Here is a 288,358-nt window from a genome sequence, read left to right as displayed (position 1 = left end):
CCTTCTGTGCCCTGATAGGAGTTTTGGCATTGTGTCCACCACTCCCTCCAGCTCGGGTCTCCTTCCTCAGCACCTCCAGGCCCGGAAGGGAGTCGAGATTGAGCTGGCGGCCAAGGCAGCAGTAGATGTAGTACCATGGGGGCCTTTAATTCCATCAAAGGTTCCCAGGCTTGTTGGGGTTATTGGGGACCAGCAGGGGCGGGCGCCTCACCTCCTCTACCAGCTCTCTCCAGCCCCTGTATCACTTGCTTTGGGAAACGCCAAATTAAACCATCATTATGTTGGCCTTTGTCTAGCCTGGCCCCTCGTTTCCTCCAGATGCTCAGTGGACATTGAGTACTGGGCCCCTTGCTGGGTTCTGGATACCCCAGTGGCCTCAGAGATGCTGCTTGTGTTCTCACACGTGAAGAAAATCCCAGCTTTAAGGAAAGAAAGCCCAAGAATTACCGACGGCGAGCCCTACTATGAGGAGAATGTGGGGGTGACTAAGAGGAGGGGGCTCTGTGTGTGGGCTGAGTGGCCCCCTGAGGGGACCTCTGGGGCAGGGAGGACTCTGCTGCTGGGGAGAGGGAATGTCAGGGAGCACCAGAGTAGCCATCAGGGGCTTCCCTGAGGCGGCCAGGGGGGCAAGATGGTGCCAGGAGCAGGGGCTGGGAGGAGGGCCAGCCTCCCTTCAAAAGGAAGCAGACCATGCTGCGTGGGGCCCACTCAGGCCGCCAGGGGAGCATCTGAGACCAGCAAGGGCAGAGCTGTGGAGCCATTCTAACTTTTGGCGGCTCTTCCAAGTCCCATGGAGAATGACCGGGCGGTGCAAGGGAGTATCAGGTTCAGCCACTGCTTTGGGCCTCTGCTCCGTAGCTCTTGGTAACGCCATGTTTTCATAATCCCATATGCTATCTGGAAATATTTGTTCAGGTCATCTGGCTGCCTGGGGCCAAGATCCTCAGCTCACCTCCCCATGTACCCACGAGGCCAACAAGTGCCAGGAAGGCCGGGGTACAGCTGGCCCTGAGGATGATGCCCAGGCTGTCATTCTGGGGGGTTCTGCTTAGGACTCGGCCTGCAGGCACCAAGGCTGAGATCCAGGGATGTGGGAAGGGAGAAGATCAGAAGGCTGGGCTGGTGGAGACCTCCAAGGCCTCGCATAAGCAGGCAAGGAGATGGGATTATGGGGAGGCAAAGAAGAAGGCCAGAAGAATTGTCCTGGTAGGCGTCTGCTACAAAAACACCTCCTGGCCAAGGCTCGCTCCAGAGTGGGAAGGGAAGTGTTTGGCGCACAATGGACAGGCTTGCAACAAACTCATGGATTCCAGCTGCCTTTGCTTCCCAGGATCTCAGCTGAGAAGGGTTCCCTGGGGAGTCGTTCGTCCGACTGTGTTATCTCGTTCTTGAGGCCATTATATCTCCCGGAATGACTTGCTCCAGGTCACCTGGGTCCTTGGCCCCAGTTTCTACACTGCAGTCCAAAGAGCCCTCTTGATGGGCAGGATAAACAGGGAGCTAGTGGGGGCTACTCACTGCAAGTGTGGCGATCAGTGTAGCTAACCCACTTGCTGGGGTCACATGTCACAGTCTGATCCCCATGGCCAGAGAGATAGTCCAAGGCACTAGGGCATATGTCTTGCACGCACTGGCCCCCGATTCAATCCCTTGAACTCTATGGCCTCCTTGTACATTGCTCAGTATAGCTGAGAAGGCCCTGAGCATGGCCAGATGTAATCCTGGTGGTCCCCAGCACCACAATCTGAGGCCCTTACCTGGAACCTCCCAGCCGGTTGGCCAAGAATCAAGGGAGTGGCCCCTGGGCCTCCTGAGCCCTGCTTGGGGGGATTTCCCATCAGTGGTGGTGAGGACACATTAATCCATGAGTATTACAGATAGGAACTCGCTTTCATTACCGTGAATTTTTTTTAAATGGCAATTAGATAATCATGCAATCAGAGAACTTATCCTGCTCTGATTCCAAGTCTTAATCCCCAGGTATGGCTGCCGGCTGTTTGCTTTGGCTGGGCACCGGGTGCTATTTCCCACCCCATTCTCCCGTTGGGAGTGCAGGACCTGATTGTCAAGGTCCTCAGACCACGACTGTCTCTTTGGACTGAGCAGCATCTTTTAATTTATCAGCTGCACCTTAGTACCCTACTGCCACAAGTCAAGAACAGCCACCAACCCTGTGGCCACAGTGACACAGACCCAGAGAAGGGCGGGCGGGTAGACTCAGGCTTTTGTTCCTGCGCTGGCAGTGGAATGAAGTGGTTCAGAACAAGAGAGGTGACATCACAAGGCACCCACTCCACTCACTGCCTGTGTGCCATGAGTCAGCTCCAGGACTTTGCAGTCTCTGTGCCTCACCTTTAAGATGCAAGTGATGGGGCGGGAGAGAGAGTACAGCGGTAAGGCACCTGCCTTACATGCAACAGACAGGGGTTCAAGTCCCCTAGCACCATCTAGGGTCTCTCAAGCCCCATCAGGAGCAATCTCTGAACAGAGAACCAGGGGTAAGCCCTGAGCACCACTGGACTTAGCTTAGCCTCCCCCTCCCACCACCCACCCCCCCACAATTGCACTATAGCACTGTCCTCCCATTGTTCATCGATTTGCTTGAGCGGGCACCAGTAATGTCTCCATTGTGAGACTTGTTACTGCTTTTGGCATATGAATACACCACGGGGAGCTTGACAGGCTCTGCCATGCAGGCAGGATACTCTCGGTAGCTTTCTGGGCTCTTCGAGAAGAATCAAACCCTAGTCGACCGTGTGCAAGGCAAACGCCCTACGCCCTGTGCTATCGCTCCAGCCCCCCCCCCCCCAATTAATTAATTTGATGGAGATGGTGATGGTCCACTGGATTCTAGGTTGTTTGGGAGATTAAATGAGATCCTACAGAGCAGTCCCTGAATATGGAACAGGAGTAAGCCCTGAGCACCACAGGATTTAGCTCAGCTACACCCCTCCATCAGTTAACTTAATGGAGATGATAATGGTCCAGTGGATTGATATTCTGTTTGGGAGATTAAATGAGATCCTACACATAACAACCCTACCCCTCACCCTGTCATACAAACACATGTGAATGACATGTGTATTCATCATAGCTGATGGGTCTGATCTGGTGCCTAAACATTGGCATTGTACCTGTGGAACAAGGGGGGGGATTTCCCTGCACACTGGCAGGCTGGCCGGAGTACAGTGTCCCCAACTCTCAGGAGTCATTGCCACAGTGTAGAATTTGAAGCGTTTCTCTTGACTCAGAAGCCAAGTCTTCTTTTCTCTTTGATGATGAGAAGGACACTTCCTGCGCTTCTTCCTTGTGTCCTGTCTGAGCAAAGGTGAGAGGGGTGGCTGGACATGCATGATCAGGCGAGAGATGACTGATGCCACCGAGGAAGTGACAAAGGAGGACGCAGCCCTGGCTGTGGGGGCGGGGGGCGCCTCCAGGGAGGGGGGAAGCTGCCTTTCTCTCGAATACGAGGCTCGAGCTCGGAAGGCATTTGGCAGCATCTGCCAGAAGAACCTGTATTGCCCCAGGACCAAGCGCGATCATTCTCCGTTTCGCGCTGAGTCCAAAGCAGTTTCTTCATAACCTCCCCCTGAGGGCCTGCTCGCCGGTGATCCAAATACTTGGCATCCCAGAGCAATCTTTCTAATCTCTTATCTCCCAGTGAATGGAAGAATTTGTTGTCTTGATGTGGCACCGAGGCCTGCGGACTCAGCATGCCAGAGGAATGAGCAAGTCGGGAAGAGAGGGCATGAGAAAGGGAAAGAAAAAAAAAAACCAGCCTGGGTGAAGAAGGCAGCGGGCAGTGGCTTCTTCCTGGCTCTCAATTTCGGACAAGGTTTCAAGTCAAGCAAAGATCTTTTTCCTGGCTTTTTTTCCCCACTGCGTTTTGTGGAAGGGTTTCCAAGGTACCCAATCTGAGCTATGTTCTTCATGATTTGCAGAAGAGGGAGCCAGCTCTACTTCTTGGGGAATCTACTGGCACAGCGGGAAATGGAATTCTCCAAAGGGAAAAAGACGCGTTTTTCAGATAAGATGGCCTGGGGGTGGTGGGAAGGATCCCCCTGATGTTCAGGCCCCAGCTCACCCCCTCTGCCTCACTCATGTCCTAGTCCCTGAACCAGAGTTGCAGTACACACTGCCTGAGGCTTTGTGGGGAGGGAAGGAGATCAGGCCTGACTGAAGTGAGCCCACAGTAGTAGGAACAGACTTGAAAGCTGGAAACAGCAGCTCTGGGGTCTGCAAAAGGACCCCCAGTCTCAGCGTGGCTACCCCAGGTTCCTACCAATTTTCCAGACTCCATGCATCCTGATGAGTAGTGTCCGTGCAGTAGCCTTCCCCATGCCCCGCTTTGCTTTCTTATCCCCCTATAAACTTGGGACTCCCCTGCACCTGTTTCTGGGCCCTGGAACACAGAAGTTTCCTCTATGGGCTGGAGTGAAGGAGTCTTGCTCCCTCTTGTACATCACTGTCTCCCTTACATCACCTTTGCATCAACATTAAGCTTCTCAACTCACAGCATTTATCTTGGTGACTTACAATACTTTTGAAAAATTGAAGACTCAGGCTGGGGAGCTAGTAGAGGGGTTAGGATATGTGCTTTGCAGGCACCACACCACAGTTCCATCCCCGCCTGGCATCACCCAGGTAGCTCAGTCTGAATTCCCTGCATGACAGGGTCCAAGCAGCGTGACATCTTCCGACCACCACCTTGAACCACGGGCCTGGTGAGCCGTGGTCTGCCGGAAGAAGCCCCAGGTTCTGTGAGCATTTCTTGAGAGACTACCCACCTAAAAATGCAGTTGCTAGCGATTTAATGACTTTCCCTCCCAAGGGAGTGATTGTTTGGGGGATCCTCCAGGCAGTACTCAAGGGACCCAGGTGTCATTTCTGCTGATCCTTGGACCTGCAGTGCTCATCACTGAATCAGGGCCCTGTACATGCAAAGCATGAACCCTTGGCCCCTTATTATTGCCCTCCCCCCTCACTTATAACTTTTAAGTCCGCTTTAATGTGGAGTAGTTAATGTAACAATTCATGACTTAAGCACATGTGTAAATCGTAAAAATGTATATGCATACAGAGAGATTTAGATGTAAACAAAGCAACATCACAAATCTGAACTAGACTCCCAATAGTGCTCCAACATCCAATCCTGACACCCCACACTGGCCCCCAACACACCACCAATTTCTTAAAGATAACTCACTGTGTGCCTAACAAGATGCGGAGATAGACTTTTCTGGAGTACTTAGACTCCAAATTGTTGTGGGTAAATTTTTAGAGATACTAGCACCTGATGGCTTGCCACAGTAAAGTCTGTTTGGGTTAAGAAGTAGTTGACGGGCTAGAGCAAATAGCACAGCAAGTAGGGTGTTTGCCTTGTACGTGGCCTACCCGGGTTCGGTTCCCAGCATCCCATATGGTCCCCTGAGCACCGCCAGGAGTAATTCCTGAGTGCAGAGCCAGGAGTAACCTCTGTGCATCTCCAGGTGTGACCCCCCCCGAAAAAGGATGTAGTTCACATATCTCCCCCATATGAAAATAGTACATTCTTTTTGAGTAAAACTGGGTGGTTATTTGGGGGGGTGCCTGAAAATATGCAGTTTTCTACATAAACGACCTAAAAAAATAACCTGCTAAGGGTCAGGAAAATAGCCCATATTTTACATGCAGGAGACCTTGATGGATACCCCAACCCACTTGGTCCTCTGAGCATGTCAGGAGCAATCCCTAAGCCAGGGGTTAGCAACTGAACACCACTGGGTATGACCCCCAAACCAAAGGAATTAATAAATACCCCAAAAAACCCCAAAGAAACAACAACAACAAAAAACCCCAACATCCCTATCGACTCATACCCAGAGAATGTTCTGCTTTCAGATCTTGGAAACAAGCTGTGACTTGACCTGCCCCTCATCAAATCCCACCTCTAACTCACATCCCTTTTCTCCTGGGTACAGACTACATCAGTGCCACCACCACACAGAAAACTCATCCTTATGATCTCTTCTCTTACACCAAAGAACTCCTTTCATTTCTTTTTCAGCCCAATAAAATGACTTAGTTGATTTTAGAAGATAAAATTTATTTCTCCCAGAGACTCACAGCAGAAAATGGCATCACTCCATTGCCCAGCCAGCTCCCTTGGCCCCAGGTTGAGAGCCGCAGACAGGAGGGGCTGGTTGCCTGCTGGGGGCCTCTCCCCATCCTCCACTCACTGCTCCTGGACCCTCAAGAAGGGAGTTTCCTGGAGGTTCTCAAAGTCCTCAGCATAATGGAGAATCCAGAAATGGGGCACACAATTAAAGCAGGGCTGTGTTGAAGGCATTAGGTCCGTGGAGGGAATGCCATGGTGGGGACACTCCTGAAATCGAGCCCCCCAAAGACCCTCACACAGGTGTTACTGAACACTGTTCTTGATGTTCTATTCAATTGGTTAAGAAGAAATGAGTTAAACATATAAACACTGAACAGGAAGTGGGAAAAGTAATCATTAATTAGAGGAAGGGAAAATTCAGAAGAATCATCTGGAAAACTAAAATATAGCACACATTCAGCTATAGTGATGGGACTGATAAGCAGAAATAAATAAATCAATACCTAGCATATATTAGACAACTAGATAGAAGCTGTAATGAGAAAAGGAACCTATTAACAAGACGACTTTAAAATATTAAATCATAACGGGATTATGGCAGCCAATGGCATCCGTGGGTCTGTGTCCTTGTCCTTGTAGTTGAAAGTGACTGCTATGACTCCAGACAGTCCCTCCTCCTCTAGGCAACAGAGAGAAATGGAAGAGGAAAACTCTTAGAGAGGTGTGTGTGTGTGTGTGTGTGTGTGTGTGTGTGTGTGTGTGTATGTGAGAGAGAGAGAGAGAAAGAGAGAGAGAGAGAGACCTCATTTTTTTTCACAGTGTTTTAATATTTATTTATTTATTTATTTATTTTTTTGGGTTGCTAACTTCCTTTTGATATTTTTTTTTCTTTTTTTATTAGTGAAACACCATGAGGTACAGTTGTAGATTTACAATTTTTTTGTGCTTGGGTTTGATTATACAATGATCAGATACCCATCCCTCCACCAGTGCCCATTTTCCACCACCATGGATAATATCCCCCCCAACCCCATCCCCCCTGCCTCTGTGTCAGGACAATCCCCTGTGTTCTCTCTCTCCTTTTGGGTGTTGTGGGAGAGACCTCATTTTTATTTAAGTCTACTTCCAACTTATTTCTATTTGTATTTGAATCTCTTTTTTATTTTTAAACCATTTTTTTCTTGAGGTACCATAATTCGCAGTACTGTTCATACTTTTCATGCATCCATCATCCCAACACCTACCCATTACCCAAGAGCCACTACCCTCCACCTATGTCTGGGACCCTGCCCAACCACTACCCACCATGTAAGCTCAGTTTAAGAGACAAACTCTTCAGTTCCGGTGACTGCCTACTTGCTGTACTCTTACTATATTTCTCCCCCCCACCCCCACCCCCCATGGCATAAAGGTGAGATCTCTTTTTTTGCATGTGTGGAGGCGGTGATGCCCACACACCTAGAGATGAATCAAGCTAATATCCTGAAATGCCACAAAATTGTAAATCAATTTTTTGAAAACTAAATCTTTCTAAGAGATAAAAATTTAAATAATATTGTAGATACATCTGTGCTAATACATTTTAGAGTTTACATGAAATTCGTAAATCCTGTAAATGTTAAATGCAGTACAAGGTAAGAGAATTAAGAAAATTTAAAGGAGAATATCTGAATGGGCCTATAAAAGTACTAATTGTGTTTTAACCAAAGAAAACGAATAATGGCTTTATATTAGAAAATATTATGTGGTAGATAATGTTTAAGTGTCTTCATTCACGATCACGATCATGATCATCCTATTGTTCATCAGTTGCCTCGAGCAGGCACCAGTAACGTCTCCTTCGTCCTAGCCCTGAGATTCTAAAAAGTGCCACATTCAAGGCTCTTTCAGGGTTAGGAGGATGAGACCCTTCATTGTTACTGGTATTTGGCATATTGGGTACGCCACGGGGAGTTTGCCAGACTCTGCCGTGTGGGCAGGTTACATTTGGTAGCCTGCCAAGTTGTCCAAAGCAAGAATGAGATAATAAGATGTCAGGAGCTGGGACACTTCCGAGAGCTGGGTTTTATAGTCTCTAGGTCTTGGCCGTTGATGAGATTACACAGTGCTGGGGGTGGGGTCCGGGGGGGAGCAGTTGGTGGTGGGTGTGACCCCTGCCTACTGGAAGATGGAGGATCTGGTTGGAGGATGCTCAGCCCCAATGCGAGCAGGCTTGGAGATCTCAGCCCTGGGACCCGCATGCCTTTGTTTCTCTGCCGGTACCTTCATGCATGTGGAGAGTGGTCTCAGCATGGTGGTGGCTCATTCTGGAGGTCTTCGGCTGCCAGGGTTCTGCTCGGGGGGGAGGGAAAGTCAGCCCGCCCCCTTCCAAGGGGCCCCGGCGGGACAGCCAGGCGCGGAGGCAGGAGACTCTGCCTTCATTATTAAGTTGAAGATTGTAATAATAATCTCTGTGGATGTGTAAAAACCAACCTAAAGACACAGTAACAACAAAGTCTCCAATGGAGACGTTACTGGGCCCGCTCGAGCAATCAGATATAGAGCATACAATATATATGAGATGTTAATTCTTTATTGAAAATGTATATAATTCCCTAGCAAGCTAGGAGTACACATACAGTTGTGAATCTAGTAGAGGGCACTATCAGCACCATCACTGAGTGACACACTGTGCCACATGCTGGGAAGTTTGTTCTGTCCTTCAGCGCTTCTCACCAGTATTTTACAGAAGCCAACTTGTAGCTTTCGTGTGGCATTGATAGATCTCAGTTGTATTTTATTACTGCTTTGCAATGTTATTCGTTATTTATAGGTCCCTCCTCCAGGTTATTTATGATACAAAGTAAATTATGTCCTTATAAGTCATTTTTTTTTTAGCTTTTTTTTGGAGGGGGGTCACACCCAGCGATGCACAGGGGTTACTCCTGGTTCATGCAGTCAGGAATTACTCCTGGCGGTGCTCAGGAGACCCTATGGGATGCTGGGAATCGAACCCAGGTCGGGCTGCATGCAAGGCAAATGCCCTCCCCACTGTGCTATCACTCCAGCCCTGGCCTTTAAGTCCTTTTTTAATGGTAAAAAGAAAACTCTTTGTTTTAAAAGTAATTACCAAGCACTGTAGCACTGTCCTCCTGTTGTTCATCAATTCGCTCGAGCGGGCACCAGTAACGTCTCCATTGTGAAATTTGTTGTTACTGTTTTTGGCATATCGAATACGCCACAGGGAGCTTGCCAGGCTCTACCGTGCAGGTGGGATACTCTCGGTAGCTTGCCGGGCTCTCTGAGAGCGACGGAGGAATCGAATCCAGATCTGCCTCATGCAAGGCAAACGCCCTACATGCTGTGTTATTGCTCCAGCTCCAAAGTAATTACAAAAGTGTTAGAAATTCTTCAATCACACTTCTAGGATCTTAATCTACAGGCATTGTTAATTTGATTCTCCATTTGATAAACATAGCTAGAAGCCAAATGTGTCTTATACTCAGTAACTGGCCTGATTTAGCATATTTTTCCATATTGGCAGAGCTGTCTCTAATAAATATCTGATGGATATACGCCTTTCATTTTCAGAGGCTAAATACATGAAGATGATGTGTGTAGAGTTCATGTAATTGGGAGCCGGACTGTCTAGACCAAACAGTGAGTCTAGAGGTTGTCAGGCACTTGCACAAGTACAAAGCATATGTACGTGTATACCACGTATACATATTTATACACCCAAAGACAACAGAGACTGAAAACTGGCCTTTAGGAGGCAGCTGACCACCACAGGGGAATTGGGAACTGGGACTGGGCAGCTGGTCATAGGAGGTAGGGAGACCCTGGGACTGTGGCGAAGGGAAGAATAGACTCTAGTGGAGGGTGTGATGCTGGAATGCTTCATGCATGAAACTTATCAACAGCAGTATTGTAATTCATGGTGTTATTTTTTAATGGAAAGTTCCTTTGTTAATTTATTTATTTTTAATCGAATCACAATGAGAGACACAGTTACAAAGTTGTTCATGATTGGGGTTCAGTATACAATGTTCCAACACCCATCTCTTCACCAGTGTATTTACCCCACCACCAATGTCCCCAGTTTCACCCTCCCCATCCCCTGCCTTCCTCTGTGACAAGCAGCCTTCCTCCTCCTCCTCCTCCTCCTCATCCTCCTCCTTCTTCTTTCCTCCTCCTTCTTCTTCTCCTCCTCCTCCTTCTTTCCTCTTCCTTCTCCTTCTCCTCCTCCTTCTTTCCTCTTCCTTCTCCTTCTCCTCCTCCTTCTTCTCCTCCTTCTTTTTCTCCTCCTCTTCCTCCTCCTCCTCTTCTTCTCCCTCTTCTTCCTCCTCTTCCTCCTCTTCCTCCCCTTCTTCCTTCTCTTTCTCCTCCTCCTCTTCCTTCTCTTTCTCTTCCTCCTTCTTTTCCTCCTCCTCCTCTTCTTCTTCCTCTTCTTCCTCCTCTCCTCCTCTTCCTTCTCCTCCTCCTCTTCCTCCTTCTCCTCTCTCCCTCCCTTTCCTTTTGAGCATTATGGTTTTCAATACTGAAAGGTCATCGTGTATATCCCTTTACCTACTTGGAAAGCTCTTTTAAAGTATTTTCTGATTGGCTCTAGCTTAGCCTTATAACCACACTCAACTCTAAGGAAGATTGTGAATTCCAAAGATAAAGTGTATGCCTTTATCTTTATGTGTGTACTCAGAAACAAATCAGCATTCTCTTACTATGTAAGAAAGTATGAATGGATATTGGAGCAACCAGCAGATAACACAAAATATAGCCAAGAAATAGACAAGATCTGTAATGTAAGGACTTAAAAATGCTCTCAAAGGACACAGAAAGACTTAATCCAATGGAAAGACAAACAATTGGGTTGGCTAGGAAGATTCAATATTATAAAAATAGCAATTCTCTCTGGGTTAATTTATAACTTTAAACATGTTCTCAATAAAAAACATAACTAGAATTTTCTCTTAAAAATCAAACAGATGATTCTAAAGTTCATATAGAAAAATAACTCAGCGAGAGCAGCCAGGAATTTTTGAAAAAGAAGGGAACCAACCTGTAAATGGTAAAACATCTTATAAGCCTACACAACAGTTTTGAGAGTATAGAAATAAATCTATTCTCTTATTGGGGTTTAGTGCCTGTAATTAATAGAAGTGGCAGGTACTGAAGTCAAGGTAATTCATCATATGGAATCGGAACACTTTACTAGATGTCTGTAATGAAATGCAATTGGATTTATACTTCATACTTTTATGAGGACAAATTCCAAATTCATCAGAGCCAATGATTGTACAACGGAAGCATGAAAGTATGAGGAGAGACCTTTGGTGAATGCTTTTCAAGCTTTGAAATGGGCATTGCCTTTTGAATTAAAACACAACATCTAGAGACCATAAAATAAAGCAGGAATTCGGTGACATAAAAATAAACGATAATGTCATGGTGAAATCCCCATACACAATGTCAAAAGTCGAACAGTAAGCAGGGGCAAGTATTTGCAACTCATCCCACAGAAAGTCTGTTTCCTAATAGAGAAACAGCCCCTAAGAATTCATTTCTTTTAAAGCACAGAAGAAAAGGACAATACCTAATTCTCCAGGGGAGGATAAAGAGGTAGATTGCATTTACATTGATGAAATTATTTAGTCCTACAGAGAAGCTAAGAGCAGACTGAAATGGTTTTCATCTCTCAGAGACCAGGAACATATTAACACACCCTGCTCATAAAATGGCATGTCAGAGATGGTGATGAAAGAGTAAACTGCTCCCCGTCGAAGGAGGGCAGTTGGGCCACGTCTATCGAGATGCACCTTTCTCCTCTGAGCACTGCCCAGTGGCTGGGCTAGCCCCTTAGCTCTACTGCGCCTGATTGGCACCCCATATACTCAGGCTGGAGTACCCAAACATTCGAATCCACATAACCAGAGTGAGTATCATCAAGAGTCATGTCAGGACCCCCTAAACTCTGCTTGGGAGACCACCCCCACCCCGAAAGAAACTTAAAATTTAATGTTTTGGTACTCTCGGATTCTAGAAAATGTGTGCAGTTACCTAATATATGTGCAAGATATCATAACTGTAAGCATACTCACAGCTAGAGGTCCTCTTTGGAAAAGTATGACACTGGAAGCATCCTAAACCACCATAAATGTGATGGAGTATTACGCAACCATTCAAAAGAGTTAGGAGGGAGTAAAGTGATAGCACAGTGGTCTGAGTGCAAGAGACCCAGGTTCTATTCCTGGGACCACATCGTCCCCCAAACACTGCAGGGAGTGCCCAGGGGAGATACAGAAGGGTGAATTTGGGCTGCACACCTTCTTTAGGGTTTTGTGAGCTCTAAAGTTTTATGAAGGTATTTATGAAGGTTTTATGAAGGTACTACCTATCGAAAAAATGAACGAGGGCCAGAGTGGTGGTGCAATGGGTAGGAAACTTGCCTTGCATGCGCCTGACCTAGATTCAGTCCCCGGGTATCCCATATGGTCCCCCAAGCTCTCCAGGAGTGATCCCTGAGCACAGAACTAAGAGTAAGCTCTGAGCACCACTGGGTGTGGTCACAAAACAAAACAAAAAAACCTGAAACTATTACTAGAGCAATGGAATAGTCACATTGACTCACATATAGGGGAAAGAATCTCACTCTATTTCCCCCACCCCCACTATTAAAGAAAAACTCCTGGGGCTGGAATGATAGCACATCGGGTAGGATGTTTGCCTTGCACACGGCGGACTCGGGTCCGATTCCCAGCTTCCCATATGGTCCCCTGAGCACTGCCGGGAGTAATTCCTGAGCGCAGAGCCAGGAGTAACCCCTGTGTATCGCCAGGTGTGACCCAAAAAGCAAAAAAAGAAGAAAGAAAAAAAAAAGAAAAACTCCTTAACGTGTGTGCAATCCTCAGCGCCTTGACCCTGTGGGTGAGGGCTAATGGAGTTGTATTTAGGCAGAAATCACTCTTTTCAAATGGCCAACAACAGCTTTGTTGAGTCCCCAGTCTGTGTCTGGCTGTAACCTGAGCAAGGGGGAGATCTCTCAAGAGATAACCGGGGCTAGTGTGGTCCAGGTTGCAGAATATCCTCTGGGTTGCCCCTCCTAGGAGCACTCGAGAACCCCCAGTGCAAAGTAAGAACCCACCGGCAAAAAAATCTTGAGGTGGAACAGGAAAGAGTCAGGGGTGGGGATAAGAGAGTGAGAAGAAGCCAGTGGGGTGACCATGAGACCACAGCCTCCAGCTAGCTACGCATTAAGCAGGATTGGGGGGAGGGAGAACCACTTTGACCTTCATTTAGCATTCTTGGCTACCTAGCCACTGTAAGGAAAATCTCTCTCTCTCTCTCTCTCTCTCTCTCTCTCTCTCTCTCTCTCTCTCTCTCTCTCTCTCTCTCTCTCTCTCTCTCTCTCTCTCTCCCTCTCCCTCTCCCTCTCCCTCTCCCTCTCCCTCTCCCCTCCCCTTCTTCCTCTCCCTGCATCCTCCTCTCTCCCTCCCTTCTCTCCCCTCACTCCTCTCCCTGCTTAAGCCAGCATGATCCCATGAACCCTCCAGCCCCTCAGGAAGTCATCCTGAGCCAAGACCCAGATGATGTTGGTCCCAGCAGCACTAAGATTTTTCTTTTCTATTAAGCCTGTAGATACTTCTTCTCCCCTGCCAGAGGAATTTAGTTTTAGTCATGGCCTTTCTGACCCCCCGGGAGGCACAAGCTGAATTCATACCTTTCCTGTCACTATCTCCTTGGTTTTGAGGAGGGAGCTGGAGTTTTGCTTTTGGGGTGGTTTGGTTTTGGTTTTGGTCTTTGGAGAAATAGAAACTGAGGCAAGGACTCCAGTGGCCAGGGAAGTGGATCCGGGCACGTAGTGGGAGGCATATTGGCAGGGGCCTCCGTGTGTGCAGGCTGTGAGGTTGGACCTGCTTGTCCATTATGCCAGCCCTATCCCTCAGCCTGGGGTCACTGCTTCCCCCAGGTTACTTCAGGAATCCTGACAGGAGGAAAAGGCTAATAAACCTGCCCCCCCACCCCCGGGGGGAGACATAAATGTGCTGAGTCCCAGTGCTCAGGGTGCCAAGGGACCTTCTGAATTCTTTCATTTTTACAGATGACAAACCCTTCCCAGGACTTACTTAACCCCATTCTTCCCAGAGAAGAATGCGTCCAGGAGCACCTGGGATGAGTTTTGTAGAGTTGGGATGGATAGTTGGCATTGAAATAGATCCCTAACATGAAGGTGGACGATACAGAAGTGAGGGTCAGATGGGCAAGAACACTCCCTCTGAACACAAAAGACCCTAATTCTTTTCCCAGGTTCACCAGTTTTTCTCCTCACGTGAGGAAAGCCCCCCTCCCCCCCTCCCCTTGGCTCATGTCTGCCAAAGTCCTGGTAGAATGTGTTCTGACTCGGTGTGATCCTGAAAGCAAGCGTGTGGTTTGTAACACACCAGGACTTCCCCCGTGATTGTTGTTGCATAGTGAGTTTGCCGTGGAGTCCCCCTGGGTGCCGTGAGGGCCCTAAAGAGGCAGGTCTGGGTGAGGGGATCACAGGTCTGCTCGCTGGCTCCCGCTCAGACAAGGGAGCAGGCAGGGGACCCCAGCCCCTCATGAAGAAGTGGGTGAACCCCACTGGAGACGGCTCCACTCTGCGTCATCCCCCTCACCCCTCACACAGACCCTGCCAGCCAGAACATGTCCTTCCAGTTGGGTAGATAAGGTGACGGGCCGGAGGCCACGTGTCAGGAGAGCGGTGCTGTGGGCCTTAGGAGAAGCCAGGCTTCCTGTGCCCGAGCCAGCGTCTGTGTCTCGGCTCCCACAGCCCGGGCTGAGCCCTGACCACACACAGTGACCGCGCTGGGAGCCGGGGGAATGCCGGGCCCCATGGCGCAGCTGGGTTGGACTCACTGTTCTTTCTCTAGTTCTCGAGCATTTGCTTAGAACAGCACATTTTATGCGCTTGCTTTTTTCTCTCAAGAAGTCCCAGCTGTAAACGGAAATGGGGCCGTGGGTTCAAGGCGGGCAGGTCCTGGAGGGCTTCCTGCCCCGCCTTCTGCACGCAGGCCTGGAATCTGCATGGGCCTGGAGCTCTCGCTGGTTGCCAGTAGGCCTGTAGGGAAGAGCCTCTCGGCTCTGTCCGCGGGGTCTGCTTTGGCGCATTCCCCACTGCTGAGGGGCTGTGGGGGCAGAGCAGGTGGGGGGCTGTCCTCTGAGAATCAGACTCTTTCTGGGGGTTGGATCTGAGATTTGCAGACTCAGTTGGTGGTTGGGGGACTCTATCTAGAGCCCCAGATTTTCAACCCGGTCTTCCACAGAGCACAAGGGGGTAGCATCAGCTTTGGGCAGTGGGTCGCGTCCTGCACAGGTCAAGGCCAGCATGCGGGCCCAGGAAGCCTAGTGTCTCCTCAGGCCGCCTCCCATCACCGCACAGAATCTTCTGGGCCCAGGAAGGCCAGGCCGTTGGAGCCAGTTTGTGCTTCTCCTCCCCCGACCTCTTCCCCCACCCTGCCTGTTTGCCTCCAGAGGGATCCTGATTTCATAAACTCGCTGTTTCCGTATGCCCAGCCCCTCTTCCTGGGCCAGAATGCAGGAATTGCTAACCCCCTCTTCCTGGTGTTCTGGCCCTGTGGAGTTGCTTTCTCCTTTGGAAAATTTGTCTGAAAATGTAGCCAGCCCTGATTTGACTCCCCAGTGCCCCTGGGATCCCCTGAGCATCATCCAGTGTGGCCCACCACACCCCTGAAAAAAACAAACAAGAACTTTCTATCCGAGCTTCTCCGGAGGAACTTACTCTGGCATTAGCCGTGCACTGACCTGAAAACTCTGCAGCTTCTGTAACCTGTGCCCTTTAAAGTAGCCTCAGGTTTTTCCTGGAGGTTGGTTTCATCTGACTAGGTCCTGTGCCTCTGCCTGGTCCCTACAGTTCTCTCATCCTAACATCTAAATGGGATGAATTTCAGCTCCTACTAGTCTTTCAATAAAAGCTGTAGCACTATAGCACTGTCCTCCCATTGTTCATTGATTTGCTCGAGCAGGTACCAGTAATGTCTGCATTGTGAGACTTGTTCTTACTGTGTTTGGCATATCGAATATGTCACGGGTAGCTTGCCAGGCTTTACTATGCGGGCGAGATATCTCAGCAGCTTGCCGGGCTCTCCAAGAAGGGCGGAGGAATCGAACTCGGGTCAGCCTGGTCAGCTGCGTGCAAGGCAAACGCCCTACCCACTGTGCTATCACTCCAGCCCAGCCAATAAAAGCTACTTTCTTGAATCTACTAAAGCACAACCAACTCATGAGACGTTCCTGACTCGTGTTGCTTCCCTTGGGGGCTTTTTGGGGGTGTGGAGGGAGGAAGAGGCCTCTCATAAGGTCGGTTGCAACAGACTGAGCACCCTCACCAACTATTTTTTTTCATAATAATATTTTCTATAATTTAAGAATGATGATTTACAAAGTTATTGATAGTTGAGTTTTAGGCACATGATATTTCACCACAAATTCCACCACCAGTGTCAGCTTCCCTCCACCAGTGTCCCCCTATTCCATCCGTAATCCCAACTCCCATCCCATCCCCACCTGCCACCTTGACAGGCACTTTACAGAGTTCCGTGGTTCCAACTTAGGTCTCATGTTTCCAGTGTTGTTGAGTCTGTGCTGGCATTCCTTGCAGATTTCCCAAAGATCCACCACCTCGCTCTCTCCGGAGCACCTACCAGGATGAGTGGGGGACTGACCATGTGGTTCTGGTCTGTCTTGCAGGGATTTGAAACTGGATAACATCCTTCTGGATGCAGAAGGTCACTGCAAGCTAGCTGACTTTGGGATGTGCAAAGAGGGGATTCTGAACGGTGTGACGACTACCACGTTCTGCGGGACGCCTGATTACATCGCCCCTGAGGTAAGATCACAGAGGCCAGGGAGAGTGCTCAGATGGTGGACCACATGCCTAGAATGTGCACGGCCCTGGGTTTAATCCCCAGCACTGGATTCCATCTTTCCTGCCCTGCAGTGCGTAGCCTTGGTTCCATCCAACTTCACTGGGGTGGCCCAAGCATGGCACTGCTGGGTCTGAGCACTGAACTTTCATGCCTGAGCATCACTGAGAGTGACCCCAGAACTCCAGTGCGGTGGCTATGGCTTCTATAGAACAAAAGAGATCGTAAGCAAAGGATTCCGACCCCCAGGACCAGCATTGAGGTAGCGCCCATCCATCCACAGGGTCATCTAGTAGGACTGGGTGAAGACTCTGGATGGCCAGGATTCCAGGGAGAAGGGAAAAGGGGAGGAGAGAAACGGACTGATTTCCCCCTAAAGGAGTGAGCTAAGTACGACAGCCCAAACCCCAAATATTGACAGATACTTGGACATTTTTCCACCTCAGTCCAGAACCCCAACAAGAATAGAATCAAGAGAAACATGTTGCTTGTATCATTGTTCTCACTTTTTCATAATCAGCATAAAGGCTAGCCACTGATAAAGCACCAATGAACTAGCAGATGCCATCTGCCTGTAGGGATGGACAGGGATGTCTGGCTCCTTCTGGGATAGCATTGACTCTGAAGAACAGGAAAAGGAGTGTGGCCATGTCTCATTATAAACAGAAATCAGAGAAGTGCCCTGGGAACCTCACCCATGGCTTGCCTTTCCTCAAAATTTACTTGGATATTTTGTTCACCATCAAATGTCAGTTGGCACTGAGTTTCCCCAGGCTAGTGTTGCCAAAATGAGTGATACCTGATGATGTGATACGATTGCCAATCAAGGCACAACCTCACCTAAATACTTATAAAAATGATCTTGAAGGATCCGATATGCTTAACACAAGAAGGGACACCTGAACCCCATTCGCATCAGCCACAGTGGATAGAACTGCCACGTTAGAACATTCAAACTCCCTGTCCTTCTAGTGGGCACAGAACTGGTTTGACTGTGATACCGGTTCCTCTCCTAAAAGAACTTTTGACCCAGAGAATGACAGATAAGTAAACAACTAAGCAGAATAAACACTCAAAGCAAGATGGTAGCCCAGGAAGTAGAAAAAGCTTCTCAGAGCACCTGATAGATAAATTGACTTGTAAAAAAATAAGCTGAACTCCCTTTGGTGGTTAATGAAGCATGATAACGATTGGAGTGAGGATGGCAGGAAAAGAGGTCCAGGAGGCTGGGCATCCAGATCCTTGGGCAAAAGCTACTTTTGTCATCTGAATCCTTGCAGCACACGACTCAGGCTATAGAAATGAATGAATAAATAAATAAATGAGAACCTGTTTGAGTCATGAGTCAATACCAAGGGATAAAAAAATAACCTTTTTTTTCTAAAAAGCAAAAAAGGAAAAAGCAGTTGATAGGACATGGGTTCGCATAGTAACAGATGAGATTAGGGGAACGAATCAAGAAAAGGGTTTCCTGGTAGAAAAGGATAATGGTCAGACCTGTCCAGGAGAAGAAGGGCAAAGGGGACAGAGGGCAGAGAGTGAAAGAAGGAAATTGAGAGTCTTTTCAGACAGACTCTCAAACCAGACAGATATGGAGGAGAGTCACAGAAGTGAGGATGTTGAGTGTTAGGTGCATTCTTTTAGGACCTTTCTTTCCTGAGGTATCTGAAGAGAGATTTTCTACCACCTTTATCAGCATATTTCCTTTGGAAATTAACCTCAAAGAGAATCCATGGAAGTAAAAGCTCTCAATTGGGACCTGCTTTTTCCATCCTCTTCCTCAATAATTCTTTATCATTAGGATGCTTACCTCCAGCCCCTGCAGGAGCTGATGACAATAGTTGAAGGGCTGACAGCCTAGCATAATGGTTAAGGACTCAAACCAAGACCAACTTCTACTTTATCATGAACAAAACACCCAGCAATTTCACAAAGACCATCCATTGACAAGCTTCACAATGGACAACTCTGTTCTCTATTTATAAAGAGACACAATCTTCTGTTTCTGGTCTCCTGTCCACTGGGCAGAATCCCCACTGAACATGAAAATGATCCCTGGTCTTACTTCAGGAAAATCATAGGTGCTACAGCTCCTGCCACTCTTCACAGATGCTGCCTCTGAAGAGTTTAACAAGATCCCCAGCCTGCCACACAATAAAAGGTAGAAGGCTGGCTGCTTCGCTGCCCTCGGTCCCAGGATTTGAGGGACCAGGCTGGACTTGACCACCAATGCCCCCGGTAACCTTGATCAAGTCATAAAGTGATTTGGACCCTGAGGTCCTTCAGCTTTCCAATAGGAATAGCATCTGCACCCTCTAACTGCTTAGAGAGTCTAATGAGATTGCAGCATGGAATGCTCCATAAAGTCTCTTTCAAATAGGAAGGGTGATGTGATGCTTAGCTAACCCCGAAACCAGAGCCACCTTTGGAGGCTTTAGCTCTGCTCTAGGCCTTCTCTTCCCCCGCCCCCACCACTGCCCTTTGCTAATCCTCATCACACCTTCTCTCCCTTCTCTCCACCAGCCCCTACTCCCCTCGGAGCACCGCTCAGTCCCGGGCACAGCTCAGGGCACCAGACTCCATGCCCACCTTTCTCTTTTTCCCCAGCTTTGATGCACACATGGTGCTGGCTGTCCTGCCAGGTACCATCCCACCATGCGTGAAGTGTTGCCCTTCTTTCTCCCCCACTCCATTACTGATAGGGAGACTAGGAGGCAGATAACTTGTGTGAATCATGCAAAAGATGCATCTCCAAATGAGAAGGTCAGGAGGCCAAGGAAGGATGGGTGCGTCCACTCTGGTTTCATGGCACCATCTTGCCTGAGCACACACGGGTCACCTGGGTGTCATCTTCACACCACAGGAATCAACATTACCCCCTCCCTCAGCCAGAGGGTGGGCACCTTGTCCCTGGAGAGAAGGGAGCACACCAGGGAGACATACAGTGGACACATGTGGCCCCAGTTTCCCGAGCATTGGGACTTACAGGTCACCATGGAGGTTCAGAAATCTGTGGATTATTTGTCCTCCAGGTCGTGTCCATGGCCTGGGGAGAGGGTTAACCACAAAGAAATGAGAAAATCACGATAGTACAGGGAATACGCCTGCAGATCTTAGATGCGGGTGGGGATCTGCAGAGTTGGAGCCAAGAAGACTTCCTAGAGGAGATGGTGATAGCCATGACCTTGGAGGGCAGAACTGGCTGTCCCAGAGTGAGTTACTGACTTTCAAGGTTGAGTGAGGAGCCGGCCTTGGCTCTGGAACCGTCAGCCCGCCTGCCTGCCCAGTGCCTAGTCTGCCACCTGCCTGCTCCCATGGCTCACCCTGGGTATGATACTGAAGGGCCAGCCAGCCAGCAGCAGCCCTGTACCGCTGAAACCAGCTGTCTTTCCTCAGTCCTCTTCATTCCCAGTAAGAGGATCCTAAAGACAGGCATATTTACCTTCTGTAAAAGTGCTTCTCCCTGTGGTCTGTTCACCTAAACCTGAGCATCACGTCATCCCTAGCAGTCTGTCTTGAGCAGACCCCAGAAAGCGCAGTTACTGCATCCAGCCTTCCCTTTCCCCCATTTGCAAATCTGAGAAGCAATTTAGGGCAGTTAACTGGGAGGTCACCTGCCTCTTGCATCCTGCACTAGGATGATTAGTGCTGCCCTTGGCTCTGTGTGTGTGTGTGTGTGTGTGTGTGTGTGTGTGTGTGTGTAGAGGGAAAGGGGGGTTGTCATCCTCAAAGCCCAAATGTATTGAAAATACCCATTCCAGGTGCGATATTACAGGAGTTAAGGCACTTGCTTTGCACCAAGCCAGCCTTGGTTGGATCCTGGCACCCCATGTGATCCTCTGACCCCCTCCAGTAGTGACCCCTTATCACAGAGCCAGAAATAAGGCCTGAGCATCCCTGGTGTGACCCACCCTATGATAAAAACTAAAGACACTATAGCCTTGCCTCATTCATGTGTGTGTGTGACTGTGTGTTTGTGGTTTGTGTGTATTTATGTGTTTATGTGTGTGTTTGTGTGTATGTTTGTGTATGTTTGAGTTTGTGTGTGTGTGGGGGGGGGGGTTCTGGGCATGGAACCCAGTCTTCATACAGGCATGGTGCCGGGTACCCCCAGTTCCACTTCATGCTTTCAAATTCTTTATGGGATTAGTGGACATCCCGGAAACTCATCTCTTCCACTCTCTTGTCTCCGGGAAGCTCCAGGCCTCTTCCCGATCAGTGACCAATAGGAGCAGCCCAGCCCTTAGTTCACTCACAGCCAAATACACTTCTGTAATGGCAGAAACCAGTCCTAGTAAAAGAAAACCTGGATTGAATGCCTTCTGACGGTCAGACAGATTCTGAATTTTGCAATCTGCTTTCAAAATATTCCCCTTCAGTGCCTCCTTCGAGTGAAGTTGAGAAGCTGAGCCTCCTTGGATAAATGAGGCAGTGATGTGGCAGGCATGAGATTCCCCCAGGCAGCGTAGTCTCTGCCAGACAGGGGAGGGAAGCAGATAGCCTGCGGGGGCTTCTCTCACCTCTTCACTACACCCCAAGACTGTAGGAACATCAGGAGAGGGGAAGAGACTTACCTCCCCGCCCCCAACTGCAGTTTCTTGACTTCTAGTAGCGATGCTAATGATTCCATCTCCTGGACTGCTGTTCCCACTCACCACTCATTCCGCGAGAAGCCCATGACAGCAGCATGGATTCAGCTGCAGCGTCGTTCCCAATCTGACCTAAGTGAGTTTGACTCTGCATATTGGAGCAGACAAAGAGGGCACAGATAGAGCAAGTGACCGTTGTCAGGAGAAAGTGCACTGAACTGTCAGGAAGAAGACTTCATTTGGGCAATTGCAGTTTGTTAATGAGGGCTGCCCCAGAGAAAAGGGACTATATCGAGGCAGGTAAATGAGGGCTTCATCAGCAAGGCTAAGACCAATCCAGAGAAATGTCGGGAACTGGTCTTTCCTCGGAATAGGTAAGAGGATAGTGGTTCTTTGTGAGATGAACACAAAAGGGTATGGAGATAGAGTAACTGGATGAGAAATTGCAATGGCTTCAAGGGGAATGCCTCCGTTATCCTTGGTCCCAAAGTAAAGGAAGGAAAAGGAAAGACAGTGAGTGGAGTGTAGAGGGAGAAGAGATAGATGAGAAGCAACAGTGGGCAAAGGTCAATGTATGTCTGTGGAGTTAGGGAAAGATAAAGCTAAATATCCAAACCTCAGAGTCAAAACTTAAATCAGCGAACTGACAAAGGTACTCGTTGCGATGACTGGCTGGAGTGGGGCTGGGAATCTGAGTACCCTCGTGGAGGGAAGATGAATCTGGTGGTATGATGGATGATGGAACATTGTATGTCTAAAACCCAACTGTGAATAACTGGAAACCATGATGCCTTCACAAAATCAAAGGATGGGGGCCTAGGAAGATCCCTGGACTGTAGCCTTTACTCCTCTGAGACCACAGGGCTTAGGGAAATTAAATAATGTCACCATGGCATGAAGACTAAGCACCACTCAGCCAGCCCTGCCTGTGTCTCCCTTACTCTGCATCTTGCTCCTCCATATTTGAGTTTTAGTCCAAAATATACTTTTTTTTAGCATGACCCCAAAATGCAAGTCAGGACCTTCCATTGGTCCTCAGACCAAGAAACAATGCTACTTCCTCCTGAGAGCTCCTTCATGTGGACTGTGCTGAGTTGGCACCCACAGTCTCCCACTCAGCTTGCTCGGGGCCTGTTCTTGCTCGTGAAGTTGGGCTTTTTTCCACGGCACAGGCATGGCCGTGGGAAACGGGGTCTTGGCTGGGTCCTGACATTGCCCGTGTCCCGAACAGATCCTGCAGGAGTTGGAGTACGGGCCTTCCGTGGACTGGTGGGCCCTGGGAGTGTTGATGTACGAGATGATGGCTGGGCAGCCCCCCTTTGAGGCAGACAATGAGGACGACCTGTTCGAGTCCATCCTCCATGATGACGTGCTCTACCCAGTCTGGCTGAGCAAGGAGGCCGTCAGCATCCTGAAAGCCGTGAGTCCTGCCTCTTCCCACTTTCCCGCCTTGGCCTTCCTGTTACTCCCTTTCGCCTAACCCAGTCACCTCACACTCTGACCCAGAAATCCTCACCTTTCCCCACCTCTCTCTTCCTCTGCATCCCCACTCCCCCCCCCCCCATCACAGACAGAGGGCTCTGAGGGCACTTGGGACTGGGCACCCGTGCTCCAGTTCGAGGGCATGTGGAAAATATGGGGTTGGGATGATAGCATTCCTGTGGGACAGGAAGAGTTTCCTGAGGGGAATCTCAGTTGTGGACTCCAGCTTTACACAGGGAGTCCCGTCATCACCCCTGCAGCTGGCCCCTCCTCCTCCCCACCTGAGCCCTGTCTTCCTGTGGAGGTGAGGAGAGGAGGGTCAGAGCCTCTGTCCATGACAACAATATTGTAACCAGGTCGCTGGTCAGAAGAGAAGATCCGCTGAGGCTCAGTGATTCAGACCTGTGATGTAGACAGTCTCATCCCTCAGCAGCCAGACGCTGAAACATTCTCCACACGGTCCTAAACACTGGGGCAGCAGTGAAACACCTGTCCACCTAGAACGTTGTGAGGAAACAGAGGAAAGGAAAACAAAGCTTCTTACCAGGAAAACCATCACTGGGGCGAGACCAGGCCAGGGGCCAGCCCAGACGACTGGACTTCCAGTTCCAACTTCTTTCACCCATCAGAACGCCTTAAGCTGAGCAAGGAGTTCTGCTACCTTCATAAAATTTGTCACACCCCAGTGCACTCTCCCAGGGTTTATTTGTTCTTTCATTCATATCTCAGAATTTGCCTAATTACATGTGTTTGACACATAATTGGTTCATGACTCTCATACACTGTAGCACTGTGGCACTGTCCTCCCATTGTTCATCAATTTGCTTGAGCGGGTTCCAGTAACACCTTCGTTGTGAGATTTGTTGTCACTATTTTTGGCATATCGAATACGCCATGGGGAGCTTGCCAGGCTCTGCCATGCGGGCAGGATATTCTCAGTAGCTTGCCGGGCTCTCTGAAAGGGACAGAGGATTCAAACCCGGGTCAGCCACATGCAAGGCACACTCCCTACCCGCTGTACTATCGCCCCAGCCCAGCTCTGATACACAGAACTCTAAAATCATTTGTCAGAGTTAACAGACAGCATCATGTGAAAAAGACTGACTTGAAATTATTTTGTTGATATCTGGGGCACAGGTACCGTATGTAGCTTAGAAAATGCTCATTGAGAACATGTACTAAACATATTTAGGAACAGGGAGATAGTACAGGCTTAAAGCACTTGTCCTCTATAAGGCGATTCCAGTTTGGTCCCCAGCCCTGCCTATGTTCCCCCAGATGTCACCAGAAGTGATTCCTGAGCACAGAGCCAGGGGTAAGCCCTGAGCACAGCCAGGCATTGCCCAACCCCCTCCTCAAAGAAAAGAATGAGTGATCTTTTCTGTACTTCTTCTACCCATCTCCTTCCGCGTTTCCCTTCCCTCATCCCTTCCCTCCTTTTCTCTTCCATTTCCCTTTCCTTTCCTTCTCCATCCCTCTTTCCCATTCACTAACTCTGAACTGCTTACTGAGTGCTTCCACCGCGCCCAGCTTTGCAGTAGTTGCTCAGTGAGTAGAATAGTTGCATGGAATTTGTGAGGCCGGGAAAGGGGAGCATTCCCATTGCATCTGTGCGTTGCCTCCCTGGAGGTGAGAGCAGAGAAGGAAGTAGTGGGAAACATTTACTCCTTCGTGCATTCAGCAAATGTCTCGAGCACTGGGTGTGTGCCGGGCACCATGCAGGTTGCCAGCCACGGGAAAGTCCAGGATACTCAAAGCAGCCAGCCCAGCAGAGCTGACCACTCAGGCAGCTCCTCTGTTGGCCCCACACGCCTTCCAATGGGCTTTTCATTTTGGGTGGTTCTCAGCGAGAGGCTTCCCGCTTCCCCCGCAGACATTTGGCTGGAGATCATCGTTTTTGTTTATTTGTTTGAGGCCACGCCCAGCAGTGCTCAGGGATTACCCAGGGGTGTCACCTCTGGAGTGACTTGGGAGGTGGCCAGGGACCAAACCCAAGCCTCACATGTGAGGAACATGCTTCTGCCAGTCCAGAACTTACCAGGGCCCTGTCCAAGGGAACTTTAGTTTCCACAACTGAGAGGAAGGGGTGTTCCTGACATCCAATATTCTAGAATTCTTTTTTTTTTTTTTTGCGTTTTTGGATCATACCCAGTGATGCTCAGGGGTTACTCCTGGTTCTGCACTCAGGATAATCCTGGCGGTGCTTGGGGGACCATAAGGGATGCAGAGGTTTGAACCCAGGTTGGCTGCATGCAAGGCAAACGCCCTCCCCACTGTGCTATCGCTCTGGCCCCATTCTAGAATTCTTACAGCAGCCCTGGAGCCAAAGCAGGGACCAGTCCAAAGTGTCCTTAGCCCCAAGCTGGAGAAACTTTGACCACCCCGCAGAAACTCAGGAGCTAGGGGCTGTGGGGGTGAGGCTGAGTGTCCAGAAGGAGAAGCCCTTGCTCAGGGCCCGTGTCCTGAGATGTTCAAGCCCAAGTGTTTATCCCAAACAGCAGCACTGCTCTCCCAGAGGCAGGAGCACAGGAAGCACCGAGGAAGCAAGGAGGAGTCTCCACTCCCTTGGTCTTGGAACGCTTCACTTCCTCACATTGTCACTCGGCTCTTGGGTCAAGCCTGGTTTTTCAAGCCTTGGGCCTGGGCTGTGTCCCTGAGGGCTGCCGACACTGAGAAGGGGTACCAAGCTCGAGATCCGGCTGTCTGTGCCACCGGGGAGGCCTGGCTCACCCCCCTCCCCCAGCAGTATACGGCCTCCAGTGGAGGGCCTGAGCCTGGTGCTGGGCATCTGGGACTTATTCCTGCCTCATAGAACTCACCACAGGAAACAGACACATTAATTAGACACATTAACTCCAGGTATTCAGTTAGTGCATTGATTTTGGCTGGAATCCACTCAGCATTACTCGGGAACCACTTCTCGCGGTGCCTCTGGCATGTGAGGTGCTGAGGGCTGACCTGGGGCTCTCACGTGCAAAGTCTGTGCTCCCATATGCTGGGCTCTCTCCGGCCCTGACAAATTATAATTTGGAAGTAAACAAGAAGGATGAGGTCTCCGTAGCCTCGGAGGAGAGAATCTGGGGAGTTATGACAGAGGAAGGCAGCATTTTGACATGCATCGAGAGGATGCACAGGGCCTGGGGAGGAGCATCTGGGGCAATGACAAACGATGCAGAAGACCAGCAAGTTAGGCTGCTGTCAGCCAGAGAAGTTTTTCAGCAACACAGGAAGGGATATGAACGGGTCCAATGGCCATTAGGAGGCTGTCGGGGTATTAAAACAGGACATATAGAGTGGGTAAAAGGGAAGACTATCCAGCATGAGAAAGATGGAGCACAGGGCTGAGACATGGCACAGAGAGTAAGGTTTAAGTAAGGTTTAAGGAGTAAGTAAGGAGCCAGAGCAATTGCACAGTGGGTAGGGCGTTTGACTTGCACATGGCCAACCCGAGTTCAATTCCCAGCATCCCATATGGTCCCCAAGCACTACCAGGAGTAATTCCTGAGTGCTGAGCCAGCAGTAACCCCTGAGCATCACTGGGTATGACCCAGAAAAGAAAAGTAAGGAGGCAGCCTTGCAAGCTGCCAAGCCCACTTCTTCCCCTGGTACTGCAGGTAGTACTCTAAGTACAATGTACCTAACTTTAGATACTCTAACGCCATATACCCTCCATTCTGCATTCTGGGGCATGAAGAAGAGATGGAGGAGATGCTTCCTACCCAGACAGACTGCTCTTGCCATTGCAGCATGGAATGCTACCATTATAGATGTATTCCTTCAGCTCTAAAGTTCCGCTGTTAAAATACAGACTCAGAGCCTTGTGCTGTTCGAGCAGAACAGTTTGCCTCTCAAACATATAAATACACATACCTCTCCTTTTATTTCGGATCTTTGCCATCAACATTTCTTCTTCATGCCAGCACTGATTATTTTTAAATGATATGTTGGTATACCTCTGCTCAATTAACTTAATGTTCGCTGTCAGGATTGAGACATTTAACAGGAGTTATCAATTCCCTTGACCCCATTCAAGAAATAAGAAACACACTGCAGTGGAATCTTTACAAATCAGCACAGAGAAGATACAAGTCTATCTATCTTTCTTTCTTTCTTTCTTTCTTTCTTTCTTTCTTTTTCTCTCTCTTTCTCTTTCCTTCATTCTTTCTCTTCCCTTCTTTCTTTCTTTCTTTCTTTCTTTCTTTCTTTCTTTCTTTCTTTCTTTCTTTTTATGTTCCTCCAATGACCTCCATGGGAATTTAGTTCTCAATATTACAGATCTGAGTAGGGAGAATCTAGAATCTATTCTGAATCTAAGAATCTATTCCTAATCTAAGTAGGGAGAGTCCAGGAGAGAAGTGAATGGCAGATGGTGCCTTGGATTATTGGACTGAAAATGGCCATCTGGTTCTCCTTCCTGAGCCCAAGTGGAAGTGTCAGTGAATCAGTGAGATGTCAGAGAAAACAAGGAGGCAGGTAGCTGGGGTGATCCGTGTCAAATCCCAAATTGATATGTTTGAGCCTCGCCAAGTTTTCGTTGACTCTCTGGGGTGGTAGCTTGCTTGTGGCTAAACCAGGTGGATGGTAACTGTCCTGAAAGGTTGCCGTTGGCTGGAATACCGTCTTCAAGACAGGGACTGTGCCTGATAAGTGCCACCTAAGCATTCAGGAGACCCCAGCGACGCGGGAGAGGGTGCCCCAGCTGAGTCCATCATTTCCCAAGAACCCACGCCTACCAGGTGTCTGTCGTTCATTCTCCTGTCCTCCTCCCCACAGTTCATGACCAAGAACCCCCACAAGCGCCTGGGCTGCGTGGCGGCACAGAACGGTGAGGATGCCATTAAGCAGCACCCCTTCTTCAAGGAGATCGACTGGGTGCTCCTGGAGCAGAAGAAGATCAAGCCGCCCTTCAAACCTCGCATTGTAAGTTGGCCGGGAGCTACCCGCGCCCTGGCAGGCCCAGGCCTCTGTGCCCAAGGAGGGGCTGGGACAAGGGTTTTCGGCAAAGTGATAAGGATGGTTGGCAGCCAAGATGCTGCTGGAGGGACAGTCTTCGGAGTCGTCCATTGTCATCAAGCCAATGGCCCTTTGTGGCCAGGGCCGAGGTGCATGGCTGAGGTGTGGGGGAACATTTGTGTCAGGAACAGGCAAGTATCCAGTAGAGATTGCTTCCTTCACTTGAAAAAAATGCAGATGTGACTCAGTGTAAGCAGACAGAAGAGGTTTCTTCCTAAGTGTGTTTTCAGTGAGTAAAAACGATTAAGTCCCAGTTATGGTTGATATGGGACCCTGACTCAGAGAGCAGAGTTGGAAGCCAGTGACAGGTTAGGGACAGTGGCCACCAAGGAACCCAGGGAGACAAGTCATGAAGGCTCTGTGGAGAGTGTCCTATCTCATCTCAGGTGGCCATCAGGGTCCTAAGGCATGTCTGGGCAGTGGCGGACAGGGTGGGAATAGGCAGGCCCAGAGCATCCCTGTCTGCCGGAAGTAGGAGGGTCTGTCTACATGGCTCCCCTGCTCCAAGCATGTGTGTGCACCCACAGCCAGGCGTCTCCTGTCAGCTTGAGGTCTGTGATGCCATCTGTCAGGATGGAAAGCTGGGGAGCCACTGGCCAACTTTGACGAGGAGTCAAGGGCACGTGTGCTGTGGGAATTCACTAGGCAGGAGCCCCAGAGTGGGAGGAGGCCAAGGGCCCTGACAAGAAGGGGCTCCAGTCAGCCCTCAGGTACCCCCCTTCTGTCAGGTCTCCCCTCCTTCGTGGCCAGAGAAGACCCGGGTGTATCTGTTGCTTCATCAAAGAGGTCTGGTGTCCTATGCCACAGGGTTTTCTGGGGAACCGTTACTCATAGAGAAAGTTTCATGTGGGGTCACCATAGCTGATATGACCACAATCAGCCAGACTAGACTAGTGGCAGCTCGACAGTCTCTGAACACGCAGTCCTGTCACCATCACCCTTTAGCTGTGGTTGTTGTCAGCTGGCACATGGCTCCAAGCAAGCGATGTTGAAGTTCACCTTGGTTTCCGTCGCCCCTACTCCGGCCAAACTGCACCCCCATTGCACCCAGCATTTGGAACACCCATTTCTGCACACACCAACCTGCGAGGGGCTGGGGGCTGCTGGTCGCTGTCAGCGTCTCCCAACAGGGGTCATGAAAGACACGGCAGGGAAGTGGGAAGCCAGAGGTCATCAGAGCAGGAGACACGAGCTTCCCTCCAGAGAGGTGCTCACCTAAGCGAAACCACACAGAGAAAACTGGGGCAGAGCACTCAGGCAGGAGTCCAGGCCCGACACTCAGGAGCTGGTTCCTTCTGGGGGGTAGCTTTAGGAGGGATTTGGGGCCTGGTGCAGAGGCAGGCAGGGAGCAAAGAACTTGGGGAGGTCCTCAGTGGTTTCACAAAAGTGCAAAGGAAGTTTCAGGAGTGTGTGTCGGGGTGGGGAATGACTCTCCCTGGAGCAGACTCATTCCGAGGCAAGGCAAGAGTCGCCAAGCCATCCTGAGCTAGAGAAGTTCTAGGCTCAACACCTTTCCCCAGAGGCTCAGTCCAGACCCCCAGAGGCTCCCTCCTCCAGAGCGTCTACCCCTCAGGGTGCAGTCCTGAAACGGGAGGGCGGGGCGCTGGACACTGTAACCGGCCGCTGCAGGGAGGTAGGAAAGGGTTGAAGCATGGCCAAGCCTAGGAGCGGGCGGGACAGACCCCTAGGAAGAGAGAAAGCAGGAGGAAAGGGCGTGGAGGCCCAAGTGTGCAGCCTGGCCAGGAGCAAGCAACCTGGCTTAGCCCATCAAATAGCTCATTGCCGGTTGGTCCCAGGTTGTGGGACCCCAGAACAGAAGGACGGCCCTGGGGGCTCCATCCCCCGGGCCCCTCTAGAGCCCCCACCTAAGCAGGAGGGCTCCCCACTAGCTTTCTATCCATGTTGAGGAGCACATGTAGATTCCAGGGGCCCGAACAGTTGGCCGGGAGAGGTGGGGGTTCTGGCAGAGATTCCCTCAGTCTCAGAACTGCTGTTGGCTTTCCTTGATTATCTCCTGAGTATATTTCTGCTCTGCCTCCCAGCCCTCCAGCGCCCTCGCTCTTGGGGGCCCAGGGAGAGTCTGTTTATTAGAGGGGTTTGTATTCCTTGGGGGAGGGGGCGTTGGTGAAGGAGAACTTCGAAGGAAGGAAACATTCAAAGGAAGCCAAGGTGCATTGTGTGAGAAGTGTTTGCTGTCGGATTTTGAGCTGGAGGATGTTGATCCTTATGGGATTCTCAGCTATAGGTCTTGAAAGACATCTCTGGGTTATTTAAATAGCTGATCACGTGGACGTTCTTGGGACCAGATATTTCTCTCTAGAGCTCTGTCACAATCGGGAAGGAAAAAAACAGGCCCCATCTAGTTAGACAAGTGTCCTGCAACGCTCTCACTGTGTGGAAAACTCTTTCCTAAAAACTCTTGCTGCTAGCACTTTTGAGTTATCTGAATTTTCCCTTGAATGAAAGTGCCCTGCCAAGATGGGTGTGCTGTATTTCTCATCTTGGAAAGCCTCACGGGGCCAGTGCAAAAACATGGGGTTTTAATAAAACAGTGCCCCTTTCCACCCAACTTGGGGTTCACCGGGGTCGGGGCAATGGCTGCCTGGCAGGGGGGGGGTGGTGCTCAGTGCTACATCAGCACCCAGGAGAGGTCACTGAAAGACACAAGGCATGGTGTGTCCCGCCAGCCCCAGCGTCTGTGCGCCTATGGCCAGGCAGCTGTGGTTCCATGCACCAGGCCATCCTGTGACCTGGGGATACATGGGCTGGAGGGAGACTGGCAGAGAGCCTGGCACAGAGGAGAAAGGACAAGGAGAGGGGCAACATGCACTCAGAGACATGTGGAGGGTCGCAGAGACTGGCTCAGAGTCGGAGGAAGACATGGAGGAGAACACTGGCCAGTCCTGCATGGGCGGGGGGGGGGGCACAGTGGCCGCTGGGAGCCCGTGGCGGCCATGCCAGCAGGCCCCGCCCAGAATAAGGGCAAGGGCTATAAGAGAACTTCTAGCACCTTCCTCTTGGGTAGCACCACTGGGTCCCTACCAGGCCTTGTGGGATGCCACCAATCTCTAGAAACCGACCCCCAGTGTCCCTTCACTGGGGTGGACAGACCCACAGGGCCCTAGAGCATCCACCAATCTGCCTGAGGGAGAGCTGGTGTGTCTGGTGGTGGGTGCTGGCAAGACCAGGAGAAGGCATATACCCCAGTGTGAGATGGAAAAGGGTCCGAGACGTGGTGCCGAGATGTGGTGGTATGATTCCCAGAGTTCCTGAACATTCCCCTGCCTGGGGCAGCCAACCTGCCCTCGCTCAGGGGTGCCCAGGTCTCCCCACCCTCCACTCCCAGGGACTGAGGATGCACTGTGCAGTGGGGGAAGGGAGCGATAGATCCCAGGCCTGTCTGCTCAGCAAGAAGCTCCCCGCCCCCCACCCCCAAGAGAGCACCAGGGTCACTGTCCAGATTCTCTGGTTGGGTCTCATCACCTACCTGGATAGGCGCCGTCGGTACCAGGCCCTTCTTGTTCCAGAGGTTTGCAAAGCTGAGACTCCTGCTCCTGCGGCCAGCCACTCCTGAGCTAACACCTGGCCCTGCCCTGCTAGCTTCCCTGCAATCCCATTCCCACCAGGTGTACCCACCCTTCCCCCAGGATGTGTCCCAGGGCCTCTGCTCTAGCCTGGAGCATGTCCTCTAACTGTGTCCTCTCCTCTCCCTTCCTGCTCTCCCGCCTCCACCTTCCCATCTCTCACGCCTCCTGTCCACACGTCTGCCCACCCTCCAGCCTGGCTTTGCACCACCTCGGTGCTGTCAACACGGAACTGAAGAGGTTCTGTGCCCTGTGTCTGCGAGTCCGTCTTTGGGGCGGGGGACGGAGCATTGGGACAGGACCCACAGAGTGCGTGGCAGGTCCCCCAGCAGTGGTGGGGGGTGGGGAGAAAAGACAGCTGGCCTGGACATGGTCCTTTGGAGCTCAAAGAAGTCTCCAGCAGAGAATTCGTGGTTCCTGCCCACTGCGGACCTGGTTCAAACATAACCACATGCATCACCCAGATGACAACAGAAATGGCACATTTAGGTTTTTGTGATGCTACCGAGCTTGCTTTCTTTGGGGAGCCTTGGAGACCCTCTGTGCCCTTTGGGAACAGAAATGACATGCTTGATGTAGGACTTCCTGTGACTTTGTGTGTTTACGGGAGCTATTTTCCTCACTCCTCGTTGCCCTCCCATGCCCTCTCCCTCGCCCCTGGATGCATTAAGCTCTCAGATGGCGGTGCCCAGCATTCCAGCACCGGGAGGAAGGCGGGCGGGGTGGGAAATCAGCAGAAGTGGGAGACATCCACGTCCCCCCAAATCCCTCAGCCCTCAGTTGCGAGCCAGAGGCGATGAGAAAAATGCTGGCGAGTAAACTCTCTTTGTGTACATGTTCTCTCTTTTCAAGTTTGCGTCAGTGTGAATGCCCCTCTCTCAGGTAAGGCCTCCAGACGGGGGTGTCTCACAGGTAGGTGAGTCTGCCGCAGGTCCCAGTGGAGGCGTCTCCCCATCCATGATCTCTCTCCATCCGGCCATCCGCGCTGCATGGCGGGACCTCCAGGGAGCCCCTTCCCGCATGTGGGTGCATGACTGGGCTGTGCTGAGAGAAAACTGGGAAGTGGGCTTGAGACCCTCACATGCTCCCCCACGGCCGGACTGAGAAGGAACCATGCCTGAGCCTGATGCAGGGACCACGGGACAGCGCCGTGAGCTCAGAGCCTGCCCGTGCCCATCTGGCCGGCCAGAACCCGGCTGCCAGCATACCCCTGGGCTTTGTTCATACCCTCATGAGCAGCCCGAGCCTCTGAGACCTTGAGAGCTCCTTCCCAGAGCCAGGACTCCTGCCCGGGGCTGCAGGGGATGGGCTGCGTCCAGGAGCCAGGTTTGGGCAGCTGGTCCAGGCGGTAGCACGATGCAGTGGGTGGGCCCTGACTGGACCCCAAGAGACTAAGGCTAAATGACAGCTGTGGTCTGGGCAGTTCACTGTGCCCTGAGTCCTGGCCCCATCCTCTGGGCCGTGGCGATGGAGCTTGTTGGCTCCAGTTGCTGCCACGACTCAGAGATCAGCTGAACACTCCCTGGGTCAGCACTGTTCTCGCGCAGGCCACGGTGAGGGGATGGGAGGTTGAGATTTAGCCCACCGCGCACGCAGATGCCCCTGTGGAGTGGAGCATCTTGGGAGCATCACCTCCTCTCTAGCCTCAGTCCACAGACAGGGCTGCCAGCACACCCACACGGAGTGGCAGTGAGGATGGCAGAGCCTGGGGTTTGCGCCCATTGGCACACACCTGCCAAACACAGGTGCTGGATGGCGCTGGCTCAGTGGGCAGCTCTGGGGCCAGGCCTGCACGATAGCGATGTTCCAAAGGTGGAGGAGCCGCTGAGGAGGGAGGGATGGCACCAGGCACAGAGGAGGCAGTCATCACTGAGCAGAAGCACCTTGGGAACCTGGACCCAGGTCACACGCGGCCACAAAACCCCCTCTGGCTTCATTCTGTCCCACTCGTTCCACTGGCTCTGGAGCACCGGTAGAAGGGGTGGACCAGAGGAGGGTGCTGTGCCCCAGTTCCCAGTATCCCCAGCTCTTGACCCCCTGTAATCGCTCCCTAAGTGCCCCCCACCCTGAGCCCCCGCCCCCAGCCCCCTGTGTTCTATGAATTCAATTACCACCATGACTTCCTGCCTTCATGTCAGCACAGGTGTGGGGTGCTGGGTGTCCCATCTCATCCCATCCTTCAGGGGTCTTGGTCACTGGGAGGACCCCACCCCCAGAAGCTCTGCTCACCCACCTCCTTCCTGACAGTGCGGGGGATCATGGAAGTGTTCCTGCTGGCTCTTCTGCTTCCCCCCTTGCCCCCCTGCCAAGGACTTTGATTCCCGCGCAGAGCTGGGCTGGGTGAGCCTCGCTGAGCCTCTGTGTAAGCTCTGGAATATTCCTTGTGACTTCATAGCCGTGACATTGGGATGTGCCTTAGTGTGCTGCTGACATTAGCGGTTGTTGGATATTGGATGTCACACCCTTTAGCACTTGGGTGTAACCCCATAATTTTCCGGGGGGGGCGTGGGGTCCACAGGGCTGTGCCCAGTGGAAAGAGGAGAAACAGAAACCAGAAAAGGTTCCCCCCACCCCACCCTGAGGAACAGAGAATGCCAGGAGGAGTGGGCAGAGAGAGAGAGAACTCCCCGGGAAAAGCAGGGTTCAGCCCAGCTCTGCCCCACTGGGAATGTCTGGACATGCGTGGTGCACTCTTGGGAAGCTCTGGTAGCCGAGGTGGACAGCAGAAGGAAGGAATCTCCTGTGGTCACCTTCCCATCTCCGTTGAGGGGAGTTTCGGTGGCAGGAAGAGAGCTCTGACATGCACTGCTAGGCCAGAGACAAGTGTCCAGGATGTGCCCTGGGGTTTGCTCATTGAGGCAGGGCCCAAGAAGGAGTCCTGAACAGGAGGGATATCTCCCAGGCTGGTAGGCAGGTCACAGGGTGCCTTTTTCCATCTGAATAGCTGTGCCCTCTTGCTCTTCTCTGCCAAGAATGCTGAAGGATGTCCCATACCCGGGGCCCGGAGCAGTGATGAGAGGCTCCTTACTGGGCATCCATGGAAAAGCCTGTGAGCAGCCTTTGCTCTTGGCCTGCTGGGACCCTTTGCACACAGGCAGGTTTCACTCCACCCACACCAGCCTCCAGTCCTGGATCTTGAATCACTAAGGGCCCTTCTGTCCTGGAGTACACAAGCTCTTGGAGCCTCAGCTTGGTTGTCCTAGGTGGAGGTGGGGGAGGTCTGGAGGGGTGCAGCTGTGTTTGTGCTAGGGTCGGTGAACCCGACGTGCACGCATTATTCTCGAATTCTGAACTTCGACAGCACATTAGGCTTGTGAAGTTTCATCGTGTTCTTCCTGCGTGTCAAGTGGACAGCCTAGAGCCAGAGTGATGGGACAGCATGTAGGGGGGTTGCCTTGATTGCTGCTGACCCAGGTTTGATCCCAGGCATCCCCTCTGGTCCCTACAGCACTGCCAGGGGTGATCTCTGAGCACAGACCCAGGAGTAAGCCCTGAGCATAGATGAATGTAGCTTCAAAATCAAATAAGTAAATAAAATGTCTTTTGATCATTGTGAATGGGGCAAGGGGTTGCTCTTCCATTCAGTTCACAGAGCTGGGATGGAATCGGGCTATCTCCAGCCAGCATGCACACCAGCCCACGAGCTCTCTTCTCTGCCTTTATGCATTTGAATACATGACTATATCGGCTCTGTGCATCTCATCCTCGAACAGACCCCAGGGGCCTGGAGCCTGGGGCGAGCCCTGATCTTCTGTCACAGGAGAGATTTGCTTTTCTAGAATCTGCTAGAGTCCTGCAGCTTACATTTCTAGAATGCCTGATAAAAGTCCCACATCGTCTGTATGCCCTCTGTGTCTGACTTCTGCACATCAGCATCATGTTTTTGAGACAGGAATTATATTTCCCACTTCTTTATTATGGAACATCAAAACACAGGCAGAACTGTGGAGTAGAGTGGGAATGAGACCCCGCCTCCTCTGTTAGTGACCTCTGGGGAATCTATTCTGGGAAGGATTCGGGTCTCTGCAGCTCTCAGATGCCCCTCCAAGGGGCTCCCACAGCAGCAGAGAGCCCATGTATATCTGCGTGATGCACTGTCCAGGCCAGCAGTTCTCTCAACTCCATTCCCAGTGTCTCCTCACTGTGCATGGCCCAACACCTGCTTCTCTGTACACCTGAGCATTCAAGGTGATTGAGACTCTGTAGATGGAGATGAGGTTGTTGAGTGACCAGAGAAGGTGGACTGCCATTTTATAGTGTTTGCAGGTTCTCATTCAAAGTCAGTTGCCAGAACAATCCAAATCCTGGACCAAGACAATGATTGTCTTTCTAGGATATTCTGGAAATAAGGGGGTAGATTGATGAGTTGGAGGGTCTTTGCCAGGAACCTAAATATTTCTTCCTTGGGTACCAAAAGATGTTCATGGCACAGCAGATCCTAACGGCTCTGGACAGCAACAGTGCTTTATCGGGAACGGTACTCGGGAAAGTCTCCCAGATTGCAGGAGACAGTGGGGCCTGCTGGGTCACGGGATGTCCACCTGCCCCTTCACAGCTCCCTGGGACCAGCTCTTGGCAGAGCCTGCGCAGCCACAGGCAAGCCTGGACTTCTGACCGCACGGGCTGCTCACACTGAGTCAAACTACAAACCCTCCCCAAGGCAGGGCCCTTTGACTCCCGGGTATTCCTGCTGCGTTTTCTACACATTTTCAGTTCAAGATACCCTGACAGGCTCCACCTTTACCTGATTCTAGGGTTTATCCAGCAGTGGATTGTTAAAAGCAATTTAGTGGGTGGGGTGCAGAAAAATGGTTTCAAGGGGGCCAGAAAGATACTCAAGTGTAGCTCATAGTTTCCATGCAGAACTCTCCCCAGCTTAATCCCAGGCATCACAGGGTCCTCCAGGACCGCTGGAAGCAACTCCTGAGCATCACTCAGTATGGCCCCAAAACCAAGAATAGGCAAAAGTAAAAATCACTTAGTGAAGAACAGAATAGAGGGATAGGAAGGAGAGAGCAGCATGGCATAGAGCAAATAGAGTATCAGACTAGAACAGAAGGTATCTCAGCCAGTAAAGGTGACGTGGAGCTGACCCTTTCCCCGGGGTGCTGGACTGAGCTGCATGCACTGGACCATGTGTCAAATATAAATCTTACTGCTGGAAGAGAAAATTCCAGAGCGGGCTGAACAGATAGTAGAAGGTAAGACACTTGCCTTGCATGCAGCTCACTAGGCTCCATCTCAGGCATTGCTGGGGATGTCATCAAACAAAATGAGCAGACCAAAAATTGAAGGACCCTGACTCTCAGCACCCCAAATTTTTAGGAACTCACCCTAAGAGACAGAGAGGAAATGGTGGCCCTATGCACCATGGGGAGCTTAGGAAGGTGGCAATGTGTTTTTCATTATTTTTGTTTATGTGTTTAGGCCACAGATAGTGGTGGTGAGAAGCTGCTCTCAGCTTTGTGCTTGAGGGTCACTCCCAGCAGTGGTGGGGATCAAACCAGACCTCCTATATGCAAAACCTGCCCCCGACTTGCTGATCGTCTCTCTAGCAGTAACACCACTGGCAGAAACTTGCGCTGGTGCCGGGCACTGGACTGAGCGCTTCAGCCCTTTGCTCTCAGGAATACAGTATGTTGATGCTTGGCCAACTTGGAACAGGGACACGTCCTTGGTTCCCCAACAAGCGGAGGTCAGTCCTGGCTCCTGCCCTCACTGCACTGCCCATCAACCCGTTCTGTTCTGGGGGATGGTGATGGTGAAGGCCTCTGTGGATGCCCGTGAGGGTCAGTGCGTGAGGCAGGGAGAGGTTGAGCGGGAGCAAGCCTCCCTCTGCAAGCTTGCCTGATCCCAGTGAGGAAGCTGAAGCATTTAGGCCCATGCTGGAGCTGGAGATACAACCCACCTATACCGACCCCCAACAGGAGCTCCAGCAGTCACCAAGGACCTCATGGTCCAGCTCAACACCCTGCAAAGAAAAGCAGGGTGGTGGAAGGCTGTGAGGGGGTTCCAGGGTGTGGCTGGCACCTTAGTAAGGCAGGGCCTTCTTGGAGCCATCAAGGAGAGATCTGAGTGAGGCCTCAGAATGTTGCTTTGCTGCATCTGAGAGAGAAACGGATCCTCCTTCTCTAACTTCTGAACCTGAAGAATGGGGGTGCTCCCCCAAGTAATAAAAGTGGCTGTTGGGACTGGAGCAATAATACAGCGGGGAGAGTAATTACTGCTCATGCAGCCACCCCGGGTTTGATCCCCAGCACCCTATAAAGTCCCCCAAGCACTGGAAGGAGTGATCCCTGAGCACAGAGCCAGGGGTAAGCCCTGGCCAGTGGTGGGTGTGCAACCCCCCCCAAATTTAAATAGTTGAACCATAGAATTGAGGTAGAAGCAGCTTTGAAAATCACCTCAAAACTCATCTCACCCATTCCCCTCCCTTCCCCCACCCCCAAAATGCATGCAAGTGACAATGAGTGGGTAAGAAGTCTTTGCTTCTCTGAGAGCAGAGAGGAAGCCTAGGGAATGTGTCACGGGCTCCTGTTCCGTTTAGAACAGACGAAGTTGGTGAAACCAACCATCAGTGCTTGCCCTACAGCTTGGCCGAAAGAGCAGCCAAATCCATGTTCCAGCTCATGGTGATATCTTTGTAATACCAATCTTGTCTCATCGAGGCCCAGGGGGCCAGGCACACAGACCCTGGTGGATGTGAAGAGAAAGTGTAGCTTTGGACTCTTGATCTCTGCCACGCTTGCCTGGTACAGAGGAGGAGAAGGGTTTGGGTTCCAAACCAGAATTGTTTTTGCTTTCTCGAAAGCCAACTTGAATTCATAAAAACATACATGAATGTATGTGGTTTGGGGAGTAGTCCTCTAACAAATAGTAATGAAGGGACAAAGAGAGAGGGGAAGTCATGGAATTCCATCACACGGCTGAAGAGACGGAATTCAGCTGTGATTGTTTCAGTGGAATGCCTCCCAGTCTGAGGGACTTGGGCTGTCGTTTGCAGATAGATTTTTGTGTCCATGCAGCTTCAGGAGGGAGGCAGCTTTCTCTGAGCGGGTCAGTTGACAGGCAAGGGGGCATTTGAATGCCTTGAGGCCACTCACGGAGGCTCAGGTGATGTGCATTTGTGTCCCCAAGATAGAGCCCCAACCACGGACCAGGAAATCACCACAACCCATGTGGCCTCCCATTTTGAAATGTCATTGAGGGGCTGGAGTGATAGTACAGCGGGTAGGGCGTTTGCCTTGTACACAGCCAATCCGGGTTCAATCCCCAAAGTCCCATATGGTCCCCCTAACACCACCAGGAGTAATTCCTGAGTACAGAGCCAGTACAGAGTCCTGAGCATCACTGGGTGTGACTCAAAAAAGGAAAAATAATGTCATTGAACGAGTCATTTCTGTTTTAAAAACCAAATGGGTTTCAATATTCTTCTACCCTAAGTGGAAGTAACTTTGTGAAATAGAGACTGTGTGACTCATTCAATAGGAGCCAGAATACTTTTTATTTTTTATTTGCAGTGTTTAAAATGAAGAAATTATTTGATCATTTCTCTTGTTGGGAGTATATTAGGGATTCACAAGACCTGGATCTGTGCTTCTCAAATCAGTGACCTGTGAAGCCTGGATTGCCCTGTCACTGCAGTAATCTCGGCCTCCTGGGCACCCGGGCACTGCTGGACTGTGTGCATGCATCATGTACACACACTGGCATGCATGCACACACACACACATGCAGCGCACACACGCACATGCACATACATGTGCACTCTCTCACTGTTATAGTACGTATTACAGATGTCATTTCAGCTAAAATTAGGTGAAATGAGCAAGGGGAGGAAGACAGTAAAGAATCGGGAATGTTCTTTGGGGCAGGTGACACAGTCAGTCCTTAGCTTTGCTTGTGGAAACAGACTAATTGAGTGCAGTGGTTTCCAGCCCTCAAACTCGACCCTCAAACTCCTGCAGCACCCCCAGATCTGCAGCTGAAGCCACTGATTGAGGATCAGTGACAGTGCTCAGTTGTGAACTCAAAGGGAGGAAATAGAAAGTTCTCCCAGAGACAGGGCGGTTTGTTCTGATAATATGCTGTGAGACATTGATGAATAAGCCACCTCTAGAATGCATTTAATTTCATCCTCATAGCAAGTGTATGGGGAGGCCTATGGCTTTAGGTCAGACCTTACCTGGGTAAGGACTTAAGTCTAGTCCCCAGCACCACAGGCCAGCAATTGGGTGGCCACCAGAACTTTCCTGCCAAGCATTGCCAAGTGTGGCTCCTATTTTTTAAAAAGTGCTAATATAAAACATATATATGGAGGACTATAATAATAAGACACGCATATATGTGTATGTTTATGGAGTATATGTATATTTATATATGGAGGAATGCTAATATCTCCCATTTATGGATGAGGAAATGAGGCAGTGAGAGAAAACACATCATTTACCCCAGGCCACGAGTTTGGGAGGCCCAGGATTGGATGCTATGGGCCAAAGCACTAGGCAGCACTGCCTCTCTTGGGGTTCTCCAGTAAGCTCTTGGAGTTTGGATATTAAAAAACCAATATAAAATAAGGAAGAGAAGGCAAGAAACTGGGGGGAAATGCCAGTATATAACCGTGAGTTTGGGAGACAGCTAAATCCACAATTTTCAGCCCCTAAATAGGCTTCTAGATAACAAAAAACGCCTTTTGAAATGTCTGAAAGGAGGAAGAAAGAGGGTCACTGTGCTGTTCCACAGAGGAACTGACCCACTGCTCATCAAAATCACTCATGGAGCCTAAACAGAATACAGAGGCGTGGGGAACACTTGGAGAACCCAGACCCCGAGGTCTGGAGCGAGCAAAGACAAAAAAGTCGGCCAGTTATTTTCTCTCTAGTTTGTTTCCAAAGAGAAACCTCCTCACGATGTCAAAGAGGGAAAAGAACCCCCAAGAAGGTGAATTAATTAATTGCTTTTAATAAAGTTCACCTGGGGGGGGGGGGCAAGACCAGTTCCCATGCCCAACCCAAGATCTCAGCAAAGACTGAATCTGTCGGGGGGAGAGCAGCCTGGTGTGACTTCTCTGGAGTTTCCAGGGTGCAGCCGAAGTGGAAAGCCATTGCCCTCCACCTGGGCAACTGCATTTCAGCGCCATGAAGAATCTCCTGGGCCCCACCAATTTCTCACTTGGGTATGACAGAATAGAATGTGCATCAAGTGAAGGAAGCAAGCAAATACTCTCCCCATATTCAAAAACTAGGAGAATGGTGGGTTTGGATATTTTGAGATGGATATTAGTAAACTCATAGAAGCTGTTATGAGGCGGTAATTTGTGGACCCCTGACTGGGGGTTGGTGATTACTTGGAGCCAGTTAACTTTATTTTGAGACCAATAGACCAGAGAAGTGCCACGGGCATTTCATGAATTTCTTGGTTCCGGAACAGCCATGGAAAGACTCAATAACTTCCTCCTGAATGGGGCTTGGGGGGCAAAGTGTGCATGGCCTGTTGTGCCCCCAATGGACTTAACAACCATGTTTCCAAGGAGTGCTGGTGAACTACAGAGAGTTTGGCTTAGAGCATGAACCCTGACATGCACACTATTTTTATTCACATTTTATTGGACTCTAGAGGTATAGGAGTCAAGGTTTAGCTAATAAAAGTCAGGCAATTAGCAGAGAAGCTGGATGGTAGAATCAGCGTAAACCCTAATCCCATAGTTCTTTAAGGGATACACAAGTCTTTCTTCTGTGCTTCCTGGGGGACCCTCTGCAAGCTAGATTCATCTGCACACACTCCCAGGTAAATGACAGCAGAAGAGCTTACATTATTTATGGTGATCTTCATATTATCATTAATTCAAGGAGCTAATTAATATTCCTTGATTTTAGAGATAGGTGCCAAAATAATAACAAACCAAGGTTAAATGTAAAGGATTAATGATATTGGGATTTAGGAAATCCATTTTTTTAATTAAAAAAAAGTTTGTGGCAGTTTGCTAGGACTGCTATTTAAAAAAAAAAAAGGACCATAAAGTAGGTGGCTTAAAATGACAGAGATGCAGGACCCCTGAGAACTCTCAAACAGCTTGCGCATAAATCTTGCATGTGTGAGGACCCTGAGTTTGATCCCCTCCCATATGGCGTCCCCTGACCCCAGCACCACCAGGCATGGCCACAATACCCCAGCCCTGCTGCTCCTGAGTGCCCCATCACCAGTTGGTCACATGTCACCAGGATTGGTCCCTGGGTGCCCTGAGCATTGCTTGGGAGCCCACCCACTCTTCCCCCAAGAATGACATAAATGTATGGCCTTGTTGACCTGGAGGCTAGAGGCTTTGAATCAGAGTCCTCAGAGCTGTTGGCCCTCTTCAGGGTCTGGTACTTGGTCTCCTCTTCCAGATTCCTGTAGCTGCTGTCTCCTTGGCTGGTGGTAGTAGCTCCCCACGTGGAGGGGCCTCACCCATGTGTTGGTCTCTGTCCAAATCCTTCCCCCTTTCTAAGGACAATGCCTGGGGGATGCTCCCTAATGTGTTCTGTCTTCAGAGACCAGAGTTACAAACAGGCTGTGTCTGAAGCAGAGGCAGCCAGGATCCCAGCACGTCTTATGGGGGAGACACAATTTCATCTCTAACGTAGTTCAAGTTGATTTGTGTTTTTTCATAACTCCTTAAGAAACCCTAGATCATTAACTCCATTTAGACATCGGTTTGAGTTCCCTCCTTAACTCAGAAGTCCTGCTTGCACCATACAAGCACGTATCAAGGGATGAACTCTGGCCAGCACATTTTAAGGAGAGGATTACTTTTAATGCTGGTCAGGAACCTCGGTGGCAAGAGAGACACTAGGAAAGCTTCTGTCCACATCCCAGCACCAACTCTAGTCTGCCCCATCTTCTATAGTGAAAACCGACAGTGTGATCAGTTCTTGGTTAGCAAAATGTCAAAGGGGTAAATGAACAGAAGAGTACATTTAGAGAAGTTACTAGGTAAATGATAGTTACTTGAAGTTTTGCTCCCACCATCATTTCGCCAAGCAAAATGCTAAGTTACACATTCTTTATTCCATTTAACTTCATATATAAGGGTTTTTGTATAAGCATGTACATACTCATTATCAGACATATGTGTATCACAAATACATGTGGATTTGTAAAGATTGTATGGACAAAGAACTCTACTTAGATTCTGGCATTTTCTCTTTTTGCTCTTTATTATGTGTGTGTGTGTGTGTGTGTGTGTGTATGAGTGTATGAGTATGTGTGTGTAGGTGGGGAGGGTAGCTGGGTCATACCCTGAGGTGCTGGCAATGCCTACTCCTCCCGGCTCTTTGCTCAGGAATCACCCCTGGCAGTGCTCAGGGGACCATGTGGTGCCAGGGAACCCCTGTACTATCTCTCTGGCCTGCAGCCTGAGAGATTTACTTTTATATAAAAGTAAAAATGGAGTTCCAGAGGGATACAATACAGGGCTAAGGTGCTTGCCTTACACAAGGTCATCCCAGTTCGATCCCCTATACCGCACATGGTTCTCAGCACACCACCAGGAGTGATCCCTAAGCACAGCGTAAATCCTAAGGAGAAAACCGAGTGTGGCAGGTGTGGCCCAAACCCACTCCCCACCCCCAAGATGAAAGGAATAAGTAGCACCTAGATAGAAATACTGGCATTTTGGGGCTGGAGCAATAGCATAACAGGTAGGGCGACCTGGGTTCAATTCCCAGCATCTCATATAACCCCCGAGCACCACCAGGAGTCGTTCTTGAGTGCAGAGCCAGGAGTAACCCCTGAGCATCGCTCGGTGTGACCCAAAAGGAAAAAAAAAAATGAATACTGGCATTTGGTATTTTACAGTGAGGTGACTGAAATCATCTCCAGCAAATGAGCGTTAGATTCTGCGGCCGCCCTGCTCTGAGATAGCCTCTGAGAGGAGTCTATGGCAGATGTGTGATCAGTCAGAAGGGTCCTGAGACAGGATCCAGGAAATGACCCTGGCACCAGGAAGAAGGCGAGTTATGGTGAGGCTGTGTCAGGAATATAACGGACAAGAAGTTTGACCCTGGCGTGGGGCCTGGAGGGAGAGCTGGCACTGTAGAGACAACTTGTCTCCCTGAGTCCAGTCGAAGCATCGGGCGGGATTATGCAACTCTGCTCTTGTTGTCACACCTGAGGTGAAGAGGTGGGCAGAGAGCAGCAGAATGATCTTGTGAGTCTGTCAGATCAGGGTTGCCTCAGGGCCTAAAGAGTCAGCCATTGGCTTCCTAACCATCAGGTGAGGCAAAAACAGAAGTGGCGGCTTCCCCTGGAGCTTGAGGCCAGTGAGAGCTGAGAGAACTGCACCTCCTCATGGGAAGGGAGTGTCAAGCTGCATGCGCCTCTCGGCGAGGTTCCACACCCCTCGACAGACAGAGCAGAGCCCCGTGCTCAGCCTCCTCCTGGTGACTGTCTGGTATGACCAGTAACTGTTTCCAGAGATTCTGCCTCACAGACCCAGTCCACACACTAGAAATGAGCCTTTCTCCCAGAGTTAGCCCAGAACTCTCAGATCCAAAACCACACTTCTTTCTTTCTTTTTTAAGTCTGATTTGCGAAGTTTTTAGTATTCGTGTCTCAGGGATACAGTGTGACTCCCCCACACCCTCTACCAGAATATCATCATCCCTCTTCTGTCACCTCTACCCTCTCTTCACCTCACCAAGCAAACTCACTCAGCTCTTGAAGACCAACTCAGGTCTGCTACCATGGACCGTTTGTATTCCTTTACTCTGTTTATGCTACACATATGAGGGAGATTATCTAGTATTTGCCCTGTTCCCTCTGACTCACTTCACTCAACACATTACTTCCTGCCTGTACCTCTATCCTGGTAGCAGCAAACAGCAGGATAACATCTTTTCATGGCTGAGTAGTATGCCATGTTGTCTATACACCACAACTTTTTAAAATAAAATCATACCTGCATGTTAATATTTTTGTCTTTATGCAGTTGTTCTTTTTTTTAATTATTGAATCACCCATGAGATATCGCTACAAAGCTTTCATGATTGAGTTTCAATCATACAATGATCAAACACCCATTTTCCCCCATCAATGTTCCCAGTATACAGCACTGTTTCTTTACCCACTCATCTGTTCTTGGACAGCTGGGTTGTTTCCAGATCTTGGCTACAGTGAATGATGCTACAGTGAACAAAGGAGTGAAAATATTTTCACAATATTGCTTGGGGGCACTTTGGTAGATCTTCAGAAATGTAATCGCTGGGCTATATGAAAGCAGAATTCTTATTTTTAAAAGTCTGTACTATTTTCCCTAAAAGCTGAGCTGGGGGGCTGGAGTGATAGCACAATGGGTAGGACATTTGCCTTGCATGTAGGTAACCCGGAGGTTCAATTCCCAGCATCCCGTATGGTCCCCCGAGCACCACCAGGAGTAATTCCTGAGTGCAGAACCAGGAGTATCGCCTGGTGTAACCCAGAAAAGAGAAAAAAAGCTGAGCCAGACAGCATGTGGGGGAACAGGCCAGTGTCAGGGGCGCACAGGACTTAGAAGCTAGTAGGAGTCAGAACCAGGCATGGTGATTCGCAAAAGCATCGAGGTTCCATTAGAAGCTGCTTGGGGAAACACTGGGATGTCCAGGCAGCCTCATCACGAGTTCAGGCAATAGGGGACCACTAAGGTGCGCTAGGCTTGCTCTCGTCTCCAAGAAGTTCGCGGCATCCACAGACAGATCACCCGGACTAGTTGAGTAGCCCAGCCGAGCAGGCAGCGTGCACCCACGGCACACAGGCCTCCAACCCCAAGGCCCACATTGATTGGGTTCTTGTGTTTGTCTTGTGTTGTGCAACCGAGATCCCCAATATCTGGTGTCCCACCCAATATCTCGAGAGAAAAGACCAAGGAAGTAGATTTCTCCTAGTCGGAGAGGGAGAAAGAGACAGTCCTTGAGCAAGGGGAGGATGGGAGTCAGCCAGAGCTCGCCTTTGTACCTTATGCAGCCTGTGCACTCAGGGTGTGGGCCAAAGGCTATGGGAAGGGGTTCCCGCGTGGGAGGAGTTAGCAGGCTGTCCAGAGCACCTCAGGTGGGAGGAATTAGCAGGCTCCTGGAGCATCTCAGGCAGGAGGAGTTAACAGACTGTCCAGGAGCACGTTGGCGCCTCCCAGGCTCCACAGTGTGATGCAGGTGCCTGGCATTAGGGCACTAGGGGTGTTATCTGGGGTGACTGGGATGTGCCCACTGGATGTTGGGCTTGAGTCTTGTCCTGCTTACTCTCTCTAGCAGAGCTTTGCAAAGCAACACCAGGATGCCTCCTGACATCTGGTCCTCTCTCACAACGCCCTGCCTGGAGTTAGTCAGAGGGAATGGGGTCTCGGGGGCGGGGGAAGGGGCGACTCTGAAACCTCTCAGGTCTCTGTGGTGAATCACAGGATTTGAGAATAGTGGGGATGTCCTCAGGGCTGGCACGTATTGGGGGTGTCGGGTGTTTGAATTGCAGGTGGGGAGCGGACAGTCGCTTATGGTGCCTTTGGGGTGAACAGGGCCTGCTCGAGGTTGTGTTGGAGGGTGAAAGCGCCCAGCAAGCTGTGGGGAGAGCTCTGAGAGTGCTTCTCTTTCTCTCCCATGCTGTCTGGCACCCTCAAAGGCCAGAGCAACACTGGGTCTCCATGCTGTGTCCCTCACCTGCCATGGGGCCAGAGGTCCCCTGCGCAGACCATGGCTAGTCCAGCTTCAGAGCCCAGCATCGGGGAGACACTCCGTGGGTTGTACAATTCAACAGCCAAAGGAATCCAGCCCCATCAGTATGCTCGGGTGACCTCAGAAATGAAACCAATTTCCATGACTAATGGGTGCAGATGAGCAAGAGGCAAAGCACAGACACGCTGATAAACAGGGAAGGGCCACGACAGGTGCTCAGGGCCATGCCGCGGGGCTCTGTTGGTGCCCCCCAGCCACAGCCTGGGAGGGTGTGCAAAGGAGCCGGGGACAAGCCGCCCTGCCGACTAAAGTTCTGAGCATGTCACAGTCCGGTCCAGCCCTCCCCTGGTGCTCCCCTCCCCCTGCTCTTGTCCCTAGCCCCTCACACCTTTGCTCCCAGCCCCATGGACCACAGTCTTCTGGGGTGATGCTCTGCCGCCTATCCCCTCTGCTCTTCCTTCTGGAACTTTCCCAGTGCAGGCAGAGCAGGGGCTTGAGAAAACCCCCTCCTCTATCCTCGAGACCCCACCCACACCTCATCCTTCCCAGGCCCAGCCCTCCCAGTCCCCACGTGTCAGTAACTGTGCACTGGGCTCTGGGCCTCCTCTCTAAGGCCTGCCCCAGCCCGCTTTCCTCTGGGAGGAAAAGATAGGAGGCGGCCCTGGGCCTGCTGAACCTCTGCAGTGACAATCCCTACAGCCTCCCCTCTGTGATCCCAGACCCCTGCTGGACTGGGCAGCTGCTTCTCTGACAGTGAGGCCAGGCTGGCCGACTGGGTGCTGAGAAGCGTAATCACCAACCATCCCCATCCCAGCCTGAGAACAGCCTCCTCTCCTCCCAGTCCCCCAGGGCCCTGATGCCCACCAGCTCCCTGCGCCCTCTCAGCCCTCTCCCTGCCCACTGGCACCTCAGGTTGGCATTATTTCACCCAGTGGCTGGACCTTGACATTTCCGGGATGCTGACCCTGGCTGTGGCTGACCACGTGTTGTTCCCTGCCCACCTGCCCACCCACCCACCCACCCACACTCACACCGCAGGGAGAGTTTGATCAAGTTACTCCAGCTCTCGGAACCAGTTATCTCCCCTGGAAAAGTGGGATAATTCCTTTTGCCAGCTCCACTGAACCGGGGCCTTTGTGACAGGCCAACATTTTCCCAGGCCACATTCTGCAGATCACTGGTCCCCCGAGAAACAGTGGTACACATTTTCCCCCCAGGGGGCAAAGAGAGTTTTATGTCTCAAGCTTGAGGCGGGGGAGGCTAGCCTAGCCCAGAGGTGAGGGGATAGGTCGGAGGTGGGGGTGAGGGGGTTGGCGGTGCAGCGCCAGATAGGGCTTCGCCTATCATCTCCCTCCCCTCCATGGCTCAGAGCATCTCCTAGGTTGCTGGCCTCTGCACATGCATTGTTGTGGCTTGTCCCACAAGTGACAACGCTGATTATTCTGCAAGAAAGGTGTTTATTTCTTCACCTATCCAGGTCACCCGGCCAACACCTATTAATCAGTGGCTAAAATATGTATTTTATTTTAAAATAAGTGTGCCTTCTGGTCCCTCGACATTATCCTGGGTACCGCCTGAGGCCTCTCTGGGGATGGGGAAGGGACCTCTATGGTGGGGCTTGCCTAGGACCCCCCCCCCCCCCCGCCTTCTCCACACTGGACTGTGCCTCCAGGCAACCAACAGAACCATTGTCCTGTGGATGTGTCTTTCGTGTTCTGTCCCCTACCTCCGTCCCACCTCTCTTCCCACGTGTAACTCATTCTTCAAGTCTCAGCTGAGCCCCGGCTTCCCCCTGAGAGTTTATCCAACTCTTCCATGTGGTGCAGCCGGAAACTTGGACTCCCAACTCCATCATCCCAAGCAGTCAAGCACTTTTCCCCGTCTGGGTGTCCCCAAACACCAGGACTCGTTTTGTGCCTGCCCTCTGCCTCCTCCACTCCAACAGACCAGAAGCTGAACTAGCGTTTCCAAGTGGAAATGGGTCCTTTGGGGCAGAATTAGTGGCAGCTTTGTACACAGGGTCACTCATGCCATTGCAAGGGTCTTACCCAGGTTGAGGAAGACAGGAGACCCAGCTTTACGAAGTCCATGGACAAGACCAAAGCATAACCCCTTCACTGCATACCAGTGTGTTGGATGGCATCATAGGGAAGATGTAGAAGCATAAAATAGGCTCCTGGTGAGAGCAGGTGTGGATAAAAGCAGGCCAGATAAGGATCAGTCCCCCACCCACCCACACACACACACACCATCTCTAGCAGCAATGCCATGGTGTATGCCAGCCTGGTGAGGGGGGCCAAGGGATGTCTCCAAAAAGGCAAGACCGTGAGAGGCTTTGTGGGAAGAAGGTTCGAGTTTTTTGACTGAGTTGCAGAGGACAATCTTACTGGAGCCAGAGGGTCAGGATAGATGCTAGAAGGGGAGTGTCAGATGGGAACCTTCTAAACCGCCCCCACACACACACACACGTGCAATCACACCCAACACAGTCACACATGCATACACTCACACCTGCATAGTCTTTGAGAACCCCACTTCCCTGCTTTTCCATCGTATCCTCTTGCCTCTTCTTCTCACCTGTACCATTCTTCCTCCCCGAGTCCTCTGTCACCTCCCGGTCCTGGGGCCATCTATGGTTACCTCATTGGAACAGCCCTGTCTGCTCTCAGTAGCTAGAGGCTGGCTTTGGTGAGAGGCTGGTGGACACAATGCCCAGTGCCCACTCCCTGTGGGGGGTCCATGGGGACAGAGGGCAGCTTCAAATGAGTGTTCTCCCTTCTTTTCCACAGAAAACCAAAAGAGACGTCAATAACTTTGACCAAGACTTTACCCGGGAAGAGCCGGTCCTCACCCTGGTGGATGAAGCCATCGTGAAGCAGATTAACCAGGAGGAATTCAAAGGCTTCTCTTACTTTGGTGAAGATCTAATGCCCTGAGAAGCTGCCCCACGTGGAGTTTTGTGATGCTGCAAGTAGGGATTGTTTGCCGCCTTGAGGATTCCAGGTTTCCAGAAGCTCTAATGGCCTGAACTACTTCTCCTCCTTGGAACCCCAGTCCCTGTCCACTCTCTATTTATTGCATTCCCTTACCCTCGGCCTCTCCTCTCACTGGTGACCAGAAGCACTCTTGGTTCTTGTCTCACGAGCAATGTACAATCGTGTTAGTTGGCAGTGCAGCTTGGGTACCCTGCCACGTGTGGTCTGTTGGCAAGCCAAGTTGTTCTCGGGGGCTCCTGGCAGCAATGGAACTTCATTTCTTTTATTGAAAAGAGGAAGAAACAGTGAAGACGATTCTGGCTCTGCTACTGGACAGAGAGTCCCAGCAGTCTCATTTTTCATCCCTCCTGCCCCCCCACCCCCAGCCTGCCTCCCTTTGCCTACTGTCCAGAAGAGACTGTTGCCTCCTCAGCATCCCTGAGGATGAGAGTGGGCATCCCTGAAGCATGCCTGTGTAGAAGCGAGAGATACCAGGCTAAGTGCCCATGTTGGTTTGCTCCAGTAATTGTTCTTGCTTGCTTTGGTTTTAGCTGCAGCTGTGTGAGCAAGTATCCTGTGGAAGGAATTGCTCTTCATAAAAAAGAAAATTTGATTCTTAACCCTATTAAGTAATTGAATTCCCCCCCCACCAAAGTTGCTTTCTAATTGGCCAGAAGATGTAAACCCCCATGTACATGCAGGTAGATATTCAAGGGCTAATATATGATAAGAAAGCAATTGTCCGAGGTTTCTTAATGCCTTAGTGGCACGTGGGGCTATATAAATCAAAAGAAAAGGCAGCAGACAAGTTGTGTTCCTCGTTATTGAAGTTCTGCCTCAACGCAAAGGCATCCGCCCTGATGGCCTGAACCCTGGGTTCTAGGAAAATCTGACTCCCTAATTCTCTTTCCAACTTCATCTTAAGTTCCCAGCATAAACTCTTATTTATTTTCTGCGGTGCGGTCATTTTCACGCACTTTTACAAAATGGTAGTACTACTGTGTCGTGGTTTTGAAACATGAGACATGTAAGATTAAATGCGAAATATCTGCTTTGGGGACAAGCAGGATGAGGCTGAAGATGAGTTTTGCAGAAGAAGCTGCGAGATGGAAGAGCAACTTGTTTGAAAACTGACGGTGTGGCCAGAGGAACTTGGAGTTTGGTTTCTGTGCGGCGTAGGATGGCAGCTCCTGTGGACACTCTGAATGGCAGCACGTCACCTCCTGTAGAGACGCTCCCAGTGTGACAGTCTATTTCCAAGGGTTGTCTGTGGCTTTGTGTATATGTTTTCTGGGGGTTATTTGAATATCTATTTTCCTGAACTGATTTAGCAGGGAATGGAATCCATTCCACCTGTTGCACGTAGATTTCCCAGCTCCCCTACATACATAAACTTGTGAGTGGCAAAGTGGCACTAATGAAGCTTTTTTTGCCTTTTGTACATTTGAGATTTTTTGTATATAGTGTTTGCTGCAAGGCCTGTGGAATTCATTAAATTTAGAGGTATCACCTACTGCATGTTCAGGCATATTATAAAACTTTAGTCTATGAAAGAATGATTCTAATAATGTCCAGGTGCAATACTCTGTATGTGTATTGGTTCAAGTTACCGAAAGATAAAGTGTTTCTTTTTTTTTTTGGGGGGGGGGGCGGGGGGGGGGAGGTTGGCTTCTTTGTATTATTTCATTTGGTTTATTTTAAAAGATGTAAACATATATTAAGCTATATTGAATCTCACATATAGTTCTCCTGTGCTCTATTGTGCCCTGATGGAGATAGAATGAGAAAGGAATATTCTGGATGGTCGTTTCAAAGCTTGGACAGCAACTCGCTTGAGCCCAATGGAGAGCTGGTGTCCACATTTGTATCCGGCTGCTCAGAGCCTTTGTTACGAATGATGACATTCAGTTCTCTTGTTTGTTTTTTTTATTTTATTTTTTTTAAAAAACTCAGGTGTAATTATTATCTGTTCTTAGGATAATTTCAAATGTCACACTCTATTTCTTTGTGTGTTTGGCTATACCCGCGAAGTGATGAAAACCAGTAGGATTAATTTAATTTATCTTCGGTAACTTGATGTACGGGGGAGAGCTTATCTTCTGGAGTTGAGTACAAGCACAGGAACATCTTCATAGTTGCATCATCTCATCTTATTGTTAAAGGAACGTGACAATCCTGCCCCCACCTCCACCCCCCCCACCCCCATGCATCACTACTGCACCGTCTCCTCTGCTTCCTTCCAACTTGAAACCAGCCAGCACCACCTACCCCAGGACCCAGTGGTTCCTGTAGGGCTGGCAGGTGTCTCACACCTGCAGGCTGAGGTCCAGGCTCCAGGATAGCTGGCATCTTAGCTGGGAAGTCAAATAATAATACATTCCCCCAGCAGCTCCAAACAGTCCGTGAGTCCCCAGGTTCAGACAAGCTCCCTCTCAGCACCCCTGGCCGCTGGGGGACCCTCCTTGCGTGCATCTGGAGCTGACCAAGTTCTCCTGAGGGCAGGTTCAAATCCCCTGTTGTCTATAGGATAAAGCTGAAGCGTTCCTGGAGAATTCATCGTTTCCTTTTAGTTCTCACCAGAGTTTGGAAGAAGACACACTGTTCCATTTCTGCCTCTTCTTTCTCATCTTTCCAACTCTCTCTCTCTCTGTCTCTCTCTGTCTCTCTCTCTTTCTCTCTCTCTCTCTCTCTTTTTTAAAGAAAAAAAAGAGTGCAAAAAAAAGCCAAAAAAATATCTTAAGGATAGTTGTTCTCCTGTGTTCTCTCATTATGGACTTTGTGAAGTGGAAACATAATTTTTCCTTCAAAGGTGAAAAACAAAAACCACAATGCATTCTTGCTTTAAAAAGAAAAAATAAAGAAGGCTAAAAAGTTACCTCTTTTTAAATTATGTGCAAAAGAATTCTGGCTAAACATAAAATGTATTAAATTTTAGGGTTTTTTTTTGTACCGTGATGCTTTATTGTACTTTTTTTTTCTTTCTGGATGTAATTTTAATCTCTTGCCATTCATTAGTGTTATTTCATCGTAAACATTATTGTGCCAAATGTACTGTATTCAAAAGGATGTGAATGTGTATTGTTACAGAACCTAATAAATACAATGATGTTAAATCTTATTTCTCATTCCCCTGTGAGCTTTAATATCGCTTCTCTGATGGCACCAGTGAGGCTTGCTTGTTGGTTTTTTATTTGCTCCCCACACCCCACCCCCATACACACACCCCTCACCTCCCACTGTGCTCAGGCTTACTCCTTCCTCTGCTCAGGGATCACTCTGGCTGTGCTCAAACATGCAGTGCCAGCCATGGAAATCATGGCCGGCTGTGTGCAAGGCCTAAGTCTTCAGCCTCTTTGCTCTCTCTCCCACCCCAGTGACACTCAGTGTACACCTTCTAGGACCTAACCTTGGGATCCTGATGGCACCTCAGCTGTTCTGGGTGGGGATTGCACAGAACAATGTGGTCATGAAGCCACCGCTCAGGCTCTGAGTGCCAACACCCTTTCCTGCCTGGAAGGTGGTCCCTGGGGGCAGTGGAGCTAGGCTCGGCCTCCACCGGGCATCTGGAAAGCCTCACCTCATGCCCGTTCCACTCAGCGTTCCTCTCCCAGGAATGGAGGATGGGAGCAGGAGCCAGCAGCAAGTCTTGAGGCACGACTAGGTAGTTCTGGAGCACCCGGGGCATGCTCCTCCATCCTGGGAGAAGGACACGGTAGACACTGGGCTGCTAGGGATCTGGTGGGCATTCCAGTGAAGTCTGTCCACCCAGAGGTGTTCAGACAAGGACAGCAGAGAAAGAACTGAATGGATGGTGCCTGCTGCCCCCGCAGTTAGCCAGACCAGCTCCTTCCCTGTGACCAGCCCTCTGTGGGGGCCACAGCTGCCCTGGCCAGTCTAAACAACCATGGTCCAGTGAGCATATTTGATCCCTAAGCACCACTCGGGTCCCCGAGTACTTAGCCGGAGTAGACTTGAGGATTGCCAGGTGTGGCCCATAAACAAGACTAAACTGAATCAGTCGTGGTCCAGGCGCCAGGAAGAGAGCCCAAGTGGTAAGAGCAGATACCTAGCCTAAGCCAGGCCCTAAGTTTCATCCTGGGTCCCTCCTGTCACCCAGCCCCTGAGACTGCTAGGTGCAGCCGTGGTGACCCTGCACCCCCAACACTGAACCCTCAGACCTGCATCCCTGGACCAAGCCAGAAGTGACCCTTGTTTTAAAATATTCACAATATATATATTTTTTAAGTCCTTCCTCTGCAGGCTCAGCTTTCCAAGTCATTCCATCGGTTTCAGGTCATTTGTTTGTGTCCTGTGTGGGTGGCAGTGGTGGTGGTGGTATGTGTGTCGGGGGGAGAGGGTTGGTAGGCTCAAAGCCCCCCCACCCCCGCTGGGGGAGGCCAAGCAGGCTTAGTCTTCCTCAGTTCTCCCCACCCCAGCACCCACCCGGCTAGAGTCCAGCTAAGGTGCAGAGATGAGGAGGTGGGGAGGAGGAGAAGGGCTGGACTGGGGTCAGTGCACACACTTAGCCGTTACTTGCCGTCAAGAGGCATGGACTAGATGCTCTGGGAATGGTCGAGGGTCCGTTTCCGTCTGCTCAGTTGGGGGGAAGGGGACTGGGCTCCAGTGTCCCTCTGGGAGATGACAGTTAGGCTACCTCTTGGAGAAGAGAGAGCTCCAAGTTCCAGCAAGGTCTAGAAAGAAGTCACTTGGGCCAGCCCCCAGAGAAGCATGCACTCAAGCCCAGGCAGGAAGACCAGCCCGTGATTCGGATCTGCCTGGAGCTGGGTCCTCAGTCCTGCTCGTCCCAGCAGATTCCTGGAGACCCGATCGGCTGGTAAGCAGCTCTGTCCAACTCCTACACACTCTTCACTTTCTCTTTGCAGGGAGATTTCGCCCACCTATGAAATAGTGCAAGTGGCCAAAGGAACGTTCTGAATCTTAGGAACTTCCAGGGTGAGCTTCCCCAGGGAAGGCGGCAGAAACATCTCCCCTTTTCCCCATTCCCGCCAGGAGTGAGCCCCACAGCCTCCACCCTCAGAGACGCCTCCCACTACAAAAAAGAAAAAAAAAAGCCCTCTCTGAGGACTGCTCTGAGCAGGAAGCCAAGCTTGCAGTTCGCTGGAAAACAGGAAATGCCTCCCAGAGTCTGAAGTCTTTTAAGTCCCTGGGCTCTTCAAGCAGGGTCTAAGTCCCAGACCAGCTGGGGGGGGGGGGGGGGGGGGAACAGACAAGCGCATGAGGTCACCCTGACTGCGGGGGTGTGGCCCCTGGCACCACTCGGGAGTCCAGTCAAGTCCTGCAGCAGAGCTGATGCTTATCCCCTGCTAGAAACATGGAGGGACGTTCCGCACACGACCAGGGTGCAGGGGCTTACCCGGCATGAAACTGCAGAGGCCAGTGAACTCTTGCAAGGAGAAAATACTGAGCCTGGTGGGGACTCAGCCCAGCTCCAAGCTGACCATTCTGGCTGGGCCCCAGCGGGCCTGCCTGCCAGCCCCTCACCACCTACCACTGACTTCTTCATCCTTGCTATCCATCCACCCTCTCAACTTGACCCTGTTAGTTCACCTTTGTTGCTGAGTGCAGTGAAACTTTCCAGTTCACAAACCAAACCTGAACTCTTGCCAGCCCCTCATGCACTCTCAGCTGTCCACTTGGCCTCCATTGAGCGCCAAGGCCCGGCCCCTGGAAGTCATACAGTGCTTCCAGTTCTAGGACTTTCTCTGCGAACGTCTTCGCCACTATCAGGCCATGCGGCAACATTGCCACAAAGGGCAAGATAAGAAACTTTGCAAACTGATACTTTCATGACTTTGGGTGGTTTGTTTGGGGCCACATCTGGCAATGCTGAGCACTGCTCCCAGCTCTGTGCTCAGGGTCTTTTCTAGAAGTGCATGGGGGACCACATAGTGCCCGAATGGAACCCAGACCCCTTGCACTAGCCTACTGAACAATCTCTCCAGCCCTGTACTGCTCCCTGATCCTGCAGCCTCTGGCCTGGCTTTCCACACTCCACTATCACCATACTTTGGACAAGGTCAGAATCTGTAGTTGTCACCCACTGTTTGAAGAACTGTGTCTTCTTGGGAAGCACTGCCATGAATCTATACACATAGATACACACATAGATGCACATAGGGACGTTTAAAACAAAAAAACTTTTCTTATTCATCATGTTTTCCTTTCTGGCCAATTGTGTGGCCAAAGCATCATGTCCTTCTGAATGGCCTGCTCTTACTCTTCCTTCTCGTCCCTTTTACAACAAAGGTGCCTCACAGCCAATTTAGTTTGGCAGCAGAAGTGCGTGCCCCAGAGATAATGAAGCTGTTCAGGGTAGAACTCTGGGCTCAAGGAAGAGAAAGGAGCATGGAAATGGCAGAGACCCACACGCGGGAATGGGGAGAGGATCGAGGGCCTGTCAGTTACCACACACCCTCTCCAGCTTGGTCAGTGACTTCGGCAGTCACTGTCACCATGTTCTTTGCCAAGGGCTGGTTTGCCCTGGCGTTCTGTGAGGGTCCTGTCTGCAGCAGCGCTCCCCCTGGGGGTTCCTGCAGGTCTGAGATATAAGGCATTAGCATGGGAGGTTGAGTCACTCTTGGGAGTGAAAAAACAGACTTCTCCTCTGACTCCTCCTCCTCTTCCCACTCTTCCTTTTCCTATTCTTCATCATCATTATCTTCTTTCTTCTTTCTTCTCTTTCTTCCTTCTTCTTCTTCTTCTTCTTCTTTTCTTCTTTCTTCTTCTTCTTCTTCTCTTCCTCCTCTTCCTCCTCCTCCTTCTTCTTCTTTTTCTTCTTCTTCCCTTTCTTCTTCCTCTTCTTCCTTTTCTTCTTTTTCTTCTCCTTCTCCTCCTCCTCCTCCTCCTCCTCCTCCTCCTCCTCCTCCTCCTCCTCCTCCTTCTTCTTCTTCTTCTTCTTCTTCTTCTTCTTCTTCTTCTTTCCTTTCTTCTTCTTCTTCTTCTTCTTCTTCTTCTTCTTCTTCTTCTTCTTCTTCTTCTTCTTCTTCTTCTTCTTCCTTTTCTTCTTTTTCTTCTCCTTCTCCTCCTCCTCCTCCTTCTACTTCTCTCTTCTTCTCTTCCTCCTCGCTATCTTCTCCACAGTCTACTGTTCTTTCCAGCATGGGACATAGTCCTTACAGCATTTCCTCCTCTCTTTAAACACTGGTTTCTTGGTTCCGCCACAGGTCAGAGACCTTCCTACCTCAGCTTTTCCATCTGTAAGATGAGGGGGTGGGGGTGGAGGGGAGTATATTAAACCTGATTTTGCCTCAGTGGTTTGCAAAACTTGGAGACAGATGTGTTTGGGATGCTTGAACATGTGATCATTACCACAGAAGACTTGTCACTGACTCGCAGATCCAGTTCACTTCTGGCTACCTGTGTGTTGACCCGCAAAGGAAAAGGAGATAGGATAGTTTATGATTTAGATCTCCAAGGTTTCTGTTGATCCCCCATTACTGTTGAATCCCCCAAGAGTATCAGGATGAGCATTATTGGTGGAGGTTGGGGTGGGGGCATCCTGTCAGCATAAATTTCATTCACAAGCTTGTTCTTTATTAATTATATCTATGGTCAGGATCAGGAAGAAGCAACTTTACATGTAGAATTTGCCCTAATCCTCACCTGCCTCAGCACCCAACTGAATATTGGTCCCCCACTGACCCCACTTTCTAGAATTTTATTCTATTATTATTATTGGTTTGGGTGTCATATCCAGCAATGTTCAGGGGTTACTCCTGACTCTGCACACAAGAATCACTCCTGACAGTGTTCAGGGAACCATATGCAATGCCAGGGTCAGCTGTGTGCAAGGCAAGTGATTACCTGCTGTACTATCTCTCTGGCCCCTTATTACTAGTTTAGAGGCCACCTCTGTGGATGTTCAGGGGCTATTTCTGGCTCTGTGCTTAGGAGTGACCCCTGGCAGTGCTTAGGTTACCATATGCAGAGGCAGGGATTGAAGGGGATCAGCTGAGAGCAAGGCAAGGGCCTTAATCCCAGTATCTCCTCTTTGACCGACCCCTCCCTCATACCAGCTGAGTTCAAGTAGATACTGAGGGGGAAAATCCAGAGCCACTGAAACCTCAAGTCTAGAGAAGCAGTTCTCAAAGCAATGCTTAAGGACATCTGCAGTCTGTGATCCTTTCCTGAAGTATCTTAGTTACCTCCTGTGAAACAAGTTATCCCCAAACTCAGCACTTTTAAAACAACAAACATGCGCATTTTCTCCTTGTACCTTCCAATGTTAAGTTGGGAATTGTCGTAGAAGAGTGGAAAACCTCTCTTCAAATTCTCTCACAGTGATGGGGTCTCACCTGAAGGCCTGCTGAGAGGCAGGTCTGCTCCCATGCTCGCCCTTGTGGCTGTTGGCAAGATTCAGTTCATCCCGAGGGCTTGGCTTCTCACAGAGTTGGTTAGAATCTCCCCCACCCCAGTTACCTGCAGCTGGGCCTCTCAGCTTCCAGTATGGTGGCCCTCTCCCTGAGATCAAGAGCAAGTGCCCTGGAAACATGGTCATCACCACTTACCTCCAGGTGGACATTCCATCCCTGGCACCATATTTATCCCTTAGAAGGAAACCACCGAGTTCTGAGGCCATGTTGAGGGTAGGGAACACCCAGCAGTGGGATGGAATCATGGAGGTAATGCAGAAGCAGCCGAGAAACATGCTCCCCCCACCCTGCCCTGCCTCTGCCCCACTACCCATCTCGGTAATACTGGATTTTCTTCATGTGTTTTACCCCAAACCAGACTTTTGATAAAGAAAGTATCAAAGTCTGTGTCAAAGAATCTAGCTGTCTCCCACTAGCTGCACATTAATACTGCTCAATGAATATATCCCACATAAAGAAAGACTCTTGGGGTCCTCATAATATGGGTGAGTTTGAGCCACATATGATGGTGCTCGGGGATTATTTTTGACTCTGTGCTCAGAGATCACTTCTGGAGAAACTCAGAGATGTGTGGTACCAGGAATCCAACTGGGATTTGCTACATGCAATGCAAGCACCTCAACCCCTGTACTACAATTATAATTTCCAAGAGTACAAAAGCGACCTGCAATCCCAAAGTTTAGGGACACCAAGTCCAGACAGGTAGAGCTCTTTAATGCCCAAGTGCACTGCCCCGTGTGTGGCGCGAAGATGGAGGGGTGCCCAAGGATTCCTGAGATGGGAGAAGCATTGAGTGACCAAGCATAATCCGGACCCAAGATCCCTGGGGAAGAGAAGGCCCGACCGAGAAGGAGAAGGTGAGCGCCCACTGCCTAGCATTCGCTTCTTCTGCTTTTGCAGCATGTCAGTCTTTCTGAGAAAAACAATCCTCTGAGAAAAACAATCCTCTGTGCACACATATTAACGGACGTTAGCATATGAGTACATGGATGAAGGACACATGTGTACGAGTGGAAGTAGTCATGTCTGTGTGTGCATGTGTGTGTGTGTGTGTATGTGCGCATGTATGCACGTGTCTATTTAGACACGGTGTGTGGAGAACCTCCCTCTCCCCACCCCAAGAGTGGACAGGGCCGAGAGGAATGGCCAGAGGCATCCAATGAATAAAAAGGACCACGGAGGCCTGGGTTGCAAGGACCCCCATCCTCCACCATGACCGTGTATCCCCAAGGTCCCCTCTGCCCCCCTGCTCTGCTCTCAGCACGACTCTCAAATATTTTCATCTTCTATGGGAACTTCCTGTTCAGCTTCCTGTTGTTCTTGGACTTTTCTTTTTTTGTTGTGTGTGTGTGGCTTTTTTTTTTAAGGTTGTAATTCTTTAATCTGCCTTTTTATTTTGCCCAGACAGGCACTGTGGTCCCCAATCACCTTGGGGAAGAAAGAAAATAATCATGTCACAGCAGGTCCAGTCCTTGGCTGGAGTTAAAGGCTCTAGGAATTAAGCACGGGGACCGATTCTTCTTCTATCCTTCAAGAACAACTAAGATTTTTCTTTTGCAGCAATTTGCAGCCCCAATTTTCTTTTTGCAGCAGATGTTCGGCGCAAGGGGCATCGGGAGAAAAGCAATCTGGAGGGCAGCAAATTATGCCACCTTTTTTGTGGTGCCAGGGATGAAACCTAGGGCCTCACACTTGAAGGTGCTGGTCTCTATTGCTGAGCCACATCCCCTTCCTTCTCCCCCATCCCCACCCCAGAAGAATTCTTTCTCAAAAGAATTCAGACTCTGGACAGGTTCTGAAAAAGAGGAGAGGCTGCCTTTTGAAAGGAAATTTGCATTTGTAACGGAACACTCCATTTGTTTGTGCTTCTCTCTCCTGCAGGACTAAAGAGGAGGAACTATTAGCTCCCTCAATTCCCCTTCCCACCAGAAGTCCCTGAATCCCGCCCCTTCCACAGCTTGTTTGGCTGCCTTTCCCATCTCAATCTTCACGGCCTCCCTGTGGCTACACACGGACTGTGTCTTTAAAAGTGATTTTCTTCTCTCTTCATTTCATTCTTAGACCAGCCACAGAATCTAGAAGGGTCCTTTCCCTCCCTTCAGGCCGCAGGGCAGGTTTCTCTGGGAGTCAGGGCTAAACATCATGTTTATGGGGCAGAGTGACCCCCTCGTTTCCGGTTGCTGCTGAAGCTAAATTCACCCGGTAGCGAACCCAGCTCACTCTCCTCAGAGCCCTGTGCAGTCCGAGTTCGCACCCTGTGGAAGGTAACTGTTTCTGCCCTTTCCTTCCCACCCACACACCCTCCGGCTGACTCTTCCTTCAGGTTGTCCTCAAAAGGCCCCTGCAGAGCCTTCCCTGGCATGTTCAGCCTGAGGGGAGAAATGTGTTGACTTGGCCAAATATTTTTGCCACATAACTAATTATCTGTGAGGCAATCTTGCCATAAGGGGGAAAGAAAGATAAAATCACACGCATTAAGAGAGACATTAAGATGACACGAGGAAGCACTGTTTTGTTAAAATGTCTTCATTAAGAGAGGCACCGTGGGAGGGCAGCGGGGTGGGGGGCCTCTGGGACAGCTAAGACTAAACCTCACTAAACCTCAGTGAGAACCCAGGTTTGCTTCTTGGTCCCACCCCACGAGCCCAAGTGGGTTCCTGGAGGCTCTGCTATTTGGGATATCTGGCCCCTCAACCAAGTGGACAACTCCAGGGTACCACAATCAAGGGTATTCAACCCCTACTCACTCCCAAGCAGCAGTAAGAAGGAAGGGGAAGGAGGTTACTCTGAAGTGAGAGACAACAGCTTCCAAATACCATGATGCGTGTTTGTGACTGAACTTGGCATGCGTTGGCAAACTATCGACACTGGGGCTGGTCAGATGCCATCTTTTCTCACCATATGAAATGTTGAAAACTGGTCATTTATGTCTACATTCATTCTCTTTTAGGGGTGCCACAAATGGAACCCAGGGCCTCCACAGGCAAAGCATGAGCTCAACCACCGAGCCACACTCCAGCCCTATGTCTACATCTAAATGTTTTCCTGCATTCACAGCTTAGTACTTTGCCAAATCTAAGCCAGATTCTGTGCCAGATACTGAAATTGTGTGTGCATCGTGTTCTCCGCTGTCAGAAGCAAAACCACTCATCATTTCAAGAAGTTTTCCCATAAGCATTTCTCTGTGGGGGGAATAGGAAGAGCCTGATTCTTCTTTCCCCTCCAGTTTCTAATAATTCACCATCATTATGGTACAAATAGTCCTAGAGAACAGCTGTTACCTCTAACCTAACTCAAGAATTGGTCCTTCATGTTCCCGAAGGTTTGTAAATTACTGGCTGCCCTTTTACTTTGCCCATCACCCCATGGGAGGCTCTGGCTTAGGTGAGCAGAGGGAGTCCTGGGCCTCAAGAAGGATTTATGAAGTGACCCCTCCCCACTTCCTTGTCCACACTGCCCCTTGGCTTTCCCTCTCATTTCACGTGTCCACAAAGTCACATTCTCCCTTTTTTTCATGATATAAAAATAGGAGTGTTACATCAGTTCAAACCAAACTATCAACTAATTCTTGTTTCTGTTTGAGCAAAATAGGGTATAATCAATTTGTTAGGTGCCAAACTGTAGCAAAAATGCTCGTGACAAAACTGAGGAGGAACCTCCCAGCCTTGGGGCATTCTCTCTCCAGTGCTCCCTCCCTGGGATTCCTTCCCCCATGCTCCTGCTGTCTATTCCTGTAGCTAGCGGGCGCAGTGTTCCTTCTTCCTGGCCTCTCTCTGCATCCTCCGCTCTCCTATGCTCCAGGGGCCCCGGATCTTATAGACCCTCCCCTATCTCCTCTTCCTGTGCATTAGTGGCTCATCCCACTGTCTTCTCCTCCTCTTCCTCTTCTGCTCTTCCTGATGGTCTGCAGAGAAGAAAACCCGCCTGGTTTTCTCACTGAGCATTCTGAGGTTATGCTGTACAGTGAACATTACTGGCCTAAGACAAGCTTTTGCTGTTGTTATTTTCTTATCTTCCCGTCCATGGAGATGGCAAACTCACCCATGAGCAATGGCTAATAGCTAATATTGTTCTCTCCACCTTTTGTATTCCAGCTGGAGAGAAAACCTAACCCAAAAAAATAAATCTATGTGGCTGTTTTAGAGGAGATAGTGGGGGTGGGAGGGGGCTGGAGGGGAGCCCCAGTCCAGCCTTGCACGATACCCCAGCTCTACCCTTCTGCTTCTCCTACTGAACTGGAAAGGCTCAGAAGGCCAACACTCTGTGGAAACTAGCTTTCTCCTTAAGATATATTGTTTTGAGAGATGTGTGCTGAAACTAGATAAAGGACCAGACATGATAGCCTCTCAGTATCTGTATTGCAAACCATAAAAAATGCCCAAAAGTAGAGCGAGCGTATGAGGGAAACTGTCTGCCTCTAAAGGCAGGGGGAGGGTTAGGATACGGGTGGGGGGATACTGGGGACACTGGAGGTGAAGAATGTGCACTGGTGGAGGGATGGGTGTTTGATCATTGTATGAGTGAAACTCAATCATGAAAGCTTTGTAACTATCTCACAGTGATTCAATTGTGTGTGTGTGTATTTCTAATATTCTAATTCAAAGCTATTGCAATCATTTGATATTGTTCAAGAAAACAGGCAGATCTCTGGGCTCTGCACTTCAATTTACGAAATTGGATAAACTTAGGAAATTGGTGGGGAGCCATATAGAAGGGAATCCAATATACAGTCCCCTCTGGTAGAATGAGGGTCCCTCGTTTCTGAGTGCTTGCCTTGGAAGGTGCCCTGTTTGCATTAAAGGAGCTCTGGTTTGGTTTGTTTTGTTTTGCTTCATTTTTGTTTTTGGGTCACACCTGGCAATGCACAGGGGTTATGCCTGGCTCTCAGGAATTACTCCTGGCGGTGCTCAGGGGACCATATGGGATGCTGGGAATCAAACCCAGATTGGCTGCGTGCAAGGCAAATACCCTACCCACTGTGCTATTGCTTCAGTCCCAAGAGCTCTGGTTTTGAGAGCTCAGGGTCTGCTGCTTTCTATAGAACACTGGGCATGGATGTTACCTTGATAAAGGAGAGACTCAATGTCTCCCCCTGAGACTCTCATCCCTCAGTGTTGTTGGGAAGAACCTAGGACAGCCCCTCTCAGCCCCTAGGAGCCTTTTGGGGCTCCTAGGCACAGATGTTTGGGAGACATGGTTGTTTCTCTGGGCCCATCTGAGCAAGCAGCATTCCGAAATATGGTATTGGTGAGCAGGGCTAAGAAAATAGGAGGTCGTCATGGGTAGCCCTCCTCCTGCATGCGCCCTCTGCAGACCTGAAGCCAGAAGAGGGGCACTTTGGGCTGTGACCTGTGACCTACATCCTCTTCCTAGGAATCTCCTTCTCCCCTTCCACTCCCCTGCCTCCGCCCAACATCCCTTGGGACCTACTGAGGTAACCTCCAGACCCTCCTTTTTCTGAACCTGTCAAGCCCTCCGCAACCCTTATCCTCCCAAGCAGGGATTCCAGATGGCGTTTGGAAACGTTTCCTCTTCTCCCAGACTGCCCTAAGACATGACTAATCCCCAGTCTCTTCAGCAGCCGCCAGGCCCAGATCCTCAAAGTTCTGTGCTGAGATCATTCCTGGGTCCTCAGATCATTCAAGTCCCAGCTACTCCCTCCTTCTCCAGCCTTCCACGGGGCCTTTGTATCTGCAGACCCACCCTCAGGACCCTCCGCTAAGTCCTCAATTCTGCACCATCAGCTTTTCACCGATGTCTGCTTGTGCCAGCAGACCTGGTCATAGACACAGGTTTCCTCAGGTCCAGAACAGGGAAAGGTGTCATGCAAGCATCCATGGACATTCAGTCCCTTTTTCTGCCTTCTCTTGAGATCCCAGCTCTTCAGACCCAAATTCAAACCTTCAGATAGCGGTAATAACAAGCTCTCTCTTCACCTTCCGCTCTTCCCTCATTCCTGGAAGATTGACTTGTGACTCATTATTTCTCTCTCCTGGCCTCATTTTAAAAGATTTTATCATCCACAAGGCCACCCTGGAATAGCCCCTATTTCCCTCTGTCCTTCTTGCCTCCAACTTTTCTTTACCCCAACTCAGGCACCTGAGTGATTGCATCATTCCTGGCCCTCTTCAGTTGATGAAACAGCCCTGAAGCTCAACCACAGCCTCCCCACAATCTTCTGGCCTTCATTTCAAAGTCCACTGACTCTTGTATCCCTTCAAGTAGTTCCTGTCTTCACCAGGACTTTTGAGCCATTGAGTCCCCCTCACCTTTTTTTGGATCACATTCTTTGTCCAGATTTTACATCCTTCTTTTGTCTTCACACCCCCCCTTGACCCAGCTTCCATTCCATCACCTTTACAATTGCAAGCTTTCAACTACTCCTCTTCCTTAGAGCTTGGCATTATTTGTAGGGAAAATCCCAAACTTGGTTAAATCCAATAGTTTCATAGTTTCATTAGGCCTCCCGTGACTAGTTAAACATTGGCCGAGAAATCTACAGAGGTCACAGCTTTCCCCTTATCTTCCTGATCATAACAAAATCTAGCTAGAGGGTATGGTGCCGCCAGTAGGTCAAGTTGTACCTGTGAGACGAGTGCATACCCCAAAATTGCTGCTGTGCCTTTGGTCCCAAAACTTGAGGCAAAGTTTACCAAGAAAGTAAATGGCCAAGAAAGTAAAAGGTTAGGTATGTGGGGGGCACACCCACAAACCACCTCTGGCTCAGCTATATAATTGGAGGCATGGTCTCTCTGGTTCCTGATCGAAGTGCTTAATGGCCAGGATCCCAGAGACTCAGAAACAAATCTCGAAACCCAGCGGCTTTTGGCAGAAATGCATCTTGTCCCTGCAGTAGGTTACAGTGCTGGGCCACCCCAGGTGGGAATAGGTTTCGTGCCATGGCCTGTTTTCCCTGGTGGCCCAGTGGCCGTCATCCTCCAGAGGCTACTGGACAGTCAGGGTTGGGTCTACCATGACGAGACACATGGAGCCTCACGGGATGGGGGTGAAGCCGGCCCTTTCCTCCCTGTCCCAACGAGACCCTGAGTTGCCACCCACAAAAGGCCTCTCTGGCTCCTGATCAAACTACTTAACGGCTATGATCCCAGAGACTCAGAAACAAATCTTGAAATCCAGTGGCTTTTGGCAGAAATGCATCCGGATCCCGCAGTAGTTACTGTCGCCGGGCCACCCCAGTGGGGAAAGGGTGCTGTCCCTCCGCCTGCTTCCCCTTGGTGGTTCAGTGGCCGCCATCTGCCAGAAGCCATTGTACAGTCAGGTTTGGGCCTACAGTGACAAGACACATGTGGCCTCATGGGATGAGAGTGGAGCCGGCCCTTTACTCCCCGTCCCAACAAGACCCCTAGTCACCGCCCATGAATGGCCTCTCTGGCTCCTGATCAAGCTACTTAACGGCCATGATCCCAGAGACTCAGAAACAAATCTCGGAAATCAGTGACTTTTGGCAGAAATGTGTCCAGACCTGCAGTGGGTTACTGTCGCTGGGTCACCCCAGGGGAGAAAGGGTGCTGTCCCTTCACCTGCTCCCCCTTGGTAGCTCGGTGGCTACCATCCGCCAGAGGCCACTGGACAGTCAGGTTTGGGCCCTCAGTGACCAGACATGTAGGGCCTCATGGGATGGAGGTGGAACCAGCCCTTTCCTCCCCGTCCCAATGAGACCCCGGGTTGCCTCCCATGAATGGCCTCTCTGGCTCCTGATCAAGCTGCTTAACGGCCATGATCCAAGAGACTCAGGAACAAATCTCGGAACCCAGCAGGTTTTGGCAGAAATCCCTCCAAATTTAATTGTTAAAATTTCAGAATTTCAAAATTGTGTGGCCACTACTGCAGCCACGCGACATCATATGTTATTCATAACCAGCAATAGAACACAAATCATCTACTGTTGCCTTTTTAGCAGATCTGAGTGTTGGGGTAAAATCCCAAATAATAAGGGTGGATCTGGTGTCAAAATATTGAATGTGATCAAATTACAGAGAGAGTAATATGAAAATCATTTGCCCCACAGGTAGGGGGAGGGTGTGGGATGGGGGTATACTGGGGTTTTTGGTGGTGGAGAATGGGCACTGGTGAAGGTACGGGTGTTTCATTGTATGACCGAGACTTAGACCCGAAAGCTTTGTAACTGCTCTCACGGTGATTCAATAAATAAAATTTTTAAAAATAAAAAAAAAACCGGCTATCATTTAACTCTTTACGGAAATTCTTGGATGGTTCAAAATAATTTGTTCTCCCTCCCCCACCCCCAGAGAGACATCATTTCATACCTGCCTCTTTTATCAAATTCAGACTACTTCCTTTTCCTTTCCCACTTTTGGCTGATGACTGCCATGAGCTCTATGGGGGAAATTAAAAAAATAAATGTCATCAAATAACTCCATACCCTCTCACCCTGTAAGGACAAGCAGGGCAAGTAATTAGAGCAGACATTTTTTATATGCTTCTGGTTCAACTAGAATATCTCATCTAGCTTTAATTTTAGATATGATTATTGCTATGAGCTTCTGAAGGATGTCCCTTTCCATGAGTGTGTTGGGTTTTTTTTTTTTTTATCAGAAGTCCGAGGGTTGAGTTTTACCCAATATGTTTTCCAGCTATAAGGTCAAAGATAAGTGAGAAATAAATATTGTTATACAACACTAGAATGCAAGGTGTTGTTTATTATATGATGTGATCATAGCAAAATGTGATTAATGGTGCTAAAGAGATAGTACAGGGGTAGGGCACTTGTTCTGCATAGGACACATACTGATTCAATCTCTGGCACCATGTATGATCCCCTGAGTACTGCCAGGTGTAAACCCTGAGTACAGAGCTAGGAGAAAGCCCTGAACACAACTGGCTGTGGCCCTAAAACAAACAAAAATGAACTAGTATGCTTCGTAAAATGAGTTCGATAAACCCTACCTCCAGATCCTCCCAGGATGGGAGAAGCATGCTGAGAGTAGACTATAGACCAAACATGATTGTCACCCATTGCCTCTTTTGCAAACCACAACACCCAATAAGAGAGAGAGAACAAAAGGGAATGCCCTGCCACAGAGGCAGGGTGGGATGGGGGAGATGGGGGTTGGGAGGGATACTGGGATCCGTGGTGGTGGGAAATGGGCACTGGTGGAGGGATGGGTATTTGATCATTTTATGGTTGAGACCTAAGCACAAAAATTTGTAAGTCTGCAACTGTACCTCATGATGTCTCACTAGAAAAAAAAAAACCCTACCTCCAGAAAACAACAACAAAAAAGTGTATACTTATGTGTCTAAAAAGCTTTCATTCATAACCATCTAGGCCTGGAAACTTTCCAAAGAAAGACTTTCAATTACTGAGTCAACTTTTTTCAGTCTTACTGGTTTATATATTTTTTAAATTTTCTCCAAGAGGCCCAGGATTATAGCTTGGTGTCAATGGTCACACCTTGTGTTCAGGAGACCTGGATTTGAACATCATCAGCACAAAGAATTTTTTCTATGTCACCCAACTATTACAATGAATCAACTAAGGGAATATATTCCTTTCATTCGAGTTTTTTATTTTATCATTCTTCTCTATTTACCCTAAAGCATGCATTCACAACTATAAATTTCTCTCTAAGTACGCTTGCACTGCATCCCACTATTCTTAGAACTTTGTTTGCATTTAGTAAAATATGTCAAAGTTCGTCTTGAGATTTTGTTTTTGACCTATATGTTATTTAGAGATATCTATTTTACTCTTCATATGAAGAGTAACATTACTGGAATTTCCCAGTTTTCTTTCAGGTTTTAATTTTTGTTTAATTCTGCTGGGGTCTGAGAGTCATTACATTATTTCTGTTCTTTTAGATTTGTGAGATTACTGGTTTTTTTTTATTTATTTATTGAATCGCTGTGGGAAAAGTTACAAAGCTTTCAGGTTTAGGTCTTGGTCATGCAAATATCAATCATATTTCCCTTTACCAATACTTATTTTTCACCACAAAGAACCCCAATAAACCCCCACCCCCCCATGCCTGTGGGGCAGATGAATTCTAGTTAACACTCTATCTACTTTGACTAGCTTCATTGTTTCGATAAAAGTTGCACCATTATTATTTAGACTTTACCCCCCCCCCCCCCAAATCAGCCATGCTGAAAAAGCATTGTGAAATGATTTGCATTCTACAGCTGGGTTCAAGAATTAAATGATGGTTTTGGATTTCTGCTATTTTACTTATTAACCCTGGAAGTATTTCTACTGAGAGTCAGATAATTAAGAGATTGGTTTCTGTGCTCTGGAGTCATGGCCGTGCCGGAGAGCCGCTCGTGGGGGGCAACTGGTGACCTCGGTAGGGTGTGAAGGACGGGCCGGAACACCCCCCATCCCATGAGGTTTCAGTCACGCCCCCACCCCCGGCTCAGACCTGCTCTCCACAAGGCTCCCCTGCGGCCGCCATCTTTCTTTCCAGAGAGGAGAGATTACTGTTTTATGGTGCAGAACAAGGTCTGTTTTGGAGAGTGTTTCCTGTGTAAATGTCACTGAAATGCAGATGATGGGTGTTGTTGTTGAATTCAATGATGACCTAATTGGTTTTGTACCTGGTAGATCTGGCCACTTATGATAGAGGTGTGTGGAAAGTTATAACTCTGATAGGGAACATGTCCGTTCCTCTCTGCAATTATATTAATTTTTGCCTTACACAGTTTGAGACTCTGTTGTTAGGTGTATGTTAAGAATTTGGTGTGTCTTAGAGTTTTGACCCCTTTGTCATTGTTGCATATATCTTCATCCTGGTAACTTTCCTTGTTTTGAAACTTCTGTGTTTGAACCTAAGATAGTTACTCTGACTTTCATTTGATCCGTGTAAGCACAAAATACTTGTATGCATCTATTTATTTTACTTTTTGTTACTATTGTTCTGGGGCCCATATCCTGTGGTGCTTGAGGTTGGGGGTATCAGGGTTGCGCCAATTAGGGTGCCAGGCAAGTGCTCCACCACTTAAGCCACTTTTCTGATAGTATCTCTCTCCTCGTTGTACTTACAACATACAGTCCAATCTCGTCCTTTGACTTATTCTGATGATCTCCTTTAGACCATTGACAGAGTTTATTGATAATTAACAATGGAGTAATTACTAATATGTCCATTGTTGTTTTCTACTTGTTACCTTTATTTCATTGTTTCTATTTTTGCCCCCCATTCTTTTGGTTGTGTGCGTATCTGACTGCGTGTGTGTATGTGTGTGTGTGTGTGTGTGTGTGTGTGTGTGTGCCTGCGCACGCGAGCATGCACGGGCGCATGTCTGCATGTGAGGATGGTATCTGGAAGAGGGTCAATCTCATATCCAGTGGTGCTCAGGACTAAATCCTGAGTCTGTGCTCAGGAATCAGTCTTGGAAGTCCTTTTATTTTATTATTTTATTTTATTAGGGAAACACCACGAGGTACAGCTATAGACTTACACACTTTCGTGCTTGGGTTTCAGTCACACAATGATCGAGCACCCATCCCTTCACCAGTGCCCATTCTTCACCACCACTGATCCCAGTAACCCTCCCACCTACACCCCATCTCCCCCACCCCACCCTGCCTCAGTGGCAGGGTATTCTCTTTTGCTCACTCTTTCCTTTAGGGTGTTGTAGTTTGCAATAGAGGTATTGAGTCACTATCTCGTTCAGTCTATAATCTACATTCAGCATGCATCTCGCATCCTGAGCGAGTCCTCCAAACATCCTTTACATGGTGTTCCCTTCTCTATCTCAGTTGTCTTTTCCCCAGCAAGTGAGGCTGCTTTCCAAGTCCTGGAACAGACCTCCTGGTACTTAGCTCAACTATTCTTGGGTATTCGACTCCCGTTCTGTTATTTTATATTCCCCAGATGAGTGAAATCTTTCTATGTCTGTCCCTCTCTAGCTAATTTCACTTAGCATGATACTTTCCACGTAAAACCACTTGTAGGTAAATTTCATGACTTCATCATCTTTTCTCAAGCTGGAATGATATCACAGCGGGTAGGGCGTTCCCCTTGCACGCTGCAGACATGACCGACCCAAGTTCGATTCCTCCGCCCCTCTCGGAGAGCCAGGCAAGATACCGAGAGTATCTACCCCATATGGCAAAGCCTGGCAAGCTACCTGTGGCGTATTCGATATGCCAAACACAGTAACAAGTCTCACAATGTTACTGGGCCTGCTCGAACAAATCGATGGAAAACGGGAGGACAGTGACAGTGACATCTTTTCTAACAGTTGCATAGTATTCCACTGTGCAGATGTACCAAAGTTTCTTTAACCAGTCATCTGTTCTCAGGCACTCAGATTTTTTTTCCAAATTTTGGCCACTGTGAACAGTGAAGCAACGAACACAGAAGTACAGTTGTCATTTTGACAGTACATTTTTGCCTCTCTGGGATATATTCCCAGAAGTGGTATTGCTGGGTCAAACGGAAGTTCAATTTCTAATCTTTTGAGAATCGTCCATACTGTTTTCCAAAAAGGCTGAACCAGTCGGCATTCCCACCAGCAGTGAAGGAGGATTTCTTTCTTGCCACAACCATGCCAACACCAGTTGCTTTTGTGCTTTTGGATGTGGGCCAGTCTCTGTGGTGTGAGATGGTATTGCATTGTTGTTTTGATCTGCATCTCCCTGATGGTAAGTGATGTAGAACATTTTCTTGTGTGCCTTTTTGCCATTCGAATTTCTTCTTTGAGAAAGTTTCTGTTCATTTCATCGCCCCATTTTTTGATGGAATTGGAGGTTTTCTTCTTGTGGAGTTCAACCAGTACTTTGTATCCTTGATATCAACCTCTTGTCGAATGTGTATTGGGCGAATAATCTTTCCCATTCTGTAGACTGCCTTTGTATTTTGGTCATTGTTTCTTCTGAGGTGCAGAGGCTTCTTAGTTTAAAATAATCCCATTTGTCTATCTCTGTTTTCACTTTCTTGGCCAGTGGCATGTCATCTTTGAAGATACCGTTAGCTTCAATGTTGTGGAAGGTCTTGCTAACCTTGTCTTCAATGTACCTTATGGATTCTGGTCTGAGTAGTGTTTTTAGTTTTCTTTGTACAGATCTTTTTCTTCCTTAGTTAAGCTGAGTCCTAGGTACTTGATTTTCTGGGACACAATTGTGAACAGGATTGTTTTTTTCATGTCACTTTCTTCTCTCTCATTATTTGCATATAGTAAAGCCATGGACTTTCGGGTATTGATTTTATAGCCTGCAACTTTACTATACAAGTCTATTGTTTCTAGGAGTTTCTTGGTAGAGTTTTTAGGGTTCTCTTAAGTATAGTATCATATCACCTGCGAATAGTGAGAACTTGATTTCTTCCTTTCCTACCTGCATGCCCTTAATATATTTTTCTTGCCTAATCGCTATTGCAAGTACTTCCAGTACTATATTGAACAGCAGTGGAGAAAGTGGGCATCCTTGTTTCGTCCCTGATCTTAGAGGGAAGGCTCTCAGTTCTTCACCATTGAGGATGATACTTGCCATAGGCTTGTGTTAGATGGCTTTAACTATATTGAGGAAAATCCCTTCTATCCCCATTTTGGCGAGGGTTTTAATCATAAACGAGTGCTGGATCTTGCCAAATGCTTTCTCTGCATCTATTGATATGATCATATGGTTTTTATCTTTTCTTTTGTTGATATGATGGATTATATTGATTGATTTCCGAATGTTAAACCATCCTTGCATCCCCAGGATGAATCCCACTTGGTCGTGGTTTATGATCTTTTTGATGAGTTGTTGAATTCTATTTGCTAGTATTTTGTTGAGAATCTTCTCACCTGTGTTCATCAAGGATATCGATCTGTAGTTTTCTTTTCTTGTGGTGTCTTTGTTTCCTTTTGGTATTAGAGAGATATGAGCCTCATAGAAACTATTTGGGAGTGTTTTTGTTTCTTAAATTTCCTGTTAAAGATTGAGAAGAACTGTCAATAGGTCCTCTTTAAATGTTTGGAAAAATTCGCTAGTGAATCTATCTGGACCTAGGCTTTTTTTTTTTTTGGCTTAACAACAGAATTTTATTTCTCATAGTTCTGGGTGTAAAAGTTCAAGATCCAGTCCAGGTTTTGGTAATGGACCCTCTTCTGTATCTTGGGGGAGTATACCATAACACACACACACACACACACACACACACACACACCACCACCACCACCACTACCACCACCACTGTCATCATCATCATCATCATCATCATCATCATCATCATCATCTTTTTCCTGTCTCTATTTATAAAGATATAAACCATTCATGAGGGCACCCCTATTCATGACCCACAATTACATTGGGGATTGGGACTTCAGCACATGAATTGGTGTTTGTGGGGGGTTGGGATGAAGAGGAAGTATTAGGTTCATAGCAAATCCTGAATGTATTTGTTATCTCTGCTAACACTGAAAAGAGAGGTGGTTTAAATTTTCATAATTACAAAATCCTCACTAGTATTTTGAATATGAGTATACTCATATTAGTGATATATTTCCTTTCATTTTTATTCTTGGGCAGTACTCATGGTTACTCCTGACTCTGCACTCAGGAATTACTCCTAGCAGTGCACAGGGGACTATGGGATGCTGGGGATTGAATCCGGGTCCGCCACATGCAAGGCAAGCACCCTCCTACCCACTGCACTATCACTCCAGTTCCTCCTTTCCCTTTTTCTTTTGGTGGCGAAGGGGGAGGTGGGTCACAGCCAGTGGTTCTAAGATGATATTTCTGCTCAGAGGTCATTGCTGGAAGTACTAGGGAAACTATATATAGTGCTAGAGATCGATTGGGATTGGCATTCATTTCTGTGCTGTCTCTCTGACTCAACTTGTTGTTTTTTTTTTTTACATTTCAACTTAATGGTAACCTGTGATTTATAATTCTAAGCAGTATGATGAGTAAAGGCCCTCCCGTTGATCGTCGATTTGCTCGAGCGGGCCCAGTAACGTCTCCATTGGAGACTTTGTTGTTACTGTGTCTGGCATATCGAATACTCTCGGTAGCTTGCCGGGCTCTCCGAGAGGGGCGGAGGAATCGAACTCGGGTCGGCCATGTTGGCCGCTTATAAGGCGAACGCCCTACCCGCTGTGCTCAAAGGGAAGAGTACAAACAGTTGCAAGCCCTCTCATGGGAACACTGAGCTGATACTGAAGCTGAGAGGGTTCACCTGTCTTCTTTCTCAGGCATTATGTGTATTTAGAAACTGTCTCAGATGTTTGATCCTTGGTAAGCATTGAACTACTATCAACGGCCTCACAAGACAATGTTCTAGTATCTCTTGCCTTTTGAGAGAGGTGAATCGGCCTCAGTTGGTTAAAGCAGCCAGAGGTGTCTAAACTTCCTGGGGAGATTGACCATGAGACTCACCTTAGAGGACTTAAATTTTCATCAACTTCTTTCTCTTTCATTGTTTTGGTTTTGGGGTCACACCTGGTAGTACTTAGGGTTTACTCCTGGCTCTCTGTTCAGGGGTCATTCCGGCCAGTGCTGAGTATCAAACCAGGGCTGTTCATGTACAAGGCCAGGGACTTAATCCCTATATTATATCTCTTGTTGTGATGCAAAAAAACGGTGATTTTTCTGTGCTGGGAATAGAATCCAAGGCCTCACACATACAAGGCAAGTACTCTATCACTGAGCCACATATCCAATTCATAAGGATATGTATCATATCCAATTTTTGGGGGGAGATGGGAGTGTTTCTGGGCCACATCTAGCAATGCTCAGGGGTTATTCATGACTCTGCACTCAAGAAATACTCCTGGAGGTGCTAGGAAACCATAAGGGGTGCGGGAGATCAAACCCAGGTTGACTACATGCAAGGCAAGTGACTTACCAGCCTTTATCTCTCTGGCCCCAGCTCATGAGGAATCTTAAGCACTAAAACTTGGGTAGAAGGAGAAGGCAGTAGTAAAGATTGGGTCAGCCATTCCCAAGTGAAATAACTTTCTGAGAAAAATCTGACTAACAGAATGGATGATGCTGGGGTTTTTTACAATTGTAAAGGAAAAAACTGTGCCCAGTGCACAACATAGAGGAACCTATATAAAATACACATTGATTTTTGCTGCTCATTTTATGTCTCAGTCAACCTGGACCAGAACAACAACAACAAACTAAAAAATGAAAGAAGTGTTTATCAAAGTATTTGTAGGTCACTAAAATTAAAATCATGTAGGGTCCTTGGAAATGTTGCAATACAAATTCCTGGACAGACAGATAGTGCTTGCTTTTCATGCCCCCTTCACCTTGCCCTGTTTAATTCACAAGCACCACCAGGAGCACACCCTGAGCACAAAGTCAGAAGTACCATCTTATGAGCAATTCCAGATTTGGCCAAATAAATAAATGAACAAAAGTTACTAGAATATCCATTTAGAACTATGTGTCATATAGGGTGAATTCTCAAAACTGCCTCTTATTTTTTTCTTTTGGATCACACCCAGCTATGTACAGGGATTACACCTGGCTCAGGTTCTCAGGAATTACTCCCCGCGGTGCTCTGGGGACCATATGGGATGCTGGGAATCTAACCCCCGTATGCCGCACACAAGGCAAATGCCCTACCTGCTGTACTATCACTTCAGCCACTCAAAGCTGCATTTTATTTTATTATATTTTATTTTGCTTTTTGGGTGACACCTGGCGATGCACAGGGGTTACTCCTGGCTCTGCACTCAGGAATTACCCCTGGCGGTGCTCAGGGGACCATATGGGATGCTGGGAATTGAACCTGGGTCTGCTGCGTGCAAGGCAAACACCCTACCCGCTGTGCTATCACTCCAGCCCCCCAAAACTGCACTTTAAATTTATTTTTTGACGTATAAAGCACATTTCAACATGTGATATCTTTTCTTTTCTATAGTTTAATAACATGCTTATCATAATATAAACAGCTTTAGTTCTTATGTACAATGTTGCCTTTTAAATGCACCTCATGATATTCTGATGCAGGTCAATTTGGTCTGGCCAAATTTGGGGTTGCCCCAAATTTAGGATGGTGGGGTTGCAAAAGTGCCTGGCAGTTTGCAACATTCTTTTTTTAAAAAAATTTTTTTTAAATTTTTATTAGTGAGACACCATGAGGTACAGTTGTAGACTTACAAATTTTGTGCTTGGGTTTCAATTATACAATGATATTAGTCAAACACCATGAGGTACAGTTGTAGACTTATAAATTTTTGTGCTTGGGTTTCAGTTATACAATGGTTTAGTACCCATTCTCTCTCTCTCTCTCTCTCTCTCTCTCTCTCTCTCTCTCTCCTTTTGGGTGTTGTGGTTTGCAAAAGAGGCATTGAGTGCCAATCATGTTTGGTCTATAGTCTACTTTCAGTATGCATCTCCCATCCTGGGAGGATCCTCCCAACATCCTTTTTTTGGTGTTCCTTTCTCTATCTGAGCTCCCTTTTCTCCTAGAGTGTGTGGCTGGCCTCCAAGCCATGGAGCAAAACTCCTGGTACTAATCTCTGTTTTCCAAAAGGGCTGAACCAGTTGACATTCCCACCAGCAGTGAAGGAGGGTCCGTTGATAAGTAGAAAATGATCTTCACTGTCCCTTCTAATCTTTTTCAACCTGAAATTGATGTTGTCGGATACTAGCATGGCCACCTCAGCTTTTTTTTGAGGGAGCTGTTTGCTTGCAGGATTGTTTTCCATCCTTTAACTTTGAGTCTGTATTTGCTCTGACTGTTCAGATGAGTTTCTTATAGGCAGCAGAATGTTGGGTTCTGACTCTGAATCCATTTTGCCACTCTGTGTCTCTTAATTGGCGAATTTAAACCATTGAAGTTGAGAGAGATTATTGTTATGGGGTTTTGTGTCATCTTTCTGTAAAGGTTTTTTGTTCTTGTAGGGTTTGTCTTGTCTTAAAGTAGCCCCTTTAGCTCTTCTTTTACGTTTGGTTTTGAGTCTATGAAGTTCCTGAGCTGCTGTTTATCCACAAAATAGTGAAAGTTTAGCTGGATAGAGTATTCTTGGTGAAGTGTTCATTTCAGTGAGTTTTTTCACTATATTCCACCATTCTGCCAATCCTATTCAGGATGACTCGAGTGAACAACTTGTAGATGACAGACAATAGGCAGATCGGGCGATAGTTGCCAATGTCATGGATGTCTCCCTTCTTGAACAGTAGTACGGTCCTGCTGGTTTTCCATTGGGACGGAACCTTGCATTCAGACAGGTAGCGAGTGAAGAGCCGAGCCAGTGTATTGATGAGTACTGACGGCAGGTTCTTCAGGTGTTCAGGTCTGACCTTGTCTGGGCCGGGTGCTGTTTGTTTCTTTACCGACGAAATGGCGTGTCGGATTTCGGAGGGGAGAACGTTGGGAACAACATACCCATCCTGTGGAATTTGGTATGTTGGCAAGTGGACATGGCTATCGAAGAGATTTGAGTAGAAGTCATGGATAATCTTCTCCATTGCCGTTCTGGAGGATGTGATGGATCCATCAGGACGTCGGAGGGCAGTCATCTTGCTCTTATAGTTGGCGAAGGACAGGCGGGCCTTACGAATACTTTTACCGGCTTCAGCCGCATCTACCAGTACTTCTGCTCTTCTCTCTTTGAGGTCTTCCTTGATCGCATCTCTGCACTGCTTTGCAAGCTCGGACGTTAGCTTGCGGTTGCCTGAGGCATGCGACAAACCACGCTGGCGAATTAGCTCAAGAGTTTTCGAAGATAGGTGACTTTTTGTGGCTATCTCTCTCGGCGTTCCTCGCACATTCATGGAGGTGCTGGACCAGTCGATCGTATTCCTCGTCAATGTTGTCAACAATGGCATCTTCCCATGTTGCCGCAATAGTACCAAAGAGTTCCCAGTTGGTGGTCATTCTGGGAGTTCTCTTTTTGAACTTTGCAGCCCTTTCTCCCCGCTCTGTGAAGTAGAATTTTGCACGAAGGAGACGGTAGTCCGATCCCGTTCGAAATTTTGGGACAACAGCGACATCAGTCAGGCAAAACCATCGATTGAATATGATGTGGTCTATTTCGTTGTGGAATCGTCCACCGGGAGACTCCCATGTCCATCGTTTAGATTCTGCCTTCTGGAACTGTGAGTTACCATGGATGGTCTTGGTCTACATGATGAACTCTGACAGTCTCTCACCCTGTTCGTTCCATTCTAGGCCATGGGTCCCGATGTGAAGTTCTTCAGCTGATCTTCTCGGTCCTATCTTGGCATTAAAATCACCCACAATGATCTTGTAGAAGGTGTGGTCTTCTTTATAGAACTTCTCTAGCTCCATGTAGAACTTCTCGATTTCTCTTTCATCATAATGAGATGTTGGTGCATAGACAACGAAGATAGAAACTGCAGGCAGTGAGCCACATCTATTCAAATGTAAACGTCCGATTCGGGTTGTTAGGCATTCGAATGAATCAATGCTCTTGGCCAAGTTTGTGTTGACAAGGACACCGACGCCTCCAACACCTCTTTTATCGCATGTTCCGAGGAACAATTCTTCTCCAGTGTCGAAAATGAAGGACATTAGATGAAGGACAACCATGCGAGCAAGCAGGGTTCCGCAAAGGATTCAGCACCATCGACCATATCCACACGATAACCAAGCTCATTGAGGTTTCTCGGGAGTTCAAGATGCCGCTCTGCTTAACGTTCATTGATTTAAAGAAGTCCTTTGATTCTGTTGAGACGGAAGCGGTCATTGAAGCCCTAGCCAATCAGGGCATTCAAGCCCAATACATCAGGATCCTCCGTGAGCTCTATTGCGGATTCACTACCAGGATCTCACCATTCTACAAAGAAGTGATCGTTGATGTCAAGAGAGGGGTGCGGCAGGGTGATACCATTTCACTGAAACTCTTCAGTGCTACCCTCGAGAACATCATGCGACGACTGGAATGGGAAGGAATGGGAGTGAAGATAGATGGTCGGCAATTACACCACCTCCGCTTTGCTGATGACATTGTTTTAATAACACCAAACATCAGCCAAGCAGCACAAATGCTGGCCGACTTTGACCGTGAGTGTGGAAAGGTAGGACTACAGCTGAATCTTACGAAGACAATGTTTATGAGAAACAGCCTTGTTCCTGACGCCCCATTCGCTCTCAATGGAACGACCATCTCCGAATGCAACAGCTATGTCTACCTAGGTCGAGAGATCAACATGACAAATGACCTGGCACCCGAGCTGCGCAGGAGGAAGAGAGCGGCTTGGAACGCCTTCAAGAATGTCGAAGAAATAGCTAAGAGGACGAAGAACCTCCGGCTCTGGGCACATCTCTTTGATTCCACTGTTCTTCCTGCATTAACATATGCCTCAGAGACCTGGGCCCTACGCAAACAAGATGAGAACGCTATTCAGGTCTCCCAAAGAAGAATAGAAAGAGCTATGCTTGGAATATCACGTTTCACTCAAATGAGAGAACGAATCCGGAGTTCTGACATCCGTCGACGATCAAGGATCAGAGACGCTGTCTCATTTGCCAAGGTGTCGAAAATCAGATGGGCTGGTCACGTAATGAGATTTAAAGACGACCGTTGGACTAGAGCTGTTACTGATTGGATTCCATGGGATGTCAAAAGACCGCGTGGCCGCCCACCTACCAGATGGTCAGACTTCTTCGTCAAGATCATGAAAGATCGGTTTGAGGCCCTTCATGTTCCCGGAGTGAACAGATGCCATTGGGCTACACTAGCACGCGACAGGGACAAATGGAGACGTTACTGGTGCCCGCTCGAGCAAATCGATGACTAACGGGAAGTTAAGTGATTAAGTGATTAAGTGATTCCACCATTGCTTTAGGGCTTGGAGGGTTTCCTCTGATAGGTCTGCTGTGAATCTAAGGGGTGCTCCTTTGTATGTAATTTCCCTCTTTGACCTTGTTGCTTACAGTATTGTGTCTCTATCCACGGCATCCATCATTCTAACTATGATATGTCTTTGGGTGTTTTTGTTAGGTCTCTTTTAGCTGGCACCCTTCGGGCTCCTTGAATCTGAACGGTTGCTCTGGGAACTTTTCAGCAACGATTTGTTCAACCGTGGCTTTTTCATTGGGATTGTTTAGTACTGACCTTCTAGTTCTCCAATGATTCTAATATTGTTCCTCTTGGAATCATCTCCTAGGACCCTGATTTGCTCCACAGCTATTTTGAGGTCTCTTGCCATTGTTTGTTGTTGCCTGTAGGCTTCGTGCAGCTGATCTTCCAGCTCACTGATTCTGTCTTCAGCTGTGGCCACTCTACTGTTGAGGGTACAGACTGAATTTTTTATTTTATCTACCAAATCTTTTATTCGTGATATTTCTGTGCGTAGCTTACCAATTTCTGCTCTCATTTCTTCCTGTATTTCTCTCATGTCCTCCTTTACTGGATATCTGTCTCTCTGTTTCATTGAGTTCATTGAACATCTTCATTACTTCATATCTGAATTCTTTCTCAGAGAGGTTCCTTAGGTGAGTAGATCTAATGAGGCTTCTGGACTCTTTTAATCGTCCTCCCCTTGTGGTGGGGATTTGCATTGTTTCTTCAAGTTGGTGTGGAGATATGGAGACTGATATATTACACAAGATTGCTGGGTATGAGTAAATTACCTGCGGCCCAAAACTAGGCCACGCCCACTTCACAGAGGTCACGCCCCTATGGGGTACTTGGTGTGTGGGGGTGTACAACCTGGGGGAGGAAGAAGACCAGGCACAGCGTTGGGGATGAACAGGAAGAGGCTCAGGAATGGTGAGCGTCCCAGGGCCCTAGAGGACGCTGTGGGAACGTACGCAGGCAAAGCCAAGTCCCGGGTTCAAATAATGACTGACCTGGGGGAAGAAGAAGACCAGGCAGAGCATTGGGGACGAACAGCAAGAACAGTCTTGGAAGTTCTTGGGGGAATCCTACCTACAGACATTGAACTGAGGTGGGCCTTATGCCAGGCAATGCCTTAACCCCTGAATTATATTTCTGGTGGCTGTGTTTTTGTTTTATAGGTGCCACTCCTGGCTGAGTTCAGAAGGGTGAGACCATACGGTACTAGGGGTTGAACTTAGGGTCTTGCACATACATTCTGGGCAAACCACTTGGGCAAACCATTTAGTTGGCCCTTTCTTTCATGGTTTTAATAGAATAGCACCGTAGCACTATAGCACTGTCCTCCTGTTGTTCATCAATTTGCTTGAGCGGGCACCGGTAACATCTCCATTGGGAGACTTGTTGTTACTGTTTTTGGCATATTGAATACATCACGGGTAGCTTGCCAGGCTTTGCTGTGATGGTGGAATACTCTCGATAGCTTGCTGGGCTCTCTGAGGGGCGGGTGGAGGAATCGAACCTGGGTCAGCAGCATGCAAGGCAAATACCCTACCTGCTATGCTATCACTCTGGCCCTTTAATAGAATATTTTGTATTATTCTATTTTTTTCCTCCGCCTTTAAAAATGTATCTGTTGCTCCCTTCTCTATCTGAGCTCCCTTTTCCCCTAGCATATGCGGCTGGCCTCCAAGCCATGGAGCAAAATTCCTGGTACTAATCTCGGGCACTCTTGGGTGTTAGTCTCCTATTTTGTTACTTTATATTCCCCAGATGAATGCAATCTTTCTATGTCTATCCCTTTCTTTCTGATTAATTTCGCTTAACATGATACTTTCCATGTAGCACCACTTGTATTTCATGACTTCATCTTTTCCAAATAAAGGGTGTTGGGAGTATCCTCCCAGAATGGGAGAAGCATGCTGAAAGTAGACTATAGACCAAACATGATTGCCACTCAATGCTTCTTTTGCAAACCACAACACCCAAAAGGAGAGAGAGAACAAAAGGGAATGCCCTGCCACAGAGGTAGGGTGGGACAGAGGGATGGGGGGTGGGAGGAAAACTACAAAACGCTACTTCAGGAAATAAAAGAGGACACGAGGAAATGGAAAAATATCCCCTGTTCATGGATGGGGAGAATCAACATCATCAAAATGGCAATACTTCCCAAAGCACTGTACAAATTCAATGCAATCCCTATAAGGATACCCATGACATTCTTCAAAGAAATGGAGCAAACACTCCTGAAATTTATATGGAACAATAAGCCCCCACGAATAGCTAAAGCAATTCTTGGGAAAAAGAAAATGGGAGGAATCAACCTCCCTAACTTCAAACTCTACTACAAGGCAGTAATAATTAAAACAGCATGGTACTGGAACAAAAGCAGAGCTGCAGACCAATGGAACAGAGTTGAATATACTGACATTTCCTCCCAAACATATAATCATCTAATTTTTGATAAGGGGGCAAGAAAAGTGAAATGGAGCAGGGAAAGCCTCTTCAACAAACTGTGCTGGCAAAATTGGACGGCTACATGCAAAAAAGTGGGCTCAGATCTCTGCCTAACACCATGCACAAAAGTAAGATCAAAATGGATTTATGACCTCAACATCAGACCAGAATCCATAATGTTTATTGAAGACAAAGTCGGCAAAACTCTCCATGATATTGAAGCTAATGGTATCTTCAAAGATGTCACGCCACTGGCCGAGCAAGTGAAAACAGAGATAGACAAATGGGACTATCTTAAACTAAGAAGCTTCTGCACCTCCAAAGAAACAGTGACCAAAATACAAAGACAGCCTACAGAATGGGAAAGGATATTCACCAAGTACACATCCGACAAGGGGTTGATATCAAGGATATACAAGGTACTGGTTAAACTCCACAAGAAGAAATCACCCAACCCCATCAAAAAATGGGGTGAGGAAATGAACAGAAACTTTCGCAAAGAAGAAATTCGAATGGCAAAAAGGCACATGAGAAAATGCTCTACATCACTAATCATCAGAGAGATGCAGATCAAAACCACAATGAGATATCATTTCACACCACAGAGACTGGCCCACATCCACAAGAACAAAAGCAACCGGTGCTGGCGCGGATGTGGCGAGAAAGGGACCCTCCTTCACTGCTGGTGGGAATGCCGGCTGGTCCAACCCTTTTGGAAAACAGTATGGACGACTCTCAAAAAATTAGAATTTGATCTGCCATTTGACCCAGCTATAGCACTCCTGGGAATATATCCCAGAGAGGCAAAAAGGTATAGTCGAAGTGACATCTGCAATTGTTTGTTCATTGCAGCACTCTTTACAATAGCCAGAATCTGGAAAAAACCTGAGTGCCCAAGAACAGATGACTGGTTAAAGAAACTTTGGTACATTTACACAATGGAGTACTATGTAGCTGTTAGAAAAGATGAAGTTATGAAATTTACATACAAGTGGTACTACATGGAAAGTATCATGTTAAGCGAAATGAGTCAGAAAGAGCGGGATAGACACAGAAAGATTGCATTCATCTGGGGAACATAAAGCAACAAAAAGGGAGAGTGACACACAGGAATGGCTGAGATTAGTACCAGGAATTTTGCTCCATGAATGGAAGGCCAGCCACAGGCTCTAGGTGAAAAGGAAGCTCAGATAGAGAAGAGAGTACCAAATGAAGGGTGTTGTGAGGGCCCTCCCAGGGTGGGAGAAGCATGCTAAAAGTAGTCGATAGACCAAACATGATTGCCACTCAAAGCCTCTCTTGCAAAACACAGTACCCAAAAGAAGAGAGAGAGAACAAGGGGGAATACCCTGCCACAGAGGCAGGATGGGACGGGGGGGGGGGGGGAGATGAGGGTGGGGGGGATGCTGGGACCCATGGGGATGGATGACGGGCACTGGTGGAGGTATGGGGACTTGATCATTGTATAACTGAAACCCAAGCACAAAATTTGTAAGCCTATAACTGTACCTCATGGTTTTTCACTAATAAAAAAAAGAAAAAAAAAAGAAAAAAAAAAAGAAGATGTAAACACCACCAACTTACTCAGTAAATCCTCAGTAAATCCTCAGACGATGATGTTTTTTAAAAATTGATTCACCATAGGATACACAGTTACAACATTGTTCATGATTGGATTTCAGTCCTACAAGTCCAACCCCCATCCCTTCACCAGTGGGCGTTTCTCCCACCAGTGTCCCCAGTTTTCTCCACACCTGCACCACCCCCACCCCAGCCTACCTCTATGACAGGCACTTTTATTCTCTCTGTCCCTGTCTCTGTCGCTGTCTCTGTCTCCATCTCTGTCTCTGTCTCTCTGTCTCTATCTCTCTGTCTTTGTCTTTGTATGTCTCTGTCTCTCTGTCTCTCTCTGTCTCCCTCTCCTCTCTCTCTCTCTCTCTCTCTCTCTCTCTCTCTCTCTCTCTCTCTCTCTCTCTTCCTTCTGGGCATTGTGGTTTGCAATATAAGTACTGAAAGGTTATCATGTATATCCCCTTAGCTACTTTTAGCACTCAGTTCTTGTCCAGACTGATCATTTCCAACTATCGTTGTCTTACTGGTCCCTTCTCTATGCTAACTGCCCTCCCCCTGCCTTTCCACTTGTGGCAAGCTTCCATCCGTAGGCCAGCCCTCACTCAGACAATGACTTTAGAGACACTATGATGAAGATGTTTAACAAACTCAAACATGGCACAGGTAGTCAGCAAAGCACAAGACGATAGTAGAGTCAAATGAAAAAAACTACTACAATAAGAAATGACAGAAATGAAGAGCATGGTTCGTGAGATGAAAAAAATCAATAGAAGCTCTGAGCAGCAGAACAATAGAAGTTGAGCAAAATATCATGGAACTTCAAGATAAGAAGGAAGAAATCTTTAGGAAACAAAAGAAGTTGAAAATAGTCCGAAAATAAATTAACAGCACATCAGGGAACTATGGGATGAGTTCTAGAGGAATAATACGACAATCATTGGAGTCTCTGAAGAACAGGAGGGCAGATGTGAGGAAGAAACAATAAAAAATAAAAATATATCATAATTTACCAGAGTTGAGGAATATAGGCACCAAAATGGATGAGGCCTGAAGGATCCAGCAAAAAATGGGTCCAACTAGGAAAATTCCAAGATACCTTATACTCAAAAAATGACAAAATACAAAGGAAATATTGAAAGCAAGAAGGTCAAAAAAGTAACTTTTACACATAAAAGAAAGTTCATCAGATGTACTACAAATCTATCAAATGAGACTCTATTATCCAGAAGAATATGGAAGGAGATATACAAAATCTCAGTGAAATGAGCACCTTACCAAGAATGCTCTATCCAGTTAGATTATCATTCAGATCTGAAGGAATGATACAGAGCTTCATGGATAGACAACAGCTTAGGGAATTCATAGCCTTGACACCAGTTTTGTAGGAAGTGTTAAACAACTCCTTTAAAGGACAGGAGAAACTTCCCCACACATGCTATTAAATATGGCACTCACTAGTGTTGCATACGGCTGCCCTCTCCTAAATCAATAAAAACGAAAAACATCATAATCATCACAAATTGACTTTAATTGAATTATTTTCTGCTAAGTCCATTTGCCATTCCACTAAGTTTTCTTAAAGTAAGTATATGAAATGAATTTGTCGTATGCCTGCCAAGGCGGCAGGCTTGGGGGTGGGAGGGAAGCTGGGATCATTGGTGGAGGAAATAGTGTTGGATCATTGTATGCCTGAAAAAATTCTATTATGCACAAGCTTTGTAAACCGTGATGTCTTAACATTTTTTTAATTATTAGTTACCCTTGTTATTTTGTCTCTTTTTTCCCTGCTGACTACCCTAGAGTTGCCAAGTATACTTAAAATTAACATAAATACACTTTTCAATAATACACTTTTCCTGGGTAATATAAGAAATATATTTGAACAAAATATTCCTATTTCTTCCTTCTAGCTCTTGTGTCATTTATTTCACATATATTGGCTTAAGCAAGGATATGTAATACATTTTGTCATTATTTTTTGAAGAAGGCTTCTGTTAGATCAATTAAAAATAAGAAAACTTTTAATTATGTTTGTTATTCCTTTTTTGATGTTCTTTATGTCTGTGAGATTCTAGATTATTTTCCTTCTCTAAAGAATTTTTTTTTGCTTTTTTGGGTCACACCTGGCGATGCACAGGGGCTACTCCTGGCTCTGCACTCAGGAGTTACTCCTGGCGGTGCTCAGGGGACCATATGGGATGCTGGGAATCGAACCTGGGTTGGCCACGTGCAAGGCAAACACCCTACCCGCTGTGTTATCTCTCCAGTCCCCTCTAAAGAATTTTTAAAGATATTTCTTGCAAAATAAGTCTTCTTAGAAACAAACTCAATTTTCTTTTTCTATTTAATGTAGTCTAATTATTTATCTTTCATTTATCTTATTGTTGAGGTCAAATCCCCCAAAACATCTCTATCGTTAATGTCATAGAACATTTTTACCTATGTTGTCTTCATTGTGACTTACTATTTCTAGCTTTGTATCAAGTCTTTAATCTATTTTGTATTTATTGTTTATAGTCATTTAGTTAAAATACCGCTAATTTTTGTGGTTTTGATGAACAAACTTGCTGCACCTTCACCAACACTAACGTGCTCAGGAACCTCCAGCACTGTCTCTGTGTCTCCCCAAGACCCCAGTCCTTCCCCCTGCTCCCACTGCTTGATTTCACCTGACATGGTACTCTTCAGTTCCATCCAAATGGCAGCAAACTGCAAAATTTCACCCTTTCTTATAGCTGTATAGTATTCATATGTGTATGTGTATATAACCACAACTTCATTATTCATCTGTCTGGAACATTTGTATTGTTTCCATGTTCTGACTATTATTTTTGCAATGAACATAGGCAGCAAACATCTTTTCAAATTAGTGTCTTTGTGTTCTTGGGATAAATACAGAAGTGGGATCAAAGGTCATAGAGAAGATCTATTCTCACTTTTTTGAGAAGTCCCCATACTGTTTTCTTTCACAGCAGCTGAACCAGATGACAATTCCACCAACAGTGAATAAGGATTTCTTTCTGACTTCATCTGCTCCGATGCTGGTTGCTTCTGGTCTTTTTTATATAGGCCATCACCACTGCTATGAGATGGTGTCTCGTTGCCTTGTCGATTTACATTTCCTGGTGAGAAATAATGATGTGCACTTTTTCATGTGCCTGCTCATCTGGATTCCATTTTCTGATGAGAACGTTTTTTATTGCCAAGCTTTGTGTCTATGTATCTTGAATATTAGCCCTTTATCAAATGTATGATACACAGTATTTTCTCCCATTCAGCAACATCTTTTATTTTATTTTTATTTTGAATTTCTTTTGCCATTAAATATCCTTTATTTTTTTAAAAAAATTCTTTGTTAATGGAATTGAGTCACTAAAGACTTGTCTGGGGCCTATATCCTGCAGCCTTCTGCTTATGTGAATTAATTTGTACCTGGGATTAAGGAGGAGTCCAACTTGATTATTTTGCCTCTGGTTGTACAGTTTCCCCATCACTATGTGTTGGGTTAGACCTTCCTTTTTACATTGTGTGATATCAGATTCTTTGTCATGAATCAAATATTAATCAACAGAAGGATTTATTTCTGGGCTTTAAATTCTGCTCCATTGAGATAGATATCTATGTCCTTATTATTTACAATAGTCCTTATCTCCAAATACTAACTTTTGAGAATTAGGCGTCAATATATGAATATTAGAGGGACAGACCATTAAGAAGCGTTCTCTGTGTGCTCAGACCCTCAAGATAACTTTATTTACATTTTTTCAAGCATCATTTAATATATGAGTCAATTTGTGTAACAAAATGAAGAGAAGTAATAGTTGTAACCATCCGGTGTCTATTTGATGGTCATTAGGCCATCTATTTTATCTACTTTCTCTAATGTAAACTACAAATTAAACAATATCATGTTAACCAGTTTCAAAAATGCAAAGAATGTGGAGCAATTGTATAGCAAGTAGGGCACCTTTCTTGTGTACAGCCATCCTGGGTTTGGTCCCTGGAATCCCACTTGGTCCCAAGCCCCTACGAAGCAATGCCTGAGCACTGAGTCAGAAGTAAACCATGAACACCTAAACCAAAATAATTTAAAAATTAAAAACTTTTTTTAAAAAAAGAAATAAATTCCTAAACCATTTTGCATTTAGATGTTTTATCTGTTTCACCAATGGTGCTTTTAGAGAAAAAAAACTTTCTTTAAAGGAATAAAAAATTAAAAATATGACTTCTGAAGAAGCAGTCTTCTTTTCTTTCTCCAGCTGGTTTGTGACTTCCTGATCCAATAAGACCTCAGAAGATTTGTCCTCTTGTCCGGGATTAAAATTCAGAAGACCTGGGTATCAGTTCTGGCTCTACTATAGGTGAGTTGGGTAATTTGGAGCAAGTTGTTTTGCATTTTTTAGTTCTTTTTGTTTGTTTCTGTTTTGTTAGGGTAGAGACACACACCTAGCAGTGATCAGGCCTTTACTCCAGGGATCACTCCTGCCAGGGCTCCTGGGAACATAGCGGGTACTAGGGATCAAACCTGGGTTGTCCTGGCACAAAGCAAGTGCCTTCCCCACTGTCCAATCTCTTCAGCTCAACCGTTTTTTTAAGCTCTTTTGTAAAGCTTTGCTAATGTCACTTTCCTATCTACCCTATAGGGATTACAGAGGAACAAATAAGATGATGGGTTTATAAACTCGTTATTTGAAAAGGCCTGCCGAAGAAAGCTCTTTGGTTATGGTAAGATAGAGGGTCCTTTCCCAAGTGAGACACTGCTATTTTGAAAAGGCCTCTCTGGAAGGAGAGCCGCTCAGTGCTTGGCTGAGCAAGAGTTTGCCCCCCTCTCCTGCCCAGCCATAGATCAGGGGCTGGTGAAAATGCTTGAACAAGATTCTATCCTTGTTCCCAAAGAGTTCACAGTGTGGCAGGGAAGGCAACCAATGATAGCACTTAAATGTGAAAAATGCAGTAAAAAGGTTATAGAGAACAAGCTGAGGGGAGGAGATGGGGGGAACAGGGGCCCAAAGGACTGTCTATCTCTGGAGGGAAGTGCCACTGAAAAGGGACCTTTGGATCAAATATTACATATCTTGTTAGAATGTTCCAGGTGGGGACATGACTGATTGCCTGGTTGAATCCAGGCTATTTCTGACCTTGGAGCGAGTTCTCGCCAACCTGTCTGAAAGGTCACCAGCGCTGCAGCATAGCCGAGCATCAGAAAGTTGCTCTCAGCTGCTGTCCTGTTGGATAATATCTGTGCAAAGATGGTAGCACAGTAGGTGTGCCTGGTATTCTCCCAGAAGTGATGTGGGTTCCTAGGCACAAAGGTCTCCTCATTGAAGTCGGGGTTTCCTGTCTTACATGAAGGAAAGCCCTGAAGTGCTCCTGGGTTGCCACCCACTGATGCCAGATCATTACAAATCACACTTTCCTTCATTATCACAATGACCCATTTCTCACACGGCAGACGGGCAAACAGAGTTGGTGAATGGTAGAGCGAGTCAAACTTAGGCCCTGACCTTTCACAGCCATTGGCAGGCATGTTCCCATAGTGATTCTGGAAAATGGGCAGGAAGTAACATTATTCCCTGGGAAACTGGAACTTGGGAGAGTGTGCCGGGGACCCCAGCCAGCCCATTGCCTCCTGCCCCCAGCTCAGGCTGTTGGTTACCTTGCGGTGGAGGTCAGAGCCCTGGAAGGCAGTGGGGCAGATATTTCAGGGCAGGCTGACTCCCTGGCACTTCTCAAATCTCATCCTGAAGTGGCTGCCCAGTGGGCCTGGTGTCTGGCGTGCTCTGGCCGGACCTGGAACCCTCCTATTCTGAAAAGTGTTTGGAAGGAACTTCTCGAATACCTCCCCTGACCTGACCCTGAAGGTGGGCTTGCTCTTATTACCCTCCAGGCACTGCTGCTCTGGGTTAACTCTTTGATAGCCTGGGTTCAAGAAAATGTTGGGGATCCTAAAAAGGAAGGTGCCCTGCTGTCTTCTGGTGGTGTAGGTGGGTGTCAGAGGACAGCTCCCTCTTTCATAGACTGTTTGGGGCAGTTCACTGAGAATGGACCATGGTGGGTTCACAGAGAGGGTCCAGGGCATGGGCTTGAGCATGACTCAAAGTTCTAGCTAGAGAACAGATGTTGACGCAACGCCATCTCCCCCAGACACTCACTCCTCAGGAATCCTTTTGTTTAGTCCTCAACCACCACCACCCCGCCACGAATATTTTCTCTCTGTGAATCTCTACCTCAGGATCTGTCTCTCTCCTGCCTGTCTGTGCCCCATGCCCCCCTCGTCTCTTTCCATCTCCTCTCACTCTATTCCCTTCCTTCTGCTCTCCTTTCTCTCCCTTTCGACCCTCCAGCCTTCGGCTAGCGCTATGCCAGTCTCACGCAGACTGATACGCGTTTCCAACGTGCGTGTGTTCTTACTGGAGGAACTCGTGTCTGTTTTAGAAAGTAGGTGAGTTACACTCTTTATAGGCCAAGGGAAAAACAGTATCTTAATTTAACTTTCCTTCCCCCCTCCCCACCCCCTGCCAGTCATTGGCCTGTGGCTGGAGCAAAAATAGGTCCCACTGCTGCTTCTGGCTCACTAGAGCCCTGCCCAAGCCATGAGCCAGCCCAGCTGGCAGATGTGCCGTGGAGGCCACAAGCCTGTTACTCAACTCAGGGCCTGCACCCAGGCTCCAAGCCTGTTGGCTCTCCTAGGGAGCACCCTGAGGCCGGAGAGGGCTTGGGGGGCAGCCAAGGCTGCTGCCCACCTGGGCCTGGAGCTCTGGCAACGCCGGCTCACTGCCTCCTTCCCTTTTCAAGGGGGGCTTTGGAGGGGGTTGGCAGGATCCCAGCCCCCTTCGCCTCAACATTCTACCCAGTGACGCCCCACAGCTCGGGGCAAACTCTCAGGTCCATGCCCAACCCAGCACCATTAAATTTATTGGGTGAGAATTTGAATGTGGATTTAGAGTTACATAATGCTCTTACCTCATAACAGCCTAGGAGAGATTTTACTGAGACTTTATAGTGGACCAACAGAGGGTCGTAGAGGTTAAGTAAGTCACGGGGTTAGAGACGGGACTAGTTTTAGGATTCTGGAATTCTCCATTCCTCACCTCACATTCCAGGGTCAGTGTGCTGCCCTCACCCCGCAACTGCCTTATCTTCCGGGAGTGGACTGTGCCGTGCCTATGGGTTCAAGATGTCCCATCGGTCCTGGACAGAATTGTTTGTCAGACCAGCTCATGCATGAGACCTGGGCAGCTTCCCTGCCTGGTCCCAAAAACCAAGAGCACTGGTGTCACACAGGTGACTCAGGTGGACCCATGGGGCCTGACATGTCTTTTGTCCAGAGGCTCAGCTCTTTGAGGACCCACATGCTCTGCCAACTTCTTTTTTAACATATAATTGGCATAAATGTACCGAACTTGTACATCATTCAATTACATGAATCCTATGTATGTATCCGCTTATCATTGACAATCTGGGCATAGCTGTCATCCATTATCACCCACCCAACATGTTCTTTACCATTTGACCCCATCCAACCACACTTGATGTCTGTGACCATAGATCAGTGTTTAGGGTTTAAATTGTTCACATCACAGAAGATGTGGCAGCCCCAGCTTGGGTCTGTGGCCATTCAGCGGCCAATTCACGCCCCCTCCCCCTTTCTTTCAAAGCCCCTGTCTATGCCCACTCCACATGCTCCAGGGCAGGTCCAAGTGCTGCGTCCACTGAGTGACCAGGAGAAGAGAGTGAGGTCACAGGACTTAGAACCAAAAGATCACGTGAAGGTCCGGGACCTTGCAGGAGATGCCCTGACTCCCGGGGTCCCGTCCTCTGTACCTGTGCCTGGGGGAGGTAACGGTCACCTGCCCCAGGGCAGCCTTCAATTTCAAGCCAGTTTTACAACCAACTTTATAGGAGAGGCAGGAAATCAATCAGCTCATTAATTAACTCAAATAGCTGCTATTTATTTTTTTATAGGGGCCACCCCCTGTGGTGCTCAGGGAGCCCTGGGGCCATTCTGGCAATGCATAGCCCATTGGCACAGACTTGGCAATTCAGTGCATGGGCCTGGCAGAGTCCACCAATGCCACACTGAGACATGTTCAGAGGGGCAGTGGGGCTGGGGGGTTATGGGGCACTGGATGGGCGTCATGCTACTCACTCACCACCACCGAGCAATCTTCTGGCCCTACCTGTCTCTAGTGAGGATTCGTGGAGGCAGACCTCATGGCAACATTCCCCTTTGACTCCCTTATCCAAACAGGGATTGGCATCCTGCAAGTGAGAGAATGGCAGCTCAGAGAAAGTTGAAAGGCTGGCGCCAGGCCAAAGGGAACTGAAAGCCGGAGTGAATACTTGGCTGGAGACAGCCATTCTGTGCTCACACCTTCTTCACCATCTCTTTCTTTTTTTCCCCTCACCCCATTCCCCCATACCCCAGATGAATAAATGCTTTGGCAAAATAAACTCCGAGCTAACAGCACTTTGTAAACAAAGATGCGCCCCCCACATATTTGTCTTGCTCTTGTTTCTACTTTTGAGAAGTAGAAAATAGTCGGATGTCACCCCACAAGTCTCACTCATCCCCCGCCCACCCCTATCCCAGGAGTGTCACTTCTAGGAAATCTCGGAACCATCATTGCTGCCACTTTCTAAAACCCTAGAGGACAGCGTGTCAGGTTCTAAGACTGAAGGTTCTTTCTACTTAACTCCCATCTTCCCTGCAGTAGAACCAACATCAGGCTCACTTTAGGCAAATCATGATGTACATGAGAGGGCCAATTAGCTTTCTTCTCTCCAGGGCACCTCAAAGTGCAGAGTCCTGATTGGGGGCTGGACTCCACAGTCCCTCCCAGTCCTGAACATCTAGTTCCTGGGGCTGTTCTCTGGACACAGAGCGGAGAATGTGTGAGAGGGGTCCAAGGAAGGAGTCTGAACTGGCTGGGCTGTTCTCAGCTCCTGCAGAGGCCCCTGTGACTAGGAATCCTCTGCTCTTTCCTGGTGGCACTTCTGTGAGGCTTGTCAGGGAGGACTTGGAGGACAGGAAGGGAGAAAACCTCCCAGAGAGAAGCCTCGCCTTCGGGAGTTTAGTATGGGGATGGATGGAGGGTCTGCCGCCTACACTGCTTATCCTTGGCCATCTCCCTGCAGATGAAAAGAAAGTTACTCCTAGGGGTCAAAGGCACAGCGGGTCTGACCGGGGCAGGAAGTTGACAGAGCATACACTGAAATTCTGTCCAAGGTACTACTGGGATGCCCAGCTAGTACAGGGCATGTCTCTGACTTGCTCATGGAGCTCAGGGCATGGCCCCATGGCTGAGGGCATCTGACAGCTTTGCATGGGGCTCTCCCTGCAAAGCATGAGCAGGTGGCCAGCCCCCAGCCCCCCACCCTGCTGGCTGTGGCATGCCTGTGCATCTCTCCCTGCGAGCAGGTGCTGGGGAGAGCTCTCTGGTTAGGGGACGGGGTGCGAGGGAGGCGGCCAGTGTGAGTCTGTGGGTCTGTGCAGTGTGCAGTCTTGTCTGTGTCTCTGGGTTAACAGAGATGGAGCAATTTTTTTCCTTCTATAAAATGAGTCTGAAATGCAAACATGGAGTCTGGTCTCTAGGTGCCTGGCAGGGAGATGATGGTGTTGTGGAACGTTCCTGAGCACCCACAGGCCCCACAGCCTCTGCAAAAACACCTGAGCTGGGGTCCCAGGTCCCCACAGCTGGCACTCTAACTGGGAAAGAGATAGTCACTTCCTAGTTGTGTGACTTTTGACTCTTTCTGACCCTTGACCCTCCACCCTTGACCCTCATTGCCTCATTCTTCCAAATGATCAAGTTATTTGTAAAGCTTGACACATTTGGGGGATTTTTCATGAGGTCTCCTGGACTGTCCCTCGTAGTTTCCTCTGTGCTTTCTTCCTGTTGTCCCCATGTCCCCTTTCCCTGAAGGCCCGCCACTCCTTCTCTGTCTTTGATCTCTTTGACTGCAACTTCCCTGCCATCCTTCCTGGAGGAAGCCCATCGGCATGTCAGTGCATGGCGTGTTCCTGTGTATATACTTGGGACTACCCCCTCATTGTGCCCCAATACTAAATTTATTCAATAAATCTTTGTTGCATACCTGCCATGAGCTTGGCGTATAGCTAGGTGTCCTGAATTTACCCATGAGCATGGTAGATGCAGGACCATTGTAGACTCACTGGGCAAGTCAGATAGAGACTCACATCCTTGGATGTAGTCCTGTGGGAGCTGGAGAGACAGTACAGGAGATAAGGCACTTGCCTTACATGTGGTCGCTTTGACTATGACCTGGGTTTGACTACATATGGTTCCCTGAGCACCACTGTGAGTGATCCCTGAGCACAGAACAAGGAGTAAGCCCTGAGCACCAACATCAAAAACTTAGAGAAAGAGAGAAAGGAGAAAGAAAGAGAAAAAGAGAGAAAGAGAGAGAGAGAAAGAAAGAAAGAAAGAAAGAAAGAAAGAAAGAAAGAAAGGGAGGGAGGGACCAAGGAAGGAAAGAAGGAAGGAAGGAAGGAAGGAAGGAAGGAAGGAAGGAAGGAAGGGAGGGAGGGAGGGAGGGAGGGAGGGAAGGAGGGAGGGAGGAAATAGAGAGGGAAGAGAAAGGAAAGGGGAGAGGAGGAAGGGAGGTAAAGAAAGGGAAGGAAGGAAAGAAGAAAGGGAGAGAGAGAGAGGAAAGGAGGGAGGAAGGAAGGGAAGGAGGACACTGTTGTGTGAAGCAAAAGTAGCCTTCGCCTAACTGGTAGACAACCATCTCAATAAAGTTTCCGCTTGGGAAGCCAAAGCAGTACTGGCTTCCACTCTGCTTCCCTATTCTTATTTATTCTTAGCCTCCTTGTGCACAGAACAAACACATACGAAAGGGGCTGGGGAGGAGGCCCAGGTGCTAGTCCCCAAGTTCAGTCATCATCACAGCACGTTCCCCCAGAACTGTCAGTGTAACCCTGGTGGTCTCCAACCATCACCAGGAGTGGGCCCCTGAGCACCACTGCGTGTGGCCCCTACAAAAACCACAAGAATTATTACTCAAATATCGCTAGGTTTGATTGACGTGCCTCTCAGAGGCAGATTCCAACCCTGATATTTGAAAGGCCCAGGAAAGTAAATCTTTTCTGTCAATTCTACTAATAATCATAAAAGTTACTAAGGCATTCCCAGGTAACAGTGAAAGGTCACAAACAGATGTACTATCATATTTAGACAGATATAGAATGAATGGAGTTATTTTTCTATCAAAGAAGATAAAAATGAAGCCTTTGTTCTGATGGATAAGACCCAGGAAAGCGGACATAGTGGTAGGTAGTGGGCACCATCTCCCAGGGGCGTCCCATGCTCGTAACTTGCACACCTCTTGCTCTCCTCTCTCTTGTACACCCCCAACCCCTCCTCTTTGCCTCTGTCCTTCTGTCCCTCTGTCCCCACTCCCCTAGGACTTAGTACTCAAGACCTGGGCATCTCTCAGCATCTCTGTCCGCTGTGGGAATGTCTCAATGTGGGGTGTGGCTCCTGCCTCTCTGGGACTCCTTCTTTCTGTGCCCATGGAGGAGGGCACCTCAGATATGCATCAGATTTATGAGACTGTCCCCACAGCCCTGGCAGCTATCTGCACCACCCCGCATCTTAGGAGAGATGCATCTTGTCTCTTTACTGCTTCTTCTTTCCCAGAAGCCCCTGCCCCATGGAGCCTGCTTGGCACAGCGGGAGCCAGTACCTATGCTGGGCTTGGGCTTTTTTTTTCTTTTTCTGGTAATTCTTTTTTTTTTGATTTTTGGGTCACACCCAGTGAAGCTCAGGGATTGCTCCTGACTCTGCACTCAGGAATTACTCCTGGCAGTGCTTGGGGGACCATATGGGATGCTGGGGATTGAACTCAGGTCAGCCGCGTGCAAGGCAAATGCTCTACTCTCTACCCGCTGTACTATCGCTCTGGCCCGGGCTTGTGCTTCTGCTCCATCCTGATCCAGAGGAAGGACAAGGTCTGGCCACAGTGGGGTGCAGCCTTGGCACTCTGGCAATCCCAGATTGCCCCAAGTCCTCCCAAATGCTCCCCCACCCAGAACCTGGCAAACAGCACTGGTCTTTGCTAGGTTCTCTTGCACCCTCTTGCCTCTCGGCTCTTCTGAGACTGTCACTCCTGTGGCACGATGCTCTCCATCCTGCCAGACTGAGGCCAGGAGCATGCCCAGGGGAGCCTGGGTGGGAGCGGGGCTGCTGTGTATCGGAATATCTCTGTGCCTCACACAGTCTCACGTCCACGTCACTGCAGCAGGATGAAACAGACACGATGAGTCTGCTGGCTTTCTGGATGAAGCGAGCAGGGCTTCTGCATGGCCCGAGACTGTGGCCAGGGTCAGACTGCCTTCCTTAGCCCATGGGGTGTGGACTCTTTGCCTACACTTGAACCCAACCAGCTCTTTTTTCTCTGAGTGACTGTTGTACCGTGAACTTGTGCCCAGCCTTTGTCTTAAAAGCACATGTGTTTAGGGGCTAGAGAAGTGGCTCAGAGGATTAGGGTGAAAGTTGTATGCCAGAGGCCTGGGTTTGACCCCCAGCTCCACATGTTCTCCTGAACATCACAGGGAATGAGGGCCTGCCATTCCCCAGCCCGAACCAAGAGTAAGAGCTGAGCACTGCTGGGTATGACCCCCACTCCTGCAAACAATCAGTCTTGATTTTTCTGAATTTTGATGGGTGCTTCCTGATATGAAGATAGGAGGAAAGAAGCTTTGAGGCCTTCAGGCTTCTTGGAAACTTACAGATGGTCTCTGGGGAGACTGGAATATGTCTCATGTCCTTCAGTGGAGCACTTTCCTTGTATGTATAAAGTTCGGATCCCATCCTCAGTCACTGTCACTGTCTCTGTCCTCCCGTTGTTCATCAATTTGCTCGAGCGGACACAAGTAATGTCTCACAACAAATTATGAGACTTGCTGTTACTGTTTTTGGCATATCGGATATGTCACAGGGAACTTGCCAGGCTTTGCTGTGCAGGCAAGATACTCTCGGGAGCTTGCTGGACCCTTTGAGAGGGGTGGAGGAATCGAACCTGGGTTGGCCGCATGCAAGGCAAATGGCTCACCCACTGTTCTCTCGCTCCAGCCACCCATCCTCAGTACAGAAAAAAATAGTTGTATTTGGGTTGGGGAGATGGTTTGAGGAGTGTAAGGGACACTTTGCATGGAACATTGGTTCAGTCCCTCCTCCCACACAATCTGGGGCAAACCCACACCCAAATTAAGTATAAAATTCAATTGAAGTTTTTAGCTCTATAGTCATAGACCCACCCCACAATCAAGTTAATGAGCACGTCTATCTCCACTAAAAGTCCACTGTATTCATTTGTAATCTATCCTTTACTTTTCTACCATTCCTCCTTTCTCCTTAGGCAACCATTGGAAAGCTCCCTATAACAAAATAGTTTAAGATATTATTATTATTATTGCTATTATTATTTTGCTTTTTTGGGCTACACCTGGTGATGCACAGAGGTTACTCCTGGCTCATGCACTCAATAATTACTCCTGGTGGTGCTCAGAGACCATATGGGATTCTGGGAATCGAACCTGGGTCAGGCATGTGCAAGGCAAACACCCTACCCACTATGCTATCACTCCAGCCCCAGATTAAGATATTAAAGAAGTAGAATCATAGCATTTATGTCCTGTTGAATTCTTTCACTCTGCCGACTTATTCTGAAGTCTATTTGTTATTGAGAAAATCACTAACCCTCCATTCCTGTTTATGGCTAAGTAATAGTCCACGGGAGGGTTAGGTTTCCATTTAGGAATCCATTCCCCTTTGCTAGACACAGGTCTTATTTCCAATTTGGGGCTGTGACAAATAAAACTGCTGGGAACATTTGTGCACAAGACTTTGTGTACACATCTACTTTTCTGGGCCAACTACGTACCAGTGAAATGACTGAGTTCCAGGTTAGGAGTTGTTTGGGAAACTGACAGACTTTGGCAAATGGTTGAACTCTTGCACATTCTCCCCAGCTGTGTGTGAGAGTTGTTCCACATGGTCTCCCACACTAGATAGTATCAATCTTTTTTTCCTATTTTAGGCATACTAAAATTAGTAGTGGCATTTCATTGTGGTTTTCATTTGCCTCTTACTGGTGGCTTCTGAAGGTTCACATCTTCCTGTGCTTGTTTTCCATACATACACAGATTGTCTTTGGTAGAGTGTCCATGGAAATGCTTTGCCCAGATTTTATTGGATGATTTATTTCTTACAGAGTTCGAGCGTTTTGCATGTCTTCTCGGTTCAAGCATGTTGGAAAATGCAGTTGGCAATATCCTTTCCTAGTGTGTGGCTTGTTTTTTATGCTGCTAAAGGTCCTTTAAATGTTGTCACAGGGGATGGGTACCCCACTTTGTTTCAGGGCTGGAGATCAGGACCCTGAGTGCTGGCAATGCAAAACCTATGGGACTTGACTTCAAGCCCTCACCCATGCAAGGCAAGAGCCACCCCACTGACACAAGGTCCTTTATGCTCCTGAAGGACTTGTAAAGAGATGTTCTTCATTTTGATGTGGTGTAATTGATTCCCATTTTCAATGCTTTTCATTATGTGGTGGTGGATGAGGTGTGCACTGCGCCCTTGCTTACTTAGGGAACCAAGTGAAATCGAACATACACTCCACCCATTGGCCCTAAAAATGCTTTCTGAATAAAAGATCATGCTTTGGGTTTTAGTCCCAAGAAAACCTTAGATCATAAATGTTTTCTCATATGTTTGCCTCTAGAACTTTTATAATCATTTATATTTTACACTGAGAGACTCTGATTCATTTAGAGCTAATTTTGTATATGATTCAAGGTGTAGAAGCTCTTTTGATTTTTTCTGTATGCGCATACCCAGTTTTTCAGAAGCATATTTTATAAGGCTATAGTCCCTCAATCCTCATTAAAAATCAATTGAAACCCTATTGACCACATATTTATGGATTTGTTTCTGAATTCTACACTATTAATATTGTGTGTATATTGTGTGTGTGTGTCTGTATGTTTGTTTTGACAAGAGCCAAACCCAGGGACTCATACATTTAAGGCAGATGGTTTTCTTATTCACTTAATCACTTAACTTCCCGTTAGTCGTCGATTTGCTCGAGCGGGCGCCAGTAACGTCTCCATTTGTCCCTGTCGCGTGCTAGTGTAGCCCAATGGCATCTCTTCGCTCCGGGAACATGGAGGGCCTCAAACCGATCGTTCATGACCTTGACAAAGAAGTCTGACCATCTGGTAGGTGGGCGGCCACGCGGTCTCTTGACATCCCGTGGAATCCAATCAGTAACAGCTCTAGTCCAACGGTCGTCTTTAAATCTCATTACGTGACCAGCCCATCTGATTTTCGACACCTTGGCAAATGAGACAGCGTCCCTGATCCTTGATCGTCGACGGATGTCAGAACTCCGGATTCGTTCTCTCATTTGAGTGAAACGTGATATTCCAAGCATAGCTCTTTCTATTCTTCTTTGGGAGACCTGAATGGCGTTCTCATCTTGTTTGCGTAAGGCCCAGGTCTCTGAGGCATATGTTAATGCAGGAAGAACAGTGGAATCAAAGAGATGTGCCCGGAGCCAGAGGTTCTTCGTCCTCTTAGCTATTTCTTCGACGTTCTTGAAGGTTTTCTTATTAAGAGATATTAAAATATATGCTTAATCCTTGGGGCTGGAGCCAAGTGGGTACACGGGTAGGGCATTTGCCTTGCACATGGCCAACCCGGGTTTGATTTCCAGCATCCCACATGGTCCCCTGAGCACCGCCAGAAGTAATTACTGAGGGTAGTGCCAGAAGTAACCCCTGTGCATCGCCAAGTGTGACCCAAAAAGCAATATATATATATATATATATATATATATATATATATCCTTAATAAATATCTATTACTCCTTCATATTTCAACATTCTTTGTGGCACATGATATTTACCTTGAACCTCTATGTCAATGCTTGTATTGAACTTTTTGATTCTCTGTCCCTTTCCCCTTCTATACACACATTAAATATTGTCTCCTTTGCTACACAAGTGCTCTACTGCTAAGCCAGCTCCCCTGTACTGGTCTAAAATCAATATCGGCTATATTACAAGAAGATATCCTATTTGTCCTTGATAGAATTAATTTATTAGAATAATCAACTTTTAAAGTTTATAATTCAGATGATTTTATGTAGTCACAAAGTTGTGCAGCTACCAGCATTGCCTAATTGAAAGCATCTTTATCACCCCAAAAAGAGATCAGTACATATTGGCCATCACATTCCATATATTCCCCCATCTTACCTTAGCCCCAGGCTACCAGCTACCTTTATTCTATTTCATCTCTATGAATTCACATTTGACTATAGAATACACTGTAGCACTGTTCTCCCATTGTTCATCAATTTGTTCGAGTGGGTACCAGTAACGTCTCCATTGTGAGACTTGTTACTGTTTTTGGCATATCGAATATGCCATGGGGATCTTGCCAGGCTCTGCTGTGCTGGTGGGATACTTTCGGTAACTTGTTGGGCTCTCCTAGAGTGATGGAGGAATCGAACCCGGGTCTGCTATATGCAAGGTAAATGCCCTACCCACTGTGCTATCACTCCAGCCCGTCGTGAGACTATATAATACCTCCTCAAAAACTACATTTTCCACATTCTTTTATAGTCATCTTGAATCCTGCTTTCTTCATTTCCTTGTGCCCTTTTTAGAGTCTCACTGTGTGATTATATTTCCTAAGATGTTCTTTTATAAATGTTTACTTCTTTGCAACTTTATGAAAATGTCCTGATACATGTAATTGGAGGGCTTACTTTTTCTACTTGACGTCGCATTGTTAAGCTTTGTTCACATGGTCATCTGTCACTGCACTTTATTTATTTTAACCCTAATGTGAAATTTTAATTACTGTCTAATTTCCCAGTCTCTGTGATGGGATCTTTGGGTGGCTTCCAGGTCTGAGGCCTTGTGAATAGTGTGTCTGTGAATGCACTTGTACACGTTTCCTGAGTCCATGCTCGTGAGTGAAAATCTGGGGCATAGGTTATGTTACTGTTCAGCTTTAGGAAATAACATCAGACTGTTTTTAAAGTGGTTTCACCAATGTTTACTCCCACCAGCACACACAAGAGATGATGTGGCTATGAATACACATCCCCCAGTACATATACTCTATATTGTCAGACTTTTAAGGAAGGTTGTCAATTGGTGGGGAGAGAGGTTAAATGCTATTTCATTGCTGCCTTGGTTTATGATTTTTCCAATACCAGTAAAGCCCCAGAATTCTTGATGTATGTTTTGGCTATATATGCTTCCTTTCTGTGAAATTTCTGTGACTCTTCAAGAGCCGTTGGTAATCTTTCTGCTGATGATTGTACACATCTTCTTATTTTAAACAGTGGTTGTTATGTGTATGAAAATAGTCTTGACACTTGACATAATCTCCTTGTTGAGTATGTTGCAAATGTCCTTTCCCAACGTATTTTGCTTGCTTTTAAATATTTTAGATTGTTTATTGAAAATCAAAAATCCCATCCCATAAAACACAGTCACTATGCATTCTACAAAACTCTTGGTGTTATCTCAGCCTCCCTTCCACACCCCAGAGAGAGAATAAGTGTATTAGGTAGAGACACTCCTTAGATCGTAATTCACCCACCCAAGGGAGAGAGGAAAAGGACGGAGGCTAGTTCCTACCCTCCTACCCTACCAAGCCCCCTGCTTGTATGCTGGCCTGACCTCAGCTGGAAGTACCGTAGGTAGAGGGGCAGGTCCCGTTTGACTTGAATGCACAAGAACACGCTACTGCAGTGCCCTTTCTATCTGCTCCTGGCAGGAAGCACTGAAAACTGGCACGCTCAGAGCCTCAGGCCAGAGTCACCAACCCACACACCAAACCACAAATCAAATAGCTCTTATCATCCCAGGGGGTTCCCACAGCTCATCCTGGGTTGATCTTAGGGGAAGCCAGCAGAGATACTCTTAAATGATACCAATCTTGCTTTGTCACTCACTTGCCTGAGGAACCTTTAGTAGTTTCCCATTGGACTTCTAGATTCTTCGTTTGTCTCATTTAAGAAGCAAAGAGACTTTTGCTCAACATCTACTCCTACCCCTTTCTAGTCCCCCTTTTAGGAGCATTTCCCAACCTGAATGTTTAAAGTCAGTAACTGCTGGTGTGTCCCCAGAGAAGTGGGTGGAAATATTGAACACTAGTGGTCTTGTGTATCTACTTGGTGTTAATCCATTCATCTGGATACACAAGTGGACTTGGTCAGTGAGACCAGGTCCACTCTCCAACTGCCTTATTTCCCTACTTTATCCTTGACTTCCTCCATACAAGCCCAGACAGAGGTGGGTGAGTTCAGAATTTTGGATTTGAACCTGGAGGAAGTGAAGACTACGCAGTTTTTCCTCTTCCACCCTGCTTCTTTCCAAGATCAAGTGTGGCTAATTAGCATACTTCTGATTCCTCTTTGGCATCTGCTCTATTCCAATGGAAACTTTCTGGGGTTCAGAGGGAAAGAGAAAACATGAGCGAGAACAGAAATTTGACTTTCCAAGGTTTCTGATCCACAGTGCCATGAAATCCAGGACCATCATCTTTGCCCTTGAGTGTCCCCAACATTTGACATGGTCCTGGCACTTAGTGTGTGTGTGTGTGTGTGTGTGTGTGTGTGTGTGTGAATGGATCGAGTGAAATAAGTGGTGTGGTCACCCCTCTTTGCTAGGCGTGACTCAGGGAAGCTAAGCACTGTACCCAAAGTCACCCAGATCTGCAGTTGACATCAGATTGGCCTGATTCCCAGCGCCTCCTCCGCACAGGGCCAGGCAGAGTGCCACTGTCCCTGGCACACCCCCATTTGCATCTGGAGAAAGAAGCTGGGCTCACTAAGAGGGCAGACCCGGCTGGCTGATAGTCTGCTCATCTCATCCACTTATCTGCTGTCTTATCTTCTGGCTAACGGAGGTGCTGGAAGTGCTGTGGGCACAGTTCTTATTAAATTAAGCATGAGATGAAATCATTCCTCTTAAGTCTTTTACCTGTCCGTTTCCCTGGGGCTGTTCTTCATGAGTGATTTCTCACATTTTCCAAGTGACTCAGGTGGTAGGAGGGTGGCGTGCCAGGGAGCTGGAGAGGGGAGGGAGTGAGATCTGGTTTGCTCAGAATATGGCTGAGAAGCTCTGGACCCCCAGAGACCCCCGGGGAGCTCCCCCAAACGCCTTGGTTAGGAAGTATGCCCTTTCTGCCACATTCCCTTGCAGTGCTGATATCTCTCACGAGAGAAGAAGCAGCTGCCCGTTGTTGGGGGGCAAGAACTGAAGGGCCAAAGGCAGATTCGGGGCTTCTGGAGACCCGGGAAGCAACTTGGAAAGGTCTAAAAGGGAGAGGGAGGTGGGTGGAGGGAACCCCAGAGGCTGGACTTCATCTAGGGGAGGGTGTTGAAGGGTTCCTGCCCCTGCGTGGGAGAAGACCTCCTCAGGGCTAGACCAGAGGGCAGAGATCATGACAGAAAGCAGAGGGATGACCAAACTCCCTCACCACTGCTTGCAGGACTCAGAGGAAGTCCAGAGGAAGAGCGTTGAAAGGTGTGAAGAGGAGAGGCCATAGGGGAGGGTCCCCAGCGCGACTGGCCAGCACTCTGCTTTCTGGACGCCATCCTGGTGGGGCACGTTCAAGGGGTGCTCCTAGCAGTGCTCTCTCAGTTCTTGAAGCCCTGGCTCAAGTCTGCAGCCTGGTCATGCTGTCAGGGGGTGCTCTCTGTCTTGGGGCCATAGGGGTGACCCCCTCACCAGCTTTGCATCTTTCTTGGGTTCCAGATTTGGCCCGGAACCACATTGCAAACAAAACATTTCCTGACACACCTCAGAGCTGCAGACACACCCAGGCAGCTGCTGAAATCAAACACAGGCTTTGGACCAGGCTCCTGGACTGGGGTACCAGCTTTCTGTGTGAACCTCATTGAGTGTCTAATATTTCTGCACTTCGATATCTGTAAAAAATTTTCTTGAAAAGTACTCCGACCCTTTCTACTCCTTGGGGAAAGAAGGGGGTTTGAAAGATGTAAATAAAAGGCAGCTTGTGAGGGGGCCTGAAAGAAGGCAAGGGAGCACTGCAGAGCAAGGGTTAGTGCAGGTTTGACGTGCGATGGTGGAGGGGGACTAATATCTCACAATACCGGAAGCCAGATTTTACGAGTGCAGACTGTTTCTTCTCTGATTTATATTACTTAACTTAAATCAGTTTTATTTTATTGGTACTATTGGGCCACAGCTGACTGTTCTTAGGGGATACTCCAAGCTCAGTGCTCGGGGATTATTCCCAGTGATGTTTGGGTAGCAGCAATTCCAGGGCTCTGATGCAAAGCATGTACCCCTGCCTTTTGAGCCATAGCCTAACATTTGGGTTTATTTTAAAAGTATATTATTTGGGGGCAGGAATGACAGTATCCGGGTAGGGCATTTGCTATGCATGCTATGCATCTACCCAGGTTCAATCCCCAGTATCCCATATAGTCCCCCGAGCATTGCCAGAAGTGATCCCTGAGCTCAGAGCCAGGAGTAAGCCCTGAACCCCACCCTCCCCCACAAATGTATATTGTCTCTTTTTCCCCTCCCTTTTTCCTCCCCTCCTTTCCCCTCTCCTTCCCTCTTCTTCCTCTCCCCTTCCCTCTCCTCTATGTCTCTGTCTCTGTCTCTTTCTCTCTTTCTTTCCCCCTCCAGCCCCCACGCTCAGAGTTCCTGGGATCAACTCCCTGTGACTCTTCACCGGATCTTTCAATACTCAGGCCTGGCAATAAAGTGGTGCTGGGGGGACCCCAGAATTTCAGGGATCACACTAAGTTCCTTATCACATCAGGATAAATGTCCATGGCCCCTGAGGTATCTCCCCAGTGCTAAAGTATATGGTGACTTTTTAAAAAAATTTCTCCCAGGATCGGGGCTATAGCATCTTGACCCCTTTGATTTAGGATGGATTTGTCCAATCTGGCTAATGGGGCCAGTGGCCACTTCCTTCCTCACAGCTCCATATATGTCCCTCCTGAAACCATGTGTTTGGTCAAAGAGGACAGACATCCTTGAACAAAGGTGGACCGTTCTTTGGTCAGGGGTATACAGGTTGCTGTGGTTCCCTGCTAGAACCTCTAAATGAACTCTCAAGAAAAATATCATTCCAGATTAGAATGGAGAGACACTGGATGCTGATGGTAATCCACCACGCCTGTAGCTTGAGATAGTTTGGTCTAGGGGATCATCAGGCTTGGTACCTCATGACCCACTTTAGGCTGTACCCCGAAAGATCAGGAATGGGTAGGGATACTGCACACTGGCAAGGCAACAAGTGTAGAATCTTTGTTTCTTCCTCTCTACAGATACTGACCAAGTTCATGTTGGTCTCTTCTCATCCCTTCTTCTCAATAGAATGATTAACAGTCTCATTCTTCCATTCCACCCCATTCCGAAACTCCTTTGAGGAGTTTCGGAATGGGGTGGAATGTTTAAATCAATGTTTGTCCATCTTTTTTTCACCTGAGTGTCAGCACATGTTTCCATGTGCCAGACATGGAACAGCACTTAAAAGCAAGGCAGGAAAAAGTGGATTTTCAACCTCTCTACACCTGTGGACAGCATAGCCCTGGTCCTTGTATGGGTGGTCAAAGAATGCTGTTTTCGGCTGTCTTCCTGAAAAGGACAGCTCTTTATCTCTCCTTATGTCTGAAACTTTGCTCTGTCCATCTTCTGTCCCCATCTTTCCTCCCATGGCGATCATGCTGTCTATCAATTCTCCATCCTCATCTTCCTTCTACCAGTATTTGACAAGGTTGATCCTTCTTCCTTCCTCTGATGTCCAGCACCACTGTCTTGTGACTCTTCTTCAACTTTTTTGTTTATTTGTTTGTTTGTTTGTTCGACTTTGGGGGCCATACCCGGCAATGCTCAGGGCTTATTCCAGAATCGGCACTGAGGGATTACTCCTGGCAGTGCTCAGGGAACCATATGGGATTCCGAAGATCGAACCCAAGTTTGTTGCATGCAAAAAAAGATTCCTACTTACTGTACTATCTCTCCAAACCCAATTCTCCTCCCAGTCTACCAACTGCTTCTTTATCTCTTCTCCAGGATCTTCTTTGTTTTCTTGAGTTTTGAAAGCTGAAAGGGCCTCAGCTCTTTCTGTTTATCATTCCTTGCTCTGATTGACTTTGTCTTGCCTGAATATGCTAATAACCCCAAGGGGATATTTCCGTTCAGACCTTTTTCCTAAACACTGCACATGTATTCTATTTCTGTCTAAACTGTCCACTTGGATGGCTCTCAAACTAAATATGTCCAAGACCAAACTCCTGACCTTCCCCACTTCCTCCTCACCAGCATTTCCCTATCTTAGCCATGTGAGTCTTGCTACAACTCGGGGAAAAAACTTACAATCATCCTTGATTCTTCTCTGTCTCAGTGTCTATCTTTCTCTTTCACCAGCCTCTCTGAATTGTCAGTACATAACCCATCAACACTCTTGTCATCCTGAATTGACCACCTGGTGCCACCAGTCTGGCCCAAGTCATTATTTTGTCTTCTAGATACCTGCAAAGCCCGCCAACACTCTGCAACAAGCACTATTCCCCATGCTCTGTTCTGTTCCCATCCTCCATTCGTAGCAGCTGGAGAGCTTTTTTTTTTTAAACAGGAAAGTAGTATGAAAGTAAACCTACATAAAAGCAGAGCAAGCTTTGCATTTGTCAAAACCCAAAGGATATGTGTAGTTAGGAGAAAAATTATAACCCCAAATCTCTCTTTGCATGAAGTTTATTTTTATCTGATTATTTTTAAAAACAGCAGACGTAGAAATGGTTATGAAAACCTTGCAGAACTTATTCTTTTGTAGATCTTTCCATTTCTGAAAGGAAATCTCCATGTTTGTCTCCCTCTCTGTAGCAGAAACTAGGAGATGGCACATCTCTAGAAACTCTTATTACCGAAAAGGCAATGACTTAAATCTGCAGAATAGCCTTGCCTTTGTTGATTATGTCTTTTCTTTCCTTTCCTTTTTTTTTCATTTTTGGTTGGGGGTGTGGGAAGGGGCCTCCATTATGGACGAACCAGGCAGTCAGTTCTGCACAAGAGGGTGAGGTTGTGATGCTGCCTGCACCCTGCAGCGCCCGGGACTCCTGGGCCCAGGCCTAAGGAGGCAAGGGCCTTTTTATGGTATCTCCTGCATCCTTTGCCCACCCCCATCCCCCTTGCCCTTTCTAGTACCATCCAATCACAGGTCTTTACCTTTTCCCCAGGTCCTTTGACTGTCTTAAGATGTTATTTAAGGAAGTGGTTTGGGCCATTTTGATATTACTCTGTCTTTCTGTCTCTTCCATGTATATAGGAGGTAACTATATCATTACTTTTTTGTTGTTGTTGTAATTTTATCCTGTTAATCTTTTTCTATTTTGTTTGATTACACGTGGCATTTTACCCAAGAACCCATATGGACAGAAGGGAAATTCTTTTATCCTTTGAAATATATACATATCACTTGATCCCTTGACTTCCTGTTAATCGTTGATTTGCTCGGGCAGGCGCCAGTAACGTCTCCATTTGTCCCTGTCGCGTGCTAGTGTAGCCCAATGGCGTCTGTTCGTTCTAGGAAAACGAAGAGTCTCAAACCGATCGTTCATGATCTTGATGAAGAAGTCTGACCGTCTGGTAGGTGGGTGGCCATGTCTTTTGACATCCCATGGAATCCAGTTGGTAACGGCTCTAGTCCAGCGGTTGTCTCTAAATCTTATTACGTGACCAGCCCATCTGATTTTTGACTCCTTGGCAAACGAGACAGCATCCCTGATTCTTGATTGTCAACGGAGGTTGGAACTCCGGATTCTTTCTCTCATTTGAGTGAAACGTGATACTCCAAGCATAGCTCTTTCAATTCCTCTTTGGGAGACCCAAATAGCGTTCTCATCCTGTTTGCGTAGGGCCCAGGTCTCTGAGGCGTATGTTAGTGCAGGAAGAACAGTGGAATCAAAGAGATGTGCACAGTGGAATCAAAGAGATGTGCCCAGAGCCAGAGGTTCTTCGTCCTCTTAGCTATTTCTTCAGCGCTCTTGAAGGCGTTCCAAGCCGCTTTCTTCCTCCTGCGCAACTCAGGTGCCAGGTCATTCGTCATGTTGATTTCTCGACCTAGGTACACATAACTGTTGCATTCGGGGATGGTCGTTCCGTTGAGAGCAAATGGAGCTTCAGGAACGAGGCTGTTTCTCATAAACATTGTCTTTGTAAGATTCAGCTGTAGTCCGACCTTTCCACACTCACGGTTGAAGTCGGCCAGCATTTGTGCTGCTTGGCTAATGTTTGGTGTTATTAGAACAATGTCATCAGAAAAGAGGAGGTGGTGTAGTTGCCGACCATCTATCTTCACTCCCATTCCTTCCCATTCTAGTCGTCGCATGATGTTCTTGAGGGTGGCACTGAAGAGTTTCGGTGAAATGGTATCACCCTGCCGAACACCTCTCTTGACATCAGTGATTACTTCTTTGTAGAATGGTGAGATCCTGGTAGTGAATCCGTAATACAGCTCATGGAGGATCCATATACATATATCTCTAATATATATATATATATATATATACATATATACATAATTAAAAGTCAATCCTACTATTACTCACTTTAATAATGTTTTTTATTAGTTTATTGTTGTTATTTTTATTCTGTTAGTCTTTTCTTTTATTATAAGTAGCATCCCACCCAAGAACCCCGATGGACAGAGGGAAGTTATTTTTTCCTTTCATATATGCATATATATATTATATATATGTGTATACGGGAAGAGTGTGTCCTACTATATGTAAGTCACTCACTTGAATTAGTAATGTTACAGTATTGGTTTTTGGCATATCAAATACATCACAGGTAGCTTGCCAGTATTCAATATGCCAAAAACAGTAACAAGTCTCACAGTGGAGACGTTACTGTGCCCGCTCTAGCAAATCGATGAACAACAGGAGGACAGTGCTACAGTGCTACAGTATTGGTTAATCATTTGTAACAAACATGCCGTAATAGTATAAGATGTAAATAATAGAAAAGTTTGGAGTAGCAGGTATATAAGGACTCTGTATGTCACCATCAATTTTTCTGTAAGCCTAAAACTGCTTCTAAAAATCAGTCTATTAATCTTCGGATAGAACATTAGATAGTATTACATCTCTATTCCTATAGGATTTTCTACCTCATACTCAGAGGTGGGGAAAAACCCCGCAATATTCCCCAAACTGCTCAAGGTGGGGGCTTCCAGCTATTCCCCCGCAAAGTTCATGGGACCACTCCTGGCAAGTGTTCCAATTCTCGCAGCCTCTCCTACCCTGAGCTTCACAGTCCCCAAGGCCTCAAGGCTCTTCCTCCCATCTGCCCATCACACAGCCCACTCCCCAACCCAGGAACTTTGCACACTTAATGATGGGGATAGAGCTGTAAGCTTGTGTTATTAGGGGAGTTTGTCATTAGGTGGCGGAGGGTTAGTAGAGATTTTGTCATGTGCTAATAGGACTGAGCGAAGGTAGACACACTTCCGTGGTTTAGCCCATCTCAGCTAGATGGTCTAGCCTACTGGGATAACCGTTGTATCCTCAGTCCATCATTGACTGAAATGTCTTAAGTGATATGTGACTCTATTCCCTCTTCCCCTGCTAGAAAAACTCTTACCCAATTGTTCTTTAGGTTCATTCACTCCATTGTTCTCAGATCTCACCTTGAGGTTCACCTTGTCCTCTTACTGCTCTGTGGAACTAAGTACATCCTCTCCCGTCTTATATCTCTGTGTTGCTTCATTCTTTCTTCATGAGCTCTACTGACACTTGACATATGTATATAAATTTATGGTAGTTTTGAAGTTTGTGTGTTATTTTTATTTCTCCCAGAAAGTGAAAATTAAGTACCATGACCTCAGACACTTTGTCTATATTGTCTGAAGCCATATGTTTGATCCCTAGGGGGAAATGTCTGGTACCTAGTAGGTGTTTATAATATTTATTAAATCCCTGTGTTCCAAAATGATCAGAACCAGTTGGATTTTGTCCTGGGAGTTTCCCTGCGAAGAAAGTCAGTGCTGCTCTAGAGTGGCCCAGTCATTCCATGATGGAAGTTAAGAGTTTGTGCATCTGTTGCCAAGGCGATGGCTAAACACCCATGTCACTGCAGCTGTGTTATTTCTTAAACAATAAAATATTTTCCAATGTATGGTTGAGGCCTTGAGTGTTGGCTACTAAGTATATTGGAAGTTGTTTCCTATTAGGGTTTTTTTTTAAAAAAAAAAAACACCTAGACATGTAGACATGTCCCTTCCATTTGTAAAACCAAAAGACCTTCTTTACACAGAGAGGCATGAAACCATCATCAAGCAAAGGTTGAAAATTCAATAACCTAACTCAATAACCTAATGACCTGCTTGTTTTCTTAACCAGTCTCAACTTGTACCAAGCTTCAGGAGTCAAAGACAAAAGATGATTATGCTTAAAATTTTTGAGGTTACTAAAATAAATCTTTTAAATTAAGTTTTCTTTTGTTCTCTGATCATTTCCTTCCATTCGCTTCCTAACAGCAGAATGATTGGGTCTATGGCTATGAAACAAGAGTGTACCCAAGTCTAAATCTTAACCATAAAAAGTAAAGTAAAGGCCCTCCCGTTGATCATCGATTTGCTCGAGCGGGCCCAGTAACGTCTCCATTGGAGACTTTGTTGTTACTGTGTCTGGCATATCGAATACATCACGGGGAGCTTGCCAGGCTCTGCCGTGCGGGCGAGATACTCTCGGGAGCTTGCCGGGCTCTCCAAGAGGGGCGGAGGAATCGAACTCGGGTCGGCCATGTTGGCTGCGTGCAAGGCAAACGCCCTACCACATAAGAAAATCTTAATGATTTTCTACTTTTTTTATCATCCTAAATTGTCTCCTGAGAAATGAAATTGCTCGTTATCAATTACTGGTGAATGTTTTTCAATTACTCCTTAAATTACTTTATTTTTAACACCAAAGAGCTGTTGGAAGATATGTAAATGCAGTATTTCTCAACCCCGGCAAGAATCATGAGTGGTAGGGTGGGGAGAGAAGAAAGGTGGTGGTGGGAGGGACTAAGAACTAAAACTGATATTTTGGGGTTCCACCTGTAATCAATCATATGCACATGGGGAATTGGTAGTAGACTTTAATCTTTGTGAAAAGCTCCCCAACTATTTCTATGTACATTCTGAGCTGAGTCTGCCCACAAAGTGACCTCAATTCTGGCTAATTTTGTATATTTGTAACAGTGACTTCTCAGAGGCCATGTCCAAGGAACGAAAGAAATTTAACTTGGATTTTGGCATTATTCTTGGGGGTGTGACTTCCCTCTTTTCTTATCAACCCATGCTCAGGAAACTGACAAGTTCAGCCCCAGTGAGGTGTCAATGACTGATAACAGTCATGTGGGTTTGCCTTTTGACAGCACATCCCCTGCCCAGAATCCTAGGAACCACAGGGCCCCTGCAGCCACTCCCGTTCTTCCCCATTCAGTGGGTGAACTCTCAGGCTTCTCAGATTCCTGAGAGGAGCTAGTGCTTCCAAACATAACAGTCCCAGCATTCCCGTTCCATAGCCAGCTCTGAGTCTGTGAGCTGGGCAGTGTCCCTTTAACTTGCTACTGAAGTTGGGCAGCATCTGAGATCAGGACCTTTCGAAATATTTATCTGCTTGTTATTTATCTGGGCAGAGAGCAGGGGAGAAGAGAGGTCCTGGGAACTATGCCCAGAGCCTGAGAGAATACAGGGAAAACTTGGCTAAATTTGTTTTAATAACTTTTACTGTATCTTTTTTTATTATAAAATTAACAAATGCTTACTAAAGAAAACTTGGGATGCACAAAAAGTATAAAGAAAACAAATCATCCATAATCCCATAGTTCTAAGATGTCCGGCATTAATCATTTGACTTATTTCCATAAAGATCTCTTTTTTAATGCACACACATTCTTTTTTCTTTATAACATCCTATCACCAGCATATTTCTGTGTTGTGAAAAGTTCTTTTAAAATATAATTTGGATTGGTTCCATGACATTTTCTCTTTGGTTATCTCGTAATTTATTTAGCTAATATTCTATTGTTGGGTATTTAGGTTATTTCCAAGTTTTCATTTTAATGAAGAATAATGAGTCAAGCATCCATCCATAATATGCTCACATTTCTCACTTTTAGTTTAAACTTTAGTTTAATCAGGAAGTTGAGATGGGATCAAGAAAAGGCTTTTCTTTTCTTTTTGCTTAATTACAAAGTCAAAATTCACATAACTTGAAGTTTATCATTTAAAACATTTTGGAGTGTGCCGTCTTTCAGTTGGAATAGCTAGCTTTCAGTTCATGTTCAATGTACAACAGCACTACTGTCTATTTCTAGCACATTTTCATCACCCCACCAATAGAAGTGCTGTACCTATAATATAGCCAGCCCTCTCTCCCCCACACAATCTGCAACCACTTTTCACCTTTTTGCCTGTGTTGACCATGATCCCTAATCTTATATTCAGGAAGGCAACAGTCCAAACCCTGCCATGCCTACTGACCAGGTTTGTAACTCTAGGCAGCTGTCTTTGTATCCTGCCTCAAAACACTGGTGTGCACAAACCGAGTTCTTGATACCTTAAATGAGATGCAACATAGGAAAACTCAAGGCACATACTAGATGCCCGGTCACTTAAAATAAGAAAATCTAATACTGCTGAAATGGACTTTTGGGAGTAGTATTCTGCTTTACAGATGAGGAAACTGAAGCATAGTGGGAGGAAGCAGTTGAGACCATCCCAACATAACTATATTCAAACTTATGCCCATACTAATGTTCCTGGGCATTTTGGACTGATTGTGGTCTGCTTCTTGTGAGAAATACAGTCCTCACTTCCAGTGGTTACCAATGGGTTCTTAGGCCCCAGAGCCAGCAGCTGACAATTAGTGATCTTTGGGGACAGTGTGGGTGTGTGTGGTTTGGGGGTGCCAGTAGAGTTGGCTTCAGAGAGTGTTTGGGAACCCAAGTATCTGGTCACTGCTGTACATTATCTCTTTTTGTGTTTCCTAAACACCTCTACGGATGCCAAATAAACCAAAGGTGACAGTCTCCAGATGCCACTCCATCGCCCACTTGTTGGTGATCAAGGGAAATAGGTAACTTTACAAGGGAGAAATCTGGTGGAAGCTTATCCTTAAGGAATTGGTTAGATTCACTGTCACCAGTAATGGCACAAACTGGCGTGGCACGCCTCCTGATGTGGTGTGGAGTGGGGTGGTGTGCATCATCTTTGCAGTGTTCTTAGCAAAAACGATTCTTTCTCAACTCAGGAGGATATACAAGTAGATAAGTCAGAGAGTTTCTGAACCATGGTGAAATTCTCCCATTCATATCCTGCTAGACAGAAAAGAAAGGAGACCTGTTGAAGATGAAGGACACTGAAGATATGTGAGTTCAGCTTAGATAGTAGATTGAAGTAAGAAAAAGAATCACTCAGATGTTATGACACCTAACAAGTTTAACTGTGAACCATATGTTAGAAGATGGTGTATGGTGCTTAGCTTCTTGAATGTGATAGTCATATTATGGTCACATAGGAATATATTCTGTTCTTGGCACATCCATGTAAATATAGTTAGAAATGAAGGATCACAGTGTTTGAAGTTAATTCTCATATTTAGCAAAAACAAAAGTGTGTGCACATAGAAAGGTGAAGAAATTTTTAAAAAATCATGCTGAAATGCTAGCAATAGGTGGAACTAGGTGGCATTGGAATATGGATATTTATTTTACTCTGCGTTCAGCTTTCCTGAATTTGAAATTTTCAGCATAGTATGGTTGGGAAAAGTAAAAAAGAAACAAAATAAATCTAGCCCATACAAATATACTACTTGAACTTGGCAGTGTCTAAACATTATGAGGCCAAAGTTTAAACATTGAAGAATATTACTAAAAAGCTTATGTCGTTTCTTATTTTTTAAAATTTTTATTAGTGAGACATCATAAGGAACAGTTGTAGACTTACAAATTTTTGTGCATGGGTTTCAATAATACAATGATCAAATACCCATCCCTCCACCAGTGCCCATTTCCCACCACCACGGATCCCAGTATCCCTCCCACCACCCATCCCCCCATCCCACTCTGCCTCTGTGGCAGGGCATTCCCTTTTAAGAAACATTCAGTCTGGGACCGCACAGCCACATATGTGGCCACATGACACCTCCAAATTCTGCAATACTGAAATTCCAGTCGGAGTGCACCAAATTAGATGAGAAAATAGCATAAAAGTCAAATAAACTCAACAAATAAAAACAATAACACAGAAGGCTCAACTAGCAACTAACTAGCAACTAACAGTAAATCCTCAAAGACTTATCAACCCCATAGTGAGATATAACAATTTTCACAAATTTTCTTTACTGAAGTGTTTTTGATAATTCCTTTAGCCATTGAGTCATATCAAGAAATATAAAACAAATTATTGTGTGCCTGTTAAGGGAACAGGCTTTGTGGGGGGGGTGGGAGGGTGGGGAGTATGTTGGAAAAATAGGGACAATGTTGGAGGGAAGGACATGCAAGAGGTGGAATTAGTGCTGGAACATCAAAAAACCCGTAACAACCTTATTATGAACGATGTGTAAACCATTGTGTTTGAGTAAAGTAAAAAAAGAAAGAAGGAAACCATCTAGTCTGACCACACTAAGTCCCAGTGTTCATGGGGCAGCAGCTGACACTGCTAAGTGACCCCCTTCTGTGTCCAGGGCTGCGTACCCCCACTCAATGCCCATATCTCAGCTCTTACATCACTGACACTGACCTCGAAGCCGTAGCTTTGGAGAACTTACAAGCTTCATAAAGGGAAAGAGAAGGCTCTGGACTCAAAGCCCACTGCCAACATAACCAACCCAACCAGGATGATCTATAACATGGTGGTGCCTCCCACAAAGATGACTCACTGAGGGTGGGGCCTGGGCCTTTTCTCTCAGAACTGTGTTCCCCTCGGGGTCCATTATCATCCAATGAGGGGCTTCCAGAAGACACAGAAGAAATTCTACCCCCACACCCGTTTTTTTTTTATTTCCAGAGAAAGGTATTCGCTTGAGTGCATAATCCTGACAGCAGATCTGCAATATTTTAGGAATCCCAACCACACCAACATCTATAATAAGTATCACTAATGAAATATTTCCAATGGGAGCCTGTGGGGTATTGAGGGCTAGCCCATTACCATGATACCCATCGCCTTGGCCAACCCATCACAGATCAAAGCAAGCTGGGACATGAGCAACACCTCCTGTCCTCGTAAGGGATTATGACACTTAATTGGCTAAGATGGATTTAATAAGGAGACACATACATATGGTTCATGTGACATCATCCGTAATAGGATAATGCCCTCGACACTGATGGAGGAGAAAAAAATCCCAGCTCTGGTCTCAGTTTCACCAGTGACTCACTCTAAAGTTTGGGTGAGGCCCGTAGTAGCCCATCCAAGAACCCAGATGCCTCATCGATCAATTGGAGATAATTGTCACTGCTTTGCCTGTTTCTCTGGGAGGTTGTGATGAAAGAATAAGTCAGCACAGCACGCAGGAAGATTCTGAAAACTATTAAGTACTAAAATGCTATTGATTTACTATTTAGGGATTGTTCTGTCGTTTCCTCGTAAATGTATCTTGTCCATTTTAAGGTTATTTAGTTTTTTTATGTTTTTTTTATGAAGGTACAGATTTACAATACTGTTAATGATGGGTTCCTGTGTACATAATTCCAACACTACACCCATCACCAGCATACCTCTTTACCCCTATAAATTTGTTGCTTTATTTAAGCACCCCATCTTGGCATTGCTAAAGTTTTCAGAGATGGTTTTATCTGCCCCTCAAATATATACAAACAAGGCAGAGACACTAGGACCTTGGGATCTGCCAGGAGTATGGATGACCTATGCTATACCCCTTGAAGCTATTCAAGGCCTACTCCCAAGAATGAGCATCGGATATATTTTCTGAGAGAGTTGGGGTGTCTTGAGGATGAGGGTGGGTCCTGCCTGACTTGGGAAGTGAGGAGGCAGGATTGAGCCAGTAGCCAAATTTTGTACAGAGGGTGAATCAATAAAGAGGAGGGTTTGGCATGGAAAGAGAGAGGGCCCCCCAGCCCTGTCATCAGGAAGAATCCTCTGATTTGGGGGACCTTCTCTCACACTAAGTGACCGGGAAGCCTGCTGGGCAGTGTCGAACCTGTTGATGATGCTCCATAGTCTGGCAGAGTTGAGGAACCTGGCAGGAGTGGCCGCCTTCCAGTGGCCATGCAGGGCAGTAAAAATGCTTTACCCGAGAGATGCTCAATTTCATTTTGTTTTGTCTTGTTTTTTTAAGCATGTTTGGAATCAGCTACTGGAGATAAGTGCAAGTTAGGAGGAATGATCCAGATCAAGACATAAATCTGAGAGTCATCAGACCTACATTATTTTTGTGTTTGGGGAAGAGCATCCAGGTGAAAACTACATTGAAATACTCTTTAAAACTAACCTAGAAGTTAGTTTGCCTGCCCATAATAAAAGACTCAGTAAACATTTACAGACTGCATGGGTATAACTGCATGTAAAAATAAAGCCAGGATTAATCGAGTTGTGAAAACAATAGCACCCTCCCTGGAGAAAGGCAAAGCATAAGATGAGTTGACCTAGACATAAATCCTTGGCTCTGCTGCATGTAACTGGAAGATCTGGACCAGGTTCTTAATCTCCCCACCCCCCCAACCCCCGGCAGTTTCCGCCTTTGTAAAATGGAGGAAATCACAATAGCCACCTTAATAGAGTTGTTATGAAGATGAAAGCAGATTGTGGGAGTGAAATATGCAGGCACCTTATGGATGGGAATTAATTATGAGAATCTGTCTGGATTACTGAAAATAAAATCCAAGTTCTGGAGTCAGTAGCTCTCTTCTGCTGTAGGGACTTGAGACTGCATTCAGGATGTAATGAACTGGTTAGATATTCCCGACTGCACTGCTAATGGGGGACTTCAAACCATCATCTGCCACCCTCCATCCCACACCCCACACACACACACTCTGTCCAGGCAACTGCCCTGACCACCTCAATCTTGACTATGTTGCTTTCCTCACCAACTACAGCAGTTAACCCAAAGCACCAATAGTTGCGCTGCTATTTGGATAAAACTAGAAAATCGTACTTATTTTTGACTTTAAAAATGAATATATGGAACTTTATCAATAATTGTTATGAAATATAAAAAGGTATCATGATAATATGACACTTTGAAACAAAAATACACATTTGAATGAAAACAAGACAAAACCCCAAAACCCTATGACACCAAATGGCTGCAAGAATTTGGAGCAGTTGGAACTGTCATTTATTTCCATTGGGAATAAAAGTGTCACAGTCACTTTGAGGGGTTTTTTTGTATAAATATCTTTTTTAAATTAACTTGTAACATTTTTTCTTTCATTCCTTTTTTTAGTGATGATTGCTCAATTTTAATTCTTAAAATTTGATTTTAATTAAATCACCATGAGATACACAGTTACAAAGTTGTTCATGACTGGGTTTCAGTCATACCATGTCCCAACACCTGTCCCTTCACCAGTGTACATTTTTCACCGTCAATGTCCCCAGTTTCCCTCCCACCCTCATTCTCCCTCTATGTCAGGCTCATCCTCTCTCTCTCTCTCTCTCTCTCTCTCTCTCTCTCTTTCATTTTAGGTATTATGGTTTGCAGTACAGGTACGGTAAGGTTAGCAAGTATATTCCTTTACCTACTTTCAGCACTCAGTTCTTGTCTAGAGCAATTTTTTTCATAGTTGTCCCTTTTCTATTTTAACCGCCCACCCATACACACTTGTGGCAAGCTTCTAGCTATGCACAAGACCTCCTGGTCTTTGTTTTCTACTATCCTTGAGTATTGGTCTCATACTAAGTTTATATCTATCTCACAAATGAGTGCAATCAATATATGTCTGTCCCTCTCCCTCTGGCTCATTTCATTCAGCATGATACTCTCCATGTCCATCCATTTATAAGCAAATTCCATGACTTCATTTTTCCTGGTAACTGTATAGTATTCCATTGTGCAGATGTACCATAGTTTCTTTAACCATTCATCTGTTCTTGGGCACTCAGGTTGTTTCCAGATTCTGGCTATAGTGAATAGTGCTGATATGAACATGGGAGTGCAGATAGTGTTTCTGCTGTGTGTTTTTGGGACTCCAGTATATATTCCCAGAAGTTGTATTTCTAGATCATATGGAAACTCAATTTCTAGTGTTTTGAGGAATGTCCATATTGTTTCTCAAAAAGCTGGTCAAGTCAACATTCCCCCAACAATTTTGAAGGAGAGTCATTTCCTCCCTGCTTCCAAGCTAGCACTGAACAGTGAAGTGTTCTGATGATCTCTTTTACAGTGAAACACACATTTACTGTTTAATCCAGAAGTCCTACTCCAAGGAATCCAAAGAGAAATTATCTTATATTTGCATAAAATCTTGTGTGTGTGGATGCTCATTGCACATTTATTCATGATTGCCCCGTAATGGAAACAACTTAGTGGTCCTTTAAACAATAAAAGAACAAACTATAGAGCATCTAGATAATGGGTGGAATACTACAGAGCAATAAAAAGGAACCACATGTTAATTTGTCAAATAACATGAATTAATCCTAAATTGGTTTTGTAAGTGATAGAAGCCAGAGCCATGTGTCACTACAATATATGATTCTGGAAAAAGCAAAATGATGGAGTCAGAAATCCTATCAGTGGCTCACAAAAGTTGGCGTGATTGATGACAAAGGATCCGAATGAGAGAATTTGGAGGCACTGAGATAATTCTTCTTTATGTCTCTGGAGATGAACACCGTCCTCTTTTCATTTGTCAAAGCCCATAGAACTGTACTTCAGAAAGAATGAACTTCAGACTAGAAGTAAAGAAAGACACATCAACCAGTATGTTAGATGCTCTCAAAATGGACAACAGATTGTAGCAAATGAACTTAACTGAATTACAATAAACACATCAACACACTGGAGAGAATGGGGAAGAAAAGAACTAGCGTATGTAAGTTTAGAAATCAGTCTGTTTACTGGACTTTATGAGGTTAAGAAGAAAACGAGGTGGACCCAAAAAATCATAGTACCATCTGTACGTCTGTTCCTCACTCGTCTATGCATTAGAAATTCTGAAAACAGATGAAATTGGGCTTAACATGTAAAAACATTTAGATAACAATTCAATTTTTCATTGTCAGAGAAAGAATTTTCAAAAAGAGAAATATTATTCACTGTGGTGTTAGATGGGATTCATGTTTTGTACACTATAAATAACACAACATTTATCAATTTAACCCTATTCAAAAAAGGCAGGAGCATTAAGTACATTCTTAAATACATTCCTACTGTTGTCTATCCATCATCATTATTCACTTTTAGAACTATTCCTCAAACATAAATCCTCCAACCATGTAAATAAAACAACAATTACCCATTTCTTTCTCCTTCCCTCCAACTTCTACTAACCTCTATTAAATGTTCTGTTCTAGACGTGAGTGGAGCCAAGTAAAATCTGTTCTCCTGCCCCTGGCTTGCTCCATTTATTCCACCACGCTGTCTAGCTGTCTAGGTTTATTCAGGTGGTGGCTTGTGTCAGAATGTCATTTCTTTTCAAAATAAAACTCCAACATTGGTATATGCCAATCCTATTTATTTCATTCCATTTTTTATGGATGTGTGTATGGGCCACACCTAGATGTGTTCAGGACTTATTCATGGTTCTGCATCAGAAGTCACTCTGGTGGGCTCAGCAAACCACGTGGGGTGCTGGATATTATACCCAGATTAGCTGCATGCAAGGATGCATCATACCCACAATACTACCTCTTTGGCCTTTGAAAAAGTGATTGAGTTCAAACTTGGGTCAGGGAGACTGTTAGATGACCTTGAAGCATCTGGTGGATCCAGTAAGGACATGCTTGAAAAGGAAAGGTTCATAGTAAAAAAAAAAAAAAGCACAGGTCTTAAGCCTCTAATAGTCATATCTAGAAATAAAATCAATAAGAATGGCAATAACAATAAATAGGTTCTAAACATCTATCCATGAAATTTACAGCGATATAAATAAGTGAAGAGACGTTGTTGCCAGAACCACTGTCCAGAGCGTGACCCCTTGGTGAACGCATAGGTGAGCCAAGAGGAGAAATGCTGGCATCACAGGAGTGAGATGTGGACATCATAGAGCTCTCGAGTAAAGTGCAGAAAACCTCAGACCAATCTTAAAAGAGGGAAATTCTACACAATGTCCTTGTCATGAAAAAACAGGAATGAAAGAAATGATGAGAAAAAGGATAAGGGGACAAAGAAGCAAAACTATCAAGTGCAACGTGGGTCCTAGACTAGGATTCCAGGAAGGAAAATACTATCAGTGAATGTTCTAAGAACATCGCCTCTGGCTTGGTTAATAAGCACTGCCCTGGAGCAAGGGAGATAGCCCAATGGGCCAAGCACCTGCTTGGCATGAGGGAGCCAGTTTCTCTCCCTGCACTCCACCACAGAGTCCCTGGAGCTCTGCTGGAATGACTCCTGAGCATAAGACCTGGAGTAGCCTCTAAGCAATGCCAGGTATGGTCCCCAAACAATAAATAAATAAATAAATAAGCTTGCACTAATGTTTCTCTCCTAGATGTAGTGATTACCCTATAATTGTGTATGATATCAGCATTGGGATATATGAGGGGAAGAATATATGGGAGCTCTTTGAACTAAAATGCTTTTTAAAGTGAAACAAAGCAGGACTGCTCTTTACATTCTTAAAATATAGGATGCTTTTCATTGTAAGTTATTTGTAAATTAATAAACACAACAAGACTGACAGGGGGTTGCATGTGTGTGTGTGTGTGCGCGCAAGCACATTCCACCAACAGGGGTTTGAGTGAAGAGCTTGAAAGAAGGCTTTCCTTCAGCCTATACAAGCAGAACTGCAGATTCATGGAGAAAAGAAACTCAGAGGGAAAGCTGTACGCTTTCCAGAGACAGCAGGAAGTGGGGCAGGGAGTATTGTCCAGTGGATAGAGCTTCATTTTGCAAGAGGAAAGCACCCCCCAATGATGGTTAGAGGTGGTGACTGCACAAAAATATGAGTGTTTAGTGCTCCTGAGCTGTACATTTGACAGCAGTGAATAAGGTCCTTTTTGTTAAATGCATCTTCCCACAATTCAATACAAAACAAGGATGCTAAAGAAACAGACCGGGGGTTAAGGCATTTGTCTGGCACACAACTGACCTAGGTTCAATCCCCAGCACCGCACATGAACTCCAAATAGTCCCTCTCACACCCACTGGAAGGGTTGTGAGGGGGACAGTAGTGAACCCCAAGCACAGAGAGATGTGACCCAAAGAAAACAAAAATTAAAACCAAAAAAAATTAAATAGAGTCAAAAACAAAGACACAGAGCTCATTCCATCCCAAAGTCTCTTGCTTCAGCACCCTTCTTGCCAGGCAGACTTCCCTTCCTAACGAGGCTTCATGAGCTGTGGTCTGGGACACCATCTGGCGTGGGAGGCTGAGCCATAGGACTTCATGGCTCACGCTTCGTCCACAGATAGGGATCGGCAGGAAATAACAAACATGAGGGCAGGGAGCCTCTTCCTGTTTGTCCCAACGCCCCGCGCAGTTTTCTCCTTCTCCCAGGTCAGTCATTATTTGAACCCAGGATTCACTTTCCCTGCACAAGCATCCTCTGGGACCCTGGGCTGCCCACCATCCCTGAGCCTCTTCCCGTTCGTCCCCAACACTGAGTCAGGTTTTCTCTTTCTCCCAGGTTGTACCCCCCCCCCGCCCCCCCCCCCCCCCCCCCCCCCCCCCCCCCCCCCCGCCACACACACACCAGGTACCCGTAGAGGGCGTAGCCTCTTCAGAAGTGGGCATGGCCTAAGCTTGGGCAGTGGCCCCTAATTCAGCCACAGGTAAATTACTCATACTCAGCAATTACATGTAACATCTGAGTCTCCATACCACCAAATCAACATGAAGAAACAACGCAAATCCCCACCACCAGGAGAGGACGATAAAAAAGGCCAGAAGCCTCATTAGGTGTTACTCACTTAAGGGAGCTTCTGAGAAAGAATTCAGATAAGAAGTAATGAAGATGTTCAATGAATTCCATGAAACAGTGAGACAGATATCCAGTAAACTAAAGGAGGACATGAAAGAAGCAATTGGGAAAATACAGGAAGAAATGAGCAGAAATTGGAAAGCTATGCACAGAAATATCATGAATAAAAGATTCAGTAGATGAAATAAAAAAAAAAACTCTGCGTGCCCTCAACAGTAGAATGGCTACAGCTGAAGACAGAATCAGTGAGCTGGAAGATGGAAGATCAGCTGCACAAAGCCTACAGGCAACAACAAACAATGGCAAGAGACCTCAAAATAGCTCTAGAATGAATCAGAATCCTAGGAGATGATTCCAAGAGGAACAACATTAGAATCATTGGAGTACTAGCAGGTCAGGGAAACAATCCCAATGAAAAAGCAACAGTTAAACAAATCATTGCTGAAAAGTTCCCAGAGCTGGACAATAAAGCCTTGCAGATTCAAGGAGCCCGAAAGTTGCCAGTTAAAAGAAACCCAAACAAAAACACTCCAAGACATATCATAGTTAGAATGATGGATGCCACGGATAGAGACACAATACTGCGACCAGCAAGGACAAAGAAGGAAATCACATACTAAGGAGCACCTCTTGGATTCACATCAGACCTATCAGAGGAAACCCTCCAAGCCCAAAGGCAATGGTGGGATATAATGGAAAAAACTCACTGAAATGATCACTTCAACAAGAATAGCTTATCCAGTTAAACTCTCACTCAAACTTGAAGGAATGGTACACTATTTTCTAGATAAACAGCAACTCAGGAACTTCATAGACTCAAAACCAAACCTAAAAGAAGGGCTAAAGGGGCCACTGTAAGACAAGAAAACTGCATACAAGCACGACAAACCCTTACACAAAGATGACACAAAACACCATAACAATAATATCTCTCGATGTCAATGGTCTAAATTCATCAATTAAGAGACACGGAGTTGCAAAATGGATTCAGAGACAGAACCCAACATTGTGCTGCCTACAAGAAACACATCTGAACAATCAGAACAAACAACCCCTCAAACAAACAACCCCCTCAAAAAACATGGAGTGACCTTACTAGTATCCGACAATATAGATTTCAGGTTGAAAAAGATTAGAGGGACAGTGAAGGCCATTTTTTATTAATCAAGGAATGCATACAACAGGAAGAAATCACACTCCTAAACGTATACGTACCCAATGAGGGACAGCCAAATACCTACAACAACTGCTAACAGACCATAAGAAGACATTACAAGCAACACAAAGTAGTTGGAGACTTCAACACCACCTTATCACCTCTGGATAGATCAAGAAGAGTAAAACTCAGCAAGGAAATAATGGCTCTGATGGAAGAAATAGAAGATAGAGGGCTTATAGATCTATACAGGACTTTATATCTCCCCAATAAAAAATACACATTCTTTTCCAGTGCACATGTAACATTTTCCAGAATAGACCATGTGTTGAGTCACAAATCATACCTCAACAGAATCAGGAAGATAGACATTGTATCAACTATCTTCTCAGACCACAATGCACTGAAGATAGAAGCTAATCATGTACAGATGCAGAAAACCAAATCAAACACCTGGAAATTAAACAACTCAATGTTGAACAATGAGTGGGTCAGGAAGGAAATCAAGGAAGAAATCTAAAGATACCTGGAAACAAATGAGAATGAAGACATGAGTTACCAGAACCTATGGGACGTAGCTAAAGCCATGTTAAGGGGAAAATTTATAGCTCTGCAAGCATTTCTCAGGAAGGAAGAAAGGGCCCACATAAACAACTTGACTTCGCAGCTCAAGATCTTAGAAAAGAACCAACAAAAGGAGCCCAAACCAGGCAGAAGGAAAGAGATCATAAAACTTAGAGCAGAAATCAGCAACATGGAAACCCAAAAAAAAATCCGAAAGATCAAATGAAACCAAGAGCTGGTTCTTTGAGAAAATAAACAAGATAGATAAACCACTAGCAACAGTCACAAAGAAAGAAAGAGAGAGAAAGAACCCTAATAAATAAAATCAGAAATGAGAAGGGGGGTATCACAACAGAAACCAAAGAAATTCAAAAGATCATCAGAGACTAGTTTGAAAGACTGTATGCCATGAAACAAGAGAATCTAGAAGAAATGGATATATTCCTGGATTCCTATAATCTCCCAAGACTGAATCAAGAAGATCTAGAGTATCTGAATAGTCCTATTAATATAAAGGAAATTAAAATTGTAATCAAAAGTCTTCCAAAAACAAATGCCCAGGTCCAGATAGATTCACTAGCGAATTTTTCCAAATATTTAAAGAGGACCTATTGCCAGTTTTTCTCAAGCTTTTCCAGGAAATTGAAGAAACAGAAACTCTCCCAAACAGTTTCTATGAAGCTCATATCTCTCTAATACCAAAAGGAAACAAAGACATTACAAGAAAAGAAAACTACAGGTCGATATCCCTGATGAACACGGAAGCGAAGATTCTCAACAAAATACTAGCAAATAGAATTCAACAACTCATCAAAAAGATCATAAACCATGACCAAGTGGGATTCATCCCAGGGAAGCAAGGATGGTAGGAATACAAGAGGAAAAAAACAGTCCTGTTCACAACTGTGCCCCAGAAAATCAAGTACCTAAGGAATCAGCTTAACTAAGGAAGTAAAAGACCTGTGCAAAGAAAACTACAAAACGCTACTTCAGGAAATAAAAGAGGACACGAGGAAATGGAAAGATATCCCCTGCTCATGGATCGGGAGAATTAACATTGTCAATGTCAATACCCCCCAAAGCATTGTACAAATTCAATGCGATCCCTATAATGATACTCATGACACTCTTCAAATAAATGGAACAAACACTCCTGAAATTCATATGGAATAATAAGCCCCCACGAATAGCTAAAGCAATTCTTGGGAAAAAGAAAATGAAGGAATCAACCTCCCTAACTTCAAAGTCTACTACAAAGCAGTCATAATTAAAACAGCATGGTACTGGAACAAAGGCAGAGCTGCAGACCAATGGAACAGGGTTGAATATACTGACATCCCCCCCCCCCCCCGCCCGCAAACATATGATCATCTAATCTTTGACAAGGGAGCAAGAAATGTGAAGTGGAGCAAAGAAAGCCTCTTTAACAAATTGTGCTGGCAAAACTGAACGGCTACATGCAAAAAAAAAAAAAAAGGCTCAGATCTCTGCCTAACACCATGTACAAAAGTAAGATCAAAATGGATTAAAGACCTAAACATCAGACTGGAATCCATAAAGGACATTGAAGACAAAGTTGCCAAAACTCTCCATGACATTGAAGCTAATGGTATCTTCAAAGATGTCACGTCACTGGTTAAGCAAGTGAAAACAGAGATAGACAAATGGGACTATCTTAAACTAAGAAGCTTCTGCGCCTCAAAAGAAACAGTGACCAAAATACAAAGACAGTCTACAGAATGGGAAAGATTATTCGCCCAATACACATCCGACAATTGGTTGATATCAAGGATATACAAAGTACTGGTTGAACTCCAAAAGAAGAAAACATCCAACCCCATCAAAAAAATGGGGCAACGAAATGAACAGAAAATTTCTCAAAGAAGAAATTCGAATGGCAAAAAGGCACATGAGAAAATGCTCTACATCACTAATCATCAGAGAGATGCAGATCAAAACAACAATGAGATATCATCTCACACCACAGACACTGGCCCACATCCAAAAGAACAAAAGCAACCGGTGTTGGCTCGGATGTGGCGAGAAAGGGACCCTCCTTCACTGCTGGTGGGAATGTTGACTGGTTCAGCCCTTTTGGAAAACAGTATGGACAATTTCAAAAAATTAGAAATTGAGCTCCCATTTGATCCAGCAATACCACTCCTGGGAATATATCCTGGAGAGGCAAAAAAGTACTGTCGAAATGACACCTGAACTTCTATGTTCATTACTGCACTGTTCACAATAGCCAAAATTTGGAAAAAACCTGAGTGCCCGAGAACAGATGACTGGTTGAAGAAACTTTGGTACATCTACACAATGAAATACTATGCAGCTGTTAGAAAAGATGAAGTCATGAAATTTACATACACGTGGTTCAACATGGAAAGTATCATATTAGGTGAAATGAGACAGAAAGAGAGGGACAGACACAGAAAGACTGCACTCATCTGGGGAATATAAAATAACAGAATGGCAGTCTAACACCCAAGAGTAGTTGAGGTAAGTACCAGGAGGCCTGCTCCATGACTTGGAAGCCAGCAGCACATGCTGGGGGAAAAGGCAGCTCAGATAGAGAAGGGAACACCAAGTAAAGGATATTTGGAGGACTTGCTTGGGATGCGAGATGTGTGCTGAAAGTAGACTATAGACCGAACGCGATGGCCACTCAATACCTCTATTGCAAACTACAACACCATAAAGGAAAGAGTGAGCAAAAGGGAATGCCCTGCCACAGAGGCAAGGTCGGGCGGGGGGTGGGGGGGGGGTGGAGGGCTACTGGGATCATTGGTGGTGAAGAATGGGCACTGGTAGAGGGATGGGTACTCAATCATTGTATAACTGAAACCCAAGCATGAAAGTTTGTAAGTCTACAACTGTACTTCATGGTGTTTCACTAAAAAAAAAAAAAAGCGAAAATAAAACAAAACAACAATAACAACAAAAAAAACCTTGAGGGCAGGAAGGAAAACTTCACATGGGGGGACTATTGGACTATTAGCAAGGACTTCTAGATTGTCTTAGTCTCGCCGAGTCAAGACAAGCCTTCCCTCAGACCCCAAGACTGGTCCCAGGAGGATGAGGTAGTAGTGACCCCAGAGACGCATGCATCCCCTCCATCCCTCTGCCTCCCTGAAAGACCCTCCCTAGATGTGTGTATTCTTTGGTTCTGGGGAATCTTCCAACAGGATTTATTTCTGAATGTGTGTAGATAAGATTCTACTGTGGTCACACACTCCTCAAAGCTCGGTGTTTTAATCCATCAGAGATTGTTGTGCTCAATTTTTCCACATCTACCACAGGTGGATTGGGACTCTTCTTTGTGCCACAGTCCCTCTGACATTCAGAGTGATGCCATGTCACCAAGGGAAGGCAATGCTAGCAGCAGGCTCTTGTAGCTTTTACCCTGCCAACTACCCGGTCTCTTTTGCTCACATTTCACTAAATCACATCCTGTGAGTCTGCAAGTTGTCAACAGGTAGGAAATGAAAATCATCCTGCAGAGAAAGCATTTCTGGGGACAGTCATGCAGCCCACCACACGAAACCACTACCCCCACTCACACTCACGCACACACCCACATATGCACTCACACACATACACACACATATATACACTCACACAATTCTCAGACATTCACACACATGCCCACATATACACACTCACACATATTTTCAGTCACATACACGCATACTTTCCCACATTTTCTCACACATTCACACACACAAACACAACATCCCCACACATACATACACTCTCACACACCACACACGCACACATATGTAAATTTTCACACACAGATACATTCTCATGTACTCACACTCGTACAATATACCCATATACACACATATGGATGCACACGTTCATTTAGACATTCTCACATACACATACACACGTCACACACTCAACACATTCTCACATGCATACACACATTCATACACATTCATACACACACACATTCACACACACATACACACACACATACTTGCTTCACCCACAGGGGAAGACATCTGGAAACTCGAAAAAATAGCCCATTCCTCCTTCCTATATGTCTACCCCTGAAGAGCCCTTCAAGTTCATGCCTCCTGCACGTGATGCCTCAAAGCCAGCGAAGGGGCTTGCTCTGGGCCTAGACATCTCTGCCCCTGTGATGCCCCTCCTCCCACCCCCATACCTCATCCGTTCATCGCCATCTTGTTCCCTTGCTCCAGCCTGAGCGTGTGCAGATGGCTGAGAATTCCACCGAGGACCAGCTGTGTGGGCTGCCACACGGTCACTGTGGGACTTTCGACTCCTCAGAGGCCAGTCAGCCAACTAGTGATCACTGACGTGCTGACCAGTCCATCTGTCTTCCCTCCCGTAAATGGGCGGCTGCAATCCTGGAAGTTTGGGAGAATCCCCACCAGCTACTTGCACTTTTGAAGGGCATCAGAATTAGTGCTTTTGCTGTGTTCCTTACCATGAGTGTAACGAAGTCTTTGAAATTAGTTCTTCACAACAGACAAAGATGTCGGAGGCTGCAAGGAGCGGTTCTCATTTCTGTGATTTTGCTGGATTTCGCCATCCAGTGATGTAACACTTTCTCTCCACATTCAATTCACAGCATTCTTAAAATAACTCAGTTCTCATTGTGCTTTTGAAACACTGAATTGTTTTACTAAAATCTGATTTACACCCAACTTTGCAGAAGCATTGTTCCTTTTTCAAGCAAAGCCTCACTGGGCTGATATTTCTCAGCAAATTCCTAGAACTAAGGACAATATGGAATGGAGGGTCTTGGATACAACAATTGGAATATTTGTGACTCACCCAAAACTTGCTTCCCTTTGGGGATGGGGAATTTCTGGCTGGGAGGAAAACATTCATTCATTTGTTTAGCAAATATTTATTTTGCTGAGTGGTTTCTGAGTACTGAATATTTCGATAAGTGCCAGAGAAGATTCGAGAAAAGATTAGCACCCGTTTCTCCCTGCTAAGAATGAACACTATATTATCCCATTTCTCTTAAGGGGTATCCTCGAGAGATATCTGCCTGCCCCAAAGCTAGATGGAAAATCAAGACTCAAGGAATTCAGGCCTTGGGTCCTGTGTCCATGGTCAACCCCTGCCTAAAAACTTACGGCTGGCTTCGAACTTCCTCCCAACAGTCTTTACCCTTTTCTCTGTAAAGGCTGGCTTCCCTATCATCCTTGGCAGACACCGCTCCTTCTGAAACCCAGCAGCCTCCCAGGACCCAGTCCCGGCCCCAGATGAGGCAAATCAATACGGCACAGGGAGTGTCCAAGCTGAGTTTCTCTGTTTACTTAAGTAAATCCTTTGTTATTGTTTGGCATTAACATCTTATAAGAGCAGGGTGGAACTTAAATGGCATGTGAGTGCAGGTAAAGGGAACGGCTTTGCAGACATGGGCATAATTTTGTCTGGGAGTCCAGAGGCCAGCAAAGGCTGCTAATCTGTGAAGATGCAGGGACTACACTGGTAACTGGAAGTCTGACCCGTCCCATTGTCTTGAATGAGAAATATGGAGACTCAGGCTACAGGGAAAGCCAGGCTGCTTCTCTAGAACAAAAGAAAGACAGAACTCTAACATTCGTGGGGTCCAGCTAGGGTGGGGTGGGGCAGGACGGATCATTCATCAAGGAACTTCTCCAACCCGGACCTGCCACTGATCTGGAGGCATCAGAAGTAGAACAGGGAACGACGCCTGTGACTCGGTCACTAATCCGAGACCCCCACTGGACACTTGGGAGAAGGGCGGTGTGTCTGGGCCAGCTCAGCAGGAAACAGCTGTGGCATGGACACGGGGCTGCGGCCTCTCTCCCTCAGGGGCACTGCTCTGCCATGAATATACGCCCACAGCTATGGCGTGTGGCTTGAAGGTGATCTGAGGTGACGTGGCTGGTGCAGCCCTTTCCTCTGGACAGGATGTGTGGTCAACTCCATGCACCTCAGGCTTTCCTGCCTCTCCTCTCAACAGGAACGACACGCTGAGTCTGCCCTCCTGCTTGCTGACACCTCCCTCATCCCTTTACTCAGACTTATCCAAACCTCCATTCCACTGAGGGGTGTGTGTGTGTGTGTGTGTGTGTGTGTGAGAGAGAGAGAGAGAGAGAGAGAGAGAGAGAGAGAGAGAGAGAGAGAGCATGTATGTGTGTGAGTGAATGTGTATATGTGTGTGAGCATGTTGTATGTGAGGGTATATGTGTGAGTACATGTGTAAGCATGTGTATGTGTGTGAGTGTGCATATATATAAGTTTGTGCGTGAGCAGGTATACATGTGTGTGAGTGCATTATGAGTGTGTGTATGTGCGAGTATGTGCATGAGTGAGCGTGTGTGTATGTGAGTTTGTGAGTGAGCATGTATGTGTGCGAGTGTATGTGTGTGTGTATGTGTGTGACCATGTTGTATGTGAGTGTGTATGTGTGAGTACATGTGTAAGCATGTGTATGTGTGTGAGTGTGCATGCATGTAAGTTTGTGTGTGAGCAGGTATATGAGTGTGTGAGTGCATGTGTGAGTATGTATATGTGCGAGTATGTGCATGAGTGAGCGTGTGTGTATGTGAGTTTGTTTGAGCATGTGTATAGATGTGAGTATGTACATTTTTGAGTGTATCAGGCCAAGTCATGCCCTGGTCTCTGTCTGCCCATCAGGTGCCTCTCCCGGAGTTGTTAGAATTGAACCCAAAATTGAGGCCGCCCTCCACCTTTCCGCTTCCTCGGTGAATCCCAGCTTGGCTCTGTACCCTGCCTCTAAACCTTCTTTCCTCAGAATAAGCTCCTAGTTAGGGCATGGTTTCCTCCCATTCTGCGGCTCCCTGAGGAAGGGTCCCCTACATTCCTGGCTTTTTGCCTCATCCCTGACATGTGCCCTGCATTTGGGAGGAGAGCGGGCCCAGTGGGAGAGCCTGCCCTTTTTTACCTCTATCTGCGGATTCTGGATTTCAGAATTGTGGGAGGGGAAAGCACAGGTGTTATTCACTGGACCCCTCAAGATGCAGCAGGCCCAGAAAAACTCCAAAGATACATTTTCCAAAACTGTTTCATACGCTCAGAGCTGGGTCCCTAGGCCCTATGGCCTTTTCAGAGAGTAGCTGTTCCCAGGACTCTGTCAGTCCCTATTTTTCTCTCCTCAGAGCCTTCTGGCATGTGTGGATGCCTGGCTGGGCCCCAGGAGCTCCCAGGATTAGACGCTGTGCCCAGCCCTGTGCAATTACCCATGGTTGAAATGAGTCAACCAAAGCCCAGACTAAAGCCAGCAGCCCCTGCCTGTGGCCCTCACACCCGGCCCGTGGCAACCTGCTGGAAACCTCTGCAGGTGTGTGTGGGGGGGGGGGGGGGGCACAGTGAGAGAGCCTGGGCAAGGCAGAAAGGATAGGAGGGTTCTGAAGAAGTGCAGGACCTCCAGTCCCCATTCTGCCCTTGTCCTCAGTGCCAGCCCAGGTGGCTCTGCCCGGCCCAGTTCCCTGGAGCTCAGGAGCACTGATCAACTCCTTTCATTCAGGAAATAGCCACATGCAACTATGCTTGATTTCTGTGTCCAGTCTCTGAAACAGGGACCTATGGAAGGTCACTGGAACCTAAACAAAAGACGTACATAAATATTCTAGGTCAGACTAAAGTGTCTACTTTCTCAATTAAAAACAAAGGATTCTTTAATCTTCCATCTCCTTGCTGACATTTGACAACTTTCATAGAGTACGAATGGATAATTATACCTATTAACCAAGTCCTGAATTTTCTGAGTCCTCTCTGGGCCCCAAACAGAATTAGTCTTTTTAAAAAAATTATGTTTGTTCCTTTACCTACTTTCAGCATGCAGCTCTTATCCAGAGTAATCATTTCCAACTATCTTTTTCTTAGTGGTGCCTTCTTTATTCCAACTGCCTTCTCCCACAGCACTTGAAGCAGGCTTCCAAACATGGACCAATCCCGCTGGCCCTTGTTTCTACTGTCCTTGGGTATTAGTCTCATATTATGTTTTTTTACATCCCAGAAATGAGTGCAGTCCCTATGTTTGTCCCCCTTCTTCTGACTCATTTCACTCAGCATGATACTCTTCATGTCCATCCATTTATAAGAAAATTTCATAGCTTCATTTTTCCATTGTGTAGATGTACCAAAGTTTCTTTATCTAGTTGTCTGTTCTCAGGCACATTGTTTTCAGATTCTGGCTGCTGTGAATGGTGCGGCAATGAACATAGGAGTGCAGGTGGCTTTTCTGCTGTGTGTTTTGGGGCCCAAGGGGTATAAGTGGTATTTCTGGGTTGTATGGAAGCTCAATTTCTAACATTTTGAGGAATTACCATATTGCTTTCCAAAAAGGCTGGACAAGTTGGTATTCCCACCAACAGTGAAGGAGAGTCCCTTTCTCCCCACATCTGCACCAGCACTGGTTGCTCTTGTTTTTTATTTGTGTGCCAGTCTCTGTGGTGTGAGATGATATCTCATTGTTGTTTTGATCTGCATCTCCCTGATGATTAGTGATGAACAGAATTTTTTCATGTGTCTCTTGGCCATTTGATTTTCTTCTTTGAAGTTTCTCTTCACTTCTTCTCCCTATTATTTGATGGGGTTGGGTATTTTTTCCTTGTAAAGTTCTACAATGCCTTGTATATCTTGGATATTAACCCCTTATCAAATGGGTAAATAATTTATGGTTGGGTAAATAATCTGTGGGCTGTCTCCATATCTTGGTCACTGTTTCTTCTGAGGTGCAGAAGCTTCTTAGTTTAATGTGGTCCCATTTGTTTATATTTGCTTCCACTTGCTCGGTCAGTGGTGTTTCATCTTTGAAGAAACCTTTTGCTTCGATATCATTAAGAGTTCTGCCCACATTTTCCCCTTTGTACCTTATGGATTCAGATCTGACACTGAGGTCTTTAATCCAACAGAATCCGTCTTAGCAGTCATTGTCTTCAATTCAGTGGTGGTAACCCAGTTGATTGGGAAATAAAATTAGTCATGTATGGCTCGGTTGACCCAAGTCCTCATTTCCATGATGAGGGGATCTATCATTTAATCAATCTTTTGGAAACATCAATAGCATGGTACAGACTTATTCAAAGAGTGAGAGATATACCAAAAGAACCAGGGCTTTGGCTCGGAGAAAGGAAGCCTCGGACTACAAAGAGAGGAAGGACTGCCTTGTGACTCACAATCTTCCTACACCTCAGAGAGCAGAATGGAGGCAAATGGAGGAAGGTGGTAAGCATCCTGCTATGAAGGATGCCCACGAGGGCTGACTCTGAAGACATTCACTGGGTGTGAAATGAGTGTTTGTGGTCCTCCCAATCACATGCTGAAACCCTAATCCCCAACAGCACAGTGTCAGAAGGGGGACATTTGCGAGGTCTGGCTGAGATCATGAGGGTCACTGTCACTGTCCTCCCATTGTTCATCGATTTGCTCAAGCCAGCCCAGTAATGTCTGCATTTTGAGACTTGTTGTTACTGTGTTTGGCGTATCGAATACGTCATGGGGAGCTTGCCAGGCTTTGCCGTGTGGGAGAGATACTCTCGGTAGCTTGCCAGGCTCTCTGAGAGGGGGAAATCATGAGGGGAAATCCCTTTTTTTGATTCTTGCACCTAAAAGTAAAAACAACAGAGCATCTTCCCTCTGCCTTGACCTGAAAGCTGAGTGCCTCCAAGCTAGGATGTGGACACACACCAAGTATGAAATAGGTAGTCACTTTGCTCATGGGCCTCCCAGTCTCCCAAACTATGAGAAATAAATGTTGTTTAAGCCACTCTATGGCATTTTATATGACAAAATTCTGGTGTATAAAACCACATAATATCCAGTTTTCTGGAAGGTAGTCTCAAACCCTGCAGAGAGTGAGTTATTGATGGGGTTGGTTCTACACAAGACTTCTGGGACAGACAGTCTCTCTCTCTCTCTCTCTCTCTCTCTCTCTCTCTCTCTCTCTCTTACACACACACACACACACACACACACACCACCTACATAAGCAGAAAAAAAAATCCTTTGATTTATATTTTCACCAGTTCATGGCTAAATAGAAATTTGCAAAATTGTTACATTTTTCTGGGATAGAGACAGGGACATTGTACAGTGGGCAGGACAGTGGCCTTGCACACAGCCAACTTGGCTTCAATCTCTGGCATCCCATATAATCTCCCAAGGACCACCAAGAGTGATTCCTGAGTGCAAAGCCAGGAGTTAACCCTGACATCCTGGATGTGGCCCAAAAACAAAAACAAAAAAAAACAAACAAAAATATTCCTGGAGTTGGGTGACTGGGTGGCGCTATATGGGAGCATTGAGATTTCATGTGTCTCCAGAGTCCTTGATCATGCTTGTAAATCCCCCGGTCACATGGACATTGTACTGACAGAGACTTGGACGAGGCCCCTCCTAGCACAGACCACTCCCCAGGTGTCCATTTCTGTTGTGCCCCTCTCATTCACTAGCCACAGTGGGGTCATCTAGAGGCAGAAAACCCAGCTTGCAGGAAGTGGCTGAGCTGAGTGGGGCCGGCCCTTGTGGGAGCTGATAGTGACTCTGCACCTGAGCGTGAGTGACTCTCGGAGTGTGTCCTTGCCTCCCACCCCTTGGAACCATCACCCTGAGCCCTTGCAAGGCTCTTCTGCCCACAAAACTGACCAGGCACCAGGTCTGGACTCTGGATATTCACTAATTGGACCCATCTCCAAGTTCACTTCATGGAAAAGAAAATAGGGCTCTTATCGCTCTTAGGTTTATTTTTAAACCTGAAATATTTTGACATTATAGAAACACTCGATGGATCATGCAACGAGCACCTGTATTTTCACCACCTAAAATTAAAGCTAAGATTCCCTTGTCTCCCCAGCCCATGCCCTACCCCCACATATTTTACTTCCAAATGCTTTATTTAAGAAGGGGGAAAGGGGCATTTCGCTTAGAGCTAGTTGCCCTTGTGTTCACTCCCCAGTCCTGCCTCTTTCTTGGAAGCTGTTCTGGCTTTCTGCGTATCTAAGGAAAGATGGTGCCATTGGCCAACGCAGAAATGGGGGAACTCTTGGAGCTTGGGATGCGTCCAGGGTCCCCAGGTGTTTGGACAGCATGTCAGGGTGGCCTGCAGGGCCAGGCAGCTGCCCCCACTCAAGCCTGGCCTGTCCTTCCCTCCCCCGTGGCCGGGCCAGCAGGGGCGGGGCGGGCGCTTCCTAGCAGAGCCCGCCCTGGCTTCCGGGCAGGCCTTCCTGGTCCATTGTGCGGACCCGCATTGTGGGGAGGCATTTCCGGGCCCGGGCCTGGCAGCCTGGCAGGGCGGGCCCACCGAGGAAGCCTTTATTCTCCAAGTGGCACGTTCACCTCGGCCCATGCCAAGTGCCCTGCTGGGCAGGGGAGTGAGGCTGGTGCAACGCTGGGGTCCCAATCAGGCCTGGGGAAAGTGGGATGCAGTGCCCTGGGGGGCCGGGCTGCCTTCGCCACACCTGCAGCATCCCAGCAAGCTCAGGTCTGAGTGCTGGGTTTCCCACGCCCGGGGCTGCCTTCATTCTTTCCTTCCTGCATTCACTTCTCAGTTCCACAATTGGTTGCTGACTGTCTGTAGTTAGCAGACGTCGTTGGGGGTGCTGGGGCTGCAGCCAGGGAATGGAACGCTGGATAAAGCCACATGTCCCTAAAGCTTCCATTCTAACAAAGACAGAAAATGAATAATGGACAGTGGTTAAGTCTACTGTCCAGCAGGTGAGGCGTGCTATGGAAAGGAAGAGGAGGGGGAGAATGGGGCAGTCAATGAAGGAGCATGGGGTGGGGTGCTCGCTGGAGGAAGGGCCTTGTAGATAAGGAAACAGGCCTTGCGAGGCCCGGGAGAAGAGCCTCCCTGGCAGAATGTGAGCTACTTCTGGGCTTGATTTTTCTCCTTCCTAGGATTTCCAGGGCTCAGCAGGAGGGAAGGAAAACTCTGAGGCAACAAGGCAGAACCGTGTCTTAGTTGCAGTATCCTTCTCAATGTGCAGGGAACCCGTCTGCACCATACGGTGCTCCGGGCATCTTGGTACCCAGACTTCCTCTTTCTCAGCATCCACACATTTCTTTTCTCTTTGCAGGTTGCCCGGTGCCTTGTGGTTCCCGTGGCGCGTGATGCTGTTCCAGGCTGTGGTACAAGGCGTCTCCTGAAATGCCATGACAGGCATGGAGCTCCTCCCTGCTGTTCACCACCTCACATGTCTTTATTCTCCCTGCAGCTCTGGTGTAGCATCACCTCCTCCTGGGAGCCATTTTCGCCTTCTGCTTGCAGGTTGCGGCTCCTTCCTCCCCTTGCAGCTGTATGTCTTCTAACTATTATCCATGCTGCTCCGCCTCCTGCCTCTCTGTGCTCCATGCCCTGGTCCTGCCCTGGCACTGGTCTGTCTCTTCAAGACCACACTCTCTGGCTCAGTCTGGACCTGAACAGGTCCCCAGGGGCCATGGTCAGGCTGCCTCTGACCTGGCCTAGGCTGTTTCACAGGCGGCTGAACTCACTCCTGGGACACGGATTTCCTGTGGGTGAGGGACCGGTAAGGAGAAAACCCTTCATTTCAGAAAATGGCTGGCTCGAGGGACATTGTTGTCGGAGAGAATAGGAGAAGCCGCCCTCCTCCCTGGCCCCACCCCTGCCTGGGATGCCAGTCTGTGGCTGGTTCACAACTCCTGGAAACACCGCTCAGAAATGTGCTTCCTCTCTTGCCCACCCACTTGGTACCCCCGGGGGCAGCGGTAATCTAGCAGCTGTGACCCCGGATCTTTGGTCCCCGCTCAGCCCTGGACAGTCCCTGTCCTTGGTTTCCCCTTCCCAGGTTCGCAGTCCCCATGTCTGTCCTTGTTCACACTGGACGGTGTGCTGTGTCTTGGAGCTCCCCGTCGGGCCTCCACCCTCTCCTTAGAATCATCTCTGGAAACTTCTGCTTTCCAAGTCATCTTTCTCCCCAGAAAATTGGTCTTCAAAACACAAATAACAGACTCCCAAACCTGCTGTCCGTTCTGGAGCCTCTGAAAATGGACCCAGACTGTTTCACCATGGACAGTGTCTGACACTTGCCCGAAGCCCACCTCCTTCCATCTCTCTGCTCATACCCCTCCAGCATTGCCCCCACTCCGTGCCAGGCCCTGTCCCGGAAGCCCTTCTGGTTCGCCTTTCCTATCCAGTCTTAATAAGTCCTTGCCTGGACAAAATCTGTCCAAACACCCGGGGCTCAACCCATCTCTGAGCCTTGACACTGACACCTGTCAGCTGCTGCAGTATTTAACTGTAGTTCTCTGTAGGTTGTTGCCCTCAGAGCCAGCAAGGCCCCTCTGCTCATCTCTACCGTGAGCCCGTGTTCTTGCGGTGGCTTCTTAAGAGTTCAGTTCTCTGTGGTTCTCCATGGAGGGTCAGTTCGTGCCTTTGCCAGTCAAAGCACACACAAACACACACATGTGTGTGTCCCCCCAGGTACATAGGAGGAGACCCGGATGGATTTGTGGATGGGAAGCTTAGGGGCCCCACCCTCTTCTCTGCCTCTCTCAGTAGAACACTGCTTTCTGAAGCAGAAGGCTGATAAATATATGACTAAGGCGGGACCACAGACCCATATGTAATGTGTTTGTGCCCTACAAGAGAACCAGGGTCTGGACACAGCGAGACTGACTGATTGTTTGGCTTTAATTGTTATTTTATTTGTTTTGAGTCCACATCGAGGTGCTCAGGGGTGAGGGGAGGGGGGAACAAGAGATGCCAGGCATTGAATCAGAGTCAGCGACAAGCAAGAAATGCCTGAATCCCAGTACTGTCTCACTGACGCCTTACGATTTTATTGCAAATTTGTATTTGGTTTGGTTTGGTTTGGTTTTGTTTGGGGGCCACACCTAGCAGTGCTCAGGAACTGCTCCTGGCTGTGTCCAGAAGTTATTCTTTCGTGGTGCTTGGGGGAATTGGGGTTGGCTGCATGCAAGGCAAACTTTTTACCCCTGTACTGTCTCTCTCTCTCTCTCTCTCTCTCTCTCTCTCTCTCTCTATCTATCTATCTATCTATCTCTATCTCTCTCTCTCGCTATACCTCCTCCATTATTTAGCGTTAGTAGTGAGATGCCACTTGTCAGCAAAGGAGTCGAGGTGACCGTCGGAAACTTTCTGGAACCATTTGATCCTATCCCCGTTTTTCTCTGCCTTCTCTGCTTGGGTCTCCCTCCAGTTCCAGAATGCAGAGTTGACAGAGGGAAAAGGAGCTCTCTGCTTGAAAGGAAACTCACATGTCACTCCTTCACTCCATGCAAACCTTTGCTCCCTACATGCCATGCCCAGGAGATGCAGTAGGTGTGGACAGTCTGGGGGCAGGAACTCAGGTGTCAGCCTTTTTTAAAAAAAAAACTATTTTATTGAATCATTGTGAGATAGACCCTTATAAAGTTGTTCGATTAGATTTCAGTCATTCGGTATCCCAACATCCATCCCTCCACCCGTGTACATTTCCCAGCACCAGTGTCCCCAGGTTCCCTCCCATCACCTCCCAACCCCCACTCCCTGCCCTGCCTGTGCCTGCCTCTATGGCAGATGCTCCTCCTCCTCCTCCTCCTCCTCCTCCTCCTCCTCCTCCTCCTCTTCTTCTTCTTCTTCTTCTTCTTCTTCTTCTTCTTCTTCTTCTTCTTCTTCTTCTTCTTCTTCTTCTTCTTCTTCTTCCTCTTCTTCTTCCTCTTCTTCTTCCCCTTCTTCTTCCCCTTCCCCTTCCCCTTCCCCCCTTCCCCTTCCCCCTTTCCCCCTTCCCCTTCCCCTTCCCCCCTTCCCCTTCCCCCTTTCCCCCCTTCCCCTTCCCCCTTCCCCTTCCCCCTTTCCCCCCTTCCCCTTCCCCTTCCCCTTCCCCTTCCCCCCTTTCCCCCTTCCCCTTCCCCTTCCCCTTCCCCTTCCCCTTCCCCTTCCCCTTCCCCTTCCCCTTCCCCTTCCCCTTCCCCTTCTTCTTCTTCTTCTTCTTCTTCTTCTTCTTCTTCTTCTTCTTCTTCTTCTTCTTCTTCTTCTTCTTCTTCTTCTTCTTCCTCCTCCTCCTCCTCTCTGTCTCTCCCTGTCTCTGTCTCTTTCTCTCTTTCTTTCTCTGTCTCTTGTCTGTCTCGCTCCCTCCTTCTCTCTCAATCTCTTTCTCTCTCTCACCCCCATTTTGGGCATTGTGGTTTGCAGTATTGGTACTGAAAGGTTATCACGAATATCCCTTTACCTACTTTGAACCCTCAGATTCTGTTGCGTTGGAAGGAGAGGGACAGATAGAGCAGCTGCACTCATCTGAGGTGTCAGTCTTTTCCTCTGGCCCTGTGCAGTGGCTGCCCGGAGCTCCTGGGAGGAAGAGCCCAGGGAGGTGCTAGCTCAGATCTCTAGGGCCAGCATCCCACTCCAGACACACAGCTTCCTTGAGAGAGGGGAGTGGGGCAGACTGCTCAGACTGGGAGATGCAGGTGGGCACAGAGGAGGGGCGCGCAAGGCCAGCACTGCTCCAGCTTCCCATGTGCTGCCCCATCTAATCCTCCCACCATCTTGTGACATCATGGTCCTCCCCTTCCCCAACACAAAGGTGATTTCCTCTCACGCCCTTTCTCCATTGTTCTTTCTCTTTCCTGTTGAGGTTTTTATTTATTTTTTTTTTTCTGGTCAGAAGCCCTTCGTGTTCATTATAGATGTGGCATAGGGAACTAATAGAAAAGTGGAAGAAAATACAAAAACCACCTACAATCTCCTGACCCACATAGAACCATTGTGAGGCACTTATCTGTGTGTATTCCCATCTTTAATTTTCAACATAGGTGAGATCACACTGTGTATATGATTTTCCATCATTTTAAAAACTGATCTGCAGTAAGAATAGAGAAGAAACCATAATGACAATGATAGTAGGGAATGATCACTCTGGGCCAGAACTGGGTGCTGGAAGGAGGTAAAGGAACAGAGAGAGAGAGAGAGAGAGAGAGAGAGAGAGAGAGGTGTCTGTCATAGAGAAAGGTGTGGAGTGGGGGTTGGGAGGGGGCAAACTGGGTATTGGAGGTGGGAAATGTACACTGATAAAGGCATGGGCGTTGAAACATTGTATGACTGAAACCCAATCATGAGCAATCATGTGTATTTCATGGTGATTCAATTAAAAAAATTCTAAGTACCTTAATCCAAAAAATGAATAAATAAAAACTGCTTTTTATAAAAAATTATTCATGTCAGTGAAACTCCAAATGGGCATTTTGTCACGCTACCATTAGGTGCACAACTAGGCTTGTAGCTTCCCTCAACCATTGCACAGTTATTTCTCTATCCTTTGAAACACAAATAATGAGCCAATAGATCTTGGCACATACTTCTTTGACAAATTTCCAGTTCATTTTTGATGTATATTTGAATTGAGCAGTTCTAGTATCTTTCCTACATATGAGTCTATATAGTTTTCTATATGGTCCTCCTCGTCCCTCCTCTTTGACTTGCTTCTTGGTGGCAATGACCAGGGGGTCACACAAGGTGCTTACACATTCAGCTCTGATGGGTCAGGGGCCATACGCCCTGGTGTGGCATGGCGGGTTCCACCCAGCAGAGCTGCTGGGACTGTGGTCATTGGACATGGGTGTCACCAATCTTCCAGCCTCATGTCTGCTGACAGCTCCTTTTCCCACAGATCCCTGATTAATTTTTTAAGATAGATTTGGAAAAGAGGTCAGTCTCGTTTTTACTTAAATAGTAGTGTTATTTTTTAAAATCTTAAGCATCACTCTGTTTATTGTGAAAGGTTTTGAAAATTGAAAAATTTGGCAGCATAACTTTTCAAATTACTATGATTAACATATTGGGACATTTATTTCTCAACCTTTTTTTCTAAAAACACATGCAAGTGTAAATATATATAGCTGCAAAAACTGGGTAATATGTAGTAGAATGCTAGATCTTGCATTTAACAACCATTCCATTGTAGTACTAGCTCATTCATTGTCCTTAAAAATGCTATTTTTAATAGCTGTGTAATTTCACTTTAAGGATTCACCATACAAATTGAAGCATTCTTTTACTCAGGGCCACTTAGATTTTTGTTTCCCAAAAAAACCTATTAATAACTCTGTTATGAATATCTGAACATCTGTGAATATTAATCTTTGACCCCATTCGGGATTATATTTTTCAAACAAATTCCTAGAAGTGAAATTACTAGGTCAAAGTGCACAAGCATTGTCAAAGCTCTTGGTACATTTTGCCAAGTTCTGTTCCAGAAAGCATTCCTAATAACCAAGAAGAGATTGTTCATCTTAACATATGCTTGTCAATAGGATTATTGTAGATTAGAATTGGCCCTGTTTTCTAAGCAAAATGTTCTTCAATTATTCTAATTTTCACTTTAGTGATGACTGATTGACTGATGTTAAACATATTTTGAGTTGTTTACTAGCTACTCGTTGTTAATCTTTTGGAATTATCTGTGACCCCAATTCACTTACTTTTTGTCTTAGTATTTCTCACTCTTTTAGATAACTCATATCTTAAGGATATTAACTCAAAGCCTATTATTTTTCTTCTTCTTTTTTTTTTTTTTTTGCTGTTTGGCCAATAGGTTTACTACTGTTTTTGAAAAATCTCCATGCTCGTTTTCATTCTGAAAGTTTCCAAACAATAAAGAAAATATCTGTTTTGACAGAAGAGGAAACCAGGGCTCAGCAAGAATAGTGGATTCTCCAGCATCACTGTACTGAAGATTTGTCGCTGGAATTTAATGCAGATCTTCCTGATCCCAGATCATCAGACAAAAAAAAAATAAGATGGGGCTGGAGAAACAGTACAGCAGGTAAGGGACTTACCTTGCTGGCAGAGAACCAGGCTGGGATTTGATTCCCCCAGCACTGCATATTGTCCCTCAAGTAGACCACCAGGAGTGATCTCTGAGCTAGGTGTAGAAGTAGGGGCCGCCCAACCTTGTCCCTCATTTAAATAAATAAATAAAGAAGAAGAAGAAGAAGAAGAAGAAGAAGAAGAAGAAGAAGAAGAAGAAGAAGAAGAAGAAGAATTAAGAGGGAAAATGCTGATATGGTGACAGTCACAGTCTTGCAGAAGCGTTAGTGGTGGCCTAAATTGCACCCTCTAGGATGAAGAGGAATCAGCTGGGGAGGGGTGTTGTAGAAGGTTCTGGAGGAAGGACAGGGCTAAAGACTTTGGAGCAAGGCAAGGGCCTGCCAGCTGGTACCCACCGGGCCTCTTTCTGGCCATTGCCTCCCTGTGTGGGGACTAGATCCTGGCACCCTCAGCCCTTCACAGGCTTCACTCAGACCATTCCCACACGTACAGCAGCACAGCCTTTGCTTTGTCCTTCCCATCATGTCCCCCAAGTTCCCGTGGGTCCCCTGCAGTCTCTGTGCCAATCTTTAAGCACAGGAGCAGGAGCCCTCCTCCCCCCATCGCCATCCCCCACCCTTTGGCAGTGGCAACATCTTCAGCAGAGTCCAAAATTGAGCAGCTCCTCTCCAGAGTCTCTCTCTGCTTGCTTGTTCCTTGGTAGGGAAAGTTCGGGGGGGGGGGGGGAGGAGGAAGGGAAAGAGGGAGAGTGAACTGCTAGGTACATTTCCCTAGGAGGCCTGAACACTCTGCTGCCCAGTGTGTAGTTCTTTGCCTTCCCCACACCTTTTTCCAAGTGCAGCCTGCACTCGGGTCGATTGCCTGAGGTGAGGGTGACAGACAGCAGCTCAGTCCTGCCTCTCCCAGGAAGGAGCAAATGGAAAGCCAACAGATCAGTGCAGTAGTTTGACCTTGCATTCTGGGTCGAGGGATGCTCTCGAAGCGTGAGGCTTGAGGCAGGGAGAGGGGAGCTGGTGGGGGAAGAAGGAGGGTTTCAAGGCTTCTACTCCTTCAGGGCTCCATCTGGACCAATCCTTAGGGGATTTAGAAATACCCAGAAATTTATCTTGGCAGTTAGCTGCAGCGTGGGAAGGGGATGGAAACTTGTGCATCTGAGATGCGTGGTGGGGGCAGGGTTGGAGGGTGGAGAGACCACACTGATGGAGGTGGGAAGAGAACTGTGGAGTTCTGCAGGTAAAGTGAATGCCGGGGAAGCACAGAGGAGCTTGATCAAGCAGGGGTGGGGATCTCTGTCCCTGCCAAAGGCCATTTGGATATTTATAGCATCGTTCCCTGGCCGTATGATCCAGGCAGACTGGCCGGGCTCCCTGGGAAGCCAGAAGAAGCATACAGGTCTGGCCTGCTCTGTCCCAAGGCCATGCCACAGGATATCGCGGGGCTTATAGGGCAACAGGCTGGACATTCCTCACCTTGACTCTACAGGAAGAACCAAGACCCCAGAAATCATAATCATATGGGTGATTTCAAAAGAATAATACTTCATTCCTAATTTTGTTAAAATACAGTTGTCTGAAGCAGTTACAATCACACAACAGTCAGTGATATACTTTGTTAAGTACTCAAGGAAAAAAATAGATGAGATTAGTAGAACAAAGTATAAGTGGAGCGGGGTGAAAGGAGGATTATACTGGTTAAAACCTATATGCTGGTTCAAGGCAGACTTTGATAAATTAAGGATACATCAGAATGAGGCTGGAGTGATAGCACAGTGGGTAGGGTGTTTGCCTTGCACACGGCTATCCCGGGTTTGATTCCTCTGTCGTTCTCGGAGACCCTAGCAGGCTACTGAGAGTATCCCACCCACACGGCAGAAGCTGGCAAGCTCCCGGTGTAGTATTTAATATGCCAAAAATAGTAACAAAGAGCCTCACAACGGAGACATTACTGATGCCCGCTCAAGCAAATCTATGAACAATGGGAGGACAGTGCTACAGTGCTACATCAGAATGGACACTTAGAAAAATAAAACAAAGAAGTTTAGCTAAAATATCAGTCAACCGGGGAGGTAAAATAAATTACTAAGCAATAGGAGGTGATTGTTTCAACAGAGGGCAAAGAGAAAAAAAAAAGTGGAACAAATAGGACAGAAGATAATTACTAATACAATCTTTTCTAAAAAGGGAGGGAGGGAAGAAAACCCTGAATATAGTCATAGTATTGATAATATCTGAGATCCTTTCTTTGGGGGGAAGAGGTTTGGGGCCACACTTGACTGTGCTCAGGGCTGACTCCTGACTTGTGCCCAGGGATCACTCCTGGCAGGACTCAGGAGGACATATGGGGTGCCAGGGATCAAACCCGGGTCAGTCATTTGCCAGGAAAGCACCCTGCCCACTAGGTACTATCTCTCCAGACCCGCTCTAGCTTTTGGTGTCTGGTTTTAGTTTCTTTCTCCAAGTCAGTTTCAATTAACAGAACCAAAAACGGGTAGTTAAGGTAGGTTGTACCAGAAATAGGAGTGTGGGGTTGCTGAGGCCTGAGTCTGTGGCAGTTCTTCCTGCTGCGGGAGCTCTGACTACGGATTGATTGGCCACTGTACCCTGGATTGATAGCTAGAACCGGCTTAAAGTCAGAGAGGAGTTTCCTGCCTGCTGAGGCTATGATGGAAGCCCATGTAGAGTCTCCATGTAGAGTCTCCCTCTCTCTCTCTCTCTCTCTCTCTCTCTCTCTCTCACACACACACACACACACACACACACACTCACACACACACGCTCGCGCTTTTTGTTTTGTGTTGCTCATCACCTCTCTACTCCAGAACTTTTCTCGCCTTGTCTCATCTATGCAAGACAACTTCCGTCCTTTCAAAACACATTCACTGATGATCTGCTATGAGTCAGGTTATCACTCAAAGTACTGAGGTTAGTTCTCGATGCCGCAGAGCCGATGTTCTAGTGGCGGGAGGTAAGAGATAACCAGGATTCCAGAAAGCAGTAACTGGTGAGTGGGAGACGGATTGGCGAATGCCCAGGATTGGTGAAAAGGCGCAGGAAGAGGGAGCGGTGGGGAAAGGGCCATTGAGCAAAGGCCTGGAGATGGGCAGCCTGGGGGAGCCCAGCTGGGCTGAGGGTGGACAGGAGCTTGAAGAAGGAGCCACAGCAGGGCCTCAGGGCCCAGGGCCGGGAGGCTGTAAACAGGGGAGTGGTTGGTCTCATTGGAGATGACAGGATAACTCTGGCTGCTGAGTGGAGAAAGGCCTGTAGCAAAGACAGGAGAAAAACAAACACCAAGAAACAATGGGCTGAGATAGAACCTCTGGGTTCCCCCAAAAGCTGTCTGATCTTGGGTATGTCCCTCAGCTATTTATGTTATGGAGCCAGGGAGGCAATCAGTGACAGGCCTGCTGGAAAAGAGACTTTGAAAAAACAAAGGCCGCACAAAAGCAAAGAGGATGGTATCCTTTTGCCCCTGGGTCTATTAGATCCCTGATAAGTTCAATTGATTAGGCGGTGTCTGCAGAAGCATCTTCATCACCTGCATTCATCTCTTCCAAGAGCTTCTGAGCCTTCACTGGCTCGGGTGGTTGGCTGGTTACAGAGGTCAAACTTAACCCAGTAACCCAGATCCAGCCCAGTCCTCTCCCTGCTCTCCTCCTCCTTCCGCGGGTGGCTATTGTTGTCAGGGTGATTAGGAGTTAGACCCTGAGAGGGGATGGTGGTGTTCTTAGACTAGCTGGGTGCTGGATGAGGGCAATCCTGTGGGTTCTGATTGTAGTGCTGGGATTGGGGAGTCTTCACCAGGCAGTGCACACGTGTCCTGGCGGTGGGGCACTCTTGACTGGGGGTCACACATCTCTAACTGCATGGCTCACCAGGTGCCACCCAAGCATTCACATATGTCTGGCTGCACGCTGTACTGTGGAGTTCATAGCAAAGCTGTGCAGGCCCCCAATCTGTGCATGTTGGTGGCACTGGGGCTGAAACTCATGGCCTTGTGCTACCTGGGCCGTGGCTTGAGGTCACTGAGCATCATCCCCTGGCCCATCAGACAGTTTATTCATGGATGTCATCAATCATCACAGGATCTGCTGAAAGTGATCCCCCCTTCCCCCCCTCCCCCCCCCCCCCCCCCCCCGCCACACACACACACACACACACACACATCCCTGGGCAGGGTGTGACAATGAGATCTGGGATGGAGGACCAGTTTCATTTAGGTCAGTCCAACTCACATTCCTTTCTTTGGTTCACATGACTGTCTTTGTGGAGGGGAGTATACTTAGATATCCTCAGGGCTGGCTCCTGGCTCTGCTCTCAGGGATCACTCCTGGAGGGGTTTGGGGACCATCTGGGGTTTCAGGATGGAATCAGGGTCAGCCACGTGCAAAGCAGGTGCCTATATCTCAGCCTTTCCCGGATATAAGAACCGGGTCCAGGCTCCCTTACAGGGGCAGATGTAGATACAAGCACCAGGGGAGGTGCCCACTTTCCCTGTGTTGGCGCTATTGCACCTTTGCTGCTGCCCAGAGAACTTTGATGGCCAGTGCTTAGGAAAGAAACCCCAGGGAATATCAAGCAGGATTTGCATCTGCCCTAGCGGTCACAGCAGCCAGCCTGGAGAGCCCAGCCCCCAGATGCCAAGGCAAGGCACATCGTTTAAACACACAAAGCAACAAACACGGAGCAAACCTCCAGAAGCCAGACTCAATCCACACATGCTTTTTGAGGAATGGTAGGTTTCAGGCTACTCTGCAATGCCTTAAACTCGCTTCCTCCTCCTGTGTTTCTCAAAGTAAGTATTGTCACCCCCACTTGACAGACACATAGAGAAGGTAAAGTCCCAAGCTAGCAGATGAGCTGCCCAGCTGGGAAGGAGCCAGGTCAGGAGCCTATTGCCAAGGCTTCCAATCTGTAACTCTATGGCGTTTCCTTGGAGCCCGGGTTCCAGGCTTGTTGGGAAGCCTCAGGAGGGAGATGTCTGAATGAGGGACCTGAGTGCTCTCAGGGCCGGTTTGCCATTAGATGCATCAAGCCACAAATGTTCAATCAGAAAAAAAAAAAATGAATGAGTGAAGGGCCTCGGATGGCGTTCTGGCTGGAGACAGGAGATAATGCAGACCCAAGAAGAATCGAAAAGCAAGACCCAGCCACTCCTGTACCCAGTGGGTGGGGCGGGGCTGGCCGGGAAGGAAGGAGGGAGGGAGGGCAACGGGCTCATTCGATGCAATCAGGTGGAGAGTTGGAGGGGGTGGGAGGAGAGTCGGTCAGGGCCCCACTTTGGGGAAGCCAGAGGGACAGTTCCCTCCCCAAGGCCAGGGGTGCGTGTTCTGGATCCCTGTGGTGCAGAAACTGCATGCAATGTGGCCACTGGGAGCCACAGGTCACTGCCCCCGCCTCCACCGGTCGTGGCTGGCTTCTGAGCAATGGCAGGTGGGTGAGCACAGGAGCTGTCAGGAGCTGCAGGGGTGAGGAGGGCAGAGGAAGAGGGAAGGATGGGGACATTGTGTGGGGTCAGTGCAGTGTCCTCTGTTGTGAGGCTGGGTTGGCTCCTTTGGGGTGACAAGGTGAGGAGGTGTGGGGTGCAGCCCTCAGACCACAAGCAGGCAGGGAGGAGGAAAAACCTGCCTTTCCTGTCCCTGAACCCCGGGCCGACTCGTCCTTCCCTCTCTCAGCACAGCTTTAAAAATGTAACCAGAGGCCTGTCTGGTCTCCACCCACCTGCTCACTGCTCACAGGGAAAGAGCCCCAGACACTAGGGCCCAGCAGAAGGCCAGCCCTTCCTCTAAACGGCTAAACGCAGAGGGTTGGGGCTTTCCTGACTCAACCAAAAAGTCCCTTTAATATTAACAAAAATGGATCCTACGTGGTTTCTTTTGGAGGGGAGGGAGGTGTTTTTGAGGTCTCGGGATCACACCAAGAAGTGTTCAGGGCTGAGTCCTGGGCCTGCACTCAGGAATCACTCCTGGAGGGGACTAGGGGGTTCTATGGGGTGCCGGGGAATGATCCTGGCCAGCGCCTGACCTGCTGTTCTCTCTCTCCCTTCCATAACACAATTTCAAAAAAAAAAAAAAAAACCTCAAAACTCAATTTTAAAATGTACAGAGCTTGGTATGGTGGGCACGAGGCCCCAGGGTCTGGCACAAGGCTCCCACGAGTCACGCTCCAAGTTCAATCTCTGAACCCGGCACCATTTGCACTTTGGCAAACAAGCAGCACCCCAACTTGGTATTGCCTTGGTGAGCAAAACTGAGTTCATGCAGCCCTTGCAGACCGCTGTCATGTGGTGATGCTCCCCTTTTGGATCTCTAGAGACGGCTGCTGGCCACACCCACACTAGAGTTGGTTCCAAGTCTATAGTTTTTGTTGAAGTTTTAGCTGGAGAGACAGCACAGGGATAAGTAAGACACTTCGGCATGTGGCTGCAATGGCTGTGACCCTGCTTTGAGTCCCAGCAGCGCAGATAGACCCCCAAGCACCGCCAGGGGCCACTCCTGAGCACAGAGCTTCTGAGCACTGCCGGGTATGGCCCCAACAGCAACATCAATGGATAAATGAGTCCTTAGTGTTTCCGTCTTGCAGGGGAGAAGCAGAGTAACTTCAAAAGTGGAGACCAGAACCTGAGCGCGAGCCTTGGGGCTCCACCAGGGAAGCCTGGGGTTCCCACCTCTAACTGTCCTCTCAGATAAAGGGAAAGGAGCTCTGCTGAGGCTCCCCCCCGCCCACACACGGCGCTCACACACTCACAGTCAGGGCTGTGCTATGGGACTTTCCGCTCGGCGCATTTCGAGTCTCTTGATTTCTTCACCTGGAAGGGAGATAGATTTCCTTTCACTGGGAAGAAAACTACACGTAGGAGCAAAGGAGAAATGAGGCCATCTCGGTGGCTTTTCTGGAGTTCTCCATCCCTACATGTACCCCAGTGCCACCCAGGGTGGAGCACCTGCATCTCCTCTTGGCATGCCGGCTTGAGCACTTCAGCTTCAGCCCCCAGGAGCTGGCCCAACCATCTCCTCTCCACAGTCTCCCAGCCAGTCCTTCCTCCCGCTGCTCACTCAGTCCGTACTCCCCATGGCGATGAAGGCCTTCTTATCTCTGTGGGGCCAGGAGGGGGGGAGGGGGTTGGAGAAGGCTGATGGTGGAAACCCTCAGATTCAGTAGAAACATCTGGAGAAGAAAAAGATGCATTTCCTGGGAGAAAGGAATGGGGAAAGAGAAAGGTGGAGTGGGGTGAGGAGAAAGAGAGAGAAATAGAGAGGGGGGAGGGAGGAGAGTTGCCTAGGTGAGAATTAAAGGGGAAATGGCAAGGCCCAGGACTTCCCTTTCACTGCTCTTCTCAGCTCTGGGGCCTGTTTCTGTCCTTTCCTCATAACCACTGACCATGGGGAAGAGTTTGATTTGCCCTTGGTCATATTCAATGTTTCCCAAGCTGCTCTGGATTCCAGGGCCCCGTAAATCCTTCCAGGGCCACACCTACAGCCCAGTGTCCCTCTCAATCTTTAGGGTCCTGCTCATTGGCTCCTGGCTTAGAGCAGAGTGTGCTCAGGGAATTCTGGAATCCACAGGAATCTTTACCCGATGCTCTCACCCATCTCACCCATGACAATACACAATTGCAGTACCAAAAAAAAAAAAAAAAAGAAAAGAAAAAGAAAAAGCATTGACATCTGAAAGTTTCGAGGGACTGGAGAGATAGTACAGGGGAGAGGGTATTTGTCTTGCATGTAGTTGACCCAGGTTTGATCCCCAACATCCCATATGGTCCCATTTGGTCCCCTGAGCACACCAGGAGTGATTCCTGAGTGTAGAATAAGAAATAAGCCTTAAACATTGTTGGGTGTTGCCCCAAAAACAAAGAAAAAAGGAAAGGAAGAAGGAAAGGGAGGAAGGAAGGAAGGAAGGAAGGAAGGAAGGAAGGAAGGAAGGAAGGAAGGAAATCTAAAAGTTTTGTGAGAATTGGGCTGAAAAACAAAGGTAGTTGTTCTTACAAAGGACTGGAAAATAGTACCTGGGAAATTACCAAACTGCCCAGAGGAGAGATGTCATGTTTGGTCCCACAGGGTTACTAGAATATATAGGAAAATACTGTTGTCCTTTGCCTTCATAACTGCCATAAGGGCCACGGGGTTATTTGAAACAATTCCTAGTGAGAAAGCAGAACTGTCGTGACTGAAAGACAGGGGTCAAACTCTCTCTCTCTCTCTCTCTCTCTCTCTCTCTCTCTCTCTCTCTCTCTCTCTCTTTCTCTCTCCTGCTCAGTGTTACCCTCATCCTCAAAAAGCCCTGCCAGCATCAGTTCAGATCAGTTCAGATGTTCTCAGAGCTGCACAAGCCACAGTCAGCTGGAGACCTGAGATACAGAGAACTAAACCTCAATTCCCTGGAAGGGTCTTGGCATCGTTTCTGTATCCCTGCCTTTTGTTCTGAGGACTCAAGGCCTATCCCCGGCCCACCATGTTCTTCTGCCTCTGCTTTAACTCTCAAATTCCTGCTGACTCCAAGATCTAACTAAAATGTCCCCCTCCCTGCAAGCTTTCCCCAACTCCCGCTCCTCCCAGCCATCCCCAGGCAGACAGGGTCATTCTCCATCCTGAGCTCCAAGAGAGACAGGGGTTTAACTGCTTACTGTGGTATGTTATCTGTTTACACGTCTATCTCCAAGAGGAGACTGTGAGCTTCAGAGGGCTCGGTTGGGTTTGATTCATCTTTCTAATCTGTGTTTCAAACACAGAGTTGAACTGGACGAGAGGAGCATGGACTGGACACAGTGCCTGGGGAAGAACAGGAGAACCACGGGGCCGGGCCAGAATACAGTGGGCAGGGTGTTTGCCCTGCATGCGGCTGACCCGGGTTCGATCCTCAGCACCCAGGATGTCCCCTGATCCCTGCCAAGAGTGATCCCTAAGTGCAGAGCCAGGCGTAAGCACAGCTGGGTGTGACCCCGGAACAAGATAATAGAAAAATGAATGAAATTGAATAAGTAAGATTAAAACATACACCGTAGGGATGCCACTTTGTAAACACAATCATTTTATTTCCTATAGCAAGCACTTTCTAATGCCTATGGGTCTTTCTGGGCTGGAGCAATAGCACAGCGTGTAGGGCGCTTGCCTTGCACGCAGCTGACCCGGGCCGACCTGGGTCCGAGTCCTCCGCCCCTCTCAGAGAGCCCGGCAAGCTACTGAGAATATTGCGCCTGCATGGCAAAGCCTGGCAAGCTATCCGTGACATATTCGATATGCCAAAAACAGTAATAAGTCTCACAATGGAGACGTTACTGGTGCCCACTTTAGCAAATTGATGAACAATGGGAGGACAGTGCTATACAGTGCTATATGGGTCTTTCCAGGGCTCTTTCAATTGTCACCTGAATGACTAACCCTTGGGCATCTGGGCCTTACTTTGTACTATTCCCTATGCCTGACACTCTGGTCCCACTGGGTGGCATGTTGGAGTTTTTAGGACAGAAGTGACCTCTCTACTGTAAGTTATTATCTCATCAGGATCTGTTTTAATGTAGCCCAAGAAGACATATTTGGGATCACTGATCTGCTTTGCTATCAAACTGCTAATCAGATAAGACACGCTGTCTCAACTTTTGTAAATGTCTATACCTTTTCCTCCTAGCGTTGGGGTAGATCACTGAGCACTTTAGGCCCGCAAGGGGGGTTCATGGACCGGTTCTGAGGGACTACAACCCCTCTAAAGGAGAGCAGAAGCAAATTCTTGGCGTTCAAAATCTTAAGCATTTACAGGCACATTCTCAGCATTGCATTCCTGGTTTTCTTCAAAGACAAAGACAGACAGAGGTAGCCATACTCAAGAGAAGAAAAACAAAAGCTTTAAAATCGAGTTTGTACAGTAACTTGTTTATTTCTTGGCACTAAAGATGTTTCTGTGTGTGTGCATGTGTGTGTGCGTGTGTGCATGCATGCGCACACAAATGCATTTTGGAATATGTTCCTGGGTGCTTTATAATCTTCCTAATCACTGTCACTGTCACTGTCCTCCCGTTGTTCGGCGATTTTCTCAAGCGGGTCCAGTAACGTCTCCATCATGAGACTTTGTTGTTACTGTGTTTGGCATATCATATGGAATACATCACGGTGTGGGCGAGATACTCTTGGTAGCTTGCCGGGCTCTTGTAATTGCTCTATATATGATGCATGCCACTCAGCTATAAGAAAAGATGAAAGCTTGCCCTTTGGGGCGGCATGAATAGAACTAGAAGGGGCTGGGCTAAGAAAAATAGTCAGATGAAGAAAGACAAACACCCATATCTCACTCATGTGGGGCACAGAGAGAAAAGGCAACAGACAATGGCAATGAAAACAAGCCCTTCATTGCTGACCACAGAACTGAGAGTATTAAGTTCTGAGCAGGGAGTGATGGAAAAGGTCCTCTAGACAGAGATGTGAGAATAGTATCACTTTAGTGATGGGATAGTGTGAAAATAGTGCACCCCTAAAACAGAAACACATGTACTTTTGGAAACCAATTTTTCATCAATAAAAATTAAGTGAAATCCCCTGAGCTCTCTTGTCTAACAATGACACTACAGAAAGACCCAACGTCAGTCCCCAGAAAATTGCAGATATAACTGACCTTTACATACAAGTCAGTTAAGACATGCTGTCTCAACTGTTGTGAATGTCTGTAGCTTCTCCTCCTTTCTTCTCCCATTCTCTGAAGAGCATGTAAGCCTCAAAATCCAACTCCCAGGGACCCAGAAGTTTAGTGCCCTGTGACTGCCTTTCTCAGTGAACTCAGGTCCAAAGTCTCAGTCCTCTCTTGTACATGTTTCAAGAGTGCTGCTAAGACAGAGCCTAGAAGGTGCCAAGAGTACAGTGAACATTCAACAGATGCAGATCAAGTTAGTACTGCGTGGGAATGAATGAATCAATCAGTCAATGAGTCGGCCGAGATTCTTATCCATAAGGAACAGAAATGATCTCTAGTTGGCTTTAAAAATCCAATCCACTTCAAAGTGTTCTGAATGGAGGCTGGAGCAGTAGGACAGTGGGTATGGCACTTGCTTTGCATGCAGCCAACCCGGGTTCAATCCCCAGCATCTCATATAGACCCCTAACCCCCACCAGGAGTGATCCTCAAGTGCAATTCTAAGCACAGCTGGCTTGGAGACAGGAGAGATGGTGTCAGCAGCTAAAAATTTTGACTGAAACTTTAAATTCTTCATTGCATACACATTCCTACATTCATTTGATCAGCAATTACTGAGTAAGCATTTATACCAGTTATCCAGCGAGACACTGAGGATACTAATTTATTCCCCACCTAATCCCTCTGTTCCTGCCCCCTCCTTTCCCTTCATCCTACACTAGCCTGTCTTGCTCCCTCTTGAGTGGGGAGGACAAGATGGAAGGGAGTTTGTTGTTGAATTTTTAGAAACTACTGTATCACTGTCATCCTGTTGTTCATCGATTTCCTCGAGCAGGCACCGGTAACGTCTCCTTTGTCCTAGCCCTGAGATTTTAGAAAGTGCCACATTCGAGGTTCTTTCAGGGTCAGGAGAATGAGACCCATCATTGTTACTGGTTTTTGGCATATTGAATATGCCACAGGGAGTTTGCCAGACTCTGCCGTGCAGGCAGGATACTTTCGGTAGCCTGCCAGATTCTCCAGAGTAAGAACTAAATAATAAGATGTCCTGTGTCCATAGAAATGACTATGGATGTAAATTCTCCATGGGTTTTTCTGGACACAGCAGCTGTTTACTTCTCTGATATATTTGTGAATTCCTTGCTACTCTTATGTCCTTTCAAACTTCAACCAGCAGAGCTCTAGGAAGACCCTCCTTTGCATACACCACTCATAATCTCCCCTCAGCAGTGGCCTCTAAGGACACCCCCATTTTTCTCTGCTGAAATCTCCTCAAAGAGGCACACACAGGCCCAGAATCCCATAGCAAATCCTAACATGGTCATCCTTCCTCTGGTTTCCACATTTGGCCTGCAGACATCTCATTTGGGATTGGACTTAGTGATTACTGCCCTGGACTGAAAGATAAATTCCTGCAGGTACTGTTCTAAGGTCCCTGCCACCACCCTCCTAGCCCTAGGGCAGCCAGCACCGGGGACTGTCCAGCACCCATTCCAGGCACAACCTTTGCTCCGTGCAGTCCTGGAACTGCTTCAAAGGGCCACGGCAGTTTAGCTCTGAGGGGGTTGGTTGAGGCCATTGTTGATGCTGTCTTAAGCCCAATCCTCCCCCTGCCCGACTCCACTTCCATCCATTCCCTCCCCTAAATGCTGATTTCAAGGCTGTCCCTCAGTGCTCACATTCAGGCAATCCAGCCTGAGGCAGACATCGCTACCCTGATGTAGGTGAGAACTTGTGACGTGAATGACAGTCTGGTTCCCTGAGCACCACACATCCGCCTGAGTTCCTGGAGCTCCAGGAAGCAGGGATAAAACTCTCTAAATCAGGGCCTGGAGAGACAGTACAGCCTAGGAGGGCACTTTCCTTGCACTTGGCCAATGTGGTCAGAATGCCGGCACCCCATTTGGTCCTCTGACCCTGCCAAGGGTGATCTCCGAGGGCAGAGCCAGGAATCAGCCTGACCACTGCGGGGTGTGATTCCCAAACCAAAATAGATCAATCAATCAATCAATCAATCAATCAAACTCAAACTAACTTCCAGTAGGCCCAGGGTCCTGGAGAGGATGAGAAAGAGGGTCCTTCACCATCTATGATGTGGGAAGGGATTCTAGGCTGCTGACATTGCTCCACTCTGTTCCCCATCATCGTTCCATGCACTCCCCTTGAGGTGGGGATTGGTTGCAGCATGTGGAACGTCTTTCACCCATTTTCTTTTCCTGTTCTACATTTGCACAGCAGAGCCTGGCAAGCTACCCGTGGCGTATTCGATATGCCAAAAACAGTAACAATAGTGGGTCTCACTTCGTGTTCCTAGAGCGAGCAGATGCCATTGAGCTACACTAACACGTGACAGGGACGAATGGAGATGTTACTGGTGCCTGCTCGAGCAAATCGATGAACAACGGGAGGACAGTGCTACAGTGCTACAGTTCTATATTTGGGAGTGGGTGGGGCATGGGGCACCTATTAACTTGGGACCAAGGTTGAAAGGGAGTTAGGAAAGCATGGTTTGTAGTGGCTCAAGTTGAAGTACGAGGGGAGAGGGGGAGGCGTTCTCGCCCAATCCATGTCGTTCTCTGTCATCCAAGTTCCAAGGCTGTTTGCTGGCTGGAGATCACGTCTCTGTGATGGCACTGCTGCTTGAGCTTTCTTCTTGCTCAAGGGGCTGCATGTCCTCCCAGTTGGCCATCACTCCCATATGCATGTGAGTCTCCTGCCTTGAAGATGACACCCAGCTTCAGGTCAGACAGGTGAGGCTTCTCTGCCTCCCAGCAGAGGCTGTGGCCTTTCGCTTTTTCTACTTTTTCTCTCCATCTCCGCCCTCCACCACTAAAGTCTTACACTTAATATTTAGGCAATGTGATTTTGCCCTCAATTTTTATAAATTTTTTTCTAAGACAATATCAATTATTTGTTAATGAAAAATAAATTGGGGGGAGGTAGGGGGGTTGTCACGACCACTCTACAAGGTACTTGTTGGGCTTTAGAAGCCTTAGACCCAAACAACGCTGGGGAGGAGCAGCGGGGAAGCGTCCCTTAGTGGTGCTCTCTGCTGCCCCCTGTGGCCTAAGTGGCAATGTCTCTAAAAACTGGGCAAAAAGTCCCAGGATCCAGCCTCACTCCACCAAGGGAGCTTTTCTGCTCTCCTTCTTCTTAGCTTACAAAGTAAACTAGGACCCTCCAGCCACAAGTCTGCATCCTACTCCCCTTCCTGCAAAGGCTGAGCAGAATCTGGGGGGAAACCTGACGGCATCTTCGGGTCCTGGTGGCTCTAATCAAGACTGGCCCCAGTTCTTCTGGGAAATAGAAAGGAGTCTTGGTGAATCTCTCACACCCAAGTCTCATGGATTTCTTAGCTTGAAGAGCTTTCTTTCGGAGGACGAAAATACCAGTTAGAAAGAAGGGGAGGCTGGCACAGGCTGGAAGTTGTACTGATTGGTTGACGTGTTCTTGAATGCTACTTGACTTTTCCTCTTGTTTTGTTTTTAAATATCTGAAAATTTCATAAGCTCACCCCCACTGCAACGCGCCTGTGGGTGGGAGGTGTTGCTTTGTAAAGCACAACCTTACAAGGCTCGGAGGGTTCTTGTTCTGGCAGGGAACGGTGCTGGGCACGTGGCGGCTGCCAGGGCACCTGTTTCTTCTTCCTATCCAGCTCTAAAGGGCTGTAAGTAAGCCGGCTCCGGATCCAGAGAACTGGGCCTGTTTAACGTGACTCCTCAGAAAGAAAAGAATGCAGCACCTAGGTCAGTCTCAGGGAAGAAACTCCACAAGTGCTCACCTCATTCCTGAAGCCCAGCAGCTCCCAGCATTGGTTCCCTAGAGAGGCTTGTCATTTTTGTTGGAATCACTTGACTGCTGAATGTGAAGGTCAATGTCAGAGGCTGTACACAGGACTCAGAGTCTCCAGCAAGATGAGGAGGCATCTGGTTCCCAGCACTGCGGGTTTTCTGCCTCTCTGTCCTGCAAGGCTAATTCTGCTTTCCAGTCCCTTCCCAAGGGCTCCGGAGAAGTAGCTCCATGTCTTATACTAAGCACAAAGAAAGATACACGCTTATATTTTAGAGATGACAAACCAAATTCCAAGAATGTAAATGGTTTTTTCTTGACATTTATTTCACCAGGCAGTTGTAAAACTATGTAACATTAAATTTATCATCTGAACCGTTTTTGAAAGAGGCCCAGACAATACTTAAATACATTCACACCGTCCTGGACAGTTCTCTACAAGTTGTTTTTATCTTGCAGAACTGAAACTCTATAACCATCAAACTCCAAGTCCCAGCCTGGGGACCGCCCCAGCCCTTGGTAGCTACCCTTCTACTTTGTTTCCGTGCATTCGAGGACTTTAACTTCTTCAGATGGGTGCAGACAGCCCAACTTGTCCTTTTGTCGCTGGGTTATTTTATTAACATAAAGTCCTTAAGTTTCAGCGTAGATTATTGTCATGAAAAATGTGACCCGGCTAAGAGGTACCTGCACGCCCTCCTCTAATCTCCAGCAGTGTAGGGGTCCTCGCTTGTCCTTTCCCGAGACGAGCTGTGTCCCTTCTGCAGCGCAGGTGGGTGAAGTTGGGGTGGGCTGCGGCGCCTATGGGAAACTGAGCAAAGCGCCTGGGGTTCGGCGCAGGTGAAAAGCAACGCCAGATCGCCGAGCTTCAGCGACAAACCTCTTTTGCTCTCAGCTCACCCCACACCCACGGGGCAGCTCCTCCTCGCCGCCACCCCTCCCCCTCAAATCCCAGAAACACGCCTCAATCCCAGAGACACGGAGCTGACCTGCGATCCCGTGATTTAGAGACACGCTGTCGAGTCCCCAGATCACCCTGGGAGCCAGGCTGAAATGTCAAATTCTGCACCGGGTGGGACCCGGCGGTGGTGTCCGGCTGGCTACTGGCTGCAGTGTGCACGCAGACCGGGAGGCTCAAAGGGCCCGCCGCAGTCCCGCCAAAGCCAGACCGGCCCCCGCGGCGGCCCGGGGAGCATCGGGTACCCGCCGCGGGGCCGGGAGGAGCGGTGGCAACCGTAGCAGCTCGGGTCCGCTCTAATTCCTCCCGGACTCGAGAGAGCCGGCGGTCCTGCGACCCCATCCCGGGCCCTCCCTTGCTCCCCATCAGCAGGTGCGTTCCGTGCCAACGCGCGCAGCCCGCGGGGACCCCCGGAACGAGCTCCGACGGGGGCTCCAGAGTAAAACCCCAACAAACGAGCGCGCGCGAGGCAGTGCGGCGAGCGCGGGCGGGCGGGCGCGGGACCCCCGGAGCTCGGCCGGGCCGGGGGCCAAGGCCCGAGAGCGCTGCGGCAGGCGGCGCGGGCGGGGCGGCCGGGGTCAGGGCAGAGGCCGCGGCCGCGCGTCCCCATTGGCCGGCGCGCAGTGGGCTGCCCGGGCGCGGCGCGGGGGCCGGGGCGGGGCTGGCGGGAGACGCCGCCCCCCCGTGCGGCCGGGCCCGCGCCCGCCCCGCCGCCCGCCGGCCGAGTTTTTAAAGTGGGCCGGCGCCCGCGCCCGCTGGACAGTCGGGAGCGGCCAGCCGCACAGCTCTCCTGAGCCGGCCGTACAATCCTCGGCAGTGTCCTGAGACTGTATGGTCATCTCAGCGGCGCGCGGGCCATTCTCGCTCTCCCGTTCCCTCCCTCCCCTCCGTTTTGATTTTGGCTTTTAGATCCAGCCAGGTGACTCGTTCGGGGGAAGGAAAAAGAAAGGACCTCGGGCTCCCCGCCGGCCCCGCTGAGCTCCGCGTTGACAGCCTCCTCCCACTGCGTCCCGACCCCGCCTCCCGGGCAGGTTCCTTCCCGTCACCTTTCTCCACCCCCGGCCCCCGCACCTAGCCAGCTGCGCGCCAACTGCCGCCGGACTGTGCGGGGCGCTCGGGAACGGCCCGCGCCGCAGGGAAGTGGGCGAGGCCCCCCGAGGAGACAGCGGCTGCAGCCCCCCACCGGCCGGGGAGCCCAGGTGAGCGGCGTGCCCGGCGGCCACGGCGACGATGACAGCTGACAAGGAGAAAAAAAGGTAAAAGGGCATGCGAGCCGGCGCGGGACGGCCGGCCGGGCGAGCGACAAGGACCGCGGGGCTCAGAGGTCGCCGAGGCTGGAGGATCCTGGGTCGGGGGCTTGGAGGGGCTCGAGGGACGCGTTGCTACGGAGGACTCGGACCCCCGTGCGCGCCGCGCCGCCTCGAAAGCGGGGAAGTAGGCCGTGGAGGTCGGCGGTGCTTCTCGGGGGTCCCTTCCAGACCCTCCCGCCCTCCTCCCCCGCACCCAGCTCGCTGCCAGCACGCTGAAGCGTTTCTGCGCTCACTCCACGCGCGCGGGCCAACTTTCTTTCCACTTTGCCCGGGATCTCGCCTGCAGAGTCGCAAGCATCCACACCTTTTTTTTTTTAATTCCCCACCCCTCCGCCCTCGAGGACCCTAGGGGTCCTTCCCTGGGCGCTGGCTTGTGCCCTTGCTGCGCCCCTAAACTGGCCCGGGGCAGGAGAGCGACGCTGGGTGCGTGCGCCCAAGGAGGGGTCAGGGCGTAGTAGCGCGCGCTCTTCCACCCCCCAGACCGCGGGTCCCTGGACCCCAGCGGCGTTTGGAGAAAACCACTTTCCTGGCTCGGTGGGAGAGTGGCAGGTGTCGCGGGGTGCGCGGACGGGACGGCGCGAGCGGGCTCCCAGGGCCGGTCTCGGCGTCTCTCCTCCAAGGGGATAGAGAAGGACAGCCACGACCTGCCGGCCTGCCTTCGAGAGCCGGTCGGCACTGGGTGAGAGGCAACCACTGGCCGGCCTCCCGCCCCCTCCCGGCCGCTCCCGACCCGGCCAGGCCCGGCGCCCTGCCGGCTGCGCTGTAGCGCTCGGCTTGGCTGCACGCACCGAGTCGGGCGTTGCGGGCCGCGGTCCTGAGCGCTCGGCTGCGCGCAAGGCTGCGGGCTCCGGGTCGCTCGGACAGCGGCTCGGCTGCGGGTTCGGGTGTGCAGTGGGACGCGCTGCACCGCCTGCGTCGTGGGAGACCGGGGTGGGGGTGGGCACTGGCCCCCAGCTGGGGGGCTCAGCATGGGACTCGGGCTCGAGGTTGATTTGCTCGTGTCCCGATTCTGCTGCGGGACCCGAGCCAGAAACCGTGTATCCTCCGGGCGAGAGCGGCGGTTCCCACCTCGGGGCACCGATAAGGAGGGTTTGATAAACGCGAACGAATCGCGCCCGTGCTGGCCGGGCGCCCGGGCCCTCCGCGCCCAGATTGCTGCGGGGGAGGGGATGCAGCCCGCTTGGCTCCCTTTTCCCGGCCGAGCTCCCCCTCCGGCGTCACGGTGGCGCCCCCGAGGCCAGAGCCGGGTGAGGGAACCTTGGCCAGGCTGCCCTGGGTCCAGAGGCTGCAAGCGAACGCCCCAAGCTACCCACCCGCACCTGACCTGTGTCTTTTGAGGGTAGCGAAAATGAGAAGAGACTTTTTAGAATTGCAGCCTGATTTTTTTTTTTTGCAAAACCAATATAGCCGTGCACCGTCACCCCAATAATAAGGACCGATCGAAACGGCCAGTCGGGCCAGCTCCTTTACGCGCGCGCTTTGGGCTCCAGGGCGGGCGAGGGGACTTATTGTACACTTGACAACCGAGCCGATTCGGGCGTTTCGCAACCGCGGAGGTGGGATCTGGTGCGGACCGGGGCTGAGGTGCGAAGCGCCAGCTGCTCCCGTGCGGCCGGGTGCCGGTCTGTATATGAACCGGCGGAAGACACTTGGAAGCAGGGGAACGTTATTACGACACAGCGGGCTGTCCTGTCTCCTTCGCTGGAAGACTGGCCCAGAGATAGAGGCGAGCAGAGAGGGAGGGCTTGGAGGGCGGCATTGCATAATCCAACTCCGACGTTTTCCCGAGAGAGCGGCCTCTTTAAGAAGCCCAGGAGGGTCAGGGGCAGTGCCCCGAGGCCGCTGCGGGTGGGGCCCGGAGCTGGTGGCCGAGCCCCGGGTGTCTGGGCGACTCCGGCCTTGATTTGTGCTGTTGTTGACTGGCAAACTGCTTGTCCCCCTTCTTCCGGAGGTCCAGTGTGGCACCTCCCCATCCGCGCTGGGCTGATTGCAGCGGCCACATAGTCACTCTTGCCCCTCCAGCCACTGACCTGCAGGCTCCTTGCCGAATAAGGTGCGATCAACTTCAGCGAATCCAGAATGAAGCCGTGAGCCCCAGTACCCTGAAGTGGCTCTCCTGGGCCTTCCCTGAGAGCTTCTCAAGCCCGGTGGGCCGTCCGCCCAAGGGGTTTTGCAGAGTTCTTGAATTGAGTTCCTTTCTGTACACCCCAGACGTTTCTCCCCCTGCCATCCCCCCCCCCCCCCCAAGGCAGGCCTTTCCCCGGGTTCTAACAACACGCCTTCAACAAATGTATAGGATTATTTTGCTTTGATTATGTATACCTCGATGGACTTGTTAATGTTTAATAATAAAGTGTTCGCTTTCTCAGCCGTGGCTGGCTTGCCCTGATGGACGGTACCTAAGAGTGCCCTTTTGGTAGTGGTGGACATTCTTGAGAGACGGGGTCAGAGAGAGACTGACCGGACAATACTAGTTCCACTTACCTCTCAATCTATCTCTGCCAGGAGTGAAGTGGAGGTCACTTTAAGCAGGATCTTGGATTCTTTGAAGTGCTTGAAAGTGGCTGAGTGACTGGCCACCTGATAAACAGTTTCAGCGGCCCTTCCTCGGAGAGAAGAGTTTTGAAATCCTGAGGAACAGGGTTTAGCTGGACAGAAGAGAGGTCCTTGGAAAATCAGGGATCAAAGTCTCGTCCCAAAGCCAGACCCAGAGCCAAGCATATTTCAGGAAGACTTAAATCATGGTGTTCAGTGTGGGGGTCACTGGCTCAAGAGGAGTTAGACGCAAGGAAATGTTCTGAGTTAAAATAAACTAGCTAAAATAGAATCAAACTTCGTCTTTTCCCAAGTCTGTAGGGAAAACAGACACGCTTGGGTCACTTTCCCCTCCTTGATTTTGGTGTATTTACAGAAATACTCCTTCCATGTTGGATAATATTTCCCTTGTATTGACCAGAGTGCAGAGATGGCAAAAAAAAAATGATAGAACTTATTATAGTTCTGTGAATTTAAAATTTAATTCTCATAGTTTTCATGAAGTGCGTTATAAGTATTATGGTTGGGAGTTTTTCCCGGTGCCACTGATGTTTGGGGTGAGTTTTTGAAGAGTACATGAAATCATCTAGTCAGATATTCATCATTTTGATGAAGAAACTAAGGCCAAGAGAAGTGGTTTATTCAGTCACCGGGAGAGGTTGTGCTGGTGCAGGTTAGAACCCTGAGCCATTACTTTAAATTAAGATGTGACCAGAAATAGCCCTAAGGCTTGACAGTAAGGATGTTTTTGGACATTTTGGAAAGTGAAGATGATTTCTAAAGTCTTAAAACTCCCTCTCCTCTCTCCCAGCAAGCCACTGAATCTATCTAAAGGAGCTTGAATCTTCTAGACTATTCAGTTGCAGCCTGAATGATTCTCTTTGCATTTCAGAAGCAAGGTTGGTGCCCATTCCAGGGTCTGGATGTTTGGGAAGTATGAATAAATTTTTTATTGTTAATAGATTGTTTACTCTCCCTTTATTTCACTTAGGGTAAAAAAAGAGTACTGGGGGTGACCCTCATAAACAAAATTAGTACAAGGACTGTGTCCTGGGCAGGGTAGGGGAATGGAGTGGGGGCGGGGGGGGGGGGCGGGGAACGAGCAGAGAGGATAGCTTGGAGAAGAGGAAAGCTCGGGTCAGCCCGTCGTCTGGCCTCTTCAATTTGATTCCGGTTTTAAGTGGAGTTGGCATTTTCACTAGGCATGAAAACCATGGACACCTGTTCTACTTAGTTTATTCAGATTGTGAATTAGTTCCTCCTCCTCTGCATGTGTGTGTGTGCGTGTGTGTGTGTGTGTGCGTGCGTGTGTGTGTGTAGAGTGAGCCTCAACTCCCTAGAATTCTGATGTGTAAAATATGTCTAAATAGAAGGCGTAAGTTAGAGAATTCTTGGTGCTGCGTAATTTTCACCCTACATCTGAAAATGTTTGCATAGAATTGTTCACCATTTAGGTTTTGCATTTCTCGGGAAGTACCTTGAGTACCATTTGCTTTTTCTGCTTTCCCCTCATCTGTCCCATATGTCAGCACCAGCTTTTCTTTTCTTTCTAGCCAAGTGCAGCTTCCTGTTTGCCTTTAGTCCTGGCCATCACTGATAGTTCGGGACAGGTAGGGGTTTGCATTATGATTATTAGCTGTGTTTGCCTGCAGGCCCCCCCCCCACATCCTTTGCCCTCTCCCTTTCGCTCCGTGCCCTCCCCGGTACCATGGCATGCCAGGGTATAAGACAAAGCGACAAAACGTGGACCCACTCATATGCTGCACAACATGTCAAAGAGGAAACGGGAAAAAAGGACGGGTCCTTGGAGTCCGTTGGTTTCCTTTGCCTGGGCACTGGAATATACAGGGAGATACAGGGAGCTGGAAGCTTCCATAGACCTATGGGGGTCAAATCTTGTGACTCAAAAGAAACTCCTGGGACATTTGAGTCAGTGACCACATACAAGCATGCAGGATTATGTGAATGCCTACTGTTTACTTGGGGGCGGGGAGGGGAGCTGGGCCATCATTTTTCCAAGAATATCCCAGCAGAGGTGGACCACCAGGGGCAAAGTGGGCTCTCAGGGAAGATGGACATCGGGGAGGGGGCAGCGTTGGGTCTATGGAGATAAAGGGAGTGGAAGAGTATAAGATGGGAGATTCCTGTCCCATCCTCTGGCATCCTTACCTGAAGGCCCCTAAATCTGAATGTCCTCTGTTCCTGCCACTCCTGACTTGGGGAACAGCATGACAGAGGTGTCTAAGGAGGGCTCCTGGGGTGCTGGAGCTAGAAGTTCTGGTCCCGCTGAGGGGACAGGCTGAGACAGCTCTGACCCCCTAAAGGCCAAGAAGGGCCTGAGTGCTTCTTCGCCCAGGCCTAGTGGGTTAGCTTTGGCGATTGGTCGGTGAGCCTCTGACACATGTCAACAGGCACTTCTTCCCGGGCCCAAAAGCTGTGCCCTGTGAAAAGCCCTTCAAACACTGCTGCACCTTGCACAGTCTGGAAAAGGCCAGCTTTAGAAGGAGCGCCTCACGTTCCCGAATCCTTCTGGTCAATCCTGGGAACCTCCATTTCACGGCCAGCGTTCCTCCTGTCTTGGCTTGGCCAGAGTAGAGGTGAGGAGCTGGAGGAGGAGTGATGAGCCTCTAGTAAAATGTTCCCTGGGGGGATCCTTAGCCTTCTCTGCGTCCCACTGTCCCGCGTGTCCGCTGCCATGGCTGCTCACCATGGCGGGCAGGATAGCCAAGTGTCCTGTGCAGGGTCAGTGAGCTCAGACGTGACTCATTGGAGACCCCAAGACTTACCCACACCCTTCCCTCACCCTCAAAGAGCTATTTGGCAGCGGGTCGATGCACCAGGCGATGTTTGCCGCCTCAGTGGGAGGACAGAGAAAATCCAAACACTTGTCCGTGCTGTCCTCAAAGCTGGACTGAGATGAGGTTGTTTAGTCCACCCCACAGGCCTGCGTGATAAGCACTATTAATAGCTGCTTTTCACTGTGAGAAAGTTGAGGTGCAGAGAAGTCAAGGGCCAAAGGTCAGATGGGGAGTCCAGGCAGAGCTAGGACTGCAAGCGGGCACTGGCTCCCGAGTCTGTGCTCCGACTGGGAACGTGCCCCGCCATCCCCGACCTCAGCTATCTGGAGAGGATTTAATGCCAGGCCTGCTGCGTGTTAAGCACCCTATAAACGGTAAGTGCTTTTGTTGTATTTATAATTCTTATAATGACTTTTCTTCTTTTGTGACTCATCGCTCGGGTTGAACCTCACACAGCCGTCAGGGCTGGAGGCTCGGAAGCGAAGCCATGGCTGCTCTGGGGGACCTGGATTTTTCAAGGGGTTTCCTCACTCTTGCTGAGGCAGTTCCCCAGTGCCCACCAAGGAATTCAGAGGTCTCCCCCACCCACCCTCAAGTGGTGACAGAACTTCAATAATTACCCTAGCCCTTCAGAGGGCAGGGAGAGAAGGAGCTGGTAGAAGCCCTCTCCCAGTGAGTTCTGAAGAACCCCTCCAAATCAAGATGCACAAGACTCCTTCTGGCCTTTTTGATCTTTAGAAATTACAAGCACAGGAAGAAAGAATGGATGGGGGATAAAGAATGGTTAGGAGCTCTGAATCACATGTAGTAGTTTTTATCCAACCCTTTCATGGGTGAACCCCAAGCTTTGCATCCATTGCACCGGGCCCCTGCACTGTGACCCTAAGGGGACTCCTTGATATCTGCAGTGCTGCGCAACATCAGGATACAATAAGGAGAGAAACAACTGTGTTGGCAGTTACATGTCAGTCGCAGTGTTCTGTGGTGGTCAGAGGCTGGGTTGCAAGTGGACTTCGCTGTGTTTCTGATTGTCTGCTCCTGCCGTTGAAAACCACGCGATTCTGCAAGCACGCTTCTGCAAGTGAAGTCGAGTGGCAGGACCCTCTGAGATCCCTGGTGCTGAGGAGATGGGTGCAGAATGGCCCAGAATGCCCTCTGCTTTTTGGAGTGAACTTTGCATCTAAAAAAATTTCTCAAGTGCTCTGCCTTACCGCCTTTGGCTCTCCTCAGTCAAGCAATGCTCCTTTTCTCTGGCATGACTGTCAGAAGCTGCAGGTGTTTACTGGAGGCACATCTGCTTTCAACCTGGAACACACACACACACACACACACACACACACAACTTCAGTTTCGAAGATACAAGGAACTTCTCTGCAAAATAATCAGCTCTGTAAATTTTCTGTGTTTTCTTCTCCTTCTCCTTCTCCTCCTCCTTCTTCTCCTTCTCCACACTCTCTCTCTCTCTCTCTCTCTCTCTCTCTCTCTCTCTCTCAAGTTTTTGGGCCACACCCTGCAATGCTTATGGGTTATTTCAGGCCCTGCACTCAGAAATTACTCCTAGTAATTTCAGGGGGCCATATGGGATGCTGGGGATTGAACCTGGGTCTGCCCACATGCAAGGCAAGTGCCCTACCCTCTGTAATATCCCTCCAGCCCAATAGCTTCTTTTCTTAATTGGAGAAAGAATATTTCAGAAAAGTAAGGCAAATGATCCCATTTAAATTATGTCATTAACTGCTGGGTTCCAGTCTGACGATTCCCCAGTCCTATCAAGCCAAGGAAGCAGTTGGTTGGAACCCTCTTGTATTCCTTCTGGGGCTTCCTGCATCCTCTCTGCTGGCTCTCCCGGAGCCCTGTGAGAGGGTTTCATCTGAGCTGTCTGAGCTGGGCACCATGGCAGAGTCTTGGCCGCTGAGGGCACGGCTGTGGGACCAGGCACGCGAGTGGGAAGGTGACTCTGCCCTGAGAGATGTGGGAGCTCAGCTGCCACCATGTTGGCTGCCCACAGCTCTGGCAGGGAGCCAGGAGAACGGACGTTTTCAATGTTACTCAACCTTTGACAACTTGACTGGAGGCTTTTGGTCTCACTTTCATTCTGAGGTGCCCTGCTGTTGGCCTGTGCCCGTGGGCTTTTGGTGGTTAGCTGCGATCCAGGAGGAGGCCATTGGAGATCATTCAGAAGCAGTCTATAAATTCTTTGAAGCCCATCGATTAAAGCGTTTGGTTACTTTTTGGATAGTCACTTAAGTCGCTGTGCTGTGTACCTGTCCAGATGGCCTTCTTGTCTTTTGACGTTGTATTTATGTGAACAAATACATGTCTTTTATTGTTTTGTTTGGGGAGAGGGGTCCACACCTGACAGTGCTCAGGGGTTACTCCTGGTTCTGTGCTCAGGGCTCACTCCTGACCGTGCTCAGGGGACCATGTGTGGTGCTGGGATTTGAGCTGGTGTCAGCATCAGCATGGGCAAGGCAAGTGCCTTACCCACTGTATTGTCTTTCCAGCCCATTTATTTTATTCATCATGAGCTTTTCTTTTTCAACATTGCTACCACTTTGCCTCTTTGTATAAGATATGTACTGAGTTTCTCTGATTAGGGGTCTGGGTAAGACTCTCCCCTAACTTTATATATGGGTAGTTGACCTGCTGAAAGAAGCAAACTGTGCCATTTGGGGTGAAACCTAAAACTGGACTCAGGGCCTGGTGGGAAGAAAGCCCCTGTGTATCTCCTCAGCTCTTATTACAAAGTACTAAGCCAAGAGCACAAAGGGGGTGACTCAAGCTCTAATACCAACGATTCTCATTACTGATGAGTAATTACTGCAAATATTTACAGGCCTTCTTCCTACCTTTACGACTTCCTGTTGCTGAAGCACTTTGGAGTATTGAGAAAGATTGTCCTGGAAAAATACGTCATAGACAGTTGCAGGAAGGAGTGGCTTTGAACACACACAAATACCCATTGCTTGGCTCTGTTTATGAATTCCGGGTGGAAACAACCAAAAAAATATGCCTGGGAAGGACTGTTGAAGAATCTGAGAATTCCTGGGGGTTTCAGAACAAGGTTAGAAAACTCAGGTCTGGATGGTCAGATTCGGGCAGCAGGGACCCATGCTTCTGCCGAGTGTGTTCTGGAAATAACAGGAAAGGGCCTACTAGGAAACTTCTAGTCAGAGCTTGAACACTCAATGGGCGCTTATATTGAGCGTATGGCTTCTGGAACATTTTCCCAAATGAAAACTATTAAGGTAGTGGACTAAAACCTAGGGCCTCACACGCGCGAGGGAGTGCTCTACTGCCGAGCTTAGTTACTGTTAGCGGGGTGAAGCAGAATGTACAGAATTACCAGGCAGGGGAGCACGGAAGGAGTTGGAAGGAGATCCTAGAATAAGTGCCGATGATTCTGTTTTCCTGTATCTGTGGTTTAGAGCCCACGCCTGGGAACCTGCTCTCTGCAGTGTCTGTCAATGACCGTATCTGTTTGTTTCTGGCTCCTGAGTCCAAGAGTTCTCAGATGCTATTTTTGAAGGGCAGTGTTCACTTCAGCACTGCTGAGGTTGATGAAGCTAATTTTGGTGGAGAGAGAGAGAGAGAGAGAGAGAGAGAGAGAGAGAGAGAGAGAGAGAGAGAGAGAGAAGGAGAGGACTAGAGGAAGAGGGGGAGAAGACAGGAAAAGGGAGAGAGGAGGGGGAGGAGGAGGATGAGGGGAGGAGAGGAGAGGAGAGGGGAGGGGAGGGGAGTGAGACGAGGGTAAGAGAGAAGAGGGGAGAGGAGAGGAGAGGAGTCTTGGCGTGCTGCTGCCTGGGTTTGAAGTGGCATGGTGTTACTGGACACACCACATTTCACCTTTAGAACCTTTATTTGTGGGCTTGCATAACAAATGTTTACCCAGATATTAAGATAAGAAAAGTATGAAGGTCACATTTTGCTGGTGACAGGAGAGCTTCTATAAATGTAACCACATGGCCATGGAACAGGAATCTGTCTTTATTCTATACCAGGGACTTGTAGGATTTAACGATGGGTGGGGCCTGGGATCTTGGGTCCAGCTATGTGTGTGTGTGTGTGTGTGTGTGTGTGTGTGTGTAGTGGGGGGGGGGGGGCGGGGAGGGTGGCTTCCTTGCTGTAGTAAGCCTTCCTGGCTATAACTCCCATGACATCCCAAGTTGGCATGTCGAGAAGTTGGGGGCAAGATGGGGGATATTAGAGCATTGTAGGACCCCCTCATGCCCCGGTCTCATGGTGTCCTGAGTGTACATATGTGACCTGCGGGGACTTGTCCTCCCCTGCTTAGGCAGCTCTCCAGCTTTCCTAGCTTCCCAGGAGCAGGGTGTGTGGCTCTGGTGCCACCTCTTAGAGACCTAACTGAGGCAGGGTTACTGCGTCTTTCACACGGACCTTCAGGTGGGAAAGGGGCCACGTTTGCAGGTTTGACAGTTTCCTCTAAAGATCCCTGAGGATTAACAAGACACACTGGGACTCTGTGAAGACGTGAATGCATGGCCGGGTCCATGCGGGTTGCTGATCGGACATTGGGGCTTTGTCTCACTGACAGTAAGCCCCTGCCCCAGCCGCCTCCTTGGTCCAGATGGGCAGTCTTACTCTCTGTGCCCAAGAACTTGCTCCTGTGCCACTCCCTCCCACCTCTGCTGTACCTGAGTCCCCCCTCCCCTGGTGGTCTCTCCATTCCCTTTTTGCTAGTGAGATCACAGGTGCCCCAGCTTCTAGAGAACCTCAGTAGTAATGCTCCGACTGGCAACCCCTCTTCTGTCTGCCAAGGAGCAGCCTGCGTCTGCTTCTTTGTCTTGAATGCCTTCGTATGTGTTCTTGCCTTCCCAACCACAGTGCATGTTGCCAGGGGCAAGGAGGTCTAATTTTATGATGTTCCCTGTAATACTGTGTGTATTGAGGACTCTGGAAGTCGCAACTTCCTTTGGAAAATCACTGCATCGTTTGGTTGCTGTCTCTGAGGTCAGTCAAATACCTGTGTCTTGGTTCTCAATTCTGTAGTCACGTGGATTTGAGCCTTTTATTGGTGTTCTTTTAAAAGAGACTAGAACATAGAAAGATTTTTTAAAAAACTGTCGGCAGAAGGCCACAGGCATGCCTTGAGATACGATTTTATACCCGATGCCAGTGATTTGCCCCTCCAGTGCCTGTACACCAAGGCAGGTACCAGCCAACAACAGCCTAGTCCAGCTCATTGCTCAGTGGCTGGAAGTGTGCTGTGCAAGGAAGGAGAAGCCCTCAACTCTGAGTCGTCTCCGGGGACCCTTCCCTGAGTAAGGGCACACCCGTCACTCCTGTCCTGTGCTTCCGTACTTTGGAGTGCATTTGTGTCTATGATCATTTTACAGGGGAGGGAGAGTGAGGAAAAGCAAGTCAGCCTGAATGGATGCGTCTGTCCCTTCTCAGTGCTTGGGCGATGAGCTCAAGAACAGCATCCAGAGCAGAGGCTCGCTTGAGGTCCTCAGCAGCAGTTTGCAGACACAGTCATTCTGTCTGAGCGGGAATTCTGAAATGCCAGCGCAGAAGGTCAGAAGCACCAGCAGAAAAAGCTTTGCTCAGCATCACTTTCTTCTCCTCACTCAGCAACCGCCATGCATGGAGTGAGGTTGGTGGGGCGGGTGGTGCCCCATCCCCTCCTTGAAGGTTTGGGCTAGCCTCCTGTACCAGGATCTTATTTGGGGGAAGGCAACGCAGGCCCATTATGTTAATGGGTGACCTTACTTCCTCTTGCCAGAAAGTCAAAAGTCCTGGAAATCAAATGTTGAACAAAGGTTGGTAGCAATCAAGTGGGAACGAGTAAGGGTAAATGGATTGTGTGTATTGTGAATATATAATCAGCATAAATTAGTGAGAGGCAGGGGGGCGTTCGGGGGGGGGGGGGGGAACTTCTCAGCCTGGATGGTTAGGTACAGTTTGGATAGGCAGAGGGTGTGGGTATGCGGGCACTGCAGTTTGGGCCAACGGAGGTGGGAGAGACCTAGGACAGAGAGCCGGCTCCTTCCAGAGCTCACTGTATAGCTGTATCATGGACAGGAGATAAGGGCCAGCCTGGGCTGGGGACAGGCTGAGTCCTGAGTCCTGCTGTGGTGAAATCTTCGGGGCTCCTTGGAGCTGAGGAGCAGTTCCCCAGGCCTCTGGGGGGGATGAGTGGCCCGGAAGCTGCTCAGGTACCTCCTTATCTTCTGGCCCATGCCTGGCTCCACTCTCTTTCCTAATAGGCCGGCATAACAATGACCTCAAAGGCTAGCAATGTCCACCCAGATCCCCTAGGAAATCAGCTATCAGCCAGTGTGCCCAAATCACCCTGGAATAGATTTCTCTGGGGGAAATAAATGCGTCCTTGGAGCTTACTGAATTCCAGAATAGCTTCCTTTGGGCACTGGGGAAGTGGCCATTATCCCAGCACTCTCATTGCAACGTACTTTGATAAGGAACTTTCCTTTTATCCTGCCTGCTGCCTCATTCCAGAGTCTCGGAGCTTGAGTCTGATCATCTTGGAAAGATCTCCTCGAAGTTTGCGTGGTCGGTGGGCGAGCCCTTGTCAGGAGCCAGTTGTCGCATGCCCTGGGCAGAGCTTCATCATAGCTCTTGGCTCTCCTATGCCCCTCCCTGTCGGGGGACTGCACAGGTCCCTAAAGACTGGGCTCTGGTGCTCTTGACCAGACGTGGGCACAGAGAAATTAAGGGAACCATCTTTCAGGAGTCACCTGGCCAGGGCATAGGGCACCACCCCCTCCCGCCACCCCCCTGGTATAACCTTTTCCCTGGCGGCATTTAGAAGCACTTAAGGTCATGGCTGTCACTTGTGAGTCAAGCTGGGCCTTGGCCACAAGTCCAGAATCACTGGAGAAGATCCCACGCCAGGGACCAGCAAAAGCCAAACAAGTGACCTGAGCACGCCCCGTCCAATGGTACTTCGAGGGAGACTGGAGCTCCTGAAAGCTCTTGGCTGGGAGTTTAATCTCACGCTGACAACTGTGTGTTGCTCATCTCCTTGGCCCTGACCCTCCCCTCAGCAGCAAGAAGGAGGTTGTGGAACCGGGGAACTGCTCGTCCCTGCAGGCGGGAACGGGCACTCCCCATTGTACTCAGTGCAGGTTACCCTGGCCAGGATTCTGCACAGGAGAGGAAGCCTTTCTCAAGGACTCTGGGCTGGCAGGCAGCAGAGAACAGCGGGGTCCCTGCCGCCCCACTCAGACCTGGAGTGTTTTGCCGGCCCTCTGTCCTCAGATCCTCCCAGGCAAAGTGTGGAGTGACCCAGAATCTGAGCAAAGCTCTAGGTAAGGTCTGCCCTGCAGGACGTAGGAAGAAAGCAAAGGGGCACAGCCAGGCTCGGCCACGGCTGCACCCTGGGGCTGGGGCCTGTGAAGGCACCACGCTCGTTCCTTTGGAGTGTTCTTCCTCTTCTCCTTTCCGGGGGAAAGGATCCTCTTGAAACATTCCAACTTGGTTTCTGCTAAACTAGCAAACTACCCCTTGCCCCTTGGTGAAGTGTGGAGATCGGGGCATACGTGGCCACCCACGGGCCACTGCAGGCCTTGGGCAACTGGGGATCGGCAGAAAGGGATCTGGGGTGCTCCTTTCCTGTACCGCCATTCCCAATCGCTTTGCGATTCTGGACCGCCTGGAGCTCCCTGTCTGGATCCAGATATCAAAGGGAATGACGGCCTCTTCCTTCTCCGTGGGGTTGAGTTTCTGGGCCAAGGTAGAGAGCATGTTTGTTTTGGAAAGGGACAACATTTCACCCACTTCAATTCCTTGGCCTCTGAAGTTGGCATCAAGGAGTGGCTAGGCTCCTACGCATCACCCAGAGACGGTGAGCATGCCCAGGGCCACCTTCCCTCTGCCGGATCCTGGCATAGCCTGGCACAGCTGAGCCCGTGTCTGCAGCAGGAGCTCATGAGCATCTCCAGGAGTCTCTTAGAAGGTTCCAGCATCTCTTCTGGGGAGGGCAGCCTCCAAGCAGATTATGTAGCCTTTCCACCGATTTTCCATTGGTTCCACACACAAACCATTTTCCCGGGGGGTTGAAATGAGCTCATTTGAAACTCAACCTACCTCCTAAGAGCTTGTCACTCCTGTTTCTGCAGCTGTGATGTCAGTAGGAGGCCCCTGAGGAGTGTCAGGTGTGGACTCCAGAGGTGGGGAGGGAATCTCAGACTCTGCCCAGCCCTTCACATCCCTGCCATCCCCGCTCTGCCCGCGCGGGCATGGGGGATGGATAGGCTCCTGGCAGGATGAGCGTCTGCTCAGACGATGAGCCTCCGGGAAGGCTGAGCCGACGGGCCTGGCTCAAGGGCCCACGTGTCCTGGCTGCCCCGAGGGGGAAGCTGCCCTCTAACTGGCCCCTCTGAATCCAAAGGGCTGGACCTGCCTCCCCCATCCTCCCATACCAGCTCCTCGCTACCGGCTGTGCTGCCTGTTGTTGGCGACACCTGTGAGGGGCTTCTGAGGAGCTGGTCTTTAAGAACTCAAGGTGGTCCAAACACGAGGGGCAGCCCAACCCCTAGAAGAACTTTCGGCCTCCCAGGAAGAGGCTCAGGGTGTCGAGAGACCAACTGACTGCAGTCTGGGCCCCGGGTTGGCAGGCCCCTGGCCCGGGCCTTGACTCTGTCCACTGCCATGTGACTGACACCACCCATAGCCGAGACTGGCTCTGCTGGAGGATGTTGGTGGCCAGACCTTTGGTCTCATCAGTGTCAGCTGGGCTCTCTGCTGCCTCAGTTTCCCGCTATCCCTTCCTTCCTGCTCTTTTGTGTTTCTGTTTGTTTTATTTTGGAGCCACATCTTAGGCCTCACTCCCAACTCAGGGATCGCTCTGGCGACCACTTGGGAGGCCCTCTGGGGCACTGGGGATCAAACCTGAGTCAGCTGTGTAAGAGCGCCCTGAGGTGTGCTAGGTCTCCAGCCTGTCTTTTGGTGAATTTGTTTAACGATCTTAACCCCTCTTCCTACAAGCCTCGATTCATCCATCGGCCTCACCTCTGTGGTTCCTTCCAGCATGGAAGCTCCTGGGGGCCAGGGTCTCTGTGACCCCCTCATTGCCCTGCCCTGCTGCCATGTTGGTGCCCCTCAGTTGTCCAGTGGAGTCGTCTGTACAGGCGAGTGGGCTTCACGCGTATCCCTGCATTGCGTTTCTGGCATTTTCCACAGAGCTTAATAATGCTTTCCCCCCCTCAAACTCATGCTGGAGATCGACACAGTTGACACTAGCAGGACAATCCTGTCCATTCAGCTGCTCTTGGGGGCCAGGAAGTCATTACACGTAGGTGGACCAGTCCAGGGCCCAGGACTCTGAGCTAGCGAAGTTAGAGGACAAAGTTCCCTGGGAAGAGTCTGGCACCTTTCTCCACCCACCGGCCGGGCTCTCGGGTACTGTGTTTTTTCCTGATCTGGTGCTGTTATTATTTGTCTTATTTGGCAGCATCTTCAACTAGAGGAGTAAGGGCCATTGTGTGTTGCTAACGGCTGGAAATACACAGCGGGGGTCCCCAGAGCGTCCTCACCACAGTTGGGCCGGTGGCGATTGGGGGGCTGCCTGTGGGCCACACTGCCCCTTCCTGCGACTCTCCCCTCTTCCCTCCAGGCCCCTGCTGTGTGGGATTCATCCAGTTTCTGTCAGAGTCCCTGTGACCCAGAGGAAACGGCCCCTCTGGGTCTCCATTTTTTCATCTCTAAGCTAGGCCAGTAGGTGGGAATGAGACCAGAAAGACTCAAAGGTCTTTCTGGGGCTCCTGATCAGGGAGCGGAGAAGTCCACACAGTGATTGATGCCTGCTGCCCCTAGAGCCCTCTGCTGCCTTAGGGAAGAAGGTGGGCGGAGGAGTGGGGGGGTCGTCTCCTGCTCCCCTATGCACCTGCATCCTCCTGCACCAGGAACTCTATTCAAGAGGGAGGGAACTCTATTCAAGAGGCTGTAGCACCATGCCTCACGGGGGTCAGAGGCCGCAGTATACGCACACTGGGACCCCGTGGCACCTGGCCTGCCATGGACTCTCAGAGCCTGCGTTTCTGCCTGCTGGGCCAGCTCTGTCTCCATCCCGCCACCTGGGTTGGGGCTGGAGATGGATGAAGCATCGGGGGGAAGAAAAGCTGAGCCCTCTGGACCCCCTTATATGCGTCCTCATGTGTCTGCTTAGGAGAGGGCATGCGGGTGACCACGTGGGAGGCATGGACACAACCCTGTGTGCTTCAGACCCAGGGAGGGCCCAGCGGTTCCCTCCGGTGACTCTGAAAGGAACAGGCTTGAAAAAAACTTTCTGATTGGACCTGGGTCTGCCGGAGGAGGCAGTGGGTGGGCTGTGGGACAGGGGTGAGTCACGGTGCGGGTGCTGGGAGTCAGCTTGAACGCGGGCCAGAAGAGTAGAAATAGTGGGACCTGAGTTTATCTGTCTTCCATCAGGTACATCCAGTTCTGGATGGCCGCCCACTGGCCAGAGCCCTGGAGTGGATGGCGCTCTGGCCGCCCTGGGAAGGCCTTGCTGCTGGCGCGGCCGGGGAGCAAAGCCCGCTTGTTCGCGCAGTTCACACAGACTCCTTGCCAGGCCGCCCAGAATCCTGTCTCCTCTGACTTCCTGTGCTCTTGCATAATATTTCCTTGCTCCTTGAATGGCGGCCCCCCGCGTGGGGGCGGCTCCCTGACGCAGCTGGACGTCCAGCACGGAGCCGGGCGAACAAGGCCCAGGGTGCTCTGGGCCCCCGGGGTCAAGGCCAGCCCCTATCCCCCAGCCGCCCCCTGCTCGATGGGAGATTAATCTGCAAGCCTGGGACTTAGGGGGACCACGTAAGCCTATGCCATCGCCCAGCTCCAGACACACACACGCACCCATCCCTTAGGTTGTCTGGCCTGTGGAATTAGTCTCATGGTGACTGTTCTTTCCTCCTGGACATGAGAAATTTACGTGTTTCCAGTAAAAAGGCACAGTCAGTTCAACTGTCACTGTCACTGTCATCCCGTTGTTAATCAATTTGCTCAAGCAGGCCCAGTAACGTCTCCATTTTGAGACTTGTTATTACTGTGTTTGGCATTGCCGTGCGGGCGAGATACTCTTGGTAGCTTGTCGGGCTCTCCGAGAGGGGTGGAGGAATCGAACTCGGCTCGCCGGGCTGGCTGCGTGCAAGGCAAACGCCCTACCGCTATGCTATCACTCCATCCCTGTCGGTTCAAAAGTATCAAAATTAAGAGATTGGGACTGGGATTGGATTCCTGACCAGCTCCTGTCCCCTGAGCATCGCCAGGTTCAGCCCCAGTGACCCGGGTATCTCCAGCATCATGGGGCCTGGTCCTGGTGGGCTGAGAACCGCCAGTGGGTCTCGACCTCCTAACACCGCTCAGGAACCCACTCTCTGAATGCTACCCAAACCCTCCCAACTAGAGAGAGCCACTTGACGCTGCACCCGCCCTTCTCTCGATGCCCGTTCTGCTATTTCGCATCTCTCCCTGTTCTATGTGGCCATGGAAGCTACTGGTGGCCAGCTTTCTCGCCACATCCCCTCTGTGCTCTGCTCTCACGGAACGTGGCTTCCCCACTGCCGTTGTCTTCTGCCACCCCTGGTCATGGACACATCCAGGCTCAGAACACGGAGTCAACCTGGACAGCAGCGCCCTTGGGATTCCCCCCATGGCTGGGCCCCAGAGATAACAGCCAATGCAAAGCTTTTGTGTTCACAGAGGACTTTCTCTGGGCTATGCAAGCTCCAGATGCCTGTAGAGACAAGGTCGGGGCAGTGAGGACGGCCAGGGCTGGGCTGGGCCTCACTGAGGGTGAGACTATCTCCTCCACTTCCTCGGGTGGCCCCTGCTTTGAGCAAGGAGCCACGAGCCGGGAGAACGAGTCTGTCTTCAGCAGCCCAAGAGGCCAACTAGTTTTCATTTACAATTTTAATTGCCTCCTGCCCTCCTGAAGTTTGGTGACATGATTTCTATCTTTTATTTATTTATTTTTTGACTAAGAATATTTCCCCCCCTTTTAGGGGCCAAAGAGATAACGCAGTAGATGAGGCACTTGCTTTGCATGTAGTCAACCTGAGTTTGATCCCTGGCACCCCAAATAGTCTTCCGAACCCGACTGAGAGTGAGAGTAAGCTCTGAGCACTGCCAGATGTGGCCCCAAAAGAAAATGAATCATCTTTTTAATATATTTGCCCTTAATATCCTTTGGTGGACTGGAGCGATAGCACAGCGGTAGGGCGTTTGCCTTGCAGCCAACATGGCCGACCCGAGTTCGATTCCTCTGCCCTTCTTGGAGAGCCCACCAAGCTACCGAGAGTATCTCGCCCCCACGGCAAAGCCTGGCAAGCTCCCCGTGACATATTGGATATGCCAAACACAGTAACAAGAAGTCTCACGATGGAGACGTTACTGGGCCCGCTCGAGCAAATCGATGAACAACGGGAGGACCGTGACCGTGAATATCCCTTGGTAGTAGCTTAGAGCTCAGCATGTGCGTTGAAACTAAATTTCAGATGAGAAGTAAGTACAAACACAGCTTTGCTATTGTGTATTACAGGGAGCACACATTTATTTTAGTGGGTGTCCAATATCTTATTTTTGTTTTCTAATTTTCATTAGCAATTCTAGTAACCAACTCAAAATTTTCTTGGTGGGAGTACAGTACAGTGCTCTGTCAGCATGAGGCCTGGGGTTCACTCCCACGCACCAACACACAAGAGCACACCTCTCAGCTCTCTTCATTAATTGCCCTAAGGGGACTGTCATAGGCAGTGTTCCCAAGATCACTCTGAAAATGAATCAAGCGGGGAGAGCCTTCAGCAAACTATCCAGTGCTGGATTCGTATCTTTTAAAGGGATTCTCTCTCCTCCATACAGCCATGTGCTGATGGTATTGAACGCTTTAATATGTAGGCCGTGCCAGACACGTTGGTTGCTGTGAGAAGACTGAAAAACATCTCAGTGGAAGTATCATCGTGGTGTTCTTATCCATCCCTGAGAACCAGCATTGTAAGGATATGATGAGCTCTATCTCTTTCATTGCTGACTGGTCGCAAGAAGGCAAAGGCTTATGGTGTACTCCCTGTAAAGACAAACAGCCTCATGTTTGTCCAAATAAACAGGTGTCTACAGTGTTTGCTCGTCTTCTTTGAGTCATTTTTTCAAGCTGGATTGAATATCTCTCTGATTTAATCAGGAGTTTAGTGTGAAGCTGGGGGGAATCTCTTGTTTGTGGTTGTAAAGAGCTCGTTCGGTTTACTTTTGAGTCAAGACAAATTGTTTCCTAGAGAACTCTATTTGAGACTTTGGTTTATTTCCCTAAGTTGAAAATCATGATAATCTACTGAGGGAAAACATGTTTATTTGAAGGCTCTCGGGCATTGCTTAAAGCAAAGATTTGCACAAAATTTGGCACCAAAGATCTAAGTATTTTGTCTTTTTTTATATATAGTTGCTCTAAATGTACCTGATCTATTACGACAAATTGCATAATTATGTTCTTTCCTAAAATTCATTCATCTAGGACTCCTTTTTTTCTAGAGCTACTGGCCAGACTATTATTCCACCAAATACCATGACTTCTGAGGTATTAGGCCCTCCCGTTGATCGTCGATTTGCTCGAGCGGGCCCAGTAACGTCTCCATTGGAGACTTTGTTGTTACTGTGTCTGGCATATCGAATACTCTCGGTAGCTTGCCGGGATGGGGGCAAAAGGGAAGAAATCCTTCATCTTTGCCTTTGCTGTTACCAAGTCTCCAATTAATGGAAATGAAGCTAGTTGCTTTTTTCATTGTCCCACTTCTGGGGTCATCATCTAATTCTGATGGGGGCCTTTGCCACATGAGCACATTTTGGAAATGTGGAGGGGGCATCATGGTTGAATGTGTCCTCCAAGCTATGAACCAGGACTTTGTTAGAACCGATACTCGTGTCTAGGGAGCAGCTGTTGGCACGGTAACCCCTACGTGGAAAAGCGCACACACTTGCAGACGACATTCGCCTTGCTCAGTGTTAATCTGATAAATGGCTTTTTTAATAGTGGTTTATGGGCTAATGGAAAGGTCGCAATGAGCTGTTGTTAACAGGAAGGATGGCGGGATGGCCAAGACACCAAGCAAGCACAGTGAAGTGCCACGGGGGAACATCCGTTTCCAGAGAGGTGCAGAGCAGGGCAAGGACTGGAAACGCTTGAGGGGCTTGACAGGTTCCACAGCCATGATCAGTTTAGGTTTCAAGTCTAATGCCCAAGCAGCTGGAGAGCTCTTTGTATTCAAGGCCTGGACTCTGTGTGAGCGCAGGGGCCCCCGGTGTCATACAGGTTTTGCATTGTGCTGTCTGTTCCAGTGGTGGCTCTTGTGGTATAAAGACAAAGCTGTGTGTGTGTGTGTGTGTGTGTGTGTGTGTGTGTGTAAAAGGTGGGGTGTTATATGTGTAATATAAAATGCACCACATTCCACATTCATTTTGCTTACACAGTTCGGGGACATTTAGTACATTTCCATTATGATGTCATCTCCACAACCATCACTATTGTCCAAGGAAGTCTCCGTCTTCCAAATGATCAGGGTTGGAGTCTAAAACTCCCAACCCCTCTCCCCACACACACAGCTCCTGACAACCTCCATACTACTTGATCTGTGATTTAGCTGTCCTATGTACCTCACAGATGTAGACACGTACACATTTAGGCCCTTTGGTGTCTGGCCTATTTTATTTAACAAGTTTTGAAGTTTGATTGCTGTGTCAGGATTTTATTCCTCTTTGCAATTGAACATTATTCTATCGTATGCACTACCACATTTTGTCCTTTAGTTCTTCCATAAATGGACTTTTGAGTTGTTTCCAACGTTGTCTGCTATGACTGACAATTCCTAGGAACATAAAGTAAGTAAAAGTAAAGGCCCTCCCGTTGATCGTCGATTTGCTCGAGCGGGCCCAGTAACATCTCCATTGGAGACTTTGTTGTTACTGTGTTTGGCATATTGAATACTCTCGGTAGCTTGCCGGGCTCTCCGAGAGGGGCGGAGGAATCGAACTCAGGTCGGCCATGTTGGCCGCTTGTAAGGCGAACGCCCTACCGCTGTGCTATCGCTCCAGCCTAGGAACATATACAATGTATATGTTGGAGTTTCTGCCTTTATTTCTTTTGAGTATAAACCTAGAAGTGACAAGCTGGATCTGACAGTAATTGGGTGTTTAATTTTTTGAGGAAACACCATATTATTTTCCACACCAGCTGTGTTATTTGATGATACCACCAGCAGTGCACAAGAATTAATTCTATACATTCTCACCAATACTTATTTTCTGGTGTGTGTGTGTGTTTGTGTGTGTGTGTGTGTGTGTGTGTGTGTGTGTGTGTGTCCATATGTACTTAGGACTTAGTTCTGGCTCTGCACTCAGGGATCACTTCTGGAGAGCTCAGGTTACTATATGGGGGTGCTACTGATCGAACCTGAGTCAAGCCACATGTATGGCACACGCTCTACCCACTGTACTATCTTCCTGGCCCCGTATTTTGGAGTTTTGATGAAAGGCATTGTAATGGATATGAAAGCGGTGTTTTTTTATTGTGATTCTAATTTGTATTTCCCTTATGGTGAGCAGTTTATTCATTATGACCATATTGCCACATGCCTGCTGGCCCGAATGGGAATGGAATTCATTCTGCCATTGTTTGTACCTATGAGGCAAATGAGCTGGCAATGCAGTGTGTGCTGGGAGTGAAAGGCTGGTGGGAGAGAGACACCATGTGATTATTATATATAGGTCAGGCACCCCAGTCAACCGGTTTTCAGTGTTTATACTGTGGAGCAAGGGGTGTCTATTTTAAAATAGAGGCCTTTGGGACTTAATTAATGGCTATTCCGAGGACGAGGCTGGGCACAGGTGAGCCTGTGGTGATGAGTGCCTGTCCTGCTTGAGCAGGCATCCCTCTTCTCTGAGAAGAAGCTTCATAGCCATTGGCTCCAGCGGCCTGAGCCCATGCTCTTTGCTCTGCTCCCAGTTGGAGAGCCCCCAGCATCTCACTAAAGTCTTGCTTTGGTCTTCGAGCCACCAACTATTATTACCCCCACCTGAAACAATGGACGCACCTGCTCCTCCTGCACCTCTGAGGCTGCTGCCTCAGCCTCCTGCACTGTGACAGGGGAGGGAGAGTGTCGGAGCTTCCTGAGTCCTGCCCTGGGCCTGGGGCTTTGCTGCTCCCTGTGAAGTTGCAGAGAATGATACTTCTGTCCTCGGAGAATGCACCATGAGGCTCCCAACCTACCTATGAGGCACCTGACAGCAGGAGCAGGTGCCTCAGCTTAGAACAAAACACCCCCTCGAGGGCTTCACAGCTCTCCCTCTGCTGGGCATCACCGCCAGGGTTTTTAAAAATCCCGTAGTTCTGGAGTAGGACCCGAGAATCACTTTTCCAGGAAGTTTCCCATGGTGCTGATACCGCTCTAAGAACCACTGCTGTAGCTCAATCCCGAGAAAACACTCCGTGCTGCTGCACTTTGCAGATACTGCGCCTTTTGCATGATGAAGGTGGTGCCATCCCTGGGTGGAGCGGCTCTGGTGGCAGCATTTTCCACTAGCCTGTGCCCAGTTCATGTGTCTGTGTCACATTTAACTGAGGCAGGGCCACTGTGTTGAGCCCTACCCGAATGTGATGACCACAACTTGCCAGTGTGGCAGCGTAAATAGGATTTTGTTGTTTGCTTGTTTGGGTTTACTCCCCTGGGTTTACACCAGGGGATACTCAGGGGTCACTCCTGGCTCAGCATCCAGGAATTATTGCCGGCAGTGCTTGGGGGAGCAGATGGGATGCTGGGAAACGAACACAGTTTGGCCATGTGCTAGTCAAGTGCCCTACCCTCTGTACTATCATTCTCACCCCTGTATATAGAACTTTTATGTGCCTTGGGAATCAAAAAAAAAAAAAGAATCACGTAGTTGGGCTTCATTGCAATATTCACTTTATTATAACAGTCTGTCACTAAAGCTCCATTGTCTGTCACGGAATCTGTCACATTTTGTTTCAGACAGTAAGACCGGCTCATCCGTGGATACTGAAGTTAGTTATGCCTGCCCCATTGTGTAGGGACTCTTGACCCTGGAGACATGACCACAAAATGATCTCTTATCACCTCAAAGGAGCCCTAGAATAAGCTCCAGTCTCCCGAGTGCTTTGGAGAGTAATGGTGGGCTGGGGGCTACAAGGAGCTTGGGCTTCAGAGGGTGCCAGCACAGCCTCACCATCGACTGCACCTCAGCGAGGCAGCATCGTTGGCTTGGGGTGCTTGTTTTTAAAAAGTTTAAGATCTGGGGCTGGAGTGATAGCACAGCACATAGGGCACTTGCCCTGCACGCAGCCAACCTGCATTCAGTCCCCGGCTCCCTCCCTGTGTGGTCGCTGGAGCACTGCCAGGAGTGGTCAGAACCAGGAGTCACCCCTGAGCTTCACTGGGTGTGGCCCCAACACAAAACCAAAAAACAAATAAACACAGATCTTAAGATCTGGATGACATTAATAATGATTTCTTTAATGTGTTCTTTGTCTAATTCATGACCTGCTACATTTCGTCTGAAAAAAAAAATAATGTATACCATAACCTGTCACTCCAGTGAGGAATAGAAAAATAGTGCTCAATACATACTTATTAAGAAAGGTAAATATAAAGTCGGTGCCAGAGAAACTGTATCCATATTTGATGATCTCTGTTAACAAGTGTACAGAGGATTAAGTAGGATCGAAAGGGGATAATGCTTTGAATTTATTCAGCACCTGTGAGTTGCGCAGTCATCCAGAGGTGTGTGCCTCCTCTGTCACTAGTGAAAGATTAGCAGAAAACTGGTTAAATAGAGAGAGAGAGGCAATGATTCTCTTTTGCTCCCTGGTGAAAATTGTGTGTGTGTCAGGCTTGGTCTCTTTGCAAAAGGGAGTGAATGGATTTAAAGCAGAGTCTAACAAACATGAATGATCAGAGAATATGGGCTGTGTCAGGGGTATTCTCCTGACCGCCAGAATAACCTGCACTCTGCGGCTTGTTTGTCAGCCCAGGCAGAGTCCAGCCCTCATCACCAGCAACAAATGTGACACAGATTGCCGATGGATACACCCTGTCCTCTCCTGTCTCACCTGCCGTCTGTAAGCAGCTTAAAACGAGGGCAGGATGAGTTATATTTGTTTATGTCTGAGTGCCCCATGGTACTTAGCAAGGGCTTATGTGTAGTAGATATTCTGTAAATAGTCGTTCGTTGAACATACAGATCTCCTTTAAAACTTAGGGGAACAGCAATGTGGTGCTCAGAAGCATACCTGTAAGGCACACTTCGGGATTCTACTTCCCACGAGGACCTGACCCAGGGAGAGTAGATACTGTGGGTGTCTGTGTTTACTCACTGTTTTAAGTGATGGAGGACTTTGCATTTCACATATGATGGGGATAAAAGGAAAATTTTTGCTGAGGTCACCTGTGCCAAGGTCGAAAAGGTGATCAATAATGGGCTGGAGAGAAAGCACAGTGGAGAGGGCACTTGCCTTGCATGTGGCTGATTCTGGCTCGACCCCTGGCATTGCATATGGGCGTTTGACCACCTCTAGGAGTGATCCCCGAGGACGGAGCTGGGAGTAAACTCTGAGCACCACTGGGTGTATCCCCAAAATGAACCACCACCACTAGCAACAACAAAATAATGCAAGTGTATATTGGAGGCACGGATAAGGAACAGACTGGTCCCCGAAACAGATTGGTCCTTGGCTGTCTCTGCTTAAGCTAGACCAAGACACATTTCTCTGTATTATCCAGGTTTTCATATGAGTAGTCAAGTTGTTATCCTTGGAAAAAATATATACGATCTCATGGGTGTCCCAAGTGACAAAAGGATGAAAACACTTGATCTAACAATGTCTGGTAATAAGAAGGCTTTCCAAGATGCCACAGAAGTCTGATGGAACACTGTGGGGCTGAAAATCAGTCTTGCATCGATATACCCTGGCCGCTCACTTGACCATCGAGTCACTGACCATGACCTACGAGTCGAATCAAGTAGATCAACTAGTGTCAGTTACTTAATGGTTAAAAACTTGAGCGCTGGGCTTCCAGCTCTGGTTGAGCATTAGATGTACTCTGGGAAATCCATCTTGGTGCAGGAACAGCATTTTGGCGTGGGAAAAGTGTTGCAACATCGTGGGAGCTCAGAAAAAGGTGCAGCACCATCTGTATGCACTTTGGCTGTGGCAGGCAGGTCCGGGGCTGGTAAGAGTGAGAAGTGCTCCTCTGTTGGCAGCACTGGATGCCAGAGTTTTACCACAGCGCTTCAAAGATGTGGATTAAAAGCAACCAGGTAAGGCGGAAACTGACCTGCTCCTTAGGAAAGGCTTAAAGGCAGCAGAGGCAGGGCCCTTCATTTGGGGCACGTTCTGTTAAATGTCAAGGGTAGAGAAATCCAAAACCACACGTCGCTTTTGCTGTGCCCTGACCATGGGTTTGGCTGGAGCCAGTCCCAGTTGGCACCTGCCAGACCTCTGTCCCTCTGTCCCTCTGTCTCTCTGTCCTGCCTGGCATGACACAGACTTCACTCTCACTCTCCTATTGAATGGGGCAGTTCTCTCTGACAGGGAGCCTGCCAAATGCATAGACAGGGTGCTGTTGCTTTGTTGACACCATCGATCTCTGGGGAAAGTGGTTTGAGATACTCTAGACAAGTCTTCAAAATCGCCAGGCCAGAAACATATCTCCGAGTACAGAATTTGCATGCAGGGCGCCTGGGTTCAGTCCCCAGCATATACCTTGTTCCCCATACAGCGATGGGAACAACTTCCAAGCACTGAACTGGGAGTAGCCTCTGAGCGCTGCTGGCTATGGTCCCCCAAAGCACACATCAATTCTTACCGCATGTATTAACATATAACTATGCTTTGAAACTTTTCCAACAGTTGTGTGCACGTGTACCTTTGGGAGAAAGAGTTTGTTTTATCAATCCATTAAAGAGGAGATAAGGGCATGTGAAACACCACAAAGAAAACTTCTGCTGATGCGGGTGTTTCCTCAAGGAAACACCCCACATCTGTGGGGTGGGGAGAGGCGTCGTGTATGCTTCATTATGGCAGGAACCCTCAGACTCCCAGTCTAAGAACATCCTGTAGGCAGATGAGGAAGGCCATGGTTCATCCTGGTGCTGACCTCCTGAGCATTCCACTAGAATCCAGATGATTCCATCGGGAAAGCCTGAACTGTTGGATAGCCGTTTAGCCTAGTCTTTGCTCTGCAGAATCCTGGCCTGTGGGCCAGCGGTGTCGGGCGGGGTTGGAGGATGAGCCTCATAGCTACTGTCTCTGTTCCTGTTGTTGGTTCTAGGAAACCCCACCTTGATGTGCCCCTTCACTTCCAGCATGTCTTGTTGGCACAGCCCCGTAACTGCGACTGTGAAAATCAACAGTTTGGTGAAAAACTTGACATTCTGTTACTGTGCTGGTCCTCAGAATTTGTGGTAGGGCCACTGGGAATTTAAAACCAGGCCATGGACTGTGGGAGGATCAGAAAACTTCTATGGCCAGTGTTCATGAAAGCCCCTGAACTCTCGCCCCATTTACATCCAGAAGGGAAATGGTTGACCTGTATAGATTGGTTATTTCCCACAGAGGGAGCCAAGTGGGGGCTGAGTCAGCCTCTACAGCGGGCAACTTTGGAGGAGGGGCCTGCTCTTCTCCGGAATATTTGAGGAAAGGGTGATAATTACTATGAAACAAAAAGGGATCTGCATTGCTAAGCTGGGCAACTCACTCTGGGGATGTGTGTTTGTGGGGGTATGTGAGGGACACATCTGCCTACCCCTAGACACAGCCCAGTCTCCTCTGTCAGGTGGACTAGGGGCATGAGCACGTCCAGTGGCCCTTTTTGACTCTTCCATCAGCAGAGCATCAATTTAAGTCCTCGGAGTGGAGAATCTGCTTTTTCACTTTAGCTTCCAGTCCCCACAGAAATAGGATTTCTTGCAGTGGCCTAACTTAAGTACAGGCCGGGATGCAGCTTTCTGTTAAGAGGAAAGGAAATCCATGAATAGGCCTCGGAAAGGAGTGGCTGGGTCACCTGCCTGGGGGATGAAGCGCCCATGTGACTTACAGTTGTGCAAGAGTTGGGCAACACTTGGCCAAGGTGGAGAGGCCTTGGCAGAGGCATTTGCACTGCTAATAGATCCCTATCTCCTCCACGAGCAAAACAAGTATCAAAAGTTCTGCATAGCATTTCAGGAGGATAGAATCAATTGCTTTATCTAGTCTAGCATGTCCCTCCCTTCCCCCACCCAGGGATTTTTAATCAGCTCCCACCATAGGGAAGGCACCAGCTAGAGATCCCCCAGGATTCAGGGAGAACACAATGCCTTTCTTGCTGCTTAGAAGCACCTCGGTCTAATCAGAGCTGCGGATGTGGGGGGAGGGTATGGGGAGACTAGCGTCCCAGTGATGCTGATTTGGGCAGGTGATGGTCAATGCCATGGGAGGGAAGTGAGGGCATCGGTCTGGGGGTTCAGGGAAGGAGAGGCCAGATACAGCGGGAGTGAGGGGGTAAGGGCTCCGCACTCAAGGCCTGGCTTTGCCAATGATCACACTCGTATCTCAGATCAGTTACTTAAACAGTCTGTACCTCTTATCTCCCCAGCTGCAAAGTCCCAGCTGCCTTACAGTTCTCAGAGTGGAGGGTCTTTCTTAGTATTCATAGCGTGGATCTTAACCCCAAGACTAGAAGGGAAGCACTCTGCTGTCCCCGCTTTAGGGACCGACAACCCCTGGGCCTCAGTTTCCCCATCTACATGGTAAAGGCCTTGAGGTGGGTAGAACTAACACTTGTATCCTAAAATGCTGTGGTTCTGTGCTCAAGTGCATTGAGTCTACCGAGGACCCGGTATTGTGCCGGACGTAGTAGGAAAACAACAACAGCAATGACGACAACAACAACAACATGTAGTCTCTGCTCTCAGGAAGCAACAATCTAAGTGAGGAACAGACATTGATCCTTAGGCAAAATGCCAGAAGGTTTGAGAACATGAGGAATCGGAAACTTGGCATATGTGGAAAGAAAATAAAAGTAGAGTGTGCGCATGGACCACAATAAAAGATTTGATAATAGGGGTAAATCCAATATACAGGACAACAGATAGGATCTCAGATACTTCTTGCTTGCTTGCTTGCTTGCTTTCCTTCTTTCTTTCTATGTAGGAATATTTCTTTAGTTCTTCATTGGTCATTTTCTGCTTTCTTTCTTCTTTCTTGCTTCCTTTCTTTCTTTCTCTTTTTTCCTTCCTTCCTTCCTTTCTTTCTTTCTCTTCCTTCCTTCCTTCCTTCCTTCCTTCCTTTCTTTCTTTCTTTCTTTCTTTCTTTCTTTCTTTCTTTCTTTTCCTTTCTTTCTTCCTTCCTTTCTTTCTTTCTTTCTTTCTTTCTTTCTTTCTCTCTTTCTTTCTCTCTTTCTCTATTTCTCTCTCCTTCCTCCCTTCCTCCCTCCCTTCCTAAATCCCAGGGTTCTGGAGCTTGGAATGTTGCCTGAACCTTTTGAATATGAGTTGTAGAAAACCTGCATCTCCTGACTTCCGTGTCGGTGAGGCCAGGCCCAACAACCCCTTGCTGACGTGCTAGTCTGGACTGTAGCTATGCCAAGCATGGCTCCCCCTGTTCCCCGTATATTCTAGGGCGATTGTCCCAGCAATCAAAGTCCCTGGCACATGGTGGCACTCAGCAGTCCATCTGTGGGCACACAGGTGCTTCCTCAGCCCTTCCTCTAGAGGGCAGCACACAGAGGCAGTGGGATGAGCCCAGGGGCCTCAGATTGGTTAGAACCTGGGTCCTCACCATGGGAAAACAGGACCACTCTCCTCTACCCCCCCATTACAGGTGACTTCAGTCTTCAGGAAAGGTGACAGCAGTCTCAATTTTCCCCTGCATACTATTGAGCCCTTACAGCCCTTGTGCTACTAAGATGCCTCATGCTTCCTACTGAAAGAGCTGTGTAGACTGCTGGTCAGGGCCAAACAAGGTAGAAAACCACAGGTCTGGTTCAGTGGCTGCTCATGCAGGCTGTGGACCCAGTGGTCGGACAGGTGCAAGTGGGTGAAGACAGGAAGTGAGGCCGTATGGCCAGGGCACTGGGGACACCAGCCTGGAAGAAGTCGCTCAGGACGCACGTGGGCCTTGAAATGTAGGGGTGGGGGGTGGTGGGTAAAGTGAGTTGGAGGCCTCGAGTATTTCTGTCACCCACTCCTGGTGTCCCTAAGCTCCTCCTTACTAACCCCACAAAGAGCTGCCATTTGACCTGGGGGGGGGGGGGGTGCGTGCAGGGAGGAAACGAGATGGAAATGGTCCATGAGGCGCTTGTAGGAACTCGCTCGCCGCAATCTGTCCCTGAACATTCCCGCTCAGCACCCAGCATCAGTGATGGTGTGCCGTGATAGCCTTCTCGCGGCAGCCCGGCTCCTGAGGAGCAGACCACGAGCCTCAGCTCTCTGCTGAATTTCCCTCCCAGTAGCCAGCCGGCCCCAGGCTCCAGGTGAGACACATTCGTTCCCTGTATTTATATTTTTCTATCTTTCTTTCCTTCTTTTTTTATTGTTACAAAGTTGTTCATGATTGGTTTCAGAGTTCCATCACTGTCCCTTCCTCAATGTACATTTCGTACCAGCAACGTTCCCAGTTACCTTCCCACTCCATCCCCCACCCCAGCCTGCCTCTCTGGCAGGCACTTTTCTTCTTTCTTTCTATTTTTCTCTTTTTCTCTATCTATTCATCTGTTCCTGGGCACTTAAGTTGTTTCCAGATAGTAGCTACGGTGAAGAGTGAGGCAATGAACACAGAAGTGCAGACATCTTTTCTGCATTATGATTTTGATCCCTTGCTGGTATATTCCTTGAAGGGAAACTGATGGGTCATATGGAAGCTCCCATCCTAAACTAGATTTTTGAGGAATGTCCATATTGTTTTTTCAAAAAAAACCGTGTATTTATTTTAAACCATCCCCACCCACCCCTTACCCACGAGGGCACCAGGAAACATGTGCCACCAAACTCAACTCCACACAAAGAGCTCTTCGTCGGGGGGTGACAAGCGGCATCACGGTGTCTCAGGGGGGCCAGGCCTGGTGGCGTGTCTTTGTACCCTTCGGAGAATGCTCAGGGTAACATCCCACAGCCTCTCCCTGACCTCTCAGCCTGCACTCTCAGCACCTGGCTTCTCTCTCAGATTTTTATCCGTGTTTTATTCTCCTTCTCCCCCTTCTTTCCTTCCCACCCAAAATATTCTTTACTTCCCCCCTCAAGTTAGCAAGAGGCATTCAGACTCTGCAAGCTCCAAATGTACGAAATAAACATTATTCTTAATGAGCCTCTGGGGAAGTGATCACCTTTGAACTTGGCCATGGATTGTGGAGGAAAGAAGAGACGGCTTAAGAACTTGGTAGAATGTTAGAGCTTCCTGAATTTTTTAAGTTGCATCGCATAGGACATTTCTTTTTTCTTAATAAGGAAAGTTCCAGAAATCCTTCCCGGATGGTTAGGCCAACTCCAAAAGCGGAGACTTAGACGCTGATTTGGAGATTGTCATCTGGGTGCTAGGCAACGACAGGGGGTAGGAGGTGCTGTTTCGAGAATATTCCTGCTCTCCTCGGACTTAGCCCTGATGCAAGGGCTCTCCTCTCACAGCCCTTGCAAGAGAGCGTGGAGCCTACAAGTTCCTCTCCAGGAGCACGGGAAGGCAGGCGGGTAGCCCGATGCCGGAGCCCCCTCTGAGACACGCTTGCTTTCTTCCCTGCAGCTCTGGCCTGTTCACTGGCCGGCACTCACCTCACCTCAATTGCAGAGAAGAAAGGGGCTGGGGCTTTGCTCAGAGCTCGGGCATGTGCTCTGCCTGCAGGATGCTCTGTCTTCCCTCGTTGACACTGCAAAGCAAACGGAAAAGCAGAGAAGAGGGGTCGTACGATTTTCTGGTTTTAGTATTTTTTTTTTCTTTTCCATTTTCCAAAGATAGAAATCCCACTGGCACTGAGGGTAACCCTCGTCTTCCAAGGATGGGATGTTTGTGCATTTTCATTTCCTAGTGGAACCCTCATGACCAACGAGTTTGCAGGGTGGAGAAGCAGAAATATTAGTTTCCCTCTTCTTTTTTTGTTTGCTTTCTGTGCCGGGGATGGGGGACAGGCTTTTTCAGGAGTTACTCCTAGGTTCTGCTCTCAGGAATCACTCCCGGCAGTGCGCAGAGGACCACATGGGATGCCGGGGATCGAACCTGGGTCAGCTGTGTGCAAGGCAAAGGCCCTCCCCACTGTGCTATCGCTCCAGCTCTTCCATTTCCTGTTTTCAAAGACTTGAAACTTTTCTTCCAAATGGCCATCATATTAGAGATAAACAAGCTTTCTGCGCCGCCCCCCCCCCCCCCGCCACCTCTCTGATGGCCAGCTTGCTTGTGGCCTCAGCTCTGACTGCTGCCCTGCTCTGGGCCCAGGAGGCTTATCTTCCCGAGTCCTTGTTCATAAGCCAGGCATGCTTAGGTATTTTACCCAGACTGTCCCAGCATAAATCTGGCATTTGCTTTGTGTGTGTGGGCGGGGTGGGGGCGCACACCTAGTGGTCCTCCTGGCCCCTAGCTCTGCACTCAGGGATCATTCCAGGCAGGTTTGGGGGTCCATGAGACACGGCATCTACATGAGAGCAAGCGCCCTACCCCTGGTACTGTTGCTCCAACCTTGCGTATCTTTTCAGACAACTCATCCCAGCCAAGAGTAGGCTCCCCCATGGCCTTGGGGTCGCACTGGGTTCTCTGAAACTGGCAACTTAGCTATGACCTCAGAAGTCTTGGCTCTGGCCAGGCGAGGTCCTTGCACTCAAGCAGGCTCCGTGCCCGTGGAGATAATCACCTCTTGTAATATCCTCACAATCATCTCATTGTCAGAGCCCAAGGAATGCAAAATAGCAGAAACGCCACAGCGGGGCTGTCCCGAGGCTCCACTAGCCCAGAATTCTGCCACTGACTGAGGGCACCTTGGGACACCTTGGGCTGGACGTGTCCAGCTGTGGTCCCGAGGGCAGCCCCAGTGGCTTGAGGCCTGTGCACCTAAAGCCTGCACCCCGGAGGGCCCCTTTCTTAGGCTGCCCTGTGCTGTGTTCTTGGGCCCTGTCAGCCTCTCTTGGGCCTGGCGACTTCCGTTGGCCTTCAGTGCCTGCCAAGGAAGACCTCCCCGAGACTTCCCCCTCCCTTCCCCATGCAGATGGCTACAGGGCAGGCAGGGCAGGAAGTGCAGCTCGGCCCAGCGTGCTCCTTGCTGTTCCCCAGGAGAACTCCAGGAGGCTGGAGCTTTTATTTCTCTTATTTTTGCCTTTTTTTTTTTTGGATCACACCCAACAATGCATGGTGGTTGTTCCTAACTCTGCACTCAGGAATCACTCCTGGAGGTGCTTGGGGGGCCATATGGGATGCTGGGAATCGAACCCGGGTCAGCTGTGTGCAAGGCAAATGCCCTCCCCGCTATACTATAGATCTAGCCCGGAGCTCTGGAGCTTTTAGAGGGGTTTTAGGGAACCTGAGATAGGTTGTTCAGGCCAGAGAGAGAGCAGTCTGAGCCACTCGCCCCGACCAGTCGGCCTGGCCCCTGAACACGCCAGTCTGCTGCCCTCTGGCCCTTGAGGTTGCCAGGAGGTTTCCTCTGCGTCCTCATCGCAATGGGCACTTTCTGAGGTTGATTCTGGAGACACGAGTGTTTTCCTTGTACACCTGGAGCCAGATTTGGGGTGTCCCTGAGCTGGGTGAATCAATTCGGGAGAGCCCTGGGGGTTTCCCACACAGCCTCTGCTCGTGCCACCTCACAGCCCGCTAACCGACCTGCCTCCCGGGGCACAGAGCCGCCACCGAGGCTGTGGGGATTCGGGGGCCGTTCTTTCCCTGGGCTTAAAGTCTTTCTCCGTGACTGACTCACATGCTAATTATTGCTTTCCCCAAAGTAGAATCGACAGTGCCCCTGCACTCAGCCCAGCATTATACAATTGTTCATCTGCCTGTGACAGGGAGTCTGCGGGGCCCACCACCAGCCACGGTGCCTCGGCGCTGGGAGGGCAGGCAGCAGACAGCAGACAGAAACCAGCCTCTGCTTTCCTGCCATCTGTGGGCAGAAGGCTGCGGGGCTGCTCTGCTGGTCCCCACCAGCCCAGGGTTAACTGCCCCATCCCTTGGGCAGAATCCCTGCAGAAGTGTAGCCCAAAGCTCCCTGTCTGTCACCTGTCAGCGCTAATAGAACTGGCATTTCACAGAAGGAATATCAACTTGCTTTCCCTTTGACGGCTGGGCTGGATAATGAAGTAAAAATGACATTATCACTAATAAAAGTGATTTGCAGAAATCGCTGATAGAATCTCGGCAGCAGAGATCTGCCATTAGCAGGTTCTCCAGATAAGGGGAGCAGATGGACTGTGTTAGCCCCCTCCTGATTTGGCACGTGTGTTGGTGGGTTGGGGGGCGGGGGGCTGGAGGGTGGAGCTTTGGGAAGTCGATCGCCAAGCTTTAAAGTGGAGGCTTCAGAATATTTACCCGCAGCCATGAGCTATTCTCAACCCCCACTTGACTAAAAGTTGGCTTTGGGAATACTTCTTAGGATTTGGGGATTTAGTGACTATTGTTGTTGTGGTGGTTGTTGTTTGTTTGGGGGTCACACCCAGCAGTGCTCAGGACTTACTTCTGGCTCTGTGCTCAAGGATACCCCAGGCAGTGCTCAGGGGACTCTATACGATCCAGGTTTGAACCCGGGTCGGTTGTGTGCAAGGCAAGTCCCTTAACCTGCCAGACTAGCTCTCCAACCCTATTTTAAATTTTCTGACTTGACCCATGTTCTCAGCTCCGTGTCACTTTCCCGAGGAGGTGGACGCCTGACCAAGCCTTGCCAGAGTCAGACTCTCCACAGGGCCAGTGTGGCTGTGCTCTGCCTGCCGTTGTTTGCCGTGTGTTGGACAGGTGGTGGTAGCAGGGCAGAGCCCTCCGGGGCCCACGGAGGAGGTGCAGGGTGGGAAGGGCACAGGCCAGCCCTGTGTGTGACAGCTGGCGGGTCCCAGAGGCCCCCACACCCGCAGGCCCAGCTTACAGTGTGAAAGGGTTTGGGGAGTTGGCCCCGCTGGCGGGGGGGGCGGGGGGGGTGGTGCATGGGGAGGTGTTGTCAGCCCCAGGACGCAGTTACTCTAAGCTCCGTGATAGGGCAATGTCTCGACACATCCCCGCTCTAAACTTCAGTCAGCGTTAGAGCAGGGCTCAGCCTTTTTGCCACCTGGCCAGGGGGTGATACAAGAGCTGGAAGGAACTGTTACCAGTGGGGAAAGGAACTGGTCAGGCTTCTACTCCTCAGACGTTCTGCCTAGGAGGCTGACCTCAAGCCCTGCAGGCAAGGCCCTGGGGATATGACTGTAGCTGTAGAACCAGCTCACACTGGCCAGGCCCTGGGTCTGATTCCTGGCAGCCTGTGACTTCCCAGATACCAGTAGGTATGACCCCCAGGGTCCCTGAACACTACTGGGTGTGACCCCCCCCCCCCCCCCCCCCCCCAGCATGAGCCTAACAACAACTGCTTCTCCAGCTGCTCCGGGCCAGGGCCCAGGGCAGAGAGAGTGCACTGGATAAGGTGCTTGCTTTCCATGCGTCCAACCCCTGGCATCCCATATGGTCCCCTGAGCACCGCCAAAAGTGATTCCTGAGTGCAGAACCAGGAGTAACCCTCTGAACATCACCAGGTGTGGTCCCAAAACAAAGCAAAAGAAAACAAACAAACGAAAAGAGAGCAGACAATTTGGAAGGCCAGGGAGGATCACACGTACAAAGAAATAATGGGGCGCAGAACAGAGAGCTGTGTTTCAGGATGGCGACAGGCTCCTGGAACCAAGTCTACAAAACGAGGCTGGTCTGGGTGACGGTGAGGGGCCTGGTAGCCTGGGCATCCTCCCGAGAGCAGTAGGGAGCCATTCCCATCTTACAGAGATGCACACAACGGTTTGGGCTGGAGTGGGGGGGGGTCGCCTGGCCCGGGATTCCTCTTCCGGGCTTCATCTGGTCATTATGCTCTGCAGTGGGGGGGGGGGGGGGGGCGAGGGGACCCAGCTGGAAGACGATGATCGCACTCTGGCACCACTCCCACCTGTGTGTTGTCCCGTGGGTGGCATCTGTTTAGAATGGCCACGCAGTGTGTCTTCCACAGGCCGAGCCAGTGCTCCCAGCCCTGGCGTGGCCCAAGCTTCGCTCCATGTTTGGCACTCCTGACCCAGGAAGTCATTTTCCCTGGCCTCACTGCCAAGAAAGGGGGTCTCGTTCTCACTAATCTGCAGAGAGAGACCCAGGCTGGGCTCCTGCATCCCCACCTGGCAACTCTCTGCTCACAGTGCTTGGAGCTTCCCTACGGACTGTCCTCAACAATGTGCTTTCGCCTGGCACCCCGGGCATTCTCTCTGCTGTCTGTCGCGTGAATGCTCTCTCTGCTCCGACTCTCCCTCTCTCTCTCCCTGCTCTCCAGCCCGTCTCCTGGACACCAGCACCTCTTCTCGCTCCCTCGGTGTTCCTGGCCTTCCCATGGCCGCGCCCCTCTCTGCATCCCAGCTCAGTGCCCCACCCTCCCTGCCTTGCCCCATCTTGCAGTTTCTTCTCGATCTCCTGCAGCTCCAACTGACTTCCTGGCCAAGGCTCCGGGACCATCAGCTCTTGGCTCCTGCAAACTCCCCTGGGTGGGAAAGCGGGGAGCCCCAGCTCTTCCACACCCTGTCTGTCCTGGGAGGCTCCCTGGCTCACGCTCCCTCGGTTCCTCCGACCGTGCACAGCCCCAGCACCCCTCAGAGAGGATTCACACTCAGGTCCCGGGCAAGGGGAGAGAATCAGTTATTGTTGGGGGTCGGGATGGGTGGGCGTGTGCAAAAACCCAAACCAGAGCCCTCTTTCCCAAACCTCTCATTAGTATCTCCTGCGAGAACGCTGGCCGTTTGGGGAAGGTGAATTGGCTCTTCCCACTCCAGTAACTTCTCTCCAGAGGCATGAAGGGAAGGTTCCTAGCTGCCCACGCGAGCAGCCTCGTCACCAGAGAAAGCAACACCCACAAGCCTGGCCCTTGGCTCGGGGCCCCAGGACGGGCCAGGAATCAGGGTTCGGGAGGCAGCCTTGGGGAGGAAGAGGGTTCTGAGACCCCCACAGCCTCCTTTCCTCTTCCTTTTCCTTTTCCCTGCTTCCTTCTCAAATGGAGAGGAAAGACGGGGTCCCAGGGTGGAGGAGGAGAGCTAGAGGCAGCCCGGCTCCCCCAGCCCCCTTCTCTATCTGTTTTGAAATACTTGAAATGCCAGACCCCAGCGGCCCAGGCGTGGGCTCGGGGATTAGCCGGCGGGCGGATGTGCGTCAGAGCCTGCCCAGCTCATGGAAAGACTCAAGCAAATGCGATTTTCTTTGAAATTAAAGTGTCCAGCACACGGGAGAGAGTGGACCCTTAAAATCAGATTTGGCCCTTGAAAAGGATTTTCCCGGACCACTGTCCCTGACACGTCCGGCTCCCCCGGAAGCTGCCCACCCGCTAGGGGACTTTCTGCCCCTGCCTCCCGGCTCCCTGGCCTTGAGCCCCCCCCCACCCCCCCACCCCCCCCGCCCCTTCCCCGGGTGGCCTGTCTGCTTCCTTGTGGCACAGGGTTATTTTTGGCACTGCACATATTTTTTTTTTCTGATGTTGTTACCTTTCCCCTCTTCTTGGTTGCCTTTTAAAAAAGCTTTGGGTGGTGCTGGGATTTGGGGTGTCACATATGCACGTTGGGAGCTGCAGCCCTGGGTCCCGCGGCCCTGGCCCCTTGGGAGCTTTTGAGAAGTAGCTGGGTTGGGGCGCCCCCTGCAAATTTAGGGGGCTCCTTGCAAATGATGGGGAGTGAGTGTGCTGAGGACTGGCATTTCCCCCCTGGTCCCGGTGGCCTTGGCAGCCTCGTAGGCCACCCCCCCAACCCCCCCCCCCCCGTGTTCACGCTTGCGCGCACATACACACACACACACACACAGCTGTGAACTAGGCACCCAGTACAAACACACACACACACAAACACACACACACACACACACACAAACACACACACACCCCAGGTCCTTGCTCCGTGGCTCGTGAAAGGACTCGCTTTCTCTGGGCACTGTGCTCCCCATTCATCCCCTCCGCCTGCGGGCCTGGGGCGGCCACTCTGAGGTGACATGGGCGGTTAGAAGGGCCCCATTCAGAGGGGCCGCAGCCCATAGATGTGTTCTTGTTCCCCCTGCATGAGGAAACGGAGATTTCCAAGTGGGAGCAGCCTTCCTGCTGCGGCGAACTCCTCCAAGGGGCTGCAGCGAAGGAAATGAAGAGAAGCTGGCGCAGCTGCTGCCACCGGGAGAGGCGCAGGGCCCGCCTGGGCTGGGGACCGGCCAAGGCAGCTGGGGCCGCTGCTGGGTTCCTCCCCAGAGGGGACGAGCAGGGTGACGGGCACCCTGGGAGGGTCCTTTCAGTCGCTGAGTCAATATTGACCCGGCGGTCTGCGGCCTGAGCGGGTGCCCGGAGGCAGGTGATGTGTCTGCGCCCCCGCGCCCCCGAGGCACCAGCTACTTGGGGTCCCCGTGGAGGCCCAGGGCTTTGGCTCCAGCAGCCGGGCGAGACAGGGAAGCCTTTGATGAGTCCTGTGGGCAGGAAGTGCGGGCAGAGGGGAGCCCAGCGGAGGAGGGCGGGAACTGGCTTCCAGGGATGGAGCCCTGGGAAAGAGGATGAAGGGGAAGACTCTGGAGGTGGGGAGATGGGAAGGACAGAGGCGGGAGAGGAACCTGGCCGGTTCCACTTTGGACCTGCCGGACCTGCTGGCCTTAGGGCAGCACCCACCCTCCCAGGAGCTGGCCTGCCACTGGCCGTGCCTTGTGCTCTCCCGAGAGCCCACGTCCCCAAGTCTCTTTCTGCTCCTTGTGCATCATCCACTGAGCCGAATGGAGATATGTCACTGGCAAGTGCAGTGCCTGTGCAGGCCGAGGGCTTGCAGGCTGCGTGGAAGCCACCTTCCCCCAAGCTCACACCCCAGAGGGCCTGCCCCAGGGAGATGCCCGACCCACTTAGGAGTTGGGTTAAGACTGGAGCAATGGCACAGCAGGGCCTTGCATGCAGCCCCCGAGACCTCGTATGGTCCCCTGAGCATTGTCAGGAGTGATCCCTGAGTGCAGAGCCAGGATTCAGCCCTTGAGCATCATACTCGGTGTTCAAAACAAAACACACCAACCCAAAGCAAACCCATTTGGGGATCCTTTCTCTCCAGAACCGTGGGGCTGAGATGTTCCTGGAGGGACGGGCTAGTACGAGGACTGAGCCCGGCCATGCTGATGGAGAGGCTTACCCCAGCAAGGAGTGGTGGGGAGGCGAAGGGCCACTTAGAGGCCCTCCCCGGGACAGACAGGGTTTGGGAGAGCTGGGGTTACCCGCTTTCCCACCCAGCTCTGGCTGAGCGAGTTTGCTACGGGCAGGGCATCGGCGGCTGTGTGGGCCCAGCAGCCTTGCTGGGGAGAGCTTCGAGATCCAAGCAAGAGGGCGGCTGACAGACGACACCCTTGTGTGAAAACCCACAGTCAGGGCTGGGGTGCTCTTGTGGGATGTGGTGGGTGGGAGTAATCTCCAGCCCTGAGATGTGTCCCCAACAGACGCGCGGCAAGGAGGCCTTAGAGACCCCCGTGCCCTCCATGCTGCCCCCAAGGAGGGTCTTGTGAACTCGGCCTCTCTGTGCATCAGTGCTGTGCCCAATGCTGCCATGTGGTCAGCGGAGGGGAGACTTAGGGCCAGCAGGATGGCCATGGCCTGTGTCTGGGCCCTGGGTGGATGGCTGCTCACCCATCGGAGGCTCCTCCACCCCGTGTACCCAGTTCAGCTGCGCTGGGTGTCAGTGGGGAGGCCCAATGGCTCTCAAGGCTTTGGGCTTTGGGGTGAAATTGCCCCCCTGCCAGAGGGTGCTGAGCATGTCACTGACCTCTAATGGTCCAGTTCTTCCCGTGACCCTGTCCTAGCCTCATGAGGTGGAAGCCACACAGTGCAGAAACTCCCCCGCACACACACACACACACACACACACACACACCCGCAATCCCCCTGTCCCCACAGACCTCGCTTGGCCGCTCAGTGGCAGAGTCTCACTCCTTGCGGGCCTGAGTCTGTGCGTCTGTCACGTGACCAGAGAAGGGTTCAGCAGCAGCCACAGCTGCCCAGAGCCCCCCCCTCACCCCCCCCCCCCCCCGCTTTAAGAGAAATCGCGAAGCTCACAGTTCTATTTCAGGAAAGGAATTGTTATGTTATAAAACAAAGTTTTACCAGAAAGTTTTCTTTTGTGGGGGGAGGGGGGGAAAGGGGGAACTGGTCTGCACCAGGCAGTGCTCAAGGCTTCCTCCCAGCTCTGCTCACAGATCCTTCCTGGCCGTGCTGGGGGGACCATGGATGCAGTCCTGGGGGCTGAGCCGGCGGTAGCCATGTGCAAGTAGAGTCTTACCTGCTCTACTCTCTCCCTCCCTCCCTTCCTTCCTTCCTTCCTTCCTTCCTTCCTTCCTTCCTTCCTTCCTTCCTTCCTTTTTTCCTTCTTCTCCCTTCTCCCACCCCTCTCTCTTTCTTGGCTCAGGAGACCGGACTGGAGGCCAGGACTTGAACACAGGCCGGTCACCTGCAGGATAAGTGCCTTACCCACAGCATTATCTGTCCAGCCCGCTGGACTATCTTCCTGCCCCCGCGCTTTTTATTTTTTGAAGTGGAAAACCTCCAAAGCATTTCTGAGAGTTAGAAAACCACAGCATCTGATAAGCCATAGGGTCCCTGCCAGGTGGTCCTAGGGATTTCCCTGGAGAGAGGGCTGCAGACAGGGGGTGGCACATGGAAGCCCCCGTGTTCTGCCACCCTCTCTGGGTACAAGCCCCCCACCCCCCCCCACACACACTTCCCTGCTTCTCTGTCCACACCTAGACGGGGGTGGGAGCAGAGAGGAAGAACACTTTCTTTTTTCTTGCTTTTTGGGTCACACGTGGCGATGCTCAGGGTTACTCCTGGCTCTGCACTCAGGAATCACTCCTGGCGGAGCTCGGGGGACCATATGGGATGCTGGGAATCGAATCTGTGTCGGCTGCGTGCAAAGCAAACGCCCTACCCGCTGTGCTATCTCTCCAGCCCCAAGAACACTTTATTTTCTACATTTGGGGGTGGGCAGCATCTTGCTGGCTCCCTGAGCGGGGACCTGAACTGAACTCCCCAGTTTCAGCGCCCTTGGCTGTCTCTGGTGTCCTAACCAGGAGAAGGCGTGAAGGCACGGAGACCCAGCGCAGGGCTGTGGCAAGGCCAGAGGCTGCCTAGATCCTGTTTTCCCTCTCCCAGGGCTCCCAGAGGGGCGGGCGGGACGTCCTCACGCTACTGGAGTTGCCAGTTCTGTCTCCACCGTGTTCCCGGGGAGCCATGGTGAGGCCTTGGGGAGCGGCAAGCCGGGGACATTCCATCTTTTATTTCTAAGGAAGAAATAGATGAAGATACCACACCCGATGCAGAGGGAGCCGGCCCTGGCCAGGGACAGTAGCTTACCACGGGGAGGCCAGGAGGGTTGGTGGGGGGCCAGAGGGGTTTGCCATGCTGCCTAGTCAGTAGTGCTGGCGGCGGCCGGGTTTTGTTTCATTTTTTGTTTTGTTTTATTCTGGGGGACTCCGCCCAGCAGTGCTCAAGGGCTGCTCCTACCTCTGAGCATGTCAGGGGCGGGGGCCCCAGGCAAAGCACGACATGGCCCACTAAGCCGGCCTGATAATGGTGATTTTTAAAGAATTCTTTAAGTGTGACAGAAACCAAGTGAGATCCCAGTTTGTTTGCTGTGTATCTTTCTGGAACTTCAAAGTGTCTTCACTTTATTCCTGACTTTTTAAAAAGTGTATTTACAGCATCAGTTATTAAGAACAATAGACACCACCCGGAATTCTTACATGGAGAGCTGAGAAGTCATTCTCGGTGGTTTTTGTGAGTATCTACAATACTCACTCAAAGTCTTGTGTTTGAAAATTATTGAGTTACAGTTGTTAAAATTCCTCTGAAAGTTCTTTCCATAACTTCCTTGGGAAACATTCTTCTTATACCCAATAAAAATCCAGATACTGGTATGTCCAACTTTAAAGAACAGAGTTACATATCCTGAATCTGCATTACTCTTATTGGTAGGGAAGAAAATGGCCCGTGAGCCTGGGCTCGGGGTGCAGCCCCTGTGACGGTCCCTTCCGGCCCTGCCCTGGGTCTCACTGTTGCTCAGGAGCCCTGGGCAGCTGATCCTGTGTCCTGGCATCAGCCAGCACCCAGCGAGCTGCCCTGCCCCTTAACTCGCTGCTTCTCCATTTTCATCTCTCTAAAATGAGAGTGAGGCCACTTCCTCCTGCCGTCCGGGTGAGAGTCACCTATTTTGTCTTCATTTGGGGCTATACCCAGCGGTGCTCAGAGCTCACTCCCCCCAACTCAGGGCTTGGCAGCGGCTCCCGGCTGAGCTCGGGGCTTGAACCCGGGAACCCAGGACTCCTGATGCAGAGCCTGGAACTGCTCCCCCCCCCCCCCCCCCAGGTTCACTTTCGCGGCGCTTTTCTCCTGGGTGCCTGACTTTCTCATGCTGAGGCCGGGTGTGCCGGGTGCGCAGGTCCCACTTCCCCTGTGCCCTGGGGCCTCCGCTGCCGGCTGGGGTCTGCACATGTCCTCAGAGCACGTCAAGAGCTGGTTATCTGGAGCCCCAGATGGGCTGCACCCCCTGGGCTGCTCCCTGATTGGATCTGCTGCTCTCTTCTGCCACCTGGACCGGCGGTCTCCAGATAAGCATCTTCAGGAGGCCCCAAGCAGGACTGGCCTTCCAGGGCGGGAGCCGGCAGCCCAGCCAGGACTGGCAGCTCTCAATGCAGTGCAGGCCTCGGCTTCCCATCACCAGGGTGGCCCCCAGGGCGGGATGGGGAGGGGGAGAGTGGGCTGTAGAGGGGGAGCAGGGGCAGGCACAGCAGGAGAGTTTCCAGGACCCCTCCTGTCGCAGGGGTGAGTGAAAGCATCCACTGAGACCCTGTTGCCTCCCCTCTTCTTGGCTTTCCGCCTTTCAGCACTTGAGGCCTCGGCGTCTGCCGCATCCGTCCTGGCCCCGTGGCTCTCTGGTCCCTTTCCGGGCTCGGAGGATGTGTGTTAAGTTGCGTTAAGGTGCATTGGAGCCTTTTCCTCCTTGTCCCGGTGATGTGTTTATTTATTTCCTTTGTGTGTGCGGGAGGGGGGGGGGGAATCCCCAATTGAACTGGGAGATGGGGGGCCCAGGGGTGGCCCCCCTGGTACAGAACTGGCTGAGACAACCTGAAACCGGTCTTGACTCTGAGGTGAGGCTGCTCGAGCCGTGTGCTGGTGGAGAACATGATGGCGAGCAGTATCCAGCCCGCCCAGGCTCTGCCTCTCTCGGTGCCTGACAGGCCCGACACGAATCTCTTCTCCTCCTGTGGGCACAGATGACATTACCCATCACTGCGTCTTTGGACAAAGCCGGAGTGTACTCCCAACGTCTACTAGGGGACAGCCCCTTTCTTTTGTGACTTAGAAGTTAAGTCTAAAAGACCTCCGCCCACTCTTGGAGCATGACGACTACCCTGGTACCAAATTTTCAGTGTCCCCCAAGGTGGCTCTGTGGAGGGGTGGCTTCGTCTGTCTGCCTTGGGTCTGGTCGGGGGCCTGTCTTATGTGAGCTGAGGGGTTTATGAGGGTGCCTCGGAGTTCACTGGCCACAGTGATTGTGGGTGCCACATGCGGCAGAGGGAAAGAACAAGGAAATGTGTGTTTTCAGTTGCCCAGAGACGCAATCCCAGCTCACGGGCGGTCAGCCCTCCAGGTGGCCCGGCCGCAGGGTGCGGGCAAAAACCCGCCCTGCACACACACAGCCTGGAGCACTGGAGATTGAGCTGGGAATCAGGTGAGAGTATTTATGGCCCCACTCAGCCCTGTGGTCACTGGATACCCACTTTCTACCTGCTCCTGACACATCCTAACACACACAGAGGCGCGCACGCACACAGCCAGGGTTTCATGCAGAGCTGACTTCTTTCCAGCTCTGGCTCCACATGGGAAACTCCCCTTGACACCTCCCTGCCCCCCCCCCCCCACACACCTGATGCCCAGGTAGTACCCAGACCCATTACATCAGAATCTCAGGGATGGGGGGAGCAGTGAGACCCCAGCATTGCCTTGGATGCTCAGGGAGAATCACGTTTGACAGGGCTTGGGGTGAGTCCGTGAGGGTTCACGCACTCAGCAAGGAGGCCAGCATAGCTCTCGATCCCCTCATACCTGGCCAGCGCTGTGGACGGCCCACTCAGCCTCATGGGCTTCTGGGACCTCCACTTCCCGCAGGTTGGTGACAGTGTGGAATTTCTCCACCCACCAGGTGTTTCTACTCCATGGGCCTTTGAGGCTGACAGGCAAAGGGCATACGGTGGCCATCACACTTGGGTACTACAGGTCAGAGGGCACCGCATGTTGAACCACCATCTCCAGGGTGTAGCGAGACTGTTTCTATCTGAACGTCCCAGAGCAGGATGGCCTTGAGCAGGAGCAGGTCCTGCCTTAGCTGGGCATCCCTCATAGCCTCGGAGCAGTGACTCCCATGGGGAGGGGGGTTTTAAAAATGGAAGCTCTCCACCAAGAGATTCTCTCTTGGCTGAACTGGAGCGCATTCCCGCTGGAGTGTTAGGAGAGGCTGTTTGGGGGCTGGGCTCCTACTTCAGAGGCACCTGATCCTCTCCCTGGGAAGCTTCTGAATCTGCAGCATGGCCAGAGTCCTAACCCTGTGCATATTGAGAAATCAGCCAACTTGCAGAAACTGACTTTCCCAGTGATGTCGTGAGCATTGCAGCAGATCTGGGCCTGTGGGGTCCTCCTCGAGGACCTGCTATCTCCCTGGGTGGGGTGGGAGGGGGTGGAGCTTCACCCCCAGCCCCCCCAGGCCTCCATGCTGTGGTGGAGGGGTGTCCTGCTCAGGCCTTGCTCTGACCCTTCTTTTCCTGCTAGCACCTCCTCTGAGCTTGGCTGTTGGTTCTAGAACCTCACTCCGACCTTCCAGGTCTTCCTGCAAGGGAGCAGGGCCCAGGTCAGGACTGAGTGGCTAACACTGGATCTTTACCAAACCTTCACACTCTGTCTTCTGTCCAGTGTGTGGGGAGGGGGCACCCGGCGCTGCACCTGCGTAAAAGGCAGTTCCTTGCTGTCGGCGGATGGCCTTTTGTCTTCAAGCCACAAGAAAGAGGTTTGGGACAGTCTATGGCAATGACTCTAAATCTCGACACTGTTCTCTGTTAGGTGGGGCGGGAGTTCTGTCTCAGGGCTGAGCGGGGGTCAAACGTGTGGGAAACGCACTTTCCGAAGTGGTCTGGGGCGCCCCGTGAGGACACGGTCTCTGTCCTTCGAGGGGCCGCTGAGCCTCAGCTCCGTCCGCACTTGCTCTCACTCGGCTCACGCCCGCTTCTCTTGTCTTTCTGTTCCATTTTGCTTGGGGCCTTCCCGAGTGTTGCTTATGGATTCCCACCGAGAGTGTTGGGGGTCGCCCTGGGTGGTGCTGTGAGCCGAACAGCATGCAAAGTATGCACTTCATTTCTTGGGTCTGTCTCCCTGGCCCCGGTTATCGTAACTCCCCGCCCTGTTTACTGCCTGTCTCAGTGGATCTGCTGTGATGGGGGTCACAGATAAAGCTATCTTAGAAATACTGGAAGGCAGAAATGCGTTTATTGCATCTAACCTACTGCATATCAGAACATAGTCTGAGGGGCCTAGGGGAGTAGAAATACTAGGACACAAAAATACGAGTGTCAACATCCTTCAGCTGCTACGAGCAACACCAAATACCGTGGTATAGAAGTTGTTTTTGCCTGTGGAATCTTGTGGCTGATCATGGGCTCCGTTCCACTGCCACTGCCCAGTCCCACAGTGGATGGTACTACGTATCTCTAGCCCAGGAAAAGATCCAAATTCAACATTGGGTTCAGCCCCTGGCACTGCATCTGTTCCCCGAGCACCACCAGAAGTAGCGGCTGAGCACTGCCATCTGTGGTCCCCAAGCCAAAGCTGGAAGTACAGTCTCTACTGGATATATATGGCTTTTATGCCACGGCAGGTTGACAAATCCTAAGTCGAACTGTTTGAGGGGGGCCCGCTTCTATTTCTGCAGTTCACATGGACCTGTTTCAGGTTGTGAGCCCCCTATCTGCCCTGCAGTACCTACCCTTTAGGTATGGGAGTGTCCAGCCTCCCAGCAGAGTTCAGTGAACATCTCTGGATGTGAGAGGATGTAATCCACCATACACCAGGTTTGTGGTGTTCGACCCCCTCCCAGACCTGGTGCAGGACCACACTGGGTCCCAGGAAGGCCACCAAGAAAGGGAGGGGCAGGGACTCCTAGGAAAGCAATTTGGAGTAAGAAGTAGAAGTGAGTTGAAGTCTTTTCTTTATGGCTTGAGAAATTTAGGATAAAACCTAGTTGTTTTTATTTTCTGGGAAACCAGAAGATTCTAACGTGCTACTTCTCAAATTGTCGTGGAAGGAAAAGCCTGGTATGTTGGAGTTAATTATAGGATCTGCCCAGCGAGAGAAAACACAAGTGTTTGGAGGAACAAAGGTCTCCTTGATTTCAGAAGGTTCGACAACATGACCCAAAGAGCGGGCTGGGATCAACCTGACCAACAAACACACCTCCAGCCCCGAGTCTGGGTCGATGCAGTGACAAAGAGCAGTTGTAATGGCCAAAGTCTAGATGTGATGAACGCGCTGATTAGCCAGATAACGGGGTCATTGCTGTCTGCTCTGGTGGCTTTCACTCGTGGAGAGCTTTCTAGTACTCCCTGGCTCCTACACTCTTCTCAGTTAATAAAATGTACGATTTCTGCCATTTTACAGGTGCAGTTACCAGGGCACAGGGAGTCTGCTTTCCTGTCCAGTGTCCAGTAGCTGGGTATTCTCATGTGACCAGCACAGTAATGCCCCACTCTCCTCCCGTGCAGCCCCCGCTGTGCTCTGAGCCTGAGAGCACAGAGGCACAGAGACACCTCCTGTCCTCCTCCTCCCCCACCCTCAGTGCTAGGCATGCTTCTTCCGCGTTGCTAATGAAATGATGGCGGTGTCACAGAGTTTTGTCTGTTGCTTTCAGGAGTTGGATATTAGGCAGATAGCTCTGGGCTCTGCCAGGGTTTACAGGAGAAGCCAATGAAGGTCTGGCTCGGCCCAGAATCCAACTCTCCCAAAGTTGGCAGTTAGAACAGGGCTTGTGACTTGGAGATGAAGATTCCCCGTCTTTCTCTTGTTGGAAGTTACGACGGGGCTTAACCAAATGTGACTTCCCTGCTGCAGTTCAATCCTGACCAAGTGTTCTGGGTTCTGATCCTCGCACTGGTGCTAGTCAGTCAGATTGCCCTCAGCAAATATCTTCCTCCGAGGATCAGCTTTCTAATCTGTGAAAATGGGCAGGCAGCAGTGGGTGTGCCCTCCTCGTGGGTGTGCTCTGAGCAGGGAAATGGAGGACCACCCCCTCCCTCCCTCTCTCTCTCCCTGTCTCTCTCTGTCTCTGTATCAGTCTCTGTCTCTCCCTCTCTGTTTGTCTGTCTCTTTCCTTCTCTCTGTCTCTGTCTTCCCCCCCTCCCTCCCTCTCTCTAGGTCTCTCTCTTCTGACTCAGCACTCTGGGAAGGTTCACCTGGACACTAGCTGTGTGACTGAGACAGGCCCCGTGCCTCAGGACCTGCCTTATTGTGTTGTCAGGAGAACCGGCAGGAGGGCACCCAGGCCTAGTTCTTGGTGCGGTGCCAGGCTCAAAGAGATGTATCATTCCAGTGGTTGAGGGAGCACCAGGGCAGGGAGACCCTTGTCTCAGAGGCACTGAGAGACCCCTGGCCCTAGAGGGCCTCCGCGGAGCTGGCTTCCTCTCTAAGTGGGATTGTAGATGTGGCGTTGCCCAGAGTCTCGCCACCTGCCTGGGCCTCTCCATGCCCTGATAGACTGGGGAGCATCAAGGCCTGTTGGTCCCAGAGCGAGCGCCAGGGCTGATGTGTGGAAGGGACTAGCTTCCGGCTCTCCTCCACTTGCCCTCATGCCCTGCAGGTGGGGTGGGTGCAGGCTGGGTGGGCCTGGCCCTGTGCCCCGAGGCTGTCCTGAGGCTGTCTCTGCTTTCCACTCAGCGCTGGGCTTGCTGGACTGGGCCATTCAGAACACCCGAAGTCCTGGCTCTGGGAGGCAGAGGGCTGAGCCCTGGGAGTTGGGGATGGAGAGAACAGGCCACAGGAAGGAAACAGTCACGAAAAGCCCATTTCCCTGGTTCCTCTCCCAAAGGTCCTTCTGTCCTTCCATTGCGGGTCGGCGCTGAACCCCTCCCAGGAGCCAGATGTGCTGCGGGGTTCAGCGAAGCATCTTGGAAAGTCAGTGTGGCGCCTTTTGCCCCGAGTCCTGAGGGGTTGCAGAGGCCTTGTCGACATTCCTGGATCCCCAAATACTGATTTTCTGTCCGATAACAGGCTGCAGGGAAGGAGCAGACGCTGCAGGTTGGGAATGAGGGAGGAGGGTGGGCAAGCTGGAGCTGGCTCGAGGAGGCATTGAGAGCTGAACTCGCTGGACACGTTTCCACTTTTAATAAAAAAAAAAAAGATTTTTTATTCAACAAGTAATAGAGGTTATTCAGGAAATGTAAGAAAATGCAAGCATTAAAAAAAAATTTCCCTCTATCATTGGTGACCCGGTCACTAATGTTTCCAGCCATCAACAGAGATGACGGTGGTTGATGGCTAAAATCCTGAATTCTGCTCCCAGGGGCTAGAGCGATAGCACAGCGGGTAGGGCGTTTGCCTTGCACGTGCCCAACACGGGTTCGATTCCCAGTATCCATCCCATAGAGTCCCCTGAGCACCGCCAGGAGTGACTCCTGAGTGCAGAGCCAGGAGTAACGCCTGTGCATCGCCAGGTTGACCCAAAAAGCCAAAAAAAAAACCCAAAAACCCAACATTCTGGGTCCAGCACCCTCATGCAAAGTCCTGCCTTCCTGTTACCAGCCAAGAAGAAGCAGGCACATTTCTTTTCCTCTGGGCCCACTTCCCTATATGTCAATGAGGGGTAATTTCCCCTTCTCCTAGTTATGATGGTGATACCTATTCCAAGGACAGCTATGAGAATGAAGGAAACCCAGGAGTGTTTAAGGCTCACCTAGAACGTGGAGTAGCTGTAACATAGCCAGGAGTATCGTCGTCTGAGTCATCTCTCCTGTGTGGGATGTGGGAAGCAATATGCATGAGTTCGTCATTTTAGTGAGATGGGTGATCAAGCCACGTTGTACCCTAAACTTCATTCCGTCACGGACGTCTTCATAGGGCCGGTTGGTCATCCTTCTCAGCCTGGATCACTTGTGGGGCAGAGCCCCACGGCTAAAGAATTTACTTGAACCACCCCTGCCCCGTGCTCTGTCCTCACAATCACTCTGTGAGTTAGCAAGTGTGGCGTTTAACAGACAACACGGAGACGAAGCCGTTTAGATAATACTCATGTCCAGAGCTAGCAAGCAGAGAAGTTAGGAGCTTGGTCTGGGAATCCTGGCTTTGAGAGCAGTGCATGTTGGCTGGAAGGGGAGGATCTCTTTCAGACTGTTTGCAAGACACGGGGCTTCTGGTGCTCGACACGCAAGGGAAGAGCGTGTGCAGGAGTGGCCTGGCTGGAGCCTGTGCGGACAGAGCTTGAGAGACTGTCTCGGCATCTCCAGGTGTGCGCTGGACCGCAGGCAGATGGCGGTTGGCTTTCCTCCTCAGACTGCCACAGCACTGAGGAATCTGGGTCGTTGGAAACCACTCTTTACTATAAAATGGGATCCAGTACTGCGCTTCATGTTCTTTGTCTAGTAGTTTTTCTACTTGTCATCCAGAGCCTACAGTGCAGCCGTCCGGGCCCCTGGCCACAGCGGCCTCCCACTTCCCATGTTTGCACTGGGCATTGCCCCTATCCCCAGTGAGCAGGGCCAAAGTATTGATAGCAGGTTAACTCACTCAACAAGGCTTTGCTGGAACCCCACCAGCTGAAGCCTTGTTCTGGATACAGAGGGCTGTTAGAGAGGACAGGCGGCTGAGAGAACACACACACACATACACACACATGCACACACATTCACACACGCACACACACATATACACAGACACCTACACACACATGCACAAACATCTGCACACACACATGCACAAACACCTATACACGTACACATATGCACAGATACCTACACATGCACACACACACATATGCACAGACACCTACACACACATATGCACAGACACCTGCACACACAGAAACATGCACAGACACCCACACACACACACACACACACACACACACCGCCGACAGTACAAAGCCAGTTGTGTGGCTCCGAGGACCTGTGCCCTCCCAGAACAGATGGACGCGTGGTGGAGGGTCCGGGATAGCTCAGCCTGCCTTGTGCGAGGGTGACTAACCACCTCTCTTCCCCACCAGGAGCAGCTCGGAAAGGCGGAAGGAGAAGTCCCGCGATGCAGCACGATGCCGGCGCAGCAAGGAGACGGAGGTGTTCTACGAGCTGGCCCACGAGCTGCCCCTGCCGCACAGCGTGAGCTCCCACCTGGACAAGGCCTCCATCATGCGGCTGGCCATCAGCTTCCTGCGCACACACAAGCTCCTGTCGTCAGGTGAGTGGCAGACCAGGGAGGCCTGCCTTTTGGACAGCAAGACTCTCTGCCACGGAGCTCCTCTCTGTCCTGGCTGTGGGCGTGGCACAGGGGGATGGGGCTGTGCTGAGCCTCCCTCCTCCCTGAGCACCTTCTTGCCTGTCGCCCCCTCCAGCTCCTTTCTCCAGCGGCACAGATTACCACCCCCCACCCCCCGCACACACAACTCTTCTCTCGGGACCAGACACGCGGTTCTGTGTTCCTGCTCACGGGCTTCCTCCTCCCTAGGAAGGATTTAGAAAGACTCTGGGGGGCCGGAGAGACAGTACAGCGGGTTGAGCACTTGCCTTGCACACAGCTGACCCGGGGCAAATCCCCAACATCCCATAGGGTCCCCCGAGCTTGCTAGGAGTGATCCCTGCCAGGAGCAGGTCCTGAGCATCGCTGGGCTTGGCTCAAAAAGAAAAAGAAAGGAAAGAAATAAAGAGAGGAGGAAGGAAGGAAGGAAGGAAGGAAGGAAGGAAGGAAGGAAGGAAGGAAGAAGAGAGGGAAAGAAACAAGTATCTGGGTGTAGGGTTCTGAAGACTGGGCAGAGAGTGTCTGTACAGCCTGAGCCCAGAGCCTGGCCACACACGTTCACGAGGTGAACTGCAGCCCCCTTGGAACCAGCTCATCCTCCGCACATGTCAGGTTCACCAAACTTTCCCCCTCTGAGTCTGCAATGCTTCAGAACAGGGATCCGTTTCTTGCCAGTGCTGACAGAGCGAGAGACTTGAGGCCCGTCCTCCCTCAGCCCTCTGTGTCCTGACTCCTCTGTGTGCTGAGTGGTCTCTGGGGCTCAGGGAACCCAGCTGGATCCGACAGGGTGTGTGGGGGTAGGCAGGGAGGCAGGGCTCCTAGTGGCGCCTGGTCCTGGGGCCAGCCTGCCATCCTGTTATGCAGTGGCTGTTCCGGGAACGCGGCCCTGGCGAGGGAGCACGGGCTATTCTGGGCCCCGCGGCACAGGAAGGATATGGGGACAGACGTGCAGAAAATAGGCCGGCGGCTCTGTGGGGCTCAGAGGGCGCGCCCCGTCCCACGGGCTGAGGCGCCCTGGAGTGGGCGGGCAGCGGGGGAGGACCACGGGGAGGGCACGGCTCGAGACACTTCCAACGAAGCCGTGGAACGCCGTGGGCTGGTGCTACGGTGAGCTGTGACAGGGTCTGGGGCGTGAGAAAGGCCAGGCAGCCGTGCAGCACTCAGACCTGCCTCAGCTCTCGCTCACTGCTCCCCATACAGTGCTCGGGGCTCCAGAGCCTCTCCTGCTGACACTCATCCCTGGGGGGCCAGGAACCACCACGGGCATCCTGGCAGGAGGATGCCCAGGCTCCGGCTGCCAGTGCTCAGGGCCCATGTGGTTCAGACTCATGTCCCAGGACAAGCAAAGCCTCTATCAGACTATCCCTAACTGCTGGGCCTCTCCCTCCCTCCCTCCCCTCCCTCTCCCTCTCCATTCCTCCCTCTCATTCTCCCTCCCTCTCTTTCTCCCTCCCCCCTCCCTCCCTCCCTCCTTCCCTCTCTCTCTCCCTCCCTCTTCCTCTCTCCCTCACTCTTCCTCCCTCACTCTTCTCCTCCTTCTCCCTCCCTCCCTCCCTCCCTCCCTCCCTCCCTCCCTCCCTCCCTCCCTCTACCTCTACCTCCCTCTCTCACTCCCTGTCTTCCTCCCTCTCCCTGCCTTTCCCTTCCTCTCCCTCCCTCTTCCTCTCTCCCCCACTCCCCCTCTCCCTCGCTCTCTTTCCTGTGGTCTCTCTTTTTCTCCACATCTATTTGGATAGGTGAATGCAATCCCTGGCACTGTGGGAAGCCCTCATGCATAGAACCAGTAGTTAGTGGAGGCTAGTAGTTAGTGGAGGTTAGTCAGTGACTAGAGAGAACCCTCTAGAAACACCTAGGGCCCCCTGTCATGATGTGTCCTAAGGATGGAGAGATAGAATGGGACTGAAGCACTTGCCTTGCACATGGTTCAATCCCCAGCATTGTAGATGGTTCTCCCAAGCCTGGTCAGGGGAGATCCCTGAGCACAGAGCCTGGAGTCAGCACTGAGCACTGCCGGCTGTGCTTCAATCCGACACCCGCCTCCTCCCCAGATTCTGCAATTAGCTACCAGTTCCTGGTTATTTCCTTCTCCCGTCACCCATCCGGCCACCAGCAGAGAGTTTAGAAGAGGAATGAGTGGAACCGGACACAGGTCTGATGGAGCCTTAGGGGTGGCCTCGATGAGGGCCTTGCTCCCCACGCCCTCTGCCTCCTCGCTGCGGGTCTGGCCCGGCTTCTTGGGGCTTCTGAGGTTGACTTGGAGGAGGCTCCTCTGAGCGACCTGCCTGTGTGGGCTTCGGGGACACGCCCGGGGCCGCCCCCCACCCCAGCACCATCAGAAAGGTCATCTGATGGCGGCCACCTCTGTCCCACAAAAAGAAGAGACGGGGAAGGATAGGAAGTGTCCACGCTTGGCCATCTGCAGCTGGAGTCCCAGCAAGGGCAGCTCTCCAAGGGCACGGTAGACACCTCTCGCACCCCCTCTCACCCCTCACTCTCCCTTAGGGCCTGTGTTCCCTCCCCTCTCTCCTGCCCCGTGCTCCCTTTCTGCCTCTGATGGGCTTCGCTGCACGTAGTCATGACCAAAGGAGCCCAGGGTCTTGGGCAGACGGCCTTTAGCGGCCCTGGGCATGACTCCATCCTTCTCTGCAACCTGGTGAAAACCTTCCCTGCTCTGGGCTCTCCTCTCCTTGCCTCCCTGAGAGGGCCGATGAGGAGGAAGAAGAGCCTCTGCCTGCCCCAGCGTGGTTGCAGGGTGAGATTCCTGTTCAGAGAGTCTCGTGATCAAAGCCTTTAGCTGCTCCATGTTAAGATCCGCACAGTCAAAGTCAGAGACCCAAAGGACTCGAAAACGGATTGAAGTGGGAATTTCTGCTTGGCTCCAGGGCGGGGTTGCCCCACGCTCTGCTGGTGTAGGTGAAAATGCGCCTGGACCCCACCGCCCGAGCCCTTCTCACAAGGCCAGCCCTCGTGTTGACTGCCTTTGTCATAGGAAATAGCTGGTCGCATACCTCAGAGTTCAAACGCCCAAAAAAAGAAGCAGGTCTTTGCTTGAGAGAGGTTTCTGCTTTACTTAGTAACACGCTTCCCTTTGATTTTCACAGTAGGCTGTTGTGTGTGGGAACGCTGGAGAGGAAGCCTCGGTGTGGAGCGGGCCGGGCGGGAGTCTGGGCCTCCGATTGAGATTTCTATCGCAGGAAGCAAACTGGAACAATAGCTTTATGATATTCGCTTCCACGCTGGGCTGAGAACAGAACACGCTCTGACGGGAACATCGGTAGAAATGGCGCTCGATTGTCTCGAAGCCTCTTTCAAGAGGAGCCCGCCAGCGGTGGCCAGGGCGAGGTTCACGGTGTCGGGAGGGCGAGAGAGAACCTCCGCAAAGTCAGCCAGTCTGGCACCTCACGGGGAAGCGGGCCACGGGCAGTCAGCTCCACTTTGCCCCCAGAATGGCCATGGCAACCCCCAGCTCTAGACACCCCCCGGTCAGAGCTCCGGGGGAAGTATGACATCTCCAGACAAATGTCAGGGTTTTTATTGGCCCGTTGGCATTTGCTCGGGGAAGACATCAGTCTTCGTTCGTAAGAGACGAGGATTTCCTGGTCACTGAACTACTAAGGGAGCGACATAAAAGGGCAAGAGTAGGGAGTTTTATTAAAGTTTGTCACCATGTCCTTTTCATGCAGGAAAAAAAAAAGGATCAAAAGGGAGAATCATGGAGGCAGGCCCAGCCTCTAGGTTCCTCGTCCCAGGCCTTCACCCCTGCGCTCTCTCCCAGTGCTCTGGCCGGCCGCCCTCCAGAGGGGCCTGCTGGGGTGTCCCGGGCAGGAGAGCAGTCAAGCACAGAACCCCCAACGATGGCACTACGTGCACCTCAGTCTGTGGCCCCAGCCCTGCGCCCCCCTGATGGGAGGTCGAACAAGAGGGAAGATAGGGTGGGCTGTGGAGAGGACAGGGGCTGCGGTGTCAGCTGGTGGCCAGTCAAGGCAAGATCCCCCTTCCTCCCCCCCGCCCCCCGCCACTGTCCTGCAGGCCAGGCCCAGGCAGGGCAGCTGTCACAGGTGGGGGGAGGGGGAGATCTGCCCAGCACAGCCAGCCCGGGACACCACATCAGAGCTACGTTCTGGCGCCCCTGGGGAGGGATGGTCTTAGCTTGGGGGGACGCATCCCAGCCGCCCGCTCACACCACGGGGCCCCCTCCCCTTCTGCCCTGTGGGGTGCCCCCTGCCCCGCGAGGGTGGTGCTGAAGGAAATGAATGGACTCCGGAAAAAGTGCTCCAAACCCTCAGCCCGCGCATATCCTGGCTGTGGAGGGTCATCAAAGCCTGTTTATGGGGCTAATTTTAACATGAAAGGCTGGTGTGGGCTCCCTGGCCTGTGTCTCCAGGGAGCAGACCTGCCCCTCATCCTGGGGGGTGAGGGGAGGAGGCCCAGTGGAGTCTTGAAGACAAAAGCATTAGTGATGGTGGTCTGCTGCCGCGCCCCATCCCCGGGGTATCCCGCCTCCTCCTGCGGTGCCTCCTGGAGGACCAGGGGCCCGCCCCACCAGCCTGGGTCCCCGGAGACCCCGCACCTGCCCAGACCCCCAGGAGCCCCCTCGCATGTGTGAGCGGTGGGGCAGGTGGCTCACTGACACCCCCTCTGTGGCACTCAGGGATGGTGAGGGGTCAGGGTGCAGCCCCTTCCGCCACAGCTGCCCAGTCCCCCGCTTCTCATCTTCGGCTCAGAGGGGCCAGGAGCTGGCCAGGCTTCGGCCAGGATTCCGCACTCCAGGGAGCAGAGTGGTCCCAAGGAAGGAGGCCGGGCTGTCCCACGGCCCCAGGCTGGTGTGTGGCTTCCTCACCCCTGCCTGTGTGATTCCAGAGCCCAGACGTTCTGTTTCCCTCCAAGCTGGCCCTGCCCTGCCTCTCTCCCTTGCTAGGGTCCAGCGGCTGGAGTCAACTTCGCCACCTCCTGGAAGCAGGCAGCCGGGCATGGGTGGAAACCAGCTTGGCTGTGTTGGAACTCTGTTCAAAACAGGAAACTTGAAGCAGAACTATTTCCTCTGGGCCTAGTTAACCCAGTAGGGTTGCCTTGGGACGATTCCAGATTTGGAAGGCAGCGTCGCTATCAAGATCAGAGCAATGGGCTCTCCACACTAGGCCAGAAGTCACGGCACAGGCCTCTGATCCCTGGAGGAGGTGGTTACCTAGGTGGCCAGGGCAGGGGGGTGTTGCCAGTGGTGCCGGATGCTCTCCTGGAGTGTCCCCCAAATAACTCACTGCCCACCATATCCGGAGCCGGCAGTGGGTTCCTCCAGCCTTGCAGCGACTGAGGTAACTTGGAGTTTGGGCAGCAATTCTTAGCTTGTGTCCCTGAGGGCTTGTGTGTTAGAAAAGCACATTCTCACCCCCACTGGGTGCCCTGTATACCCGGCGCTTCTAGAGGAGCTGGCTGGGTCCCACACTTAAGCCGGCACTGAGCCGTGTTGTATCTCGGTACCGGTCACCGCTGTATTCAAGGCCCCGCCAGTCCACCTACCCAGACCCGGGAATCTCAGTCTTCCTGGTGTTCGTGGTGTGTGTCCAAATTCCAAGGCACTCCGGGTCAGTGCAGGTGAGAGCCTGGAGCCCTCACACGCCAGCCGAGGCACGGGTCGGAGCCTGAAGGCCGCTTCAGTCTGCCCAATTCAGCTTTCCCGAGGGGAATCAAGTGTGGTGGCAGCAGCTTCCCGTGATCTCGCTCTCCTGGGCGAGCTGCCACCTCCTGTCCCACCATCTCTGAGCAGTGAAACTCACTAAACTCACTGGCTCTGGTCATTGGCCTGCCCCAGCATGGGCCTGCTCTCAGCCCCTCTGCAGAAATAGCAGCGTCTGCCTCTTCCCTAGGGCTTCTCTGCCCCAGTGTCTAGTAGCCACGGGGTGGGGAAAGGCTCAAGCCCCCTGGTAGGGAAAGTTTCTTGTTTGGGCTCGTGCTTCTTACAGACCAGCGGCCTAGCGCCCGGAGCTGTGCAGGGGAAACCAGAGCTAGATGCCCTGTGCTTTTGCAGAAGTGCCTTCACCCTCATTTCAAAGCGTCCACGTGTCCCTGACAGGCTACCTGGAGAGCTGACTACATTTTTTTTTTTTTAGAAAGTAGAAGAGCTTATTGGAAAGTAGAAGAGGAAGGAAAAGACCTCCCCATGCGGGAAGGAACTTGGCATAGGACTAAGTCCAAATCTGACTTCGTTCCCTGGAAAAGTCTCAATTCAAAAGAACCCTTTTCGTTAGGAGGGTACTAGGGTTCATACGTGACAGATCACTCTCCTCCCTTTGTTATATCAGCCAAGCAAAGCATATGTGAGTTCTTGTTGGTCCAGGAGGGAGCTTTGTAAGTAATTGTGCATTTGGAGTTTAATAAAATAGAGGGAGGGGTGCTGAAATGAAATAATGTGGCCGGGGGTAATAGCCCAGGGCCGGTGCCAGAGGCTTCGTTTGTTGGTCAGTGATAGGAGAAGTTTGGGCTTTACAGAGAGCAGAGAGCACTTACTTGATAATTACTTCAGAGACTGGGCTTGAAGGGACTGCTTTCTGGCCCCTAGTGACACTTTTGCCTGCATGCTGGCACCAGGGAAATCCCTCCTAAGAAACGCACTGAGGACTCATCCAGAACTGGACCCAGGGTCCGGCCCAGTTAGAGAAACGTCTCCTAGCTGCCCTCCTTAGTGCCAGGGGCTGGGGCCTTACTCAGCCAGAAGCACATTCACCCAACTGCTTCTAGAAGCCCCTTTGGTTTCCATGCTTTCGAGTGAAGTCCCCACTCTTCTGAGTCCCCTCAAGTGACCTCTTGAAATCATTAACTCTGCCGCCTGCGAGCACCCCCACCCTGCCCGCCATGCTGTCCCTCTAAACCCCGGAGCCCCTCCTGATGTCTTCCTTCCGTCTCCTGAACCCATGGCCCTTGTGTCACTTGCGTCTTCGCTGCATTTGCCTCTCTGTGCTGCAGAGAGCAGAGTGCTTTTTCTTTTTCTTCGGGCTTCTTCTTGAGGTGCTCCCAAGCAGTGCTCAGCGGTCTGGAGGAGCCTCCTATCAATACTCGGTCAACTGAACCAGTGGTCATTGCTTGGATCCAACGACGTGGTGCTACTTGGGCCCTCAGGTGTCAAGGGCCCCCACCCCAAGGCCACCTCAGTTGTGTTCAGGGGCCTCTGGGACAATAGGGATTGAAATTGGGTCGAGCACTTGCAAGACGTACACCCTGGTCCCATCCTGCCTCCCTGACCCCTCTCCGGGTCCAAGCAGCCTGAGAGCAAGATTTACATCCTGGCCGGAGCAGAGGAAGAAAGGAATTGATAGTGATTGATACCACATTAGGCGTTTTTCATACCTATTTGATTCTGATGACTCCAAGCAGTAGGAATTATTGTTTCCCCATTAAGCTGATAGAGAACCTGATGTCAAAAGGACGGTTGCCCAGCTGCCGCCGACTCAACAGCGCCTCTACCGAGACAGATGCTGTGTTTCCTTGCTCCATAGTTTCCGTTTGTGAAGAGTGAGATTTCTGGGTCCAGCTGCCTGGTTTGCTCACTCCAGCCTTTGTAAACGTGGGCAAGTGATGTGCTCTCGCCCAACCCCAGCTTCCAGAGTATACAAAGGGTGGTCCCCCATCTTGGGTATGGTGGATGAGCGTTCAGGGCAGTGGCCTGGTCAGTGGTCACTCCCAGTGGCACCGGGAACGGTCTTTCCCCCACTCCTGTACTGGCCCCACAGCACCAGTCCCCACCATCACCACTCTCCTGGCTCCCTGCTCGCAGGGTCCACTCCGGGCTGTCCCCACCAGATGCCAGTGTGGGGCTGTATGGTGGACACTTAGGGAAACAGCAGCATGCATTTCCAGAAAAGTCCTCCTGACGCCTCGAAGCCACCCTGACGGACATCTGTCTGTCTCTTCAGTCACGTCCTTGCCCGCGATGCGACTCCCCCAACCCTCTCTTTCCAGTTTGCTCTGAAAATGAGTCTGAAGCCGAGGCCGACCAGCAGATGGACAACCTCTACCTGAAAGCCTTGGAGGGCTTCCTCGCCGTGGTCACGCAGGACGGAGACATGATCTTCCTGTCGGAGAACATCAGCAAGTTCATGGGACTCACACAGGTGACGCCCCTGGGGCTCTTCCCCTCTGGGAGTAGAAACTGGGGGAGGGGGCGGGCTGGGCAGCCCTCCTGACCACTCCCCGCCAGCACCCACGCTGTGACCCTCTCTGACCCTGGGCTACAAACAGGTCCCCCTCCCCTGCAACTGGCTATGGGCATTGTAGGCCGCCATCCCAATATTCAATGGACACGGTCAGAGTCCCAGGAGCCCAGTCTGTCCCTCTCTGTGTCCAGGGGCCATGTCCTGAGTTGGGGGCAAGCAACTCTCCAGGTCTGGAAGCTGGCCCGGCTTTTGTGGCCCACGTCATGGACCCTGACCTTCCTTTTAAAATAGGTGGAGCTGACCGGCCACAGTATCTTTGACTTCACCCACCCCTGTGACCACGAGGAGATCCGGGAGAACCTGAGTCTCAAAAACGGTATGGGGGCCTGCACGGTGCCCATTTCCTGCCTTCTACTCCAGCAGGGAGGGGGCCCATGTCACTCCGTGTGAGTATGGAGAGACGCACCCGGCCGTCAAGAGCCTGGCAGAGCCCATGAGATTGGTGTGGGGGGGGGGAGGGGGGAGAGCGGGTGGTAGATGCTGCAGGGTCTGCCAGGCCCTCACTGTCTTCAGGACTCATGTCCCCAAGCACCAGGCCGGGGGTCTGGTTCTCCACCCCTACTACAGCCGGCTCCTCTGTGCCCTGGGCTGTGGTCACAGCTGGCCCAGATGGTGTGCCCCTGAAGGCATCCTCTTCCCCACTCTGCCTCTGCAGGAAGTTGATTTGCACCCCACTGTCTCAGCTGGATTGCCCGGTGTCTGGGGACTGGGGGCTGGTGGGATGATCAGGGAAAACACACACACACACACACACACACACACACATGCACGCATGCACGCGCACATACATACACACTCATGCACCCACACACGCAAGCACACATGCACGCACACACCTCTGGGAGCTTGTGGCCAGTGGCTTGAGGCTGGGACCCCAGTACCCTCCTCCCCTCTTGCTGTATTCCAGGAAGACTGACCTCTCACCTGGCTCGGGGTGGGGGGTCTGAAGTACCAGCAGAGGCTGCCGAGTCCTGGAACAGGCACAACACACTCCTCCCGTTCCTGGTGGCTCTGGTGGGCTGTGGGCAGCCCCGGTTCATGTAGGAGACCATCTGGAGGTGTGACTTATCGGGGCCACATTTGAAGACTAATAATCTTGGGAGTCCAAGAAATGAATGGGGTCCCAAGTTATATGTTTGGGGCCAGGGGCGGCGGGGCTGGGGAGGGCAGGGGGAACAGGAGGTCAGCGTATGCCAGTGGATGGTTGAGCCCCTGCAAATGGGAGGCACTTTATAATGACCGTGGGGACCACTATTTGTCTCCTGGGCCTGAGCTATTCAAACAGAGAGGCCTGGACGGGCTACTGAGGTCAGGTGCTATAGGCAGAAGTGAAGAGAAGTTCAAAGCTTGGTGATTCTTAGGGTCTCACATGGGCCTGAGATTCAGCCCTTACCCTGAGGTTGACATCTGCTAAGCATTGACCGCATGGCATTACCTCGGGGGGTAGTCAGGATGCTTGTTCATCCTGGATGACAGAGGCCCAGAGCGGTACCCACGGTGTGGCTGTTGTTCCCACACAGGCAGCCAGACGCTCCTGGCCTGACCTCACCTGGGTTCCAAGTCTGCCTGCAGTGCTGCTCCACAGAGGCCAACACTGCCCCCTGCCCACCCTCCCAGCCTGCTCCCACCTGCCATCCCACCTGGAGACCGCGGCCCCCGGCTCCTGGCAGGCACAGTCAGACTCTGGGCCGTCCTGGTCCTGGTTGTGTTTCTGAAGAAGCTCTGCTTGTTTCCGTGGGCACGGGCCCACCGCACTCTCGGGTCCCTTTCTAAAGTAGGCACTTGCTGCAACACCTCTGCTCTCCACAGAATCTGATCCCCAGGGTTCAGACTCCGTCCACCTAGCCATGGACTCTAGTCTCAGACTGACTGTGTGACCTACGCCCAGGCACTGCATTGCTCTGGCCCTAAGAGTCTGTTTTTTCAAAATTAGGGTCCTGGACCAGGGGAATAGAGAGGTAGTATCGTGGGTAGGGGGGAGGGAGAGGTAATACAGTGGTTAGGGTTCTTTTCTTGCCTGCAGCTGACTTGGATTTGATCCCTGGCATCCCATGTGGTCCCCTGAGACCACCAAGCCGTGATCCTGAATGCAGAGCCAGGAGTAAGCCCTGAGTACCTTTGGGTATGACCCACCAAAACAAAACAAAACAACAAAGAAGGTGCCAGACCTGGCAAAGCCTTGGACCAACCAGCCCTCGAGCAGCAGCATTCACAGCCCAGGGACTCAGATTTTCTGAGTAGAACTTTAGCTCCCCCGGTCCCTGCCAAGGACAAAGGCCTGTGACTCGCTGAATCGGCAGATCTTTGTCCAGGGTGCCAGTCTATGGACCCACAATCTGAAAGCCCAAGCATACGGGTGAACTCCCAGAGAAAGATAAGGCCAGGAGGCTGATTGTGGCAGGCTTTGAAGGCTAAGGGAGGGCCGCGAACTTTATCCTCTAGACAGAGGGAAACTCTGAAGGGTTTTTGAGCAGGGGTGGGGTAGTCTGACTGGAATTAAAATTAAAAAGATGAGTCAAATGGCAGAATGGGGAGAACCCAGAGGTTAGCAAGTTAGAACCCAAACCCACAGACACCTCTGGGTCCCTCGAGGTGACTCCTCTTGATGTGAGTTCAGACTCCCAGATCTGGGAGAGTCTTAGGTCAAGCAAACCTCACCAACGTAAGTTAAAATGGTGAGAAACAGGCAGGTTTGGGAGAGAGAGCTTATAATCATGACGGAGGAAGAATCTCTCAGATCAGAGATAGAGAGAGGGCCAGAGAGAGAGTGCAGTGGGTAGGGCGCTTGTCTTGCACACAAGCAACTGGTGCTCGATCCCCAGAATCTCATATGGGCCTCTGAATACTGCCAGGAGGGATCCCTGAGTACAGAACCAGTGCCACTGCTGGGTGTGGCCCCAAAACCAAACCAAAACAAACAAACAAAATAAGCAAAAGAGTTGAAACTACTTGTTTCATCCCTTAGTGATACCTCCCCAGAGGTCCATTCGAAGAGGCCATGGCTCATTGAACACACAGCCCTTGGGGGCCTGTCCAGTGGGGGCATGCTTGGGGGGAGGGACATGAGCGTTTGAAACCAGGATCTGGTCTTAGATGACACTGGGCTGCACGAGGAAGGCTTACATTGGCAAGGATGGTGTGGGCACAACTTATACATGGGCACAGAGGACGTGACTGGTACTCACTGTACCCATTATTGCTGTTTGGGAAATGCGGGGAAAGTTCTGAATGGGCAAGTTATACGGGATTATAAGGAGCCACAAGGGGGGTTATTTCGCCCTGCCTGAGAAGGGTCACATCGTCCGGGCTGAGTCCATCTTCAGAGCAGACTTATTCACCAAGAGCCGTGAGCTCTAGATCTCTCTAGAGCTTTGACATGTGTTGATTCAGGGAGGGAGTGGATGGTTCCTTGTCCTGAATGCAGCCACTGCAGATGGCAAAGAGGAGCGCTGGAATTCTGCAGGGTGGGAAGCGAGAGGAGACCATGGTGTCTGTGGGACACATCTCACTGCAGTTCTTCCTTTGGAATCGCTGTGATTTCACCAGACTGTCCTGGGATTCCTGCTCGGAGCCTGGGCCTGATCAGGGGGCTTCTGCAGAGCCTGTCCCAGTGTCCATTGCCCGGAGGCCCTAAAGTGGGCAAAGCCTTGTGCTCAGGACATTGGGGGAGAGGTCAGGGGACATTCCCAAGAGCACAGTGCCTGGGCAGTGAGGATTGGGCATTGCCCAGGAAGACTCTTAAGTGGGTGCCCATCTGCCGAATAGAACCTTAAAACCAAATCAAGAGGTCGCCTGCACCCCTTCCTCCCCAGGCTCTGGCTTTGGGAAGAAAAGCAAAGACATGTCCACGGAGCGGGACTTCTTCATGCGGATGAAGTGCACGGTCACCAACAGAGGCCGGACGGTCAACCTCAAATCAGCCACCTGGAAGGTCGGAGGGCAGGGCCGGGGCTGGCTCTCTGGGTGGGGAGTGGGAGGTCCCGCCCCTCGGGCCGGATCTGACTGCCCAGCCGGCTTCCAGGTCCTGCACTGCACTGGCCAGGTGAAGGTGTACAGCAGCGGGCCCCCGCACAGCAGCGTGTGCGGCTACAAGGAGCCACTGCTGTCCTGCCTCATCATGATGTGCGAGCCCATCCAGCACCCCTCCCACATGGACATCCCCCTGGACAGCAGGACCTTCCTCAGCCGCCACAGCATGGACATGAAGTTCACCTACTGCGACGACAGGTGGGCTGCGGGGGGTGTGCGAGAGAGAGAGAGAGAGAGAGAGAGAGAGAGAGAGTGTGCTCGTGCCTGGCCCAGGTAGGGACCGGAGTGTAAAGCAGTGCCGTGTGTGTGTGTGTGTGTGTGTGTGTGTGTGTGTGTGCTTGTGCTTGTGCCTGGCCCAGGTAGAAACCAGAGTGTAAATCAGTGCTGTGTGTGTATGAGTATGTGTGTGAATGTGTGAGTGTGTGAGTGTGTGTGTGCTCGTACCTGGCACAGGTAGGAACCAGAGTGTAAAGCAGTGCTGTGTGTGTGTGTGTGAGTATGTGTGTGAGTGTGTGACTGTGTGTGTGCTTGTGCCTGGCTGGGTAAGGATAAGAGTATAAGGCCGTACCATGTGTGTGTGAGTGTATGAGTGTTTGTGTGAGTATGTGTCTGAGTGTGGAGTGTGTGAGTGTTTGTGGGTGTGCTTGTGCCTGCTGGGGAGGGACCAAGTATAAAGCAGAACCATGTGTGTGAGTGTGTGTGTGAGTGTGTGTGTGAGTGTGTGTGTGTGTGTGTGTGTGTGTGCTCGTGCCTGGCTGGGTAGGGACCAGAGTATAAGGCAGTGTCATATGTGTGAGTGTGTGTGTGTGTGTGTGTGTGTGTGTCTGTGTGTGCTCGCCAGTACAGCCACACTTGGAGGCACGTTTGGAGTGGCTGTGTCCTACTGACTGCCGCCGTGTATTCATCCTCCTCCATTGGCATATCAGGCTCCTGAGGGAGTTCCGGCCGACTCCCCTCCCAGGGGTGAGAGCCTAAGACCCCCTCCCCATCCCCACCAGTACTCTCAACTCAGCGGCCAGCTGGCGTTTCTGGCCTGCCTGGAAGCTGCCTGGTCTCTCTCTCCTCTGCTGCTTTCGGCCTCTGCTCCTCTGCGTCAGCCCTGTTCCAGCCACTCTCCAGCAGAGTTTTGAAGGCTTGGTGGGGGGTGGGGGGTGGGGGAGCTGAGCCAGACTGTGGCCCCCAAAGCCAGGCCCGCCCGGAATCCTCTCAGGAGACTGAGCTGTTCAGAGCATTGCGCCTGGGTTTCAATTAGCAAATGCCCAACGTCGGCTCCTTCTCTCTCTCTGCGTCGCTTCTTTGCTAATGCTGTTGATCGAGTGTTAAAACTGTACATGACACTGGCTGCATCCTTGCTAGCTCTGAGCTGGAGGGGAGGTGGAAATAGGTGGGGTCATCGAGGCGGGGATGTGGAAGCCCACAGTTCCCGACCTGCCTGCTGCCTCACCTCTGACCTTTCCTTTGTGTCTGGTGTTGAGGGGGCTGGGACAGGGAAATAGACGGTAAAAGCTGAGGGTGGTGGGGAGCCTTCTGGTGCCCAGGGCCATTTTGATATTTAGAGCATCACTCACAGGCCACACAACACAGGCAAGCAGGCCTGGGGCAGCTGATGAGAAGCATGTGTGTCCTGTCATGTCCTGGGGACAGACCTCATAAACAATGGGCCAGGTGTTCCCTTCCCCTCCCCACCCCTACACACACACACACACACACACACACACACACACACACACACAGTGGCTGTACCAGAGAGCAGAGCCAAGTTAGAAGGAGCCTGCCCGCCTGGGAAGGCCTAGTTCTGATAAACTCTGTGTGGGCAGTAGACTGGAGCAGGCCTGGTGGTGCCCTTCAGGGCTGCCCTCAGCTCTCAGCACTGCTCAGAGGCAGCGTTTTCCTGCCACCATCCTGGTTTTTGTGGTAACTCTGTCACTCCGCCCACTCCTCTCCTTCAGGAACTTCTGAGGGAACCCAAAGCTGCAGCATCCCCTTCTCTCAGAGAGAGAGGACAGTCCTTTCCCAGCCACAGTGCACGGTGAGGGCTGGCTAAGAAAGCTCTTTGCAGACCACAGACGCTGGAACTCAGGGGGATCTGCCCTGGTCTAGGCTCTGTACTCAGGGGCCAAGAGCACATCTGGAAGGCTGAGGGACTAGGGCCTGTGAGGTGAAGGACGGACCCACAACAGGAGATGGTGATGATGTGTCTTGCTTTTGGTTGTGGTGGTAGTGTGGTGATGGTGTTGATGGGGATGAAAGTGGTGGTGGTCATGATGCTAATGGTGATGATGGTGATAGTGTTGGTGATGATGCTGACCATGGTGGTAGTGGTTATGGTGATAATGCTACTGGTGGTGGTGATGGTGAGGATGGTGGTGATGATGGTGGTGATAGTGATAGTGGTAGTGATGGTGAGGATGGTGGTGATGGTGATGGTGGTGAGGAAGGTGGTGAGGATAGTGGTGATGGTGAGGATGGTGGTGATGGTGGTGGTGGTGAGGAAGGTGGTGAGGATAGTGGTGATGGTGAGGATGGTGGTGATAGTGATGGGGGTGGTGATGGTGAGGGTGGTGGTGATGGCTGATGGTGGTGGTGAGGATGGCGGTGAGGACAGTGGTGGTGATGGTGAGGATGGTGGTTCTGGTGGTGGTGATAATTATGGTGGTGGTGGTGGTGGTGAGGATGGTGATGATGTTGGTGGTGAGGATGATGCTGGTGGAGGTGATGACAGTGGTGATGGCGGTGATGATGGTGGTGGTGGTGATTGGAACATCTGATCCAGAGAAATCCATCTTGTGTGTCCAGTCACTGACAGCTGTAGTTTGCATTCAGAGGCACACTCTGGGCAGAGGGCAGTTTAGTACTGTCTCCCCCTACCTCCATAGTATTCTAAGCTGTCCAGGCTCCAGGGCAGGATGGTGCAGGAGGGCCTGCAGGCCGGAAGCTACCTCTGTGCTGTAAATGGTTGTGGGGCCACTGGCTCGTGTGTGGCACAGCACTGAGAAGTGCCCCCGTCTGGGAAAATAACTTCTCGGTCCATGGTCACAGAAATGAAACAAGATTTTTTAAAAAATATATATCTAGATTTTTTTTTCTGGAAGGAAGGCATTCTGATTAAGGGGTTAGAAATATGAACAGGGGCTGGAGCGATAGTGCAATGGGTAGGGCACTTGACCTACAGCAGGTAAGGCAAGCAGCTGACTCAGGTTTGATCCCCAGAGCCCATAGGGTCCCCCCAGCACTGCCAGGAGTGATCCTTGATGCAAAGTCAGGAGTAACCTCTGGGTATCACTGGGGGTGCCACCCCCACCCCCAGCTATGAACAAAGAGGAGACCAAGATACTGAGAAACCATTCTGAGGGAGAATTAACCATAGATTCTCGTAAGTGATAGAATTCTTCAATAATCTCCTTCAAATAACTTGAGGGGTGTTATGAGCCCATAACTTGGAGTGTCTGTCAGGAGAGGAGGAATTTTCTTTCATTTGGGCCACACTTGGTGATGCTTAGGTCTTACCCCTGGCTCTGTGCTCAGGAATCACTCCTGGTGGGAGTCGGAGAAACACAGAGAATGCCGGGATTGAAACTGAGTCAATACCGGCCAAGATAAACGCCCTACGCACTGTGCTATTGCTCTGCCCAATTCCTTTCTCTCTTTTTCTTTGTTAAAAAAAATACCTTAGTATGGATTATAATTGTGTTATTTCATGAATAATTGTAGTTGAGGTAAAATGTTCACGCTAGAGTTAACATTTATGGTTTTAATGTAAAGTTACTCACCTCTACCAGTGTGCCTGTGACCTCCCCCCACCCCCACCACTGTCTTTTGTCACCTCCAGTCCATCTCTCCCCGTCACCTCCCTGCCCCACACCTGGGATTCTGTTTTGTCATTCAGGCCCCCGGGTTTGTTTTCCTTCGGCAGTGTGTGTTCCTCGTTCTGTTCCTCTGTGTATCACAGATGAGTGCGACCATCTGGTGCTTGTGCTTCTCCCTCCGACTTGCCTCCGCGGTTCCACATGGTGGCCCCTAGTTCCATCGGAGTGTGAGCGAACTGTGAGATTTTATCTCTCCTTCTCGCTGCATCAAATCCTAGCGTGTGTCTGCCACGGCTTCTCCTTCCATTCCTTTGTCATCGGACATTTGGGTTGTTTCCATGTCCTGGTATTATACCAAGCACCGCAATAAATGCGGGTGTGCGCCTCCCTTATCTAACTAATGCTTCTGTGTTCTTGGCATCGATGCCAAGCAGTGGAGTCACTGGGTCACAAGGAGGCCTTAGTCTGGGTTTTTTGAGAGCTCCGTGCTGTTTCCCAGAAAGGCTGTACCAGCGACTTTCCCGTGGCAGTGGAGAGGGTCCTTTCTCACCGCACACCCACCCACACTGGGGGCACTTCCGATCTTTTTGGTCTCTGCCGGTGTCACTGGTGGACGAGCACCATGTTGTCATTTTTATTTCCTCTTCCCTGATAATAAGCCATGAGGAGCACTTTGTCATGTGTCGACTGAGTCTCGATGTCCTAGAAGAGGGATTTTTTTTTCTTTTTTAAGCTTAAGACTTTGATCCATCAAGCCTCAAAGTTAAAGTGAAGAGGATGGGGAAAGAATAACTCTGGAAAGGGTCATTTGACACATGCCTTTATTTTTTATCTTGTTTCAAATAAACCCTGGCTCATTTCCTGAAAGTAACGAAGCAGCCTTTCGGTCAGGAGGAAAGGGGCCAGCCTGCAGAGCCGGGAACCTGAGCATGTCGAAAGAAGGGGTGGGCAGCTGGGGGCCGAGCTCCACGACCTTGGCAGGGTGCGCCTCAGCTGGAGGAGCCTGTGACTTGGGGCCTTGTGACTCAGTGTGGGGGTGATGGGGTTCTCATTCCACTGGACACGTTGCATTTTCAGCAAAAGCTCGCCTTTCAAGAAACCTAATTACATGGCCCGAGCTCGGAGCTCACAGCGCCGGGGAGATGAATGCAGAGGCCTTCGGAGGCTTGAGAGGCTGTGCCACACACAAGTTGTGTTTAACTGATTAGGAGATTAGCTCGAAAGGGCAGCGGCGTGGCTCAGCCTTCTATGAAGTGACTGCTTCAAAGCTTTAATCCCTGACTTATTTCTCCATTATTTGATGAGGGCCGAGGTGCAGGGCGGGGCCGGGGGTTAGTTAGAATCGCTTGTTTTATTTTTCTTTGTTGTTATTTATATTTGGGGGCTCCACTCCATGCTCAAGGAGCTTGGGGACCCCTCCCAACTATTTGCAGCCAACCAGGCAGGGGTTCAATGGGAGGGCACGAGGCTGAGGTGCTGAAGGGGCTTCTGTGCTGGGCATTACTCATCTGGGCCACCCAGATGGTGCTTAAGGGGGACCTTGCAGTGCCAGAGATCAAACCAGACCCTATGTGCAAGACAAGTGCTTAACTCTGCAGTCTTTCCAAACCCTCTTGTCACTCTTTGTATCAGCTTGAGAAAATTTTGTTCTCTTTCTCTCACTATCTCCTTTCTGTCATGCCTTCTAATACTATTTCTAACATATTATTATTAATTACCCTCTGAGATGAATACTTTGTACTTTAATCAGGAATTCACTGGCGTTAATGACATCTGACAAACACAAGGAGCCATGATTTTCTACGAGAGGTTCTTTGTCTATAAAGAACATTATAAAGATTCTGATGGAAATTCAAGGGCACACGAAGCCACCAAAACACTCTTTGGAGGGGTTCGTGGTGGGTGACACCCGGTAGTGCTCTGGGGCTACTCCGTCTTCTGTACTCTGGGCTCGGGACTATGCAGAGGCTAGTGCAAGGCAAGTGCCTTAACCCCTATACGTCTCTCCAGCCCTCTACAAAAGCACTTTTAAGTTGGTTTGGTAACACATAATCAAAAAAATAGAAGGGCTGGAGATAAGGAAAGAAGGGGGGAAATGAAAAACAGAAATTAAGAAAGAAAGGCTGACTCTAATCTTAACTTTCAAGATTTCAAAATCTATGCAAATTTAATGACCTGTCCTGAAATCTCTGAAAGGGACTCGAGGGCCAAGGTGTTGCTCAATGCTGTGGTCAGCCTGTGGTAGGGCTTAGGACTGAGCCCCTGATGGGAAAGGGAGCCTGCCTGGTCCGCAACCTTGGTGCTTCTTAAAGGGCCAGAGGCAATTCATGGAGACCAGAAGGGAAGGGAGGTGCATAAAAGGGGCAAAACATGTGGTGAGGGATAACACTGGACTTACAATGATGAGCTTAACTGAATTTAGTCTATTATTAAACTTGTTGATTTTTCGTGATAGGCGCTTCAGACTTACATAATACTATCATGCAATGTTAGTTCCATGTAGAAGGGCTGAAACCACCAGGGAAGCTTTCAAGGCTAGAGCGATAGCACAGCGGTAGGGTGTTTTTGCCTTGCGAGCAGCCTGCCCCGTCGAGCTGGGTTCGATTCCTCCGCCCCTCTCGGAGAACCCGGCAAGCTACCGAGAGTATCTTGCCCGCACGACAAAACCTGGCAAGCTACCCGTGACATATTCAATATGCTAAACACAGTAACAACAAGTCTCAAAAAAAAAAAATGGAGACGTTACTGGGCCCGCTCGAGTAAATCAATGAACAACGGGAGGACAGACAGTGACAGTGTTAGTCCCATGTTAAAAAGTACTAAAACACAAAGGGTCAGAGAGCAATATTGTCTCCTATTACTGATCTGAAGCATAGTTTATACTTATAAAAGAAAATTTGATAGCAGAGTCATACACCAATCCTGTGTCTACATAAAGTGGAATAGTCAGGTCAAAGGAAAATGCCTCAGTCTGCCCGTTTCTGAGTCCGACATTCTACTCTGTTCTTTCACATGTCTCTGTGGCACAGCAGTTTGTATGAGCTCAGCCGCCGTCCCCGTGAGCCACCAGCGGAACATGCGGCTCAGCATGTGAAATACTGTGCGTTGTCTTCTCTGTTTGAGAGGATGCCGAGGCCTCAGGGTTTCCCCAGGAGAAAGAAGCCCCTGAAAGTGAGAGCATTGAGACAGATCCGCTGAAGTGGTCATCCCACAAGAAAGACAAAATTAGTTTCCACATGTTTGAAAATGAAGCTGTTCTTAAGTTCATGTGGGGCTGCCATCTAGCGGCAGAAACGAGCAACAGTGGAAGGACCCTAGCCCTCAGGAAGGAGGGACCAAGGCTGGTGGTCATCCCACTGTGATGTTTAGTTTTATGAGTCTTTCTCTACCTTAGGAATAATCATCAAAGAAGATTGGGATCAGGAACAGTGCCACAGGTATAGAAGGGTTCAAGGCACAGAAACACAGTAACAATTTCAAAATTACAGAGGTTTTGCTGCTAAAGAATTGGAGGACTAGTTCAGCGCCATTGAATTGAGGCAAAAGAGAGTCATACCCTTAGGAGTTATCACCTCGTAAGATATCCTAAATTTCAAATCTAGGGATCAGATTTATGATGAATTACTTTAAGGCAAAGTTGGGAATAGTAAAGATGGTGAAAGGAAGGGGAGAGTTGGAAACATGAAAAGAAGTTAATCGGGAGAGCTGTGTTTTCTATGAGCTGTAAAACACACATAGAATAACTGAGAAGGAAATAGATGTCAAAATAACTGTGAGTAGGAAATAATTCTCAGATAAGTGAATAATAAAAATATAGATATATAGGCAAAAGATTATAGGCATATTGAGAAATATTGAACAAATTATTCTAACTTGTTTTTGAGGGTCCTTCTAATTCCAAGTGATCTGGTGCCAAATCGATAGTTCAGCAGGAAAGGCATTTGCTTGCACACGACCCGGATTCAATCCCCATCACCCCGGGTGGTCCCCCAAGCTGCCTGAAGTGATCCCTGAGAGCAGAGCCAGGAGTCAGCCCTGAGCACCACTGAGTATTGCCCGGAAAAAAAACAAAGAGTCCAAAGCAGCCTGTCTGATAAATGCATCGAGCATAGTTTGAAGTTTAGAGGCGTCTACTACAGATGCTCATGCGGATACACACTTTAGTCTCTGCACATCTAAGAGAATATAGCGTTTCCCTAACTCCAGCATTTGGGGAAATATCCACCTTCTCCTTGTGCACCTGTGTCTCCTCCCAATACAAGCCTCCAGGACCAGCCCTTCTCGAGCCTGAGCAGAGCAAGGAGGGAAGCTCATCTGTCCTCCTTAGCCAGGGCTGCTCCAGACACTCCCTGAAGGAGGAAAACTGACCCATTCTCTTTGGAAATTTTTCTCAGCATTTAATAGGTAGGCCTTACGATTTAGAACTCATCCCCTCGGCCCCATCTGCTTCCCTCTCTTCACAAGTCAGGGCAGATTGCCACCTGCGACTGTTGCGTTTGACCTTCTAGAAGGCCGGGATGGTGTTTGGAGGCCCCAGGCCCCTGGGGCTAGCTGGAGCTGCCTTCCTACCTACAAATGACCCCTACCTGCACTTCCTTGCACTTACCAGGGTGCCCTCCAGGACCCCTGCCCTAGACAGTGGGCTGCTAGATTTCACCTGACCGTGAACATTTAAGAAAAACCCAAGGGAAAAAGAGGGTTGCTGAGAGCAACATGTGGTAAATCTATAACAAGTAGAGCAAGGCATGAAATGCTGAGTGAACAAGTAGACTGGAAATTACTGGGAAATGCTCTATCGGGGTCACAGAGAGAGAGAGAGAGAGAGAGAGAGGTGGGCAGGGAGCCATCCGTCCTGCATGCAGGGACAGTAGAGTGAGTGGGTGAGGTGCTGACCCAGGCTTGGTCCCCAGAACCCCATATGGTCCCCCGAGCCCTGCCAGGGAGTGATCCCTGAGCACAGAAGCAGGACTAAGCGCTGAGCACCACCAGCTGTGGCCCCAAATCAAAACCAAACCGAAACACAGCAACAACAGCAAAATATCATCTCTAAGCCTAGCCAGGAAAACCAAAATAAAGTGAATCGAGTGTTGCCTGTAAATGACGGTTTTGAGAACGAGGGAGGAAGCAAGCAAGCAGGTTTCGGGGGTGACTGCTCTCCTGGCGTTCTCTGGGGAAAAGCAGCTGGTCACCTGCCGACACTTAAAGACCGCTGTCCTCTTAAATCGCTTCAATATTCTTGTTGGCATGATTGATCGACCAGGCAAAGCCTGTGCCTGTCCCCATGGATGGGGCGGGGGTCAGCAGTCAGCCTGCAGGCTGACAGAGGGCGTCACCAGTGGCCTGGGTAGGAAGGCTGGAGGGAGCTGGCTCCAGCCTCTGGCTCTGTGCTCCAGGGAACTGTTTCCTTCTGGTCCTCCACCTCGGGAGCCTGCATGGGGCAGCCCCACTCCATACTGTGAAGGATCAGAAGGACTGATGGAGCAGCACGGGAGGCAATCAAGGCCCAGCGTCCGGCCTGAGCATCTTTCCCGGGGTCCACAGCGCGAGCACAGACCCTTTGACTTGACCCAGGTAGTCATCCTCTGTCCATGCCTTCCCCTCTCTTCTTCTCTATCTCTCTCCAGCTGTTGGCCTATTTCAACTTTTTCTTTTCTTTTCTTTCTTTTTCCCTTAGTTTTTGGTTCACACCCAGCAATGCTCAGAGGTTCCTCCTGGCTCTGCACTCAAAAGTAACTCCTTTTTTCTTGGGAAACCATATGGGATACTGGGGGCCAAATCCACATCTGCCTCATGCCAGTCAAGTTTGGGTGGGTAGTGCTACCCATAGAGCTATCTCTCTGGCCCCTGTCTGTTTCTTTTTCCTACAATATAATGAAGTCATGTCTCTTCTTTTCTGAGTATTAAACACTCCACCTTTTTTTTTCCCCTTTTTTCTCTTCTCCCAAAGCAGAAAAGCCTTACTAAGATGACATTTTTAATGTATGGGTCACTCCAAACTGATTTTTAAAAAAATCCCTCCCCTCACCAGTGGATCAGTGGTCTTTAATTAGAAAGAAAGAAAAAAGTCACTCCCTACCCTTGCCGGAGAAAGCCTCTGAAATGGTGTTATCAGAGCTAGCTCCAGAGACTTCTCTGCAACCCAGAGGTGGAGCAGGGAAGGCTCTCGTTGCCATCCTGTAAACATGCCGGTTCGTTCACCACCACCCCCCCCCCCCACACTGGTCTACGTGCCCGCGCGTGGGGGCAAATGACCATGAGCGTCGAGTTGGGGCTTCCTGCTTGAGTTCCGACAACACAGACGTTCTTCAATTGTGTTTGGGGACTGGGTATCTCCCCGTTTCTACAGTAGTCTGTTTAAAGGAACGAGGGAGACATTAAATATTTATTGTAGTAGGACAAGATAAATGAAGGCGGCTACTGGGAAGAGATTTAGCCAGTCTGAAACTCCAGGTCTGTTTGTTCGCTTCCAAAACATGCCCATTGTGTGCCTTTGAATGGGCGGTACATTAATTAGACAAAAACATATTTCACGGCAAGGCTGACTCTAGTAAATATTTACTTTGGACATCTCAAAGATTCTAATCGCGAAAGAGGATTGAGTTTCTTCAAGGAGTAGGATCAGGTCGTTCCCGGAATCCCCTTTGCCTCATAGAAAATTCTAGACCCACCTAAGAACAGGAGGAGTTTATCTGGCCCATTGTTGGTGGCACCCACCAGCAGGATTCTGATTCCCAGGCAGCTGCCTGGCAGGAAAAGCTCCTTGACTGTAGGAAAGCGCAGCTGGCTTGATCCCTGGGCTCTCTCTTCTCCCCGTCTTTTCCTCAGCTAAGGCACCACTGGGTGCTGGTGTTGCCGTGTTTGCCACAGATAAGCTTAGTGAACTCTCTACTTGGGGTCCGGAGGGGACTGACCCCCCTGATCTGGGACTGGCCGTCTGCACAAGTGAGCTGTTGGGGTTTTGTGGGGGAAAAAGTCTCCGCATTGAGTCAGCTGATACCTAAGCTTCTCCACTCTATTGTGTGATCCCTTGTTGGGCAAAGGCCTTCCCAAACCCCAGGTCTGACCTCTGTAGAGAACTTCCACTTCTCTGCCCACCTGAATTCCAGGCACAGCTGACAGAACGAAGAAAGAATGAATTCAGTGATCATGGACGTGTGTGTGTGTGTGTGTTTGTGATGAATATGCATAGGGGTGTGGTGTGTGTGTGTGGTGTGTATATATGTGTGTGTAGCGTGTGTATGTATGTTTGTGGCATATGTGTGGTGGTGTGTGTGGTATGTAGTATGTATGTGGTATATGTGTGACATGCAGTGTGTGATGTGTATAGTGTCTGTGGTATATGTGGTGTATCTGTGATGAATATGCATGGGGTGTGATGTGTGTATATATGTGTGTAGTGTATGTATGTATGTTTGTGGCATATGTGCAGTGATGTGTGGTATGTGGTATGTATGTGGTATATGTGTGTTTTATATATAGTGTGTGATATGTGCGGTGTCTGTGGTATATGTGGTGTGCGTGTATGTGTGTGTGTGTGTGTGTGTGTGTGTGTGTGTGTGTGTAGCACCAGCAGGCACTGAAACTCTTAGCTTTATTCCAGTAAGAACAGGCTCCTTTGCAGTGGTGGGTGGCCAGGGCTCTGGTTGTCCCCGAAGCCCAAGCAGTGCAAGTCAGCAGTGCAGGAGTTCACTGAGCACTCACTGTTAGGAGGTAAAGCAATTCAAAGTTCAAGGTTGCTAGTCAAGGACACGAGGAGAAGCACACACGATTCCCAGGGTCATCCTGTGCACCTAAACACCAGCCTGCTGGGGGCTGGGAGAATAAAAGCAGTGGTTCAGTAAGTGCCTGACCTGGGCTTGAACCCTGACACCACATGATCCACTGAACACTGCCAGAGGGTGGTCCAAGGCCTCAGCACCCAGGGGCAAGCATCATACATTCCCCGGGCTCTTGCATCCACACAGTTGTCAAGACTCACCTCTGGGGTGCCCAAGTCTCCTGGAGCACTGCCCGGGAGCCCCCTGCCGCCCTAAAGGACACATCCCAAGCAAACCAAAGAGCTTGGAAGAGGAAAGTCAGGCTCTGGGGAATATGGAAGTGACTGAGAGTTTGTCTACTCTCAATGTGGCTGGAATTAGTGAAAGCTGTGGACACTTGCACCAGGAGTGACAGTGTGGAAATGCGATTTTAGGGTGACTTTATCTGATGGGCCTCTGCAGAACCTGCTTGGAAGGGAGACAGAGGAGCCAGGAACCTGGGATGTTGTCGCCACTGTGCTCTCGGGGTCTTCTTCTACCCAGCCACAGGAGAGCAGCCGCGTCCTGGTCACGGGCCTGACCTGACACGGAGCAGGGAGGGTGAAGCATGTCCTGTCACTGCCAGCTCACCATGGGCTGACAGGCAGCGAGCCCCTTAGATGAAAGCTGTGGGAGGCAAAGATGCTGAGAAATCGTATTTAGGTGAAGAGCGAGCGGCTTATCGTCAGCCCGGGCAGGGCTTTGTTTGCTGGAATGACCCCAGGAGAGAGCAGAGGCTTGAGGAACCTGAGGCGTTCCTCACTCAGTGCCCACTGGCCTTTTCTCCACCCACTTCCCGTTCAGTTGGGCATCTTCCTGGAGGAAGAAAGGGGCATTTGGGACATGCAGGTCCCTCCTGTCAAAGCTGCACCATCACCAGAGCATACTGAGGAGGCAGAACCCTATGACAACCTCGAGTCTTCCTCTCAACACCTCCTGACTCCCTCTTTTCCTCAAAGAGAGAGTCTCTCCCAGAAGGCAAATATGATGCCAAGGGGTACCTGAGGCCTTCAGGCAAGGCCTGGAAAGAAGCACCTAGAGAAATACAGGCTTCACACCCATGGGGTTGCCACAGCTCAGGCTCCCTCACTGTTTGTCCCCAAAGGCCCTGTCCATTCTCCCCTGCCTCAGAGCTGCAGAGTGTCCACTATTCACTCATATCACCCTCTACGAGAGCAGCCTTGACCCACATCATCGGGAGGCCCCAGTTTTGGTCCTCACTGTCTCTAGACCCTATGTGGGCATCATGCCAAATTGAGCCTTCCCTGGATCTCGTCGTTTCCTACAAAGTCACCAGGAATTGGGGTTTGGGGTGAGAGATTTCTTCCAGTGATTCTGAAAGGTAGGCTTGTGTGTACAGGGGAGAGAAGTTGGTTCTCCTGGTTAGGCCCGTTTTTCCCCTCCCCAGGATTTCCAGAGGGGCAGAAAGAAGGGCCACTGGGAAGGCTCCCCCTGGTGTTTCACTTATATGGGGTGGGTATGGGGGCCATTAGGGGGTCTGGAGAATGTTTGTGTGTATTTGGTTGAGCATCTGGCTTTGGCTCCCCAAGTCCCTGCTTGAATTCGTGGTCTCTCTCTTCCCAGCAAGCCACTAACCACAGCCCCCCCCCCTTGTTTTTTTTAAAAAATTCAGAATCACAGAACTGGTTGGCTACCACCCTGAGGAGCTGCTTGGTCGCTCAGCCTATGAGTTTTACCATGCCCTGGACTCGGAGAACATGACCAAAAGTCACCAGAATCGTAAGTACCAAGAGTGCCTCTGTGGTTTCTGATGTCTGTGGGATCTGGGGTGTGACTGGGGTGACAGGATAAGGAGACCTGGTAGCTTCCTCCACAGATCACATGTATGTGAGAGGTAAGACTCAGGCCCTGAGTGGTTAGAGGGCCAAGGTGTCACGCAGCCTTCGTGATAGCTTTATGTGAATTAGGTAGGGGCCCATTCACAAGGCGTTCAGATGGAGGTGGCAGGTGGGCTGAATCTCAGCCCCATGCACCCCCTTCACCCCAATACTCTCCTGCAGTCAACAGTCAGTCTGATTCTGCAGAGGGTCCCTGTTAAGAGTGTTACAAGACAGCATGTATTCCACGTGGGTATTTGTCGTAGACAAAAAGCCTAGGGGAGTCACTGGAGGGAAACCTAAGGAAGTTGAAAAGGGGAGGATGGAGCACTTTAGTTGAACTCCTGAAGAAAGGGGAGAAGTGAGCTCTTAACAGAGGGAAGGCCGTGTGCCACTAACGTAGTAGTGTTAGGGTTGGCCATAGTCTCCGAGAGTTGGCTTGCTGACTCAAGACAATCACTGGGAAGAGGCACGAGGGCACTCCAGAGAGGCGTGTGAAACCTGTGTTTTGCAGTTGGAAAGAAAATTCTGATTTTGAAGGATTCTTAAGGATTCTTTTCTCAAGGAAATTCACATGAAACCAACAGAGTACTTGGATTGTGTCTAATGCACTGGTAGAGCTGAATGTTTTACAATTCCACTTTAATAACATTTAAATAGCCACAGTGGCCTAGTGGCTACTAGATATGGGAATTCTAGTGCATTCACTTGTCACCAGTGAAGATTTCCCATTTGCTACTGTTACAAGATAATTTTCTAGAATCCACACAGCCCAGAAACATGCAAGTCTCCAACCCTGAATTTTCTCTTTTTAGGAAACTTAGAAAATAATAGGAATGATCCCTTCCCTGATATCATTTCTGACAGAGGAGGGCTTTGGCAACAAACTGGTTCATACTGTTAGCCTCTGGATCCAACAGTGTTTGGTAGAGTGTATTCACTGCATCAATAAAAAACTAAAGTACACACTTAAAAAATGTGTTTGGAAAAGAATGCCTCCAAGTAATTGGCCACAATGCTGCATCAGAGTTGAGAGCATCATAGAAAGATAAATAGTAGGAAAGATGAGGGTCAGAGCCATAGTACAGCAGGTAGGAGACTTGTCTTGCATGCAGTCGACCTGGGTTCGATCCTCAGCATCCTAGATGGTCCCCCAAGCACAGCCAGGAGTGATTCCTGAGTGTAAAGCCAGGAGTAACCCTTGAGCATTACTGAGTATGCCCCAAACACTCCCCAAACTTAATAAAATAATTTAATAAAATAATTTAAAAGTAGATAAGATAAAAGATTCTCAATGAACCTGCTGGATTTAGGTTTCCAGAATTAGAAATGGCTTGGCAGTGAAGGGAAAGAAAGCATAGCTGTTTGTCCAATGTTCCTAAATCCATGCATCCAGGCATGTATCCATTCGTCTGTCCATCCATCCATCCATCCATCACAAGATTAGGACAATTGAAGCTCAGAGCAGCTAACGTATTTTCAGCTTCATGTGCTCCCTGGGAACACAATTTCTGTTCTATTCTGGAGTGAGATCTTCTCCTTTTCTGTTTGGTTTCTCTGTTTCTTCCTCACAACTTTGGACTTTGACCAAACGATACAGCAGAGCCCTTAAGGATATCTGTAAGAAGTCTCTCTTTGTACTTACTATTAAAAAAATAGCAAAGAACAACCCAGATTTAGGACTCAGGGGTGGAGGTGGGACCTGGAAGGCCTAATCTGGCCCAGCTTTGAAACCGGGGGTTAGAATTTGAAGCTCCACTCTGGGATTTCCCATGCTTTTCTGGCCCATTGGGAGAGTTCCTGCACCCAAAGTTAGCCTGACCCTGGCACTCAGGAACCTGGGCTCGGGCCCAGCCACTATCTGAGTCTCTGGCTCCAGTGCTTGTTGGAGAAACGTCCCTTCTCAAAAAAGCGTGAGTCCAAACAAGAGACAATAGGGAAAAGTTCTAGAAGTTCTTGGAGGACAGTATTGTCCATTGTCTTCTTGGCTGGGAAAGTGGAGGGAACTGCCGTTTCAGGAACAAACACAATGACTTCTCACTAGGCACAAGAAAAAGGACATTTCCCCTCCTTCTCAGTCTCTGATACACTAAAAAAGAACTGGGGTAAAGAGTTTTCCTATGAGCTTTCTGTTGACTCCAGAGGAAATGTGTGTGTGTGTGTGTGTGTGTGTGTGTGTGTGTGTGTGTGTGTGTCTGTGTCTGTGTCTGTGTACTATTTGAAGCTATGAATTTAAGCATTAGACCTAAGAGTAATTAACAACTTGAACTCTCTTCTTCCCTCCCTCATGCCTGAAAAACTTGCCCCCAGCCAGGAAGCCCTCATCCAGCGAAGGGAAAGCCAGCTGAGTTAAAAATCGGGTTAATTCAGCTAAGACAGAAACCCCTTTCTGTGCCTATGCCAGCCTGCCTTCCCGCACCCTTTCACATTCTCATCTCGTTCACGGGATCCCATTCTCATCTCGCTCTCTGGGCACACGCACTGACTCTCACACTGGACAGGAAAGAGGCCGGGGTTGAGGCTAGTCCAGACTGACAGAAGCAGCTCAAACTTAGGCACCTGTGTGTGTCCCCTGGAGATGACTGGGGAAACTCTGTCCTTAAGCCAGATTTGGAGGGTTGAAAGCCATCGTTTCCCAATGGATTAGTAATTTATAGCTACTGTCCTAGAATCGAGGTTGGAAGGGGGGTGACGGGGTTGGCTTCTTTTTGTTGTGTGAGGACATTATGTGCTCTTAGGAAAACAAGATTAAAGGCCATCAAAAGCCTGCCTGCTCCTTACAAGCGAGCAGGCCCCCAACCCAAACTGGCATTAATGAGCAGATGACTAGAAAGCAGGTGTAATTACACTCTGCTGACAGAACCGGCCCTCATCTGCAGCTCTGGAAATGCAGTTAAAACCTTTGCTCGCTGAATGGCTCGATCAAAAAGAGTAAGAGTGCTGAATTCTGCCCACATTAGGGACTCGCTAAATAAGTTAACTCCAAGCTCTTAATATTGCGCAGGAATCATTTCCCTGCTGAAAAGGAGCCTGGGTAGTCTGCACAGGGACGGGGCCCTGGGGGCAGCCGCTAGGGGTGGCAGCATGGTGAGTTGTGGCAGAGAAGGAGCCTGAGTTTATCCTCCAGAACTGCTAGGCTTTGAGCCTGTCATCTGGTCCAATATGTCATGGCAAAGCCCAGTTCCTCTGCCCGGAGTCTTCCTCACAGTAGAGGCAGATGAGCACGCTCTTTTCCTGTAGCACAGTATGTTCTTACCAAAATGAGATTGAGGGGCTGGAGAGCTAGTCTGGAGGGGAGGTCACTTGCCCTGCATATAAACGGCCCTGAAGCAATTCCCAGCATCTGGTTCCCTGAGCACTGCCAGGCATAGGCCCTGAGCACTCTTGGGTGTGACCCAGAAACCAAACGGAACTGAAAATCTAACTTGCCTCATTCGGCAGTTTCTTAGAAATGTGTGGTCAGCATGTCCCCCCTGCCGTGTCCTGCGGGCTGTGCCCGTAGTGTGCCTGCACAGAGACGCACACGGCAGGTGGAGACACTTCCTCAGGACACCAGACTGGAAGTCATGTGAGCCCCCCATGGGTGTTGAGGGGAGAAGCCCAGGCAGGGCCCCCTAGAGGTGACCCTGTAGTGAGAAGCAGCCAGCCAGGGACAGCAGAACCCAGGCCGAGTGCCTAGGGGGGACTCCACCTAGGGAAGGTGCAGAAAAGATTGTCGCGGCAGAAACAGTATTTCTCGGGAATGGTGTGGGTCAGGGGCGGTGCTGGGGGGAAATCAGAGCTGGGAAGCAGGAGGAATCTAGGAGCTGGGGTGACGAGAAACCCAAACCTTCGATTGTGGCATGGGTTACGTGCTCGTGGGTGGGTTAAAGCTCATCGATGGTGCATATTTTATTTTTTATTGAAGTTAAATGGTACCTCAATGAAGTTGTGTGTGTGTAGGGAGACAAGGTGGGGGTGGGGTGGAGGGGCTTGGCCGCTGCTGCCGGTGCTCAGGAATTGCTTCTAGCCTGGTACTCAGGTGTCATTCCCAGCCATGCTTGGAGGACCAGGCTCTGCCAAGGATCCATTCCAGGCCCTGCACATGCTCTGCGTGTACTCCAGCCCTTCAAGCTTTCGTCCCAGCCCCAAAGTTGGTTTTTCTGAAAGAAATGAAAACCAGACCTATCAAGCTTTGATTTGATTGGGACTCTAACCCTGTCCACTGTTTCCACTCAGAGAGCTTTTCGGCCTATCAATTCATTGCTCTAAGCCTGGTTTCTCCAGAAACCAAACTGATCTTACGATAGACAGCCCCCGCGATGCTGCCTGTTCAGTGTGATGGCGATGCTGCCCATCCTTATCCGTAATCCAGGCACCAGGCACTGATTAGTGCTTGGTGGCAAGGAATTCATCCCCTGGGTCTGCTCCAGGGGTTCTGCAAAGCACCATGCCCACGTAAGATGCGGCACTTCCTGTGCCTCCAGGGTGCTCATTACATTTTTGAGGAACCAGGGGCTGGAGCGATAACACAGCAGGTAGGGCATTTGCCTTGCACGCAGTTCGACCTGGGTTCGATTCCCAGCATCCCATATGGTCCCCTGTGCACCTCCAGGAGTAATTCCTGAGTGCATGAGCCAGCAGTAAGCCCCTGTGCATTGCTGGGTGTGATCCAAAAAGAAAAAAACACACAAATTGTGAAGGGCAACAGACAGCTTGTGTGTGAACCAGCTTGCACACTCAGCCCCACAGGAATGGTGATGAGATCCTCCACCTGCAGAGAGTCGGGTTTTCTCCTGCAGAGCCCCCCTGCTTCAGAGCTGTGTCCTGTGGGCCTGGGTTTGTGCGTGGTGTGTCAGCAGCTGCCAGAGAAGAGGTAGCTGCTGCTCTCCAGCATCTGTCAGTGACACAGTGACGTCTAGCCGGCATCTTTGTGGCTGGTAAACTTGGCAGGCAGACTGGTTCTCTGTTTAGAGAGTTTTGGTAGTGATGCCTGGTGGCAGGCTTTGGTCACTGGTGTGCTCAATGCCCCGTTTCACGGTGGAAGAAACCACAGTGAGAATCTTCCTGGCCAAGCTGATCTCTTCATCATGCTTTTTTTGCTACTCTTCTGAGCTGGGATTCTGAATTGAACAGATTCCTAAAGAAAGGAAAGGAAAAGTTCAGGAAATCACCAGGAATTCTAACATTATTATCCTTTCAAGTAAAGGGTGTATAAATTTCATGGGAGCAGCTGGGTCACTCTGTCTGAAGGGTGAGGACATGCTGGGCACTGAGACCCCTTCCCCAGTGTTTGCAATCTAGCAGAGCCATCTGGAAAGCGGAAGGAGTCCCAGGCTGGCAGCTGCTCTGGTGGCCAGGTTAGGGGGATGAAGGGCTCACCGCAGCCTTTCAAATGCCATGATCTGAGCTGGAGTCACAGCACAGCTAGGAGGGCACCTGCCCGGCACGTGGCCAACCCTGCTCAATCCCCAGCACCATCTAAGGCCCTCTGAGCATCGTCAGGAGTGAGCCCTGAGCACACATTCAGCAGCAATGACGGGGCGGGGGGGGGGGGGGGGAGGGTGGGGGGGAACGGCCTATCCAGGGTTGCCAGGGGACCTACTGGGCTCAGCCTTCCTCAGCAAAAATACAAAGAAAACTAAGTTTGACAGAGGAGGGGGTGGCTCCCACAACTACCCCCAGGCCCGTCAAGCGGGGGGCTGGGAGTGGGCACTGCCCGCTCTGCTTGAGGCTCTGCTCACCCCTGAGCCTGGGTTCTGCCAGCCTCCCTCCCTGGGTGCCCTGCCCGGATTATAACAGAGGGTCGGGCAGGTCTTGTGCCCACTTTCCCCATCCTCAAAGTCCGGGTGTCCAGTCCCGCCTGTCCTCAACTGCCCCTGTGCGTGCGGGTGTCTGCCCTCATACAGGTGCTCACACCCCCTCACCCATGTCCTCCTGACTCAAACTTTGCTTTGCCGCCCCAGTGTGCACCAAGGGCCAGGTGGTCAGTGGCCAGTACCGCATGCTGGCGAAGCACGGGGGCTACGTGTGGCTGGAGACCCAGGGCACCGTCATCTACAACCCGCGCAACCTGCAGCCCCAGTGCATCATGTGTGTCAACTACGTCCTGAGGTGAGGTGGGGCGGGAGGCAGTATGGAGGGGGTGTGGTGTGGAGGGGCTCGCTGCATGTGGCGTGGCATCCAGCTCCCAGGCACGGGCAGCGGGTCCAGGGGAGGCGGAGGCTCTCGCCACGGTGCTCTCACATTGCCTATCCCGCGTAGAAGTTAAGGAGCAGGGCAGTACTGACCGGAGCCCGGCTGCATCCTTGGCACACATCCCCTCGGTGGGGGTGGCATCCCCGCCCGATGCTCCTTTGTCAGGTGTTTCTGAGTGGGGAGGAGGCCCGAGGACGGCCCATGGAGACCCTCCATGCCTCCACTGTGGGCTTCACCGCACGTCCCAGGACTGGTCTGAGAGGGCTCGTGGGCAGCTGGGACTCTGGGGGCTCGGGCTGGAGTGGCGACCGGTCTCAGTGTCCTCTGTCCCACTAGCGACATCGAGAAGAACGACGTGGTGTTCTCCATGGACCAGACCGAGTCCCTGTTCAAGCCCCACCTGATGGACATGAGCGGCATCTTTGACGGCAGCAGCGGGGAGGTGGGCAGGGTGGACAAGAGCAACTTCCTGTTCACCAAGCTGAAGGAGGAGCCCGAGGAGCTGGCCCAGCTGGCCCCCACTGCCGGAGACACCATCATTTCTCTGGACTTCGGTGGGTGCTCAGCCACTCCGGAGTCCCGGAAGGCCTTGGAGGGAGTGGGATGAGGGTGCTGGTGCCGGCCTTCCTGTCTATAGCTGTCCCTGAACCTACCCTAAGTGCTGGGCCATCCTGGGTCAGGGCCAGTCTCTGGTCTTGGCTGGGCAGGTGCGGCATCCCTACAGCCACTGCCCTTACAAGGCACCACCTCCCTGAGCAAAGTGTCCGGCCCCCGCAGTGTGAGGCCTGGTTGGGGTCAGCAGTCAGCTGGCACCCACTTCCCAGCCCTGTCCCCGGGTCTCGAAGGACAGGTTGTGTAGATGGGGGAAAGCATGTTAGGAAATCAAGTGCCAGGACACAGGATGGGGCAAGCTGCAGGCTCACATTCCCCACTCGTCTGCACTGCTCAGACAAACCGATGCCAGTGTGGGCCACCTGCGGTGCACATGCGGATGTGGTCTAACGAACCCATCTGGCAGCAGTGGAGTCAATGTGTGAAAAGCATCTGCCTGTCCCATGGGAGTGAGCTCATGCATCCCTGGGCTCAGACCCTCTCCACAGTGCATTCTGGAAGCATCCTGGGGTAGTTTCTCCCTCCTTTCCCCACCTCACCCTGCAGCCCCCTGTGTCCACAGCCCGGGGATCAGGAGGCGGTAGCCATGCCTCAGTGCCTCTGAGGGGTATGTGAGAGAGCTTGGGACCAGCTTTAGTTCCCGCATGGTTCTGACCAACTCCGTACTCGGGGAGGGAACCGAGCTCATGTATACAGCACTGGTCTCAGCTGCCCACCCACCTCCACCCCGAGGGTCCTTTCCAAGGCCCACCGCCCGCTTTTCCCCACTGGCCCTCCTTAGCTGCACTCTGGATGGCTCCTCACTGGACAGTGACGCCTGAGCCACTGATAGGTGAAGCGCTCCAGGAGGACGCACCCTTGAAGGCCCAGTGAAAGGGGCCTGTGTCCTGGCCAGCCCCCCGACGTGCTTCCAGACCCTCAGCTCTTCTGTCCTCGGAGTCCCTGTCTCGTGGGGCCGAGCCCAGCAGTGGGTGCTATGGATCGGGCTCTTTCTTGTCTTCCCAGGAAACCAGAACTTTGAGGAGTCCTCAAGCTACGGCAAGGCCGTCCTGCCCCCTGCACAGCCATGGGCTGCAGAGCTGAGGGGCCACGGCACCCAGAGTGAGGCTGGCGGGCTGCCCGCCTTCACCGTGCCCCAGACGGCTGCCCAGGGCAGCACCACACCCAGCGCCAGCAGCAGCAGCAGCTGCTCCACGGTGAGTCGACCCCGGCAGAGAATTCTTTGGGGCTGCTCTTCCTGGCCAGGTGGGAACACTATGTCTACCCCTCCCAGAGCCCCCGAGGCTGGGATGGCCCGCGGTCTACTGACTGTAAGCCCCCCAAAGAGGCGAGTTGAATGTACAGAGCATGGTAGTCTCAGCAATGCCCCGGGCAGCAGACTGAGCCAGCAGCGAGTGATCCCATGCTCTCCCAAGATGGGGCATTGGATCCTGCAGGGTTGAGGGAGATAAATCAGCCTCGTCCCCATAGTTTGTGAGGAGCTGGTGCGCTGAAAAGACCTGTTTGGGAGAATGAACTTCCGTCTGCTAGGTCAAAAAAAAATGTATTTCTTCTTCTGTCTTGGACTTTGGGGGAGACCAGTGCCACACTGTTAACTCGGTCACCCTCCCGGCCCCCAGCCCAGCAGCCCTGGAGACTATTACACAGCTCTGGACAATGATCTGAAGATTGAAGTGATCGAGAAGCTCTTTGCCATGGACACCGAGGCAAAGGACCCCTGCAGCACCCAGGTGGGTGGTCGTGAAGATGGCAGGGAAGTGGGTGCATGGAAACAGCTTCATCCCTGCATGTAGAACCCAACAGGGTGCCTGGCCCAAGCCATGCTCCCTAAATGGATGTCAAGAGTGGTCACACGGGGGCTGGAGCAATAGCACAGCGGGTAGGGTGTTTGCCTTGCATGTGGCCAACCCGGGTTTGATTCCCAGCATCCCGTATGGTCCCCGAGCACCGCCAGTAGTAATTCCTGAGTGCAGAGCCTGGAGTAACCCCTGCACATCACCAAAAAGCAAAAAAAAAAAAAAAACTAAAAAAAAAAAAAGAATGGTCACACCATGTCTGCTTGCCTGTGTCCAATCCAGTTCTGTCACTTGTCACTCTTTTTCCCTCCTTATGGAGATACTTTCCTTAGAGCTCATGAAAACCAATGACTCAACATCAAGGTAGACCAACCTTTAAAGAGCCGATCCAGGGCTGAAGAGATAATACGGAGGGTAGGACATGTGCCTTGCACGTGGCTGACCCAGGTTTGATCCCCAGCACCGCATATGGTGCCCTGAACCAGGAGGAATCCCTGAGCACCGAACTAAGAGTAAACCCTGAGCACTGCTGGTGTGGCCCAAAAACAAAACAAAATTTTGGAAAACCAAAAATAATATCAAGCATATCCAGGGTGAGAGAGAGAGAATGAAAGGGTGAAGGACTTTCCCTGCAGGCAGGCAGCTCCTGTTCCATCTCTGGCACTGCAGACGGTCCCCCAAGCACCTTGGATAGGACCCAGCCACAACCGCCACCCACCCACCCAAAGCACATATCCAGATGTATAAGCACGGGGAGGAATTACTTCCTTCCCGTTCTCATCTTGGAGGTCTTTGAAATAGCTGTTTTAACAAAGTGCCTGTGAAACGGGAACTTCCAGGGCAAGGAAGACCGTGTAGCTGGTTGGGTACTGGAGAGTGACTCCTGAGCACAGTGCCAGAAATAAGCCCTGGGCACCGCTGAATGTGGCCCAAACACACAGACGGAAGTCACACATTTTTATTAATTATTAAAAAAAGAACAAAAATGACACTTGAGACAAGATTTTTTCCCCCCTTCTGACATCAAGCCTTCAGGAACATATTTATTCCACTGGCCACATCTTCTCCAAACCGTAGACTGACATGGGTGGGTGGGTACATGCCTGACAAAACCCAAAACAAAATCCCCCCTTCCCCATTCTCCTCAGAGTGCGCTGAATGTCCCAGGGTTAGCCTAGCCCCCCGCGTGTGCGGTTTGCAAGTCCCTCCCCGCTTCCGCCCTCCTCTCCCCTTCAGCTTCTGGGGTGCGTGAGTCAGATTATCAAGGCCGAGCGGGTGCGTGGCGGGCCTGTGCCTGCTGGGGAGGTCTTTCTTGGAGCCCCTCTCTGTCCTGGAAGGCGAGTGCTGACCGGAAGTAGTTTCCCTCCATGGCCCGGGGCTGGCCGGCACTCTGGATGCTGTCCACAACCGCTCTGAGCACAGCCAAAGGAGGGGGAGGAGCCCTGAACTGCCCTTGACTCTGAGGGCTCATGCAACGCAGGGCCGAGGGCTGGAGGAGGGCTGCAGGCAGGGGGGCCTTGTGGGCTGACCCGGGTTGGACAGGAGAAAGTGGAGTTTGGGTGGAGAGGAGAGCCCTTTGAGTAAGGGGGTCAATATCTGGCAAGGACGAGTGTGTGTGTGTGTGTGTGTGTGTGTGTGTGTGTGTGTGTATGCATGTGTGTGCGTGTTTGTGCGTGTGTGCGTATGCATGCGTGTGTGTATGTGCGCGCACACCAGCACACCTGCAAGGCCCCAGGGCATCCCCAAGGCCTCAGGGCACAGTAGGGGTTGCCTCTGCTCAGCTGCCCCCCGATGCCCACTGCACCTTCTCTTGCAGACCGATTTCAATGAGCTGGACCTGGAGACGCTGGCCCCCTACATCCCCATGGACGGGGAGGACTTCCAGCTCAGCCCCATCTGCCCCGAGGAGAGGCTCTTGCCAGAGACGCCCCAGCCCACCCCCCAGCCTTGCTTCAGCACCATGACGAGCATCTTCCAGCCCCTGGCCCCGGGTGCCTCGTCCGGCCCCTTCCTCCTGGATAAGTATCAGCAGCAGTTGGAGAGCAAGAAGACAGAGCCTGAGCACCGGCCCATGTCCTCCATCTTCTTCGACGCAGGGAGCAAAGTGTCTCTGCCGCCGTGCTATGGCCAGGCCAGCACTCCCCTCTCCTCCATGGGGGGCAGGTCCAACACACAATGGCCCCCTGACCCGCCATTACAGTTTGGGCCCACCAAGTGGCCGGTGGGTGCTCAGCACGCTGAGTCCTTGGGGGCTGCACATTCGGGACCCCCGGGCGCCTCACCGCACCTCTCCATGCTGAAGAAGAGGTAAGAGCCAGGGGCCCTTGGCTGCTTTGGCCAAACCGGGGGTGGGGGGTGGGGATGGGGAGAGTGGGCAGGGCCCACTCAGTGGGGGACACGGCCAGGACCGCACTGTCAGACAGTCTGCTTAGGCCCCTTGGACTCAGCCACTGGGATTTTGGGGAGTCAGTAACCTGGGAGGGACATTTGGCCAGGGTGGAAAGTCTGGGGGCCACTTCTGAGAAGACCCAGGACAGACGGGGGCGCAGGGGGGGAATGGCCAGGCAGAACTCAATCTCTCTAACATCGTTGAGGGCACCAGCAGCCGAGCCCCAAGCGTGCCCAAGTGCCCGTTGGTGGCTTCACTCACGGCTAAGAAGTGGCCAACATCTTCCCGGCCCCATGGCCCCCAGTGAGCCATGTTTCCACCATGGGGCGCTGTCCATGGCGTGTGTGTCCCACGGCAGGGCCCTGGGCTCAACGGGGAGCAGTCGGGACAGGGGAGGGGGATCAGGAGGACCCTGGAGACCACGGCTGCCCTGAGTGGAGGTCAGGTGCAGGGCCCTGGGTGCCGGCCTTTGGCCCCTCCTGAGGGGAGAGAACCAAGCACGAGGGCACAGCGCAGGCCTGGACTTCTGACTTCGCACTCTGGTAGACCCCCAGAGATGGGGCTGGGCTGGGCGGGGAGCTGTTGGCTGCCGGGCATGGTGCCAGTGCCCCTCCCGACCGCCATCCTGGGCCTGGCAGGTCTGCCAAGGGCTTCGGGCTGCAGGGCCCCGACGTGCTCAGCCCGGCCGTGCTGGCCCTGTCCAACAAGCTGAAGCTGAAGCGGCAGCTGGAGTACGAGGAGCAGCTCTTCCCGGACCTGGGCGGGGTGAGTCTCTCCCCACCGTCTCTGGGGGCCTTCCCGGGGGGCCCACAGGGGGGTGGGGGGCTGTGATGGTGACCGGTGCCCCTCCCCGTGCAGGGCGACCCGCCGGGCCCCAGCACTGCCCCTCACTTGATGTGGAAGAGGATGAAGGGTCTGGGGGCCCCTCTGGTGCCTGACAAGCCAGTGAGAGCGAGCACGGCCGATGGTGAGCCACGGGGCAAGAGGGGGCATCCCGGGGAGACAACCCCACCTGCCCAGCCGTCCCGGGCCTCACGCCCCTGGCCCATCTTTCAGATGAGTTCAGCCAGAATCCCATGAGGGGTCTCGGGCAGCCCCTCAGACACCTGCTGCCGCCACAGCCCCCGTCGGCCGCTGTGAGCCCTGCCGGCAACGCCAAGAGAGGCTTCCCTTCAGCGTGCTGTGTGCCCGCCTACCAGGACTATGGCCTGCCGTCCACTCACAAGGCATCAGGTGAGCACCCGGGGAAGGAGGCAAAACTAGACCCCGAGCAGGCCTGAGCCGGTCACTGACCCATTTCTCTCTCGTGGCTGCCTGATTCCCTGGTGGCGCAGTTCCAAGACTTGGAACAGTTGCTGAGCGTGAGCTGCGGGGGCATCCCCCCGCCCACCCCCCGGCCCTGAGTTAGCCACCTTGTCAGCCTTAGATGTCATCACGCAGAGGTCTGGGGGCCTGAGAGCACATCAGGCGTTTGCCTGACAAGTGGCCACACATGGCTCAGCTCCTGGCAAGGTACCACCCGTGGCCGGGGTCACAGCAGGAGCGACCCCCGAGCACAGCACTAGGAGTGAGTCCTCAGCACCGTCAGGCTGACCCAGAGGCCAGTAACAACAACAAAACACATCGCCGCCACCACCCCCTCCCCGCCCCTCAGGGCAGGGAGATATGCCCGCGCCACCTCTGGACAGGGGTCCCCCGTGCTCCCTGGGAATGGCCTGAGGCGCATCGGGCTCTGCACCCTGCTGGCTCGGAGACCGACCCAGAGTCGGGGATGCAGACCCATGGGAGGCCCAGTTCTTCCTGTGACCACGTCATGTCTGGGTGGGGAGGGGGTTCTAAGTGGTGGCTGATGGGGTGGGAGCAGAGGAACAGAGGACACAGTCATAGGGCGGCAGCGCAGCCCTCACTCAATGGCGTCTTCAGCGAGGCCATCCCAGAGCTCTGGGTCCGCCCTTGCAGGGGACGATGGTTTCAGCCTTCCCTGAGGCCAGTGGCGTGAGCCTGGCTGTGCGTGGTGCATGTTGCAGGCATGCAAGCCATCTCCCCACCCTCCCCCTTCTGCTCCGGCCCCTGCTCTGCCTCCCTGGGAATCCCACCGCTTCTTCCTTCCCTGCCTCCCGACCCCCCCAGGAGGCAGCTGCCACCACCTGCTCCCTCCGCCCAGGGAGGGAAGGGAGAGGGGCCACTCTGCAGCCACAGGAGGCGACCGTGAGGACATGCGGTGACCCCAGGGGCCGCCCCGCTGCTTCTCCGAAGTTTGGCTGTGGGTTTAACCTGGGCTTCCTCTTGTCCCTGCAGGTATGGCCAGCCGGCTGCTCGGGTCCTCCTTCGAGCCCTACCTGCTGCCCGAATTGACCAGATATGACTGTGAGGTGAACGTGCCCGTGCCGGGCAGCTCCACACTCCTGCAGGGCGGGGACCTCCTCCGGGCCCTGGACCAGGCCACCTGAGCCAGGGCCCCCGCCCTGCAGGCACCCCTGCACGCAGTGCCACCAGCTTCACTCTCTGCATCTGTTTTTGCAACTAGGTAAATCTAACACCAGCCCATTTACCAGATGTACTTACCTGGCCCGCCCGCCGCGCGCCACGGAGCAGCCTCTGTCCGGAGACGCGCTTAATCACCCACAACTCACAAATACATAGTGGTTCGACCCGCTCCATCTGGCTTTGGTTCATGAGGATGTTTTGAAATTTCATAAGAATTTCCCCCTTGCCCCCCCCACCATGTCAGTTACTTCTAATTTATATTATTCAAAGGAGCCTCTCTCTCTCTCTCTCTCTCTGTCACACACGCTACCCACACTTCACAGGGTTGCTGTATAGTGGTTCACCTTGGAAAGCTTCGGCTTGATATAACGAAAACGATGGTTGCCAAAGAGAAACAGTCACCCCTGCTTTTCCCCCAAGCTTGACTCCCGGCCTGCTCTTCTCCAGTTCTCCTCCTCCGTTCCTTTCGGAGAACACAGATCACCATACTGTAAATGTCCATCTGTTTCCTCTCTTAAGCCCACTCTGCTCAAATTTGGGTGTGACTCTTGGGGGCAAAAAAGAAATGCTGAAGCTGCCGTGTCTGTGGTTTTTTGGGCAAGTTGCAGAGTGCCTCCCCCCGCAGCCCCATACCCAGGGCCCCTCCACCAGTGGATTTTTTTTTATTCTTACTCAAAAGCATAACAGTTTTTTAAAAACAACATTTATATCTGGGTTAAGTGTTTATCGTATTCTATGGGTACTTTGTAATATCTGAAAACGTAGAAAGGGAAGTGGAATCCTGCTCACACAATCACTTTAAGCTCTTGTTGGGCGCTGTCCGTCCGCTCTGCCCCGCGCGGCTGGCGAACCCGGTCCCCCACAGGCCTTCCTGGCACGGGGACTCTGTGCTCTGGGATACGCCTCGTCATGGCGAACAATCCGGGAGGTGGGGTCATGAAGTGGGCGCGTGGCGAGCTGTCTTCTCCTCGTGTTCTATATGTATTATGTATGTATGTATGTATGTATGTATTATTGCCGCCAAGAGGGCGTGATGGCATGTCATGGGGTCAGGGGCGGGGTGGGGCGGGGTGGGGGGAGAACGCCCAGGGAGGGGAAGTGCTTTGACTTTTCTTGGGGTTTCGTTGCTGGCCCTTCAAGTGCACTGAGCTAGGTGTGTCTAATGGTCTTTTCACGTGGCACATTGGGATATTTCTGGAAGCTCCCGTGCGATGGTTTCGATGGGAGTTCACGGAAGAAAGTGAGGGTTTAGGAACAGGGTGGAGATCCAGCCATGTCCGCTCGGCTCTCTGCCTGGGGGGACGCAGAGCTGGATGCAGAGGGCGCCCGCCAGGGGGAGGGGGCCGGGCCTCAGCCAGCCCCGCCCCGCCCCTGCATCCCCGCCTCTCAGCCTACTGTAGGGTGCCCTGCAGGGCCAAGGTGCAGTGGCCCCACTGGGGACAGGCCCTTCCCAGTCCTGTCACTTGAAGTGACTTATATAGGTAGGAGCACTGAAAACTGAGTGTTCTCAGAGCACTTTGTAACTCACCGGGTAAGAGGGACATTACCTTTTGGTTTTTAAATACCAATCATGTGGAACTTTGGGTTTTTAAATACCAATCTTGTGGAACTTTCTATCATGGGTACAAAGAAGTTTCTAGAAACACACACACACACACACACACACACACACACACACACAACATAGCAGGCCAAGAATTTGATAAGCCCTGGATAGACTCGTTACCAAAAAAAAAAAAATTAAACAGAAGGTTGGTTTTTTGAAACAGCTAAACGGTGTGAGAAAGATGACCTGTCACTCTTGTCCAGACACAAGTGCAGCAGCCGCGGCTTTGCGCCCACGCAGCTGGGGCGGGAGGGCACGACTCAAGGCTTCGGACGTGAAACGCTGGTGTTTGATCCCTGTGTGTGTGGCCTCAGCATAAAGGGCATTTACCCTTGCAGTTTTACTAAAACTTCTGAAAACTCTTCTGAGCTTCATATTAACCTTACCTGTCAACATAATGATTTTATGAACATTATTATATTGTCGAATTCCTACTGACATCGTAACTATCTGGGAGCTTAACTTTATAAGGAAATGTATTTTGACACTGATATCTTATTAAAGTATTCTGATTCCAACCCTGCTGGTAGTTCTTGTTCGCTGTGGGGTTATGTCGTGTGGAGTGGCACCTGGGGGCACCCCCGATGTTGTGGCCGTGCGTGTGGGCTGTGCCACAGGAATCACATAGTCGGACCCTGACCGAGGAAACAGAGGTGGGGGGAACCGAGAGCCTGCAGTGAGCGGGAGAGCCACGGGCACAACCCAGGCCATGGAGTGGGGACCACATCTCCCCCAGTTGCACGAAAATTCAGAGTGATCCTTCCAACCCAAAAGGTGACCTTTGCCCAGTGACTTCCTGTCCCCAGCCTTCCCACGTGGGCCCTGCCCCCGTGTCACCTCACAGGCCTCCGCCCTTCTCAACTCGTCCCTCAAGGCACTCTCAGTTCTTCCAGAATGATTGTGATCACAGGGTCATCGTCATTTATTCAAAATATTTCTTTGAACTCCGTGGCCTCGATGGGAACTGCTCGGCCTCACGGTGACCTCAGTGAAGTCTAAATCAGTTCCTGTGCTTCTAGACTGAACTTTCCTTGCCTTCCCAGGACCCAGGAGAAGAGGTTTTGAAGTGTTCCCCTAAACATACACACGGGGTTGTTGACTCACTAGAAGAAACAAAAACCATGGCCAACGGCTCAGTCCCTCAGGGAGCTGGTACCATGAGTCCAGCCCATATTTCCCCAGATACATATATATACACACATCTGGGCCCACATTTCCTCAGACACACACACACATACCATGCACACACACAGACACACACACAGACACACAGACACACACACACACACCTGGGTCCACCTGTAAGCAAACACATATAACTGGGTCCACATTTCCTCAGACATACACCTGGTCCCACATCTGCATACACACACACACACACACACACACACACACACACACACACACCCCTGGGTCCACATATAAGCAAACACATACACCTGGATCCACATTTCCTCAGACACACACCTGGTCCCACATTTACACACACACACACACACACACACACACACACACACACAAACACCATCTGAACACTAAGCTTCAAAGTCCCTGGGTGTGCAGATGAGCTTGAATTGGCCCATACTCTTGATGAGCCCTCTGCTGCTTCACAGGAGGCCTTAGGGGGTCCAGAAACAGCCAGGAGAGACCCCCTGACTGGGACACTCCCCACAAGAACTGGGAGGGAAGCAGGGGGAAAGCTGAGGGCCGTGGGGGCGAGGGCAGCGCTCCAGAGTACACTTGAACTGGGGTGGGGGCTGGAGGGAGGCAAGGCAGACACAGGGTGGGCGGGGGCGGGGGTGGGGGGACAGGGTCTAGACCCCCTAGGCCTTGCAGGGGACTAGGCTGAAAAAGAAGCCGGTATTAAAAGGTACGTTGTGCAGTTCACGTCATTCTATTGCTATGAAATCCTAAAAAAGAGAAGAAAAAAAAGAAAAACGTAGACTCATGAACCAGATCAATGGTCGCTAAGGATTAGGGATGTCGGGAGACTTGCTGGCTGCTTCACGGCCTTTCTGGACTTCTCTGGAAGATGACCATCTTATCAGCTACCAGAATCTACATTGGTAAAAAGTCAGGGAGGTGCACAGCAGGGAAAAACATTTTGCTGGGTGTGATGTGAAAACTGAAAAATAAAGGCCACAGTATGGGGGCTGAAGGTAGCTGGAATCAGGGGAGAAGCAACCCCCAGGTCATGACAGACTCGGGTGTTGTTGGGTTTGGCTAGGAGGTGGGGGTGGCTGGGAATGGTGGGGGGAGGGTTGGTGGCGGAGGTCAGAGGTCGAGGAGAGAGACCTGTGGGCTGCAAACTAAGACCAGCAGCAGGAGGAGAGTGGAAGGCCATGCGGGGGGCTTGAGGAGGAAGGACAGACTCCCCAACCCCTGGGAGGATTCCGTGGACCGCCAGCCCTCCAGATAACACCCAAAGGTGAGAATCTCTTCTGCCACCTCTGGGTCCTCACACAGAGCCTGCGACTCTGATGAGAAGGGACCACCTGAAGGGCATCAGAGCTGTAGAACATGAGGAAGGATCCGGAGGGGACTTGGGGGTGGGCGGGGGCTGACACTCCAATGTGTGGCACAGGAAGGGCCTCTGCGTCTGCCCTGTCGGGAGAGGTGAGAGCCCCCTGGGGCCTCGTGGAGGTGTGGGCTGGAAGCTGGAGGTGGGGCAGGGCCCCTCGGGGCGCGTCCTGGGCCTCCAGCGGGGCAGCGCCTGCCCTCATCACACTGGCATGCCCTGGACCTGGGGAGTGGGCGGGGCGGGGCGCCAGGGCCGCTCCACCCTCTCTGTCTCCTTGTAAAACCCCGGGGACTCGCGGGGCAAGAAGGTGATGGGGACCCTGTCCTGAAACGAAGGACCATGCATAATGTCCACTCCTCATCTGGGAGGGTGCTCCAACAGCTGAGCGTGTCCTGGTTGGGGTGGGGTGACTGGGGGCGCTCTCCAAGGTTAAGGCGGGGCCCCAAGGAGTCGTATCCTGGTGGGGGCTGTGATGCAGAAGGTCAACAGGCCTGGACGCCCAGACGGGGATGCGGACCCAGGGGCCGGGTGCTGACCGCTGCCTCATAGGTGAGGATGAGGGCGGTCCAACCCGAGTGGGCTCTGTCTGCCTTCGTTCTCACTGGCTTGTGTGGGGATTTACCCACATTCCCACCAGCGAAAATTGACCTCAGAATCATCCCTTCTAGAACCTTCTCCTTGCCACCTTCTCCGTGGCATCTTGGAGCTTGAAGCGTTTGGCAGAACTCAAGAATTCCTCAGCTGGTGGTTCAGCCACTTCAGTCCGCCAGGCCTGGCTTCCCGAGAAGGGTGGACGTGGGCTCCCTCTCAAGTTGTGGGGTTCCATTAAATAACAGAAAGATGCTAAGAGACCAACAAATGGCCAAAGGCAGCAGCACTGTGGAGTTGAGCTATGGAGCTGAGCTTACCTGGGAGGTGTCCTTGGGATTCTAGTGAAGGGGAAAGGGGTGGGTGTGGTGTTGGGACAATGTATGCACAAAACTATCACCAATGGGATTGTAAATCCTGGGAACTCAGTTAAAATGGGAAAAAATATGAATAAATAAAAATGGACCAGAGAGGTACTACAACAGTTAAGGCGCTTGCCTTGCTAGGAATTGACCCACAGTTAATCCCTGGAACCACATATGGTCCCCTGAACATCATCAGGAATGATCCCTGAGCACAGAGCCAGGAGCAATCTCTGAGTACAGAGCCAGGAGTAATCCCCGAGCACAGAGCCAGGAGTAACCCCTAGTCCCTCTGGGTGTGGCCCATCCCCCCAAAACACAAACAATTAAAAAATTGAAGATATTTTTTAACAAAAGATAGGCTTTTTGTTATTTTATTAAAATAAATATGCACCGTAATTTTTAAATTCACAGTGTAACATAATTGAGCTTTTAAAATACATACTATCAGCGTATAAATGCTACTATGCTTTGAAATCATTCAAAGGTAGTACACTGTTTTTATGCTTTTTCAGTTCAGAAGAAGAGGAGGAAAAACCACACAAAGCCTATTAATAAGCATAAAGTTGTTCTTTTAATGTCTCAATCTAGTTTTTTACCATGCTTCTTTTGAGTATTTTTGCCAGTTAGATAGCTTTAATAGTACTGTAATATTTCATTGTGAAAATATTAAAGTGGCACTGTAAAAAGAGATTTTTTAATGCCCTGTAACTTCCTTGGATTCAAAATAAATAAGTTAATAAATGGGTTGCTGGAGTCCCGTACTGACCCCGTGGGAGAAGCTTGGCCATCCTGGAAGACTGGGGTAGGGCCTATTTTTGAGCAGAAGGAAGAGGCTATTCTTGGTATTCTCTGAGGTAGACCTATCTCCTCACATAAACCTGTTCTTCGCACCCCTCTGGGAAAGGTTGTGTGCTCCAAGCAGTGACCCCAGCCTGGCAGGCAGGGTCTTGTTGGCTGCAGTTGGAGCCGTTCATGTTTTTGCATACTGGCTGTACTAAGCATAGCCAAATTCTCCCACTTGTTGATCACGTTAAATTGTATATGCTTGGGGTCACAAGCAGCCCTATGTGGAAATAAACCAGGTGAGATAGGAAGAAACAGTCACTGTGCAGAAGAAAGAGCCTTCTATAAATGCCAGAGACTCTGTAAGGAGTAGAGACTACTGCTCAGTTACAGAATACAGTCATCCAGTAGCAGCAACAGTAATTTGACCCCAAATAACATGAGTAGAACATTACCCAGAAGAAAGGAACTGTGGGTTCCACAATGCCACAGGTGACCCAGCACTTACCCAAGCCCCCCTCCCCCAACCCAGGTAGAATTTTCCCTTCTGGTACCATTAGCAGAAACGTGTTCAAAGAGAGATGGGTGAATGGTGATGAAACTCACAACTGTCAGAACAGTCAACTAGAGATGAGGCTGTTGGTTCTGGGGAAAGGAACATTTCCGAGGGGAAAGCGAAGGCCCTAATTAGAGCCAGTTCCTAAAATCTGGAGACGTATATGGTTGTTCTGAAGGGGTCCTGGAATAGAGCTAGATCTGTAGGTTTGGAAGAACAGAGCTCAGCTCAACAGTAAATCTTCTCTTCCCCTAATGTGTCCCTGTTTACTTGCACAGAAAATGAAATAAAATGAAATGAAACTCCCATCCCCCAAGAGCCCTTCAGAGGAAGGTGCCCGCCAAAGCATTGCAAAGATGAGCTATGCTTGCAAATCTGAGTTCTCTGTGGAATTAGCCTCTGGCCAGGAACTAGAGAAGGTCCAGAGGGGCACAGGCCAGTCCCTTTAGCATTATCTCTCGCTGTGCAGAAAAGAAACTGCAAACTGTGTGGACTTTGATACTTGAAATGTGTTTCGGTCTTACTCTGGGGTCCTACCTCGGACTCTGGAGTTACTGTCTTGTCTTTGGAAGTCCCATCTCAAGTCAGTGAGTGAAGCCAACCATCAGAGTCAAAATTCCCCCTGAGCACCTCTGGGGAAGCTGTGAGCCCCAACTCTGACAGCCCAGAACATACGGTTTGTCATTCAGGTTTGTCCTCCAGCAGCCAAAGCAATTGTCGTGTCTTTGGATAAGCACAGAGCAAAGAGCTGGCTGAGAACTGGGCTAGAAAGTGAAGGTCCTGTTCAGCTCTGAAGAGGAGGCAGAAGCAGCCCTTCCACCCGCCTTCCTCTTGCCTTCTTAAGGGGCCAGCCATGTGCCTGCATGCTGGTCAGGGGCAGTCACATTGGTGGCAGGTATAGATCCATATTTTGAGGATCCCAGGACTGGAGCGATGGTACAGTGGGGAGGTAGCTTGCCTTGCATGTGACCTACCGGGTTCAATCCCTGGCATCTCATAAGCCCCCCTCCCGCCCCCCTCAAGCACTGCCAAGAGTGATTCCTGATTGCAGAACCAGGAGTGAGTCCTGAGCATCACTGGGTGTGGCTCCAAAACAAAACATCAAACAAAAAAAAAAAAACTCTGAAAAATAGATTTTGAGGACCCTGTTTATTGTCTGTACCCTTGGCAAAATGTGATGAAGTTGGCACTTTATTTGGGGGTTTCTCTCTTCCCTAAACTTTTAACTCCAGTCTAATAATAGAAAGAAAAACCCCCAGCACATAGATTCCTAAATAAAAGATCACACGTTACTAGAGTTGCTCAAAATTGTCAAGGACACCAGAAAAAATCAGCTTATTCTGAGGCAGATCCCTGGATCAGAAAACAGAGCATTAGGTCAAAACTGAGGACAAATGAATAATAGGTATTTTAGTGAATGCCAGTGGGTCAAGATTGGCCCACTAATTTAATGAATATAATATGGTTGCATAAGATGTTAATGAAGGAAGAGCTAGTATAGCATAAATGGTAATATTCTGTACTATCATTGCAAATTTGTAAGTCTAAAAATAGTCATTTTGTGTAACAGAAAATTATGCCAGATAAAGCAAACACAAGATAGGGTGAGACCGAAGGAGTGAAGAGAAAATAGAGAGCCGAAGAAAGCCACGTTATATAGTCAAGCTGAATATAGCCATTGTTAAAATAATAATTAACATATTTCATGGCTTTAAATAAATCTGGAATAATATACATGAGAACAAGAGCAGAACTCTCTTTGCATTGTCTAAGAAGTGGTAAATGTACCAACTTATATTAGACTTTACTGAATCAAGCTTGCGCATTATAATCATGAAAACAGTCACTAGAACTGTAGAATAATGTGTTACTAACAAATTATAGAGCAGGAAACAGAACTTTCAAAAATGCACAATTGTAAAAGAAGGCAAAAATTGAATAAAAACAAACAGAATAAGTGGGACAAATGGAAAACAATTAACAAAATTTTATATCTAAATTTAAATATATTAATAACTATAAAATGTAAATGAATTGAATTTTTCAATTATATGAAATATTTCAAACATAAATATTAAAAACATTAAGACAAACTCTTTCAGAGCATATGACTTCTAAGAAGAAGAACTTTCTTCTTCAGAAGAATGTTAAAGAACATAAAATAATATATAAAAATTAACCCCAAAAGCTGGTACAGCATACACCTATCAGATAGGTAGGCTTAAAGGATGAAAAATTACTTTATTAAATGATGATAAAGGGACTTAATACTGCAGGGAGATATAATTATGTACTAGCATGTATCAAGTAATTCTCAGAAAACAATAACTATCAAAGAAAAAACAAAATATATATTCAGAGTAGGATATTTTAGCACATCTCTTTCAGTGACTGATAATGAAGAAAAGAGTAATAGTAAGAAAAAGGAGTCATAAAATGGGAAAAAATATTTGCAAATTGCCTATTTGATAAGGGAATTGTATTCAGACTATCTAAGGGCACTTCAACTCAACAAAGGAAAACAATCCAAATCATTAAAAAGTGGGTAGAAAGAGGCCAAAGGATAGTACAGCAGGTGAAGTGCTTGCCTTACACATGGCTGACCTGGGTCTATACCCAGCGTTTTATATGATCTCTCCTGTGTCCTCTAGGAGTGATCCCTGAACACAAAACCAGAAGTGTGTACTGAGCATCATCAGGTGTGGCCCAAAAGACAATAGGGAAAAATGGGGCCTGGAGAGGTAGCACAGCCGGTAAGGTGTTTGCCTTGCATGTGGCCGACTTGGGTTCGATTCCCAGCATCCCATATAGTCCCCTGAGCACTGCCAGAGTGATTCCTGAGCGCAGAGCCAGGAGTAACCCCTGAGTGCTGAGTGTGACCAAAAAGGAAAAAGAAAAAACAATAGGAAAAAAAATGGACAAAAAGAAGCCACAGAGATAGTACAGCAGGTAAGGCATTTGCCTTGCCTGTAGTTGACCCTGGTTCAGTCTCTGGCTCTGCATATGGACTCTGACCACCACCAAGAGTGATTCCTCTTTGGTAGTGAGAAATGTACACGAGTGAAAAGATGGGTGTTAGAATATTGTACAACTGAGACCCAATCATGGACAACTCTGTAACTATCTCATGGTAATTTAATTTTTTATTTTTTTTAAAAAAACCTGCTTGCAATTACTTATCTGCTTTCAAGCAGATATTTTTGAAATAAATGAGTAAGCAAATATCACTATGAATATTGATGAAAGCCAAATAAAATTGCAAGTTCGATAACAGCAACAAAAGAACTTTTTCCCTGAGCCCAGAGCTAAAAGTAAGCTCTGAACATTACCAGGTAGAGCCATCCCCTGCAAAAGGTGGGATGTCAAAAAACTGAAGACATTTCTCCAAATATCTCTATCTCACTGTATCACTGTCATCCCGTTGTTTTACTCGAGCGGGCATGAGTAGCATCTCCATTTATCCCAGCCCTGAGATCTTAGCAGCCTCTCCTTATTCGTCTTTCCCAGTGGTATTGGAGGCTCTTTCAGGGTCAAGGGAATGAGACCCTTTATTGTTACTGTTTTTGGCATATCGAATATGCCACGGGTAGCTAGCCAGGCTCTGCTGTGCTAGGAGACAATTACACTCAGCAAAAAAGTACTTTCACAAACCAGTGATTTCCATACCTCAACTCACAAGAAAACTGAGTCATGCATGAGCCGATAATATTCTTAAAAGTTAACATTCCACAGTAGGCTCACTGTAATTTTGGCACATCACTAAATCTAAAGATCTCTAATGACTGAGTGACACAGTCACAGCAAAATTCCATCTTCATTTAACTCTTATGGGAAAAGATTTCAGTGATTATCTATTACATTACCTATGTATATCTATTTATATACTAAGGATACATATAATTAATGGCAGAGCCTATCTGTTCCTAAAATAAGCGTGGAAATGGGCAGAAGCCTCTACCACAGTAAGGGATACAGGACCAGTAAATTATTTCTAATATCTGCATTTTATCTGCCTAAATCACCAATAACTAAAATCAGAAAAAAATTACATTGAAAACCTATGTTAATGAATTTGAAAATACATTTTTATGTTTCCATATGTGTATGGCAAGAAAGTTTGATAGGATGAGCAACGAAATAGAGCATTTTCAAGATAAAAGTATTTTACACTTAGAATAAGTTTGAGGAAAGTTGCTCCAAAGTAAGAATTTAACCACCAAAGAGAAATGCAAAATTTCCAACATTAGAGCCCGAGATGCATTTTAAATGTTTTTAATCTACTGGCTATACATGAGTTTTAAACTGTAAGGCTTATAATATACTGAAAATTAGCTCTATATTGGCAACTACTTAAATTTAAGATTAAAAATGTAGCAAAATAAAACATATGTGAGGGTGTGAAGAAGTTTTCTAAAATCTTTTAAGGGATGTGTGAACAAAGAAATCCGAAGACTGCTACTTGAGGTAAGGAAAGCTCTGAAGAGTTACATAGCTTGTTGCTTTTTTAAAAAGCCGGTTATAACTGCTTGCTTTCCAAGCAATCCTTTCCCAAATGAATTGGATCTCCTGACTTCACACCAGAAACAAACTCTAAGAGTATGTGGTACAGACATGCATTTGACAATTCCTCACATACTCCACAAGTAAGATACACAAATAAGGCACACAAGTAAGACACACACAAATGGCCCAAGCGTTTACAAACTCAGCTTAATTTATAGATCAATGCTCAGTTGCACTCCTCAGATCTGACATTTACAAGGTGAAGGTTTGTGACATCCTGCATACAGCAAGTCTGTCAGCACCATTTTTCCAACATGTGCTCACTTTATGAGTCCATGTCACATTTTGTGGAGGAATTTACATTGTGATTTCTTTCTTTCAGTCATAAAGCTATTGAAAACTAAATAGATTGCAATATAGCATAGTCATTACTTTCATATGCCCTGGGAAATCAAAATAAATCTTGTGATTTGCATTGGGATATCTGCATTACTGTTCTAGTCTGCAGCATGCCTGAGGTTTGCCTATAAAAAGATGCTCCAATACCTTTGGTGATAAGAGAAATACAAATCAGAACCATAATGAAATACCTACTTTACACACCACTAGGATGGCAAAAATCTAAAAGAGGGATAATTACAAGTGGTGGTGAGGGTGTGAAGAAACTGCAACCCTCATGCATTACTGGTGCAAATGCACAGTAGTTCAAACTTTAGAAAAGAGGCTGAAAGTTCCATAAAAAATTAATTATTGGAAAAGTCACCACCATGCCTCCAGCCAGACTCCATTGCCTTTGACCCAGCTTCACAGAGAAATTAACCTGCTGAGAATTCAGGGATGTGGGTTTATGTGACTGAAATCTTCAGGTTTTCCAGGAGTCTGGATCAGCTACCTCCCCTCACCTCCCTGTATTTCGAGAAGCCCTGATAGTCATGTACACATTCCAAAGCTGCAGTCCAGTTAAAAATAGAAGTCCAGCTGTACCGCCCAATTAAAAATTCTAGACTTTCTAGAGTGCACAGCTGCATTCATGGCCACACGACATCTCCAAACTCTGCAACACTGATAAAACAGTAGTAGCACAAAAGATTAAAGAAGGGAATGATAAGGCAACCAACAAAACATCAACACAGAATAACATTTTAATAATCCCTTATGCAAGGACCTCATGTCTCCATGGTGAGATACAACAACTCACACTAAGTTTTTTCTAAGGAAATGTTTTTTGATAGTTCCATTAACAATTTATTCGTAACAAGCAATATAAAATAAAGTACTGTTAGCCTGCTATGGTGGCAGCTTGAGGGGTAGTTGGGTAAACTAGAGACAATGGTGGCGGGAAGGTGACAGTGGTGGTGGGATTGGTGTTGGGACATTGAATGCCTGGAACAAACCATCATGAACAACTTTGTAAGTCACAGTGTTTAAGTAAAGTGTAGGGGCAAAATTTTACATATGTGGCCTTACTAATTTCATATAAGCTCCAAAATATATTAGCACAGAATAATTTTTTATTTTTATCAATGACATGTAAGGCCTGATTATTACCATAATGCAATCCATATTTACAATAAAATTTAATGCAATATACTTTAGATTCCAGAGTTGAAAACTTACTTATGTAAATGAGAATAGTGATAGCACAGTGGGTAGGGCATTTGCCTTGCATGCAGTGAATTAATTAATCAATAAACAAAATATGGTATATCAATGTCATGAAATATTATTCAATTGCACAAAGTAATGTGCTGATACATGCTACAGCATGGATAATCTTGAAAACATAGACTGAGAGAAAGATGCTAGATACAAAAAGTCACATACAGTTCTACTTACATAAAATGTCCAGAATTGGTAAATCTATAGATTTGAAATAGTAAGTTTGGGGGGCCAATATGGTAGTACAGTGGGTAGGGCGTTTGCCTTGTGAGCAGCCAGCCGGAATTTGATCCCCCGCATCCCATATGGCCCCCCAGCACCACCAGAAGTAATTTCTGAGTGCAAAGCCAGGAGTAACCCTTGTGCATTTCTGGGTGTGGCCAAAAGAAAACCCCGTAAATAAGTAAATAAATAAATAAATAAAATTTTTTAAAAATGGAAAAGAAAAGTAAGTTTGTTGTTGCCAAGGAGAAATGGGGAAAGGTTCTTTCTGTGGGAGTGAGATGTTCTGGAATTAGATCATTGTCACAGGCGCACCATTTTTTAGTATATTTACAAATACTAAACCATACACTTTAACAGGGTTAATATTGTGGCATGTAAATTGTACCTCAATAAGAAGGTAAATAGGAGTATAGGACATCGGTGTAATAATCAAGAAAGAAGACCTACGTTCTGTATGTAGAACCCTTTTCCAACAACTACCAAAATGACATTTTTTTAAGTCAGATGGGGAATGGACAAAAATCAGTCCTGTATGAAACCAGAGTCATACACAAAGTTTTTAAGTGAGCCTCACACTTCACAGATTTGAAATGACTCAGAGTATATTCCCTGGCCACAATGAAATTAAAAATAGAAATTTTTATAAGTCAATAACTAAGCTTAAGTATCAAGTTCAAACAATATACTTCTAAATTTCCAATAAGGTGAAAAAAAAACCGCAATGGAAATTAGAGCATATGTTTCCTATTAATGAAAGCAGTATTCAAAATTTCTGGGGCTCAGTCATGCTTAAAGGGAAAGTGATAACCTTTAGGGGATATATTAAAAAGAAAAAGGATGATAGGATGAAACCAATAATACAAAAATTTGCATCAAGCAATTAAATAGCTAATTTAGTCTAATAAGAAAAAAATATGAGGAAAACAAAAGCCAAATAAAATAGAAAAAAATCAACAAAATTAGAGTTGTTTACCTGAACAAATTATTGAAAACTAATAAACACCCTGAAATTTTAAATTTTATCATTAAAAAATAGGCAAGGGCTGGAGTGATAGCACAGCAGGTAGGGCATTTGCCTTGCACGCGGCCGACCCGGATTCGATTCCCAGCATCCCATATGGTCCCCCGGGCACCGCTAGGGGTAATTCCTGAGTGCATGAGCCAGGAGTAACCCCCTGTGCATTGCCGGGTGTGACCCAAAAAGAAAAAAAATAGGCAAAATTGCTCAGGCCGTCCCAGCTGGGAATAGGTTTCTTGCCTTGGCCTGTTGCCTGGTGGCAGCCATCCTCCAGAGGCCACCGGACAGTCAGATTTGGGTCCTCAGTAACGATACACACGGGGCTTCATGGGATGGGAGTGGAGCCTGCCCTTTCCTCCCCGTCCCAATGAGACTCCGAGTCACTGCCCATGAATGGCCTTTCTGGCTCCTGCTTAAGCTGCTTAACGGCCATGATCCCAGAAACTCAGGAACAAATCTTGGAACCCAGCAGGTTTTGGTAGAAATCCCTCCAGATTTAATTGTTAAAATTTTGGAATTTCAAAATTGCGCGGCCACTACTGCAGCCACGCACCATCATATGTTATTCTTAACCAGCAATAGAAAACAAATTGTCTACTGTTGCCTTTTCAGCAGATCAGAGCATTGGGGTAAAATCCCAAATAATAATGGTGGGTCTAGTGTCAAAATATTGAATGTGATCAAAGTAGAGAGAGAGTAATGTGGAAATCATCTGCCCCACAGGTAGGGGGAGGTTGGGAGCATACTGGGGATTTTGGTGGTGTAGAATGGGCACTGATGAAGATACGGGTGTTTCATTGTATGACCGAGACTTAAACCCAAAAGCCTTGTAACTGCTCTCTCGGTGATTCAATAGATAAAATTATAAAAAATGAAAAGATAGGCAAAATTGCTAATAAAAATAATAGATTATTAAGTATAAGACTAAATAAGTATAAAATAATATTAGAGATGACTTGGGTGATATATTCAGTAGCATAAAAATAAAATTTACTGGGACTTACACAATGGTAGAAAAAACTAGGAATTGAACTTCCATTTGACCCAGCAATTTTACTTCATGGAACCTACCCCAAAAACCCCAAAACACAAGGGAGAAAAGACATTTTCACCCCTGTGTTCATTGCAGCACTACTCACAATAGCCAAAATCTGGAAACAACCCAAGTGCTCAAGAAGAGATGACTGGGTATAGAAACTATGGTACATAGACACAATGGAATATTACTCAGCTATTTAAAAAAAAAGATAAAATCATGCTAAGTGGAGAGAGCTGAAGATCATCAGGCTGAGTGAAGTTAGTCAGAGGGAGAGAGACAGACACAGAAAGATCTCTCACCAGTGGGATATAAAGACACATAGTAGAGGAATCATAATTGTCCAAAGGCATTAGAAACAAAGAACATGAGATCTCCATGGGTAGAGGGGGAGGTAGGTGTGGGATAGACAAAGAAAGGATTACTGTAACAAGGATGGAGGGAAGTGTTCAATGGGAGGAGAGGGGGAGATGAAAGGGGATAAAGTTATGCCAGAAACCGTATCAGTAACAATACACACACACACACACACACACACACACACATTGTGTGTGCCTGTCATAGAGTCAGGCAGGTGAGTGAGAGGGAAATGGACATTGGTGAAATGATCAGTGTTGGAACATTCTATTCCCAAAATCCAGTCAATGAATAATTTTGTAATTCACAGTGACTAAATAATTTTTTTAAGTGCCAGCAAAGTACTGCCCAATACAAACTTGTAATATATGACAAGGAAACTGAACTGTAAGCAAGCTGGGTTTATTCAAGGAATAGGAAGCTAGTTTAATTTTGAAGAATTGATTGATGTAATTTACCATATTAACAGACATTACCGTATTGGTGGCCCTAAAACAGAAAAAATAAATATAGAAAAAAAATTCTAAATTTTGAAATACATCATTAGAAATTAAGATTTATAGATTAAATTTAATTTCTATAAATTATATAGAAATTAAAACTTGGGTCAGAGAGATGGTTCAGAAGCTGAGCTCATGTTTGCATGCAGGAGGCCTGGGTTTGACATCATCCCACGCCCTTCTCCCCTGGCCCTGCCACCAGGCACCACATGGTCCACAGAGGATTGCTGGGAGCAACCACTGAACAGAGTCAGGAGTAGACCCGGGCATCACTGGGTGTTACCCCCAAGTAAAACTAATAAGGTATAGAAACTCAAAGTACAATAGAAATAGAGTAATTTCCTCAATCTGATAAAGGGTACTTACTTAAAAGTGTACAAGTATAATATGTAATGTTGAAATTAATGCCAATACCCAACAATACTAAAAGATTTCCTCCTGAGAGAAACGGATAAAGATGCCAGCTACCAATACTTCTTTTCACATTGTACTAGAGCTCCTGACCAGGAGCTGGAGCAAGAGTATAGCAGGGAGGGAGCTTGCCTTGCATGTGGATGACCTGGGTTTGCTCTCCGGCACCACAAAGGGTCTGTGGAGCCCCACCAGGAGTGATCCCTGAGCACAGAGCCAGGAATAAGCCCTGAGGACCCCTGGGTATAGTCAAAAAACACAAATAAATGAATAAATACTAAATAAAACAAAATGTTGAATGCATAAAGAGTACAAAGGCAAAAAAACAGTTTTCATAGAAAAATTTGAAGGATCTCCAAGTAAACTGTTATTGCTTATTAGTGAATTTGAGAAAACCTAATTCAGAGGTTGGAGCAACAGTATAGTAGGTAGGATGCGTGCTTTCACACGGCCAACCCAAGTTCAATCAGTGTCATCCCAAATGTTCCCCCAAACACCGACAGGGCAGAGCCAAAAGTAACTGCTGAGCATTGCCAGGTGTGGCAACCAAACCAAAATTATTATTATTATTGAGCTAGTTAATTCAAAATTCATTGTAAAAATCAGCTTTATTTATAGATCAACAGCAAATAAGTGAAAACTTATATTTTAAGATGAAAATATGCAAATTGGTCAGAATATCTAAGAAAAGATCTAAAAATGTACAAGAGCTATAAATGTGAAATGTAAAAAATAGAGAAAAATATCAAAATAAATCAAGAACCATTCCATTTTCACAGATTACAAAGTTGACATGAGTAAGTGATTCTCATCTTAATGGTGATTCATCTAAATCTCAGTCAGAAAATTATAGTTTAGTTTGCGTTTATATGGTGAAAATTTATTCTCAAGTTTATGTAGAAATGCTACAAAGCAAGAGTTTCCAAAAGCAATATTAAAGAAAAAAACTTAGAGGATATCCAAACTTAAAACATTAAAATAAAACAAAAAACACTGATAATGTAGAATTGTGTAGGGATAGACAAACAGAACAATAAAACAAGCCCATTTATTCATGAACCCTCTTCCGATAACAAAGCTAGCACTGAAAACCAAGAAGGAAAGGATGGACTTTGAAATAAATGTACCATAGAGTTCATGCCCAATTCAATCAGCTTAATCAATGGCTGAACAAATAGCAGTACTCCTACATTATTAAAAAATTTAAATTAAAAATAAATAAAATAAAAATAAATATACCTTTTTTGAAAAAAATATTTTTAGTTCCAATTGCACATCAAATACAAAATTTCCAGATTAAATAGGATTCCACATATGAAAGACAAATGACACTTTCAGAAAATGCCATGGGAGGAGAACTACATGACCTCCATACCAGCAAGACTTCTTTTTCTATATTTTTCCTCACTTTAAACACCATGGTTTACAAAGATGTTCAAGATGCATTCGTTAGAGACATTTGATATTCCAACCCCAACCAATATCCCTTCCCTCCGCCATGCCCCCATTTTTCCAACCACCCCTCAAACCTGCCCCCATAGAAGGCCCAAATTTTATATTGCTTGTTACCATTAATTGGCTAATGGAATTGTCAAAAAATACTTCAGTAAAAGAAAATTTGTGAAAATTGTTTTATCTCACCACGGGGACATGTCCTTGTCTGAGAGTTTATCAAGCTGTTGTTGCTAGCTGAACCTTCTGTGTTAATTTCTTAACATAAGCAAGACTTCTTAAACATGAAAGGGCAACCCATAAAATGGGAGACAATCTCTGCAATAATTACACTCTCCCCAAAACTCATGTCTAGAATATATAATGAGTTAAAAATAGAAAATTAATGAAGTACTTGAATAGATACTTCAAAATAGTTGTTATGGCCAGTAAAAACCAGACTCCAACCTAATAGTCATCCTGAGACTGAGCATTCAGATCTCGGTGAGAAATCACTTACATAGCAACCAGAATAGCTAAAAGTGGAAAAGGCCGTCAACACCACGTCCGAGTGAGGACATGGAGCAGCTGGGGTTCACAGATTACAGTGATAGACGTATGCATACATTGATACAAGCCATTTGGGGGACCTGTGTGCTCTGTGACCCAGCTATCTGCAAGAGAGCTGAGTGCGTTTGTGCATTTACACAAGTCAGGGATAAGAACACACACACACACACACACACACACACACACACCAGCTCAAATTCCCATGCTCCTAGAAAACCCACCCAAATGTCCATCTTCAGAAGAATGGGCATGAATGAACTACATGATGAGTATTACACCAGTAGAAACCAGACAACCCTATGTAGGATAAAAAGGGAAAAGTCAGGTATTTGACAATCTCTGTACAAAACAGTGAGTCAAATGACTAGAGAAGCCCGGGAGAGGGCTTCTAGGACTTTGTGGATGTTCTATTTTTGGCCTTCCTTCACTTTCCACAGAAATGCTTGACTTTGAAAAACTTTATCGACTACACAGCTGCAATTTGTGCTTCTCTACATTAACTACCAGCACTTGTGTGTCTCTTCATTAACCTTATGCCTCAATAAAAATGCTGTCAACTGGAAAGAACCTTTCGTGTTCATTGTTATTAATGCAGCTGGGAGGAAGTAGGCAACTTATGTTGGGGATGCAAGAATAAACTGTAAATACCATTGGCAGTTTGAACCCAGCTATTCAAAGTGAGGGCTGGAGCGATAGCACAGTGGGTAGGGCATTTGCCTTGCATGTGGCCAACCCGGGTTCTATTCCTCCGTCACTCTAGGAGAGCCCAGCATGTTACCGATGTTACCGAGAGTATCCCTCCCGCACAGCAGAGCCTGGCAAGCTCCCCATGGCATATTCGATATGCCAAAAACAGTAACAACAAGTCTCACAATGGAGATGTTACTGGTGCCTGCTCGAGCAAATCAATGAACAACGGGAGGACATGCTACAGTGCCACAGTGCATCCAAAGTGAAATGCCAGGTTTATCTTCGGAGGCAGCAGGTCTATTGCTAGGATTTTCGCAGTCATGATTGCACATGCACACAAAGGTATCTGCACAAGAATATTTCCTGAGGCTTTAGTTTTCATCTGACATGACAGAGACAGAGGGCTGATTGAATCCGTTACGGAGCCTATAAACAGTATCATTATGTTTAGAACAAAGGGACTGCTGACCCACTCAGACCCAGGCCTCTGGTGTCAATGGAAGGGCCCTAAGAAATGAGCTACGCTGGTCTTTTCTGTGACTGTGCACTGGAGAAAGGGCCGCCACATCAGAAGAAAATGACCTTCTTGTACCTTGGTTTCCTATTGCAACGTAAACTCATTCATCTGAGCAGAGGCCCGGTGCTGGCCTCACAGTGGTGGGCGTGACAGCACCATCAGGATGCCAGGGAAGGGCAGGGTTTCAGGGGCCACCGCCCCTCATTAGGTGGAGACAGAGGCACCCATGGCCCATATGCTTTCAGAATGAATAAAGCATGCACTGGGCGGGAAACACACCTTCTACCCATGCAGATGAAGCAGTCAGTAATAGGCGAAGGCTTGGAAAAGGGGCACAGAAACATCCGGCTATAGGGTGGGTAATGCAGGTTTGTGGGTGCAAGAGGTGATCACCAAGAAACCTACATGGCACACTGGACAGGCCAGGGGTGGGGAAAACAGAAGGAAACTATTGACAATAGTTCCAAACTAGGCTTGATAAAGAAGAGATTGAGATAACAAAGAGATACAGACACAAATCGAGATACAAATGGATATAGAAAGTCATCTTTACATTGGTAAAGTTTAAAGTTTAAAGTTTACCAATGTAAAGATGACTTTCTATATCCATCCGTCTGTTCATTCATCCATCCTCCCATCTTCCCACCTATCAACTCATCTGCCTACCTGTCCCTCCATCTGTCCATCTATCTATCCATCCTGGTTCATCATCCATTCATACATCTATACATGCATCTGCCCATCTATCCACCCTTCCATCTACTCATCCATCCATCCATCCACCCATCCATCCAATTCTATCCATCTACCCATCCATCTATCCATCCATCCAACCATCTATCCATACATACATACATACATACATACATACATACATACATACATCCTAACTCACCTTTCTTTGTACTGATGAGGCACTTAGGCACTAAGTTCTGGCTAGACATGAGGGATACAACCCTGAACACAATTAGGGGCGTTGGAGTTATCACACATACTGACCCCACTCATGGATGATTAAGTGTTGATATGATCACTGATTGAGCTTTTTAAGAAAATGTTCTGCTATGGTTTAGCAAAATGTAAGAGTTGCTTGAAAACATATTTTCATCCTTTGTTCTCACTTTAAATTTCTTTCTAATTTACCCTCCAAATAGTTAAGTAGAGGACCAGGTAGATAGTACAGTGGACAGGGCGCTTGTTTTATATGCAGCTGACCCAGGTTTGAACACCATATGGTCCCCTGAGCACCACCAAGAATGATTCCTGAGTGCAGAGCCAGGAGTTAGTTACCTTTGAGCACTACCAGGTGTAGTTTACAAACAAACAAAAAAAATAGAGAAGTACAATAATTTCCCATATTTAAAACATCCAGATTGGTTGGTTTTGATATACAAGGCAGCCACTACAATTTCATCACCCTGCCTGAAGCTCCATTATACCCGCTATGGCCCTCCCACCTTCCATCCCTACTCCTAGGCAACCTCTCCTCTAGACAAAGTCTTTTTGGAAATAAGAAAGTTTATGATGACTTTCCTATATTCTCAGGCCAGCCCTGTCAGGGCAGGGATGAGGGAGGACAAAACGATTACAGGAAGGAAGGTGTGGTAGAGATAGAATTGCAGGGGGTTATGGGAAAATGGAGGGCAAACAGGTGTTGGGATGGAGTGACGTGTCTCCCTTGAAACAAACTTAAGAGGCTGAAGCGATAGCACAGGAGGTAGGGCATTTGCCTTGCATGCAGCCAACCCGGGTTCGATTCCCAGCATCCCATATGGTCCCCAGAGCACTGCCAAGAGTAAGCCCTGAGTGCAAAGCCATGAGTAACCCCTGTGCATTGCGAGGTGTGACCCAAGAAGAAAAAAAAAAAGAAAAAGAAAAAAGAAACAAACTTAAGGGCAAGGACAATCCCCCCTCTTTTATGATTGAGGTCATGAAAGACCTCAGAGCAGGTCAGGAGCTGGCCCAAGGCCACCCAGTTCTGAGTAGTAGAGTTGGAACGCAGTGGACCAAGACTCAAAATCCCCCCAAGGTTTCACCTAGACTGCGCTGTCACTGCCCAGAGTAGTTGCAGTCACTTAGGCGTGCCTTGGTGTCCTGGAGACTCTGAGAAGCCCCCATCCCCAACTGCCAAGGTGATCAGGGAGGTCCACCCCTCTGCAGGGATCCAAAGGGGGGGCGGGGTAATCGAAAACATAATAACACCACTAACATCACCACAACGTGTACATCTACCCCACATTTGGCTTTGCAAAGTTTACAAAATAATGAGCATCTTCGATTCTTTTTTCTCCTACCCCATCCACTGAGCAGCAGGAAGTGGGTGAGCAGATGGGATGACATGACAGAGAGGCTGGGGACACAGCCCTGGGGGATTTAAAAAGTCAAGGGATCACTAGCAATTTTTCAGCTGCATGGGGCCCTTTACCCCCAAAGTGTCCTGTCTAGGCGGCTGGGACAACATCCCGAACCCTGTCCGAGAGCCAGTTTTCACAAGAAGGGGAAGGGCTAGTCTGCAAGAAGACTATGGGAACAAAACACATTCAGAAGGGGAGGCAGGGCTGGAGAAATAGTACATTGGGTAAGGTGCTCGCCTTGCACGAGGCTGACCTGGGTTTGATTTCCTGCACTCTGTATGGTTCCCTGCCTGGGGTGATCCCTGAGCACAGAGCAGAGTAAGCCCTGAGCACTGCCCGAGTGTGGGCCCCCAAACAAAAAACAAGACAAAAGTGGGGGATGAAGGAAAGTAGTCAAAGACTCCACCTTCTGCTAAGGTGGCAGAACCCAGTTTGTCTCGGAAGGAAGGACAGAAGCCTCTAGGAGAGGGATGCTTGTGGGTGACAAACCCATTTCCGCCCCGTTTTCTCCTCTGACAGTGAGCAAAACATCCCCGGCTCCCCAAGTCTGTTGAGGACCATATGTAGCTACATATGTTGGGTACCAGCCTCGCGCCTGGCCCACAGGAAGAGCTTCATCAATGAAGGGGTCCTGATGCCCCCCCCACCCCCAGGCCTAAAACACAGCGTATCAGAGCAAAGAAGCTCTACTCTGTGCTGTGGGAACTTTGAGGCTCAGCCTCAAAATACCCGCCCTGACCCCTGAATCACAGTTTCGGTTTCAGAATGAATTGTTTGTGAGAAAGACATTTCCTTCCCTCTGTGCGTGGATTCCTTGATTACGGGGTGCGTGTGCTGGTGGCCCCTAGTTCTGCAACGGGATTCTTCGCTCTCCCGCTGGCATTTGAATCGGGGAGAGATGATGCTACAGAGCGAGGAACCTTCCTGGCTGATCCGCCTCCTCTCTCCTGGGGATGCCCCTGTGGTCATCCCCTGCCCACACTGCCGGGGCAAGACTGACCCAAGGCCGCCGAGTGTACTTCTCCCCGGTTCAAGAGAACCTGAACTTTTCTCAGCTCTGCTGGTCAGCCCCCTCAGCCCAAGCTGGCTGCAGGCACAGCTTCAAGTAAAGGCAGAGAGCGAGGTGAGATCAGGGGGAGGCCCTGGAGGAGGCAGGGGTGATGTCTTAGAAACAGGGGTAGGACTTGTCCTCACTAAACTAGCCTGGGTGTTAGGGGGTTAGGAGGGCTTCCATGGAGGGTGCCCAAATGTGGGGTATGGGTGGACTCAGGAGCCTGAGTTGGCACCATGGATATGTTCCTAGCCTAGGGACCCAGGTCAGCATTACCTGCCCCACACCATCGTTTGCTCATTGTCTAACTAGTACCTCCTGTGTGACTGAAGCAGGCAGACAGGCAGACACCGCCCACCCCACCCTCCCGCCCCCACAGCAAAGAGATCTTGGGAAGTAATTAAAAACAATGGGCGAGGTACAGCCCGCCCCCAAGGGCCTGCGACCCTTTCTGGGCATGCGCAGCTAAATCCAGCCCCTAGAAAGCCAGTTTTCAACCCCTGAGCTGCGCGGGACGGGCACGGAGGCCCAGCTCTGGGCAACAAAGCTGAACAGCTCCAATTCCAAACTGAAGACTTTTCCAATTCCTCACCCAGTGCCAGGGACTCTTTCCGGGACTATTTTCCCACTACGTATGCCATAGGAACCATAAGCTACCTTCTTAGATGGAAACTTCTCTATTTTATCTCAGCCACTAGAAACACAGTAGCCAATAACTCATAAGCCTATCTTAACTCACACTGCATATCAAGCAGAATAGTAACAGTGAACGTGAAGGACTAAACCACACCTCTCACAATGGTAAAGCAACGCAAAAGCCCACCAAACTTTCATATTGAAGAGTCTAGCCCAGATGACACCAACAGTAATGTAGTGTTAGACAACCTCTCTGACAAGGAATTCAGGAGGGAGCTACTTAGGATGCTTAGGGAATTAAAAGAAACAATGGAAAGCAATGCCAATAGAAGACAAGAGGATCTGAAGGCAGAAATGAGGAAAATGCAATCAGAAATATCAGACCTGAAAAATCTCGTAGGCGAATTGAAAAGCTCAGTGGAAGGCCTCAGCAGCAGAGTAACAGCTGCTGAGAACAGAATCAGTGAACTCGAAGATGAAGTTCAGAGACTCTCCAGAAAAGAGCAGAAAATGGAAAAGAGACTCACAATTCGGGAACAGATGGCAAGAGAAGATCGTGATGAAGCCAAGAGGGGTAACATAAGAATTATTGGAGTCCCAGAGGTACAGGAAGAAAATCTCGATGAAGAAGAAACTGTCAAAGACATCATTGCTACAACGTTTCCAGAGCTGAAGAAAACTTGTGACCACATTCAGGAGGCCCGAAGGGTACCAGCTATAAGAAATCCGAATAAAATACCCCAAGACACATTCTGATCAAAATGACCAAAACCTTAGACAGAGACAAAATTCTAAAAGCAGCAAGATCGAAGAAAGAAATCTCTTACAAAGGAGCATCCTTAAAATTCACAGCTGATTTTTCTGATGAAACCCTCATGGCCCGAAAACAGTGGTGGGACATAGTGAAAAAACTCAATGAAATAAATGCCTCCCCCAAAATACTTTTCCCAGCAAGACTCTCATTCATAATAGAAGGAACAACACACAGTTTCACAGACAAACAACAGCTCAGGAACTTCATAGACTCAAAACCATGGTTACAAGAACAACTAAATGGGCTACTTTAAGGCAAGAAAGGCCCCTCAAATACACCAAATTTTAACAGGACAATGGGACAAAATCCCATAACAATAATCTCTCTCAATGTCAATGGGCTAAACGCACCAATTAAAAGACATAGAGTGGCAGGATGGATTAGAAAATTGAACCCAACATTCTGCTGCCTGCAAGAAACACATCTCAATAGTCAAAGCAAACACAGACTCAGAGTCAAAGGCTGGAAAACAATCCTACAGGCAAACAGCTCCCATAAAAAAGCTGGGGTAGCCATCCTTATATCAGACCACATTGATTTCAGAGTGAGGAAGGTCATAAGAGACAGTGAAGGCCATTTCTTATTGATCAAAGGATCTGTACAACAGGAAGAACTTACAATAATAAATGTATATGCACCTAATGAGAGACCAGCAAAGTACTTAAAACAACTACTCATAGATTTGGAAAAAGACATCAATAGCAACACAATACTAGTGGGAGACTTCAACACTGCTTTGTCACCTCTTGATAGATCAATCAGACTCAAGCTTAGCAAGGACATACTTCATTTGAGGGAAACAATGGAAGAAAGGGACTTAGTAGATATATATAGGACACTTCATCCACAAAAAGCTGAATACACATTCTTCTCAAGCGTACATGGAACATTCTCCAAGATAGACCACATGCTGAGCCACAAAACATGCCTCCATAAAATTAAGAAGATAGAGATTGTATCAACAATCTTCTCAGACCATAATGCGCTGAAATTAGAAGTAAATCACATACAAAAACAGAAAACTAAATAAAACACCTGGAAATTAAACAGTGCACTATTGAACAACGAGTGGATTAGACAGGAAATCAAAGAGGAAATCAAAAGATTCCTAGAAACGAATGAAAATGAGAACATGAGCTACCAAAACTTATGGGACACAGCAAAGGCTGTGTTAAAAGGAAAGTTTATAGCTCTACAAGCATTCCTCAGGAAGGAGGAGCGAGCACACATAAGTAACCTGACCTCACAGCTTAAGAGCTTGGAGAAGGACCAAAAAAAGGAGCACAACCCGAACAGGAGAAAGGAAATAATAAAACTCAGAGCAGAGATTAACGAGATTGAAACCCAAAAAACAATCCGAAAGATCAATGATACCAAAAGCTGGTTCTTTGAGAAAATTAACAAGATCGATAAGCCTCGAGCAAAACTCACAAAGAAAGGGAGAGAGAAAACCCTAATAAACCGAATCAGAAATGAAAAGGGGGTCATTACAACAGAAACCACAGAAATTCAGAGGATCCTCAGGGAGTACTTTGAGAAGCTTTATGCCACGGAACATCAAAACCTCGAGGAAATGGATAAATTCCTAGACTCCTACAGACTCCCAAGGCTGAACCAAGAAGATCTGGAATACCTGAACAGACCTATCACCATCAAGGAAATTGAAATGGTAATAAAAAGTCTCCCCAAGCACAAAAGTCCTGGCCCGGATGGATTCACTAGTGAATTCTTCCAAATCTTTAAAGAGGACTTACTCCCAATGCTCTTTAAGCTTTTCCACAAAATTGAAATATCAAAAACACTTCCAAACAGTTTCTACGAAGCAAATATCACACTGATACCAAAAGCAGACAGAGATACCACAAAGAAAGAGAATTACAGGCCGATATCCCTGATGAACACAGATGCAAAGATCCTCAACAAACTACTAGCAAATAGAATCCAACTACTCATCAAAAATATCATACACCATGACCAAGTAGGATTCATCCCAGGGATGCAAGGATGGTTTAACATTCGGAAATCAATCAACATAATCCATCATATCAACAAAAGAAAAGATAAAAAACCTATGATTATATCAATAGATGCAGAGAAAGCATTTGACAAGATCCAGCACCCCTTTATGATGAAAACCCTAGCCAAAATGGGTATAGAGGGGACCTTCCTCAACATAATTAAAGCCATCTACCACAAGCCTACAGCAAGCATCATCCTCAATGGGGAAAAACTGAGAGCCTTCCCTCTAAGATCAGGGACGAGACAGGGATGCCCACTCTCTCCACTTCTGTTCAATATAGTACTGGAAGTACTTGCAATAGCGATTAGGCAAGAAAAAGATATTAAGGGCATTCAGGTAGGAAAGGAAGAAATCAAGCTCTCACTATTCGTAGATGATATGATACTCTACTTAGAGAACCCAATAACCTCCACCAAAAAACTCCTAGAAACAATAGACTCGTATAGTAAAGTTGCAGGTTATAAAATCAATACCCAAAAGTCCATGGCTTTCCTATACGCAAACAATGAGAGAGAAGAAAGCAACATGAAAAAAACAATCCCGTTCACAATTGTGCCCCAGAAAATCAAGTACCTAGGAATCAGCTTAACTAAGGAAGTAAAGGACCTGTACAAAGAAAACTACAAAACGCTACTTCAGGAAATAAAAGAGGACATGAGGAAATGGAAAGATAGCCCCTGCTCATGAGTCGGGAGACTTAACATTGTCAAAATGGCAATACTACCGAAAGCATTGTATAAATTCAATGCAATCCCTATAAGGATATCCATGACATTCTTCAAAGAAATGGAGCAAACACTCCTGAAATTTATATGGAACAATAAGCCCCCACAAATAGCTAAAGCAATTCTTGGGAAAAAGAAAATGGGAGGAATCAACCTCCCGAACTTCAAACTGTACTACAAAGCAGTAATAATTAAAACAGCATGGTACTGGAACAAAGGCAGAACTGCAGACCAATGGAACAGTGTTGAATACACTGACATCTCCCCTCAATCATATGATCATCTAATCTTTGATAAAGGTGCAAGTAATGTGAAGTGGAGTAAGGAAAACCTCTTTAATAAATTGTGTTGGCATCATTGGATGGCTACATGCAAAAAAATAGGCTCAGAACTCTGCCTAACACCATGTACAAAAGTAAGATCAAAATGGATTAAAGACCTCAACATCAGACCAGAAACCATAAGGTACATTGAAGATAAAGTTGGCAAAACCCTCCATGATATTGAAGCTAATGGTATCTTCAAAGATGCCACGCCACTGGCCAAGCAAGTGAAAACAGAGATAGATAAATGGGACTATCTTAAACTAAGAAGCTTCTGCACCTCCAAAGAAACAGTGACCAAAATACAAAGACAGTCTACAGAATGGGAAAGGATATTCGCCGAATACACATCTGACAAGGGTTGATATCCAGGATATACAAAATACTGGTTAAACTCCACAAGAAGAAAACATCCAACCCCATCCAAAAATGGGGCAATGAAATGAACAGAAACTTTCTCAAAGAAGAAATCCGAATGGCAAAAAAGCACATGAGAAAATGCTCTACATCATTGATCATCAGAGAGATGCAGATCAAAACCACAATGAGATACCATCTCACACCTCAGAGACTGGCCCACATTCAAAAGAACAAAAGCAACCGATGCTGGCGTGGATGTGGCGAGAAAGGGACACTCCTTCACTGTTGGTGGGAATGTCCACTGGTTCAGCCCTTCTGGACAACAGTATGGACGATTCTCAAAAAATTAGAAATTGAGCTCCCATTTGACCCAGCAATACCACTCCTGGGAATATATCCCAGAGAGGCAAAAATGTATAGTCGAAGTGACATCTGCACTTGTTTGTTCATTGCAGCACTCTTTACAATAGCCAGAAACTGGAAGAAACCTGAATGCCCAAGAACAGATGACTGGTTAAAGAAACTTTGGTACATCTACACAATGGAGTATTATGTAGCTGTTAGAAAAGATGAAGTCATGAAATTTACATACAAGTGGTACAATATGGAAAGTATCATGCTAAGCGAAATGAGTCAGAAAGAGAGGGATAGACATAGAAAGATTGCATTCATCTGGGGGATATAAAGTAACAAAGTATGAGATTAATACCCAAGAATAGCTGAGATCAGCACCAGGAGGATTACTCCATAACTTAGAGGCCAGCCGGGTATCCTAGAGGAAAGGGCAGTTCAGATAGAGAAGGGAGCACCAAATAAAGGATGTTTGGAGGATCCTCCCAGGAGGGGAGATGCATGTCGAAAGTAGACTATGGACTGAACATGTTTGCCACTCAATGCCTCTTTTGCAGACCACAACACCCAAACGGAGAGAGAGAACACAGGGGATTGCCCTGCCACAGAGACGGGGGGGATGGGAGGATGGGGGTGGGAGGGATATTATCCATGGTGGTGAAAAATGGGCACTGGTGGAGGGATGGGTATCTGATCATTGTATAATTGAAACCCAAGCACAAAAAATTGTAAATCTACAACTGTAAAAAAATAAATAAATAAAATAAAGGGGAAAAAAAAAACAATGGGCATCAGGACCCCCTATGAGCATGGGAACATAGACTCAATAAGAGTTTACCTGACACCAGCACAGAGCAGAGAAGGCAGGACCCTCCCTGCAACCCCCTTAGAGAGAAGCCCCAGCAGGAAAAAAGGCCGGGAAAGGAAAGTCAAAGAAGACCATGACTGCCCCAACCCTATGCCTTGGCAACCGTCCTAGCAATGGACTCTGACCGAGGTAGAGAGCCCTATGGGGAAGCTCAGGAGAAACTCTAGAGCAGACGACTTGAACAAGGGAAGCGAGTGCACGTGCTGCCCGAGCCCACATGCTGCCCATACCCATGAGCTGCTGCCGAGCACATGAGGTGCCCGAGCACATGTGTCACCTGCAAGTCCCCTCTTGAGACATGAACTTTCATACTTTCATATCTAACGCTGGGGTGTGTACTGGGCTTTCTCCACCCTTGGAGAAGCCTGTGTTTCTCTTGAGCCTGTTCTCTCTCTCTCTCTCTCTCTCTCTCTCTCTCTCTCTGTCTCCATCTCTGTGTGTGTGTCTCTCTCTCTCTCTCTCTGTCTTTCTCTCTCTCTCTCTGTCTCCATCTCTGTGTGTGTGTGTGTCTCTCTCTCTGTCTTTCTCTCTCTTCCCCACCATTCCTCAAAATTTCCAAATAAATGTTAGACGTCCCTGCTCTTCTCTTCCTGACATCCTTCCTGTGAGGGAGAGGCGGGAACCCGAGAGACCGGGAGAAGGTCTAGGACTGACTTCCTTTTCCTATGAGGAACAAGGCTTGCCGTCCTAGGTTTCCCCAGCTGTTCCCTGGGTGGCAAAGGAGGAGCAAACTGCAGGTTCTCTCTCAGCTGCTCGCCCTCTTCCCCACTACAAGTAAGTGGTCCAGAGAGCCCAGGGTCATCCTCACCACCAGAGTTGAGAACGTCGACTGGCTTCACTCATGGAAAACACAATTAGAACAGAGACAGCATTTCTGTTCTACATGGGGATTCGTGACTAGCACTGCCCAGAGGGGAAAGCAGGGGAGCTGGGTGCAGGGCAGGTGATCAGGAGGCAGAACTCCCAGACACAGGGGTGGGGAGGTCACAGCCAGCAACCTTGCCTCTGCTTGGCCTGGCTGCCTGATGGGGAATGGAGATGATACTGGAGGGTCTGGGAAGAAAAGGCCGCAGGCGCGTGGGCTGCTCCTGTGGCTGCAGAGCTCACTGGGGGCCTTTCGGTGAGGGTGACTCCCTGTTGGGTGGCTGTTTTACAAGGCAGCTGAACCAGGAAAGAGAGCAGACAGGAGATTCTGCTGCTAGGCAGACATGGGAAGACCCAAAACTGTCAGGGTGGCAGTAGGAGGGAAGGGCAGAGAGCGTTTGGGCCCAGAGAACTGGCAGAGACCAGGCAGGTCTGGGATGGGGTGGAGGAGAGAGAAAGGTGAGAAATGGGAAACTAACAGGGGACCTTCTTGAATCCGTCCCTTCACACCCTTCATGGGTCTTTTGGCATCACTACTACTGGTGTCCCACTGACCTCTGAGGAGACCAAGCCACTGGGAGCTAAAACGTTCCTGAGCCCTGCCCTCCACAGCTGCTGCCACGTTAACCCACCACTGGCCCTGATTTGCTGATTCCTGACTGAATCTCACAGGCGAAATGAGCCACACACAATCTCACAGGCGGTACAAGCTACAATTCACAGACATACTGGTCCCCACCACTGAAAACTCTGGGATGCCCTCAGGAGGTGGGTGGACGAGTACCAATCCTGTGGAAGTTCCTGGCAGCCACACCCAAGGGCTCAAGTCCACCACGTCACTAACACTCTCTGCACAGACACCAAGTTGAGAAAAATTTCAGATCCCCCAGTGCCCAGGCGGAGAACTCTGGGGTCTTCTCAGAGGGAGGGAGAAGCCTCCCCCACCCCCATGTACTTCTAGAAACCTGGGAAGCATGCACACATACACACACACACACACACACACACACACACACACACACACACAGAGCCACCGCCAGGCCAACTCATCAGCCCATGCCATAGATTCAGAAGTCTCTGATCGTGATACCTCCTAATTCCGAAATACTGAAATCCCAGGAGGAGCACACCAAATTAGATGGGAAAGTAACCCAGAAGCCAATTAAGCCCTGCAAACAAAAAGCAGTAACACATAAGGCTCAACTAGCAACAAACAGCTCGGTAAATTTGCGGACAAGGTCTTCACTCCGCAGTAAGAAAGAACAATCTTCACATTTGAAAAAGCAGTGTTTTTATATTTATTGATCTTAATATTGGAGCTTTTTTTGTCCAATGATTTCAATTCCAGACTTGTATCAACAGCTGTGGCTTTTGTCTACATGAAAAATAATTAATTAATTTTTAATAACCTTCTATGGTGTCTGCATGTGGTTTTCTGGGCCTTGGCTCCATGCTGATGGAGAGGGGGCTGGGGGCTGGTACCTGAGGACCCCATGGGACAGTGGGGAACAGGGGAAAGGGAAGAGGCAGCTCTGGGAGGGGAAGGCCGTGAGTCGAGGTTTGGAAGGGTAGGGCCCATGGCCAGGAAGCACCCAGGAGTTCAGGCGGGTGCCCAGTGTTCCTCAGCCCTGGCCCTCAGAGGGAGGGAGTACACTTGGAGGCTCCGCTGCCCACAGAGAACACTGGGCTAGGCTGGCCCCCTCCCAGGCCCGGAGCTGTTACACAACATGGCCCAGCCCTGTGAGGCAAGGATAGCGTTACCATCCTCGCCTCGGGCCTGGGGAGGGCACGGCTGACAGGATTAAGCTCAGCTTGCAGAGACAATGCTGAGTGCTTTGAGTGGAAGTCAGCCAACCCCGCCTGGGCTGTGGGGAGGCCCAGTTAGGCCTCCCAGTCCACCCTGGATCGGACTTGGGTTCTGCGGACAAGAACATCTCAAGGTGTTTACTCAGCAGGACCTGAGGTCTGCTGGCCCAGAGCCCGATTTGGGTGTGTCTCGGGTGAAGACACACGCACCCCTCCATCACACCCTCCGCAGGAACCAGCTGCCTGAGTCACCCCACTCCCAGGCTGAATCACCTGAAGCGCCTGGCGTTTCTCCCAACACCACAACTGATTATCTAGCTAAGAGCTGTCAGTCAAGCAGGGCCTTCCCTGGTTCAACAGCACAGGCCAGGAGCTTCGTAAGCTACTATGGGGGGCAGGCTCCAGACTCGGAGATTTCCATGGTATGATCATTGTGGTGAAGTGGAGAGGATGAGAAAGGAAGAAGAGGGGCTGGAGCAACAGCACTGCAGGTAGGGCACATGCCTTGCATGGTGCTGAACCCGATTGGATCCCCAAAACCCCATATGGAGTGAACCCTGAGAAAGTGAGAAAGAAAGAAAGAAAGAAAGAAAGAAAGAAAGAAAGAAAGAAAGAAAGAGAAAGAGAGAGAGAGAGAAAGAAAGAAAGAAAGAAAGAAAGAAAGAAAGAAAGAAAGAAAGAAAGAGGGGGAAGGTAGGAAGGAAGGAAGGAAGGAAGGAAGGAAGGAAGGAAGGAGTGAAGGAGAGAGAGGGAGGGCGGAATATGAGGGCTGGAGAGATAGAACAAGGGTTAAGGTGCTTACAATGTGTGGGGGCATACCTGGGTTCAATCCCTAGGAACCACCAGGAATGACGCCTGAGTGCAGAGATAGAAATAAGTCCTGTGGCATATGCTACCTGAGCTCATGTGCTGCTTGTGCCCACGTGGCTGAGCACATGTGAGCTGAGCACATGTGTCGCCCACATCTCCCCTCTTCATACTTTTCTGTCTAATGCTAGGATGTGTGTATGGGGCTCTCTCCACCCTTGGAGAAGCCCGTGTTCTTTCTTGAGTACATTACTCTCTCTCTCTCTCTCTCTCTCTCCCCCCCCCCACCTCCACACCTAAAAATCCTCCAAATAAAATCTATTTATTTTTTAAGAAAAAGAAAAGAAAGAAGTCCTGAGAACACTTGGGACACACACGCACGAACGCACGCACGCACGCATGCACAAAAGTGAAGTCCAAAAGAGGAGAAATGCCCCCCATTACCCCTCCCATTCTGTTTTAACTTCTCTATATGTAATGCCAATGTTTGTCCCCTGAAGATGAGAGGAAAGAGTGAGAAAGACCCAGAGGAGTGGGACTATAGAATGCTAAGTGCATGTCCTTCAAAGGGGATGGATATTTGATCATTGTATAATTGAAACCCTGAAACCCAAGCACAAAAATTTGTAAGTCTACAAATGCACCTCATGGTGTTTCACTAATAAAATTTTTTTTAAAAATTAAAAGTAAAAGAAAAAAAAACAAAGGGCCCTTCGAAACTATTCTCTAGCCCACCTGTTCAGTCAGATGGGGAAACGACTTGTCCTGAAGCAGAATCTGGGCTCTCCTGCATGTACTCGGGGCTCTTGCCTCTATGTCACAAGACTCTAGGCAAGAGGACTGTTAGGGTCCAGAAGCCTTCCCACTTACATCTACCCAGCAACCCCCGAGCACAGGCCCACTTCTACTCCAGGACTCTGCAGACTGCCTGTGTGTCCATCCCCTCTGCTCCAAGTATTGGGTCCGACTGTTGCTCCCACACACCACCCAGGTCAGCATCTGCCACAGAAGACTGGACAGTTCACCTCAAATCCAGCCATACACTGGGAAAGGAGCTGCTGTGGTGTCTAGGCAGGGAGGCCCCTTCCTGTCCCCTCTAGGAACCCTGAGTAACCAGGACTGTCCTCAGAGTATCTGCTCTGTGCCCAGCCAATAATGGACACATTTGGGCAGACAATTTCTCCCAGTTCTGTTTTCTGTTGAGCTCAAAAAAGGGAGCAGCCCCAAAGAGGAAAGGGAGAAATAAAGACAGACATTCTCAGGCTCCTCATTTAAAACAAAAAAATAGGGCCTGGGGATGTGGCTTGGTGGTAAAGTACATGCCTCGCACGCATGACACCTGGCTTCAATTCCTGGTACCACAAAAACACAAAACAAAACAAAATATAAAAGAAATATGCCCACTGTACAAATAACAAATAAACCAACCCCTCATCCACAGTCAAATATTTCTAATTTTTGAAGTTTGGGGCTAATATTAGCAGGTAAGGAGACACTTGTAGTTATTGTCAAAAGCTCTTCTAAGTCATATGCTTGAAAATTAGAATTTTCAAGCAAAAGTTAAATATTTAGGCCAACTCCCTGAATCTGAAAGTTACTTTGATATTTTATAAGATAACCATCAGACAGCAGCTCACCACTTTATGTTGTCAATAGTAGCCCAGATGGTCTTACTAACTTTAGTACTTATTTTTTATCTCTATATAATTCATGAACCCCATCAATGTGGTGCTGCAATTATGGAAAATGGGTATTAAGTGTCTTATGATGTGTGCAGCCTCGCAGTCCCGAAAGTGGCCTGGAGCATGGCGTCGGCTGGGTAGTGAAGGTAGTGGAGGTCAGGTGATGAGGTATTTATCTGGCACTGGCAGGTTGAGTCTTCTGGTTGTGGTCCTTAGGGCATCGGGGATTGGTGGAAGCAGGCAGAGGATCTCTGTTTCTGGTTCCCGTTGAGCCTGGAGTCCAAGGTCACAAAGTTCTGCTTTACCTGGTTCTGTGGGACTTCACTCATGTGTGAGGCTCGGTCCGAGCATCTGTAAAGTGGCCTGGAGCATGGTGGCAGCTGGGTAGTGGAGGATATAGTGTGAACCAAGGGAACACCTGGAAGGGTGATTGAAGGCCATCCTAAAAGCCTCCATCCCTCTCAGAGAGCCCAGCAAGCAAGCTACCGAGAGTATCCCACCTGCACAGCAGAGCCTAGCAAGCTACCCATGGTGTATTTGATATGCCCAAAACAGTAAAAACAATGGGCTTCATTCCCCTGTTCCTGAAAAAGCCCCCAATACAGCAGCATTAAGAAGGATGAGCAAGTAGAGGCTGATAAAACCTCAGGCCCGAACTAGGCAGCCAAAACAAAGAATGACTGTCTGTACTTTCAATGCACATATGCTGGCATTGAAAGCATCCATTGAGGACTTGATGGTGTAAGCACAGAAGATCAAGTACGACATCATTGGTCTGACTGAGACAAGAAGGCATCGATCACATCACGCCATTTTCGACACTGAAGAAGAACTGTTCCTCGGAACATGCAACGATAGAGGAATCTGTGGTGTCAGTGTCCTTGTCAACACGAACTTGGCCATGAGCACTGATTCATTCAAATGCCTAACAACCCAAATTGAATTATTATGCCTGAATAGATGTGGCTTACTGCCAGCAGTTTCTATCTTCGTGGTCTACACACCAACATCCAACTACGATGGAGCTGGAGAAGTTCTATAAAGACCACACCTTCTACAAGATCATTGTCGGTGATTGCAATGCCAAGATAGGACCAAGAAGGTCGCCCAAAGAACTCCACATCGGGACCCATAGCCTAGAATGGAATGAACAGGGTGAGAGGCTGTCTGAGTTCATCATGTAGACCAAGACCATCCATGGTAACTCACAGTTCCAGAAGGGCGAATCTAAACATTGGACATGGGAGTCTCCCGGTGGACAGTTCCACAATGAAATTAACCATATCATATTCAATTGACAGTTTCGACTGACTGATGTTGCTATTGCCCCAGAATTTCAAACGGGATTGGACCACGTCTCCTTCTTGCAAAATTCTACTTCATGGAAAGGGGAGAAAGTCCTGCAAAGTTTAAGAAGAGAACTCCCAGAATGACCACCAACTGGGAGCTCTTTGGCAATATTGTGGCAACATGGGAAGATGCTGTCATTGACAACATATGATCAACTGGTTCAGCAACTCCATTACTGCGCAAAGAATGCCGAGAATAGGAAAGTCACAAACAGACGCCTGTCTTCAGAAACTCTGGAGATCTTTTACCAACGTGGTTTGGCGCGAGCCTCAGGCAATCACAAGCTAACGTCTGAGCTTGCACAGCTGTCCAGAGAAGTGATAATGGAAGACCTCAAAGAGAGAAGAGCAGCAGTGTTGGCCGGTGCTGCAGAAGCCAGGAAAAGTATTCGCAATGCTCGCCTGTCCTTCACCAACTACAAGACCAAGATGACTGCCCTCTGATGTCCTGATGGATTTATCACATCTTCCAGAAGGGCAGTGGAGAAGATTATCCACAACTTCTACTAAGATCTTTTTGATAGCCGTGTCCAGATACCCACATACCAAATTCCGCAGGATGGGTATGTTGTTCCCATTGTTATAACTTTCGAAATCCGACACGCCACTTTGTCAGTAAAGAAGCATACAGCACCCAGTCCAGACAAGGTCAGACTCAAACACCTAAAGAATCTGCTGCCAGTACTCATCGATACACTGGCTCGGCTCTTTACATACTACCTGTCTGAATGCAAGGTTCCGTCCCAGTGTAAAACTAACAGGACCATTCTGTTGTACAAGAAGGGAGACATCCACGACATTGGTAACTATTGCCTGATCTACCTGCTGTCCATCATCTATAAGTTGTTCACTCGAGTCATCCTGAATAGAACAGGCAGAACACTAGATGAAGGACAACCATAATAACATGCCAGGTTCCAAAAAGGATTCGGCATGATTGACCATATCCACATGGTGACAAGCTCATTGAGGTTTCTCAAGAGTTCAAGATGCCACTCTGTCTAATGTTCATTGATTTAAAGAAGGTCTTTGATTCTGCTGAGACTGAAGAGGTCATCGAAGCCCTAGCCAAACAGGATGTTCAAACTCAATACATCAGGATCCTCCATGAGCTGTTTTACAGACTCCCCACCAGGATCTCACCATTCTACAAGGAAGTGATCATCAACGTAAAGAGAGGAGTTCAGCAGAAAGATACCATTTCACTGAAACTCTTCAGTGCCACCCTCGAGAAAGTCGTGGAATGACTGGAATGGGAAGGAATGGGAGTGAAGATAGACGGTTGGCAACTACACCACCTCCGCTTTGCTGATGACATCATTCTAATAATACCAAACATTAGCCAAGCAACACAAATGCTGATCAACTTCGACCATGAGTGTAGAAAGGTCGGACTGCAGCTGAAACTCACCAAGACTATGTTCATGAAAAACGAAATAGTTCCTGATGTTCCATTTGCTCTCAACAGAATGAACATCTCCAAATGCAGCAATTATGTGTACCAGGGTCGAGAACTCAACATGACAATGACTTGGCGCCAGAACTGCACAGGAGGAAGAGAGCAGCTTGGAACACCTTCAAGAGCGTCGAAGAAGTTGTAAAGAGGACAAAGAACCTCTGGCTCCAGGCTCATCTTTTCGACTCCACCATTCTACCTGCACTAACATATGCCTCAGAGACCTGGGCCCTACAAAAATAGGATGAGAACGCTATTTGGGTATCCCAAAGAGGAATCGAAAGAGCTATGGTTGAAATATCACATTTCACTCAAATGAGAGAAGGAATCCGGAGTTCCGACCTCCATCGACAATCAAGAATCAAGGACGCTGTCTCATTTGCCACGGTGTTGAAAATCAGATGGGCTGGACACGTAATGCGATTTAGAGACGATCTCTGGACTAGAGCTGTTACCATCTGGATTCCATGGCACATCAAAAGGACACGTGGTTGCCCACCTACGAGATGATCAGACTTCTTCGTCAAAACCCTGAACAAATACTTTGAGGCTCTTTGTGTTCCTGGAGCCAGCAGATTCCATTGGACTACACTAGCACCCAACAGGGACAAATGGAGATGCTACTGGTGCCTGCTGGAGCAAATCAAAGATTAATGGGATGCAAATGATACAAGTGATATAATTCAAGTTTAAATTGTAATAATATATGAAATTATAATCATTTATATGTCTTTCTGTTTAGAATTTCTACACACCCAGGTAATTAGCTTCATCTCCCAAAAAGTTTGTCATCTTATCCAGGTAGACCAAGCAAATGAAGGAACTGAAGTTTTAAGTTCTTCATTACCTAATTCAGAGGGTACATTTCTTAAATAATGGCTGGGTAGCGCACCCCAATACTGTAATGAATTCTGTCCTGAATTAAACGCAAAGGACCCTGTGTTTAATATTCCTGACCTGTTTCCCCTGGGGTGGCAATTACTGGTTAAAGTGGAAAAGCTGTGCATGGAGCCCGTCCACATCCTCCTAAAACCTTGGATCGGGACAACCTGCAAACAATTCATTATCTCCAAATTAGCATTCATTTCAGAAGCAATGCTCAGTTGGTTCACTCAGGTGAACAGAGTACAGAGGTACCGTTTCAAAGAAGCAAAAAATCAGAACCACATGCAACTACCTGAGAGGATAAAAGCAGAGAGAATTCAGATGTCAGCATTCTAAGCAGCTCTTCAATATCTTGGGGACAAAAACCATAAGGTGACACTGTGTTTATCTGCAAAAAAATTGGTGTTGGGGTTGGGGTTGGGGCTGGAGCAATAGCACAGTGGATAGGGTGTTTTCCTTGCACTTGGCTGACCCAGGTTTGATTCCCAGCGTCCCATATGGTCCCTCGAGCACTTCCAGGAGTAATTCCTGTGCATCGCTGGGTGGATGTGACCCAAAAAGAAAAAAATTGTGGTCAGTCAAAGAATAACTGGAGTACTGCATCATTGAAACAATTGGCCTTGATTTGTGAAGCTGAGCATTAACGGTAATTTGAGCCCAAGCATCATATCTGGGACAAGTTGATCCCTGAAAGTTAGTTACCACGGAGAGAGGCAACTAACTCGAAAGAGTTCAGAAGAGATGTCTTATAGCATGGTCAGGCCAAACTCTAGAATTTGAGCTCTAGCCATAACAGCACTATCCTAGGCATGCAATTTAACTCTCTTTTTCTTGTAAGACTGGCATGATAATAACACCCACCATATAGGTTGTTTTGTGGGTAGAATGGGTATATCTGTTTAGTTTCTGATGTATTAAATATACATGGTCAAATCTATCCATCTTTCACCACAATGTAAATTCTAGAAGGTAAGAATTCTCGTATGACTTGTTCACTGCTGTTTTCTCAATACCTAAGACAGGGTGTACCACTTAATGGGCAATTAATAAACATTTTGTGAGTCTAATAGCATATTTAGGAAATCTAAAATAGATTTATAACAGCAACAATTTTAGAAAAAAAGACGATTTTTTTTGTTTTTTAAAAATTTATATAATTTATTGAATCATCATGAGATACACAGCTACAGAATAGTTCAAACACCCATCCCTTCACCAGTGACATTTTCCACCCCTAGTGCTCTGTTTCCTTCCTGCCACCCTCCACCTCTCTCTATAGCAGGCATTCTTCTTCCTCCTCCTCCTCCTCCTCCTCCTTCTCCTCCTCCTCTTCCTCCTCTTCCTCCTCCTCCTTTTCCTTCTTCTCCTCTCTGATTCACGCTCTTCCTTTTGGGCATTATGGCTTGCAACACAGGCACTGAACGGTTATTGCATATATCCCTTTATTTACTTTCAGCCCTCGGTTCTTGTCCAGAGTGATCGTTTCCAGCTATGTTTGGAAGAAAAGGCAATTTGGAGCTAGGTTTTACTTCAGTTACTGCTGTGTATTACTTATAATGCATAACTAAGTTTGGAACAACTGAATGTAGAAACTAGAAAGGCAAAAAAGAGTAGTTACGTTTTTGAGGCTTAAAAATCTACAGGGCTAGGGAGATGGTACAGGGGTGTGCAATCTCCTGGCAAATAGGAAAAGGCACCGTGCAGCTCTCTCTCTCTCTCTCTCTCTCTCTCTCTCTCTCTCTCTCTCTCTCTGGTCTCCCCACCCCCCACCTGCCATGGGCAGATGAAGGAGGAAATGAGGCCACCAGGCTGGTTGGTGACCAGTTGCCAATTGTTTATTCCATTCTCCCCACGTGCCTGTTCCAGTCTCACTAAGCCCTTCATTCTCATATTGCCCCTCATTCCCGTCTCCTCCTGTCTCTCCTGCTCATCTCTCGGTGCTGCATCCCCAAGTCCTTGTCTCTCTCTCTCTCTCTCTCTCTCTCTCTCTCTCTCTCTCTCTCTCTCTCTCTCTCTCTCTCATCTTTCCATGCGCCTGCTCCTGCATTCTTCCCCTACATTCTTCTCCCTCTGTCCCCCTTGCTAGTCTCTCCGCACTCCATCTTGCTGCCCTGGTCTCTCTCTTGTTTCTCACCATCTCCTCAGCTTTGGGGGTAGCCACCACACCCCGCCTGGTAGCACGATCAATATATCAAAGGCCCTTCCTGATCTTCCTGATTGCCCATCAGGCTCAAGGGTGGAAATACCACCTAGGAGTGTTTCTCCTCTCCTTAGTCTAATAACTTAATTAACATCCTAATTAACACCTTAATCCTACTTCTTAATATTTGTTATTTTGTATGAACACAGTAAGAGATACACTGAGCTTGTAGGGTGGCTCTCCTGGGGACACCTCGCCACAGACTCAGACTACAGTGCCAGATTAATCTTTCCTAACCCCAGCAGGGTCCGAATCTAATTATTACTTTTTGGATCATGACAGAATTTGTCCATACCATGCTCTTAACTTATAGTTAAGTAATATGGAGCTTTGACCAGGCCCATTTTGATGCCAGGGTAGCTCACTGCTGCCCTGAGTCCATCCAGTCCATCGTCGGGACCCTGATTTGGGGGTGCTAGAAACTAAGGGCAACTGAGGCTCAAGTCCAGAGAGCAGCTGTCCAGGAGGTAATATTATCTGGAGTCAATTAACTACCAAGTTACCAAAGCATAGCATTAACTGTCTTCCTATGTCTATACAAAAAGGACATTGCTCTGAATTAACCAGGCAAAGGACTTAAGGAGAAAAGAAGAACAATATTTACAAGTCAACAGAGCACAAAGAAAGAAGTTACGAGTAAACACAGAGAAATGTGTGCACTGTGATGGGAGTAACCCAATAAGCCTAAACTCCCTGTGCAAGGGGGAAAGGACAAACCAATATTATCTTACAAGGGGTTGTGGCACTTGCCTTGCATGTTATCATCTCTGGTTCAATTCCCATCACTACCCATGGTCCCTTGAGCACTGCCAGGTGAAGCATTGGTCTTCTGCAAATACCATCAGGCTAGGTCAGTCCCAGTACTGCCGGGTCTGAGCAGCACCACATCCTTGGGCCCCAGCTCTGAACCCTCTAGCCCAGTGGGAGGAGAATTTCTGGGAGGGGACCCTGAGGCCCCCTGAACATAGAAGCACCCCCCGCCCACCCTTCCCCACCCAAAAAACAGAAACAATCTAGTTCAGCCTGCTTCTGGTCAAGGTGGAAGGAGATAGGAATTAGATCTACCCTTGTAGTTTCATCAACAGCAAAACAAACAAAAAGCTTGGGAAAAATAAGCAACAGTTTTTGGACACTGGATATAGGCAATGCACGGGAAGAATTCCTGGGAGAGGAGAAACCAAGAAAAACAAGTCGTTGTATTTGCTGTCCACTGCTGGAGAGACAGTGGGAGGAGAGGGAGGGACAGGTAGTGTCCTGGAGTTTGAGACAGAGCTGGGAATGTGGAGACTAGAGTAGCTGACTGGGGATGCAGTGCCCCATGAGCCTGAGTACAGAACTGACCTTACCTCAGCCGCGAAGAGGGCTGAGTGAAAGAAAAGAATCTCATGGAATGTGGTGGGAGGTTATTAGCACTTTGGGGTGGGCTTGGTGTGGTAACATTGCACCCCTAAAACATATAAACATGTATACTCTTGCAAACTAATGTGAACTCCATGAGTAAATCATTTTCTTAAATAATAGAATTCAAATAGAAATTTACAGAGTAAAATCTTTTAAATAGAATCTAATATTATATATATATATATATACTCAAAAATGCCACATAATGACTAATTGGTGTTCCTCCCAAGAATGGAAGTTTAGTTTAAGATTTTTAAGTCCATGTAATTCATTATTTCAACACTCTATAATAGGAAAACATAATCCTATAGACATATTTGGCTTACGGTTCCATACAGATTTTAAAGAGTATTTGTTCTATGAAGAGTACTGTGGGAAATTTTATTTGGATTACATTGCCTCTGTAAATTATTTCCTGGTAAAATGAACACTTTAATGATGCTGATTCTTCCAATCCATGAGCAAGAAATGTTTTCATTTCTTTGCACTTCCTTTCATTTCTTTCAGAAGTGATTTGTAAGTTTAAGTAAATAGGTCTTTCGCCTCCTTAGTTAAATTTATTCCTAGGTACTTGAGTTTTTTAGAGATTGTCATAGATGGTATTTTTTCCAATGTATTGTTGACATGTGAGAATGCAACAGATTTCTTTACATTGCTTTTGTAGCCTGCTACTGTATTTGGTGGAATCTTTAGGATTTTCTATGCACAATACTGTGTCATCTACAAATAGTGATAATTTGACGTCTTTCCCAATTTCAGTTCCTTGGATTCCTCTTTCTTGGCCAATCTCTTGGACAAGGACTTCCAGTACAATGTATCAGTGAAATTGTAGCAGTGCAAGTAAAAATCCTTACCTTATGCCTGATCTTAGAAAGTCTTTCCACTTTCCCCGTTAAACATAACGTTAGTTATGGGCTCGTTACAATCACTTGTATCCCTTGTATCACTTGTTATCCCCTTGCTCATCGATTTGCTCAAGCGGGCACCAGCAACATCTACATTCGTCCCTGTCATGTGCTAGGGTAGCCGGTCGGTTAGCTCAGTTGGTAGAGTGTGGTGCTAATACCGCCAAGGTCGCAGGTTCGATCCCTGTACGGGCCATCTGTGAGCCACTTCCCCCTCAATGGTTCACCTCCTCATCGTGGTGAGGGGGTGGCAACAGTGCCAACTGGCAAAGAGCGAACCAACATGCCACCTGCCCAGCAGAGCCTGGCAAGCTACCCATGGTGTATTTGATATGCCAAAAACAGAAACAAAAATGGGCCTCATTCCCCTGACTTTGGAAGAGCTCCCAATATGGCAGCGTTGGGGAAAAAAAGGCTTGTTACAATACTGAGAAAAATTCCTCCGATCCCCATTTTACTGATGGTCTTCATTGTGAACACATGTTTTACTTTGTTGATTATAGAGATAATCATATGGCTTTTGCCTCGCCATTTCTTTGTGGTGGATCACAAGAACTAGTTTGCTAATATTAAGCCATCTTTACATCCCTGAAATAAATCCCACTTGGCCATGATAGATGATGCTTTTAATATATTATTGAACTCAATTAACTAGAACTTTCTTGAGGGTCTTTGCATCCATGATCATCAGGAATATTGATCACAATTCTTTTTAGTGATTTCTCTGTCAGTTTTTGATATCAAGTTAATCTCATAGTTGGTCTCATAAAAAGTGTTCAGGATGATTCCTTTTATTTCACTTTCTCAAAGAACTTAAAGATGATAGATAGTACTCTGAGAGTTTGAAAGAACTCACTAGTGAGCCCATAGAGCTCTGGATTTTGATTTTGATGTTATTTTTTAATATTGTTTGACTTCCTTGACAGAGATAAGTCTACTCAGACTTTCTACTTTCTCCTGACTCAGTTTCAGAAGGTTGTAATACTTTAGAAATTTACCCATTTCTTCCAGTTTCTCCAATTTTGTTCCATAAAAGTTTCTCATAGTAATTTCATATGCTCCTTTGCATTTCTGAAGTATCTGTTTTAATTTCTCCCTTTTCACTTTTAATTCTTTTTGTCTATTTTTTTCTTTTTTCTCTTTGTGAGTCTAGCATAGGGTATTTTGTTCTTGTTAATTCTTTAAAAAAACAGCTCTTGTTCTCATTGGCTTTTATACTG

General features: G+C 49.1%; 2 protein-coding genes and 1 non-coding gene across 4 annotated transcripts in view; all 3 read left to right on the top strand.

The window, feature by feature from the left end:
* Nucleotides 1-49,682, top strand: part of PRKCE (protein kinase C epsilon) — a 499,857-nt gene extending 450,175 nt beyond the window's left edge. Inside the window, exons 12-15 of one of the 2 annotated variants that reach the window (XM_056114218.1) lie at nucleotides 16,823-16,961; nucleotides 22,819-23,007; nucleotides 27,843-27,989; nucleotides 49,131-49,682. In XM_056114218.1, coding sequence (XP_055970193.1) covers nucleotides 16,823-16,961; nucleotides 22,819-23,007; nucleotides 27,843-27,989; nucleotides 49,131-49,277 — 622 coding nt within the window. In that variant the 3' untranslated portion in view covers nucleotides 49,278-49,682. Of the gene's footprint in view, nucleotides 1-16,822; nucleotides 16,962-22,818; nucleotides 23,008-27,842; nucleotides 27,990-32,518; nucleotides 32,549-49,130 lie in introns of those variants that run through there. The other variant, XM_056114227.1, reaches the window with a different exon arrangement.
* A 106,505-nt stretch (nucleotides 49,683-156,187) lies between these two features.
* EPAS1 (endothelial PAS domain protein 1) lies at nucleotides 156,188-247,069 on the top strand. Its single transcript, XM_056114777.1, has 16 exons — nucleotides 156,188-156,706; nucleotides 205,561-205,751; nucleotides 213,762-213,913; nucleotides 214,247-214,331; nucleotides 217,828-217,946; nucleotides 218,037-218,242; nucleotides 231,280-231,386; nucleotides 237,430-237,577; nucleotides 237,998-238,215; nucleotides 239,279-239,469; nucleotides 239,893-240,003; nucleotides 241,886-242,376; nucleotides 243,097-243,223; nucleotides 243,317-243,425; nucleotides 243,515-243,691; nucleotides 244,757-247,069. The coding sequence occupies exons 1-16, from the start codon at nucleotides 156,681-156,683 to the stop codon at nucleotides 244,906-244,908; spliced, it is 2,610 nt and encodes an 869-aa protein (XP_055970752.1). The 5' UTR covers nucleotides 156,188-156,680; the 3' UTR covers nucleotides 244,909-247,069.
* A 40,192-nt stretch (nucleotides 247,070-287,261) lies between these two features.
* TRNAI-AAU (transfer RNA isoleucine (anticodon AAU)) lies at nucleotides 287,262-287,334 on the top strand. Its single transcript has one exon. It is a non-coding gene; the product is annotated as a tRNA-Ile (tRNA).
* Nucleotides 287,335-288,358: the final 1,024 nt, after the last annotated feature.

This window comes from Sorex fumeus, unplaced genomic scaffold (assembly GCF_029834395.1).
Source record: "Sorex fumeus unplaced genomic scaffold, SorFum_2.1 ptg000003l, whole genome shotgun sequence".
NCBI lineage: Eukaryota > Metazoa > Chordata > Mammalia > Eulipotyphla > Soricidae > Sorex > Sorex fumeus.
This window is presented reverse-complemented; position numbering and strand designations above follow the sequence as displayed.

What these genes read in the sequence shown, in the direction of transcription:
- EPAS1 (XM_056114777.1), top strand. Translation starts at nt 156,681, where the DNA reads ATGACAGCTGACAAGGAGAAAAAAAG. An exon ending in TGTGTCAACTACGTCCTGAG is followed by an intron (nt 237,578 to 237,997) that starts GTGAGGTGGGGC and finishes CTGTCCCACTAG; the next exon opens with CGACATCGAGAAGAACGACG. An exon ending in GTCCACTCACAAGGCATCAG is followed by an intron (nt 243,692 to 244,756) that starts GTGAGCACCCGG and finishes TTGTCCCTGCAG; the next exon opens with GTATGGCCAGCCGGCTGCTC.